Below are 288358 nucleotides of genomic sequence, written 5' to 3' on the forward strand. Positions count from 1 at the left end.
AAGACGACAGTAAAAGTTGAGTGTCCAGACATTATTTCCCAGTATAATCTCCACATGAGAGGTGTAGACCTGTTAAGACAGTACCGTGGGACGTTAAAAGATTGTTCTCCGGTCAAAGAAATGGTACTTCAGATTGTTTTAACAACTTATTAGATCTGTCAGTGATCAATGCTTCACTACTGTACATGCGTGTTGCTGCCACGAATCACCTTCATTGCAAGAAGACAATGACCCTAGCAGACTACAAACTTGAAGTTTCAACTGTTCTGTGTATGACTGGATAGCAGACACTTGGCAAAAGAGGAAGACCCAGTGAAATAAATCAGAAGTTTGCTGAAAAAAAGAAGAAAGGCCCAGCTACGCAAATTCCACCTAGTGATGTCAGACTTGATCAAATGCAGCATTTACCAGAATGGAATGAAAAGAGGCAGCGGTGCAAGATTCCTGGCTGCAGTGGATTTTATTATGTTGCTTGTGGGAAATGTGGAGTCAGTCTTTGTTTCAACAAAATCCAAAAATTGTTTCAAAAAATTTCACACGGTGTTTTAAAGTACAACATAATGTAAAAGTCTGACAAAAATTATGCTGAAATGATACTACTAGGATTGAAAGTATGTACATTGTTAGTGTTTGACTTGATTTGTTGAAGTGATTGTGAATGTCTTAAATGTTATCTAATCAGAAAAGGTGTTTATAGTTTTAGTATAATGCATGTTTTTATGTCGAGTTTTCTTTATTATTATGGAAGTGAAAATATGAAGCCTAATAGTGCATTACATTTTCGACTCAGTATTTCATAAAAATAAGGTTACATTATTCATATGCAACTATATTGTATTGAATACTTTTGAAATGAATTTTAGTATATAATACGTTGTTATACATTTTTTTGTTTTGCATAATATAATAAAAGTGAAAATATGTAGTGGTGTATTCAAAAAAAAGTAGCCTAAAATTTTATAGAGGTTGCTTTTCACATTACAGGCAATACTATATATTGAGAATTTGTAAATAAAAGATTTAGTATAACATATGTTGTATCATATATATATATGTTTTGTAATTTTATATGATAAAAAAGTTAAATGTAGCTTTCTATACACATAACACTTATTATAAATAGAAAATTGCATTGTACTTTGCAAATAATATTGTACTGAGCACTTGTAAAATAGCTTTTAGGTAAAATAAAATTGTTTATTTGTGTGTGTGTGTATCTGTGTGTATGTATAATCTTATATACCAAATAAAAGAGAAGTGAAGAAATGTAGTTAGTACTCTATTATACATTAGGATTATTATTTCATAAATATATATGATATTACATTCTACATATGGCCATATTGTATGGAGCATTTGTGGAAAGGCTGTCATGTCATATTTTACATGATGTTGCACTTATGCAACATTTAATATTTTTAATAATTTTCATATTTAAATTGTAAAAAATATTTTTAGTGTATTTTTTTAGTCATTTGTATAGTAAATGCAACTCAAATACAGTTTTAAAATGTATTTATAAAAAATCATGCACTGTAGGGTTAATGAGTATTTTAAGAAGTGTGCGTGCCTCATACGACAGGGCGCGGAAAGACTTTAAGATTACTAACAGTAAACTTCAAAAGGAGAGGAGTGCGATTCTTATGCGAATGGAAACTGGAGTACGCCCCAAGTAAGTACTGTGGCTTGTTGTGCTGCGTGCGTTCTTGGAATTATCTAAGCTAAACGTGCGTGCAGTCAATAACAGCTAGTCCATGGCTTTTGCTCGCAAGTAAATAGAACCCTTACCAAGGACTTTTAAATATATTTCTTCCTGAAGCCTACAATGTCAAAAAAAATTTAACCATAAATTTACGAAAGTTGGTTACTAATTATCCAGGGATCCTCGTTGATTTACCGTAATATTCGTAAATTTACGGTTACTAAATTCACTTGCATTGAACATTAGCCCACAATATTTTGTTTATAAAAAAAAACATTCAAAATCAGTCTATGACTCATAAAAAAAACTATTTCTTCTGCGTGTGAGTTTGCCCTGTTTATACATTAAAATATGATTCGGAAGTTAAAATACGGTTATATTCTTCGACAATATAGTCATTTGAAACTACGAAGAACTCCTCGCTTATTTTAGAGAATTCTTCTTTGAAAAGTACGTAAATTTACCGTAATTTTAATCGTGTAGCAAATTTTAAGCTTACACCAAACTTTGAAAATAAGTTTATTGATTTGAAAATAAAAGTTTTTTCTTATATAAAGCTCAGTTCCTCGAATGACGAGTTAATCAAAAACACATATGAAAACGAAACGAACTCATTCTCTGCGAGAGTGTATGTGTAGCATCCGGCCAAAGTGTAACACGGTATGCATTACTATTGAAAGTTACGTGGTTTTGTTAAATTTAAATGGTTAAAACCTTTTGATGTGACGTCTAATAAATCGATGAACGCCGGCTTCACGCACGAAAAAGTGTCCCGTTACGCATATTGTCCCATTACACTGTCTCCCGTTACGCTCATTGTACGCTTGTGCCAAATCTATCTCTCTTCCACTCGATTGGAACAACCATCGATTTGACTTTTTCGAGGCACATTAAACTTGAAACACTCCCATTCGTTTCCTACTTTTCCTATCATCGTCCTTTCCTTAACAGAACAACATGGATTGGAAGAAGTTAAATAGCAAACATGTATAAAAGGTATAGTTAAAATAATCTCTTCGTTAAAGTAATAAACATATTTGAATTAATGAGTGCAAAAAAATACATTTATCAATTAAATTGTAGATTTCATTCACTACTTCTTTACATCCATACAAAATAGTGATAATTGATTTAAAATGATTCAATTTTATTCATAAATGTATGCAATCATTTCATCAATGTTTTGTTATGACGTCACGTTAAACTATCGTCCGTAAACCGACTTTACAGACAACCAATTTTTTTGTGTGGCAACTCTCACACTAAATAATCGCAAACATTGTATCATCAAAATAAATGTTGGACGCAAAAAATTTTTTTACGCGTATTACAATTCCTTATGTACCTCTTTAAAATGCCACGACCTCATAAAAACGAAACTTACAAACGTTTTTTGTATAAATGACAGATTAATTCTTGATTGCATCGCAAAACTTTTAAGAGTAGGTGCCATGAACACTGCCAAATTTCTGTTGTCCATTTGCACTCGGTGCATCAAAACTAAGGTAGGGGAGGGTGTTGTACCTTGGACCATTTATCATAAAAATCGAAATCATCGAGTTATAAATACGAGATTTTCTGTTTTCTTGGACGCAATTAACTCAACAATGTGTTTTCGTTATATATTCATCGGTATAAACCCACGATCTGTGCACAAAATATTTCCAGAAACAAAACAATAATATGTTGCATAGTGAACCATGGTACACGATGCTCGTGTACCTTGGGACAACCATCCTGTACCTTGGGCCACATTAATAAAGTAATAAGTAGCCGAGCCTATGTAATGCAATATATTAGAACTATAATTAATAATCATTATATCATATACTGTAGCAAAAAACAATACAAAAAACACAAAAAAAACATTTTACAAACATAGTGTACATTAAAAGTAAAACAAAATGCATTCAAAACAAAGTATTGCTTTCATTGTTAGTTAATTAAAAGGCACACATCCATAGAAGTAATGTAAATATTGTCACAACATATACAATGAAAAATTCGGACAAGTATCCTTTAGGTTACCTTAAACAATTTAAAAAAAAAAAATGGTTTTAAAAATTTGTTTGTAAAGCTATTATTTATATGACTAGGCCCTACTGTTAATCAATGATAGACCTACAATAAATAGCCAATTAATAGGTAATTAGGTTTTAACATGAAACACAGTAATCACAACTATATGTTTTCCAGTCGTTGCCTTCTACCCCAGCGCACAGGAAATGAGTCCAGCGACCACATATAATGCATCTGCACCACTTTTCGCCACTACAGTCAGCCTTCTTTGAATTCCTGCAGTAAGGCATTCTTCGTCAGCAGTGTTCACAGTTGCTTTATCGGTAGATTGGCCTACGTGAAGCACAGTGTCTTCATCTTCACTTTCAGATGACATTGGATCCAGTAGTTTCAGCTTCTCCGCCATGTTTGGAGGTATTGATATATTCTCAGAATGTTCGCTTTTAATGGCTGGCTTTTATTTAAGCACTTCACTTAAAAACTTGGTAACTTTAAAATAACTTCTGTGTTTTTCCTTTGAAGTTTGTTTTTTCCCTTGCTGTTTACCTTTATGTTGCTTTATAGCTTGTTTTTCTGGAGTGTCCGTAGCTATGATCGTATTTCTAGATCTTCTTCCTCTGTTTGAGATTTTTCTTCGTGCAGCCTTCAAATATGGTTGGATGTCTTCAGGGGTGGCCATTTTATTTTCTTCTCTTGTCGTGTCAGGTGTAACACAGTGAACAGGAAATATTCCCGATTTTGTAAATCCGGATAAAATGTTATTGGGTGTAAATGCTCTTGGATAAGCCACCCCCAAGGCCTCTGCTACTGTTTAAATTTCAAATGTTTTTCCCTTGTTAAACAGCCTGATTGTAATAGGTCTTCAGTGGGCTATATACAGATATGTCCAAGGCTGGAGCTTGTGAGATGTGTGTGGGGGAAATGTTACCATTGTTGGGATGCTGCAACCCCACACACGAGTATTTCTTCGCCATTGATGGTAATCTCTTGTACCATGGACCACTGGACCAAGGTACAAGATGCATTTGTGGCCCAAGGTACATGACGGTGTATTTTTTAACACGAATGGCTACTGACAGTTTAAAACACGACAAAAAGATAAATGCTTATCATTTTTCACTCACCAAATAAAGAGATATCCAGTAGTGGTGCATAACACAATGTTTATACAGGTAGTTTAAATAAAAAACACATTCAACGGGAAACGAAAAAATTTACTTCACACAGCTTAAAACAACTTTTTACTGCAGTACGCGCGATTCTTGTGCTAGCGCATCTATACTCAACCTGACGGATAAAATCGTCACTAAGAACGACAAACTTCATCCAGACATCGCTAGGTTGCAGCACAAGCACAATAATCAAACTGGCCCAAGGTACACCATGGTCAAGGTACAACACTCTCCCCTACATAAATAAATGGTTTGTGGTGCAACAACTCAAATAAAATGTCAACAACCTCAGACAATAAATATACAATATTACCTCTTAAAAAAACAATGGCAAGTTAACCAACTAGCTTAATAAACACCGTATATAAATTTGCCATCGAAAGAACTGCTCATGACTATTGATCTAATAAAAGCAGCTTTTCTTTACTGACGCTAAATGCTAGCATATAATTTGTAATAATTAACTGAAACAACATTGAAAACATTTATTTAAGAGCTTTTATTAATTAAATTTTTCTATTAACATTTTTTTCTAAATATATACAGGATCAATAATTGTATGTCAGTCATTTCAAATACTTGCTTAAAATAAGGAATAAAATTTTATTCCAAGCCTTTTTAAGGCCTTGGTAGTATTTTTTTAAGTAATATTTAAAAAAATTTAAAGGTTAGAACCCAGAAATTCGAACACAGTTGGTTGCTACTAGGAATTCTGAGTGATTTTCTAGCGGTGATAATGACTGCAAGGTTGATACACACGGTTCACCTTAGAGTCTTTCATTCGCTTTCACGCAATACCTCCTGAAGTCGGTGCGTGTGAACAGAGTGCAAGCCGTAACAAAAAGGTTTTTTGACGTGATAACGTCGTATAAATCGATTAACACCGGCTGCACGCACGAAAAATTGTCACGTTCCGCCTGAGCCGAGCGTGCAAGAACCGGCCAACCACCGTGCCAGAAAACGTTCTATAATACAAAAAGGTTAAGGTGGGCTTTCTAACTAATTGTTCCTAGTTATATTTAAACAAATTATTTAAATTAAATTTGCAAAAACTGTAAATAATATTTGAAAATTAAAAAGTATGCAATTTTTCATGAATGTTTTCTTATGACGTTATCCCGTAAAATTATCGTCCTTAAATCGACTTTATAGACAACCATATTTTTTTCGTTTTAGAGTTAATTGAAAAGATCACATTCCCTGCACAATGATTTCAATACATTTTAAAGCTCATTCTCGACTACATAAAATTAAACACAATTTTAGAAAATATTTAATAAATATGATTTTAGTGTAAACTTTTAATTTTCATCCTTGTTCTTCCAAACAATATGAATAATTTCTAACACATGATTTTAATTGTAATTATTTTACTGTTAGAGAGTGGTTTCTAAGGCTTCCACAATATCTTTAACCCTTGATTTTATTTTTATTACAATTTGGCTTTTAAATATGAAACAAATAGTGTAGACGTATGCCATAACAAGTGTTTGCCAGCCTATGTAAAGTTTAAATTTTTTAGTAAAATACATAAACAATGTTCAGATGTTGATTACCAAATCAGTAGGTATTTCCTGTGTGTGTGTGTAAAGTTACTTATCTAGCATTATGAATCTATGATACTTAAATTACTTCCAGGTAATTTAGTTTCCCCGGTCCGTTTAAAGCGATGACCAAGTATTTTATTTATGGAGAACCATTACTTCAGAAAAGGGTAAGTTACCCTTTGATATCATCTATAGCCATCTATGAATTCGTGCGTCGCGTATACATTTACGAAACTACATTTATTCAGAAATTATTTTTATTTGGTTTTTACATATACGTAAAGATAATCACTTAATTAATGAACTGTGGATTTGTTAATGACTGAGGCAGAAATAATATTATTTAGGTTTTAAAAACATATATATATATATATTTATAAACTTTTTTTTGTTCATGCGAATACCAAACGTTTTTTTTTTGTAATAAGTCCATAGTAAAAATTTACAAAATACATGGACCAATTTTCAGTTCATTGCAGCTCTTGTAAACAATATATTTATTAATTTAAGGTTGTATTTTCTGCCCAGGACTGCCAAAATTAAACTTAAACATATCCTGTTTAAAATCTTTTAACTGATAACATTCTAAGACAAATAATGTTTCTTACTTTTCTGACTAAAGAATGTTCTACGACATGATTAAAAAGTGTTTTTTTTTTTGCTAGATTAAAAACGACACACGTAAATATAAACAATGATTTCTTGGTGTAATTTACAGAACATATCAGGGTGTAACATGTGAACCTTTTCTTGATAGAGGTGGAGTAAATATATATGAAACTAATGAAAAATGAAATAATTCATTAAAAAATTAAAAAAACCAACAGAAAATGACATTTAGCGAGGTTTTTGAGAGATTTATGAGAAATAAAAATTTTAATTTTCAAATTACTTAAAACTAACAGAATAAAAACCACTAAAATTTTCAATAATTTTTTGAAAAGGAAATTATAATGACATTAAAAAAACCTGTTATAGTATATTGTCAATGTAACAGCTGTAAGAAGCTATGCAGAATATTAGTTTTCAGTATTTAGTGAAAGAATTTAATTTAAAAGTTATAAGACTAGTTGAAATTCAATTTCCTACTCGCACGTACCAGCTCATAAGTTTTCATTTTTCGTTTAAAAAGTTCATATTACTACACGCAGTAAAAATAATTATTATATAAATCTATTTAACTATGAAGGGATCCCACAAATTTGAAAATAATTAATATTTAAATAAGTGGAGGTAAAGTGTAAAAGGCTGATATATATTTTGTTATAAACAGTTAAAAAAAACTTTAATAACACACAAAAGCTTTATATTTCGCGCAAAGTTAGATAAAATTTATCTGAGAAATTTCTTGTTTTCTAAAACTCCACATTCATGTAGGTACATATGTTTTTAAAAATATTTGAAATGTCACACTTATTTAAACTACTTCCTACTATCAGTCATTTTAATAGCTGTAACCTTAGTGAAACGAAGATAACATTAAAGGTTATCGCTAAAAAATTTATTTTTCTTCTCATTAGAAAGGTCATGCCAGTTACTGTAGTGTCAAGAGCGATTACAGAATTTTTAAATATTATGTGAGAATTGGAACAGTCAGATAGCAGTTCGAGTGCAGTTAACAGTACAATAACAACCCAAATAAATCGAAATCAGAGATATAACTACGGCCGGCTGAGAAGGAAGCAAGTGGACAGCAGCGCAGCAGACATGAAGGTAAAGCTGCTGATGGCAGTGGCTTCCTGCTGCCTTCTGCAGACCGCACTCTCCGACCGGTGGTTCAACTCCGTGCCCGTGCTGCCTGCTGTGGTGGCGGCCTCTCCTAGCATTGAAGACCCGCAGTGCAGCCACCATTCCCGGATGTTTCTTCAAGCACTAGACAACTTCACGTTGTGGGCCGTACAAAGTAAGTTCATCATAGAAATATTTATTATAATTATCAATGAATTGGGCAAGTTCGGTAGCTGACATTAAATAAATGGGAATTACTGTACTAAAATTTCCTGTACACGTGTAAACAAAATAAAAATATGTATTTCTTATTATTTCTTGGCCCTCCCCTTCCTACATGAGTTAGCTATAAAACGTTCGCAAAACGCAAACATGCAAGTAGACATAAAATTTTAAAACAAAGGTATTGTATCCCGCCATTCCCATTTACACGTAGCATGAATACATACGTGGTTTAGTAACTGCAGACGCGTAGCGGCTACTTTTTTTCAACTTTCGCGTGCGTAAGGAAAATACATCCGCAAATTATATGCACATCCTCTCGTACACTGATTGATCAAATGAAAAAACACTCAGGTATTGGCAAATTTATCGTCGATTCCACAACAAAATTAATTGAGTAACAATATCTGTATTATATGCCTCATTGTTTACTGAAGAAGGGGTGTTGTTGTCAGGTTGTCATGCATGAAGCTCGCCTTCCACCAAGACCATGTGGTGTTTGTTCCCAGTGCTGTTGAATCCAGATGATTTACAAGTGAACAAAGTGAAGGCCTTTGCAATTGGGTTTATTTAGAATATTACGTTTCCATTTACTCATTCATTTACAATGGGCTCTATTCTCGTCCTTCTACGTAGTATTGTCTCTAGTTACCCTATTTCGATATCAAAAAACCATGCAACACTTGAAAATCAATGGTTGGTTTATAAAAGTAATTTCTAAAGTTATATTTTTAATTAGCTAATAATCAACAGCATTGGTCATGTTTTCATTTCTGATAATGATTGTACCATTGCAAGAGAAATTGTGAAAAATTCCTATGTTTTACAAATGAAGTAGGCACAATAAAATAACGGGTGTACATAAAATTTCATAAATAACAAAATAATAAAATTAGAAAATTCGAAACTAGTAGTGAGGAAAAAGTTTTTAAACTATATGTAATAAAAAATGCCTTATGGCATAACCTACAGGCGTAGGTATATTTCGAAGAACCTGTTTCTTTGGAAATATTTTGGATACTTTCATAAAAAACTGTAACATTTTAAGAACATCTTGTAACCGACAAAACATATTATATGTTCAGAAATAATTAAAAAAAGATTGATCTAACATTTTCTCATATTCCATGCCGCAAAAATATTGTCATGGTTTTTTTTTTAATTAAATGCATCCTGCATTGAATATTTTAACGAATTTCATAATATGCCTTGTAAGGTAGGCATGCAACTATATTTGATCTTTAAAGACAATTTTTTTATCTCTTGCACAAATACGTGGTCGTCAAAATTTCTTGGAAAAGTATTTAAGATAATATAAAGATAATTATTAATAAATTCCGACTAATTTAATACTAAAAAGGTTTTTTTTTAAATTTCAAACTTGGGTTTTAGTGTAATATTTAGTTTTTATCGAAAATTGTTCCAGCCAAATGTTTTATATAAAGTTTATGCGTTTTACAGTAAAAATAATGAAAATGAAACTAAATGTATTAATAAAAGTAATGAAATTTTGTTTTTCTACCCTTGTTATTTACACACGTTTCAGTAATGGTTTTGATAATAAAAAAACTGTTTCTGACAAAAGTTTAAGGTAAAAATTATAGAATTTACATAATATTAAACGGATTTGATAGTGTTCCTACTAAGGGGATTTTGAATTTTTTTTTTAAATTCTACCTCTCATTTTTTGAACATATTGCAGCGGTAGTTGGTCTAATCAAAAATGTTTCAGACATATGTTTTAGATAAAAAAGATAAGATTGATACACAATTCGAAGGAATTCTAATTTGTGCCTTCGAAGGGAGTTTCGATGTTTTTGTGCTCCACTCATTTTCTAGTCTTCCACTTGCAGTAATGGTTAAGACGTAAAAAAAATTATTTAGACAAAAGTTTTAGTTAATAATTGAAGGTTTTACAGTAAAATAGAAATAATTTTTTAGTGTTAGTAATTATTTTTTTATATTATTCCCTTAACGTTTTTTAACCCCCTGAAACAACAGTTTGTTTAATCAAAATTTTTTTTAGATACATTTTAAATAAAATTTATACGATTTACAATAAATTTGAACGGATTTTTTAGTGCGCCTGCTAATGTAGTTATAATTTTTTTTTTATTGAAACCCTTTTTATTCCACCCGTTGCAGTCATTGAAGGTCATATGAAAAATTTATTCAGGCACACGTTATAAGTTGTAGATAATAATCCAAGGTTTTACAATAATTAATAATGAACTTGATGGTGTACATATTATGGATATAATGAATTTTTTAGATTTCTACTCTTGCTTTTTTTAAAAACTCCTGTAGCAATGGCTCTAATCATCTATTGTTTCAGACAAAAGTTTTAGATAAAGTTATAATATTTACAAACAATTTTAACGGATTAGATTGTGTCCTTACTAAGGAAGTTATAAATGTTTTTTTTTTATTTACAACCCTTGTTTTTTCACTATTTGCCGTTATGGTTGGTCATATAAAAATAATTTTGGATGAACGTTGTAGATAATATTTTTAGGTATTACAATAAAAAGGGATGGATTTAATAGTGTAAAAGGAACGGATTTTATTTTTTTAATTTTTTTTAATTTCCACCATTTTTTTAAAACCCATTGCAGCAATGGTTTGTCTTATCAAAAGTTGTTTTAACAAAAGTTTTAAATAAAAATTATAAGACTTACAACAATTAAAACATATTTTATATTTGAAATACTAAGGGAGTAATACATTTTTTAAATCCCAATAACCCAATAAAAAAAAATTTGAGGCACAATTTTAGATTAAAAATATATTTTCAAATCATCTGAACGAATTTCATGTTGTGCCTGTGGAGGGAGTTACGATTTTTTTTTATGTATTGCAACCCTTGTTTTTTCTACCCTTTGCAATAATGGTTGGTGATATAAAAAAATATTTCAGAAGGTTGCAGATAATAATTTATGGTTTTACAATACAACATTACGGATTTAAAAGTGTACATGGTACGAAAATTAAGAAAAAAAAGTAACTCTACCTATTTATTTTTTCAACCCCTGCAAAAAGTGGTTTGTCTTATAAAAAATTGTTTCAGAAAAAATTTTTAGATAAAAAGTTTAATATTTAAGAGCCATTTTAACGGATTTGATAATATATATAATAAGGGAGTTATAATTTTTTTAATTGGTTCCCTTATTTTTTCAACGTCTTGCAAAAACGGTTTTCTGTTTGATACATTATCTTTAAAACTTTAATTTAGATTACATTTGATTGGAGGTGAGTAGTAACAATAGCCGGAGCTGCTACTGGCTTCTGGACGTGGTGCCTGGTGCCTGGTGCCTGGTGCCGGTCCGCCATCTTTGATTGTGACGGCAGCCACCTTGGATAACCGAGATCTTGACCATCGACCTTGACCTTCAAAATTTGTCAAAGATATTTCAAAAATTACTCAAAATTGGCCAAAATCTTCTAAAATTTGCCAAAGTCTTCCAAAATTTAGAGGTTTTTTTTTAGAAAAAATCCTCAAACAATTTGTAAAATAACTATATTTCATGGGAAAAATTCCCGTATTATTTCTATAAAATTCAAAAATTCAGAATTCGAAAAACCTCAAAAGATTTTTGCCTTAGAAAGAACTAAAATTCCACAAAGAGGATTAATGTCCGTATCTGACTAAATCAAGATGGCAGCCTCCAGCTGACGAAAACAAGATGGCAGCCTCTAGCAAACGAAAACAAGATTGTCGCCTCCAGCAGACGTAAACAATATGGTGGACGGGTAGACATACTTGCTGGTGATATATGTACCTTGGTATTAGTGGTGGGAGGTCAGTCTGCAGGTGGCTTCTGTGGAGGGAGGATCTGTTGTCATTATTATTTTGGCCTCACCAGGTTAGAACTGAAGTCTCCATGACGTAAGTGCGTTTTAAATTAAATTATATTATAATTTTATTAATTAATTTGTTTTTATAAATTTTCAAATTTTTTTTAAATTTTTTTGGTTGTAATTACAGATTTTCAATATGGCAGCCGTGACGACATCATCCAAGATGGTGGTATTTTTATTTATATTTTTATTATGTTTTTATTAATTTGAACGTATTTCCTGATTTTACAGCATAATCAAAATAGGCTTTAGTTTAAAAAAAAAAAAAAACAGATTTTAAATATTTCAGCCGTGACGACATAGTCCAAGATTTTGGTATTTTTTGTTTAAATTTTAATTATTATTATTAATTTTAACATATTTACTTTTTTCAGCATAATAAAAATATAGTTTAAAAAAACTAATATAATCCCGCTTTTATCGTTGAACAAACTAAAAATTCAAAATTAACATTTCAATTTAATTTGTTGTCCAGCAGCCAAATAATGCACCACAATTCTGTATAACAAAAAACTTGGGGTGCTTATTATCATTTGTCTTACATTTTCTAACAGTAATAACAATTTGATTTGTAACATATTGTGTACCACTAATTTAAGAATATAGTCATTACGAAAATGAATATGTGAACATAGTAACAATAATGAACTTAAAATTAGTAATGGGGTGCTTCAGGGGCGCAAATGTGTAGGATTCGCAAGTTGGGTCAGCGAAAAATTTACAGAAGGGGGGGAGTTTGCCCGTGAATTTTGCACGTTGGGTTAACCGATACGTCATATCTGAATGCGAGGCCTGTATGCTGTGCACTGTCTGTAGTTTACCCTACATGCTTGCAATAGGAAGATACTTTTAAAATAAACAGAATATTTTCCATAAAAGTTTTGAAATCAAACACGTTTCATATTCACACTGTTGCAGATGCAGGTACACCCCCCCCCCCTCCCCCCCCAACCCAACCACCCCCCCCCCGGATCTATGTTCAGAGGTTGCATGATATCATATGTCTGAAATTTTATACCACTAATTTTAGGATACAGTCATTACGAAAATGAAAGAAGGGAAGGGGCCCCCCCCCCCACCCCGCTTTTAGTTTTATTGAGTTTTGGTGCATTAATTGGCTGTTGGACAAAAAAATTAAATTTAAATTATATTTTTTCATTTTTAGTTCATTCATCGATAAATGCGGTAATATATATTATTTTTTTTTAAACTATAAGTTTATTTTATTCCTTTCAGTCTCAAAATAAAATAAAAATATTGAATATGAGTAATTGAAACAATTTAAAACTACTAATTATGAATTATAAAGTATTTATTTGTTACAATAAACTTAAATTAAGTCATTAATGTTTTCGTAATCTATTCATTTCAGCTAATGCGTCAATATTACATGGAACTTTTCTTGTTATCTTAGAGCAATCAAGTACTTCTTGGAGACCATCCAGTGACTGTGCGCGACTATGATCTATATTAGTCTGTCCGGCAGCAAACAGACGCGATCCCAAATAAACAATTGCATAATCTGCATTGCAGCCTTACATTTTATGCACTATAGATGCTCAACTAAGTATTAATTGCAACATTTGCCTTTCAGCAGTACCATAGCTATATTTCGCTGAAAACTGAATGTATATTGGTTTAATTATTCGTACAACTTCTGTGCCAAAATAAATACGGATTGATGATCACGCCACGCCGGAAGAGTGACAAGATAATTTAAGGTATAATACCCGCATTGCCATTAACGAAGCGTGGGCACATATTCCACCATAACCCGTCCTCAAAAACACTTTAAATTGAAAAGAATATAATTTTGAAACTTGGAAAATTTAGGGGCATTAAGCCTACACAACCCCCCCCCCCCCCTTTTTCCCGATGGGTGGAAAGACCAAGCCCTAGCATATTTTCCACCATAACACGACCTCGGAAAAACTCTAAAACAAAAAGCAAATATTAAAAAATTATCGAAATTTAGGGGCATTATCCCCCTTTACACGGGCACATTTCCATAAGCCGACCATTTGGATAAGAAGCACTCCAAATTGAAAAGCAAAGAGTTTTAAAATTTAAAAAATTTTGAGGTTTTTACCACTATCTTCCCCCACCCCCCAGCGCAACAGTGTACCCTGGGGCAAATTCCCACCAAGCCTTGACCTCGTGGTGTACCGAAAAACAGCATTTTCCTCAGCACCAACTAGCCTTTGGCTTTCTACCGGTAATTTTTGTAGGCCATCCATAGACCCAAATGTATTTTTTAATTAACTTAACTCATGGACCTCTTTCATACTTCGGGTCGGTCCGGACAGCTAGTGCGTCGCCATTTCCATCAGGGCTGGGAGTTCCCAAGCAAGACTTGTTCCCATAGCTTGCGGGCTGTCAGCTTCACGTAGCTCTCGCTTTGCCTCACGTACGAGATGGGTTTGTCTATGCCACCTCAGCGCCTGCAGTCTTGCCTCCCGCTAGTATTTCGCTGGTGCCCAGCATACCTAAACAGTTCTCTTATCTTGTTTGTCCCACGATGGGTCACGCTCATGGGATAACGCATCGTGCTGTCTTTGCAAGCGCACGCAGTTTCCCACGCAAACCCCCCCCCCCCCCCCCCCAATTTAAGTTTCATGCTGAGTCTACAGAAACAATGGCTCCGCTCAAGAACCTCCGAACATCCCTCCTTCCCCGCTGTAGTCTAGGCCTTTAACTGAGTCAAGCGCCATCTCTTGGCAATGTTTAGAACTATCATTGGTAACTCCTGGGTTGGCTCACCAGGTGGCGACACCTCCTGAAGTCCTGGATACTGTGCTACTAGCTTAGAGCACCCACCTAGTGGCGCGAGCCAGCGGCAGCCTCGCGAACCAAGTTGCACAGGCGCGGTTTGTCTTAATTTTCTTGTTGGGCCTACTCAGGCTGTACAACTGACCAATCATAAAGAGTTTCTCTCCCCGGTAAGTCCTACTAGCTCCGCCTATTTTGGTTCTCTCCCCTCCCCTCTGCTCATAACACCCTGGGGGGCAGTTCCTTTTGAGTACTTGTGATTTTTGTTATCATTAGAGTCTTGGCTCAACAACCGTCACGACTACTTATCGTCTTCTACCGCGATGAAGTTCTGCGACCCATCGACTTGAAAATATGTAGTTACCTAAAGTAAGGGTGTTATCCCAACTCACTTTACCATCTGTAGTAGTATTAAAAGTCGTCACCATGTCGCGTGCGGTAGTGCGTTTCGGATCGGATCCTGCGGTGCTCCGATCCCCATCCTTGGAGTAAATCTTATGGATCGTGCCCACTTTTGCGTGGGTTCCATGTCATGAGCGGGAATATTTTCCACTCCAGTCCGAGGACCAGTTTTCGGACCTACCCCTACTCTCCGCCTGTGCCATCCCCGGTGCTTCCTTCGTGTACTGGCTGGCAGGATGAGTAGACAAAAAATTTTAAATGCAAAATCTATTATCTCTAGACTCTTTAAAAAACGAAAATAATCAACAGATTGCCACAGAGCAAAAACTTTCATAATGGACCTTTTAGGATATAAAGAAATTAGAAAACCTGGTGAGCCAACCCAGGAGTTACCAATGATAGTTCTAAACATTGCCAAGAGATGGCGCATAACTCAGTTCAAGGCCTAGACTACAGCGAGGAAGGAGGGATGAACGGAGGTTCTTTGGTGGAGCCATTGTTCCGGTACTCAGCATGAAATTGGGGGGGGGGGGGGGTTACGAGGGAAACTGCGGCGCTTGCATAGACAGCACGATATGTTATCCCATAAGCGTGACCCGTCGTGGGACAAACAAGACAGGAGAACTGATTAGGTATGCTGGGCACCAACGAAATACTAGCGGGAGACAAGACTGCTGGTGCTGAGGAGGCACAGATAAGCCTATCTCGTACGTTTGGCGAAGCGAGAGCTACGTGAAGCTGACAGCCCGCAAGCTATGGGAACAAGTCTTGCTTGGGAACTCCCAGCCCTGATGGAAATGGCGACGCACTAGCTGTCCGGACCGACCCGAAGTATGAAAGAGGTCCATGAGTTAAGTTAATTAAAAAATACATTTGTGCCTATGGATCGCCTACAAAAATTAACCGGTAGAAAGCCAAAGGCGAATTGGTGCCGAGGCAATGCTGCTTTTTGGTACAATCTTCCTCACTGATGGCGGAGCCCAGGGTAGGTAATAGGTCAGACTCTTGAGGTAACTACCTTGATTAAACATGCATAGACTTTCATGTAATGATAAAAGATAAAATTGTGATATCTGTATTATATATTGTTAAAAAAATTCTATGGTGAATGAGGAACTCAAAAACGTATTTCTCAGATGTTGGACATTGTGTACATTCTCAAAATGGGCACTAAGAGGAAGGTCGAAAAACACTGAGGAAAATCTGGAGCTCTGTCTTAGGAATCTCAGTGAAAATTGTGGAATGTATACCCCTGTATCTTAAAACTAAATGGGAATGAAAACCCCTGTACAAAAATGACTTTCCACAAGAAGCCGAAGGCATTGGGACTTGGCCCGCTCAATCAGGCTATTAATAGGACGGAATAATTTTGACGGTTGCTCAAAAGCGAAGAGGAATCCTCTGACCCGGAATGACACTTATTAGCTTAGCATAGGATCATTGTCCATGCTCTGAAGGGAGATCAGTCCAACGGGCTGTAACAGAAATGCCTAAGCTGGAAATTCCCGAAAGCTAGATTGGTTTTGAAACCCAAAAGAACAACTACAATTTCTAGAATGATAAATTTAGAAAAAATATATTTCTGTAAAAAGGTATAGGAGTTTCCGCTAAAACGACTCTGATATTTAGAAAATAATTAGTTTAATATTTACTACTTAAATGTTTCTGTAAAAAATAAATGTAAATCAATTACTTTAGCACTCAAATTAAAAAAAGGCATATGAAAATTATAAACCTAAAAAAAACCACATTATAAATCTCAAGGGTTGGATTTACTCAGTTGAGCAATCGGAGCTTCCATGGCAGGCATTTAGGTTTTACACTGCCTGAAAAGGTATTTGAATAGAGGTCGTCCAAACGTGAGTGGTGGGACTGGAACCCAAAGAACACTCGAGTGGTAATGAGATATTTCACTCAGAGGACCCGGATCTTGGCACGTTTTGGCTCAGTGACCAATTTAGTGCTGCACTGTGGCTAGCGTGATGTAAGTTCTACTTTAGAATGCACAGAAATAAAACCTAGTTTGCTGCCTGTTAGTCACAAGGCTCTAAACTATATAAACAAGGTCATGTTACTTATGAAAAACAAATTCCGAACTTTGGGGCGAGTGCGAAAGAAAAATAAAAAACTCTGTTTTTATGTACCTAGATGTACCAGCTATAGTACTCAGATTTTGTGTACATTGCTGTACATCAAAATTTAAATTTTTAATTTTTAAAATATTTTTTTATTTTAAATTTAAAAATGTGAAATTAATATAAATTGCAAGAATTAATCTTAAAATTCACTGCTAAAGGCATGAACAGGAAACATTCAATTCCTTAAAAAAAAATACTTGTTTACTTTGTAAATTATTGTCTTGGTAATAAAGCAATTAAAACTAACGTTGTAATTTCACACATTAAACGTTATCGTATGTTATCAAAATAAATATAGACAGTCAAATAATAAATTGAAAATTAGGTTAAAATAAACTTTTGCGATCAGAGAGGCTTCGCTGAGCTACCTTAAACACATACGAGAGAGAAAGAAAATGACGATCAAAACTGTGTCAACATGAGTGACATAAACAAAGTCAATAAAGAAAATTATTACTAAAAAAAATAATGTTTGACCATTCATATGAGAAAATTACATTTGTTGCTTAATAGCAGATAGAATGTTCGATGTGAATGAAAATTCATTAAATATTTTGAGAGTCACCAAGATTGTGCTAGCCTAGGGAATGTGTGTGAAACATGACCTACACATACATAAATTGATTTAAGAACATTTTCAGGAAAGGCAAGTGTGATTACGCCACTTTCAGCGCTCACAAAAATTATCAAAACAAAGCTAGACACATCGATAGGTGCTGATTTTAAAATTTTATAGTAACATAATTAAATCGCATGTATTTTTGTACCATTTTAAACAACAAAATGTGATGGGAATAATACTGTATTATTATTATTATTATTATTATTATTATTATTTTATGTTGCATCCATTGAAGTAATGTGTAGAGTACCTTTAGTCTCAATCAAGTTCTCAATAAAAAATTATAGATAACTCTTTAAATTTTAAGTAATTTTTTAGATATGATTTACAAAACATTCTCTCTGAATATGATGTATTTAAGAGAAAATATACTAATCTATAAGCATAGGGCGTGAAATTAATTGTTAACTTATTCATCGGAATTTCAAAATAATTCTTAATATTATTATTATTATTATTATTATTAGTATATGTTCTTTTATAACAATACTATTTAGCATACACTTAAATTCCACGTAGTTAAAAATTAAGAAAGATATTATTCGTAAAATATTAAATTTGTTTTTTTATATTATTTTATGAGACACTGTATTTTGATATTATGTGCTACCTCTATGCATTAATGTTTAGTGTAAACTTAAAATCTATAAAATTTAATACATATATATTTCTTAAAATAATAAATCATATTTCATATACGAAGTATAAAAGACTTTATTTTAATTTTATATGCTTAAGAGTAAATGCCCTTACACATAAATAAAAAAAAATACGGGAGTTATTTAGTTTTATTTATTTTATTACTATTATTACTAAAATTATTTGAAGTTACAAATTTTCAACAATCAAAATTTGATAATGTATTCATTATTTCTCACACTGTTAGGTTAATATTAGTGAAGGAAACATGTTAAATTGCCCTGACACAGGGCTCGTGTGTTGGCTACAGCTATAAAGCATCCCACTCTTAGATTGCAGTGTGGAAGTAAATAGGCGCATTCTCTCTCTTTCTAACACACGCAGATTGCCGTTAACGCTGTCCTCGTTTCTTCGTGCGTTGTTGCCAAATATCAAACGAAATTAAAATTTTATTTTTTGGACAAAGCTTTTTTTTTCATATTGTATAGCATCGAAATACGCATCAAGCAATGCTTATTTAAAAATACTTAACAATATTTTAAGTGTCCGAAAAAATTAAAAAAACATAACTTATTCACAGCGAACTGTTTTGAAGTATTCCGAGATGTTTCACATAAAAAAAAGTAACCTACATGTGTATTTCATTCAGATTTTTTTTATTAATAAATTAATGCCTTAGGACGCCATCGAACAAATGTTACGACAAAAACAGTACAGGTTTCACTTAAATAATTTTTTTAATATATTGAAATGCATTTTCTCACAAACTGACACATCAAAAAGTTGACAATTTTTTTTTCTATTAGAGGTAGATGGGGGACGAAAGCGTGAAAAAGTTCACAATGAATTGAATAAGTTTTTAAAAGCAGCTCCATCTCAATTGCTTCTACAGTTTCCGTGGAAAAAGCTGTTAAAGATGTGTCTTATCAGTACAAGAGCGCGCTTCAATAGAGGTTTCTCTCACAAGCTGCCGTCGTAAGAGGAAACAGGGTCGTGTGTTTAGATAAGTGGGGTTCTGTCCTGCAAGCAATTTCAAATACATGGCTTTCTTTGTCAACCATGTATTTCCTTAGACACGCATTTCTGAAAACCAGCCTGCCAGTTAGTATCGCGTCTCGCGACGAAGCAACACGTTGTGTCCGGTGACTCGTTACAGTTATAATTTTGACAAATTATATATTAACATACGTGATTTAATTTTCTACATTTATTTTTATTACGTACATATAAAAAATGAAAGATAGAACACAGAAAAGAAATTATATCGGTAGGCTACGCGGGAGGGAGCGCAAGATTGTGTTTAATGTATTTGAGTATTTTTTAAAAAATACAAGTGTGTGCAATGCAATTAAGGAAGCTTCCAAAGCAACCGGCTATTCCAAACGAACCATTTACAACATAAGGACGGAACTGCAGCGACATGGTACCCTAAGTACGCCTGGTAAGGTAAAATCAAAAAGGAAAGACAAACAGACAAATTGCCGAAAACAAACTTACGATGGCATGTGCAGAGTGGGCTACGGCGGATCGTTCACACTTTTTTGTTTGCTAACATTTCTCCCACTTTAAATGTCATTTTAGCAAAAGTGAATAGTGTCTAATCACTGCCAGATTTCTCTCGTACCAGCCTGCATAGGTTCCTTTACGACATTGGGTTTGAGTATTTAAGAAGAGGAAACAAGGCAGCATTCATTGAACGTGACGACATAATTCGGTGGCGGCATACCTACTTGAGAGAAGTAAAAAGATTTAGGGATTTAGGAAAACCAGTTATCTATACAAATGAATCTTGGGTAAATGTGGGGCTCAGTGTGGAAAAGGCATGGAAAGATACAACAGTGAAGAGCGCTCGGCAGGCAGCCATTGAAGGCCTTAGTTCAGTCCTTAAACCTCCTACAGGACGAGGTGCACGTGTTGCGTTAGTGCATGCAGGTAATGAGGATGGGTTTGTTCAAAATGCTGCCCTTACTTTCTTGTGCAAAAAGAACACAGCTGACGCTCATGATGAAATGACTGCAGATGGGTATTAAAAGTGGTTTGCTGAACAACTTTTGCCAAACACTCCAGAGGGATCTGTTATTGTTTTGGATAATGCATCATCCCATAGCAGGATGTGTGAACCGATTCCCGTGCAACATTGGCGTGTGGGGGATATAAGACAGTGACTAACGGAGAAACGCATTCCTTATGATGGCAGTATGATTAAGCGGGATTTGCTACACATAGTAGGACGAGAAAGGCACAAGTACAAGAAATACAAACTTTAAGAAATAGCCAAATGCGTAGGTGGAACTGTACTTCGCTTGCCCCCGTATCATTGCAAGCTAAACCCTATTGAAATGGTATGGGCCCAAGTGAAATCGTTCGTAAGACTGCATAACACAACTTTCAAGGCACATGATATGGAGTCCTTAATAACAAAGGGTTATGACCACGTATCAAAAGAAAACTGGAAAAATTATGTACAAACTGTGAAAAACATGGAAGAAGAGGTGTAGAGATCTGACGAACTTCAAGATTACGAGAAAAGATTTTTGATAAGTCTAGCCTCGTCGAATTCATCCCAGTCATCTCCATCGCCCCAACCCCATTCTTCTGGTCAGCTCTATGCTACCATTGAATATATATATATTCAATGGTGCTACTCTTATGGAATAGGTATCAACATTGGTCAGCGGTAGCGATAGTGATTAAAAGGTATGTGATGTTATTAATTGCTTAATCAAGTTAACGTTACTTTTATCGTATAAATTCCTATAAATGAATTGTGTGTGAACAGATTCTTGTTGTAAGTTAAAGTTAAAAAAAATTCCTTATCGGCACAGCCTAAAGGCGCGGGAAGATTTTGATGATTATATTTCTTTACATTAGAACAAGAAAGGATTTTTATATTCTTAAACCCATATTTTTTTCTTCCCCTTGCAGTAAAGGTTGCTAAAAAAATATTTTAATCGAATCTTGAACATAATATGTATGAAATAAATACGAAGGAATTTAAAAGCGATCATGCTACAAATTTTGAATTATTTTTCTATCCTTCTCAACACCAAGCATTTTAACAAACATTGTTTTCGACAAAATTTTGGAAAATAATTATGATATTTACAAACAATTGAAACAGATTTAATAAGGTGTCTACTAAGGCACTTATGTTTTTTTTTGTTCGGTGAAAATGTTTTTCGAACCCATGCAGTTATGGCTGGTCGTATCAAAAATGTATTTAGAAAACTTTTTTTTTGGCATTAGGTACACCGAGTTATCATACGTTAAAACGGATGCGGTATTATTCATATTATGGGAGTTGTTGCGATTTTTCTGTTTTTCAAAAAAACATCCCCCTTTCGAACCAATTGTTCGGTTTTTTTCCATAACTTACTCAACCGAGAATTTCCACAATCGTATTTTATTTATCATTTTGGACATGACTTGTCCAAAAATACGGCATTTATCGGGCCCATGAAAATGTTATATATATGGAATTTTTAGAACATAAAAGAAAACTATAAGAAATTTTCGTCTACAATAGGTAGTTTTTATTTTAAATTTACATAAAAGTGACATTATTACAAATTTATATGTTTTAATAGTATAAAATATTATAAATTACGATATAATTTCTTAAAATGCTTCTTGTTCGATCCGAATTACAAAGACACACATCTCCTGAAATTCGTAATGTGTTAAGAGATTTGGCAACAGCGCGCGCCATAAGCCGTATACTGCAATATAAGAGTGGGACGGGCTATAGCAGCTGACAGGAGTTTATCAACAAGGACTAACGTGGGTGTCGCAGGTCGCCGACCACCATGCGGCGGGGGAAGTGGGGGTTTGTTTACGGCTGGTGATAAGAGGTGTCGCTTCCGTCCCTCTGGCGACTGCGCGCCAGGCCATTGTCAGGAGGGGGAAGGGGTGGCGGCTGTTAGCTGGCCCAGGGCTGCCAACGCCCAAAGATAATGGCGTGCTGGCATCGCGCATGGCAAAAGACGTGGCGTTAGACGGCGGAAAATTTAGGTACGCAGAGTTGGCAGCCTAGTCAAAATGGCTGCCCCATTTTAAGTCAAGAATCAAAATTTCAAAACACGCGTGTCAAACACGGCACTGCTAAGCTATACAAATAATAGAAATGAGCCTTAACAATACACCGCATGCTTGGAAAAAGCGATAGGTAGCGGCAATTTTTTTTTGTGGTGTCTACTTGGCTAGATAGTATTAGACTTCACGTCACCTGCGATTTACGATGGTGCTCTGGCAAGCAGTTTACACGAAAATAGATAGAAAAATCTTAGAAATTTTGTGATAACTAAAGGTAACCCGAGTAAACGAAGGTGAACCATGATAAATGCGATGAACCACGCTAAGTGTTACCAGATGAAACCATGCTCTGTTACCAGATGTAATTACGCTTTGATCTCCTTTTAATTAAAAATAAACAAAGTCATCTTATATGCAACCCCCTTGGAGAGGATTTGAAACGTGCTCAGCAGAAACAGTAACTTATCCAGAAGAGGAGATGTGAAGGAGTCAATAATTTAGCACACACACCGCTCAGGTAGCGTGTAAATGAGGATCGGCAAAAGCATACTAAATAAAACACTGGATAACAGGATCTAATTTACTGATCTAGATTTGTTGTCACCATAATCAAGCATACAAAGATATATCAGATAAAAAAAACACAGGTTACTTTTATTTATGGTTAGAATTTGGCAATCACTATTTATGAATGCTAGATTTGTAACAGTCGACAATTCATTTTTACAGAACAGAATTATAATTTTATTAATTTTACATAATAATTTTTCACAGGCCGACCTGTTAGTTGTGGAAATACGTTAAGCAATTTTTACATGTTACTAACTTAAGTCAAGGCTATTACTGTTTAATATTACATACATAGATATATTTGTCTATTTGTCTAATTTCTTAAGATACTAAAAATTCCATTATGAAAGTTCTTCGCTCTGTGGAAATCTGTTGAATATTTTCGTTTTTTAAAGAGTCTAGAGATAATAGATTTTGCATTTAATTTTTCTTGTCTACTCATCCTGCCAGCCAGTACACGAAGGAAGCACCGGGGATGGCACAGGTGGAGAGTAGGGGTAGGTCCGAAAACTGGTCCACGGACTGGAGTGGAAAAGATTCCCGCTCATGACATGGAACCCACGCAAAAGTGGGCACGATCCATAAGATTTACTCCAAGGATGGGGATCGGAGCACCGCAGGATCCGATCCGAAACGCACTACCGCACGCGACATGGTGACGACTTTTAATACTACTACAGATTGTAAAGTGAGTTGGGATAACACCCTTACTTTAGGTAACTACATATTTTCAAGTCGATGGGTCGCAGAACTTCATCGCGGTAGAAGACGATAAGTAGTCGTGACGGTTGTTGAGCCAAGACTCTAATGATAACAAAAATCACAAGTACTCAAAAGGAACTGCCCCCCAGGGTGTTATGAGCAGAGGGGAGGGGAGAGAACCAAAATAGGCGGAGCTAGTAGGACTTACCAGGGGGAGAAACTCTTTATGATTGGTCAGTTGTACAGCCTGAGTAGGCCCAACAAGAAAAAACCGCGCCTGTGCAACTTGGTTCGCGAGGCTGCCGCTGGCTCGCGCCACTAGGTGGGTGCTCTAAGCTAGTAGCACAGTATCCAGGACTTCAGGAGGTGTCGCCACCTGGTGAGCCAACCCAGGAGTTACCAATGATAGTTCTAAACATTGCCAAGAGATGGCGCTTGACTCAGTTAAAGGCCTAGACTACAGCGGGGAAGGAGGGATGTTCGGAGGTTCTTGAGCGGAGCCATTGTTTCTGTAGACTCAGCTTGAAACTTAAATTGGGGGGGGGGGGGGGGGTTGCGTGGGAAACTGCGTGCGCTTGCAAAGACAGCACGATGCGTTATCCCATGAGCGTGACCCGTCGTGGGACAAACAAGACAAGAGAACTGATTAGGTATGCTGGGCACCAGCGAAATACTAGCGGGAGGCAAGACTGCAGGCGCTGAGGAGGCATAGACAAGCCCATCTCGTACGTGAGGCAAAGCGAGAGCTACGTGAAGCTGACATCCCGCAAGCTATGGGAACAAGTCTTGCTTGGGAACTCCCAGACCTGATGGAAATGGCGACGCACTAGCTGTCCGGACCGACCCGAACTATGAAAGAGGTCCATGAGTTAAGTTAATTAAAAAAGCATTTGGGCCTATGGATGGCCTACAAAAATTACCGGTAGAAAGCCAAAGGCTAGTTGGTGCTGAGGAAAATGCTGGTTTTCGGTAAAATGGATACACAAAAAGCCTGGTTATTAAACACAGCTCTAAATCAGTGGTTTTTGTACCCTCTGATCCCCCACTCACCCTTATCACTAAGGTCTTAAGTTATAAAAATATTTTTTATTAGAGGTTCTTTATATACGTTTGCAAAATTTCAACACATTCCGACGTCGGAAAGTGGGAGAAAATTGAAAGAGTTTATTACATAGTCCAATCATGCATACATACATGCGAAAGTAATAAAAGCGTGGTAATAATGATACAATTATTTCGAAATATATATGTTTCAATTTAACAACTTTCTAGTGGATCCTGACAGTAGTCATATGATTGTGTTAAAAATTAAGCCATGTGCATGTCTTAGCACGTGCCTTGGTACTTGACACAAAGACACTACCGAGTATCATATAATAAAATTGCTAATCCTGAAGATCCTGATAAGGATAATAGGACAAACTATTGAAATTTTTGCATTGTCATCGGTCTTTGATAAGTATGCAAAGTTTCAAATTAATCCGACGTTTTGAAGGGGGTGAAAATCACGTTCCAAAATTCCGTTACGTAGATACATATAGGCGAAGCTAATAAAAATTTGTTAAAAATGGTTTTTCATAATGGCGTCCATTCCGAAAGTTGCAACATTCTAGAATCCAAGATGGCGGCCGTAACTAAAAATGCAACGATGACGTCATACACAACCAAAATGGCAGGCGTAACGAAAAGTGCAACCTTTTTAGAATCCAGGATGGTGACAATAACGAAATATGCAACGGTGCCGTCTTATTCAAGATGACGAAATTTTATTTAAATTTTATTAATAAAACTTTTTATGAATTTTAATTTTTCATTATTTCTAGCATAAAGTTACGCATTTTCAAGATAGCGACCGTGAAGAAAATTGAAACGGTTTAGTTTTAATTTAAGATGTTGAGTGTGACGTAAGCAAGTTTTATTAGTTTTTTTTATACATTTAATATCCATTTGAAGTAAGGATTTTTTAAATTAAAAAAATTATGTAACTTTTTGGTCTAAAATTAAAGAATTTGAATTTTACTCTCAAGTTCAATCTCAAGGCCATCCAAGATGGCCGCCATATGCTTATTGGAGGCTTGTAGTGCGAATGTTTTGTTGTTTTTCAAATTCCAAATTTTTTGAATCTTCGAAGACTAAATCAGGGAATGTTCCCTCAAAATGGAAACTTTCCCCTTTAAATAGAGAAATAATTTTTTTCTCAAATTCTTAAAGGTTTTTTGGTAGTTTTTTTTAAAAAAAAACAGGAAATTTTGGCGAATTTTGACCAATTTTGAAGGTTAAGTTCAAGGTCTAAGGTCAAGGTCAAATAAATCCAAGATGGCCCTCGTGACGTCACAATACCGGCAACAGACACCACAGTCAGAAGCCAGTCCCAGCTCCGGCTATGATATACTACTGAGGTGCGCGGCAGTAGCGTTCACCCGAGGAGGCCAGAGGTGGACTAACGTTGCGTGGCCTGGGCCGAGACATGGACCGCAGCAGTGGTGGACACACAAGCGGAAGTTGAGGAGGACCAATTTGAATAATTACCAAGCGTGTGTTAGTGTAAGGTGGTTAAGTGCGGAAGTGTTGCAAGTGTGTTGTTCAGTAATATATTGTTTGATTTTCACTCTTTCAGCAATACCAGTAGGTATATAGAGTTTTCATTTCATCAATAAATTGTAATATTTATTTTAATGCTCGTATTTTATATCTAATGTCCAACGAGTCATGTTTCTTTAAGCTTAACTTATATTTGTAACAAGAGTAAAACCGTAGGGTTACATAAAAAGTAGCAGACAAGTTAAAGTTAACAAAGACTTAGGTTGAGCCTTGTATTCAGGGGCGCAGCCAGGGGGGGGGTTAGGGGTTCAAACCCCCCCCTTAGCACCAAATCTTTAATTAATTTCTCATTCATCACTCAAACAAATTACATATTAAAATTAATAAAATTTTTACCATTACAATATTTAAATTTAAGTACTGAAAACTGCTAAAATAGCACTATTTTACACCTTAAAAGCCAAATTTTCCCGGGGGAGGACCCCCCCACCCCCCGCTTTAATACGGGGAGGCCATGCTTCTTAACACCCCCCATACACAAATCCTGGCTACGCCACTGCTTGTATTATGTACCTTATTAATTCACTGAATTGTCATTCTTGTCGAATGATTGAAGTGAAGTTATTAGTTATTTACTGTTGAGTATTGAAGGTAATTTAATAAATTATTACACAATAAATTCGCAAACATGTTCTCATAAAGGTTATAATTAAAAATTAGGATAAAAACACTTTGAGAAAATATGCATGCAGCGAATATGTTTATTTTAAGGAAAACTTGGTTCGATCAAATTTATTGATATATATTTTTTCAGTTTTATATCTATATTATGTAGACACACAAAAGTATTTCAAACCCCAGTGGTTCTTGGGCAATCACCCACATTGTTCAGGGTTTATGTTGCTTTCTTTTGCCGTTTTTATAATATTGCATTTGACACTGTGCAGTGCTTGATGCCTCGGCCAAGGTGCCTGAAGGCATCGTGTTCGGCAGTGTTCACCAGCTGGGACATTTCGACCAGTGTGTGGACGTGGCGGTGCAGGATCTCCAGGGGCAGTACTGCCTGGTGGAACTGGCCTTCCAGCCAGTCTCCTACATCCCCGCGCAGTTGGTGAACCCATACTCTCTGCAGTTCGACCCCAATGTGCACGTCTGGGAGAAGCTCAAGGTACAGTGTCTCACTGTGGTACACCTCCACAGCTCACTTCTATTAACAAATTATGAACGTGAGTGCTGAGGATTTTCAAGCTCATTAATGAATGGCGAATCTGTGCACTTTGGGGAGAAGTTCAGGGTACATTGTCCCAACATGCACTTCCACAGCTCATTTCTCTAAGCAAAGTGTTTACTAGGTGTTGGAGGATTTTCAAGGGTAATAATGCCTGTTAAAATGGTTCTTCCGACGTCTCCTACACACCCGTGTTCTGCAGTTCCACCCCAGTTGGCACATCTGGGAGAAGTTCAATGTACTGTGTCTTCAAACATTTTGCACCTCACTTATCTTAGGTTTTTCTTTATTTCTTTTAACCTGGAACAATGTTTTCTGAACCTATACTAATAATTGATTATGAAAACGCTTTGTGATTATTTTGTCTTTAACTGGTAACAAGTGCAAATTTTTAGTCACCAGGCTTGAAGCAGCAATTAATTTTCCAGAAGTTTGTTAATCTTTGTAAACTTCGTTGTGTAGTAATGTTTTTCATTAGATGCAGAAAAAAGCATTGACAATTATCATAGCGCATAAAGTGCTCTTGCAGTTCACTATTAAGTGGGACTGGCCATTGTGTGGGAGGCGTGGGAAAACAGGCACTGTAGTATTCCCGATGATAGTGAGCGCTACCTTTTCTCCGATCGTCCACAACTATTGATATGAGCCTCATGTGTGGATCCTGATCCTATCTTCTGGCCGGATCTTTGCGTGCCTCATGCCTCGGGTCTATGCGTGCCTGATGCTTTCTCTCTGCATGCCTAATTCTTCAGGACTCAGGACACTCTTTGTTCACTGATGAAGGGCAGTTGTTACACTTTACAACAAAGACTGCGAAGTGGTTGTGAGGGCGAAGAGATGGGAAAACGGGGGCGTGTCGTTTTGCCTAAATGCGTTCTGCCTAATCGTGTTTCCCCACCTTCGTTTGGCCTAAAGTCATTTTGCCTAAAGTCATTTTGCCTAGTCATTTTGCCTAAAGTAATTTTGCCTAAAGTCGTTTTGCCTAAAATTATAATCGCATGCTTAAGTTCCCCTAAAGTCGTTTTTCCTAAAATCGTACTGCCTAAAATTATTTTTGCCTAAAGTCGTTTTGCCTAATGTCATTTCGCCTAAAGTTGTTTTGCCTAAAGTTTCAGCACTTCGCTTTCTTTAACATACAGTTAAATTGCCGAGCAGTCGTTTTGCCTAAAATCGTTTTGCCTAAAGTAATTTTGTCTAAAAGTATTTTATTATATTCTTGCTCCATTTAGTGTGTGTAAATACATTCCAGCCACTTGTAACTCTATTCGTGGATTTTGGAACTACTACCGAAACATTGTGAGAGGTTCGACATTCTGCCACAAGAGTGGAGGGTGTTCAGTATCGCCTGCATCTTTCAAGGAGGAAGGGTAGTTCGTTTTTGAGACAACAGGTAGTGTGTCGCTCATCAAGTATCGCCTACATCTTTCAAGGAAAATGGGTAGTTCGTTTCCGAGACAAATAGATAGTGTGTCGCTCACCATTACTATTTATCGTCTTTTAAGGTGGCTTCCTTCTTAAATATTTGAGCGCAGTTATCCCATCTACGCAATGCATTCAATGCTGCGGAACGCACCACGCCTATGCTAATTACTCGCAAACAAGATCTGTAATAGTGGGGTATTATTACGCGATAAAAGACAAATGATAAATCTACTAATTTCATGTTGTACATTTTGACTGCGAATTAAGTAAACTGAGTAACCAGGCTCTGAATATGCGCTTTTTCACCATTTTCACAATTTTTTTTTCTATGTAAATATATTATACGGAAAATGTAAAACATGACAAATTTCACCTTTCGTGGAAAAAAATATTATTACCAAAACATTTATTTACGGAGACACGCGAATACGCTTAACTAGGGAAGGCCCTTACGTATAAAGTATTACTGTTTTTGAAGGAATATTATACACTCCTGCGGTATTATTTATAACTTAGGGTAGATACTACGACAGTTTAATTATACTAAAACTGGTAATATTTTTGGAGTCCTAGAAGTATATTTCGTGGTTTAATGTTTCCAGAGCACAAATTTAAATTGAATTTCCTGTATGACTTATTTATATGTCATTTCTATAGCTGAGTAATATATATGAAATACTTTGAAATCAAAGGAAAGAAAGCAATAGGGTTAATAAACGAAACGGAAACTTGTTAAATAAAACATGTTGTTCGGCAACTTAACATTTCATGGAATTATTATTATTATTATTATTATTATATATCCACAAGGAGTTGTTTGTGGTAATGTTGTTGCCTTTGTATCGCTGTGACGCATTTAAGTTGAACTTCCCCTTCTAAAAATACTGCAAGCCTATAACATTTTGGTTTAGTAATTTTTATGAACATAATCTGAAGACGAGTTTATAAGTAACACAAACGTATACAATAAAGTTTACTTTTGCTATGTATGTTTGCTATAATCAATAAATTTTTATTGCGTTAGCAACTTGACTTCACCTAAGCCACTGACAAAACCTGATAGGCCCTATATATTTCAGAAACGGAATAGCCCTTATTAGCCTACTTTACTCTAAGAAAAGTAGTATAAACTAATATATCGTCTTTAGTCACGCCGGATATCTGTTTGTATATTTATATTAAAATTATTTGTAAAATTATCATAATCGCTAGAAAATACGCCTACGTTTAACCAAATGCTATGCAGATCAATACCGGGCACTATGTTTTATACGTTAGGAAAGTGAGTGGAACCACCGCTACTAGCACTACCTCTTGATTGCTGGATGCAATATAATTCGAAATAATGCTTTGTTATAGCACTTTATAGAGATTTTTAATCGCGTTTTTTTTGTACTTTTGATAATTTAAAGTCCAAATAAGGCTAGAATAATGGTAATAAATAATCTTTCTTTTGTGTTAGATGTAAATTCACATTAATTTTATTACACATTTTCTGAATTCAACTCTCGACTTTTCAATGTAAACGAATACGGCGAAACACCTAAATTCATCCACATCCCGCTAGGATCGCTGTTCAAAGTAGTTTCCGCTACTCTTGCCGAATTTCCGGTATTGCTCTGTATTGTAATTGGTTTACATCATTCGGCAATGAAACGTATGATTTTATGATATGTAGTTTTTCATGATTTATGGCGTAATTTCACATAATTTTTGATTTTTAATTTAGTCGTAAAAATTTTTACGTCTGTTATTTGGTTACTCTATGTGATTTAAGTATGCCTGGGTTCCAGGTACTAAGCAATTTAAAGTAACGATGATGTTGTACTTTTACAGTATTTTTTATTAAATAATTTGTTCCATGCAATCCCTGTGTTCACACCTTTACAATGATAGCGTAGTACGCCACCTAGGTTGTAATATGGAGCGAAATAAGTAGGCCGCGTAGGGCGACGCCTGAAGCATTTTATTGTGAAATTTAAGTAATTTGAGTACCTACTAGGAATGCGTATCGTCCCAGAACAGTTTTCAGAAATGTGAAGCTACATTGTGTAGTAAAAGAAAGTAGTTCTGAAATGGTAATCTATAAATTTATATTAAGAGAATAGATGTGGTTAACCACTTTTAATTATTGTAGTTAGCTTTGCTTAAGCCAGCCTGCCTGAAGAGAATCTACGGTGATTTTTTTTAAGAGATCCTTATCGGATTCATAATTGAGAATATTTTCAAATTAATGAGAGGTCGTATTTTTTTTGCTATGATATTGACGATCCTACCATGTCACAAAAGCTCTGATAGTAATGAGAAGAATTAATTGCTTTAACATAGCAATATTATAGTCGACTTTATTTTGATTTAAAAACCTGAGATATTTAATTATTGCTTCTATAACTACGTCACAGAGATTTTTAATTCTGTTAATTGCTATAATACCTGTAAACCTGTGCTATTCGTTTTCTCTCCGATACATTAAAAAACATTGTAATAAATTAATTGCCATTATATTACATTTATTATTACTTTAAATGGGAGATTTGTCTTTTCCCTTTAGTATAGCCGTGCAAAGTCGGGTCGGTCAGCTAGTAATATAATAATATAAAGGTGGAGGTGTTTCGAGTACTATGGCACTAGTTCCCATTTTGAGAAGTCAATGTGTTTAGTGAGTAGGTAAAACTAAACGAAAGACAAAAATTTTACCGTCTTTAATCAAGTACATATATAGTTATTTAAATATGATAAAGAGCCACTGAACTTCTTTCAACAGAGCCATACGCCAGCGACCGTATGTTACTGCGACGCCATTCAGATTTCACTCTAAATTTCTTTTGAACTTTTGAGGCTAAGTTACAATGGAAACTACGTGGTTTTAGTTTATTTAATCTTTGACACATTTGTGACTCTGAGTTCTAATATATTTACTTATATTGTATAAAACACAACATATTATAACTTGAACAGTGAAAAAACATGTTGTGATTTTTATTTTCCTGTTTATATATTATCGCTGTTACATCTCTTTACATTTTGGATTTATTTAGCAAGCAAATATATTAGAACTCCGAGTCACAAAAGTGTCAAACAAGTTATGATATTTTCACTCCATCACCTCTTATAAGGACCTCGCCAAAATACATAACATTATCTTTTTACTATATATGGACATTTGAGAAATGAGGAACTGTCATATAGGAGATGCACACTTTTAGATATTACCGAGCACTTATTTTTAATTCTGCATGGCAACGCTTAAAATTAACATTAAATTACGAATCAATTATTCTTAAGTTATTTACAAGTAGACTTACCAAATCCTTAAGTACTTCATGTTGCACATATGTATTTCCACCAAGCACCCTTCTTACAAAAATTGGAGACACTAATATTAACGTAAGAATATTGTTTTGGTATTTTCAATATTATCTCTAACATGTCCAAAGTAATACCAGCATCGTTGTCCGCATCACTATTTTATTACATGCTCTACTTAGTTCAAATACTAACAAGTGAAATGTTTAATATTTCTAGGAACGAACCGTGTTCTGGTGTAAACACGCATATTGAAATACATCTTACATTTTAATTCATATTATAATTTATTTGTTTAAAGCAAGCCTATGCCGCTTTCAAATTATAACGTGTTACAAATTATTCTTAAATAAATTAGATAAGAGAAAAATGTGATCTAAAAATTCAGACACCAGTTTATTTTCTAGGCTGAAAGCTATTTTATCTTGTAGAAAATATTGTAGTTCTAACATCTTCAGAATTACTACTTTGGTATCAGAACAGAGTTTAAAAGCTTGGGAGGTAAGTAGCTCGATTAAAATTTGACGTTGTGGCCCACTCAAGATTTGGGATAAGCATTTGGCATTATAGTTAATATAGACTTCAGCGTTGTGGTCAGTTAAGGATTGGCCGTTGAGGGCAATAAATTCATGATTCGGCGTTGGGGTCACTTCATTATTCGGTGTTGAGGTCACTTTATGATTCGGTGTTGAGGTCACTTCGTGATTCGGTGTTGAGGTCGATTCGACGTTGATATCACTTCGTGATTTGGCGTTGTGGCCAATTAGGCATTCGGCGTTGTTGTTGATTACGGTACAGAGATTCCAAGTACTACGGATTTTCCGTAGTTTCTACGATTTTCGTTACTTGACTACGGCAATACGGATGGTAGGTTAAAACTACAGATTTAATGCATTTTATGGTTTTTCGGTTTGTTTACATCAAGTCGCAGCAATATGCGGTATGTTGTATTCGTGGTTCCATAGATATACGCATGTGTGATGTCACACTTGTGAAACAAAATGCCCTAGACTCACGTTTCGTAACATTTTATTTTCAAGTGTCCAGTAATGACTCAATATATCTATGCCGTTTCGTTTTGCTTTGTTATTTTCCGGTGTGTCGGTTAGGTTATGTGTGTATTGATTCCGTGTGTATGCTACACTACATTTGGCGTGTTATTTGCGATATAATGACAGAAAATGTCGAAATGTAAAAGTTGTATCACTGAAAATATGTGCGAGCCTTCAAGTTCAAAGAAATCTAGCGGGCTACCGAATCAGCAGTATCGGAGATCTTACACGGAAGAATATTCATGCCTACAACCTTCAAAACCGTCTACAAAGTGTTTTGTGAGACGTGCAAGTGTGATTTTTCTGTAAAACACGGTGGGCGCGATGATTGTAGGCGTCATGTCGCATCCAAAAAAGATGAAGAAAATGGTAGCCTTAGAGGTCAGTGTAAACCACTTACCTCTTTTTTCACATCTGCTGAAGACACGAGTGTTATTCGTGCAGAGTGTTATTTCACACGATTTCTCATTGAACACAATTTGCCGTTATCAGCAGCTGATCATGCAAAACCGTTATTTAAAACAATTTTTCCTGACTCAAATATAGCAGACAAATATTCGTGTGGGAGAATAAAAACCACCGCAATTGTAAAGAGCATGTCTGATGAAACGGTCGCAGGTATCGTAAATAGGATTCAGAACGCACCTTTTTTTTGGCAACAGACAGCAGCAATGACAATAATGATTGTAAATTGTATCCTTTTGTGGTTACATATTATTGTGAAGTAAAGGAACAGGTTATGACACTGCAGCTTTCACTCGTTGAGTGTTTGGACAACACAGGGGAAGGAATATTTAAGATATTAGACAAAGAGTTGAAAAGTATGTCATTGAAGTGGGAAAATTGTGTGTCATTTGGATGTGATAATGCCAACACCATGATCGGTAAGAATAAGGGTGTTCTTGCATTTCTGAAGCAGCAGCATCTTGCAATGATAATACCGGGCTGTGTGTGTCATCTGCTTCATTTGGCATCAAAGAAAGCAACAAAAACATTGGAATTGGCTTTCAACGTTGAATCATTCTTGGTAGATGTATATTTTTATCTTGAAAAGAGCTCTAAAAGAAAAATGCATTTGAAATTTTGCCAAGAGATGTGTGGACCTGAACTTAAAAGCCATAAGATACTGAAGCGTGTTAGCACTAGGTGGTTATCTCTCACTGAATCGGTAAACAGGGTTTTAGATCAATGGGAAGCACTGAAGATAATGTTTCATGTTGGGGAAGATGCCAATACTAGTGGAAACCATGACAGTAGATTTATTGGTGTGAAAATTGTGATGGAAAGTGGCCCTTCAAAACTGTATCTATTGTTTTTGAAAAACATCCTACCAGTTTTCATCAAATACAATGTAATGCTACAGCAAGAAGCTCCATACATACACAAAGTTGCTAGACTACTAAATTCTTTGCTCATGGATTTACTAGTGAGGTTTATCAAACCTGATTCTTTGGGAAAGCAGTCTGAAAGTGGTTTGAAATGTCTTGCAGATATAAATGTTGTGAACAGAAAAATTCAAAAACATAATGATGACCTTGTGATTGGTGTTGCAACAAGGCAGTACATGGAACAGGCAAGTACAATTGGGTCTTTGTCTGCTGATGACATTAACAAGTTTTATAAATGTGTGAGAAATTTCTATGCTGCAGAACACATATATATTTTCGACAAGTTTTTCATTTCTGACCCTGTTTTGAAACATGCAGAAGTTGTGGATATTTCAACAAGAAGAACTGTTACATTTTCATCAGTACTTTTCTTTATTGACTTATTTCCAAACTTATTTTCTAGCTGTGATAAAGATAGATTGGAAGTTGCGTTTTCTTTCTACCAGGGAGATCCCCTAAATGAAGACATTTTGCAGACAGAAATAATGGATATTGTATGGGCAAAAATGTCCAAATTAAAGGATGCATCAGGGTGTAACAAGTACAAAGAACTTCCTAAGGTTATGCTTACAGTGCTTGTTATACCACACAGCAATGCTGCGACTGAGCGCATATTCAGCATTGTTCGCAAAAACCATACAGACTTCCGAAGCAACTTGAATAAAAAGACTCTTAGTGCACTGTTGGTGGAAAAAACAAACATGGTGTCATGCTCTGAACTATGTTACCAAAAACACTTTTCAAAGAAGGACCTCATGAGCGCCAAACAAGCAAGCCTCTATAACCCCACTTTGTTCAACCTACCTGACAGCTCTCCCGAGCCTCCTCTCTGACTTAGTCACCCTAAAAAGCTTAATCAACCTTTATACTTTTCTCTTTCTTTGTAGTGTATTCCACCACAGCTCTTCATCATCCCAAATAAGTAGTAATGGTTTTATGTTAACAATTCAGCTCGGATCGTGCGTACACATTTATCTAATTTAAGGTAAGAGTATATTAAGTTATTTAAATGTTTTTTTTATATGTATGTATTTTGAGTGAATATTTTCTCTAAGTTGCAAGTTACCTTTAATTTAAGGCCGTGTTTTGATTGTTTTGTGTGTTTAGCAGACATTATTTGTTCAAATACGGTATCAAACCTCCCCAGTCTCCTATTTCAGAAAATGTTTCTTAAAATAATAATGGTATTTCCACCAGGAAAATGGTTTAAATAGCACCATTTTGCACTTACTAAACAAAATTTTCCCCGGACCCCGCCCCCTTTTCATTCTTTATTATGCCAAATGTTGCTCACTACTGACAGGCACTCCACAAGGTTGGCATCTCTGATGGTACAACTACGTTTTATGATTACATTTTTCGAAACCTTGTAAAATATTTTGTTATTTAATTATTAACTACCATATTATAGTTTTACAACTAAACAGCAATTATTAATTATTCCATGGTCCCCTTGTACTGGCACTAGGAGTTGAACAGTAAACCCTGCTAGCAAACCATGGGCACCACAGGGCTATAGTAAAACACAAATAATAATACTTAAATATACGATGGCTGAGTACCCATCAGTTTGGTAAAAATATGCTTAAAGGTTTGTTATTTTAAAAATAAAAGTGTCTTTCTTAAATCAAAATGTAAATGTCGAATACCATATAACTAATTGCATGACTGATTTGATGCGAATCGATTACGTAATGTTAAAAACTAGAAACCCGCCCCGGCTTCGCACGGGTAGAAGAGCACAAATGCCTACATAAACGGACGTTACGATCCTGATCCGGAAAGGAATATGCATGCCAAATTTCAAATTAATCGTACGTAAAGTTTCGGAGATCTCGTGATGAGTCAGTGGTATTTCGCTTGTATTTAAAAATTATGGCATAGTCTTAATTTTTGAGACGAATGATTACAAAATAAGACGAAAATAATACATTTGTGTCACAATTAATGGTTGTTAAATGTAGATAAATAAACGAAACATTATAGTTGGCCGAAAAGTTAATATAATTGCCTCATATTCTGAAATCGTATAGTGTTGTATTTTGTTGTGTAGCCGCAACAGGAGGGATACAACTGAAAATGGAGAAATAACAACAAGGGGTCTTTGCAGTAAGACCGACGGCAGAGGTATGCTGGTGCTGCAAAGAGTAAAGTCACTGGTAAGCAAATTAAAAATATTTTTTTCATAAAAATATAGAGGCTAATCATACACATTTATAAATCGATAACTGGCGATAACTATGCATTCCTTGAGAATTCCCAAGGGAATAATTCATACAGATTAAAATAATATTCAGATGAAATGGGCCAACTGGCGACGCGTTTGACGTAGTACAAATCATATGGGCCGCTAGGCTAAAAGAAACAAGAAAGAAATAAATTACAATTACAATTACCATTACCATTTCGACACTGCTTGACAAGAAATGTCCAAAGCCATCGTAGCGTGCCCATATACAACCGCAGAAAAACAATATTACATATGCTACAGGTAGTACTCGGCGTGAGCAAAAGAAACTAAGGCAAATAACTAAATCAAGCAATTACCTGAAGGGTCCAAGATGGCTTACAAACATTACAAATCAGGGCAAACAAGCAAAGGTGAACGTGCGGCCACAACGCGCAAGCAAGAATAAGAGAACATACTAATTACAGAAGCTAAGATTCACCGCCGAGTACGTAACGCAACGCGATGCCAGCCCAAGTGACAGCCTTCGAGTCAGACGACCGATAGACTGCGGCAAATAGCCTGGGGGCCGAGGTTATATAGGCCGGGAACAATACATGTCAGAGTGCGCTGGTGGCGCGGCGGGGAAGGGAGGAAGAGGGGGGTAGGAGGGGAGATTGGAGAGAAAGGGGAAAGGAGGAGAGAAGAGGGGAAAGGAGGGGAAGGAACACTAAGCAGTGCCCGCACTGCTTCAACCCCCCTCCCTAAAATGTCCCTGCCCGGAGGATCCACACGATGAAGAATGTTAATGACGTTGAAATCGGAGACTGGAGACATCATCAAACAGGAAGCTTCAGGATCGCCGCGGTAATCAACGAGATGGCTTCGGACGTAGGCACACGCTACGGAGGTCTTCGGAACAGCGGTAAACGGCAGCCAGTGGCTGATACAGAGTACGGAGTAAGAAGTTTAGATATGAAGTTGATGTTCAGGCCAAAACAAGGGCTCGGAGCAGAGCGGTCCCGCGAGTCGCAACCACCCAGGCATGGGAGGGGACTCCAGCAGGGAGCACCATGTCATAGTGCCTCAGCAGGCTGACGAAGGGGTCAGCTACGATGTCCAAGACCCGTCAAGCAAGGGCCAGGGGCAGCCATGGTCTCACCGCGGTGCGGGAAGCACTCAGCCGGAATCAACATGGTCGCTCTCCAAGACCCAGAAGCGGCGAGACAGCATCGAGCCTCCACGCGACGTGGAAGCCGCCAGGCAAGCTCATGGTAGCACGATGGGCAGTAGCACGATGGGCTCTCATAGGCAGGTAGGGAGGAGGCGACAAACGGAAGGTCCCACGGAGACGTCTCTCGGTGAGGTGAAACTGAAGATCGCTGGCGGAAGTCGGGCACAGCAAGCACAGGTAACAGGGAAAAAGGATGGCGCGCCAAACTAAAAAAAGAAAGGGAGCCGCAACACCATGCACAAATCCAACAAATACAAGCTGCAGATACAAATTTCAAACACAAGTTCCTAGGAACATAAACACTTAACAACAGGCCAAGAGGCTAATCCCATAATAGGTACAACAACAAAGATATAATACTGCAACTGGATATAATACTGCAAATTACTTACAAAAAACCATAAAAAACTATTTAACGAATGGTTTCACCTGGATTACGTGATCCTTTCGAAAATTTAAATTTGCGCCTACAGCACCTTAACAAAAGGGTATTGGCACCCAAAAACTTGTCGATACAATAAGGTCCCTCATAAGGAGGAAGTAACTTTACATTCAATTGATCAGCCAACTTAGGCAATTTAAATGCTCAGCAAAGGACTAAATCCCCAATCTTATAACCATGAGGTGATCTAGCCTTGTTATAATTGTCAGAAACGGCCTTACGGGCCTTATGAATGTTACAGGAAACCGTGTCGAGTACACGTTCCAATGCATGGGCGTCCAGGCGGCGTCGAGGGACGGCAATCCCCACTGGTTCAATAAGGGAATGGTAAGCTCACGGCCTAGGAACAGGATTGAGGGTGGAAAACCAGTATCTGAATGAAGAGCCGAATGAAGTCCGACATTAATATACTCCAGATCTGAATCCCAAAGAGTCTGATCAGACTGGTAGAAGGAAATCAGGATGCCTTTGAGAACCTTATTTTGCCACTCTACCATGTTGCCCTGCGGAAAACCAGTTGAACTATAAACAGGTTTAACAGCCCATTCAAAAAGAAAATTCTTATAGATAGTAGACTGAAAATATGGGGCATTGTCAGAAACAATTATGCATGGAGGACCAAACAACTTGAAAATCTGTTCCTTAAGCGCCTTAACGATAGAGGCAGCCTTCATGTTTCTAAGAGGTAATAAAATAACAAATTTTGTGAAAATATCCAAAACAACAAGCAAACATACATTACCCTTCTTAGAACGTGTCAGAGGACCAAAAATATCTATATGTAAGACATGCCAGGGTGCTACAGGAAGATCAGCAGCATACAAACCCACCATAGAATTATGCGGCGGCTTAGAAATATGGCAGTCGAGACAAGATCGAACAAAGCTCCGAACATCAGTATGAAGCTCGGGCCAAAACAAGTGCGCTGAAATTCTGGGAAAAGTTTTATTTAACTATTCCTAGATGACCACCTAGGAGAGATGCGTGAAAATAGGTTAACACCTAGGCCTCAAGACAGCTGGAACAACAGCCTTTCGGGCTCTGCCAGAAGTTCCTGTAAAATACAACATGCCACTCTCCTCAACATATGGAACAGCCTTCTTATCATGAAGATCTCTAAGTACCTGCTGGCAGAGAGGGTCCTGAATCTGACATTCCTTGATATTAAAATACGATTCAGGAAAAAATTTAAAAGCAGTGATAAATTTAGTAGTATCAGATGAGCGGGGTTCCAAGGGATCGAATTCATCGGTGCAAAACATTCGAGAGAGAGAGTCAGGTATAACGTTATCTTTACCTGGAATGTGATGGATGACAAACTGAAATCATGATAACCTCAAAATCCAGCGACCCAGCTTACCCAGCTGATGAGGATGATTAAACAGTCAACTAAGAGCTCGGTTGTCGGTAAATAAATCAAACTCCCAAGCATCAAGATAACTTTCAAATTTTTATAGGCCGAACAGGCAAGCCAAGGCTTCCTTCTCATAGACACCTAATCGCTGCTCAGACTCTGATAGCTAGCGACTAGCATAGGCAATGGGCCTAATCTGGCCTTCCTCAAGGTGTCCTAGGACTGCTCCAAGCACATTGTGCGAGGCATCAACCTGAACGGCAAACCGTTTACTAAAATCGGGTAGAATGAGCACTGGGGGTGAAGCCATACAAGACTTCAGCGGCTGAAAAGATTTCTCTTGTTCGGGGCCCCACTCAAAAACTGAATCCTTCTTACGCAAAATATTTAAGGGAGCAAATAAGGAAGCAAAATTATTAATGAATCTGGAAAAATAACCTAACATACCTAAGAAATGCAGAACTCCCTTTAAATTGACAGGCCTTGGAAACTGGATGATAGGGGCGATCTTGTCATGATCCATCAGGAGGGTACCTTGTGAAATAACATAACCTAAAAATTTAACAGATGTTTTTCCTAATGTAACCTTCTTCGGGTTAACAGTGAGATTGGCCTCTCGTAAACGAGAAAGGACTTCAGTCAGGTGAGTAATGTGATCCTCAAAGGTGTTACTGTAAACAATGATGTCATCGACATAATTAAACACATAATCATACTTAAGATCCGATAGAACATGATACAGGATCCGGCTCATAGCCTGACTGCCAAAACTAACACCCATAGGCACACAATTAAATTCAAAATGGCCAAAAGGAGTTGAAAATGCGGTATACTTGCGGCAACTATGATCTAGCAGGCACTGGTGAAAACTTTGATTCACGTCAATAACCGAAAAATATCTATCCTTACCTAGATGCTGAAGGGCAGACTCGACAGTAGGGATTGGATAAACATCGTCTTTAGCAATTTTATGGTTCAAAGGAATGTAATTGTGCACTATGCACCAGCTCACACCGTCTTTTTTATGCACTAAAAAAGTAGGAGAGCAAAAATCAGATGTAGAAGGTGAAATTACACCAGCGGCTAAGAGCTTATCCACGACGTCGCGCATGGCCTGAAGTTTAGGGGGAGAAACCTTGAGATATTTAGCGTGGACAGGAACTTCATTCTTTAAATAGAATTTCTAGGGCAAAATGTCAAAATGTCCTAATTTAAAAGTGATAACATCGGAAAAAGCGTGGACTAGGTCGGCAATAGCCTGCCCTTGAGCAATGCTACCAGCATCGCGGCACTCAAAGATAACAGAATTACTAGGGTGCGATCGTAAGGGAACTTTCACAGAAGGGGCAAAATCAAAACGGAGCTCTCGCTGGCCCACATCCAGGACACAGCGAGTCTTGCTTAAAAAATCTAATCCCAAAATAAAATTAGGTGAAAGACCAGAAACAACAAGAAACTTCCAATTCCAGGAAAAATGTTTAATCTTAAAGTGAATAACCACGAACGCATTTGCGCGAAGGCACTCGCCATTCGCCACGCAAATATTAGCTGGTTTTCAGAAAATACACGAAAAGAAAATTTAGGCAATGTTTCAATGAAGGCTGGAGAAATGTCTCACTAATAGCCGAGCATGTAGCACCGGTATCAACAAGAGCCGAAAAGAAACGCTCGTGAATACACACGGGCAAGAAATTCAGAGAAACATAGTTAGAGACTTTCCTATAGAAGCGACAGAAACGACTTTTATTCCGTCCTGTCAATGGCCGTTTCCCGGACAATTACTCCAGTAATGACCCAATCCCCTACAGGAAAAACATCTTCGTGCGTTAACGTCAACGCGTGCCTGATCACAGTCCTGAGTCACGTGTCCAAACACGCAACAGTTTGCTCAGCGAGCGCGAGTGAATGTTGGAACAGCCTGTACTTGCTGCAGAGAAGTGGCAACAGCGCCGCCAGTCAAACGCCGACGCGGCTGGGTAGTGTCAAGAGGCGGGGAAGACGGGAGGCCAGGGGGAGGAATTACACCAGCCGCGCCGCCGGCGGGGAAGCGCGCACACGACCCGCTGTCAAATCTACCTGGTTGCGAACGCCCTGCACGTGAGCAGTCATGAAGGTGAGGCACAAAGGGGGAATGCCGACGACTATTATCTTCGTGCGTGCGTAAAACACGAGCGTCAGCATCGTGTGCGTCACTGCCACGAAAATCTGAAGTAACCTGTAGGCTAAGAAATCCCCTGTCACGAACACGTGACACGGATGTAGACCTAGGGGGAGGCGAGAACTCAGCCTCCTATTTAGACACCGCTAATAACCGCGCCTCTACCTCGCTACCACAAGCACGCAAAGCATCAAAGGTGGTAGGTGGAGCTAACATACCACAGTGGGTAAGCACATGGGGCGCAAAGTTGCCTAAAATAAGCTGTACTAACTCAGGCTCAGCGATGTCAATTTCCAAAACATCGGCATAGGAAACAACCTCATCAATGTAATGAGTGACTGACTCATTAGGACGCTGAAACCTGAAAATCAAATCGCGCTTACACGCGTCCATGACGCCCGGCGGACACACAGCACGAAGTACCGACGTCTTAAGGCGATCAGCCTGTAGAAAAAAATTTAGAATAGGCCTAGGCTCACTACCACTCAACACAGGAAGGGATTTGAGAACAGAGAAAAAAAAAATTTTGAGAAAAGAAATTATCGGGAGCCGGACTTAATTCCATGTTGGGCTGCGCCGTCGGAACACCAGACGAGATGTCACTGACCTCGCGTATGAATTGAACGATCCGGGCGCGCATATCAGCCACGGTGTCGCTCGCTGCGGCAGGCAGCTGGTTCTCCTCGAGATACTGTATCGGCTCGTCGCGGTGCAGCCGGTAGATCCAGCTCACTCCCGAGCCGCTCATGGTCATGAAAGAAAACAAGCAAAACACAGCAAAACCACTGCCGAAGCAGAGTAGCGCAGAAGTTGTAGCCGCGATAGGAGGGATACAACTGAAAATGGAGAAATAACAACAAGGGGTCTTTGCAGTAAGACCAACGGCAGAGGTATGCTGGTGCTGCAAAAAATAAAGTCACTGGTACGCAAAATAACAATAATTTATTCATAAAAATATAGAGGCAAAACATACATAATAAGTCGATTACTGGCGATAAATATGCATTCCTTGAGCATTCCCACGGGAATCATTCATACAGATTAAAATAATGTTCAGATGAAATGGGCCAACTGGCGACGCGTTTGACGTAGTACAAATCATATGGGCTGCTAGGCTAAAAGAAACAACAAGAAATAAATAAATTACAATTACAATTACCATTACCGTTACGACGCGGCTTGACAAGAAGTGTCCAAAGCCATCGTGGTGTGCCCATATACAACCGCAGAAAAACAATATTACATAAGCTACAGGTAGTACTCGGCGTGAGCGAAAGAAACTAAGGCAAATAACTAAATCAAGCAATTACCTGAAGGGTCCAAGAGGGCTTACAAACATTACAAATCATGGCAAACAAGCAAAGGTGAACGCGCTGTCACAACGCGCAAGCAAGAATAAGAGAACATACTAATTACAGAAACTAAGTTTCACCGCCGAGTACGTACCGCAACGCGATGCCAGCCCAAGTGACAGCCTTCGAGTCAGACTACCGATAGACTGCGGCAAATAGCCTGGGTGCCGAGGTTATATAGGCCGGGAACAATACACAGCAGAGTACGCTGGTGGCGCGGCGGAGAAGGGTGGAAGAGGGGTGGTAGGAAGGGGAGGTTGGTGAGGAAGGGAAAAGCTGGAGAGGGGAGGGGAAAGGATGGGAAGGAATGCATAGCAGTGCCCGCACTGCTTCAGTTGCATTACTTGACTACCAAATTTGTCACAAGTAGGCTGTGGAGTTCTCATGTTATGAAGTAAAAGTTTTATATTATATGTTTAAGTATCGTAGAAGCTAGTGAATTAATAAATTTACGTAAATAACAATTTCGTTATAGCACAGTGGACTGGTTGTTAAAATGTGTCAAAGATTTCAGGAGATTTTATATTAGCCACATCATTTAAAATAGTACAATTTTGAAAAAAAAAAAAAAAAAAAAGGAGTGCATTATCTTCTTGTTTCTCATAAAGTTATTTTTTCTGTATTATATTTATTTGAAAACTTAATTTGATGCGAGGATGGCGTATAGGTCCCAAGAAATTAAGTAGGTTAAAATTTGTGTAATGGTTACTGCGATATTATATATGCAGCAACCGAAACGCTGAATAAACAAATAAGTATTACTGAAAATGTTTCTAATAATCATATTTTGGATCCTAACACTTACTTTGGACAGGTATACGGATTTTTCCCATTGGACAACACAAGTTAGTCATTCGAGATAGCTACCTATCCGGATTTCAATAATGGGGAAACTAACGCCTTTAAAAATTTTGAAATATGCCTAACCAAAATAAGTTCCATAAACGGATATTTACATCAGTACAATAAAATGCAGACGCCAGAAAGGACAGCTATCCGATTTGTAAACGTCACTAATTTAGAGTTTCGTGACTCGGTGCCAAATTAAAATAGCCAAATAGGACACTTATCTGGATGTTAACTCACACGCCACAGTTTTCGAGAAAATGTTCGCTTTGCTCACATATTGTATTAGGTTATTGCATATTGTGCCATGTATAAAAAAATGCGAGCTTTTGGTGGACCGTAAGCGGTAGATTACTAATCCCCTCGGTTTTATTAAAGTTGATTTATAACGCCCCCGAAGTTTTCGTGTTTTGCATTTCCTCGTTCCATGGTGCATTATCCGGAAACTTTGAGATATATCTTCCAATGTCGACGTTACTAGCAATAAACTTGTGCTTTAATTCCATTTTCAAGATAAGTTTAAATATATTTGGCATTTACGTGGGCTAATAGTTGTGAGTTTTATGTTTACCTACTTTTTAAAGAGGAATCGTCACCTGAATTTCGTCCTCGTGGTTTGTCCTAGTGGTTCGTGTTTTAATAACAAAATATATTTATTTAAACACACTCGTGATTTTCAGAATGACTCGATGTCACGGTGCGGGTTAATTTATCTTAGTACCGTAAAGGCCCTGCTACAATTGACTTGTCCAATGCCATGTCCGTTGGACACAACTCACCAATTGGTCCACAAAACCCTGTGACGTCAGTAGTATAGGAATGACGGTCCGGAAACAGGCTTCAGGCTGTGGTGCCGGTGCCGGTGCCGGTGTCCGCCATATTGGATTGTGACGTCACGGCGGCCATCTTGGATGGTTGTGACCTTGACCCTTGACCTTGACATTTGACCCTCAAAATTCGCCAAAATTGGGCAAAAATTGCCCAAAATTCCTCAAAAATCGCCAAAATTTCCATTTCTGTGGAAAAAAATTCCGCCAAAAAATCTCAAAAAATTCCTCAATTCAAAAATTTCTCTTTTCGAGGGAAAGATTCCCGTTTCGAGGGAAAATTTCCCGTTTTTAGTCCTTAAAAATCCCAGCGGCTAGAAATATCCATATGTAGGCTTAAGCAACCATGTCGACAGCCTCCGATAAGCCTCTGACGTCATCATGGATTATGACGTCACCGTTGCAATTTCCGTTACGGTCGCCATCTTTAAAATCTTTATTTATTATCCGATTTTAAATGAAATTTATTTTAAATTTATAAAAAATTTCAAATAATAAAATTTTAATAAAAAATATTTAAAAATTGTACTTTTACGACACGGAGCTCTGAGTCATCGGTTCGAACCCGGTGAGGGCAAAAAAATAAAAATGGCGACCGATCCTTCCCCCGCGGTGACTGCTGGCAGACTGACTCCCACCACTTTTTTTCAAAGCATTTATAACCACATCTAGTAAGACGTCATGACCGCCATCTTGAAAATCCGTAATTTTAATGCTACAGATTCGGGAAAAAATTTAAAAATCATTAAAAAAATTAATCAAACTAATTAAATAATAAAAAATCATTAAAACCACCATTGCACTTATCGTGACGGCTGCCATCTTGAAATCGCCCACAGGAGACCACCATTTTGTTTTCATCTGCTAGAGTGTGCTGATACCATGTAAGTATAATTATCTGATCACCACACCTTAGACCTTGACCTTAAAATTTGACCTTGAACTTGAAATTTGAAATTGAACTTTGACTTTTACATTGAATCTTGACCTTGACTTTGACCTTGACCTTGAAATTTGACCTTGACCATGAACTTTGACATTGAAACTTGACCTTGAAATCTGACCTTGACCTTGAAATTTGACTTTGTCCTTGAAATTTGACATTGTCCTTGTCGAACATCATGGATCCGACATTTTATGTTCAGTACATGCTACCAGGAGCTACCACCTGCTGGAGTACACCATATTGTGTGTGTGTGTACTTGTATTATAGAGTACATTTCCATCTGGTTAATTTTATTCTAACCCGCTACAGTGCAGTAATCATTTATTACGGAGGTGCCCCGCCATCTTGAAATTCGGCCGCCATCTTGAACTCATGTAATAATGTAGCTAGAAAAGCGGGAAAAAATCCAAAATTTTAAATAAATAAGTAATCCATATAATGATTGATTGGATCGACTAAGGTCCTTGGTTCGATCCCTGACCGATACAAAACAACTTCAATTTAAAAAAATACTAAAAAAAGTGTTAGGTTTGAGAAAATAAAAACATCGAAAGTTCTTTTTAAAAAATTTTATTACATAAATTCAATACACTACTACAAGTACAAAAAAAAACACTGACAAATTACCAAAGCCTTTTGGATTCCTCGATTCAAACAGTCTTCTTATTGTACGGACTAAGCCTTTTACATGACTTAAAATGTCTATCCGATCCGTTCATCACCACAGCCAGAAACGGACTGAAGTTCATAGTACTTATATAGTCTCATTAGCCGGTACAACACATGAGTCAAATCAATAACCATGTTCATTATACTTCTCGGAGCATTTTTTATAATGACGATGTAAGCTATCGAGATGTGAAATTAGTTTATTGCAGTTATTGCATTAAAATTGTATTCTTTGAACATTATTAGAACAACCGCTTCTTTCATGTCTGCGAGCATTTGAGGTGATAGTAAATGATGCACCACAGTATTTGCACTGATGCGAAGTACGCTCTTCATTAATTGAAGTATTCAATGCTGATGAAACTTCAGCTGATGGTGGAACAGCACATATCGAAGTCTCCTCCAGTTTTGTCAGAGGCGTTGCCAACGGGATCTGCTCCAACATAGTCAGCACTGACGTCATGGTTCCCGTAGTCGATGGTACATCCTCCATCGAGTTCGACGTTAAAGTCGGTAAAGATGCCATCGAAGTCTCAAGAACAGGCAATTACACGACTTATGCACCAGAAGAAACAAACTAGGTGATCCGTACACCGTCGACGGCAGTAACAAACTGAGCGTCCTGCTGTCTAGGACTCGTTTATATACATTAACCGGTTTGATCAATACGCTAGTCAAATCAAGAACAATTTACTAAAATACTAGAGTCAAAACAACATTAAAAAATAGAAGCACCATCAACAAAAAAGGAAGCACATTTGGAAGCACCATCGAAAAAGGCAGCACATTCGGAAGCACCGACTACGAAAAGGCAGCACATTTGGAAGCACCGACAACGAAATGGCAGCACATTTGGAAGCACCGACTACGAAAAGTCAGCACATTTAGGAGCACCGACTACGAAAAGGCAGCACATTTGGAAGCACCGTCATCGAAAAGGCAGCACATTTGGAAGCACCATCGAAAAGGCAGCACATTCGGAAGCACCGACTACGAAAAAGCAGCACATTTGGAAGCACCGACAACGAAATGGCAGCACATTTGGAAGCACCGACAACGAAAAGGCAGCACATTTGGAAGCACTGAAAACGAAAAGGCAGCACATTTGGAAGCACCGACTACGAAAAGGCAGCACATTTGGGAGCACCGACTACGAAAAGGCAGCACATTTGGAAGCACCGTCATCGAAAAGGCAGCACATTTGGAAGCACCGACTACGAAAAGGCAGCACATTTGACAGCACCGTCAACGAAAAGGCAGCACATTTGGCAGCACCGCCATCGAAAAGGCAGCACATTTGGAAGCACCGACAACGAAAAGGCAGCACATTTTGAAGCACTGAAAACGAAAAGGTAGCACATTTAGAAGCACCGACTACGAAAAGGCAGCACATTTGGAAGCACCGTCATCGAAAAGGCAGCACATTTGGAAGCACCGACTACGAAAAGGCAGCACATTTGGCAGCTCCGACAACGAAAAGGCAGCACATTTGGAAGCACCGACTACGAAAAGGCAGCACATTTGAAAGTACCATCATCGAAAAGGCAGCACATTTGGAAGCTCCATCAAAAAAAAGAAAGGCAAAAAGGAAGCACAAGTTACGAGATCTAAGTCTTAGTTAGAAATCAGAATACAAGAAATAAAAACATTACATTCTTATAATTTTAATTATTTATTTTATTGCTTTACATTATACAAATGCAAGTAAAACAAGCCATTATTGTATGTAGCCAGCATTCCTCAGTTCCTTGAGTATGAAGGATATTTCTTTGATGCACAAATAGTTTCCTGCTCAAAGCGTACCATGTAGAAGTCTTAGCCGGTCATCCAATATGTTTGGATCTTTCCATGATGTGTAATCATTCTCTTCTACCACCATCTTCCTTGCACCTTTATAATAAATATTATGATCTCTGGTGTCTTCCGTTTTACCACCAACCTCAGGGTAACTTTCATGTTTGAGACGGTGATCATCACAAGCTTGATCAGATTTATTTAATATATCACTTCGTTTCCATCGTTTCGGTCTCAGGACACCGCAACATTCTTCGATCTTGGCAGCTTTAGGTGCTTCATCATAGTCTGTGTCTTTGTCAACACCCTCAGAGTCACTGTAACATACCGTAGAAGGAATCGTCTTCACCCAATTTACCGTAATAATTCGATGTTGATGATGTTGAAGTGTCTTCATCGTCTTCATGCTTCCTTTTTAGGAGTCCATCATTTTTACAAAGTAGGAAAGATCTACTTGAATTCGACTGGAATATATTCTCACTTTTCACGTTAAGGATTCTTCCATTGTCTTCATTCTTCCGTAAATCACCAACCTCCTTCAATTTAAGTTCTTTGTCGAGATCGGAAGAGCCAAGAAAATTATTGTCGTAATGCAGATCACTCTTCCTTAGGCTAGTAGATTCATCGTTGTCCTCTAGCTTGTACGCAGGCTTGGCGCTACAAGTTCTGCCATGTCTTTTTAGGCTCTCTCTCCGCGTAAACGACTTGCTACATCGAACACAACTTATCATATTGCGCAGTGGATTTTTAACACAGTCATTCTTCTCGTTTTGTCTTTTATTCTTTCTCAAGATAAACTCTTTACTGCAAAACTTACACCTATGTTCTTTCGATACAGCGTCAGATCCCAAATCGGAATTCATATTAGTTACTGAGACTAATGCCAGATACCAATTGAGTGATTTAAATTAGATCCAATACTTAAATACAAATTTTTTCATATTTCATCAGCGAGAATTAATATATCTCATGCAAAAGTACTTTATGCATGTAGTTCTGCTTTTCAACAACAGATGTCGCCACATGTTGCTTGCAGGTAAATAATATTTAGTTCTTTTATGCGGGATGCGGGATGCTCACTAACGATCGCAAAAGAAGGATGGCTTCGCTAGACTCCAAGGAAAAGGAAGTTCGTCTTGCATGTTGGTGCTCCACAGATGTCTCATGGCGTAATATTAATTTGACTGAGTAATGATATTTTTTAATTCCACCTTATAAAAATATTGCAAGTTTTGATTTAGTAGCAGAAATTATCGAATTAAATGTAACTCCAAATAAAATGACATGTCTCATTAGACAAAAAAAAATCCATGCAGAGAACGGTTTCTCAGAATAGTCAGAAACACTTGAAGAAACCACAGGAATGATTGCAAGAACACGGGAAAAACCATCAAAATATTGACAAGAATAATCAGGAGCTCACGGAGAAAACCATCATAATATTGGCAAGAATAAACAGGAGCACATGGAGAAAACCATCATAATATTGGCAAGAATAATCAGGAGCACACGGAGAAAACCATCATAATATTGACCAGATTAATCAGAAGTACTCGGAGAAAACCACCACATGTTTTCTTTGATATCATAAAATTACAGGAAAAAATATTTAAAAATAAAAATAAATTAATAAAAAAAATAAAAAAATGCATAAATTTCTGGCTTGTACAAGAACTCTATCTTTGCTCAACAATGATAAGTTTACAAGCTATCAGAAAATGTTTATGCATTTTTTTTTTTTTTTTATTAATTTATTTTTATTTTTAAATATTTTTTCCTGTAAATTTATGATATCAAAGAAAACATGTGGTGGTTTTCTCCGAGTACTTCTGATTAATCTGGTCAATATTATGATGGTTTTCTCCGTGTGCTCCTGATTATTCTTGCCAATATTATGATGGTTTTCTCCGTGTGCTTCTGATTATTCTTGCCAATATTATGATGGTTTTCTCCGTGTGCTCCTGATTATTCTTGTCAATATTTTGATGGTTTTTCCCGTGTTCTTGCAATCATTCCTGTGGTTTCTTCAAGTGTTTCTGACTATTCTGAGAAACCGTTCTCTGCATGGATTTTTTTTTGTCTAATGAGACATGTCATTTTATTTGGAGTTACATTTAATTCGATAATTTCTGCTACTAAATCAAAACTTGCAATATTTTTATAAGGTGGAATTAAAAAATATCATTACTCAGTCAAATTAATATTACGCCATGAGACATCTTTGGAGCACCAACATGCAAGACGAACTTCCTTTTCCTTGGAGTCTAGCGAAGCCATCCTTCTTTTGCGATCGTTTGTGAGCATCCCGCATCCCGCATAAAAGAACTAAATATTATTTACCTGCAAGCAACATGTGGCGACATCTGTTGTTGAAAAGCAGAACTACATGCATAAAGTACTTTTGCATGAGATATATTAATTCTCGCTGATGAAATATGAAAAAATTTGTATTTAAGTATTGGATCTAATTTAAATCACTCAATTGGTATCTGGCATTAGTCTCAGTAACTAATATGAATTCCGATTTGGGTACTGACGCTGTATCGAAAGAACATAGGTGTAAGTTTTGCAGTAAAGAGTTTATCTTGAGAAAGAATAAAAGACAAAACGAGAAGAATGACTGTGTTAAAAATCCACTGCGCAATATGATAAGTTGTGTTCGATGTAGCAAGTCGTTTACGCGGAGAGAGAGCCTAAAAAGACATGGCAGAACTTGTAGCGCCAAGCCTGCGTACAAGCTAGAGGACAACGGTGAATCTACTAGCCTAAGGAAGAGTGATCTGCATTACGACAATAATTTTCTTGGCTCTTCCGATCTCGACAAAGAACTTAAATTGAAGGAGGTTGATGATTTACGGAAGAATGAAGACAATGGAAGAATCCTTAACGTGAAAAGTGAGAATATATTCCAGCCGAATTCAAGTTGATCTTTCCTACTTTGTAAAAATGATGGACTCCTAAAAAGGAAGCATGAAGACGATGAAGACACTTCAACATCATCAACATCGAATTATTACGGTAAATTGGGTGAAGACGATTCCTTCTACGGTGATTGTTACAGTGACTCTGAGGCTGTTGACAAAGACACAGACTATGATGAAGCACCTAAAGCTGCCAAGATCGAAGAATGTTGCGGTGTCCTGAGACCGAAACGATGGAAACGAAGTGATATATTAAATAAATCTGATCAAGCTTGTGATGATCACCGTCTCAAACATGAAAGTTACCCTGAGGTTGGTGGTAAAACGGAAGACACCAGAGATCATAATATTTATTATAAAGGTGCAAGGAAGATGGTGGTAGAAGAGAATGATTACACATCATGGAAAGATCCAAACATATTGGATGACCGGCTAAGACTTCTACATGGTTCGCTTTGAGCAGGAAACTATTCGTGCATCAAAGAAATATCCTTCATACTCAAGGAACTGAGGAATGCTGGCTACATACAATAATGGCTTGTTTTACTTGCATTTGTATAATGTAAAGCAATAAAATAAATAATTAAAATTATAAGAATTTAATGTTTTTTTTTTTCTTGAATTCTGATTTCTAACTAAGACTTAGATCTCGTAACTTGTGCTTCCTTTTTGCCTTTTTTTTTTTTGATAAAGCTTCCAAATGTGCTGCCTTTTCGATGATGGTACTTCCAAATGTGCTGCCTTTTCGTAGTCGGTGCTTCCAAATGTGCTGCCTTTTCGTTGTCGGAGCTGCCAAATGTGCTGCCTTTTCGTAGTCGGTGCTTCCAAATGTGCTGCCTTTTCGATGACGGTGCTTCCAAATGTGCTGCCTTTTCGTAGTCGGTGCTTCCAAATGTGCTACCTTTTCGTTTTCAGTGCTTCAAAATGTGCTGCCTTTTCGTTGTCGGTGCTTCCTAATGTGCTGCCTTTTCGATGGCGGTGCTGCCAAATGTGCTGCCTTTTCGTTGACGGTGCTGTCAAATGTGCTGCCTTTTCGTAGTCGGTGCTTCCAAATGTGCTGCCTTTTCGATGACGGTGCTTCCAAATGTGCTGCCTTTTCGTAGTCGGTGCTCCCAAATGTGCTGCCTTTTCGTAGTCGGTGCTTCCAAATGTGCTGCCATTTCGTTGTCGGTGCTTCCAAATGTGCTGCCTTTTCGTAGTCGGTGCTTCCGAATGTGCTGCCTTTTCGATGGTGCTTCCAAATGTGCTTCCTTTTTTGTTGATGGTGCTTCTATTTTTTAATGTTGTTTTGACTCTAGTATTTTAGTAAATTGTTCTTGATTTGACTAGCGTATTGATCAAACCGGTTAATGTATATAAACGAGTCCTAGACAGCAGGACGCTCAGTTTGTTACTGCCGTCGACGGTGTACGGATCACCTAGTTTGTTTCTTCTGGTGCATAAGTCGTGTAATTGCCTGTTCTTGAGACTTCGATTGCATCTTTACCGACTTTAACGTCGAACTCGATGGAGGATGTACCATCGACTACGGGAACCATGACGTCAGTGCTGACGATGTTGGAGCAGATCCCGTTGGCAACGCCTCTGACAACACTGGAGGAGACTTCGATATGTGCTGTTCCACCATCAGCTGAAGTTTCATCAGAATTGAATACTTCAATTAATGAAGAGCGTACTTCGCATCAGTGCAAATACTGTGGTGCATCATTTACTATCACCTCAAATGCTCGCAGACATGAAAGAAGCGGTTGTTTTAATAATGTTCAAAGAATACAATTTCAGTGCATTAAGTGCAATAAACTAATTTCACGTCTCGATAGCTTACATCGTCATTATAAAAAATGCTCCGAGAAGTATAATGAACATGGTTATTGATTTGACTCATGTGTTGTACCGGCTAATGAGTCTATATAAGTACTATGAAATTCAGTCCGTCTCTGGCTGTGGTGATGAACGGATCGGATAGACATTTTAAGTCATGTAAAAGGCTTAGTCCGTACAATAAGAAGACTGTTTGAATCGAGGAATCCAAAAGGCTTTGGTAATTTGTCAGTGTTTTTTTTTGTACTTGTAATAGTGTATTGAATTTATGTAATAAAATTTTTTAAAAAGAACTTGCGATGTTTTTATTTTCTCAAACCTAACACTTTTTTTAGTATTTTTTTAAATTGAAGTTGTTTTGTATCGGTCAGGGATCGAACCAAGGCCCTTAGTCGATCCAATCAATCATTATATGGATTACTAATTTATTTAATGAATTTTGGATTTTTTCCCGCATTTCTAGCTACATTATTACTTGAGTTCAAGATGGCGGCCGAATTTCAAGATGGCGGGGGGCACCTCCATAATAAATGATTACTGCACTGTAGCGGGTTAGAATAAAATTATCCAGATGGAAATGTACTCTATAATACAAGTACACACACAATATGGTGTACTCCAGCAGGTGGTAGCTCCTGGTAGCATGTACTGAACATAAAATGTCGGATCCATGATGGTCGACAAGGACAAAGTCAAATTTCAAGGACAAAGTCAAATTTCAAGGTCAAGGTCAAATTTCAAGGGCAAAGTCAAATTTCAGGGCCAAGGTCAAATTTCAAGGTCAAGGTCAAATTTCAAGGTCAAATTTCAAGGTCAAGGTCAAATTTCAAGGACAAGGTCAAATTTCAAGGTCATGGTCAAAGGCCAAGGTCAATGTTCAATGTCAAGGTCAATGTTTAGTGTCAACAGTTGAGGATAAAAGTATGGTGACCAGATAAATATACTGCATGTTATCGGCACACTCTAGCAGACGAAAACAAGATGGTGATCTCCAGTGGATGAAGACAAGATGGCGGACATGATGTCATACCAGTTGATGATATATACCTTGGTACTGGTGGTGGTAGATCAGTCTAGGTAGCTTTCATGGAGGAAGGATCGACTGTTTACTCTCCGGGAATCGAACCAAGGACGTACATCGATATAATCAAACAGAATTCAAATACGTTAATTTTTTGATGAATTTTGGAATTTTTTTCATTAAAATCGGATAATAAATAAAGATTTTCAAGATGGCGTCCAAATTTCAAGATGGCGGACATGACGTCATACTACCTGATGGTATATATGCTTTGAAAAAAAGTGGTGGGAGTCAGTCTGCCTGCATCCACCATTGAGGAAGGAGCCTGTCGCCATTTTTAATTTTTTTGCACTCGTCGGGTTCGAACCGAGGACTCCGAGCTCCGTGTCGTTAATGTATATTTTTTATAAATAATTTATTAAAATTGTATTATTTTTTTATTTTTTAAAAAAAAATTCATTTAAATCGGATAATAAATAAAAAAGTTAAAGATGGCGGCCGTAACCAAAATTGTAACGGTGACGTCATCATCCAATATGGCGGAAAACACATCGCCGGAATTTTCGAGAACACAATGACGTCATCCAAGATGGCGGATCCAAGATGGCGGATCCAAAATGGCCGTCGGGGTCAAGGTCAAGGTCAAACTTGTCCCGTTACGCTATGTCCCGTTACGCTCATCCAAGATGGCGGACCGACAATCACAATCCACGCGCCAGCGCCATGTCCTCGGCGCCCCCAAACTATACTACTCACACAGGAAACGGAACGTACACACAGTACACACAGGAAACGGAACGTACACACAGTACACACAGGAAACGGAACGTACACACAGTACACACAGGAAACGGAACGTACACACAGTACACACAGAAAACGGAACGTACACACAGTACACACAGGAAACGGAACGTACACACAGTACACACAGGAAACAGAACGTACACACATACAGTAGCGGAAACACACACAGTCTTAGTTGGAAATCATAATACAAGAAATAAAAACATTAAATTTTTACTTTAAATATTATATTACTTCTCAACATTACACAAATACAAGTAAAAGAAGCCATTATTGTATGTAGCCAGCTTTCCTTAGTTCTTTGAGTATGAAGGATATTTCTTTGATGCACGGATAGTTTCCTGCACAAAGTGAGCCATGTAGAAGTCTTAGCCGATCAACCAATATGTTTGGATCTTTCCATGATGTGTAATCAATCTCTTCTACCACCATCTTACTTGCTTGTTTATTATAAATACTTTTAATATCACAATCGTCCCAGTGATCATAATAAGCATTATCAGATTTATTTATTATAACACGACGTTTCCATCGTTTCGGTCTCAGGACATCGCCACATTCTTCGATCTTGTCAGCTATAGGTGCTTCATCACAGTCTATGCCTTTGTCAACAGCCCCAGAGTCACTATAACAATCACTGTAGAAGACATCCTCTTCAACCAGATTAGCGTATGAATTCGCTATCGATGATGTCGAAGTGTCTTCATCGTCTTCATGCTTCCTTTTTAGGAGTCCATCTTTTTTACAAAGAATGGAGGATCTACTGAATATAGGCTTGAATGTATTCTCACTTTTCAAGGTGTTGATACTTCCATTAGTTTCAGTCTTCCCAAAGCCATTAGCATCCTTCAATTTATGTTCTTCCTCAAGATCGGGTGAGCTAATACCATCACGCTCAGGACAAGGAAAATTATTGTTGTAATACAGATCACTCTTCTTTAGTCTAGTGGATCCATCGGTGTCCTCTATGCCGTAAGTAGTCTTGACTTTACATGTTCTACCATGTCTTTTTAAGCTGTCAATTCGTGTTAACAACCTGCTACAACGATTACAGCTTAATACATGTTGCGTAGTGGGTTTCTAGAACAATCATTCTTCTCATGACAAAATCCTTGCCACAGTATCTACAGCGGCTTCCTTCCGATTCAGCTGCAGATAACAAACCATGATCCATGGTAGCTTCTGTGACTAATGTTAGATACAAACTGTCAGTTTTCTCCAATTGGAACCATTTCTTAAATATAATTTTTTAAATATTTCATCAGCGAGAGTTAAGTTATCTTATGCAAAGCAAATTGATGCAAGTAGTTCTGGCTGTCATCAACAGATGTCGCCACGTGTTGCTTGCAGGTAAATAATATATATTTCATTACTGCGGGATGCGGAATGCTCACTATCGATCGCAAAGGAAGGTTGGCTTCGCTAGACTCCAAGGAGAAAGAAGTTTATCCTTCCTGTTAGTGCTTCTTAGATTTCTCAGAGATTATTATTATTCGACTGAGTAATGATTTTTTTTAAATTTCCACCTGATAAAAATATTACAGGTTATGATTAAGTAGCAGAAGTTTACTAATCCGTCATGCAGAGATCAATTCCTCATCAGTAACCTGAATTACTCGGAAAAACCATCAGATGTCTAGTCAGGAATAATCAGAAGCACCCAGAGAAAACCATCAAAATATTGTCAAGAATAATCAGGAGCACACGAAGAAAACCACCATAATATTGTCAAGAATAATCGGGAGCACACGGAGAAAACCACCATAATATTGTCAAGAATAAACGGGAGCACACGGAGAAAACCACCATAATATTGACAAGAAAAAACGGAAGCACACGGAGATAACCGCCACAACTTTTCTTTGATATCATAAAATTACCAAAAAAATTTTTTTTAAAAATTAAAAATAAAAACGAAAAAAATTCAAAAACTGATTCTGGCTTGTACTAGAACTCTAACATTGCACATTAAAGAGGAGTTCACAAGCTAGCAGAATGTTTGAATTTTTTTCGTTTTTATTTTTAATTTTTTAATAATTTTTTTTTTTTTTTGTAATTTTATGATATCAAAGAAAAGTTGTGGCGGTTTTCTCCGTGTGCTTCCGATTTTTCTTGTCAATATTATGGTGGTTTTCTCCGTGTGCACCCGATTATTCTTGACAATATTATAGTGGTTTTCTCCGTGTGCTCCTGATTATTCTTGACAATATTTTGATGGTTTTCTCTGGGTGCTTCTGATTATTCCTGACTAGACATCTGATGGTTTTCTCCGAGTGCTTCTGGTTACTGATAAGGAATTGATCTCTGCATGAAGGATTAGTGAACTTCTGCTACTTAATCATAACCTGTAATATTTTTATCAGGTGGAAATTTAAAAAAAAATCATTACTCAGTCGAATAATAATAATTTCTGAGAAATCTAAGAAGCTCTAACAGGAAGGATGAACTACCTTCTCCTTGGAGTCTAGCGAAGCCAGCCTTCCTTTGCGATTGATAGTGAGCATTCCGCATCCCGCATTAATGAAATATATATTATTAACCTGCAAGCAACACGTGGCGACATCTGTTGATGACAGCCAGAACAACTTGCATCAATTTGCTTTGCATTAGATAACTTAACTATCGATGATGAAATATTTAAAAAATTATATTTAAGAAATGGTTCCAATTGGAGAAAACTGACAGTTTGTATCTAACATTAGTCACAGAAGCTACCGTGGATCATGGTTTGTTATCTGCAGCTCAATCGGAAGGAAGCCGCTGTAGATACTGTGGCAAGGATTTTGTCATGAGAAGGAATGCTAGACGTCATGAGAAGAATGATTGTGCTAGAAACCCACTACGCAACATGTTAAGCTGTAATCGTTGTAACAGGTTGTTAACACGAATTGACAGCTTAAAAAGACATGGTAGAACATGTAAAGTCAAGACTACTTACGGCATAGAGGACACCGATGGATCCACTAGACTAAAGAAGAGTGATCTGTATTACGACAATAATTTTCCTTGTCCTGAGCGTGATGGTATTAGCTCACCCGATCGTGAGGAAGAACATAAATTGAAGGATGCTAATGGCTTCGGGAAGACTGAAACTAATGGAAGTATCAACACCGTGAAAAGTGAGAATACATTCAAGCCTATATTCAGTAGATCCTCCATTCTTTGTAAAAAAGATGGACTCCTAAAAAGGAAGCATGAAGACGATGAAGACACTTCGACATCATCGATAGCGAATTCATACGGTAATCTGGGTGAAGAGGATGTCTTCTACAGTGATTGTTACAGTGACTCTGAAGCTGTTGACAAAGGCATAGACTGTGATGAAGCACCTATAGCTGACAAGATCGAAGAATGTGGCGATGTCCTGAGACCGAAACGATGGAAACGTCGTATTATAATAAATAAATCTGATAATGCTTATTATGATCACTGGGACGATTGTGATATTAAAAGTATTTATAATAAACAAGCAAGTAAGATGGTGGTAGAAGAGATTGATTACACATCATGGAAAGATCCAAACATATTGGTTGATCGGCTTAGACTTCTACATGGCTCGGTTTGTGCAGGAAACTATCTGTGCATCAAAGAAATATCCTTCATACTCAAAGAACTAAGGAAAGCTGGCTTGATACAATAATGGCTTCTTTTACTTGTATTTGTGTAATGTTGAGAAGTAATATAATATTTAAAGTAAAAATTTAATGTTTTTATTTCTTGTATTATGATTTCCAACTAAGAGTGTGTGTGTTTCCGCTACTGTATGTGTGTACGTTCCGTTTCCTGTGTGTACTGTGTGTACGTTCCGTTTCCTGTGTGTACTGTGTGTACGTTCTGTTTCCTGTGTGTACTGTGTGTACGTTCCGTTTCCTGTGTGTACTGTGTGTACGTTCCGTTTCCTGTGTGTACTGTGTGTACGTTCCGTTTCCTGTGTGTACTGTGTGTACGTTCCGTTTCCTGTGTGTGTACTGTGTGTACGTTCCGTTTCCTGTGTGTACTGTGTAATCATTACATTTATTGCGTGTAAATTGCATGTATTGCGCGTACATTGAGTACATTGCGTGTTGGAGCCAAGTAGACTTGTATCCTTGTAGCTTCATAGACATGAAGTTTCGTAGCCATGCGGTCTTTTAGCTGTTGAAAGAAAAGGCAGTTGGAGCATTTGGAGCTGTTGGAGCTGTTGGAGCTATTTGGAGCTGTTGGAGCCATTTGGAGCATTTGGAGCTGTTGGAGCTAAGAAGTAGTCGTTGCACGTCTATGCAGGGCTAAATGTTTATAAGATTGCTGGCTTTCGCAAGTGATTATGTAGTAGGATAGAAATTGTGTAATAAATATTATAAATAAATATTATGTTTGTAAAAGTTTGCTTGTGGTGTTTTATTTCTCGAACCTTACACTTTTCTGGTACTTTTTTAAAATTAAAGTTGTTTTGTATCGGCCAGGGACCAAACCAAGGACCTTAGTCGATCTAATCAATCAGTATATAGATTACAAATTTATTTAATGAATTTTGAACTTTTTCCCGAATCTTTAGCATTACAATTACGAATTTCCAATATGGTGGTCTTGATGTCTGATAGGATGATGGTAGTAGAGTATTTTAAGTCTCTTTAAGAATGTTGAACACGTTTTATTGAAATTATAATTTTTTTTTCATAAAATTAAATATTATTGCATCGATCGAGGATTGAACCAAGGACTGGAGCGGATCGAATCGATATGTAAGTTAATGAGTGATTTATTTAATGAATTTTGGTTTTTTTCCCGCTTTTCTAGCTACATTATTACATGACTTCAAGATGGCGGCCTAATTTCAAGATGGCGGGGGCACCTCCGTAAAAAATGATTACTGCACTGTAGCAGGTTAGAATAAAATTAACCAGATGGAAATGTTCTCTATAATACAAGTACACACACACACACAAGATGGCGTACTCCAGCAGGTGGTAGCTCCTGGTAGCATGTATTGAACATAAAATGTCGGATCCATGATGGTCGACAAGGACAAAGTCAAATTTCAAGGACAAAGTCAAATTTCAAGGTCAAGGTCAATTTTCAAGGTCAAGGTCAAAGTTCAAGGTCAAGGTCAAATTTCAAGGTCAAGGTCAAAGTTCAAGGTCAAATTTGAAGGTCAAGGTCAAAGTCAAATTTCAAGGTCAAATTTCAAGGTCAAGGTCAAATTTCAATGTCAAGGGCAAAGGTGGGGTGACCAGATAATTATACTAACATGGCATTAGCACACTCTAGCAGACGAAAACAAGATGGTGTCCTCCAGCGGGCGATTTCAAGATGGCAGCCGTCACGATAAGTGCAATGGTGGTTTTAAGGATTTTTTTATTATTTAATTAGTTTGATTAATTTTTTTAATGATTTTTAAATTTTTTCCAGAATCTGTAGCATTAAAATTACGGATTTCAAGATGGCGGTCATGACGTCATACTAGATGTTGTTATAAATGCTTTGAAAAAAAGTGGTGGGAGTCAGTCTGCCAGCAGTCACCACGGGGGAAGGATCGGTCGCCATTTTTATTTTTTTGCCCTCACCGGGTTCGAACCGAGGACTCAGAGCTCCGTGTCGTAAAAGTACAATTTTTAAATATTTTTTATTAAAATTTTATTATTTGAATTTTTTTATAAATTTAAAAAAAATTCATTTAAAATTCGGATAATAAATAAAGATTTTAAAGATGGCGACCGTAACGGAAATTGCAACGGTGACGTCATAATCAATGATGACGCCAGAGGCTTATAGGAGGCTGTCGACATGGATGCTTAAGCCTACATATGGATATTTCTAGCCGCTGGGATTTTTAAGGACTAAAAACGGGAAATATTCCCTTGAAACGGGAATTTTTCCCTCGAAAAGAGAAATTTTTGAATTGAGGAATTTTTTGAGATTTTTTGGCGGAATTTTGTTTTCCACATAAATGGAAATTTTGGCGATTTTTGAGGAATTTTGGGCAATTTTTGCCCAATTTTGGCGAATTTTGAGGGTCAAATGTCAAGGTCAAGGGTCAAGGTCACAACCATCCAAGATGGCCACCGTGACGTCACAATCCAATATGGCGGACACCGGCACCGGCACCACAGCCTGAAGCCTGTTTCCGGACCGTCATTCCTATACTACTGACGTCATATTTCTTGTCCCTTCGTCCCTTGTCCCTTCGTGATCAATCAGTTGGCGATCTTTTATAACTTTGTCCCTTTTTGATTTTTCCCATGCAAGTAAAATAGGTTTGAAAACATGCAAAAAATGCAAACAAACATAAATTATTTAAAATTAAAAAAAACCTAAAATGTCTACAGAGGATCACAAACCGCGCGGGAAAAATAGTAGTATACAAACAATAAAAACAAAGTGAATATTGTGATTTGTCCATTATGTACCGAAATTGGAAATAGGTCACGTAATTACTTTGCCATTGAAATGTCAGTTTACCGAGCTACCTTTCAAACAGAATAAGCTTGGCAATATTCACATCATCAATATTTTTAAAGTGATTTTGTGGCCTCTAAAATATCTACTAGTATTATAATTTTTTTGAAGGGATTTGTGCCCTCCAACTTTTGCAAATGGCCACAACACATCAGACAAATAAAGAAGGAAATATTAAAATGTCGCTCAAAACTACTGCACTCTTGTGTTGGTATTTGAAATGTTTACAATTGGACAACTCGGGACATACTGTTGTGGCAGCATATTTTCGTGAGAGGATGAGACAAAGAGACCTAGAGACATGGCAATTGTAGCAGGGCCTTATTAAAAATAGGCGAAAATTCCAATACTGCATATGTCTGACTGAAATTTCAGAGCAGCGGCTATTATCCGAGATATTCTTTTGGTTTAAAATAATAAATTATTCGCCCAGACCATTTGCGCAAAATTAATTTCTTCCGTTTAATTTTTATAGGATTCAAGGGTTCAAGTTGTTTCCGTTGTCTCATAAGAATAATGCCCCCTCTACACTTAGCCCGAACGTTAGCGAACGTTCACGAGCGCCAAGTGTGGAGGGGTGGTTGGCATGTAATGGCTTGTGTTCGTGTTAGTTCGTGGGCGCTCGCCTCGGTGTCGTTTTTTTTTTTTTTGGAACAAGTCAATGTGTGCATCTACACTTGGCCTGCAAGCAGTAACCCAAGACATGCATCAAAGTTATCTTGGTGTTAATATTTTCTTGGTAAACAACACAAACTAAACTATAGCTGCCTGCAGTGTACCATAACTACATCAATACTCTTTATAGCAGACACTTTCAGTTAGTTCGTGACTGATTCATCTAGTTCGCTTCGGCATTGGGAATCGCGTTTGCAGGCCAAGTGTGGATAAATGGTTCATTGGCATCTGAAAAAATTCTTCTTTGTTCGCATAAGTGTTGGAATTCGAGTTAGCCTGCCAAGTGTAGAGGTAGCATAACATATGCCGTGTACTTCTGTCCCCTCCTTTTTTTCCACCGCTTTTTAGACAGGAAAATTAAAAAAGTGTAAATAAATTAAATGAGCTTAAATCTAGAACCAAATTTTGTTCTTGATATCGTATGTGGAATTTTGCTCGTCTGCCTCCACTATAACCACAGTTGCTCTTCGGCAATCTCAATAACCAAGAACTGTAATCCCATTTCCTACCACGTCCATTCCTCTCTGTACAATGGTGATGACATTCATTTTATTCACTTTAGCAAATTATAGACATGGAACATTTGTGCTTACAGATACACCGGTTATGTAATGGGTAGAGACTGGAAAATTTTGCAAGTTCAATTACAGGTCGGCTAGACTTTACCTAGCTATGTTCAATGAATGCTCTGCAAGTTTTAAGCTGTTGTTGCTCAACTGCATTTCCGTTTTTACACAATCACTCAAAATGTGATTTTATCTAATTGTCTGTTGCGGTATTTGGCATTTGTTCATATGTCTACACAGCGTGCGAAAGAACTGAGATACGCCACTACATTTGCAAACTCAACATGATTTTACATGCGTTGAGAGTAATGATTGCCCTAAAATTAATCCTACTAATATTATAAACGCGAAAGTTTGTAAGTATGGATGAATGGATGTTTGTTACTCTTTCACGTAAAAACTACTGAATGGATTTGAATTAAATTTGGCCTACAGCTAGCTTATAACCTGGATTAACACATAGACCACATATTAATATGAAATTCCATCCCTAAAGGGCGCCACACACGATCAGTCCAAACTGACAGTTTAGACTTTACAGTCTGAACTGAACAGCCAGAACTGCCGTGTGTGTGCAAGGACGTTGGACTGAACAGTTTGAACTGATGGACTGACGGACTGATAACTTTCCATCAAATCGGACTGTGGGCTCGAAAGCCCACAGTCAGAACTGCCGTGTGGGGGTATAGACATTCGTCAGTCCAAACTGTCAGTCCAAGCAATCAGTCCATTTAATCTACAGCTGAACTTCGTAGCAGACGTCTTTGTTTATATAATCTTTGTTTGCTTTAGTTCTAGGTATGTGTTTATTGTGAAATAAATTTATTCCTCTGAAATGGCTTCCTGGTCGAAAGATTTTCTTGCTAATTTTATAGAGTTTTGGCATGAACATAAATGTTTGTGGAACATCAAAAGTAAAGATTACGACAACAACATTAAAAATAATACCTAATCACAAGACTGATCGTGTGTGGGGAAAGCTTCAGTTCAGTCCAAACTGTCAGTTCGGACTGTTCAGTCCGAACTGAGCGCATGGACTGATCGTGTGTGCAGAGAGCCTCAGTTCATTCCAAACTGTAAGTTCCGACTGAACAGTCCGAACTGATGGTTTGGACTGACGTGTGTGGGGGCCTTAAGGGAGTGAAAAAGTGATAATTTCATTTTATAACAGAAAAATCATAGGTCATAGACATACAAATAGTGAGTGAGTGTCATTTCTCTATGTCTGACACACGATCATACACATAGTAAGGTCTGGCAAATTAATATTTTTCTCCTTGGTAAGACAAGTCCGCTTAGTGGAGCTCGCAGCGCCTAGAAAAATAAAGGCGCTAATAACCGTTTTGTTCTTAACTTCGTAAATAAATAGAGTTGTCTTGAATTTTAAACGCACCATCGTTTGATGCGTTTGTCATATCTTTAATTTTCGTTTGTTTGTGCCGTATGCGATCCTATACCATTCATCCGATTGCGATGAAATTTTGGTGATTTGTTATGCGCATGCCCATGAAGGTTACTGAGACGGTAAACTATTTTCCAATAGTTGGAGCACGAATCATGTCAAAAAATGTGTTTATTTCATTTTATATAGCGGCACTTCGTCTGTTTTTATTCTATAAGTGTGCACGCATGAAACAATTTATATAAATATAAAAGAGAGACAGAGATCGGAGATAACTTGAGATAGAGCGAGGTATAGAGAATGAAATGGGTTAAAGAGATATACCTATAGATGTATAGAGTTATATAGAGACTTTTATATAGAATATTTAGAGATAGTGGGAAGTATATATGTAGATATAAAGAGATAAATAGAGATAGAGAGATATATAGATGTATATAGATGTAGATAGAGATAAATGTATAGAGAGAGATGGATAGATGATTTGTATACTACTTCAAACATATTACAAAACAAAACTGAATGAGGCATTGCAATGCAGGCCGAGCATTAGCTAGATAATGGAATCTTTTCAATATTAGTAATCTCTTATATTTCAGCTTTTCTCTATATTGCTTTATAAAGTCTAAATTACATACAGACCAGGTAAATAACTATAAACTGGCAGAACAACGTCTGTCGGGATCTGAAAGTGATATAAATTAATTTTCACACTTGAAATTCAAACTAAGAAGACAATTACTAACTAAATCTGATTTCTAAAAAGGTCCCCTTCACCCTGTGTTCAGCCCGGGCAACGCCGGGTATTGCAGCTAGTATATCATGTTTTGCATACCTAGTTACAGGCTGTTATTATTAGTTAATTACTCATATTCACATAAATGAGCTATATAGCTGGCCTCAGGTATATCAATTGTAAAATATGTAATATATATTCAATATACAAGTAATTTTAATCATCGGTAGTATTTTATATAAGACAAGATAGAACCATGAAGAATCCTATCGTTAAATGAACTTATAAAACATTTATTTTTCAATGCGTATTCAGCCTACCAGATTTTTACAAAAACGTTTCTAGTAGGCTACGTACGAATAGAAAATAATGAAATTTTCAACTAGGCATGTATAATTATGAATATAAAAATTTACCAAAAAACAAAACACATACCATAGAAAATCCAGTGTATAATATCATTTAAAAAATTATTATTTTCAGAATATGTATTTCTAAGCATTATAGTAAAATGAAATTAACAAAGGCTGTTATATTTCGCGAAAAAATACATTTCTTATTCATGATTGATGGAATTACGATTTTGACCGTGTAAAAAGTCTGAAAGCGAATCACGAAAGTTCGGTGCAAAAGTTAACGATTTCTGATTAGGCCAGATAAAAAATTAAATTTTCGTGAGTGACAGCAAACATTGGCTAGAGAGACACTGCTGGTAGGTGCGAATAGAATTGAAATATAATGTAGGCTCAAACTGTTTCAGAAAAAAATCACGGGATACATACATAAGTTGACTACACCACAAACATACTATATACCTTAACAGAACACACATATAATTCACTTATCTCAGTCTCGTAACATATTTAAATTATGGCATGCAGTTTGATCGTAGTAACAAGCCTATTATGTTTCATTTCACATTAGATTTATTAATCCTAACAGAATAAATGTAATTAGCAAAACGATCAGCTTTTAGATTGTAAGATAGTTCGGGGTTATTTTACATTACGATAAATCCCATGTAGTATCGCAAAGTAAAATAATGAGGCCAGCCGGCTATATATATATATATATATATATATATACTTTTTTTTATTCTTCAAGTGCAAAATTTATTTAACTAAGTTAGGAAAACACATTAACCACGAATTTCTTGCCGTTCGGGTTTATAACAGTGATATTTTCTAAAACAAGAACAATGTAGTCCGAGGTTTCAGTGCGTGTATGTATACAGAAGTTCACATAAACGTTTTAGTGCAAGAAGTTCTCAATTATGAAAATTAATGAATTTATGTTTATAACAGGGTTTAAAATTAACTTCCGTTATATTCTACTCACTTAAGTAATTCATGTCCAGAGAAATATTATACTATAAATTTTTATTATTAATAAAAATGGTGTTTGTTTGGTTATAGTGTCGTGCTATTTTGTACGATGCTGTCTGCTATTTCCATGGATTGCCGAATCTCTGTTGCGATAACAGTTTTTACTAGCACATTCTATTAAATAAATATGCATCATGTGCTACAGCAAAATTATGGATATATATGAAAATTAAAATAAAATGTATACCTTCAAACAAAGCTGACATGTCTTAAAATAAAATTAGTTCTGCGAATCTAATATATTAAACTGAACTAGTATTATAAACAATTATTACTTATAAACATTTTAATATAATCAATTTACAATTTACGCATATTGATAAAATTACTTTCCTTTGTACTTATACGCAGCCTTGTGACCGGAAATTAAACCAGCATAGTCATTGTTTTAAATATGACTTGTAGCGCCCCCTGTTATGGTTAAACTGAACTAAATGATCCTTTACTTGTGCTAAACATGTTGTTATGAGATATACTACTAGTCACGCCATCTATGCGCCAAATGTGAACGAAGTATTATTCTGAATATTTTAGAGAAAATATATGTATCCGAATGTCGTTTTGCCTAAAGTCGTTTTGCCTAAACTCGCATAGCACCACTCCACATTCTCAGGCAGTGATCAAACCTTACAGTTGTTTTGCCTAAAATTCAAGGCATCTGTTTAGCTTGCCCTACAGTCATTTTGCCTAAAGTCATTTCGCCTAAAAGTCGTTTTGCCTAAAGTCGTTTTGCCTAATGTCTTTGTGCCTAAAGTCGTTTTGCCTAAAATTGTAATCGCCTGCTTAAGTTCCCTTAAAGTCGTTTTGCCTAAAATCGTAATGCCTAAAATTCGTTTTGCCTAAAGTCATTTGGCCTAAAGTTAGTTTGCCTAAAGTCGTTTTGCCTTAAGTCGTTTTGCCTAAAGTCATTTCGCCTAAAGTCGTTTTGCCTATAGTCATTTTGCCTAAAGAACATTTTAGGGTAAATGACTTTAGGCTAAACGACGTGTACTCGGGAAAACAACAACAAATAGCACCTCACACCTCACCTTTGTAAATTAATAGCCAACATAAAGTGTTTTTCATTACACATTGGTGCACTATACAAAACATAATTCCTGTAAAACGTCACTTTTTTTTTCGATGTCATGTACAGCCATGAAACAAATTTCTGAAATTATTATTTAAATCGAATCCTTCCTCGCAAAATTTTGCCTAACATTATTAGTATTTTTTTCTCAGTAAGTGGAATAAATTTGAAGCTATAATTAATAGAGTGGCTTTGCTCTATCGACAGAAGTCTGTGGACCGCTCGAAAATAGACCGCAGCACTATCTACCTGGGACTGTGCACACCTGCTTCCTGCAAACCTGAGCAACTGCAGGTGACCTTGAACCACGAGTTGCGGCTGCTTGGAGAGAATTTCGGGATGCAGTTTAAAAGTAAGGTGTCTCCCCAACTCTGCACAACAAAGAAAGAGGCTACGCAATGGTCGGCAGGAGAAGTAGTCTTCAGGTAACACACTATATTATAATGTACTTTTGAAATCACTTAACATGATTATTCACACCACATTTTTTGGATGATTATGCTTTCAACATCCACCAACTATGAATGTAACACTGCATCTATAATTTATTTACTTCAAAAAATTATTATTAATTGTTAATTAATATTATAAAAATATTAAACACTGTGTGGTGACAAATTCGTGCATTAACATACGTGTAACAGTAACGAAACGTGATAGTACAATTTGGTATAAGGTTGGTTTTGAGCATAAATAAATGTATAAGAGATGAAAACCTCGAATGGTAAATTGATATATGAATGAATTTTAAATTACAGACATAATATAAGAAATATAGATGTAACTTAATTGTTTTTAGTGGCATATTAATATAGGCTATAGGTTTATCAGCAATTGCATATTAATGCAATACGATTCGTGATATACTGTAGCAACCAACTTCATGCAAGCAGTCTTGATCACAGAATCTATAAGAAATCCTTAAGATTCTTAAACAAAAAGTTATCAAATTCCGCAAGAGCTCCAAATTTATGCACAAATATCCACAGAGCACATTCAAATAATCAGCAGTAACAAAGTGGTTCTTGTTCACAATGGCAAACATGTATAACCTGCTAGTGACTGGGTATAAGAAATTGGACAACAGGATACAATAAAAATCCCTCTTTAAACTAAAGTTAACCAAAATTTTAAGAGAAATCCTTAGCAATGATGAATCGAAGAATACTGTTAAGCCTCTTTGAGGATACCCAAAATATCAAGAAAGTGAAAATCGATAGTCTTTCGCAAAAAAAATAAATAACAATGGCATTTAATAAGGGCACAGTCCCAACAGAAAGTCGTTGTTTATATGCACTACTCCCATTAAGAAGTTTACACAATATTCACTTGTGGAAATACATCTGTAAGGTGATTGTAATAATAGCAGCAAGAAGCATGTGTTACAGCATTATCTATGCTGATGAACTCATTGTACTTTAACACAAATAGTATTTACAATTGCATACATTTTAATAACAGTCTTTTGGATTTTCAAGAAAGAACCAAGAGTTCCATTAGAAAATAACACAATTGCATACTTCCTACCCATTTCATGTACGAGTATATTTAGCGTAGTGTAATGTTAATAGGGCCACAAGTCATTTATTTTTTTAACACTTCATGATTTTGGCTGGGTCTCGTCCACAGCAACATCACTAGATACAGACACAGGCTGTGAAAATAATCCTGGACAACCTCAAGAGAGTCAGCCATAGCCTACAGTAAGGAACTATCCCATTATTTGCCAACAGTGATATCTGAAAACTACGCTAATGGTTATCATGTTTGACCAACTAGTAACGGCCCTTTCTCTCCTGTCTGAACATGTAGACCGACCATACAATCTATTCCATGCCCAATTCACTAGTCTGATAGGTCTGATTCACACAATATTCATAGATGGCATCACGGTATTTTGCTGCAGTTATTTATCTTGACTTTACTCGAAAGCTTTACATATTCAAAGTATATAAATGTAAATGTGCATTTACGAAATTACAATGCTTTATGTAAAATTAAACTATAGTTTAACACAAATTTGAGTTAAAACTGTTATTTTTATGCCTACACATGCTAATGTTTTAGTTACTTTTTCTGGTACATTATTTTCCGTTTCAAAGAAACATAATTAAAAACAAATACCAAATAATGGTTTCCAACACAATAATGGTAACAATCTCAAATTAAAACTTTATTTTGGAAGTAATTATTTTCATTAAATTTACATTTTATTTGCACTCATCGCGATTTCTCTTTGACGATGATGTCAGATGCTACATGCATAAATATCTTAAAAACATTAAATTAATTGTAGCAAGAGTCTGAGTTGCTATCTACTATAATAACTTTTAAATACCAGACGGGGTCCCGTGTTAAATAAGGAATTATTATGTCCTGTTTTATGCCATGAAGCAGCTCATACACAATGCTAGTGTCTGACATCAAAACTTCAAGTTCACCAGCTTCTGGCAGCGTCTGGAAGTCACAAGACTACAAACATTATAAAATAACATCATCATAAAGATGCCAAATAAACTAATTAAGTTGGATAAAACGCGAAATAAAACTAAAAAGAGTTAGATTTCTGTGTACATAGCTATACGACAACTTATAAATGTTATTGTTGAATGAAAAATTAAGAAATTAAAAAATATATAGTTATAAAAAAACCATAAACCACCCACGTCACAGGTGACGTGAGCCATTCGTATTATACAGGGTGGCCATGAATAAGTGTTACACATTGATAGAGATGGTAGATGTAGATGTGTGGAAAACATTTTATTAAGAAACCCATGTCCGGAAATGCATCCTTATACATGAAAACTGCACAACAAAGTAACAGGGGTAGGTAGGCAACCTGGCAGAGACGGTGACGTCGGATGTCAATAACGACACATGTGTATCTGTATTTATGCAGATTTATTCGTACGCTTTACATTTGCTGCTCAAAATGTCCTCCACCACACCCGATACATGCAGTGCAGCGCCGTAACAAGTTGCGTCGTACATCGGCGAAGACAGCTGGTGCGTTTCCTATGGTCTGAAACGCTGCATGTATCCTGCCCACCAGTTCATCCCTGGTATGTACAGGAGTGGCGTACACAAGGGACTTCACATGGCCCCAAAGACGAGAGGTCGGGGGAACGCGGTGGCCAGGCAATGGGACCACCCCGTCCTATCCACCGCTGTCCAAATGCTCTGTTCAGGTGGTCACGAACACAGAGGGCGTAGTGAGCTGGTGCTCCATCACACTGGGACCACAATGACGCGCGAATATCAAGACTGACGTCATCCAACATGTCAAGTAACATCGCGCAGAAACTCTGCAGCGTTGAGGCGTGGTGGCAAAATGTGTGGCCCTAGTACACTGTCATTTAGTATCCCAGCCCAGATGTTCACTGAAAATCGCTGTTGGTGGCGGGTTGGATGCGTCGTGTGGCTGTGTTGCTCGGCCCAAACGTGAGTGTTACGGGTTTGAACAAGCCATCCCTGGTGAAACAGCTCTCGTCTGCGAACAGCACATGCTGTAGGAACTGTGGCACGTTTTCGCAGAACTGCAGCAACCATCGGCAAAACGCATGTTGTGCAGGAAAATCAGCTTCTTGTAAGGTCTATACCTTCTGTACATGATACGGACGCAGAAGTTGTTTCTTTAATACCAGTGCAACAGATTGACGGGAGGTGTGCATGGCATGTGCTATCGGCCGTGTGCTGGTAGATGGTGTGTCCTGAAATCGTTCAAATCGTTCCAGCACCTCTTCCTCAAAGCTAGGTGTCCGTATTGTCCTTCTCGAACCACTTGCTGGCTTCGTGACGCGCAGCGAACCCGTTTCCCGCAAACGGCGGTCAATGCATGCAAACATTGTGTGTGCAGGGTGCCGTCAGTTACGGAACCTCTCACGATACTGTCTCTCCGCCTCTCTTCCATTGCCGCCAGCTGCACCATACACTAAATGCATATCGGCTAGCTCTGCCAGTGTGTAGCCATCCATGTCGCCTCTGCAACTGCGACAATAGCGAGTGTAACACATGCACGGTGACTCGTGCGGTCACTGATCGTCAAATCGGGTAGTAAGTAAGACAACACAACATGTTTTCACTGGCTAGTTGTCGCCTAGTTGCCTACCTACCCCTGTTACTTTGTTGCGCAGTTTCAGGTATAAGGATATATTTCCGGACATGGGTTTCTTAATAAAATGTTTTCCACACATATACATCTACCATCCCTATCAATGTGTAATACATATTCATGACCACCCTGTATATTCGCATGTGCACCATCAGCCCTGGCACATCAGACAGACGCAACTGTGCAAAATGTGGCAGGGCCTTTCATGTCACCAGTGGCGGATCCAAGGGGGGGGGGGGGAACCAGGGGCAAGTGCCCCCCCCCCCCCTACTTCATGAAAGACCAGTTGTCTGCGACATTAATATTGCCGACAAAAATGATTGTTTCTGAAACCAATAAAATATGTTAAAATAATTAATGAATTTCTTGTAGAATCATAAAATCTGGTGGTTGGATGTAATGCGTAGTGTGAGTAGATTAAATACAAATTTAGAAATTTTGAGACAGTTTTTTTCTGTAGCAACTCTGAAATCCTAGAGTGAACCTCTGGATGTCACTAGTAGTGTCCCGGTAAAGCACAGACTCTGTTGCAGCTGCGCGGCGGGACTGCTGGTGCTGCTGGTGGTCTTCAGCTCGTGGTACGACCGCGTGAGTCGCGACAGCCCGCCGCGCTCAGGTGAGGACCTGCTGTCTCCCGGGAGGTGGTCGCTGTATTCTCCACGTCTACCGATAGATTATTAACGAGTTTTCAATGGAACTGTCCCAATTACGTAAAGTGTCCAGTGTCCCATGAGTTTGTTAATATTTGGTACTAGCTGCCCGACCCGGCTTCGCACGGCTATACTAATGGAAAAAAATTAAGCCACATCTCCCATTTACAGTAATGGTAAATTTAAAAAAATTAAGTAAAAATTAATTACAATGCTGTATAATGTACCGGAGAGAAAATGAATAGCACCGATGGTTTCCCGACTCGTGCACGCAACGTACAACTGATGTACCCGTACTTCGCTACGGCAGTCTACAGGCAGATCACTCTTGCGCCGCTCATTATACATGCCCCTCCTTGTGGGTACGCCACTGCCGCGCGATGCCCGCTGCCATGGAGACGCAGAAGGCATGAACAATGCAAAATCCTGTTCTCATGCAGACAAAGTACCCACTGTTGCCTGGTTTTAACCACCCATGGGATCTAATTTTCGGAAAATGTCATCCTGCGTAACATAAGGAACATTACTGTGAAGTTTCAAGTCTGTAAAATATATATACTTGAAATAAATAATAGTTTCAAAAACTAAAAACACGCTTTATATATAAAACCAAACTAAAAAATAGAAAATAAATTTTAATAAATTTGAATTAAGAATAGGTAGTGTAATTTTTTTTATAAATATAAATTAATCATTGTGTAAATAAGAAAATAATGTTTTTTTTTTTTTAAAAAAGCGTGGGGTGCATGGTGTCAATAGTTATAAATATTTTATTGACAGATATGAGTAGAAGGTTTATCATTTCGATAATATCTTAAAAAGAACCCCACGCTTTTTTTTAAATAAAATACACTATTTTCTTATTTGCACTATTATTAATTTATATTTATAAAAAAATTTACACTATTCTTAATTCAAATTTATTAAAATTTATTTTCTATTTTTTAGTTTGGTTTTCTATATAAAGCGTCTTTTTAGTTTTTGAAAGTATTATTTATTTTCTACTTTTTAGTTTGGTTCATTTATAAAAGTGTTTTTTTTTTCCTCAATTTCTTCCAGGTAAAAATCATTAAACTGTAAGTTTTGCTCTCTATCCAAATATGTTTTTTGATAGATCATCTGTCAAACTTATCCATATTTTCCGTGTTTGATGTCTTTTATTTAATGATTTACTGACCTTGGCATAGTTTGGAGTATTTGTAACTGCTTGGTGTAGATTTGCAGGTCGGTGTTAGAGTGGAATTTCAAAAATCTGCCCATTAGGTGTAGATATTGAGGTTATGCATATGGTGTTTGATTTCCCATCTGCTGTTGGTTTCACAGCAAAATCAAACCTCAATTTTTCTATGTTTCGTGAAATATTTGCATAAAATGTTGTTTTATAATAATGTTTCACGCTTGGTTAATTGGTAAAACAAATGAAACAAAGACGTAATTGTGTTTTTCTATTTAACGAAAGAAACAACATTTAAAGCCCTTATTTAAGTTTTTTTCTTCATATTTTTACAAATATAGATAATATTCTCTTCAAGAAAGTATATTGCTCACAATAATCATAACCCTCTCTCAATTTTCATTTAATTAAATGTCACAATATTTAGTAGGCTTTGTTTATATCGCGCCAAAGACAAACTGAAAGAAAAGAGTTCGCACATGAGCGAAACAGTTTTCTGTACATATATGTCTTTGTTTCATTTTACCAATTATATAAATTGACAGAAATATTATTTTGCAAATTGATTAATGGAATAATCTTATCAAATTAGTGTATTGTCATCGGTCCTCGATAAATCTACAAAGTTTCAATGAAATCTGGCCGGTTAAAGTGGGTCAAAATCGCACCCAAAGGAGTCGGTTACAAACATACATACATACAAACAAACATACAGGTGAAGCTAATATAAAGCGTGTAAAAAAGGGAAATTTTTGATATTTAAAGTACCCGCAAAATTTCAACGGTGATGAGGACTGCACTAACAATGAAATAGTCGTTTCCATAGAGAAGAATGAAGCATCAACAAAGCAACAGCCATTGCCATGGTGATTTCCTACCAAAAACTGGAACATTTGATATATTACGTCCCCGAAACTCCCCTTGGGATCGGATTTCCGCAGAATCCGTTCTTAGTGAGCGTCTAAATCACAAAATGAGTAACTATGCTAAAATTCAAGTCAATCGGGTGTATAGTTTTAGAGATCACGTGATGAGTGAGTCAGTGAGTGGTATTTCGCTTAATAAACTTCTAGCGCCTGCGGCATTGTCAACACACACTTCTTACATGTTCTGCATGTTGTATTTAACCCCCTATAACGCATTTGATTCTAAATTGGACTTTTAGTAAGGATCCCTAATTTTATTGATAATATAATATAGCCCATAGCCTTCCTCGATAAATGTACTATCCAACACTGAAAGAATTTTTCAAATCGGACCAGTGGTTCCTGAGATTACCGCGTTCAAACAAACAAACAACAAACAAACTCTTCAGCTTTATAATATTAGTATAGATTCGGGCAGTCCAGTACTAGATATAAAAAATTAGACGGAAATTTTAATGAAATTCTAGTCCTATTAAATTCCGGACAAATAAAGTTCGGCCAACTGTGTATACTGTAGAGTGTACTGCACGATATGTGTTTGTGACGATTATATCGGCAAACAAGTTAAGGCGTGTATTCACAGTGCGAGGCTGCTCGCTGCGAATGCCTCGCGCCATCTGCCTCAGGGTGAGGCATACGCTCTTCAGCTAGTTTGTAACCACGAACGCTCACTGCGAGAACGCGAACCACTCGCATTCGTAGTGAATGCAGTATGCAACATGTCTCTTGGTTCTAGAAATGTGCAAGTTGCTGCCGCTGCTTATATTGTGATGGCGACGATTATTGGAAAAAAACAACGGAAAAAGCGACGTAAGCGTTGGTGGGTCAAAAAGTTGTATCAAACTCGGTTAGAATATGGGAACAGACTCCTAGAAGACATGAGATTTGAAGAAGACGTGCCAAATTTCTTGCGAATGTCCAAGCAAGATTTTGACCATTTACTTACATTGATAGAGCCTGCCGTGAAAAAACGTGACACGTACATGCGACGTGCTATTACCACCAAGGAAAGATTAGCTCTTACTCTGAGATTCTTAGCTACTGGAGATTCATTTACAAGTTTGCAATACCTCTTTCGTATATCCAAACAACGAATATCTGTGATTGTTCCAGAAGTATGTGATGCACTGATTGAAGCCCTAAGGGACTACATAAAGGTAAGAAAACAATTTAGGTACTTCAAAAGATCAATATATTGTAATGTTTAACAATGTAGCTTGCATATTACAACATTTCATGTTATTATCTTTCGTCAGTCAGGTAGTGTAGTAAAGTGTCTTCTTGTTGAGGAGGCCTTGATTCAATTTCAAGTACAGCATCGGAAGGTGGAGGCGTAGGAGTTGGATGGTAGGTACTTCCAGACGAACGCTGTGTGGGCGTACTGAAAGAACTGTAGTACCCATAAGTATTAAGGACGTTGTGATTGGGGGTAAATTCTCCAATATCTGCTCTGAACAACACATCTGATATTGCCCTCTTCACATGAGGTAAAGTGTTGGAGTCATATTTCCTCAGTTCACTTGCTACATGCATTCCAAAGGTTTCATAGTGGTCAGTAGGAGTAGCCGATGTCTTTTTCAAAATGGAGTATGCATCAAGTAGCATTTCATTTTGTGCGTTGTCAGCATCATTACGACGTTTTCTTTTCCTAGCTTGGGAAATGTTAGAAGTAGGCGCCGTCGCTGTACTCGTAGACGCCGGTGGTTCATCTTCGACCGTTGCGGGTTCATCGACAATAGATTCATCATTGTATGATTCTTCTCGATTTTCCTCAGGACCCCTTTGCCTATTAGCCTGTAACCAAAAAAAAAATTGTAAATACAATGTTGGATAGGGTGCGGCAGAATGAACTCCCCGATTAGCAAAGCTAATAAGGAATAGTCTAATTAAAATAAAGTATAATTTTTTAAACTCAAGAGCACATAATATAATGCTTTTACATGTTTTGGTTCTATTCAAGTCATTATACTATTACATCTATGATTCTGCAATAATTTGCTTCCAAAACGTCTTTCTTCCCTGCTATTGTTAATGGTGAAAGCTGTGTACTGTTCCAAAGGGTCTCTTCTCCATATGGCCAAAACAAACATGGCTGTTGAAGAAATGTGGCTTTTTACATAAACAAAACGTCCTCTTTGTCATTACGGCTTCCATGTTGAATTGTTATGCTTTACGTATTAAGTGATTCAACGTGACCTTTGTCCTCTGTTTACAATGCCAAAATGTCTTTTATCCTCATTATATACTTTTACAAAACGTCTCTCGTCCTATTTACTTGTACAAAATGTCCTATGTCCAACCTATTTTTTCCTTTTACACTCACAGTTTTGAGCGTAATACATTATCACTGTAAATATAAACAGTATTACAACCTATGTCAATGTTGTTCATGATTTAAATGTTACCAGGATCTAAATTATTTTCTAATACGTTTTGTGTGATTATCCACAAGTTTTGCGACATGGACAAGGGACATATTGGAATTGGTCTACTCAAATACTACCCACTAGCAGGTATCCCTGTTCTTTTAAATTGATAATGTATTTTTTTTTTTTTAGGTACCCTCTTCTAATGAAGAATGGTTAGCTGTAGCAAAGGAATTCGAAGAAAGGTGGAACTTCCCTTATGTTATAGGTGCAATGGATGGGAAACATGTCCAGCTTCAAGCACCATGGAACAGTGGAACTGAGTATTACAATTACAAGGGTTTCTTTAGTATTGTGCTCTTTGCATTAGTTGATGCCAACTACAATTTTTTGTATGTTGATGTTGGCTGCCCTGGTAGATTTTCAGATGGAGGCGTTTTCAAACATACCCAATTGTACAAAAAGTTAGAAAACAAGGAACTGAACATACCGAAACCAAAAGCAGTGCAAATTCCTTATAGTATTAACGTTCCTTATTTCTTATTAGGTGATCAAGCATTTGAGTTAAATGAATATACTATGACACCATTTAAAGGTACTCCACCAGTTGGTTCTATTGAAAGAATTTTTAACTACCGCCTATCCAGAGGACGTAGGGTCGTAGAGAATGCTTTTGGAGTAGCTAGTTCTGCATTTCGGGTTTTGAGAAAACCAATTCTACTACAACCCGAGAAGGCTAAGAAAGTAGTTTTAGTAGTTGTATATTTACACAATTTTTTGCGAAAACGATCTATCACAAATCCTATCTACACACCGCCTGGTTTCTTAGACAGAGAAGAAAATGGTCAACTTATTCCGGGTACATGGAGAAACAACAATGAATACGGTGGCTTGATCCCAATTGGACAGACACCTCGAAGAGCAAATCTAACATCCAAAAAAATCCGAACCCATCTGGCTGAGCACTTTGCCACTAATGGCTCAATTCCATGGCAAAATGACTATTAATGTTTCCCGGGAACATGGAAGACCAACAAGGAATCCGGTGGCTTGAAAAAATATGAACCATCTATCTGTCTGAGGACTTTGCCACTAATGGCTCAATTCTATAGCAAAATAACTACCTATTAATGTGTGTTGTTACATCCTTATTTTGTAAGCTTCAACTACAGAAATGTTTTGTAAATGTACTTACATTCTCCATTGTATCGAATGTGTCATTTGGCGTGTCCTTATCAGAAAGAAAGTCAAACAATGTATATCCAAACCATTGTGACTTGTAAACATCTCCTTGGCCTGTAACATTAAAACCTCAATTACGTTCTTGCCAATTTAACTTCCAAAATACATTGTATTATACAGTACACTAAATGATAACAAAACATCTGATCCTGTCATTTGAGTTTTTAACCAATTCAACTCACATAGTAAAATTCCAAAATACATTGTATTATGTAGTAAAATAATGATTATAAACATACCAGATCCTGTAACTTGACTTTTCTTTTCCCTTGACCTTTCACGTCGGTAAGAGCCCAACAGAGACGTCATCTTCTTTTTCAGATCTTTTACAGAAACATTCATTGATAGCGATATTTCGCGCCACAAGTCTTCTCTCTTGTGTTTGTTATAGTATTCAGGGTGTTTCGAGTCCCACAGTAAACGTTTCGTTTCATAACATTTAACTAATTGTCCGATCATTTCATGATTATCCATGATGACAGTTTCGTTGTGGAGGCTTGTTGAGTTTGCAGTGCAGAATTGTGTCTTGTACGATGCGAGGCAGACAGCGCAGGTATTCACTTGACGCACAGCTCGGGGCGAGGCACCTTTGAGCACTGCTCTTCTACCGACAAGCACACGGCTCGCCTCGAATTGTGCGACGCGAACGCCGCGTAGCGAGCACACCCGGTATTCACAGTCCGAGGCAAAGCCGAGCCTTCGCCACGAGGCATTCGCAGCGAGCAGCCTCGCACTGTGAATACCGGGCTTTAGTTTCGTTAATTACCTACAGGGCAGTGTACACGCACACTCTGACCATGTCCACTTAAGGGGTATTGATCCCTAAATTAAAATTGCTCAGATAAAGATTTCATTTCGTGAAATTGTTCATTACATTACAAAAATGAGTTCCTGTAAAAAAATGAAAAATGAAAAATATTTTAATGAATTTTTGAACAATTTAATTAAAATTTTATCATGTTTTGCAGAACCTCCAGCATGAAGCAAGTGTAAAAAATTTTTCAAGTAACTTGTTTTTACAAAACAATGAAGTATAAAGAATACCCTGATGCAAAAAGATTCTTAAAACGGTGCTTCAAAAGTTTAAAATATTGAGTTTTAAATTCAGATGAAAATACATTTTTTTCAAGTGGTGCTCTAACAACTTTCAACACTAAATTAAATGAGTTTGTATCAAAAAGGTAGAAACATTTTACCGCACGTGCATTTTTAAACATTTAAATGATGTATATCTTCAACAATGTTGAAGTTTAATTGCGTAGCTTTCTTGCTGGAGCAGCTAAGACAAAGGCTTGCATTTTTCAGACAGATGTAATATTCAAAGGCCGTACAGTGCAGCGCTCTCGCGGCAAAGAGGCAAACTGCTTAGACTCGCCACGTATTTTCCCCCTACCCCTCTCTCCCAAAGGTTGTATGAATAGAGTCGAGGTGTGGTTTCACATGCTATCGGCGGTGGATCATGTGTCTTCTTTCCGCACGAAGAGGGGGGGAGGGTAGGACGGGCCCAAGACAGCGTTGCCCGATGTCCTTGTGGCAGGAATGCTCACCCACGCTCAGTGGAAGGCTAGACTGCTCAAGCGAGTGGCAGTTCCGAGCGATATTGGGCACAGAGTGTTGTGTGGCTAAAATAATTTAAGGCGCCCGCCTACCTGGGAGCACATCCCGAAATTTCACTCGCTGGCTGAGCGACCTTGCCGGGCGACAGCGGTCGGTACTGGAACTAGGCGGCTGCAGCAGTGTTCGCACAGCGGGAGTGCTATCCATTTCCCCCCTCCAAAGGAGAGTCACCACCGTAGTAGGGTGTTTCCAAACCACCAGTACTTGTGCTCTCACGGCGGAAAGAAAGACAGATGATACCGCGTGCATGCTCCTCTCTCCACCCTCTCCCCCTCCCAGCTCCCACACCACCGCTCCTTGGTTGCAGACGGAGCTCTTATTCCAAGGCTATCCATTTCATTTACGTCTCGCGAGGACCTTTCTGATTGTTGATGTATAATCGTATGAGCTACATGTAGTCAAGATGTTAGACTATGAAGCGTACGGATGTCACAGTTTCTCCAAACATAATAAATATTATTTAATAAAATATATATTTCTCCTTTCCAAAGAATAATGATAGGTGTAGTAAATTGGTGAAAACATGCAATAGGAAGGACAAATTCTGTGTAAGTGGAAGCAAGTTAAATAAATTGTGGTTTTTTCGTAGATGAGTTACTCATATTAGAATAATCATTTTATTTTTGTTTATAATGATCAAAAGTAGGTTATGTTTACGTCGAGCGATATATTTCGTACAAAATATCTAGTAGTTAGTTATAATAATGAACTCTTTCATAGTAAAATATTATTCATAGCGTCGAGTTGCGTAATATACAATAGAAAAAAATACAAATTAACATTATTCAGAACCTAATAGTTGTAAGTACAGTTATTTCACATATCCATGAATGGTTTGAAAAATTATATTGTAATCATTTAATACATTTCATTTATTTTTAACACAGTGTAATCTAGTGAGTAATTGAAAACATTTATAAGTGTATTCATGTGTCATTTATCCTATATAAGACAAATACAGTTGCTTTGTTAATACAAACAAAAGGTACAATGTGTACTAAATACAACGAAAGCCCTTTAATATTGTAATTTTATTACAAGTTACCATAAGAAAAATTTAGGCGAAAATATAAACAACATGGATAAAGGTAAAACTATAACTTTTAACACAAAAGTTTTAAATGAAATATGGATTAATAAAATATAAAAACAAATCGTTTGACAAAAAAAGGGCCCAAAGTATCTAACTACAGCAACAGCACTCGCGCGGCTCTAGATTTTATAATTCAATCTAAATATTAGCTTAAATATTATAGTTGTATCAACTAGTTTTTAAATTTAAGTAAATATTAGTTTAATCTATATATGTTTTTTATGAATTGTAATATACGTGTCTCGGGTTTTTACTATTAGTTTAACAAGTTTGCTAAGATTGACAATAGGCCTACGCTCTAAAAAAATTATTTATGATTGCCTTTCAAGTGTAAAAGACAGCCGAATCAATACAAAATTAATTACGAGAACTAGTTATAACAAACAAAAAAAATTTAGTTGACAAAATATCATGACACACCCACACACAATGATCGCACTCAAATTATTAAACAACAGTTTCAGTTCAGGACTGGTGTAAATTAAGTTACTGACAATATCTTACTTTCCGACGTGTATCATCGAGTATTTTATTAAAGAATCGTTTTAATTTAAAATTCATGGACAAACAATTCTGATCACGTATTATCTTTGTATTGCGAGCGAAAATGTAGCATATTCCTGAGACTCGCACTGCATCAAACGAAGTCCGCTTACCCGCGTGAAATGGGCTATCACAAACTCGCAGCTAATAGTGAATCGTTTTCAATTATTATTACGGCGGCATTCATAAATTTGCCATTTTTTTTAATTTTATATATTAACAATGAAAGTTCGAATGGAAATAAAATTTTGTGTAGTGGTATTATATAAGAATTTTTTTAATTCATCAGCTATACAATGTTAATTTTCTAAGAATCATACCTATTTGAGACTGCCTAGAACATATTTGTATTTTTATGCTGTCATTTATGTGAAGTTTACTTAAAAGTAACCTTAGTTCAAACAAAATCTAAAATGCTTTTGTATAAGTTAAGACTTTAGTATTTATAAAAATTTAAATTATTTATAACAAATTCATGAAATAACAATATGTATAAAACATGTCCACAACAAATATACACACAGGGGAAAGAGCGAACACACCAAGTTCATTACTCAGTTGTAACAAATGTAACGGCATTAAACAATAAGTACATAAATGTAATATATGCAAATGTATAGTTAGAAATAAATCATATGTGACTATGTCTTGAAAATAAAAATCCACACTTCAACAAAATACAATTTGTCAAGAAACTTTTGTTTCAAAACTGTGTACATTATTTTTTTATGTCATGCACAGGTAATCCTTTCGGATATTGCGGATCCACAAGTTCAGGAAGCATCGTTTTGCCGAGAGTTTTTTCTAGCTGTTCTAGGGCTAAAGGTTCTTTGGCCAATCAGTATTTTGTGGCGACCGATCCTTGAAATCTGCTGTAAATTAAAGATATAAGAGTTTTTGATCTTGGTGTTGATGATTTCAATTTACAAATACGGCCGAAAGAAGATGCTGTTAACCGTTTAGAACGTTCTGCCAACCAAAGCTGATAGTTAATTTGAGCTGTAGTGTTAGCCTGAAGATAATTTCTTTCGCATTCATCAAGGCTAAGTTTTACCAAAAAGTTTTGCTTTTGTCTTTGGAATTATTCTTTAGTCATTTCAGGTTCTGCATTCACATTGCCATAGTGACAATCTGGCCCAGTCATTACTAATCGCCTACGTTTAATTTTTTTCGGTTTTTCTTGGAGCCGCTTTATCCTTTTTTCTGCAGATCTTTGTTTGTTCTGTATGTTGCTTTTACAGAAAAAAACCTGGGCTTTTATTCCTCATTTGTTTTGTAATAAGTTTTTGTGTATCTCCTTTAGTATTATGTTCTATAACACAGAGATTACTTCTTGTTTCGTACCCACCACGTAGCGAAAGGTTTACTCTTTTTCCTCCGACAAATTTGCAGAGAACGGAGTTAAACCTCTCCACATCATTGGTAGAAACATTATGAATGAGGCTACTGGCATGGTGAGCGACGAGATTCTTTGCTGCCACTATTTCATCCCACATACCAACCGATTTTAGGTCCTCTACTACACACACTTCACCATCCTTTGGCCCTTTGCAAAAATAACCTCTTTCGTGACATTTCCCATGGTCTCCGAACACATGAGAAGGCCCATTGTGGATATCCTTTGTTAATTCATTAATCTTATCTCGCTAAAGGCAAATTTTCAGTACTTCTGTGCTTAATAGCACTTGTTACTGCCACACGAAGACGCAGTTGGTGGTCCGAATCCAAAATACGTCTCGCCACTAAAGGTACAGAACCAGATGCATTTCTGGTTTTAGATGCAATATCTCTAAGCATTTTGTTGTAGTTTCTGATTATGTGATTTTTGCATTCAATTTTTTCAATGTGAAAGTTTGGTCCGTATGGTTGGCATGCAATGAGCTGCTTCATTACGCTACTGTCACCATCACCTGCACAAAACAAGCACAATGTTTGTGTATCCATACATCAGTATTGTTTTAACAACACATAAATTAGTATTTGTGACCTACTACTCAGTGGCTCAAATGTTAGAAAGTAAGCTACATTTGTAATGTATGTAACGTTGAACAGAAACAAAAATGCATTTTAAAATATTAGTAATATAGGCTTAGGGGAAGGTCGGGCAGTACCGGACACCTTAGGTTTTCTTTTAATAAAAATATAACTTACTGCAAAAAATGAAATGTACATATGTCTCTGGAATTGTACTTTAATTATTTATAATGCCTAATAAAGAAAATGGGCCAAAACATTTAGAAATATTAGTATTTTACATTTGAACAAACAGTGGTATTTGGAAGTTTCAGTAAACTGGAGGGTTATATCGGACAGTCATTTCCCCTTCAGATTTTTACAAAATACCGCCTGTAAATAACATTTAGGTTTTCTTACAAACATCACACTTATAAAATACAGCATCCCCTTCAAGGTCAGCACAGTTTTCATGTGCCCATCCTTTACATATGGTACATTGTATCCAATCCTCACTGAAATTTTCACCGCAAATGATACAGTCAGTAGTCTCTTCGTTTGTTGCACATGGAACTTTTGGTTGGGGTGTTCTATGCATTGATGTTTTTCTGAGATGTTTCCCTTTTAGTTTCTTAGTGGTTTGCGACTTTTGATTCACATTCAACTTGCATCTTTTTGCTTCAAGCTCATTTTTGTATGGGCTAGATGTTAGAACTTCACTTCTGTCTCCCCGTCGTTTTCGTGAGGCCAACTTGGCAACTGCACTGCTAGGAAGTGGAGAAATTTGTTCTACTACATTGAAGGCTGAAGTGTGCAGTACAGTGCTTTCAGAACCTTCCATTCTGGAGCATGATGGAGTTGACATTTGCTGTGTTGTTAGACCTACTGCTTGATCTGAAGTTGAAGGCTCTGGTGAACTCTGTCTTCGAACACACGGTGGAGATTCTTCTTGAACAGTGATTGGTAAGTCATTCAAACTAGTATGGAAATCCAAGTCTGTGAATATGCTACGGTTGAGTGGGTAAATTCCAGTGCACATGAATGCTGATTGAGCGAGTTCCATTCTGCAGACTTTTGCTAATGCATAGTTAACCAGTCCAGCTATGTCCTTGAGAGCAATTTTCAGCTTTGGATATTTTCGCATCCACAAAGAACATGCTTCATTGAAAGCATTCTTAAATGGCTTCATAACTACTCTGTCCAGTGGTTGCATTTTGTGAGTTGTATGAGGTGGTAAACTCAGGATATGGACGTGGTGGGAACGAGCAAACAGAATCACTTCTAAGTCCTTGTGACTTGAATGACCATCAACAATTAACAGTGTAGGGTTCTTTTCACTTGGCACAACTCGTTCAACAAATAATTTGAACCATTTTAGGAATCCATCTTTGGTTATCCAACCACTTTGTTGTCCGTCAAACACACTTCCAACAGGAGCATCTTTAGTGAGATCCTTATCGATGCGAACTCTGGGGAAAACAAAGAGTGGGGGAACAAACATGTCTCCAGAAGCATTGATGCATAAGAGAACAGTTACATTTCTTCCTCTTTCGCCTGATGTTAATTTCCCCACTTGTTTCTTTCCCTTTATTGTCATGACTTTCAGTTGATTGTTGTGAACACAGGATACCCCAGTTTCATCTGCATTAAAGATCCGCGATGGACTAAATGAATATTTGTCCATTAATTCAGTCAGCTTTTCATAAAACCGATCAACTTGTTCTTTATTAAACCCTGCAGCTCGCTGCAAACTTGTGGATTCTGCAGACCTTAGGCTCAAATCGGGGTGCCTCTTCATGAACTCATAATAGAAGTCTTTCCCAGCCCTCTCTTTTTGCTTATTGAAGCGATGATCAATATTTAGGTGTTCTGCCAAGTCAAAAGATAATTTAAGAAATTCATCTCGAGTTAATGGCATGAGTTGTCTATCTAAAGCTTTAACATGGTTGTATAACTGCTCCTCGTGTGCATCACTGAATGTATTACTGAAAGTACCCATGTGTGGTTTCATAATTGCCTCATTTCCCGAACCAAGTTTAATGAGTCGATCACCTAGTGTACTCTTCGGAACAGAAAATTGTTCACTTGCTTCTCTAATGCTCATTTCTTTATTTATAACATGCTCTACTGCTAATTTCATATCTTCTTCTTTCCACCTTCCCCTTCTTTTCTCCATTTTCTGCAAATAGAAAGAATACTTGAATCAGAATAGACGGGAAATTACTCTACCATTGTGTCCGATACCACCCGCAACCGTCCGATATAACCCTCCAGCAGGTTGTCCGATATTACCCGACGGACATGCCATCGAAATTACGTCATAAAATATTTAGTATTTGTCGCACACAGATGTTACACTGTATGGTAATATATAAATGGTTAGTACACAAGTTACTATACTTAAACTTATAAATATCTTACTTGTTATGTTGTACCAACCCGGCAAAGTTATCTTCGTGCAGAAGATCTTGGCCTAAAATCAATAAAACGTAGCACTACTCAACAAGCAGACAACGCACGAACTCATAATGGCGACACTGCGTGTCCTTCACAGAGACCTACGAGACAAACGACCGACTGGTGCTGCCCCTAGCGCGCACCTCTGGAAACTGGTACTGTCCGGTATCACCCGCTGTCCGGTATTACCCGACCTATGTTTCAATGACAAATGAAAATTTAACATTTTATAGTTCCTTAGATCTAGGGGGTAAAAAATTAAGTGCATTTTACTTTACTGATATAGCGCTCAGTAAAAAAGGGCCATAAATATTTACTTTATTCACCTGGCAGGGAACCCACAAACAAAATGAGCGCAATTATATGAGCTGGCAATCTAAGTAGTCAGATTATTTAACAAGTGAAAACAGTGGCAACAATTGAGCGGTATTTCCATAATTATTGTTACAAATATTATAAGTATAATAGGTATAATCATATTACAATTCCTCTGTTAAATCAAAAACTTTTAAGCCTTACATATGATTCAAAATTAGCCCCTTTGAAACGCAAGCTGGCACCCAAAACAATTACACCGTTATTTGCTGGCAGCCTCAGTATGGGACGATCATTATTTTGGTACTGCCGATTTCAATGAAAATGTGAACTCTACCCTCCCACAAATTACAAGCCAATAAATGGTTATAGTGAATTAATGGTGTATGCGACAAAAATATTAATGTAAATAATATTTACATCAATATGCACCATATCAGAGTGAATTTCTAAAGATACCTTCTTGTAACTTGTAAATCATTAGAAATGGGGTTTATGCCAATTGTTACTGTCGGAATCATACTGAAAGTAATTATAGAAACATTTGCAGTAATGTGAGTTTGACGTTCTTGTACTTTAATATAAGCAGGAATTTTAGGGGGCTACAGCAAAATAAAGAAGTCTTCAGCAACCATAACAGTTCTGTAAAGATGCATTTTGCCATGTTACAAAACAGGTTTTGGGGAACTAGTCTTCGTCGTTCTTTGACAAATCTAAGGTTTTTCTGGTTCTTCAGTCCAAGACCTGGAATTGGTCAGATTAACAAAAACGTACTATGCTTTGGAGGGCATTTAGTCAATGGGTTCATTGAAATACAAAAGTGGATGCAGCTGATAAAATGTTTGAAGACAGTTCTGCTTTGAATATTTCAATGCCAATGTTAGATAGAATAAGAAATCGTTCCACGGTAAAATAAATGATTACATTAAACATATATGTAATTGGACCGTTCTTTATTTAGACCACATTAGTTATTGACAACTCAACAATATACTTATATTGAACCACCGTTAAGAAGAAAGGTAACTTTAAAAATTAAATTCCGTTAACTTCTGTAAATACGTTTAAACGGAATATTAAATGTTTTTTTTTTCTATAATAAATAACTAATATCTTACACCTATTAGAATAGGTTCACACTTTTTACTTACCGTATATTTTGTGAAAACATTTAACCCCCTAACAACATTTTTTAAGGACAAATAGCTCAAATATTTAGACTAGTTATCTCATTCACGAGTCATAAGCAAAGTCAGTCAATATTACACGCATAACATAGGGGATATAGGCACTAGTTGAATTTTGGATATTACATATTTTTTAAAAAGGGTGCAATATGAGCTATCTCCTGAAAAAGCTTGAGCAAAGCCGCGGCATTTTAGCTAGTTGGGTTAATAAACACAAATAAAAACATCCAAAACGTTTATTTTGCGATTGTATGCAAAAATAATATTGATACAAGGTATAAATTAAACACATTTTTTTTGGAAATAATTCTGGCAACATAATAGAAATATTATAGTATTTTAGGGCGGTTTTATTATCGGGAATTAATTAAATGTTTATCTCTAAACCCTGAAATTGGAAGTTAAAATTTAGACTGTATTCCTTTGTTACTGTACAATTATAACTTTATAACGTTTAAATTCTAGATTACTATAAGGATACACCTTAAAACTAAATGATATTCATTGACAATAAAGTTTACTTGTGTTTGCCCAATTTGTAATGAATAACGAATTCGCTAACATGGTTCAAAAGTCAGAACTAAATTAGTGTCATTACCATAAAGGAAATCACATTCTCACAAAATAATTTCCGTTACATATATTCATATTTACATACCATTATAAACAGCATAGAAAATTAGTTTTGTTACTTTTTAAGTTAACTCTATTCAGAGAAAGATGCATAGTTGCTGAGTTATAAGCCTTAATGATATATGTTTTCCCTTATATTCCTTGCGTAAAACATGCGCGTGATAAATTGAAACTAACAAAAGAAAAGTAATTTATAGAGTTAAGATATCTTGATATTTTCTTACACTTACCTATTATTTTGTTGTATTTCAAGTTATGCATTGCGACGCTGCACCGGAAGCCCTCGACTATAATATCAGCTTCTATGGCAGTGGATGACTTTGCCCAGTTTTTGTAGCAGACATGGGTATTCACTTCCTCACCCTTGGAAGAAGCTCGGGCGCAAATACAACAGTAAGCATTTCTTGTGCTTATAAATAAAACTTTTCTGGTCTTGGCACCAATGATACATGCCTGGAAGCAAAATAAATACACGATACAGAAAAATATACATACTTCACATTGCTTAAACAACAATAAGAATCAGTAAACTGACTAACATACCACTCCTGATAAAGCATTGAAATTGGTTCCGTAAGATCGTTTGCTCCATGCGCCATCAGTTATTACAGAGATAACCGGTATTCCAGTTTCATCAACCTCCCCTGCTTCGAGGGCTAACTCCATTTCTTCTTTTCCAGCTGATTGCATTTTTTGCCAGGCAACTTCTTTAATGATTTCCGATAGATTTCTTTGTCGTCTTTGAAAAGTTTCTTTTGCCATGCATGGCATCTCTAAATTTGAAGTAATGTCTTTGAGTTGAGTAAATCCTTGACCTGATAGTAACATACTACTCACCCAGGAATCATTAATATCCATCCATCCGTTGTTTGTTTGTGGAGATTCCGAACAAACCACACATATCACATTCGAAGTAGTAAGTACTTTCCATCCCTTTTCTCTCTTCTTTAAGTAACACCATATTATCAAAGCTACAGTCAAAAATTTTACTGTGTCTACTTATTCTTGCTACTTCTGAAAACATGTGATTTATATCAAAAATACGACGCCCCTGAATGATTGTTCGTACTGGTGTGGTAGATGTTTCAGGAACTAATACAGTTGCATTTTTTCCACTTATTTCTGTAGATGCAGGATACTCTGACAGGCCATTGCTATTGACTTCACTTGCTGGTGATAACGGTAGAACACTAACATCTGATTCATCCCAATTATGGTCAGGTATGGCAGTGTGATTTACTTGACTTGTAGTGGACAGGTCACTGTGCATGTTACTGCTCTTTGTAGGGTTTGTTACTTCAATTGACACATCAGGCCAATGAGAGCAACCTGGTTGAGTGTTTTCCAAAGAAAATGTTGTCAGTGTGGTTAGTTGGATGGGTGATCTGAAACAAAATGTTTAATAACATATTACAGCAGTTGTACAGCAGTGTCAAATCTACATTGGCATTTGAGTACGAAGCACAGAACGATCTCCTTTAATGGACTTCACGACGCAATGGGCTATTTAGAGAATTAATGTAGAATAAATTTTATTCAAATTAAGTAAGCTTGGAAAGATGAAGTTTAATTAAAGTGTAAGGTGCGTATAATGAAAGGTTAATGTTGTCTGCGTGACCAGCGTGATAGGCAGACATATCATTCCTTATCATACAAAAGATTTTATAATCATTTTAAATTAAATGACGGCATTATAAGAATTAATTGAAAAGGTGAGAAGAAACTGCAGCATCTGAGTACATTCCAAATTACAGCTGTAGTTTAAGCACTACCAATCTTACAATTCCAGTCCGGAAAACTCCCTGCCTGTTGGGGCTTACGATCCAAACAAGGACCTCCAACACCGAAGGTTATTGACTGATATTTAGAGCACTATGTGTCTTTACGCATATTATTTATTTGATGGTACTTCAGTCAGTAACTTATCTTCGGTATGTTCTTTTCTTAATTTTCACTAATAGTCAAGAGACGATCCTTGATAATAGACTTTGTGTTCATAATAATATTGACTATTTATATCATTAACACGTATTAATTTATCTATTTCTGCAGCAGATGTATAAGTTGTAAAATAAAAATGCACCTATATGTAATGTTAAAAAGGCATGATCAAATCAAATTCTCACGTCAGTAACGATGTAATAATCAAATACAAAAAAATGCTGCTTACTTGAAATAGAGCCGTGTGTAGTAGAATATGGCTTTACGATTTTAATATTTTCGTATACGACATAAGTATTTAAAACTCAAGTAAGCGTTCGTGTGTGGACCTAAAATATTATATATCTACTTAATTGTGTTGAAATATTATATCATATTTAAAAATAATCATTAATTTTGTTTTCTAAATTAATGTTTCATTTGTTTTCCTTCAAATGGTTTTAATAAATTCATAGACTTTTTAAAATCTTCATCTGTTCTGCCCCTTACTTTGACTCGTGAAAAACCCCCTGCTAATTTTTACCCTCACACATCGTAACAAATTCAACGTCAAGATCACTCATCTCCAAAGAAATACAAATATGTTTACTTACCCATCACGCGTCTTCGCATAACTGTTGTCACAACAGTCACCCTGCAGATCGTCGGTGCAAGGGATACACGGATTTTCCAAAACTGCTGTTTTTGCTCCATCACAGTTCTTAATTTTCTTGATCTTCTGGCTTTATTAATTTTGTTCTGCGCCAAATAAAAGTTTAGGTAAGTTTACCACAAAAATTTAAATGAATATACAAATTGTAAGTTTTCCTGTACTTTCGGGCAGATTTATTATAATATGTAGTATAGGTAACGTGACCATACGTCCTACTTTGGGCGGGACAGTCACGCTTTCAGGCTGTCTGTCCCGCTGTCCCCAGCGAGGGCAAACATTCCCCGCTTTCGCAAACAAAATGATAATTCAGCATACCTAATGAACAAAATATGAACAATTGACCAAACACAGTTAAGTGTCGCAGTACTGAAAGCCATTTTGATTACCAAACCTAACATCAACAAATCATATAATGAGCTTCATTCCTACTTGAAACTAGACCCGATATTTTGAAACAGATTTTTTCCGCCGACAAAAACAAAACTTCCTAGACGTATGATGTCATGTCATAAAGGTTTATTTGATTTATCAACTCAGCTGGCTTAGTAACTCAGCTAACATGGAACTAACTTCTAATTAGTAAAGTCCAAGCTAATGCTATTTTGTATGATATTGGTGTGAAGGACTACAGAAACCAGCCAAAAAAAGAAAAAGCGTGGGCTTAGATAACATATAGTTTTTCGGTAGAAGAAGTTGACGGTAAGTTAACTAAATATTTATCAGTTCTGAATGCAGTTGCTCCGAGTTTTTGGCTTGGTTATTTAAAAAAATTGTACTTTTTAAATTATTTGTAATCCACATATTACCATTTGCCGAAGGCCAAATTGAAACTTCGTCGGGTTATTTTTGTCGTGGTATTGTGACCCTACGCTTTTAAATCTGTCGTGCTGGAACGCTGAACGAAGGTTTGTCGGGCCTGCCGTGTCGGCCTCGCCGTGGTATTGTGACTCCAGCTTAATACAACATAAAGTTATGTAATAAACTCTATCTCTATCCTTCTTTACGAAATTCTGCAGACGTCCTGCTCTGACGGAAAAAAATGGCTACATCGAAATGCGTTCCATTTATTTACTGATCCATAAAAACTTTTATCATCGACCTTCTAACTGGTAAATAGCATGTAATAGCTTCGAAAATTGCACTGTAAATTGGTTTCAGTTGTTTATTTGTATCGCGGTGAAGCTTTACCGTCGCAACTACGCGATCATTTGGTTTCGTACCATTTTATCTCGTTTTTAACTTTCACGCTCTTCTATCTAAATTGTGAGTTGTATTGACCTAATACATATACAGTACAGGTTTAAAAAGTTAAATTTTTACTATTGGTATCTTCTCTTACACAGTTAACGAAACATATATTACATCCATTAAACGTGACGCATTTAACATCACTCGTAATTCTGTTTTATATAACTTCCTGCATTACGCCGGTTAAACTAGCGAGAGGATTATATTATTTACTAAAACTGAACTTACTGCTACTTGCACGCCTCGTATTCGAACTCAGAGCCTATTGCTCCCGCGCCATAACCGACCACGCTATCGGAGACCGTCTGTGAACACAAAAATGAAGTTATAATATAAAAATTAAAAATAAATTAGGAAACACAATAGTAATTATGTAAAATTATACCTCGTGCCGTCGAAATATCTAACTTTCCCTTTATTCCAGATATCAACCTATATTTATTTCCCTTTCTTCGTTCGTCGTCGACAGCTTTCATTTTAAAACAAATATACACATATATATTCAAAGGAAACAGCTGAACATAATGATGTAAAATAAAAACAATCCGGCCACGTCCAGCGACTCCACCCCGCAACTGCGCTTGCTTACTGCACGCCCTGTGTCGAGAGTGGAGGGGGCATCAGGCGCGCCAACCTGACTCATCTTTCACCTCCCCCCGCGGAAACGAGCCGATTGCTGTTCTGAGAGCGCGCCACGTGATGGACTGCCAACAAGTGCAAAACATGCCGCAGTAACACAAGTGCCTCTCGGAATTCAATGCGGTGACCCTATAATTTTATTGGTGTATATTTTGTATCAAGGTCCATTGCATGTCTCTATATTAGTGCCACATACATCCCATGAATAGTTTGTAAGATACTGCAGCCTCAAAACCCCGTTTTTGGCAATGTTAAAGGATTCTAAAATATGTTTTTTTAATTAATAATTCATTTCGAATTAAAATTAAGCCTATACCTGAAGTGTGTGTTCTTTTCGTACGGAAACCAATTTCGAAAATTTTCCATAGCTTTCTGTAAAAATGTGTATTTCAAACACTCTGCAATGTTGTACACTTGCTAGGTAGGCGGGCGCCTTAATAAATCTTGAGGGAGGTCGAATGAGTGACGTGAAGAGGCTGCAATACACTAATTAAGAAGTCAACGATGTATGGTATCCTGAAAACTTACACATTACACCAACAAATTAAATAAATGAATATCAAGCAAATTTTTTGTATCACTCATTACATTCGTTATCGATTTATGTTTCTCAACAAAAAAAAAGCGATACAAAAGAAAATCATTTTATTTTGCATAAACAATTTTATGGACGCTTTTACTTGCTTACAGCCGTTTTAAGATTTATTATTGTAAGATTTTCTAAAAATACACATATAGGGGCCTATGTTAATTTAAACATATTGCGATATGTAGTAGTTTTTGCCATTCGGATTTTAATTACACCTGTTTGTAATGGGCCGTCTGGAGGAGAGGAACGTAAGGGGCAAACGCCCAGGCGTCCAGTTATATGAGCGGTCCAGGCAAGATATGGAGATAAATAAATGGATTTATTAGTTACTTCGGGTAATATAATAACATCCAAAATGACATGAATTAGTTATACAAGTGTAAGGCATTCAATACAAGGTGTACCAAGCAGTTTAATTATAGTGACGCACTGTGAAAGGACCTTTTTCTTTTGTAGATTTTCAACTGATTCGAGTCATTCTATGCACCATCTTTCAAAGTGAGATACAATCTTAATATCTCAATTCAAAAAATATTTGCAGTAAATTTTATCTTTGGCAATACATGAAATAATTTTGTTCTTTATTGAATACATTGCGTTTAAGGTTTGTTTATGAAAAACGTTTAACACGGCGATGGGAGAGGGGGGAATTGGGGACGTAAAGGAAGTCAATGTAACGTATTTGTGTAAAAAGAAAATTATTAATGACTTTCATTCGAACGAATATTAAAATATGCAGTACTATTAATAGGACAAAGATTAAGAAAGTTCGTAGCTTATGCCATTAACGTATTACGTCACACGCCACCGAAACATCGTCGCTAATTTTTTAGAGGAATATTACCAACTGGGTGAGCGGAAAAAATATATAACTCAAAAACGCTTAGGCATAGGGTTTGGTGCAAGGTGTGTTAAAACGTTTGACAAGTTGTATGTAGTAATATACTAATGACAATAATGAAAACAAGTCAAAAATTGTTTCCGTTAACGAGTTGAGCTTAGGTAACATTAATGTAAAATTTTAAAAATGCCTTTGTTTAAAAACATATTAAAGAGAAATTAATATATGTACACCTGAATCGGCCTATCATTAAATTGAAAACATGTTTTAAATTGTACTCAATAACATTTACTGCAAACTTTTGGTTGAAACCATTTAAAAGTACCACAACGAAAGGAATTCTCTAGGAACACTCGTGCAAAACACAAAAATAACTGGTTATAACTGAACTAATATTCTTTATAGTTACATATATTTACATATTTCATATTAACATAATTATATTAAACAGCCCTCATGTGGGCACACAGCTACACTATTTAGAATTACTTTCTTACCTATTGTCAGGAAAGCAGAAATCGGATAGTAACATTTAGGAATGAAGAAAATATTTGCAATTTCACGCAAAGTTGTTGACATAAACCATCATAGCAATAAACGAATAGCATGAGAAATACTGTATGTTTTCACATTTGTATTGCCATGAAAACAAGTTTTGAACGTTGGTTAAAAATGATCCAGCAAAGCAATAGCTAAACAATAAAATAACCTAGCATAAAATTAAGTATTCTCCACGGAAAAGTTATTTATTGGAGGTATGACTCAAGCAACACACAGTCTAATTATTACAAGGGAATTTCACAACATTTAATTTGAACTTAGTACACCCAAGTTTGGATAAAACATTAATAATTTAACAGCATGATTGTAATTTTAACACTTCAATGAATATAAACGATTCATCATAATTATTATACTACCATAAATAATAGATGTATTGAAGTGGCACAAACGAAATTTCAAAACACTAACTCGTAGAACGACACTTTTTTTTATAATTTCTTAATACTGTAACAAAAACTACATTATACAAACATAACTTGTAGAACATTAAACACCAAATTTATTAGCACTACATTTATCTTAATATGATAATAAATCCACACACACTTTACAAATTTTTTACTATCTTATTACTTATTTTGTTACACTATAACCCAATACCACTCACTGGTTGTGGTGTCTAGTGCACTGCACTATGCACATTAGTTGCAAAAAGATAAAATATCAATTAGTGAAAAAAATTAATATTTGTAATAATATACACAACCCATAAATAGCTGACATTTACTTTTGGTAGAATCATAAATAGGAATACAAAATAATAAAATTATTTTAAAACTAATATATTAATTAAACACAAATAAATAAATACCTACCATGTATTCCTAAATTCAATATTTACGTTTAACCGAAATAACATTCAGGTTTTTCCTATCTATCTTGGCGAGATACGATGAGCACACCGTTACAAATGTACAAATAAATTTACGTTTCGAATGTTTGCTAGCTCATAAATTAAATCAATTGTCCGGTAGAACTTGAGATCTATATAGTCTAAATACCTGTAAGTAAGTTGTGTATTTGAATGTTCGTATGATTGTGCTATTTAACACTTCAAAGAGGCTAATGAAATTATTCAATATAATATTTAAGAGCAGCGGGTTAAAGTTTATTAACGTAATGTCAATGCATTCAAAATATCGCTCGCAAATGTTAATATGTTACGTGGCGTCGGTATAGGCTAGCGTTAGTGACAAAGCATTAACAAAATGGCCATACCTGGACGGACGATTTATTCTTACGTTAATAACGTAAAATTTTGAATGCTGGTTCGCAACTAATTATATCATCAGCCTTATGATGATATCAGGTATCTTTTTTTAATCTAAAAATAGTAATCATTAATTATATTTTAATAGTGCAAAAATACTAAGTTTATCTTCATCACTTCCTTATTAATAAGAGCATGCATTTTCTGAGAAAATATTTCGAGACTACCTGAGAGTTAAAACACTAGTATTTTGTTTCGTGACTGGTTCAGTTTCGTTCAAGCACATGCTTAAGGCCGGGACACACACACCCGCACCGTGTCCGCGCCAACACACTGCCGAGTGTTGGACGTGCTACGGCGAGAAAGAAAAACAAGGCATTCAAACGTGTAAGGACACACACCACCGCACCGCGTCAGCACCGTCGTGGTGCTCGGAGACCGCGCCGAGGCCGTGCCGTCGCAGACTAGTTCAGTTTATTTTTTGACGGTGACGGTGCTGGCTCGTGCAACATGGAGAGCGAAAAACTTATTGAAGAAGTGCGGAAATTCCCTGTCCTGTACGATCAAAGTGATGAAAAATATCGGAATGCCGAATACAAGGAAAGGGTGTGGAAAATCATTACCGAGACACTGAAAGCACCAGGTATGTTAAATGTTTATATTCCTTCATTTTGTTTTACAGCTTAAAGCCGAGGTCGCAGGTCGAGGTAAATAATGGCTTAAACACTAAACTGCGAGCGTAGCGAAAACCATAAAAGATATCTTAAATTTCAATTTCTAACAGTTGGCAATACAAATTTGAAATGTTTTTTAGTGTTTATGATGACAATGAAAATTAATATGCTATGAAAATACTGTGATATATTGTATTGTGTTTCATTTTTCTTGTAGGTAATTAAAAGTACTCAATTTCCATCCATTTTCATATTGCTATAATATTTTCAAATTTCTTTCATAAATATTATAGTTTTTAAAACAACATTTGCAATTTGAATTTATTTATATTACGTTAGAAAAATCGAAAAGTGACTAGGTATTAATAATGCATAGGATGTAGCATTATGTTACCTAGGTAAGTGGTTATATTTCAGTTAGATATCTTAAGTTGGTTTTGAGATATCTAACATTTCCTGTGCAAAAAAAGGGTAAATACATATTTTCGGGTATTCGAAAAAAACGAAAGTGAGCTTTATTTTATTTTTAACTACAACTTGCGCAAAAATCAATATGAAAATTAATTACACTATGTATTGATATATTATGCAGAAACCCCTTAAATCTTGGGTGCATTATACTGCCAGTGCAGCCCTTGCTTGCCACTCTGCACTTCCAGCTGGAGAGTTGAAGAAATCCTTGAATGTGTCTCGCACAGCAAACGCTTCTCTTGCTGACCCTCCTCGTACACGTGGTAGGTCTTCAAGAAAGCAGTTGCCCTCAATACCCTCGTTGCTTTCATTTAATTCTGCCATGTTACTTCCTTCATTTTCTCTTGTGAAATTGTGGAGGACGCAAGCAGCTAGTATTAAAGTAGTTGTGTTTTCAGGTTTTCCTTGCAACCGTCGGAAGAATATGCGAAACTTCTGTGCTAAAATTCCAAACACATTTTCAGAAATCCTCCTGGCTTGGCTTAGACGGTAATTAAATATCCTCCTGTCATCTGTCAAACCTTTTCCTGGATAAGGTCTCATCATGTAACTTTTGAGAGGAAAGGCTTCATCGGCTACAATTACAATTGGCAGTTCGACATTTGTTCCAGGTAGTGCTCTACTCGTGGGAACATTGAGCTGGCGATTCTCCAGAGCTCTTCCAAAATTAGAGTTTACAAAAATACCTCCATCCGAATTTTTTCCGTAAGCTCCGACGTCTACGGCAATGAACTTGTAGCATGGGTCAACTAAGGCAAGAAGTACAATGGAGTATGAGTGTTTGTAATTCCAGTACAAACTGCCTGATAACTTCGGAGCTTGAATTGTAACATGCTTCCCATCCAAAGCACCGATGCAGTTAGGGAACTGCCACTTTACCCAAAACTCAGATGACACAATGTTCCATTTTGCTTCATCTGGCACAGGCATGACCTCGTTTTGAATGACGTCCACAATTGCTTTACATGTACTGTGAATAATAGCAGCTACAGTTGATCTGCCCAGCCTGTAGCTATAGGAAATTGTCTTGAAAGTATCCCCAGTTGCAAGAAACCTGAAAACAACGATATGATAGTTTGTAACATACAATTATTATATTATTCTAAAACCATATTTTTTTGTTTTAAGGAGGGTCGGAAGAGTGCAGGAAAAGGTGGGCTTCAATTCGTGACCAGTTTCGTCGAACTCTACATAAGAGGAAAACAAAATCAGGACAAGCTGCAGCTAAAAAACAAAGGTACAAGTACGAAGAGGTTTTAGAATTTTTGCTCCCTCATATTGTGGAAAGAGAAACCCTCTCAAATGTGCCATCAATGGAAGACCAAAGTGACAATTCTGAATTGGACACAAGTGTGGCGCAACCTAAACATGATCCCGAAAGTGAGCTTGTAAGCCAAAACGATGTTTTACAATATCCTGGTACCAGTTCTCAGACTACAGTTGAGCCTACCTCTCCAGTTTCTCTAGCTGAGTCCATGCAAGCCATTCCTGGGAAAAACAAAAACTTTGCTATGACATTCAACGTTAAACGCAGGGGACCCAATAATGAAAAACCTGCTCAGCAGTCTCCGTCGAGCCAACTAATGGCGTTCATATTAGCCGAAAAAGAGGCAGAAAAAAGCAAAGTCAGTGCAACCAATTCTCAACACCCTGTTGAACTTTTTCTTGCTGGCTTAGCTCCTATTCTAAAGTCTTTGGATCCCGTATTGTTGAACCAGGCAAAAACTGTAATTTTCACAACTGTGCAAGAGTTTGAGTTGAAGCAGTTATTAAAAAACGAAAGCCACGAACAAATGGCAAACCCGCTTAGTTTGCCTACGATGAACCACGCTTCATTTTCAAGAGGCACAGGCAGCAATGACTCTTCTTCACATTCGGAATTTACCAATGAATCACCTCAACGCCATTCCCCTAACGAAAGCCACCAACAAATGACAAACCCGCTTAGTTTGCCTACGATGAACCACGCTTCATTTTCAAGAGGCACAGGCACCAATGACTCTTCTTCACATTCGGAATTCACCAATGAATCACCTCAACACAATTATCCGAACGTGGGTTTTCCTACAACGTTTTTCAAAATGTAAATACTATGATATTAACATGTTTACTACCAAATATTGTTTAATATAAGTAGAATGTTTTGAAATTATGTGTTTTTTATTACCATTGGTAACTCTCTCATACAATTCAAGGGGTCAGTTGATGAATAGCGTATGTAACAAATATTATTTTCTGAGATATTTGAGCTTAATGTTTTTGAGCAGGACATTTTATGTTTTATTTAATTAATTACCATAACAATATTGTTACCAGAACTATACGTCACAGTTTACTGTCTCAAATTTAATTTGTTCTATTTCAAACTGTTATATGATTTATTAACCAAATACTGTACATAGCCCTTGTTTCCACTTTTCAAAACTACATTTAACGTGGTAGTGAATGAAAGGGGTAAGTAACACTACTGCTGTTATGAAGCACAAAAATGTAAACTATCTTTATTTAAAATAAAATTACAATGACTTCCCTAAAGATGGGGCTGACATAAACAAAGTAATATAACAATGCAGAACGTAATAACATCAATTTAGACTATGGAAAGACTGAACTCTATTTAATTGTATTATAAGAGTCTATTTCATGTTTTGAATACAGTTAAATCAATTTTTGTTAATTTTGTCCACTAAACAAATTTACTGGAACACGTGTTCAGTCACTTTCCTGCTATACAAGTGTTGTATTAATTTTTGTACTTTGGAAATAAACTCATTTATTCGTATATGATAGGAGAATATTTGGTTAAAAACGAGACGTTTCACCGTAAAGCATGGGGCTTGAGAATGAGAAGCCTGGGTAATAGTTTTGATTATCTCATTTTGAAAATCTGTATTTAGTGAGCTCTTTAAAAATACTTAACAAAATATGGGCACGTACCTTAAGCACACCGCCAAACGTTCTCTTGGTGGAATACATTTCCTCCAGAAAGTATCCTTCTTCTTCAGGTTTTCTTCCAACTTGTTGAGGAGAAGATGGAAGGTATTTCGTGTCATTCGAAAATATCCGTAGAACTTGATGTCATCATCCATGAGACGAGGAAACAGGGTGATAAATTCTCCCTCTATGGGTCTTGATTTCCATACACTGTCCACCCATTTTCTCATTCTTTGTCTCCTCTTTTTCAGCGCATCCTCGTTTTCTTCTTCTTCTAGAGCTAACGCAATCATCGCTAGATCACTGTTCCGAAATTTTGAAAACATGATCGAAATCAGAAAAACACACCACGCAGAGAACAGAACCGAGACAACACTGATGGCTGTGTTGAGCCGTACGCACGGCCAACACTCGGAACAGTGTGGCCTCCCGCCTCCGTCACCGACAGTCGGCCGTGTTGCGGACACGGCTCGGAGAGAGTGCGGCACGGACACGGTGCGGATATGTGTGTCCCGGCCTTTACTCGGCCAAGATAACAATGTATCTCGAAAGAATGCGGTCGCGCGCGAGAGAGACAGAGTAAGTAGCTGACCTGGCCAATCGGTGACGAGCAGCAGGTGGCGAGCCGGCTATCGCCAAGTACAGTCAGCGATGCGTGACAAGTGAACACGTCAGTTCATCCGGCGTGGTTAACGTGTGAGTTCGCGAATTGGAATGTAAGGTTGCTGCTTGCGTTATCAACTATCGAGTGGAATATATGCATTAATAACGTTATACAATAATGGCATCATCTAGGATAACGCGTCCAACTATTCATAGTCAAGCACGTGAAATTATAGGAAATGTTATTTCATATTTTGATGCAGAGAAGCTTGCTGGAAAACACGCACATCCCATCGAACATGCTACAAAACGAGCTGCAGCTGCGACTGGAAAATCTGTGGGAACAATATGCAAAATACGTAAGGAAATGAGCATAGCAAAACTAACAGATACACGAGTATGTACACCGGGCAAACAACGGAAGACAAGCCGTAAAAAAATTGTTCTGGATGATTTTTATTTGTGTGTTGTTCGACGTACAGTTCAAAACTTTTATGCCTATCGAAAGGAAGTGCCAACATTGAAGAAATTACTGTATGTATTGCGGAAAGAAATCGATTTTGCTGGAAGTAGAGAAACATTGCGGAAAATATTAAAACAGATTGGCTTCCAATTTAAGAAATGCAAAGACAAGAGACTAGTATTGATGGAAAGGACATATATTGTCGCTTGGAGGGGAAGGTATTTGCGACGAATGAGGGAAAATGACAGTTTAGGTGAGAATACTGTGAGCAAATTCTGGCAAGATCCAGATACGCAGGGTGTACTTAAGAACGAAAGAGCAGCACACAGATGGATTATTGTGCACGCTGGTTCGGTTTCGGGTTTTGTTCCTGGCGCATTCTTAATCTTCAAATCCAAATGTAAAAGCGGAGATTATCACGATGAGATGAATTATGATAAATTTTCCAAGTGGGTACTTGAACGGCTTATACCTAATCTTCCCACACATTGCATTGTTGTAATGGATAATGCATCCTACCATTCAGTGCAGATTAATAAAGCCCCGACTGTGGCATCGCGCAAGGCGCAAGTTCAAGAGTGGCTGAATAGCAACAACATTGCTTATGAAGAAGACATGACAAAGTCAGAATTACTTAACATCGTCAAGAGCCAACGCCCGTCTCCGAAATATCGTGTGGACGACATCCTTGAAAGACATGGTCACGAAGTAGTCAGGTTGCCACCGTATCATTGTAATTCAAATGCAATTGAATATATCTGGAACATTGTGAAATCTCGTGTGTCGGACAAAAACGTTTCACAAAAAGCCGACCACATACAAATGTTGACAGAAGAAGCCATTAACAGCATTTGTGAAAACGACTGGACGGCAGCTGTGTCACATGTTAAACGAGAAGAAGAGTAGTACTGGAAAAACGACCACTGCATTGAAGAGGAAATGGAAAAATTTATAATACGTCGAAACGAAGACAGTGAAAGTGAAAGCGATGTTTGTGAAGATACTGACAGTTCCAGTGATGACAGTGGTGGAAGATCCTCGGATGGTGCACTTTCAGGCTTCGAGTGTCTGAACTAGGCAGTTGTAAGTACAAGTGTATTAATTAAACATCTTTGTTGTGCTATGAGTGCGTTAGATGTAAATGGTAGGCCAGATGCCATTACATTTGTATTTATATGTTCAACAAACAGCAATTGTCTACTTGTTATGTTTGTGAACCAGTTGCTGTTTGCATGTAACCTGAAGGTACCTATATTCTAATTCTGTGGATGTGTATGCTATAACAAACGTATTTCACTTGAATATGTAGGAAATAGGTGGAACGAAACGTGAAATCAGCTAATATAGTGGCTGTGTTATTGACGTAGGTCCACAACAGTTTTCACTGAGTGTACCGCTCCCGCCTGTAGTGTGTTACTCAGGGAGGGGACTGGAGGAGGTGTCACGACACTTCCCCTCACGGGATACATTGTTAGCTTGGGGGCGTTATATTAGTACATGAATCACAGCCATCCAGTGCGGGAGAAAACGCGTTCTGAACGGCACGGTGAAATAGGGCTGTCTTCTCTTGCAGGCGGCCACCAGTCACAAGGAGGAAACCGTTGGCGTGGGCATACCTTCTTGCGTTCTAATGGGCATTAAAATTTTTTCGCGAACTACATGGCCCTACTTATTAGTCGTGAATAAATTATTTTGACGTGACAAACTCTAATAAATCGATGAAAGCCGGCTGCACGCACGAAAAAAATGCCCGTAACGCACATTGTCCCGTTTCGCTGTGTCCCGTTACGCTCATTGTACGCTTGCGCCGCATCTATCTCTCTTCCACTCGATCGGCACAATCATCGATTTAACTTTTTCGAGGCACATTAAACTTGAAACACTCCCATTCGTTTCCTACATTTACTTTTCCTACCATCGTCCTATCCTTAACAGAATAACACAGATTGGAAGAAGTTAAATAGCAAACATGTAAAAAAGTTATATTTAAAATAATCTCTTCGTTTAAGTAATAAACATATTTGAATTAATAAGTGCAAATAAAAGTAAATTTATCAATAAAATTGTAGATTTCAATTCACTCCTTTGTATCCATACAAAATAGTGATAATTCAATAAAAATTAATCAATTTTATTCATAAAAGTATCATTTTCATCAATATTTTGTTATGACGTCACGTTAAACTATCGTCCGTAAACCGACTTTACAGACAACCAATTTTTTTTTTTTGGATATGCCATTGTTCTACGGAAATTTGTCATTTTCGTTAGGCATTTAGAAACATTTAAATACAATGTTCCTGAGACCTTTACCCATTTGTAGTATGACGTCATGTCCGCCATCCTGAAATTTGGACGCCATCTAGAAAATCTTTATTTATTATTCGATTTTAATTTTAAAAAATTCCAAAATTCATCAAAAAATTAACTTATTAGAATAACGATTAGTACTATAGGAATGGGCATCCGGGGACTGGGTCCTGGGTGTGGTGCCTGTGGTGCCGAGCCACATCTCTGACGTCACGCCCATCTGTGACATTACGGCGGTCATCTTGAATGAGTGTAACGGGACACCGCGTAACGGGACAAGTAGATCATGGCGGCCATTTTTGATCCGCCATTTTGGATCCGCCATTTTGGATGACGTCATTGTGTTCTAGAAAATTCCTGCGATGTGTTGTCCGCCATTTTGAATGATGACGTCACCGTTGCAATTTTCGTTACGGCCGCCATCTTTAACTTTTTTATTTATTATCCGATTTTAATGAAATTTTTTTAAAAATTATAAAAAAATTAAACAATAAAATTTTAATAAATTATTTATAAAAATCATACATTAACGACACGGAGTTCGGAGTCCTCGGTTCGAACCCGGTAAGGGCAAAAAAAATTAAAAATGGCGACCAATCATTCCCCCATGGTGGGTGCTAGCAGACTGACTCCCACCACTTTTTTTCAAAGCATACGTATCGTCATCTAGTATGACATCATGTCCGCCATCTTGAAAATCCGTAATTTTTTAGCTAGAAATTCGGGAAAAGTTCCAAAATTCATTAAATAAATCACTCATTAATTTACATATTGATTCGATCGATTCCCGTCCTCGGTTCGATACCCGATCGACGCAATAATGTTTAATTTAATGTAAAAAAATAATAATTTCAATAAACCATGTTCAAAATTCATTAAATAAATTTGTAATCTATATACTAATTGATTAGATCGACTAAGGTCCTTGGTTAGATCCCAGGATGATACAAAACAACTTTAATTTTAAAAAAAGTATCACTAAAGTGTAAGGTTTGAGAAAATAAAAACACCACAAGTTCTATTAAAAAAAAATTTATTACATAAATTCTACACTACTACAAGTACAAAAAAACATACAGGCAAATTACTAAAGTTTTGGTTAAGATTTAATTCCGCATTTAATCTTGTGCTGTTCAAGACACTGTATAGCTGTGAGTCCTGATTTTCGAGGTCGATTAGCAAAATACTTAAAGCACATCTTACACATATAAATCTTATGTTGATGTTTTGTAACCTGGGGTCTCACAAGTCGGGAGAAGTTTTTGATGTAGCAGTAGTGTGCAGAACCGCTTTCACTTGTCACAAGCAACAAATCGAAATGATTTTTTCTTTCTTGTTTGGTTACCCGAATCGGACACACCTTATTATCCTCATTTAGCGCATACACATTAACTGAGACTTCAGGGTTATTTTTCTCAAAAACTTTTATCTGATGTAATGGTGGCGGATAGCACAGTCCATCGAAGTTGTACTTATTCTCCAAAGCATAATACCTCTTATCAACACGGTTTTGATGACTTCCCTCGACAAATCTTGCCAAAATACTCCATTTAAAACAAAACTGGTCCTTCAAGTTTTGGCAATTGACTACTGCTCTTTTGTTGACTATTGCCTCAGGTAAGGCAATAAATGATTATGTCTGATGGTATGGAAGCATACTATCACTTGATTCGGTTCCTATACACATAATCTTGTGACTGTCCAGACTGTTACAATGCGAAAAAACCTTATCGCATTTGTCGCACTTATATGTCTCTCGAGAGATTGTCACAGACCTACTGCAGGTTATTGATGCACCACAATATTTGCATTGACGCGATGTACGCTCTTCATTAATTGATGTCTGGAATGCAGATGATGAAACGTCAGCTGATGGTGGAACAGCACGTATCGTCTCCTCTGCAGCAGGTATCGGGATCTCCACAGCTGTCGATGCCGCAGCCATTGAGCTCTCTGCTGCCATGGTCGCCTCTGCAAATGGTATCGGGATCTCCGTCTCCATCATCGTTGCTGACATCGAGGTCCCCGCTGCTGTCGGTAAACATTCTATTCCGGTCGACATAACGAAATCTCACGAAACTTAATGGAGAGAGCAAGTCCGTACTGCACCGCGGCCAGAGGTGAACTGCGGGTCCAGTCGTCTGAACCTCACTTATATACCCGCGGTCTACTGTTATACTACATGAGTCAAAATATTGTCTGTATTTAAATTTTTTTATTAGGTACCTAAAAAGTGTAGAAATAAAAAACACACGAGTTCAAGTTTTACACATTTATTTATAAAATTTACACAAATACATATTAGGTTAAGGAATCAAGCATTTTCACAAGCAAAGTCTTTAATGCCGCACGCACTGTATCATCGACTCCGGCTCCAACTGGTTCGCAGGCCACGGGATCAGGAACACAGGTTTCCAGATGGTCATCTTCTGCAACGTCGACAACTCCGACAAGACATGGTCGGTGACGTCTGTGACCACGTCTACGCCTGGGCTTTGGCTCAGTGCTAGTTCAGACAGATTCACTGCCGGAACTGCGACGACGAGACACACACCGTTTGGACGTCTGCGTAGAAGAATCACAGGTCGCAACAGGTTGCAACACGGCTATGTTTGGTGTTGCACGTGAAGACGAGGCGACTACCTCAGCGATGCTAGCAGGAAGGATTGTGTGTGGTCTCATGTGATAGACGGCACAGTTTGCAGGTTCGCAACAATCTACCAGCTGCTGGGTCGGTTCGTAGGACACAGGAAAGTGCGCAAACCGCCAATGCTGAGCGCTTCCATCACAGGTTTCTGTATATGTACGTAGATACCCGGAATCCCAGTAGCTGTACTCGACACTGCTGAAGCTAGGTCTTGCGCTCACGTACACGTTAGCAGGATGAAATGTAAACATCTTCTTGCGGGTAGAACGTCGACTGAAGACACGTACGTAGGTACGACATTTATATATATGCAGGCTCCTACTAACATTGAGTGTGCCATTTCTGCATTTACTGCGAGTTTGTACAGGCACAGACACGTTCAAACTTGTCACGTGGCTGCACGTCGTATATTGCACTAAGCGTGCGCAGGGAAGGACAGCGTAGTCGGTCTGTAGGTCTACAATTACAGCTGCTCCGTCGTCACACAACTTGCTCAGCCATTTTTTCTGTTCAGGTCCGGCAACGTAGATTATTTCGTTTTGAACTAGTAAATCTTCAATAGTGTTTTTCACTTGGTGGTACGGAATCTTTCCTTCGTCCCACTCCAGACCATGGAAGTATTTACATAGCCATTCATTCGACCGTTTACTTTTTTCGTCTAGTAGTTTCCAAGGATACGGAGGTCGGAAAGTGCGTGTTCGAGTCTTGTCTCCGGAGGTGACGCTAATTTCCTTGAGAACGAACCCATTTTGGCTCTGGAAACCTTGCAGGTCGCAGTACATCTTGTCGCTAGCAATGCTCGGTCGTAACTAAATTATCATAGAAAACGAAACCGTATTTATGTCAGAATTTTTACAAGTTTGTCTCGACAATTGTACGAAGCAAGTCGATCGTGAAGTATCAGACAAAAAGCATAGGTGTTTGGCGGAATATTTCCGCTAGTCGTTATCTCGATCCTACAGTCGATGATGTTTGAATTTATACGATCATCCTGTTTGGAAACGTCAAACACCATTAACGGAGCCTTGTTCTTGAAACTGTCGGGACTCAGTATTGGTGACTGTCTCCGCCCATAGTAAGCTTGCTGAAACTTGGCATACATTTGATATGCGAGAAGAAATCTTCCAATTCAAAGTCCATGTTCATGTCAACGTACGGATAACTTTCGCTGTTTAAAAATATTTTTACATTACGTATTTGACAGTTATCGAATACAGAGCGACTTACTCCTGCATTGAGCTGTCTTCCGGTCTGAAGCCCGACGATGATGTATCTTGGTTTTTCCGTAGTGAAGCTGGACTTTACTATCCAATTGATACGCTGACTATGAGGCAAGCCAGGATAAGTTTCCAGGCTCCAGGATCGGAATGGCACATCGAAGTTCTTGCCATTTTCTATGTTCTTCAACATCTTGACTCGTTCAACGGTGCTCACTTGGATGTGGGGCAGCAACCACTCGATAGACTGTAGTGTTAGCGAGACATCTTGAGGGTTTTCTGCAGCGGCGACAATTGCATTAATGTGCGTGTTGGCTAGAAGCAGTACGAGCTCTTGTTTCGAATTAATAATTATATGCTTGTAGTCCTCAGCGAATCCGAGAAGCATGGACAGAGGAACACAAACTTCGAACTTCCCTTCGGCATAAACCGGAAGCTTATATTCATCCTTGAGAGCCCAACCGGTCATCTTTGCAGCAGACAGTTCATTTGGCGTAAGCGAAAGGTAATTTTTCATAGCAGATGTTATGCCTACATCTTTCGTCTGGTCTACCTCGACGCCATTGAGTACATATGTAATGCGCTCGATTAGGTGAAGAATACCATTGCAGGATATTGATGTCGTTGTCGGGTGCGTACCATCCGCTTTTGTAAGCCGTCCTCTTATACGTAGAAATGACTGCGAAGGTAAAGTACAAATATCCTGGTGTTGTACTGCAATGCGTACTTCCGATGGTAGTGCGTACGGTCCGAGCAGGAAAGGCTGGTACTCGTGCAATTCCATTTTCGTAATGCTGTCATCAAAAATGACCGGATCTTCCACGTTGAGGATTTCGTCTTCCATATTTATTCGGCACTTGTCCAATACTGAGAAGATACTTTATGTTGTCAGGTGTTAATGCACCGATGTCTGGTAGAGAACTGTTCTTAGTCACGACAATACGATTTCTTTTATAATTGTTCGGTGTTACGAACTTTATGCCCATCGCTTCAAGTGCAGACGTAATGTAATTTCTTCGTCTTGAAAATTCACCAATCGTCCTCGCTGGTCAACGATTCGGACGACGACTTCGTGTGCGCACTTCACGACGACTGGAACGTAAATGATACATTGCGGTACTTCTACCAGTTTATATCCTGGCGGGACCATCGGCGAAAACTCGTGCAGCATGTTGCTTAGTCTTCCGTTGAGATACGTTCCACTTGCCAAATTACAGTTTATTCTTATGACATTCACAGGCAAAATGTTTACTGCGCGCGTAGATTCGTACGTTCTTCCTGTATCATACACCTTTGATTCGAATCCGAGCATCGTACCTATGGTGCCAGGTTTCGTAAAGTCGACATTTTCACTGCATGTTAGAATACTTTTTTGAGTGTTTGGATTTCCACGCAGTTGAAAGTCTACATCCTGTGGTAACATATCCCTGATGTACTTTGCAATGTCATCAATTTCGTAAGAGCCGACAGGTAACTGTATTTCATGAGCGGTCCCATCGCTTTTCAGGAAGCAGATCTTGCAGTTTTCTTCGTCAATGTTCGGTATGGCATTATACGTTTGAAAATCTACGAGTCCGATACACCATTCTCCGTCTAAATCCAGAGGCGGGAAATGAACCGCCCGCAGCTCAGATGCGTGACCTGTCAATGTAAGTGGTATCGACATGACTAATAAATTATCGTCACTGCACAACCTTTAAGTAGCAATTTTTATTTGTCAGCTAATTTTTGTTTGTTAAAAAGCGAAGACACAAGTGTCCGCAGTTTGTTTGATTAGGCCTCTGTTCCGTTTCGTAATTGTAAAACAATGTAGTTGACCGGCCCAGGTACTGTCGCAGTTCAGGCGGAGGCCGTAAATTTCCAAAACTGTCGTAGTAAGTAGCTTTTTTTCCAGACTTTATGTACGCCACCCAATGCGTGCCTCGACCCGACGACGTGTCTAAATTAATTATGGCGCGCTCACGTGTCTTTGGCTTGCTGGGCAAAGTGTCTCGCATAAACACGCCGCGGAAATTTGGTATTTTAAGTTTGCGTGCGTACTTTATTGAATGTACGTTGGTGAGCGGTCGTTTCGGCAAAGAACTTAGGATTTTTTCATTCGTTTCTTTCTCATGCCTCGGCCTGCCTTGTGAGGTCGTAAGTAGAGTCCTGCGCCGTTTTTTTTACCGATGGCAATGGCTTCCATGCTGGCATTGTGTCGCTGTGCTTCTTTTAACTGCTTGCGTTCATTCTTCGAAGTGTTGACTGCCCGCACTATACCGCTCGTTGCACTGATGATGCCGCCAAGAGCACCCAATGCAGGCAAAAGCAAAGGAAGAAATCCTCCTATAATCTTCTTGTCGAAGGTCTGTAATTTTTGCTTGGCTTTTTGCACGCCTGCACCAGTCTTGCGTTTGGTCTTGCGTGAGTTAGTCTTTGACTTGATGGAGCTGGTTCGTTGAGCGCCCAGTCCTAATTTCATCTTTGCCTTCATGATTTTGGAAACGCCCCACGCTGCGATTTTCTCTCCTAGTCCCGCGTTCGACGATTTACTTATATCTTCGGCTTCCTGTGCCAATATCTGATCTGCTCTGTGCCTAGATTCCAGATCCTTGCTTAATGAATATGCGATATGGTGCTGCTTGCACTTTTCGTCCAGAGAATTAATGCCCACGTCACCTCGAGCTAACCTTTTTGCTAGTTTAGTCCCGGGGCCGCAAAATCTGTAGCCGGGAATGTGTAGCTCGAATGGTATGTTGTTTATCAGCGAGTTTACGAGTCCCGCACCGATGTGTTTTTTGTTCTTACCTCTTCGAGTCATTACGCACAACTGACCAGAAAGTATAAATACGCTTTTTTTATACAATTACTTTAGTACAATGCAGGTCGTCAAGCAAGACGTGTGTTTGCCCGTGCGCATTACGCAAGACGATGTATTTAGTGCGCGTGAATCACGACATGGCTTACTGTTGCCTTCTGCCGTACGATGCATAATGGCGGGTCCGTCCAACTGTGGCAAGACGTGTGTTTTACTGAGTTTACTGGAGGAGCCAAATGGTCTTCGGTTCGAGAACGTCTACTTGTATTCCAAGTCGTTGTAACAGCCAAAGTACCGGCGCCTAGCTACTGTTCTACGCTCGGTGGATGGTGTGGAGTATTTTCCGTTTAGCGATAATACCGATGTTGTACCTCCAAACGAAGCAAAGCCTAATTCCGTGTTTGTTTTCGACGATGTAATGTGCGAGAAAAAAGGCATAATACAAGAGTACTTTTCCATGGGCAGACACGCCAAGGTAGACTGTGTTTACCTGTGTCAGACGTACAGTCGTATTCCAAAACATCTCCTACGAGACAACGCGAATGTCATAGTTTTGTTTCGCATGGACGAACTTAATTTACGTCACGCTTATGACGATCACGTAAACACAGACATAACATTCCAGGAATTCAAAGACATGTGCTCCTTGTGTTGGAAAGAAGAACACGGATTCCTAGTCATAGTCAAAGACTGGCCTCTATATAAGGGCAGGTACAGACGAGGTTTCGATCAGTTTATTGCCAAACATGAGTCATAGCATTTCAAAATTCGGTCGTAGCAGTCGAGACTTACGTACTGCTCTCAAGTCTCATGACGGCGATATCCGCAAATACATTTCGCTACTGGCTCAAAAAGTAGACAGTGTGAAAAAGGAATTACTAGAGTATCTCGTTGCCACCGACCAGCGTGTGGAAGCCTCGGATTCTCGCATTCGCGACATGATTGAAGTATCGAATGCACAAAGACGGGACGATCTGAGGACTTTTCAAAGTAGTCTGAAAGCATCACTATCTCACTTGTCAACAAATTCAGATTTAGCCAAACACAAGAAAGAAGTTTCTGTGGACGAATAAAAAAGTATATAAGGAGGTCTTGCAATAAGTTTTCAGCCAGTACAATGTCGGACCTGGCCAGTGACCTTCATCGAGCTATACAGTCTGTTCGTGAAAAATATTTACTTGCTAGACGAACCAGACTTGCACGTGAGATGGAAAATGAGGAGATATTTAAACCAATCACTAGTCGCCTCGACGAACTTAAAAACAAGGAAGAACTAGCCATCAATGTGAAGACAGAAGTTGAAGATGAAATGCCAACTGTAAAGAAGAGAAAGTATGAACCAGATCAAGAAGAAGAAGACTTAACAAGTACAGAGTCCATGCACAATAAAAAAATACCGAAAAAGGGACATCAAGTGAATGCAATGGTCCGACCATACCTGATATCGTTTACGAGCCGGAATAATGACACGACCTACGGAGTGTACAGAAAAAATAATAAGTGGTTCCTCGGTGCTAAAGAAATAGACTATCTACCAGGAAATATCGTGCGCGTAGAAGCGTTCAAAACACGCGGGACTCCGGGTCTGTACGAATTGCTGTTTCGCAGGGAGCCTAAAGGATATTCTCACAACGACTTACAAGAGTACAAAAAACTGCTAGAGCTAACCAATGCACATTTTCGCGATAACGATCCAGATAGTGGTGTATATAAAGACGTAGATCATGAAAAAATGGACATTCTCGCTAATCTCTTCAGTGAACTAACAATACATGGCGAAGGTTTAAAAAAGCTAGAAAGTGGTCAGATATTTGACTATGTATATTGGGACGACCCTAATGAATTAGTTGATCGTCTTAGAATTCTACATGCTTCGCTTAGTGTAGGAAACTATTCGCACATCAACGAAATAGTCTCCATACTTGAAGAGCTGAGGGAAGCCGGCTACATACAATGAGTCGAACCGGATTCGCTCACGAACTTCATGCTCCTGCTAGACGAAAATACCTTCGTCGCAAAGTCATAGTTCGTGGAATTGATGATTTATTCCAGGCGGACCTTGTTGAGATGATACCGTATTCCCGATTGAATACAGGTTTCAAGTACATGTTGACAGTCATCGATGTTTATAGCAAGTTCGCTTGGGCTAGACCTGTAAAATCAAAGACTGCAACTGACGTAGCCAAGGCCATGAACAATATTTTGCGTGATGGACGTGTACCGTCGCACCTGCAAACGGACCTCGGGAAAGAATTCTACAATGCAACCTTCAAGGCTTTGATGAAGAAGTATGGCATCAAACACTACTCTACATTTAGTAACGTCAAGGCCTCCGTTGTCGAAAGGTTTAACAGAACTTTGCGTTCCAAGATGTGGCGGCAGTTTACGGCTAACGGAAATTACAAGTGGCTTGACATCTTGCCGAAACTAATAAGCGAGTATAATTCCACTGTGCATTCTACCACGAAAATGAAGCCAAAGGACGTAAAGGACAATCGCTTCCTTCGAACAGTGTTTTCCAACACGAAGAAGAAAGATCCACGAAAGCGTAAAGCTAACGTCGGTGACATTGTGCGAATCTCCAAGCAGAAAGGTATCTTCGAGAAAGGTTTCACTGCGAACTGGAGTCCCGAACTTTTCCGTGTGACACATGTTCGTGAATCAGAGCCTAGGACCTACTACCTCGAAGATATAGACCACAAACCTATCCATGGCGGCTTCTATGCCGAAGAGATTCAGCCTACGTTGTATCCCGATACGTACTTGGTGGAGAAGATTATAAAACGAAGAAATGGACTGCCCTACGTCAAGTGGTGGGGCTTTCCACCTCGCTTTAATTCGTGGGTGGCAGATGCAGACGTCGAGAAATCCAAAAAACTTTAGTAATTTGCCTGTATGTTTTTTTGTACTTGTAGTAGTGTAGAATTTATGTAATAATTTTTTTTTAATAGAACTTGTGGTGTTTTTATTTTCTCAAACCTTACACTTTAGTGATACTTTTTTTAAAATTAAAGTTGTTTTGTATCATCCTGGAATCGAACCAAGGACCTTAGTCGATCTAATCAATAAGTATATAGATTACAAATTTATTTAATGAATTTTGAACATGGTTTATTGAAATTATTATTTTTTACATAAAATTAAACATTATTGCGTCGATCGGGTATCGAACCGAGGACGGGAATCGATCGAATCAATATGTAAATTAATGAGTGATTTATTTAATGAATTTTGGAACTTTTCCCGAATTTCTAGCTAAAAAATTACGGATTTTCAAGATGGCGGACATGATGTCATACTAGATGACGATATATATGCTTTGAAAAAAAGTGGTGGGAGTCAGTCTGCTAGCACCCACCATGGGGGAACGATCGGTCGCCATTTTTAATTTTTTTTTGCCCTCACCGGGTTCGAACCGAGGACTCCGAACTCCGTGTCGTTAATGTATGATTTTTATAAATAATTTATTAAAATATTATTGTTTAATTTATTTATAATTTTTAAAAAAAATTTCATTAAAATCGGATAATAAATAAAAAAGTTAAAGATGGCAGCCATAACGAAAATTGCAACGGTGACGTCTTCATTCAAAATGGCGGACAACACATCGCAGGAATTTTCTAGAACACAATGACGTCATCCAAAATGGCGGATCCAAAATGACGGATCCAAAATGGCCGCCGTGATCTACTTGTCCCATTACGTTATGTCCCGTTACGCTGTGTCGCGTTACGCGGTGTCCCGTTACACTCATTCAAGATGACTGCTGTGACGTCACAGATGGGCGTGATGTCAGAGATGTGGCTCGGCACCACTGGCACCACCCAGTCCCCGGATGCCCATTCCTATACTACTACGATTGAATAGTTCGATTCCTGTCCTTGGTTCAAAACCGCTAAGAGCAAAAAAAAACAGATCCTTCCTCCACAGAAGCCACCTACAGACTGATCTACAGCCACCAATACCAAGGTATACAGGTATATACCATCAGCAGGTATGACGAAATGTCCGCCATCTTGTCTTCATCGTCTGCTTGAGTGTGCTGATACCATGTTAGTATAATTTTCTGGTCACCATATCATTGTCCTTAACTGTTGGCATTGAATTTTGACCTTGACCTTGAAAATTGACCTTGACCTTGAACTTTGACCTCAACCTTGAACTTGCATCTTGACCTTGAAATTTGAAATTGACCTTGAAATTTGACCTTGAACTTTGGCCTCGACCTTTAACTTGTCCTCGACCTTGAACTTGCACTTTGACTTTGGCGTTGACCTTAACCTTGAAATTTGACCTTGACCTTGACGACCATCATTGATCCGAAATTTTATGTTCAGTACATGCCACCAGGAGCTACTGCCTGCTAGTTGTCATTGCCACCATCTTGTTTTCGTCTGCTGGAGGACACCATCTTGTGTGTGTACTCGTCTTACCATCATGCTAGTTTTAAGTTTTATTATAACCCGCTACAGTGCAGTAATCATTTATTATTACTGAGATACCCGCCATCTTGAAATTTGGGCGCCATCTTGAAACCATGTAATTATTTAGCTAGAAATGCGGGAAAAATTCCAAAATTCACCGAAAAATTCAATTATTAATTTACAAATTGATTAGATCAGTTCCTGTCCTTGGTTCGATTCTTGACCAGTGACAGTTGTAATTAAATATTAAATAAATTTTAGAATCTGTTCCCATTACCTTTCGCGGAGTTTATTAATCATTCACTCTACGAAAAACAACTCAAGTCAATATACCTGACCTACCAATTAAATACAGTACCGATTAGCCTAACATGTAAGTCTAATTGTTCGATAATCTTAATAACCTATAAACTATTCATGTACAAAGCCATCCATACATATACACCAAGTGTCTCCGGACCATGAGACCGGCTCATAAACAATATCATATGTAAAGGCTAGTCATTTCCGGACGCATGACCTTCTTCGTCATTAGCTAATTATATTCAATTAGACCATCGTGAAATTTTTATACATACTAAAGGACCAAGTGAAATTGAAAAATATTTTAGTAACACCAAGAGATTTTGAACTAGTAAATATTCAGTCACTGCTTATTTCACTACGCGCAATCAACAAAAAAGGAAGCACCATCAACGAAAAGGCAGCTCATTTTGGACGCACCATCAATAAAAAGGAAGCACATTCTACAAAACGAAAGCCATTTAACGAAAAGGAGGTATATTCTCAAGTACATGCAAATCGTAGGATGCGATCGTCAATGTTAAGTTAGGATATAATGTTTTAATCAGTCTATGAATCTATCAGTTTGTAGTTCCATCAGTCATTGGCTCCAATATTCAAAGGTTCCAATAGTCATTGATTCCAATATTCATTGGCTCCAATAGTCATTGGATCCAATATTCAAAGGCTCCAATAGTCATTGGCTCCATCAGTCATTGTCTCTAACAGTCTTTTGACACCAAAAGTCATTGGCTCAAAAAATAATTGGCTCCTACAGTCATTGGCTCCAACTGCCTTTTGTCTCAACAGCTCCAATCACATTTGGCTAGAATGCTACGAGTCTAATGTCCAGTTGCACAAACGAAGATCACCATCAAAGGTAAGATCATTCACAGAATGATCCATGATTAGCTTGTAGAAGTGTTGCACAATTCACGATCATGTGGAATCTCGGGATCATTATGAACTTGAACCTGAACGGCCAAAATTGCTAGGTTCAGGGAATGATCTCAAGATCGAGTATTTTAGATTCGGTGTTTTTATAAATGGAAGTGGTGTGATACATGAAGTTATGTGTATGGATAACCTGTAAACATATATTTAGGTATATAAACATGATAAAGAAATAGGAACCTGTTGGAAACTGCGCATGACGAAAGTATGTTTAAGTGAAGTTTAGTTTTAGGTTACCTAGTGTTTGTAATATTTGAGGAAACAGTTTTAAATATGTTCAGCTCAGATTCCGAAGGAGAAGAAATAGATAATGCTGTAGAAAGATTGTTAGACTTGCCATATCGTGTGCCAAGGCCTAGAATTTATTTGGAAAGATCTAATGCATTTGAAGATCTGAATGATGAAAAATTCTTCCAGATGTTTAGTTTGTCAAAACATACAGTAGGTCAAATACTGGCACAAATTGGTGGTCAGTTGGAAAGGCAGACCAACAGAAACAAACCAATCTCGCCCATGAATCAGCTGTTGCTAACCTTAAGATTTTATGCCACTGGGGCATTTTTGATTGTGTGTGGAGATCTATTGGGGGTCCACAAGTCTACGGCCTCAAGAATAGTGAAGAAGGTAACCTACTAGTTGGCATTGATGAGTAACCAACTCATAAAAATGCCAAGTGATCGCAATGAACGAGAAGTTGCGGGTTTTACCTAGTTGCAGGTTACCCAGGTGTGATAGGCTGTATCGATTGTACCCACATCCCCATTCAGTCACCCGGTGGAGAAAATGCTGAGTTGTTTCGGAACAGGAAACAATATTTTTCCATTAACGTACAAGCAATTTGTGATTCTGACTTGCTATTTAGTAATATTGTTGCTCGCTGGCCAGGGTACACCCACGACAGCACAATATTCATTCAGAGTGGTGTTCATTCACAACTGGAAAACAGGGTTATCACAGAGGGTGTTCTTCTAGGTGATAATGGATATGCTTGTCGGCGATATCTGCATACACCTTAGCTGACACCAACAACTCGGGCTGAACATAACTACAATGCTGCTCACAAAACCACAAGAAATATTATAGAACGAGCATTTGGAGTCCTGAAACGAAGATTTCCATGTCTCTCCATGAAAATGCGTGTGAAATTAGACACAGTGTTGCAAATAATTGTTGCCACAAGTGTGTTGCATAAAATTGCTGTTGTTGCAAAAGAAGCAGAAGCACCAGTTGATCCTGATGTACATTTGGATCCTGAAGTATATGCAGTTGTGCCAGTCGCAGCTGCCAATGAACTGCATCAAGGTGGTGCTACAGCTGCTCGAGCAGCACTTATTAACACTGTTTTTAACAGATAAACATCATAAGCACATTTTGTTTCATTTTTTTCTTTCTCTAACGTGTTATTAGCCACAGAGGCAGATTGTATGCACTGATGCATTAAATTCAAAAGTGGGACACCAAAACCAAACTTTGGTAATTGTGCCAATTTTATGCTGCGATCTTTGGTTCCAAAGCATTGTGTCTTTTAAAAATTAATTCTTAAAAATGAATCATCTGGTATATAGGTACTTTATTCATTATTGGCTGATAGCCTATGTTGGCTTGCAAAAATTGTGTGCACAAATTGTCTTAACATATGGGATACTACGTTATAATGATAAGTAACGTTACAATAAACGGTTGATTACTAAGAAGGTATTAAGTGATGTGAGAAATGCAGGAAACATTGGTACTGTGTTACCAATAACTGTTAAGCCTGTATATGCATTATTAGATAAGTGGTTAACTAGGTATAGTGTTCCTTTAAAAAAAATGTTTTTTAGTGTAAATGATGATTTGTACTCTGGCAGCTGTTTTTCAGTTAGCATACACAAATTTCTCATACAAATCAGACTGATGTACAAACTATGATGTCAATCAACTAGCATAGTAATAATAAGCCTAACACCTCTCTTTCTGTCATTCATCAAAATATACAATCTATTTGTGTCTTACACTTGTATTAACTGTCAAATATTTAACTTTCATCTTTAGAGGCTGTAGGTATATATACATGTAATACCAATTTTATATTTTATTATATTTTCCCCATTTCTGTATTTTTGGTATATTTAACTTATACGGTTTGTATGTTAACTTATATTTCTTGACATGTCCTATACAATTTGTACAAATGTCTGTATGATCAGATGGACGAAAAGAAGTAAATAAATAAAATAAAAATTAACAGATACAAGTTCTGCTTAAATCTATACAATGTGATGGCAGGAGGGGCGTTGCCCCATCATAACGGCCTGTAGGGAGTCGGGCAGGCACCTGGGTTGGCGTCAAACTAAAGTTATTAAAGTATTGTCCTTAAATAAAATTGTCAAAAATTTCATGAGACTCAGTTTTTCTAAAATATTGTAAATATTATCATAAAATTTATAAACAAGTTTTAAAATCTGCTAAGAGATCTTATTTTGAAGAGTTGCTTAAACTATTAACAAAATAAAACTAGAACTGGTTGGAATATCGTTAAAAATTAGTTCAATGAAACTGAAAATGTACAAAATATAGCGATAAAGAAACATAATTCAGACCAATGCATAAAAATCCATATGACGTTGTAAAAGAGTTTAATGAATATTTTTATCAAATAGTGCATGACCAACTTCGTGTTCATCAAATTAATAATAATAATAATAATAATGTGTGCAATACAGCCTCAAATTTTTATTTTCTATAACTAAAAAGGAATTATTGTCAGTTCATAAAGGAAAAACTAAACGTTTATCAGGTTTAGATGCTGTACCTGATTTTATTCTTAAGACTTGTATTGATTATATAGTAGACCCATTGTTATATCTTTATAATGAATCTTTATGCAAGGAAATTTTCCTACCTTATGGAAGTGTTCAAATGCTATTCGTTTGCGTAAAAAAAGGTCCTCGTGATGCCTGTCAGAATTATAGGGCTATATCGCTTCTGTCCTCATTCTCAAAAATATTGGAATTATTAATCTTTAATAGATTGTCTTTTTTGAGAAAAACAAAAATTTTAGTGGACAATCAACATGGATTCAGGCAGCTTGTGAACTTCTCTTTGATGTGCAAAGTTAGAGTTCTAGTACAAGCCAGAATCCTTTGTATTTTTTCGTTTTTATTTATATTTTTTATTAATTTTTTCTATAATTTTATGACATCCAAGAAAACTTGTGGTGGTTTTCTCCGTGTGCTTCTGATTATTCTTGTCAATATTATGGTGGTTTTCGCTGTGTGCTCCCGTTTATTCTTGAAAATATTATGGTGGATTTCTCCGTGTGCTCCTGATTATTCTTGTCAATATTATGGTAGTTTTCTCCGGGTGCTCCTGATCATTCTTGTCAATATTATGGTGGTTTTCTTCGTGTGCTCCTGATTATTATTGTCAGTATTTTGATGGTTTTCTCCGTGTGCTTCTGGTTACAGATGAGCAATTGATCTCTTCATAAGGGATTTTTTTTATTTAATGAGTCATGTTAATTTATTTAAGGTTATATTTAATTAGTGAATTTCTGCTACTTAATAAACACTTGTAATATTTTTATCAGTCGGAAATAAAAAAAAATATCATTTCTCAGTCAAATAATAATAATCTCTGAGAAATCTAAGAAGCACTAACAGAAAGGACGGACTTCCTTCTCCTTGGAGTCTAGCGAAGGCATCCTTCTTTTGCGATCGTTAGTGAGCATCCCGCATCCCGCATAAAAGAACTAAATATTATTTACCTGCAAGCAACATGTGGCGACATCTGTTGTTGAAAAGCAGAACTACATGCAAAAAGTACTTTTGCATGAGATATATTAATTCTCGCTGATGAAATATGAAAAAAATTCTATTTAAGTAATGGATCTAATTTAAAACACTCAATTGGTATCTGGCATTAGTCTCAGTAACTAATATGAATTCCGATTTGGGATCTGGCGCTGTATCGAAAGAACATAGGTGTAAGTTTTGCAGCAAAGAGTTTATCTTGAGAAAGAATAAAGGACAACATAAGAAGAATGACTGTGTTAAAAATCCACTGCGCAATATGATAGTTGTGTTCGATGTAGCAAATCGTTTACGCGGAGAGAGAGCCTAAAAAGACATGGCAGAACTTGTAACGTCAAGCCTGCGTACAAGCTAGAGGACAACGATGAATCTACTAGCCTAAGGAAGAGTGATCTGCATTACGACAAGAATTTTCTTGGCTCTTCCGAACTCGACAAAGAACTTAAATTGAAGGAGGTTGATGATTTACGGAAGAATGAAGACAATGGAAGAATCCTTATCGTGAAAAGTGAGAATATATTCCAGCCGAATTCAAGTAGATATTTCCTACTTTGTAAAAATGATGGACTCCTAAAAAGGAAGCATGAAGACGATGAAGACACTTCAACATCGTCAACATCGAATTATTACGGTAAATTTATTGAAGACGATTCCTTCTACGGTGATAGTTACAGTGACTCTGAGGCTGTTGACAAAGACATAGACTATGATGAAGCACCTAAAGCTAACAAGATCGAAAAATGTGGCGGTGTCCTGAGACAAAACGATGGAAACGACGTGATATATTAAAAAAATCTGATCAAGCTTGTGATGATCACCGACACAAAAATGAAAGTTACCCTCAGGTTGGTGGTAAAACGGAAGACACCAGAGATCATAATATTTATTATAAACGTGCAAGGAAGATGGTGGTAGAAGAGAATAATTACACATCATGAAAAGTTCCAAACATATTGGTTGACCGGCTAAGACTTCTCTACATGGTTCGCTTTGTGCAGGAAACTATTCGTGCATCAAAGAAATATCCTTCATATTCAAGGAACTGAGGAAAGCTGGCTACATTCAATAATGGCTTGTTTTACTTGCATTTGTATAACGTAAAGAAATAAAATAAGTAATTTAAATTATAAGAATTTAATGTTTTTATTTCTTGTATTCTGATTTCTAACTAAGACTTAGATCTCGTAACTTGTGCTTCCTTTTTGCCTTTTTTTTTTGTTGATGGAGCTACCAAATGTGCTTCCTTATTCGATGGTGCTTCCAAAATGTGCTGCCTTTTCGTTGTCGGTGCTTCCAAATGTGCTGCCTTTTCGTTGTCGGTGCTTCCAAATGTGCTGCCTTTTCGTTGTCGGTGCTTCCAAATGTGCTGCCTTTTCGTTGTCAGTGCTTCCAAATGTGCTGCCTTTTCGTTGGCGGTGCTTCCAAATGTGCTGCCTTTTCGTTGTCGGTGCTTCCAAATGTGCTGCCTTTTCGTTGGCGGTGCTTCAAAATTTGCTGCCTTTTCGTTGTCGGTGCTTCCAAATGTGCTGCCTTTTCGTTGTCAGTGATTCCAAATGTGCTGCCTTTTCGTTGTCGGTGCTTCCAAATGTGCTGCCTTTTCGCTGTCGGTGCTTCCAAATGTGCTGCCTAATCGTTGTCGGTGCTTCTATTTTTAATGTTGTTTTGACTCTAGTATTATTGTAGATGGTTCTAGATTTGACTAGCGTATTATTCCATACGGTGCATGTATATAAGCGAGTCCTACACAGCAGGACGTTCAGTTTGTTACAGACGTCGGCGGTGTAAGGACACCTTGTTTGTTTAATCTGGTGCATAAATCGCTTAATTACCTGTTCTTGCGAACTCGATGGCATCTTTACCGACTTTAACGTCGAACTCGGAGGTTGTACCATCGTCTACGGGAACCTTTACGACAGCTACGACGGAGAAGTTGCAGATCCCGTTGGCAACGGCGACAACGTCAACATTCGAGGAGATTTCAACAGATGTGATACCACCATCATCCGAAGTTTCATCATCAGCAATGGATACTTCCACTAATGAAGAGCGTACATTGCGTCAGTGCAAATACTGTGACGCATCATTTACTATCACCTCAAATGCTCGCATACATGAAAGAAGCAGTTGTTCTAATAATGTTAAAAGAATACAATTTCAGTGCAATAAGTGGAATAAACTGATTTCACGTCTTGATAGCTTACATCTTCTTTATAAAAAATGCTCCGAGAAAGTTAAGTGCTAGTATATTGATCATGGTTATTGATTTGACTCATGTGTTGTACCGGCTAATGAGACTATATAAGTGATATGAACTTCAGTCCATCTCTGACTGCGGTTATGAACGGATCGGATAGACATTTAAAGTCATGTAAAAGGCTTGGTCCGTACAATAAGAAGACTGTTTAAATCGAGAAATCCACAAGACTTTAGTACTTTGTATTTTTTTTTACTTGTAGTTGTGTTGTGTTTGTGTAATAAAATTTTTTAAAAGAACTTACGGTGTTTTTATTTCTCAAAGCTGTCGCTTTTGTGGTATTTTTTAAAATTAAAGTTGTTTTGTATCGACCAGGGGTCAAACCAAGGACCTTATTCGATCTAATCAATCATAAATTTATTGTCAATTTATTTAATGAATTTTGAACATTGTTTATTGCAATTATTATTTTTTCCATACAATTAAACATTATTGCATTGATCAGGGATCGAACCAAGGACGGGAATCGATTGAATCAATATGTAAATTAATGAGTGATTTATTTAATGAATTTTGTACTTTTTCCCGAATCTCTAGCATTAAAATTACACATTTGCAATATGGTGGTCTTGATGTCCGATATGTCGTAGAGGATTTAGAGTCTCTTTACGAATGTTGAACATGGTTTATTGAAATTATTATTTTTTTACATAAAATTAAACATTATTGCATCGATCGGGTATCCAACCGAGGATGGGAATCGGTCGAATCAATATGTAAATTAATGAGCGATTTATTAATGAATTTTGGAACTTTTCCCGAATTTCTAGCTAAATAATTACGGATTTTCCAGATGGCTGCCAATTTTCAAGATGGCGGGTGTCACAGCAATAATAAATTATTACTGCACTCTAAAGGATAAGCATTAAACTAACATGTCATCAGCGCACTCTCGCTGACGATACAATGATGATGGCTTCCAGCATCGAAGACAAGATGGCGGACATGACGTCATACTAGGTGACGATATATATGCTTTGAAAAAAAGTAGTGCGAGTCAGTATGCCAGCAGCCACTGCGGGGGAAGGATCGGTCGCCATTTTTTTATTTTTTTGCCCTCACCGGATTCGAACCGCGGACTCCGAGCTCCGTGTCGTAAATGTTTGTTTTTTAAATATTTTTTATTTAATTTTTATCATTTGAATTTTTTAATAAATTTTAAAAAATTTCATTAAAATGGATAATAAATAAAAAAGTTAAAGATGGTGACCGTAACAAAATTTGCAACGGTGACGACATCATCTTAGATGACATATTCCATGATGACGTCAGAGGCTTATCGGAGGCTGTCGACATGGATGCTTAAGCCTACATATGGAAATTTCTAGCCGCCGGGATTTTTAAGGACTAAAAAGGGGAAATTTTCCCTCGAAACGGAAATTTTTCCCTCGAAAAGAGAAATTTTCAATTTGTGGAATGTTTTGAGATTTTTTGGCGGAATTTTTTTTCCACATAAATGGAAATTTTGGCAATTTTTGAGGAATTTTGGGCAAATTTTGCCCGATTTTGGACCATTTTGACAAGTTTTGAGGACCAAATTCAAGGTCAAGGTCAAAGGTCAAGGTCACATCCATCCAAGATGGCCGCCGTGACGTCAGAGTAATCGGTCATTGACCCCGGCTCCAGCTCCTCAACCCTGAACCCTGGCGCCGGAGCCCCATTCCTATACTACTGTCCATACTTTGTAAAAATGACGGACTCCTAAAAATGAAGCATGAAGACGATGAAGACACTTCGACATCAACGATATCGAGTTCTTACAGTAATCTGGGTGAAGACGATGCGTTCTACGGTGATTGTTACAGTGTACTGGCGACGTGATCGAAGACTGTGCTGAAGCACCTAAAGCAGGCAAGATCGAAGACTGTGATGGTGTACTGAGACCGAAACGATGGAAACGTCGTGTTATAATAAATAAATCTGATCAAGCTTGTGATGATCGCTGGCTCGGTGATGAAAGTTACCCTGAGGTTGGTGTTAAAACGGAAGACACCAGAGATTTATTATAAACGTGCAAGTAAGATGGTGGTGAAAGAGATTGGTTACACATCATGGAAAGATCCGAACTTATTGGCTGACCGGCTAAGACTGTTGGTGGCATCTGTTCGTAGAGGAAACTACTCGCATACCGAGGAAGTATCGTCTATACTTAAAGAACTGTGGAAAGCTGGCTACATACAATAATAATTTGTTTAACTGTCATGTGTGTGCTATTGAAAAATAAATAAATTATTATATTTAAAAAAGTATGTTTTATTTCTTGTATTCTGATTTCCAACAAAGCCTGTGTTTTCGCTACTGTATGTGTGTTCATTCCGTTTCCTGTGTGTTCGTTCCGTTTCCTGTGTGTACGGCAGCTTCTTGTGTGTACATTCCGTTTCCTGTGTGTACTGTGTGTACTATTTCTTCATTTCGTTTCCTGTGTGTAATGTGTGTACGTTCCGTTTCCTGTGTGTACTGTGTGTACATTTTGTTTTTTTCCTGTGTGTACTATTTCTTCATTTCGTTTCCTGTGTGTACTCTGTGATCATTACATTTATTGAAGGTAAATTGCTTTTTTGCGCGTACAATGCGTACATTGCGTGTTGGAGCTGATGGAGCTTTTGGAGCCGAGTAGCTTCAAAGACATTTATTTTTGTAGCCACGCGGGCTTTTAGCCACGCAGCCTCGCAGCCATGTATAAATCGAAACCAGCTATATCCTTTTAGACTCATAGCCTTGTGGCCTCAAAGTCTCTTAGACTCGTAGCATTCTAGCCAAATGTGATTAGAGCTGTTGAGACAAAAGGCAGTTGGAGCCAATGACTGTAGGAGCCAATGACTTTTGGAGTCAAAAGACTTTTGGAGACAATGACTGATGGAGCCAATGACTGATGGAGCCAATGACTATTGGAGCCTTTGAATATTGGAGTCAATGACTGATGGAGCCAATGACTGATGGAGCCAATGACTATTGGAGCCAATGAATATTAGAGTCAATGACTGATGGAGCCAATGACTGATGGAGCCAATGACTATTGGAACCTTTGAATATTGGAGCCAATGACTGATGGAACTACAAACTGATAGATTCATAGACTGTTGGAGACATTATATCCTAACTTAACATTGACGATAGCATCCTACCAATTTGCATGTACTTGAGAATATACCTCCTTATCGTTAAATGGCTTTCGTTTTGTAGAATGTGCTTCCTTTTTATTGATGGTGCGTCCAAAATGAGCTGCCTTTTCGTTGATGGTGCTTCATTTTTTGTTGATTACGCGTAGTGAAATAAGCAGTGACTGAATATTTACTAGTTCAAAACCTCTTGGTGTTACTAAAATATTTTTCAATTTCACTTGGTCCTTTAGTATGTATAAAAATGTCACGATGGTCTAATTGAATATAATTAGCTAACGACGAAGAAGGTCATGCGTCCGGAAATGACTAGCCTATACATATGATATTGTTTATGAGCCGGTTTCATGGTCCGGAGACACTTGGTGTATATGTATGGATGGCTTTGTACATGAATAGTTTATAGGTTATTAAGATTATCGAACAATTAGACTTACATGTTAGGCTAATCGGTACTGTATTTAATTGGTAGGTCAGGTATATTGACTTGAGTTGTTTTTCGTAGAGTGAATGATTAATAAACTCCGCGAAAGGTAATGGAAACAGATTCTAAAATTTATTTAATATTTAATTACAACTGTCACTGGTCAAGAATCGAACCAAGGACAGGAACTGATCTAATCAATTTGTAAATTAATAATTGAATTTTTCGGTGAATTTTGGAATTTTTCCCGCATTTCTAGCTAAATAATTACATGGTTTTAAGATGGCGCCCAAATTTCAAGATTGCGGGTATCTCAGTAATAATAAATGATTACTGCACTGTAGCGGGTTATAATAAAACTAGCATGATGGTAAGACGAGTACACACACAAGATGGTGTCCTCCAGCAGACGAAAACAAGATGGTGGCAATGGCAACTAGCAGGCAGTAGCTCCTGGTGGCATGTACTGAACATAAAATTTCGGATCAATGATGGTCGTCAAGGTCAAGGTCAAATTTCAAGGTTAAGGTCAAGGCCAAGGACAAAATACAAGTTCAAGGTCAAGGACAAGTTAAAGGTCGAGGTCAATGTTCAATGCCAACAGTTGAGGACAATGGTATGGTGTCCAGAAAATTATACTAACATGGTATCAGCACACTCAAGCAGACGAAAACAAGATTTTGGTCTCCAGCATATGAAGACAAGATGGCGGACATGTCGTCATACCAGCTGATGGTGGTATATACCTGTATACCTTGGTATTGGTGACTGTAGATCAGTTTGTAGGTGGCTTCTGTGGAGGAAGGATCTGTTTTTTTTTGCTCTTAGCAGTTTAGAACCAAGGACAGGAATCGAACTAATCAATCGGTATTCTAATAAGTTAATTTATTGATGAATTTTGGAATTGTTTTCATTAAAATCAGATAATAAATAAAGATTTTCAAGATGGCATCAAAATTTCAAGATGGCGAACATGACGTCATACTACCTGATGATATATATGCTATGAAACAAGTGGTGGGGGTCAGTCTGCCAGCACCCACCACGGGGAAATGATCGGTCGCCATTTTTATTTTTTTGTACTCGTCGGGTTCGAACCGAGGACTCCGAACTCCGTGCCGTAAAAGTATGATTTTTAAAATATTTTTATTAAAATTTTATTATTTAATTTTTTTATAAATTTTAATTTTTTTTCATTAAAATCGGATAATAAATAAAAAGTTAAAGATGGCGGCCATAATGTCATTTGTAATGGTGAAGACTTAATTCAAAATGGCGGAAAACAAAATGTCGGAATGTTCGAGAAAACAAAATGATGTTATCCAAAATGGCGGATCCAAAATGGTCACCAGGGTCATGGTCAAAGTCACAGTACAACTTGTCCCGTTACATTGTGTCACGTTACGCTCTTCCAAGATGGCCGCCGTGACATCACAATCCAAGATGGTGGCTCGGCGCCACGCGCCATTCTCCTCACTCCGACTCCAGTCCCCGGAGCCCCTATTATATACTACTCGCCAGGGTCAAGGTCAAGGTCACACTCATCCAAGATGGCCGCCGTGACGTCACAATCCAATATGGCGGTTGGCACCTCGGCACCTCAGCCTGAAGCCTGTGCCCGGAGCGGCCAAAACATACTACTTACTAGCCTCTCTGCGAAAAAAATAAGTCAAGTAATAATAGACAAATACAAACAAAATATCAGTTTGATTCCCAATAATGGCACAAATAAGAATAATTACCAGCTGTACAAGCATCGTGGGCCCACATTAGACTTTTTATGCATAGTAACCAATCATCTCCCGGCCTGCTAGCGCCATAGCTCAACAAATTACGAACTGCTGTGCAGGATTGCGGGTGAAAAAAAGACGAAATACGAGATCCCGATCATTGGCATCCAGCGACGGAAACGTCCAAACATGGCTGAATACTTACGACCGGAAAGCCCCACAAAAAGCCACCACAAAATAGTAGTCCAATAAGAATAACATGGTCCAGCTTCCCCTATTTTACACAACATAGTAATACATGATTGTAATTACAGCTCTAAACGTGATAGATATCAGTGCAATAAATGTCATCGCCCGTTTAAAAACTATGGAAACTTCAAAAGGCAAATGAGGTTTTTGTAAAGGACTGGTTACTTATTCATCACGACCAAAATGCATCTTCTGCGGCAAGACATTTGCACACATAAGCCATGCAAGGTATCATGAAATTTATCACTGCCGTTGTAACAAAAATGAAAACTCTCTGCTGTGTGAAAAATGTGGTGATAACCTCTCATGTGGACCTGCCCTGAAAAGACATATCGAGTAATGAATGTAAAGGACTTGCTTTGCACTCCGGTAAGACTGTAGAAATCGAGAAACGCTAGTAATTTTCTTTTTAGTACTGGCAGTAGAGTAGAATTTACATAATAATTGTTTTTAAATTGGGGCGTTTTATTTCTTGAATCTGACAATGTTCTGTTAAATAAAGGAGTTATTTAATTAAATACATTTATTTACCTTGAAACACGTTTTTCGCATCGAATCCACGACTACAATCATTCCAATTAATCATTATATTAATTCATGAATTTTTTAATTTGTTTCTGAATTTTTAGATAAATATTTACAGTTTTTCAATATAGCTGCCACAATAGTCGACAATAGGGTGTAGCTAAATAATTTATATGGTTAAGTATTGTGTTATGTTTTCTAAAACAGAAACAAGCGACTCAGTCGCACCTGTGTTTTCGTACCGTGTGCGTCTCTGCCTGAGGACGGGAGCAGATAGCAGATCCCGAAACTTCACTTGGTACGAAAAAACAGGAGCGACTGAGTCGCTTGTTTCTGTTTTAGAAAACTGTTGTGTTTGTTTCGAGTAGTATGTAAATGGGCATACTGAAACAGGATGCAGGATGTAGAGCTGTGTGTCCGATCCGCCATCATTGATGGCAACGTCACGGCCGCCATCTTGGATGACCTTGACCTTGACCCCGCCATTTTGGATGCAGCGTAACGGGACACACAGTAACGGGACACGCCGTAACGGGACACTCCGTAACGGGACATGGCGTACGGGACACAGCATAACGGGACAAGTAGTTCACGATCGCCATCTTTAAAATCCGCCATCTTTAAAACGAGCGCCCCACTCATGATGAAATTTTCGTCTCTGTCGCCATATTAATTTTTTCTGTTCCGCTGGAGGCCTCCATCTTGGATACCGTCGACTCTAATTCTGTTGTTTGTTCCTAGATAACGCCAGCGTCGCTCTTGATTTTTTTCTGTTCCACTGGAGGCCGCCATCTTGAATACCGTCGACTTTGTTTCTGTTGTTTGTTCCTAGATAGCGCCAGCGGCGCTCTTGATTTTTTTTCTGTTCCACTGGAGGCCGCCATCTTGGATACCATCGACTTTGTTTATGTTGTTTGTTCCTAGATAGCGCCAGCGTCGCTCTGTCTCAACACATAAGGTCGATGTTCCATTACCTACCAGAGCTATTATGGTCCTTATCGACATATCAAATTAATTTTTTTATGCAAAATACATTGGAAGCGCTGCGATTCGAACCAGCGCAGCTCTGATCTCTAGGTTGGAAAACATACACCTTTAACCGCTCGGCTATCGAGACATTTACCAGACTGAGAATAAAATAAGGTATATAAACAATTAACATGTATATCGGGACGTGATTTCTTTTTTTTAATTTTAAGTAATAATAGCACTACATGTTCAAGATAGATCCGACATCTTGTATTAAGTCGTAACTGTTGCAACTATCGTTACGCCCGCAGTCATTAAAAACCGCAATTTTTATGTTAGAAAATCGGGAAAAATTTTTGAAATTTATAAAAAAATTAATTAATCGTATTAAATAATAAAAATTTAAAAACCACTGTTGCAGTTATCGTTACGGTCACCATCTTGGATTATATCAATGTTGCATATTTCGTTACACCCGCCATCTTGGTTGAGTACTATGTCATCGTTACACTTTATGTTGCGTCCGTCATATTGGATCCTATTAATGTTGCAATTTCCGTTACGGTCGCCATCTTTAAAATCTTTATTTATAATCCGATTTTAATGTAAAAAATTTTAAAATTTATAAAAAAATTCAATTAATAAAATTTTAATAAATTACCTATAAAAAACAAACATTTACGACACGGAGTTCGGAGTCCTCGGTTTAAACCCGACGAATGCAAAACAAATAAATATGACGACCGATCCTTCCCCCCCGCGGTGGCTGCTGGCAGACTAAATACCACCACTTTTTTTCAAAAGCATATATATCGTCACCTAGTATGACGTCAAATCCGCCATCTTATCTTCGATGCTGGAAGCCATCATCATTGTATCGGCGGCTAGAGTGCGCTGATGCCATGTTATTTTAATTCTTACCCACTAGAGTGCAGTAATCATTTATTACTAAGGTGCCCGCCAACTAGAAATTCTGCCGTCATATTAAATCATGAAATAATGTAGCTAGAAAAGCGGGAATAAATTAGAAAATTCATTAAATAAATTACTCATTAACTTACATATTGATTCGATCGATTCCTGTCCTCGGTTCGATACCCGATCGATACAATAATGTTTAATTTTATGTAAAAAAATAATAATTTCAATAAACCATGTTCATCATTCGTAAAGAGACTCTAAATCCTCTACGACCATCATCCTATCAGACATCAAGACCACCATATCGGAAATGCGTAATTTTAATGCTAGAGATTCGGGAAAAAGTTCAAAATTCATTAAATAAATTTGTAATCCATATAATGATTGATTAGATCGACTAAGGTCCTTGGTTCGATCCCAGGCCGATACTAAACAACTTTAATTTTAAAAAAAATACTAAAAAAGTGTTAGGTTTGAGAAAATAAAAACACCACAAGTTCTTTTAAAAAAATTTTATTACATAAATTCAATACACTACTACAAGTACAAAATTAAACACTGACAAATTACCAAAGCCTTTTGGATTCCTCGATTCAAACAGTCTTCTTATTGTACGGACTAAGCCTTTTACATGACTTAAAATGTCTATCCGATCCGTTCATCACCACAGCCACAGACGGACTGAAGTTCATAGTACTTATATAGTCTCATTAGCGGGTACAACACACGAGTCAAATCAATAACCATGTTCATTATACGTCTCGGAGCATTTTTTATAATGGCGATGTAAGCTATCGAGACGTGAAATAAGTTTATTGCACTTATTGCACTGAAATTGTATTCTTTGAACATTATTAGAACAACCGCTTCTTTCATGTCTGCGAGCATTTGAGGTGATAGTAAATGATGCACCACATTATTTGCACTGATGCGAAGTACGCTCTTCATTAATTGAAGTATTCAATGCTGATAAAACTTCAGCCGATGGTGGAACAGCACATATCAAAGTCTCCACCAGTGTAGTCAAGGCGTTGCCAACGGGATCTGCTTCAACATCGTCGGCGCTGACGTCATGGTTCCCGTAGTCGATGGTACATCCTCCATCGAGTTCGACGTTAAAGTCGGTAAAGATGCCATTGAAGTCTCAAGAACAGACAATTACACGACTTATGCACCAGAAGAATTAAACTAGGTGATCCGTACACCGTCGACGGTAGTAACAAACTGAGCGTCCTGCTGTCTAGGTCTCGTTTATATACATTAACCGGTTTGAATAATACGCTAGACAAATCAAGATCAATTTACTACAATACTATAGTCAAAACAACATTAAAAAAATATAAGCACCATCAACAAAAAAGGAAGCACATTTGGAAGCACCTTCAAAAAAGGAAAAAACAATAGGAAGCACCGACTACGAAAAGTCAGCACATTTGAAAGCACCGACAACGAAAAGTAAGCACATTTGACAGCACCGACAACGAAATGGCAGCACATTTGGAAGCACCGACTACGAAAAGGCAGCACATTTGGAAGCACCGACAACGAAAAGGCAGCACATTTGGAAGCACCGACAACGAAATGTCAGCACATTTGGAAGCACCGACAACGAAATGGCAGCACATTTGGAAGCACCAACTACGAAAAGACAGCACATTTGGAAGCACCTTCAAAAAAGGAAAAAACAATAGGAAGCACCGACTACGAAAAGTCAGCACATTTGAAAGCACCGACAACGAAAAGTAAGCACATTTGACAGCACCGACAACGAAATGGCAGCACATTTGGAAGCACCGACTACGAAAAGGCAGCACATTTGGAAGCACCGACAACGAAAAGGCAGCACATTTGGAAGCACCGACAACGAAATGGCAGCACATTTGGAAGCACCAACTACGAATAGACAGCACATTTGGAAGCACCGACAACGAAAAGGCAGCACATTTGGAAGCACCGACTACGAAAAGGCAGCACATTTGAAAGCACCGACAACGAAAAGGCAGCACATTTGGAAGCACCGACAACGAAAAGGCAGCTCATTTGGAAGCTCCATCAAAAAAAAAAAAAAAAAAAGGAAGCACAAGTTACGAGATCTAAGTCTTAGAAATCAGAATACAAGAAATAAAAACATTAAATTCTTATAATTTAAATTATTTATTTTATTGATTTACATTATACAAATGCAAGTAAAACAAGCCATTATTGTATGTAGCCAGCATTCCTCAGTTCCTTGAGTATGAAGGATATTTCTTTGATGCACGAATAGTTTCCTGCACAAAGAGAACCATGTAGAAGTCTTAGCCGGTCAACCAATATGTTTGGATCTTTCCATGGTGTGTAATCATTCTCTTCTACCACCATCTTCCTTGCACCTTTATAATAAATATTATGATCTCTGGTGTCTTCCGTTTTACCACCAACTTCAGGGTTACTTTCATGTTTGAGACAGTGATCATCACAAGCTTGATCAGATTTATTTAATATATCACGTCGTTTCCAGCGTTTCGGTCTCAGGACACCGCCACATTCTTCGATCTTGGTAGCTTTAGGTGCTTCATCATAGTCTATGTCTTTGTCAACAGCCTCAGAGTCACTGCAACAATCACCGTAGGAGGAATCGTCTTCACCCAATTTACCGTAATAATTCGATGTTGATGATGATGAAGTGTCTTCATCGTCTTCATGCTTCCTTTTTAGGAGTCCATCATTTTTACAAAGTAGGAAAGATCAACTTGAATTCGGCTGGAATATATTCTCACTTTTCACGTTAAGGATTCTTCCATTGTCTTTATTCTTCCGTAAATCATCAACCTCCTTCAATTTAAGTTCTTTGTCGAGATCGGAAGAGCCAAGAAAATTATTGTCGTAATGCAGATCACTCTTCCTTAGGCTAGTATATTCATCGTTGTCCTCTAGCTTGTACACAGGCTTGGCGCTACAAGTTATGCCTAGTCTTTTTAGGCTCTCTCTCCGCGTAAACGACTTGCTACATCGAACACAACTTATATTGCGCAGTGGATTTTTAACACAGTCATTCTTCTCGTGTTGATTTTTATTCTTTCTCAAGATAAACTCTTTACTGCAAAACTTACACCTATGTTCTTTCGATACAGCGTCAGATCTTAAATCGGAATTCATATTAGTTACTGAGACTAATACCAGATACCAATTGAGAGTTTTAAATTAGATCCAATACTTAAATAGAAATTTTTTTCATAATTCATCAGCGAGAATTAATATATCTCATGCAAAAGTACTTTATACATGTAGTTCTGCTTTTCAACAACAGATGTCGCCACATGTTGCTTGCAGGTAAATAATATTTAGTTCTTTTATTCGGGATGCGGGATGCTCACTAACGATCGCAAAAGAAGGATGGCTTCGCTAGACTCCAAGGAAAAGGAAGTTCGTCTTGCATGTAGGTGCTCCACAGATGTCTCATGGCGTAATATTAATTTGACTGAGTAATGATATTTGTTAATTCCACCTGATAAAAATATTGCATGTTTTGATTTAGTAGCAGAAATTATCGAATTAAATGTAACTCCAAATAAAATGACATGTCTCATTAGACAAAAAAATCCATGCAGAGAGCGGTTTCTCAGAATAGTCAGAAACACTTAAAGAAACCACAGAAAAGATTGCAAGAACACGGGAAAAACCATCAAAATATTGACAAGAATAATTAGGAACACACGGAGAAAACCATCATAATATTGGCAAGAATAATCAGGAGCTCACGGAGAAAACCATCATAATATTGACCAGATTAATCATAAGTACTCGGAGAAAACCACCACATGTTTTCTTTGATATCATAAAATTACAGGAAAAAATATTTAAAAATAAAAATAAATTAAAAAAAAATTTTAAAAAATTTTAAAAAATCCATAAATTTCTTGCTTGTACAAGAACTCTATCTTTGCTCAACAATGATAAGTTTACAAGCTAGCAGAAACTGTTTATGCATTTTATTTTATTTTTTTTATTTTTTTATTAATTTATTTTTATTTTTTAATATTTTTTTCTTGTAATTTTATGATATGAAAGAAAACATGTGGTGGTTTTCTCCGAGTACTTCTGATTAATCTGGCCAATATTATGATGGTTTTCTCCGTGTGCTCCTGTTTATTCTTGCCAATATTATAATGGTTTTCTCCGTGTGTTCCTGATTATTCTTGTCAATATTTTGATGGTTTTTCCCGTGTTCTTGCAATCTTTCCTGTGGTTTCTTCAAGTGTTTCTGACTATTCTGAGAAACCGCTCTCTGCATGGATTTTTTTGTCTAATGAGACATGTCATTTTATTTGGAGTTACATTTAATTCGATAATTTCTGCTACTAAATCAAAACTTGCAATATTTTTATCAAATGGAATTAACAAATATCATTACTCAGTCAAATTAATATTACGCCATGAGACATCTGTGGAGCACTAACATGCAAGACGAACTTCCTTTTCCTTGGTGTCTAGCGAAGCCATCCTTCTTTTGCGATCGTTAGTGAACATCCCGCATCCCGCAAAAAATAACTAAATATTATTTACCTGCAAGCAACATGTGGCGACATCTGTTGTTGAAAAGCAGAACTACATATATAAAGTACTTTTGCATGAGATATATTAATTCTCGCTGATGAAATATGAAAAAAATTCTATTTAAGTATTGGATCTAATTTAAAACACTCAATTGGTATCTGGTATTAGTCTCAGTAACTAATATAAATTCCGATTTGGGATCTGACGCTGTATCGAAAGAACATAGGTGTAAGTTTTGCAGTAAAGAGTTTATCTTGAGAAAGAATAAAACACAACACGAGAAGAATGACTGTGTTAAAAATCCACTGAGCAATATGATAAGTTGTGTTCGATGTAGCAAATCGTTTACGCGGAGAGAGAGCCTAAAAAGACATGGCAGAACTTGTAGCGCCAAGCCTGTGTACAAGCTAGAGGACAACGATGAATCTACTTGCCTAAGGAAGAGTGATCTGCATTACGACAATAATTTTCTTGGCTCTTCCGATCTCGACAAAGAACTTAAATTGAAGGAGGTTGATGATTTACGGAAGAATGAAGACAATAGTAGAATCCTTAACGTGAAAAGTGAGAATATATTCCAGCCGAATTCAAGTAGATCTTTCCTACTTTGTAAAAATGATGGACTCCTAAAAAGGAAGCATGAAGACGATGAAGACACTTCAACATCGTCAACATCGAATTATTACCGTTAATTGGGTGAAGACGTTTCCTTCTACGGTGATTGTTGCAGTGACTCTGAGGCTGTTGACAAAGACATAGACTATGATGAAGCACCTAAAGCTACCAAGATCGAAGAATGTGGCGGTTTCTTGAGACCGAAACGCTGGAAACGACGTGATATATTAAATAAATCTGATCAAGCTTGTGATGATCACCGTCTCAAACATGAAAGTTACCCTGAGGTTGGTGGTAAAACGGAAGACACCAGAGATCATAATATTTATTATAAAGGTGCAAGGAAGATAGTGGTAGAAGAGAATGATTACACATCATGGAAAGATCCAAACATATTGGTTGACCGGCTAAGACTTCTACATGGTTCGCTTTGTGCAAGAAACTATTCGTGCATCAAAGAAATATCCTTCATACTCAAGGAACTGAGGAATGCTGGCTACATACAATAATGGCTTGTTTTACTTGCATTTGTATAATGTAAAGCAATAAAATATATAATTTAAATTATAAGAATTTAATGTTTTTATTTCTTGTATTCTGATTTCTAAGACTTAGATCTCGTAACTTGTGCTTCGTTTTTGCCTTTTTTTTTTTTTGATGGAGCTTCCAAATGTGCTGCCTTTTCGATGATGGTGCTTCCAAATGTGCTGCCTTTTCGTTGTCGGTGCTTCCAAATGCGCTGCCTTTTCGTAGTCGGTACTTCCAAATGTGCTGCCTTTTCGTTGTCGGTGCTTCCAAATGTGCTGCCTTTTCGTTGTCGGTGCTTCCAAATGTGCTGCCTTTTCGTAGTCGGTGCTTCCAAATGTGCTGCCTTTTCGTTGTCGGTGCTTCCAAATGTGCTGCCTTTTCGTAGTCGGTGCTTCCAAATGTGCTGCCATTTCGTTGTCGGTTTTCCAAATGTGCTGCCTTTTCGTAGTCGGTGCTTCCAAATGTGCTGCCATTTCGTTGTCGGTGCTGTCAAATGTGCTGCCTTTTCGTTGTCGGTGCTTCCAAATGTGCTGCCTTTTCGTAGTCGGTGCTTCCTATTGTTTTTCCTTTTTTGAAGGTGCTTCCAAATGTGCTTCCTTTTTTGTTGATGGTGCTTCTATTTTTTAATGTTGTTTTGACTCAAGTATTGTAGTAAATTGTTCTTGATTTGTCTAGCGTATTATTCAAACCGGTTAATGTATATAAACGAGTCCTAGACAGCAGGACGCTCAGTTTGTTACTACCGTCGACGGTGTACGGATCACCTAGTTTGTTTCTTCTGGTGCATAAGTCGTGTAATTGTCTGTTCTTGAGACTTCGATGGCATCTTTACCGACTTTAACGTCGAACTCGATGGAGGATGTACCATCGACTACGGGAACCATGACGTCAGCGCCGACGATGTTGGAGCAGATCCCGTTGGCAACGCCTTGACAACACTGGTGGAGACTTTGATATGTGCTGTTCCACCATCGGCTGAAGTTTCATCAGCATTGAATACTTCAATTAATGAAGAGCGTACTTCGCATCAGTGCAAATACTGTGGTGCATCATTTACTATCACCTCAAATGCTCGCAGACATGAAAGAATCGGTTGTTCTAATAATGTTCAAAGAATACAATTTCAGTGCAATAAGTGCAATAAACTTATTTCACGTCTCGATAGCTTACATCGCCATTATAAAAAATGCTCCGAGACGTATAATGAACATGGTTATTGATTTGACTCATGTGTTGTACCGGCTAATGAGACTATATAAGTGCTATGAACTTCAGTCCGTCTCTGGCTGTGGTGATGAACGGATCGGATAGACATTTTAAGTCATGTAAAAGGCTTAGTCCGTACAATAAGAAGACTGTTTGAATCGAGGAATCCAAAAGGCTTTGGTAATTTGTCAGTGTTTATATTTTGTACTTGTAGTAGTGTATTGCATTTATGTAATTTTTTTTTTTTTAAAAGAACTTGTTGTGTTTTAATTTTCTCAAACCTAACACTTTTTTAGTATTTTTTTAAAATTAAAGTTGTTTTGTATTGGCCAGGGATCGAACCAAGGTCCTTAGTCGATCCAATCAATCATTATATGGATTACAAATTTATTTAATGAATTTTGAACTTTTTCCCGAATCTCTAGCATTAAAATTACGCATTTCCGATATGGTGGTCTTGATGTCTGATAGGATGATGATCGTAGATGATTTAGAGTCTCTTTACGAATGATGAACATGGTTTATTAAAATTATTTTTTTTTACATAAAATTAAACATTATTGTATCGATCGGGAATCGAACCGAGGACAGGAATCGATCGAATCAATGTGTAAGTTAATGAGTGATTTATTTAATGAATTTTGGATTTTATTCCCGCTTTTCTAGCTACATTATTTCATGATTTCAAGATGACGGCCGAATTTCAAGATGGCGGGCACCTTAATAATAAATGATTACTGCACTCTAGCGGGTAAGAATTAAACTAACATTGCGTCAGCGCACTCTAGCCGCCGATACAATGATGATGGCTTCCAGCATCGAAGACAAGATGGCGGACTTGACGTCATACTAGGTGACGATATATATGCTTTTGAAAAAAAGTGGTGGGAGTCAGTATGCCAGCAGCAGCCACCGCGGGGGGGGGGGGGGAGGGGGGGGGGAAGGATCGATCTTCATTTTTATTTGTTTTGCATTTGTCGGGTTCGAACCGAGGACTCCGAACTCCGTGTCGTAAATGTTTGTTTTTTATAGGTAATTTATTAAAATTTTATTAATTGAATTTTTTTATAAATTTTAAAAATTTTTTCATTAAAGTCGGATTATAAATAAAGGTTTTTTTAGATGGCGACCGTAACGGAAATTGCAACATTAATAGGATCCAATATGACGGACGCAACATAAAGTGTAACGATGACATAGTACTCAACCAAGATGGCGGGTGTAACGAAATATGCAACATTGATATAATCCAAGATGGTGACCGTAACGATAATTGCAACAGTGGTTTTTAAATTTTTATTATTTAATACGATTAATTAATTTTTTTATGAATTTCAAAAAAATTTCCCGATTTTCTAACATAAAAATTGCGGTTTTTAATGACTGCGGGCGTAACGATAGTTGCAACAGTTACGACTTAATATAAGATGGCGGATCTGTCTCGAACATGTAGTGCTATTATTACTTAAAATTAAAAAAAAGAAATCACGTCCCGATATACATGTTAATTGTATACCTTATTTTATTCTCAGTCTGGTAAATGTCTCGATAGCCGAGCGGTTAAAGGCGTATGTTTTCCAACCTAGAGATCAGAGCTGCGCTGGTTCGAATCGCAGCGCTTCCAATGTATTTTGCATAAAAAAATTAATTTGATATGTCGATAAGGACCATAATAGCTCTGGTAGGTAATGGAACATCGACCTTATGTGTTGAGACAGAGCGACGCTGGCGCTATCTAGGAACAAACAACATAAACAAAGTCGATGGTATCCATGATGGCGGCCTCCAGTGGAACAGAAAAAAAATCAAGAGCGCCGCTGGTGCTATCTAGGAACAAACAATAGAAACAAAGTCGACGGTATCCAAGATGGCGGCCTCCAGTGGAACAGAAAAAAATCAAGAGCGACGCTGGCGCTATAGGAACAAACAACAGAATTAGAGTCGACGGTATCCAAGATGGAGGCCTCCAGCGGAACAGAAAAAATCAATATGGCGACAGAGACGAAAATTTCATCATGAGTGGGGCGCTCGTTTTAAAGATGGCGGATTTTAAAGATGGCGATCGTGACCTACTTGTCCCGTTATGCTGTGTCCCGTACGCCATGTCCCGTTACGGCGTGTCCCGTTACTGTGTGTCCCGTTACGCTGCATCAAAAATGGCGGATCCAAGATGGCGGATCCAAAATGGCCGCAGGGGTCAAGGACAAGGTCATCCAAGATGGCGGCCGTGACGTCGCAATCCAAGATGGCGGATCGGACACACAGCTCCACATCCTGCATCCTGTTTCAGTTCCGCCATTCGTATACTACTGTTTCGTCTTTTCGTTTTGTCGTGTTTTTGTCTTGTTTTGACTGTTGTGCTGAATTTTTTTGGGTTCAATATTTTTTTGTGCTGTCATCAATTGTGGGTTTTTTTTTTTCGTTCTCTTCTGTTTTTGGAAAACTATTGTGTTTGTTTCGTCTTTTAGTTTTTCTGTGTTTTGTCTCGTTTCAACTGTTGTGCTGAATTTTTATGGGTTCGGTATTTTTGTGCTTTCATCATTTGTGGTTTTTTTTTTCGTTCTTTTAGTCCATTTTTTTTTTTGTTTTTGTTTGTTTGTTGGCCATATTCCTGTTGTGGAGTATTGTGTGGTGTTTATATTCTGACTACAGCAATTTTTTTGCTTTATTTGTGTTTTTGTCATTTGTGTTTTTTGTAGTTTTCTTCTACAGACATACATGTACTTAGCAATGGCGTATGTCCAAAAGTTTACATCAAGTCATGCACTCCCATGGCACAAATCTTTCAAAGATAATTGGAATTTAAACTTATTTGGAGGATTTTGTGCCATATTTAACTAAATAAGTATACTAAAGTTAAAATACCCTTTTTTACATCGAAAAAAGATTAAGCTTAGATAGGGAATAAGTAAAATTAATCACTATATTAATATATAATTTAAAAATTATTTTTGGATTTTTTTTTAAATTTTCCATGTTAAAAATTTAGATCTTAAAGTTGGCACCCAAGATAGCGGACCAGATGTGCGCTGCTAAAACGGTCTGGTAATAAATACTATCGAACTCTAGCATGTAAACAGTACACCAAGATGGAGGCATTGCACTCTAGTTGATGCATACACAACGCGACCCTTGCACTCCCAGTAGCAAGTATTGAAAACAAAGATGACAGCACGACCTCGTTAAAGTGCTGCTATTATTCCTTCATATTAAAATAAACTATAAACTGTAATATGTGATATTTTTATATATTTTTTATTTAACTCTCAGTCTAGTCAATATCCATTCCAGGTGTCCGAGATGTCATGGTTCAAGTAACCTCGCTTTACTGTATTTTGTATAAAAATTATAGTTAATATGTCTATAAAAGTCATAACTACACTATTGCCCTGTGAGCATGTTGTTTGTGCACTCTAGGAACAAACAACAAATACAAAGATAGTGAACAATACATCATCCAAGATGTCGAAATCCAATTAGAGAAAACTAAAAATGGTGTCTTCCAGCGAACTAAAACAAGATAGGGACTGAATACCATAATACTGACCTCCAGCAGACGAAAAAAAGATTGTGCCTGTGACCTCAGAGTCAAATATGGCGGGTGTGACGTCATAATTCATTATTGCCGATGTGATATAATTCAAAATGGTGGAGAGTTCTAGAAAAAAATCCGAATCCAAGATGGTGGCCATGATGTCATCCCAAATAGCTGCTGAATTAAAGGTTTATATTAAAGGTTAAGGTAAAACTCATCATATAAAATGACTCCGGTACTTTAAAATCCAAAATGGCGGCTGACAATCCATAATCCATGCTACAACTCTAGGCGCTGGAAGAATCACTATAACCGATTTATTAGGTACATTATTTTCCTTTTCTATTTTTTTTAATTTTGCTATTATAGTCACCAAAATACTTTCTTAGAATAGTTAGTTGTATAGTTTAATAAATTATTATTTAACAGACACTATTGTTAACCATAAAATATCTTAAGGGAATGATTGATTGTAGGTATAGGACGAGCACTGCTGTGTTTTGCCGTCCAGCGAAGCGCCAGAAGCGTTGTGGACGCCCCCAGCCACAACCCAGGACTGGAATGTCTCGATGTTTACAAGTTTATCTTCTCTGTAATTATTATAGGTGTACACAGGGCGATTATCTTCAACACTGTGCCCACATTGGATGCCAACAAGCTGGAGCAAGTATGTAATAAAATGTTGCCATTTTGCATGCACTAAAATATGTTAGCATGTTTTATTTCACTAGACACACACACTGACTCAATAACTATTAGTGTAAACATGCATGGATGAATTTAAAAAAAGTAAAATTAGTGATTACATAAAAAAAAAATCAGAATATTATTTCGTTAAATATGTTATATAAGTTACTTGAAGTTTTATTAATTTTATTTCCACGTTATTAAAGAGCAGTTTTAACAGATTGCCGTAGATATAATGAATGGTTTTCACATTCAGTCATTTGAAATATGCACTGTGTGGTTTCGGCTTCACCTGCTTGGTATAACTGTTTGCAGATTACAGGTTTTTGTGCAGTAATGTCTCTAAGACGACATTACACACGCGTTTTGTTTGCGCGCTGTGGCAACCCTGTTACACTCCTCAATCATAACAGAGTAAACCCAATTTATGTGATTACTTTGTTACACTTCACTCTCTCTTGATGACTGGGGGTAAGTAGCTGATCTTTTAATTTCAGAAGGCAAAATAATGATTTCATCTAGATTTTAGTACCTCGGTTTTTATTTTGCTTTTGATTATTTCCATAGTAAAATGTTATTTTATGAATCGATTGACAAATATATATCTATATATAACATTGACATTGATTTAAAATTACCTTATCAAAAGAATGGACCGGCCCTCATTAGGAAAGTACCCTTAACAACAATAAACATAGGCCTATTCATGAGTAGCAATTCCAGAATACATAGCCTATAGCAATTTAAGTCCTAAAAATACATTTCTGGCTTTCCGATCTGTTCAACGTCGTGATTCAATTGTAGTCCGAAAATATTAAAAAAAAACTGAAGGGCTGGCGGTTTGACGATTGCTGGGCGAAGTGGAACAGCTGACTGGACGTCAGAGGGCCCTGGACCCGGTCAAACAGGGAGATGACTTCCAGGATCAGCCCGGATGTGGAGCTCGCGAACTCGCGGTTATCGCGGAAGTTCCCCAAAAAAAAAAAAATAAATAAATAAATTATGATGAGTAAAACATGACTACTCCTACGAGGTAGACCTACACGAACTGACTTAATGCTAATCACTAAAGTTGTGGGAATCATATCCCTTGCCGAGCTGATTACATCTTAAGAAAACACGGAGTGACGTCATGAAGCCGGAGACACGGAGTGGTCAGTCCGGAGTCGCGGCACGCAGTAAACTTGGGGCGGCAGCGACTCGTAGTTAAAAGGTTTCCGGACCGAAAGTTTCCGAACATTACCGAGGGGCTTGTCGAGGAATACTGACTTCGATATCTCGAAGTTGGTGGTACTGGTCGATGTCAGCGCGACCTACTGAGGTGTGTCTGAACCAAGTAGAGGTCGACTCACACGAGACGACTGCTAAGCATGGGGCTTATGGAGCGGACTAGGCCAGCGCGCTGGTGGCCTGAGAAGGAACTACCGAGTACTGTTTGTTGCGGGAGACGCCAGAGGGCAGGCGTTTGGCGGGCGTTCAAACTCCCAGGGGAAATAATTCGCAACACTCCCACTAGAGTGCATAAGCAGTATTTTTGGGACTGGAGTCGTGGCCTTGGGACAGGCCGACCCTTGCCGGGGTTAGTGGCCGGTCAGTGCTCTGGCCAGTGTTCCCAGGAAAACTTGGAGAAGGGGAGTGGGTGGAAACTGCGGTGACAGTGGGAACAAGGCTCTACTGAGCCCGGAGGCGTGACTGGTCGTTGGTGCAAATGACTCGAGATCATGCCCTAGGGTGCTCACGTCAGGCGAGGTCTTAGAAACAGCCTGCCATGATAGCTTGCAGCACATAGCAGTTCTTGTCATGGCTCGGAGGCGAATTACAGGCGACGTTCGTGCGCCAAGGCGGGAATAAAATGATACACAGACTGAGTCGCAAAAGACTAGGCAAAATCGGATCTAGGGCTGGGAAAAATTGGAGAGACAGGTCTGACTAAGATAAACTGGAGTGTACAGGAGGAGGAACAAGTTTAAGTTCTTGCAGCAAAAAAATAAAATGACACGACAGAATTTTTCAAAAATTCAAATTTAGAATTGTGCCAAAAATACCAGTTGGTGGCACAACCCAGTAAATAATTATATATTTAGTGGCTACAACGTGGTTAGTCAGGCAAACATTCCTTGGATAAATATATTTATACTACTCATTATATAAAATAAATATGAATATAATGGAAAATAACATGAGGTAAAGGTCTGCCTATAATAATCGCTGCAAAACAAGAAATGTGAATCTTAAACAGTGGAACAGGTACAAATTGTCCCGCATAATATCGTAACAGCACGAAAATGCAACATCCTAACATGGGGTAAAGTTGAACCTACAAACTGCCAATAAGATGTCTCTGGTCTGCAGATTGTAAAATACAATTCACTCCGACAAAAATTTACATGTTATTCTCCATATTGTAATAGCATTAAATAGCTTGCGTATTTATTTGTTTCATTTGATAAATTATTTAATTTTTCACCATAATGATATAGATGATACACATAAAGCCAATATCTCAGGGTTATGAGAGTATCAACATTTATTAACATGAAATAACTCAAGAAAACAATAAAATTGTTAATTCGATACGCTCAAGTTGTCTTCGAATATTAATATTCGTTCTTGGATTTCTCCCGCTTGAATATAACAGCTGGCTGTGAACACAAAAATAAGTCGTCTGTCACAAATTGGTATATTACATAAAATGACAGCATATTTAATTGTTACAAAAGAATAGGAAATCTTTTTGAAGTTCTTAACCTCTCTTTATTCTAAGAAACAATAGCGAGTCACAATGAATGCTATATATACACACACCTACTCACACACACACATACACACACACACACACACACATATATATATATATATATATATATATATATATATATATATATAAAAGTTAAAGCGAGAAAAAAATTTCAAGAGAATATTGTTCACAAGTTATTTGACAGGCTGCCTTGCCTTGTGGCTTCCCTGGTGGGAGCGGGTCCAATACGGCCGGACACTCGCCTCAACACTCGCTAGGTCGTCCTGTCCCGGGCGTCGCTCGCCAAGTCGTCCCTGCAGTTTGTGCACCGGCCATCCAGGGCCCCGCTTCCCTTTAGACGCCTGGTGGGCTACTGTCCAGGAACCTGAAGTTCCCTTGACGACTGCGGAGAGAGTTGCGAAGGACAGGCCACGAACCCTCTTGGCCGAACTGTCGCCATGTCCGCACCTGTCATACTCTAGTGTCTCGTAACTTCAAAGTGCACCCTCATATATTATGTGCGTATCAATACTGGTGAACACGAGTCTAAATAAGGAGTTGTCACACGCTGCCTTGTTTGACTGCCACTGTCTGACCACTCTGTCACCAACATGCACTAGCTCGTATCTTTGCCCACTGTTACTGTCTGACTCTGTCTCGGACACCCTATTACCAAGTGCCCCCCTCAAAAACTTTCCCAACGAGTCTCTTGGTCGTCACACATTCGACACTCTACTCATTGAATACCTTTGGAACTTAGTCGCTGGCCATCTCGTAGCGCTCCGGCGTTGCTCCTTGAGAATTGCGCCAAGTCCAACTGACGAAGGAAAATAACCAAGTCCAACATACCCTTCGCAGTGTCCAAGTCCCATACCAGAGTTCGTAGTTCATTCGGGCAGAGTGACGGTCTTCTAGGTGGTCCAGGCAGGGCGGCGGCAGGTCTTGTTGCGGCGGTGCAGCGCTCCTGCTGATGCACTGATTAAATTTTTTTTTCCAACCTAACTAAAAACAAAGTGTGCTTGGGAGGGGTCCGGGGTAGGGAGGGACCTAAGTGCGTCTAAGGCCGAAGCCTATCACGCCTTAGTCATGCTGGGATTAGCCATGCAGGGAGAGGGTAGCATGCATCATGTGCTAGGAGGGGATTGGCCAGCCATGGCAGCGATAGTTGCCATGACAACTCCCCTCACTCTTATCTCTTGTCTAAACTACTAGTTAAGTTGGGATGAGGTCGGGGGTTTATATATCCCTCGGGCCGCCTTCCCCCAGGTTCTCCGACCATCCAGAACCTCCACTGCGCGGTTCTGGGTGGGGCGCGCGCGCCTGCTCAAATGGAGCCCCTGTGAGGTTAGAAAACCCGCTACACAATCACGTAGCACAGGTGGCAGTCACTTCAGGTGCAAGTGTTATTTCAGGTGTTCGTTGTGGGACGCGTAGCTACTACAACAAAAATAACTCTTTCTACTTCTAGGATACTCGTTACCTAATGAACTAAAAGTTAGATGTTTGAATAGTAGGCCATAACTTTCAGTTATTTTTCAAATGACATTTTGTTATTTAGATGGATTAAATAATTTCGTTCAGTACTTTCAAAACAATTTCACATTTTCTCTAGTGAATCAGTTTTTACTTTTAACTGCTCTTTAAAAAAATTTAGTACTTCATTCAAGTAACTTTAAACTACTAGTAAGTATTAACCCAGCCAAATATGCTTGACATCTGGAAACGACATGAACGATAACCTTTTACATGTATGTGCTCATATTTTGACCGTGGTAACAGTGTCATAGAAAACTTATTTTAAGTGTTGCGTGTATTTTAACTCGAATAATATGTCTATGGCCAATTTCCTGGAAAGATATTCTGTGTCAGGTACCACTCTAGTCAATGCATGCGGTTCGACTAGGTGAATATTTTAATGTTAGGGTCCATCTGATGAAATCCACTGAAATAAGCAGTATCGAGGCTGTTAAAAGTAATGTTGGGGTAAAGTGACATACCTATAGGTAGTGTGAGACTTGTGTGCAAAGTATAAAATAACAGACTAAGGACATATGTTTGAAAGCGGTCCTGAAACTTTTAGTCATATAGTTTTTATTACATATTTTTAAGTTGTTACCTCATATAAATAATTTATTTATAAATATTTATATATTGTATGTGATATTACTTTATTATTATTATAACGGTTAAACAATTATAAATATAAAAAATTATAAAAATATAATGTAATTTTTGTCCTACAATTTAATTGTTTATTCTGCATTTTCGATGGAAAAATTTATCTTATAAATAACTATTTATTTTAATTCATAAATTATTTATAAATTTAATTTTTAATTTCGATAACTGCACATTGATATTTTAAAATTCGAGAGATATTTATACCTGGAATGTTTTGATTCTTTTTATCAAAATTTTTTAACTGACTATGAACACGTTATTTATTTATTTTTAAATATTGTCTGATTAATAAGTAAATATTTGTAAGAAAATTAATACACGGTATATGCCATAGTGTAATTTTTTTGATGACTCAAACTTTAGCAGAAATGTCTCGTCAAATAATGTTAATTAAAATGCAGAGAATTTTTAACATTAGTTAATAGAATATAAACATTAAAATGTGAAAGTTTTCCATATTAAACAAATATAACATCTATACATTAATGAACATTTAGCCATGATACTTTTTAGGAATAACTTTTATTTAAGTTTAAGGAAGTGATTTTTTCTGTAAATAATGTGGTTTTAGTTTAAGCTGGCCGTAATTGTTTTTATAAAATAGTAATAAATTATATTAGGAATGTTACTCTTATAAAAATTCTCCCCAGCTGAAGTAATTTTATTTTAATGACATCACAAATGTCTATGTTCCCAGCTTCCTCGAGGATTTGAAAAATCAGTTTTGATCAAGCTGCCGCTTGTTGTTGATTTCTTCTTCATGGCGAGTGGGATGCTGAGTACATATCACGTGGCTACTTATCTCCAAGAACACCGGTCAACCAATTTTATTGAAACCGTCGTCAAGCGATTTATGAGGCTAGTAATACTAAAACAAACCTTTTTATTCAGTATGAGCGTACATTTTGGCTGCAGGTAAGGGTACACGAGGGGACCACCCGGATCACTGTGCTGCTCCCAGCTCCGTACCAGGGGTGGTTGTCGAACCCACGACCCTCAACTCATTAGCACGACATGCTGGTCACCCGAACACTCACGGCACAAAGACAAGACACGCAGTATCAGCCCTGCTGTATGGATATCCTGAGTGACATGGGGATAATGATAAAAACTATACACTGAAAATAAGTTTGGATACGAGCACTTAAAAATAAGTTAAAGTTTAGACGAATTATTTAACTAAACTTTTATCACAATCCTTTACATGTAAACCTAAAATTTCAATTTTTGCTATTATTGCCGCTTGTGTTATTTTATTTAATTAGGTTACACGGCTATTGTTTATTGGAAGCTTTCAATATAATTAATTTTAGTAAACAATATAAATATTATTTTTAATAAAAATTAAAATTGTAATAAAATTTCTTTAATTTTAAAAATATATTTTTTTTAACTAAGTTTACTGCTCAATTTATACTTAGAGTAAAACTTATTAGTAGCTAGTTAGATTTTTTTTATTATTATTAGAGTTCTAAAATTTAAAATATAAGTTTTAAATAATGTGTAAAAATTCACTAACATCAAGTTATTTTACAACGATTATATTACCATTTAATTTCTGTATATCAATCGTAAACTAATTTTAATTTAATTGCGTTAAGGAATGGAAATATTTTAAATCACTGAAATAAAAGATTAAAAAAAAATCAAGCTTACTAAGCCTTAAAGATGGAGTACCACAAGGATCAGCCCTTGGACCCTTGTTATTTTTGATTTTCATTAGTGACTTGCCTGATTATGTACAAAGTGGTAAATGTATTTTATATGCTGTTGATACAATTTTATTATATATATACATAGGACTGGATTGTAGAATTAGTTTATAAATGATTGAGCAGTTATGAATACAAGTGCCGCAGACTGACGCCGGTGCACATGCTGGTGGTGTGGTTCCACGCCACGCTACTGCAGCGCCTGGGCTCCGGCCCGCTCTGGCACAGCACGGTGGGCCGCGATGTGGCGCGCTGCCGGGCCGGCTGGTGGAGGAACCTGCTGTTCAGCAACAACTATGGCGACCACAACCACCAGTATGTGCGTACCGCTGCCATTAGGATGATGGCTCCAAAGATTTAAAAAAAAAAAAAAGGGGGGGGGCTGTCTGTAAAGTCGGTTTACGGACGATAATTTTACGTGATAACGTCATAAGAAAACATTAATGAAAAATTCCACACTTTTTAATTTTCAAATATTGTTTACAGTTTTTTGCAAATTTAATTTAAACAATTTGTTTAAATATAATCACGAACAATTAGTTAAAAAGCCCGCCTTAACCTGTTTGATATTATAGAATATTTTCTCGCATAGGTGGTTGGCCGATTCTTGCACGCTCGGCTCAGGCGGAACGTGACAATGTTTTCGTGCGTGCAGCCAGCGTTCATCGATTTATAAGACGTTATCACGTCAAAAAAACATTTTATTCTACTTATATTATTATAAATGTGGAGTATTGTGTGTTAGGATGTTGCATGTACAGTATGTATCAAGCCCATTAAATTTGGCATACATCTAGCTTATATCCTGGTTTAACACATAGGTTAGTCATAATTATGAAATTGTATCCTTAAGGGAATGAAAAAAAGGGGTAAGTTCTGTTTTGTAATACAAAATTTAGGAGGTAAGTCATATACACACAAATAGTGTTTGTCTATTCTCTATGTGCACCAAACAGCCATATAGAAAGGTCTGGAAATTTCCTATTCTTCTTCTTGGCGACACCCATCCGCTTAGTGAAGTTCAGAATGACTATGGAACTAGCAGTGCTAATAAGATTTAAAAGTGCGGATCAATCCCCTGAAATTGTCATTTTCCCAAATGTTAATTTTGAAGATATATTATTGTAGACCACTCAGCTGGTCTGTATGTAGACTGGGATGGCCCTGGTAGCGGTCAGTCATAGATGGCTATCAGATGGGGAGGGTATATTGCTCCAATCTCATGGGACATGCGTGTGTTTTCCCCCCTCCTTCCACGTACCACCCCCTGCTGGACGCAGACCGGCTCGAGGACACGTTGCCAACTGTACTGGGTTCCCCCTCACCCCACCATGCACTGTCATCAATCAGGGCGGGTCACCCGGTCCGCCGAGTGGTAGTGTGGGAGACTGCTGCGCTCCCACGAACCTCGTCACTCGGTCCGCCGAGTGGTAGTGTGGGAGACTGCTGCGCTCCCACGAACCTCGTCGCCCGGTCCGCCGAGTGGTAGTGTGGGAGACTGCTGCGCTCCCACGAACCTCGTCACTCGGTCCGCCGAGTGGTAGTGTGGGAGACTGCTGCGCTCCCACGAACCTCGTCACTCGGTCCGCCGAGTGGTAGTGTGGGAGACTGCTGCGCTCCCACGAACCTCGTCACTCGGTCCGCCGAGTGGTAGTGTGGGAGACTGCTGCGCTCCCACGAACCTCGTCACTCGGTCCGCCGAGTGGTAGTGTGGAAGACTGCTGCGCTCCCACGAACCTCGTCGCCCGGTCCGCCGAGTGGTAGTGTGGGAGACTGCTGCGCTCCCACGAACCTCGTCACCCGGTCCGCCGAGTGGTAGTGTGGGAGACTGCTGCGCTCCCACGAACCTCGTCACCCGGTCCGCCGAGTGGTAGTGTGGGAGACTGCTGCGCTCCCACGAACCTCGTCGCCCGGTCCGCCGAGTGGTAGTGTGGGAGACTGCTGCGCTCCCACGAACCTCGTCACTCGGTCCGCCGAGTGGTAGTGTGGGAGACTGCTGCGCTCCCACGAACCTCGTCACTCGGTCCGCCGAGTGGTAGTGTGGGAGACTGCTGCGCTCCCACGAACCTCGTCACCCGGTCCGCCGAGTGGTAGTGTGGGAGACTGCTGCGCTCCCACGAACCTCGTCACTCGGTCCGCCGAGTGGTAGTGTGGGAGACTGCTGCGCTCCCACGAACCTCGTCACCCGGTCCGCCGAGTGGTAGTGTGGGAGACTGCTGCGCTCCCACGAACCTCGTCACTCGGTCCGCCGAGTGGTAGTGTGGGAGACTGCTGCGCTCCCACGAACCTCGTCACTCGGTCCGCCGAGTGGTAGTGTGGGAGAATGCTGCGCTCCCACGAACCTCGTCGCCCGGTCCGCCGAGTGGTAGTGTGGGAGACTGCTGCGCTCCCACGAACCTCGTCACTCGGTCCGCCGAGTGGTAGTGTGGGAGACTGCTGCGCTCCCACGAACCTCGTCGCCCGGTCCGCCGAGTGGTAGTGTGGGAGACTGCTGCGCTCCCACGAACCTCGTCACTCGGTCCGCCGAGTGGTAGTGTGGGAGACTGCTGCGCTCCCACGAACCTCGTCGCCCGGTCCGCCGAGTGGTAGTGTGGGAGACTGCTGCGCTCCCACGAACCTCGTCACTCGGTCCGCCGAGTGGTAGTGTGGGAGACTGCTGCGCTCCCACGAACCTCGTCACCCGGTCCGCCGAGTGGTAGTGTGGGAGACTGCTGCGCTCCCACGAACCTCGTCACTCGGTCCGCCGAGTGGTAGTGTGGGAGACTGCTGCGCTCCCACGAACCTCGTCACTCGGTCCGCCGAGTGGTAGTGTGGGAGACTGCTGCGCTCCCACGAACCTCGTCGCCCGGTCCGCCGAGTGGTAGTGTGGGAGACTGCTGCGCTCCCACGAACCTCGTCACTCGGTCCGCCGAGTGGTAGTGTGGGAGACTGCTGCGCTCCCACGAACCTCGTCACTCGGTCCGCCGAGTGGTAGTGTGGGAGACTGCTGCGCTCCCACGAACCTCGTCACCCGGTCCGCCGAGTGGTAGTGTGGGAGACTGCTGCGCTCCCACGAACCTCGTCACCCGGTCCGCCGAGTGGTAGTGTGGGAGACTGCTGCGCTCCCACGAACCTCGTCACCCGGTCCGCCGAGATGTAGTGTGGGAGACTGCTGCGCTCCCACGAACCTCGTCACCCGGTCCGCCGAGTGGTAGTGTGGGAGACTGCTGCGCTCCCACGAACCTCGTCACCCGGTCCGCCGAGTGGTAGTGTGGGAGACTGCTGCGCTCCCACGAACCTCGTCACCCGGTCCGCCGAGTGGTAGTGTGGGAGACTGCTGCGCTACCACGAACCTCGTCACCCGGTCCGCCGAGTGGTAGTGTGGGAGACTGCTGCGCTCCCACGAACCTCGTCACCCGGTCCGCCGAGTGGTAGTGTGGGAGACTGCTGCGCTCCCACGAACCTCGTCACCCGGTCCGCCGAGTGGTAGTGTGGGAGACTGCTGCGCTCCCACGAACCTCGTCACCCGGTCCGCCGAGTGGTAGTGTGGGAGACTGCTGCGCTCCCACGAACCTCGTCACCCGGTCCGCCGAGTGGTAGTGTGGGAGAATGCTGCGCTCCCACGAACCTCGTCGCTCGGTCCGCCGAGTGGTAGTGTGGGAGACTGCTGCGCTCCCACGAACCTCGTCGCCCGGTCCGCCGAGTGGTAGTGTGGGAGACTGCTGCGCTCTCACGAACCTCGTCGCCCGGTCCGCCGAGTGGTAGTGTGGGAGACTGCTGCGCTCCCACGAACCTCGTCACCCGGTCCGCCGAGTGGTAGTGTGGGAGACTGCTGCGCTCCCACGAACCTCGTCACCCGGTCCGCCGAGTGGTAGTGTGGGAGACTGCTGCGCTCCCACGAACCTCGTCACTCGGTCCGCCGAGTGGTAGTGTGGGAGACTGCTGCGCTCCCACGAACCTCGTCACCCGGTCCGCCGAGTGGTAGTGTGGGAGACTGCTGCGCTCCCACGAACCTCGTCACCCGGTCCGCCGAGTGGTAGTGTGGGAGACTGCTGCGCTCCCACGAACCTCGTCACCCGGTCCGCCGAGTGGTAGTGTGGGAGACTGCTGCGCTCCCACGAACCTCGTCACCCGGTCCGCCGAGTGGTAGTGTGGGAGACTGCTGCGCTCCCACGAACCTCGTCAATCGGTCCGCCGAGTGGTAGTGTGGGAGACTGCTGCGCTCCCACGAACCTCGTCACCCGGTCCGCCGAGTGGTAGTGTGGGAGACTGCTGCGCTCCCACGAACCTCGTCACCCGGTCCGCCGAGTGGTAGTGTGGGAGACTGCTGCGCACCCACGAACCTCGTCACCCGGTCCGCCGAGTGGTAGTGTGGGAGACTGCTGCGCTCCCACGAACCTCGTCACTCGGTCCGCCGAGTGGTAGTGTGGGAGACTGCTGCGCTCCCACGAACCTCGTCACTCGGTCCGCCGAGTGGTAGTGTGGGAGACTGCTGCGCTCCCACGAACCTCGTCACCCGGTCCGCCGAGTGGTAGTGTGGGAGACTGCTGCGCTCCCACGAACCTCGTCACCCGGTCCGCCGAGTGGTAGTGTGGGAGACTGCTGCGCTCCCACGAACCTCGTCACCCGGTCCGCCGAGTGGTAGTGTGGGAGACTGCTGCGCTCCCACGAACCTCGTCACCCGGTCCGCCGAGTGGTAGTGTGGGAGACTGCTGCGCTCCCACGAACCTCGTCACCCGGTCCGCCGAGTGGTAGTGTGGGAGTCTGCTGCGCTCCCACGAACCTCGTCACCCGGTCCGCCGAGTGGTAGTGTGGGAGACTGCTGCGCTCCCACGAACCTCGTCACCCGGTCCGCCGAGTGGTAGTGTGGGAGACTGCTGCGCTCCCACGAACCTCGTCACCCGGTCCGCCGAGTGGTAGTGTGGGAGACTGCTGCGCTCCCACGAACCTCGTCACCCGGTCCGCCGAGTGGTAGTGTGGGAGACTGCTGCGCTCCCACGAACCTCGTCACCCGGTCCGCCGAGTGGTAGTGTGGGAGACTGCTGCGCTCCCACGAACCTCGTCACTCGGTCCGCCGAGTGGTAGTGTGGGAGACTGCTGCGCTCCCACGAACCTCGTCACTCGGTCCGCCGAGTGGTAGTGTGGGAGACTGCTGCGCTCCCACGAACCTCGTCACCCGGTCCGCCGAGTGGTAGTGTGGGAGACTGCTGCGCTCCCACGAACCTCGTCACTCGGTCCGCCGAGTGGTAGTGTGGGAGACTGCTGCGCTCCCACGAACCTCGTCACTCGGTCCGCCGAGTGGTAGTGTGGGAGACTGCTGCGCTCCCACGAACCTCGTCGCCCGGTCCGCCGAGTGGTAGTGTGGGAGACTGCTGCGCTCCCACGAACCTCGTCCCTCGGTCCGCCGAGTGGTAGTGTGGGAGACTGCTGCGCTCCCACGAACCTCGTGTCACCCGGTCCGCCGAGTGGTAGTGTAGGAGACTGCTGCGCTCCCACGAACCTCGTGTCACCCGGTCCGCCGAGTGGTAGTGTGGGAGACTGCTGCGCTCCCACGAACCTCGTGTCACCCGGTCCGCCGAGTGGTAGTGTGGGAGACTGCTGCGCTCCCACGAACCTCGTGTCACCCGGTCCGCCGAGTGGTAGTGTGGGAGACTGCTGCGCTCCCACGAACCTCGTGTCACCCGGTCCGCCGAGTGGTAGTGTGGGAGACTGCTGCGCTCCCACGAACCTCGTGTCACTCGGTCCGCCGAGTGGTAGTGTGGGAGACTGCTGCGCTCCCACGAACCTCGTCACTCGGTCCGCCGAGTGGTAGTGTGGGAGACTGCTGCGCTCCCACGAACCTCGTCACTCGGTCCGCCGAGTGGTAGTGTGGGAGACTGCTGCGCTCCCACGAACCTCGTCACCCGGTCCGCCGAGTGGTAGTGTGGGAGACTGCTGCGCTCCCACGAACCTCGTCACCCGGTCCGCCGAGTGGTAGTGTGGGAGACTGCTGCGCTCCCACGAACCTCGTCACCCGGTCCGCCGAGTGGTAGTGTGGGAGACTGCTGCGCTCCCACGAACCTCGTCACCCGGTCCGCCGAGTGGTAGTGTGGGAGACTGCTGCGCTCCCACGAACCTCGTCACCCGGTCCGCCGAGTGGTAGTGTGGGAGACTGCTGCGCTCCCACGAACCTCGTCACCCGGTCCGCCGAGTGGTAGTGTGGGAGACTGCTGCGCTCCCACGAACCTCGTCACCCGGTCCGCCGAGTGGTAGTGTGGGAGACTGCTGCGCTCCCACGAACCTCGTCACCCGGTCCGCCGAGTGGTAGTGTGGGAGACTGCTGCGCTCCCACGAACCTCGTCACCCGGTCCGCCGAGTGGTAGTGTGGGAGACTGCTGCGCTCCCACGAACCTCGTCACCCGGTCCGCCGAGATGTAGTGTGGGAGACTGCTGCGCTCCCACGAACCTCGTCACCCGGTCCGCCGAGTGGTAGTGTGGGAGACTGCTGCGCTCCCACGAACCTCGTCACCCGGTCCGCCGAGTGGTAGTGTGGGAGACTGCTGCGCTCCCACGAACCTCGTCACCCGGTCCGCCGAGTGGTAGTGTGGGAGACTGCTGCGCTACCACGAACCTCGTCACCCGGTCCGCCGAGTGGTAGTGTGGGAGACTGCTGCGCTCCCACGAACCTCGTCACCCGGTCCGCCGAGTGGTAGTGTGGGAGACTGCTGCGCTCCCACGAACCTCGTCACCCGGTCCGCCGAGTGGTAGTGTGGGAGACTGCTGCGCTCCCACGAACCTCGTCACCCGGTCCGCCGAGTGGTAGTGTGGGAGACTGCTGCGCTCCCACGAACCTCGTCACCCGGTCCGCCGAGTGGTAGTGTGGGAGACTGCTGCGCTCCCACGAACCTCGTCACCCGGTCCGCCGAGTGGTAGTGTGGGAGAATGCTGCGCTCCCACGAACCTCGTCGCTCGGTCCGCCGAGTGGTAGTGTGGGAGACTGCTGCGCTCCCACGAACCTCGTCGCCCGGTCCGCCGAGTGGTAGTGTGGGAGACTGCTGCGCTCTCACGAACCTCGTCGCCCGGTCCGCCGAGTGGTAGTGTGGGAGACTGCTGCGCTCCCACGAACCTCGTCACCCGGTCCGCCGAGTGGTAGTGTGGGAGACTGCTGCGCTCCCACGAACCTCGTCACCCGGTCCGCCGAGTGGTAGTGTGGGAGACTGCTGCGCTCCCACGAACCTCGTCACTCGGTCCGCCGAGTGGTAGTGTGGGAGACTGCTGCGCTCCCACGAACCTCGTCACCCGGTCCGCCGAGTGGTAGTGTGGGAGACTGCTGCGCTCCCACGAACCTCGTCACCCGGTCCGCCGAGTGGTAGTGTGGGAGACTGCTGCGCTCCCACGAACCTCGTCACCCGGTCCGCCGAGTGGTAGTGTGGGAGACTGCTGCGCTCCCACGAACCTCGTCAATCGGTCCGCCGAGTGGTAGTGTGGGAGACTGCTGCGCTCCCACGAACCTCGTCACCCGGTCCGCCGAGTGGTAGTGTGGGAGACTGCTGCGCTCCCACGAACCTCGTCACCCGGTCCGCCGAGTGGTAGTGTGGGAGACTGCTGCGCACCCACGAACCTCGTCACCCGGTCCGCCGAGTGGTAGTGTGGGAGACTGCTGCGCTCCCACGAACCTCGTCACTCGGTCCGCCGAGTGGTAGTGTGGGAGACTGCTGCGCTCCCACGAACCTCGTCACTCGGTCCGCCGAGTGGTAGTGTGGGAGACTGCTGCGCTCCCACGAACCTCGTCACCCGGTCCGCCGAGTGGTAGTGTGGGAGACTGCTGCGCTCCCACGAACCTCGTCACCCGGTCCGCCGAGTGGTAGTGTGGGAGACTGCTGCGCTCCCACGAACCTCGTCACCCGGTCCGCCGAGTGGTAGTGTGGGAGACTGCTGCGCTCCCACGAACCTCGTCACCCGGTCCGCCGAGTGGTAGTGTGGGAGACTGCTGCGCTCCCACGAACCTCGTCACCCGGTCCGCCGAGTGGTAGTGTGGGAGTCTGCTGCGCTCCCACGAACCTCGTCACCCGGTCCGCCGAGTGGTAGTGTGGGAGACTGCTGCGCTCCCACGAACCTCGTCACCCGGTCCGCCGAGTGGTAGTGTGGGAGACTGCTGCGCTCCCACGAACCTCGTCACCCGGTCCGCCGAGTGGTAGTGTGGGAGACTGCTGCGCTCCCACGAACCTCGTCACCCGGTCCGCCGAGTGGTAGTGTGGGAGACTGCTGCGCTCCCACGAACCTCGTCACCCGGTCCGCCGAGTGGTAGTGTGGGAGACTGCTGCGCTCCCACGAACCTCGTCACTCGGTCCGCCGAGTGGTAGTGTGGGAGACTGCTGCGCTCCCACGAACCTCGTCACTCGGTCCGCCGAGTGGTAGTGTGGGAGACTGCTGCGCTCCCACGAACCTCGTCACCCGGTCCGCCGAGTGGTAGTGTGGGAGACTGCTGCGCTCCCACGAACCTCGTCACTCGGTCCGCCGAGTGGTAGTGTGGGAGACTGCTGCGCTCCCACGAACCTCGTCACTCGGTCCGCCGAGTGGTAGTGTGGGAGACTGCTGCGCTCCCACGAACCTCGTCGCCCGGTCCGCCGAGTGGTAGTGTGGGAGACTGCTGCGCTCCCACGAACCTCGTCCCTCGGTCCGCCGAGTGGTAGTGTGGGAGACTGCTGCGCTCCCACGAACCTCGTCGCCCGGTCCGCCGAGTGGTAGTGTGGGAGACTGCTGCGCTCCCACGAACCTCGTCACTCGGTCCGCCGAGTGGTAGTGTGGGAGACTGCTGCGCTCCCACGAACCTCGTCGCCCGGTCCGCCGAGTGGTAGTGTGGGAGACTGCTGCGCTCCCACGAACCTCGTCACTCGGTCCGCCGAGTGGTAGTGTGGGAGACTGCTGCGCTCCCACGAACCTCGTCACCCGGTCCGCCGAGTGGTAGTGTGGGAGACTGCTGCGCTCCCACGAACCTCGTCACTCGGTCCGCCGAGTGGTAGTGTGGGAGACTGCTGCGCTCCCACGAACCTCGTCGCCCGGTCCGCCGAGTGGTAGTGTGGGAGACTGCTGCGCTCCCACGAACCTCGTCACTCGGTCCGCCGAGTGGTAGTGTGGGAGACTGCTGCGCTCCCACGAACCTCGTCACTCGGTCCGCCGAGTGGTAGTGTGGGAGACTGCTGCGCTCCCACGAACCTCGTCACCCGGTCCGCCGAGTGGTAGTGTGGGAGACTACTGCGCTCCCACGAACCTCGTCACCCGGTCCGCCGAGTGGTAGTGTGGGAGACTGCTGCGCTCCCACGAACCTCGTCACCCGGTCCGCCGAGATGTAGTGTGGGAGACTGCTGCGCTCCCACGAACCTCGTCACCCGGTCCGCCGAGTGGTAGTGTGGGAGACTGCTGCGCTCCCACGAACCTCGTCACCCGGTCCGCCGAGTGGTAGTGTGGGAGACTGCTGCGCTCCCACGAACCTCGTCACCCGGTCCGCCGAGTGGTAGTGTGGGAGACTGCTGCGCTCCCACGAACCTCGTCACCCGTTCCGCCGAGTGGTAGTGTGGGAGACTGCTGCGCTCCCACGAACCTCGTCACCCGGTCCGCCGAGTGGTAGTGTGGGAGACTGCTGCGCTCCCACGAACCTCGTCACCCGGTCCGCCGAGTGGTAGTGTGGGAGACTGCTGCGCTCCCACGAACCTCGTCACCCGGTCCGCCGAGTGGTAGTGTGGGAGAATGCTGCGCTCCCACGAACCTCGTCACCCGGTCCGCCGAGTGGTAGTGTGGGAGACTGCTGCGCTCCCACCAACCTCGTCGCTCGGTCCGCCGAGTGGTAGTGTGGGAGACTGCTGCGCTCCCACGAACCTCGTCGCCCGGTCCGCCGAGTGGTAGTGTGGGAGACTGCTGCGCTCTCACGAACCTCGTCGCCCGGTCCGCCGAGTGGTAGTGTGGGAGACTGCTGCGCTCCCACGAACCTCGTCACCCGGTCCGCCGAGTGGTAGTGTGGGAGACTGCTGCGCTCCCACGAACCTCGTCACTCGGTCCGCCGAGTGGTAGTGTGGGAGACTGCTGCGCTCCCACGAACCTCGTCACCCGGTCCGCCGAGTGGTAGTGTGGGAGACTGCTGCGCTCCCACGAACCTCGTCACCCGGTCCGCCGAGTGGTAGTGTGGGAGACTGCTGCGCTCCCACGAACCTCGTCACCCGGTCCGCCGAGTGGTAGTGTGGGAGACTGCTGCGCTCCCACGAACCTCGTCAATCGGTCCGCCGAGTGGTAGTGTGGGAGACTGCTGCGCTCCCACGAACCTCGTCACCCGGTCCGCCGAGTGGTAGTGTGGGAGACTGCTGCGCTCCCACGAACCTCGTCACCCGGTCCGCCGAGTGGTAGTGTGGGAGACTGCTGCGCACCCACGAACCTCGTCACCCGGTCCGCCGAGTGGTAGTGTGGGAGACTGCTGCGCTCCCACGAACCTCGTCACTCGGTCCGCCGAGTGGTAGTGTGGGAGACTGCTGCGCTCCCACGAACCTCGTCACTCGGTCCGCCGAGTGGTAGTGTGGGAGACTGCTGCGCTCCCACGAACCTCGTCACCCGGTCCGCCGAGTGGTAGTGTGGGAGACTGCTGCGCTCCCACGAACCTCGTCACCCGGTCCGCCGAGTGGTAGTGTGGGAGACTGCTGCGCTCCCACGAACCTCGTTACCCGGTCCGCCGAGTGGTAGTGTGGGAGACTGCTGCGCTCCCACGAACCTCGTCACCCGGTCCGCCGAGTGGTAGTGTGGGAGAGTGCTGCGCTCCCACGAACCTCGTCACCCGGTCCGCCGAGTGGTAGTGTGGGAGACTGCTGCGCTCCCACGAACCTCGTCACCCGGTCCGCCGAGTGGTAGTGTGGGAGACTGCTGCGCTCCCACGAACCTCGTCACCCGGTCCGCCGAGTGGTAGTGTGGGAGTCTGCTGCGCTCCCACGAACCTCGTCACCCGGTCCGCCGAGTGGTAGTGTGGGAGACTGCTGCGCTCCCACGAACCTCGTCACCCGGTCCGCCGAGTGGTAGTGTGGGAGACTGCTGCGCTCCCACGAACCTCGTCACCCGGTCCGCCGAGTGGTAGTGTGGGAGACTGCTGCGCTCCCACGAACCTCGTCACCCGGTCCGCCGAGTGGTAGTGTGGGAGACTGCTGCGCTCCCACGAACCTCGTCACCCGGTCCGCCGAGTGGTAGTGTGGGAGACTGCTGCGCTCCCACGAACCTCGTCACCCGGTCCGCCGAGTGGTAGTGTGGGAGACTGCTGCGCTCCCACGAACCTCGTCACCCGGTCCGCCGAGTGGTAGTGTGGGAGACTGCTGCGCTCCCACGAACCTCGTTACCCGGTCCGCCGAGTGGTAGTGTGGGAGACTGCTGCGCTCCCACGAACCTCGTCACCCGGTCCGCCGAGATGTAGTGTGGGAGACTGCTGCGCTCCCACGAACCTCGTCACTCGGTCCGCCGAGTGGTAGTGTGGGAGACTGCTGCGCTCCCACGAATCTCGTCACCCGGTCCGCCGAGTGGTAGTGTGGGAGACTGCTGCGCTCCCACGAACCTCGTCACCCGGTCCGCCGAGTGGTAGTGTGGGAGACTGCTGCGCTCCCACGAACCTCGTCACCCGGTCCGCCGAGTGGTAGTGTGGGAGACTGCTGCGCTCCCACGAACCTCGTCACCCGGTCCGCCGAGTGGTAGTGTGGGAGACTGCTGCGCTCCCACGAACCTCGTCACCCGGTCCGCCGAGTGGTAGTGTGGGAGACTGCTGCGCTCCCACGAACCTCGTCACCCGGTCCGCCGAGTGGTAGTGTGGGAGACTGCTGCGCTCCCACGAACCTCGTCACCCGGTCCGCCGAGTGGTAGTGTGGGAGACTGCTGCGCTCCCACGAACCTCGTCACCCGGTCCGCCGAGTGGTAGTGTGGGAGACTGCTGCGCTCCCACGAACCTTGTCACTCGGTCCGCCGAGTGGTAGTGTGGGAGACTGCTGCGCTCCCACGAACCTCGTCACTCGGTCCGCCGAGTGGTAGTGTGGGAGACTGCTGCGCTCCCACGAACCTCGTCACTCGGTCCGCCGAGTGGTAGTGTGGGAGACTGCTGCGCTCCCACGAACCTCGTCACCCGGTCCGCCGAGTGGTAGTGTGGGAGACTGCTGCGCTCCCACGAACCTCGTCACCCGGTCCGCCGAGTGGTAGTGTGGGAGACTGCTGCGCTCCCACGAACCTCGTCACCCGGTCCGCCGAGTGGTAGTGTGGGAGACTGCTGCGCTCCCACGAACCTCGTCACCCGGTCCGCCGAGTGGTAGTGTGGGAGACTGCTGCGCTCCCACGAACCTCGTCACCCGGTCCGCCGAGTGGTAGTGTGGGAGACTGCTGCGCTCCCACGAACCTCGTCACCCGGTCCGCCGAGTGGTAGTGTGGGAGACTGCTGCGCTCCCACGAACCTCGTCACCCGGTCTGCCGAGTGGTAGTGTGGGAGACTGCTGCGCTCCCACGAACCTCGTCACCCGGTCCGCCGAGTGGTAGTGTGGGAGACTGCTGCGCTCCCACGAACCTCGTCACCCGGTCCGCCGAGTGGTAGTGTGGGAGACTGCTGCGCTCCCACGAACCTCGTCACCCGGTCCGCCGAGTGGTAGTGTGGGAGACTGCTGCGCTCCCACGAACCTCGTCACCCGGTCCGCCGAGTGGTAGTGTGGGAGACTGCTGCGCTCCCACGAACCTCGTCACCCGGTCCGCCGAGTGGTAGTGTGGGAGACTGCTGCGCTCCCACGAACCTCGTCACCCGGTCCGCCGAGTGGTAGTGTGGGAGACTGCTGCGCTCCCACGAACCTCGTCACCCGGTCCGCCGAGTGGTAGTGTGGGAGACTGCTGCGCTCCCACGAACCTCGTCACCCGGTCCGCCGAGTGGTAGTGTGGGAGACTGCTGCGCTACCACGAACCTCGTCACCCGGTCCGCCGAGTGGTAGTGTGGGAGACTGCTGCGCTCCCACGAACCTCGTCACCCGGTCCGCCGAGTGGTAGTGTGGGAGACTGCTGCGCTCCCACGAACCTCGTCACCCGGTCCGCCGAGTGGTAGTGTGGGAGACTGCTGCGCTCCCACGAACCTCGTCACCCGGTCCGCCGAGTGGTAGTGTGGGAGACTGCTGCGCTCCCACGAACCTCGTCACCCGGTCCGCCGAGTGGTAGTGTGGGAGACTGCTGCGCTCCCACGAACCTCGTGTCACCCGGTCCGCCGAGTGGTAGTGTGGGAGACTGCTGCGCTCCCACGAACCTCGTGTCACCCGGTCCGCCGAGTGGTAGTGTAGGAGACTGCTGCGCTCCCACGAACCTCGTGTCACCCGGTCCGCCGAGTGGTAGTGTGGGAGACTGCTGCGCTCCCACGAACCTCGTGTCACCCGGTCCGCCGAGTGGTAGTGTGGGAGACTGCTGCGCTCCCACGAACCTCGTGTCACCCGGTCCGCCGAGTGGTAGTGTGGGAGACTGCTGCGCTCCCACGAACCTCGTGTCACCCGGTCCGCCGAGTGGTAGTGTGGGAGACTGCTGCGCTCCCACGAACCTCGTGTCACTCGGTCCGCCGAGTGGTAGTGTGGGAGACTGCTGCGCTCCCACGAACCTCGTCACTCGGTCCGCCGAGTGGTAGTGTGGGAGACTGCTGCGCTCCCACGAACCTCGTCACTCGGTCCGCCGAGTGGTAGTGTGGGAGACTGCTGCGCTCCCACGAACCTCGTCACCCGGTCCGCCGAGTGGTAGTGTGGGAGACTGCTGCGCTCCCACGAACCTCGTCACCCGGTCCGCCGAGTGGTAGTGTGGGAGACTGCTGCGCTCCCACGAACCTCGTCACCCGGTCCGCCGAGTGGTAGTGTGGGAGACTGCTGCGCTCCCACGAACCTCGTCACCCGGTCCGCCGAGTGGTAGTGTGGGAGACTGCTGCGCTCCCACGAACCTCGTCACCCGGTCCGCCGAGTGGTAGTGTGGGAGACTGCTGCGCTCCCACGAACCTCGTCACCCGGTCCGCCGAGTGGTAGTGTGGGAGACTGCTGCGCTCCCACGAACCTCGTCACCCGGTCCGCCGAGTGGTAGTGTGGGAGACTGCTGCGCTCCCACGAACCTCGTCACCCGGTCCGCCGAGTGGTAGTGTGGGAGACTGCTGCGCTCCCACGAACCTCGTCACCCGGTCCGCCGAGTGGTAGTGTGGGAGACTGCTGCGCTCCCACGAACCTCGTCACCCGGTCCGCCGAGTGGTAGTGTGGGAGACTGCTGCGCTCCCACGAACCTCGTCACCCGGTCCGGCGAGTGGTAGTGTGGGAGACTGCTGCGCTCCCACGAACCTCGTCACCCGGTCTGCCGAGTGGTAGTGTGGGAGACTGCTGCGCTCCCACGAACCTCGTCACCCGGTCCGCCGAGTGGTAGTGTGGGAGACTGCTGCGCTCCCACGAACCTCGTCACCCGGTCCGCCGAGTGGTAGTGTGGGAGACTGCTGCGCTACCACGAACCTCGTCACCCGGTCCGCCGAGTGGTAGTGTGGGAGACTGCTGCGCTACCACGAACCTCGTCACCCGGTCCGCCGAGTGGTAGTGTGGGAGACTGCTGCGCTCCCACGAACCTCGTCACCCGGTCCGCCGAGTGGTAGTGTGGGAGACTGCTACGCTCCCACGAACCTCGTCACCCGGTCCGCCGAGTGGTAGTGTGGGAGACTGCTGCGCTCCCACGAACCTCGTCACCCGGTCCGCCGAGTGGTAGTGTGGGAGACTGCTGCGCTCCCACGAACCTCGTCACCCGGTCCGCCGAGTGGTAGTGTGGGAGACTGCTGCGCTCCCACGAACCTCGTCACCCGGTCCGCCGAGTGGTAGTGTGGGAGACTGCTGCGCTCCCACGAACCTCGTCACCCGGTCCGCCGAGTGGTAGTGTGGGAGACTGCTGCGCTCCCACGAACCTCGTCACCCGGTCCGCCGAGTGGTAGTGTGGGAGACTGCTGCGCTCCCACGAACCTCGTCACCCGGTCCGCCGAGTGGTAGTGTGGGAGACTGCTGCGCTCCCACGAACCTCGTCACCCGGTCTGCCGAGTGGTAGTGTGGGAGACTGCTGCGCTCCCACGAACCTCGTCACCCGGTCCGCCGAGTGGTAGTGTGGGAGACTGCTGCGCTCCCACGAACCTCGTCACCCGGTCCGCCGAGTGGTAGTGTGGGAGACTGCTGCGCTCCCACGAACCTCGTCACCCGGTCCGCCGAGTGGTAGTGTGGGAGACTGCTGCGCTCCCACGAACCTCGTCACCCGGTCCGCCGAGTGGTAGTGTGGGAGACTGCTGCGCTCCCACGAACCTCGTCACCCGGTCCGCCGAGTGGTAGTGTGGGAGACTGCTGCGCTCCCACGAACCTCGTCACCCGGTCCGCCGAGTGGTAGTGTGGGAGACTGCTGCGCTCCCACGAACCTCGTCACCCGGTCCGCCGAGTGGTAGTGTGGGAGACTGCTGCGCTCCCACGAACCTCGTCACCCGGTCCGCCGAGTGGTAGTGTGGGAGACTGCTGCGCTCCCACGAACCTCGTCACCCGGTCCGCCGAGTGGTAGTGTGGGAGACTGCTGCGCTCCCACGAACCTCGTCACCCGGTCCGCCGAGTGGTAGTGTGGGAGACTGCTGCGCTCCCACGAACCTCGTCACCCGGTCCGCCGAGTGGTAGTGTGGGAGACTGCTGCGCTCCCACGAACCTCGTCACCCGGTCCGCCGAGTGGTAGTGTGGGAGACTGCTGCGCTCCCACGAACCTCGTCACCCGGTCCGCCGAGTGGTAGTGTGGGAGACTGCTGCGCTCCCACGAACCTCGTCACCCGGTCCGCCGAGTGGTAGTGTGGGAGACTGCTGCGCTCCCACGAACCTCGTCACCCGGTCCGCCGAGTGGTAGTGTGGGAGACTGCTGCGCTACCACGAACCTCGTCACCCGGTCCGCCGAGTGGTAGTGTGGGAGACTGCTGCGCTCCCACGAACCTCGTCACCCGGTCCGCCGAGTGGTAGTGTGGGAGACTGCTGCGCTCCCACGAACCTCGTCACCCGGTCCGCCGAGTGGTAGTGTGGGAGACTGCTGCGCTCCCACGAACCTCGTCACCCGGTCCGCCGAGTGGTAGTGTGGGAGACTGCTGCGCTCCCACGAACCTCGTCACCCGGTCCGCCGAGTGGTAGTGTGGGAGACTGCTGCGCTCCCACGAACCTCGTGTGACCCGGTCCGCCGAGTGGTAGTGTGGGAGACTCCTGCGCTCCCACGAACCTCGTGTCACCCGGTCCGCCGAGTGGTAGTGTGGGAGACTGCTGCGCTCCCACGAACCTCGTGTCACCCGGTCCGCCGAGTGGTAGTGTGGGAGACTGCTGCGCTCCCACGAACCTCGTGTCACCCGGTCCGCCGAGTGGTAGTGTGGGAGACTGCTGCGCTCCCACGAACCTCGTGTCACCCGGTCCGCCGAGTGGTAGTGTGGGAGACTGCTGCGCTCCCACGAACCTCGTGTCACCCGGTCCGCCGAGTGGTAGTGTGGGAGACTGCTGCGCTCCCACGAACCTCGTGTCACCCGGTCCGCCGAGTGGTAGTGTGGGAGACTGCTGCGCTCCCACGAACCTCGTCACCCGGTCCGCCGAGTGGTAGTGTGGGAGACTGCTGCGCTCCCACGAACCTCGTCACCCGGTCCGCCGAGTGGTAGTGTGGGAGACTGCTGCGCTCCCACGAACCTCGTCACCCGGTCCGCCGAGTGGTAGTGTGGGAGACTGCTGCGCTCCCACGAACCTCGTCACTCGGTCCGCCGAGTGGTAATGTGGGAGACTGCTGCGCTCCCACGAACCTCGTCACCCGGTCCGCCGAGTGGTAGTGTGGGAGACTGCTGCGCTCCCACGAACCTCGTCACTCGGTCCGCCGAGTGGTAGTGTGGGAGACTGCTGCGCTCCCACGAACCTCGTCACCCGGTCCGCCGAGTGGTAGTGTGGGAGACTGCTGCGCTCCCACGAACCTCGTCACTCGGTCCGCCGAGTGGTAGTGTGGGAGACTGCTGCGCTCCCACGAACCTCGTCACCCGGTCCGCCGAGTGGTAGTGTGGGAGACTGCTGCGCTCCCACGAACCTCGTCACTCGGTCCGCCGAGTGGTAGTGTGGGAGACTGCTGCGCTCCCACGAACCTCGTCACCCGGTCCGCCGAGTGGTAGTGTGGGAGACTGCTGCGCTCCCACGAACCTCGTCACCCGGTCCGCCGAGTGGTAGTGTGGGAGACTGCTGCGCTCCCACGAACCTCGTCACCCGGTCCGCCGAGTGGTAGTGTGGGAGACTGCTGCGCTCCCACGAACCTCGTCACCCGGTCCGCCGAGTGGTAGTGTGGGAGACTGCTGCGCTCCCACGAACCTCGTCACCCGGTCCGCCGATTGGTAGTGTGGGAGACTGCTGCGCTCCCACGAACCTCGTCACCCGGTCCGCCGAGTGGTAGTGTGGGAGACTGCTGCGCTCCCACGAACCTCGTCACCCGGTCCGCCGAGTGGTAGTGTGGGAGACTGCTGCGCTCCCACGAACCTCGTCACCCGGTCCGCCGAGTGGTAGTGTGGGAGACTGCTGCGCTCCCACGAACCTCGTCACCCGGTCCGCCGAGTGGTAGTGTGGGAGACTGCTGCGCTACCACGAACCTCGTCACCCGGTCCGCCGAGTGGTAGTGTGGGAGACTGCTGCGCTCCCACGAACCTCGTCACCCGGTCCGCCGAGTGGTAGTGTGGGAGACTGCTGCGCTCCCACGAACCTCGTCACCCGGTCCGCCGAGTGGTAGTGTGGGAGACTGCTGCGCTCCCACGAACCTCGTCACCCGGTCCGCCGAGTGGTAGTGTGGGAGACTGCTGCGCTCCCACGAACCTCGTCACCCGGTCCGCCGAGTGGTAGTGTGGGAGACTGCTGCGCTCCCACGAACCTCGTGTCACCCGGTCCGCCGAGTGGTAGTGTGGGAGACTGCTGCGCTCCCACGAACCTCGTGTCACCCGGTCCGCCGAGTGGTAGTGTGGGAGACTGCTGCGCTCCCACGAACCTCGTGTCACCCGGTCCGCCGAGTGGTAGTGTGGGAGACTGCTGCGCTCCCACGAACCTCGTGTCACCCGGTCCGCCGAGTGGTAGTGTGGGAGACTGCTGCGCTCCCACGAACCTCGTGTCACCCGGTCCGCCGAGTGGTAGTGTGGGAGACTGCTGCGCTCCCACGAACCTCGTGTCACCCGGTCCGCCGAGTGGTAGTGTGGGAGACTGCTGCGCTCCCACGAACCTCGTCACCCGGTCCGCCGAGTGGTAGTGTGGGAGACTGCTGCGCTCCCACGAACCTCGTCACCCGGTCCGCCGAGTGGTAGTGTGGGAGACTGCTGCGCTCCCACGAACCTCGTCACCCGGTCCGCCGAGTGGTAGTGTGGGAGACTGCTGCGCTCCCACGAACCTCGTCACCCGGTCCGCCGAGTGGTAATGTGGGAGACTGCTGCGCTCCCACGAACCTCGTCACCCGGTCCGCCGAGTGGTAGTGTGGGAGACTGCTGCGCTCCCACGAACCTCGTCACTCGGTCCGCCGAGTGGTAGTGTGGGAGACTGCTGCGCTCCCACGAACCTCGTCACCCGGTCCGCCGAGTGGTAGTGTGGGAGACTGCTGCGCTCCCACGAACCTCGTCACTCGGTCCGCCGAGTGGTAGTGTGGGAGACTGCTGCGCTCCCACGAACCTCGTCACTCGGTCCGCCGAGTGGTAGTGTGGGAGACTGCTGCGCTCACACGAACCTCGTCACCCGGTCCGCCGAGTGGTAGTGTGGGAGACTGCTGCGCTCCCACGAACCTCGTCACCCGGTCCGCCGAGTGGTAGTGTGGGAGACTGCTGCGCTCCCACGAACCTCGTCACTCGGTCCGCCGAGTGGTAGTGTGGGAGACTGCTGCGCTCCCACGAACCTCGTCACCCGGTCCGCCGAGTGGTAGTGTGGGAGACTGCTGCGCTCCCACGAACCTCGTCACCCGGTCCGCCGAGTGGTAGTGTGGGAGACTGCTGCGCTCCCACGAACCTCGTCACTCGGTCCGCCGAGTGGTAGTGTGGGAGACTGCTGCGCTCCCACGAACCTCGTCACCCGGTCCGCCGAGTGGTAGTGTGGGAGACTGCTGCGCTCCCACGAACCTCGTCACCCGGTCCGCCGAGTGGTAGTGTGGGAGACTGCTGCGCTCCCACGAACCTCGTCACTCGGTCCGCCGAGTGGTAGTGTGGGAGACTGCTGCGCTCCCACGAACCTCGTCACCCGGTCCGCCGAGTGGTAGTGTGGGAGACTGCTGCGCTCCCACGAACCTCGTCACCCGGTCCGCCGAGTGGTAGTGTGGGAGACTGCTGCGCTCCCACGAACCTCGTCACCCGGTCCGCCGAGTGGTAGTGTGGGAGACTGCTGCGCTCCCACGAACCTCGTCACCCGGTCCGCCGAGTGGTAGTGTGGGAGACTGCTGCGCTCCCACGAACCTCGTCACCCGGTCCGCCGAGTGGTAGTGTGGGAGACTGCTGCGCTCCCACGAACCTCGTCACCCGGTCCGCCGAGTGGTAGTGTGGGAGACTGCTGCGCTCCCACGAACCTCGTCACCCGGTCCGCCGAGTGGTAGTGTGGGAGACTGCTGCGCTCCCACGAACCTCGTCACCCGGTCCGCCGAGTGGTAGTGTGGGAGACTGCTGCGCTCCCACGAACCTCGAACCACTGGCTCATACAGCAACCATTTTTAGTGTCAACGTTCTTCAAAATTTCTCAAAAATTCCTCACAATTCCTCACAATTCCCCCAAATTTCCTTATTTCAAGGGGAAATATCCCATTTTGAGGGAAGTTTTTCCATTTTATTCCCCGAAAATTCCAGAGACTTGAATTGTCTCAAATGAGTCTTAAATTCCCCATTTACAAGCCTCCAAAAATCCTCGGGAGGGTATCTTTGACCTTGACCTCGACCTCCATCATGGTTGACATTATGACCGCTAATTTTAAAAACTGTAATTTTCATAAAAATTGGTAAAAATAAAAAATTTAAAAAAAAATTAATAAATTATATTTTAATAAAAAGATTATTCTGCAATCTTCAAATTTGTCAGCTATCTTGAAAATCCTTAATTTTTAAGCTATAAAATTAAGGAAAATTTAAATAAAAATGTATAACAAAATTTATAAAAATTACTGGTTTAGAACCTGTCGAGTTCATTCGATTAAAAATGGCGAAGAATCCCTCTTCCATGGAAGTCACTGGCATACATATCTCCCACCCCTAATTACAAGGACTATACTACAACGGCCAGTATTAAATCATGGCAGCCATTTTGTTTTCATCCTCTTAAGGCCGCAATCTTGTATACGACATTTTGTTTTCATTTGCTACAGTGTACCAACACCATAATAGTTTAATATTTACCCGCTTGAATGCAGGTTTATTTATTAATTTGACATCCACCATTTTGTCAGCCATCTTGACCACCATCTAGAAAAGGTGTAATTATTAAGCGGACAAGAAAAAAATTCTGTTCGTAAATCGTGTGGTCCTTGAAGGACTAGATTCTTAAAATACATATCAGAGTACACCAACTCCATTTTGAGTCTCATTCTCTCGTTCTTCGTCAATTTTCCAAAAGTACTGTTAACAGCGCACTTAGAGAACTCCTTTTTGGACTCGTTGGCTGCAGCTTTACGCTTGTTTGAATTGAGCAGAATATACGGGTCCAATCAAGCCGACTGTTCAAACTCAGGTACTCGATAAATTTTGATCACTCTTAACCCATTGCTTGTCGGAGGTTAATGTAATGCACAATGTAGTGATCTTTATTGAACAGTGTTTTCATCAATTTGGATTGCTTGCAACTGGGTAGACATTGATTGAAAGGGAGAAATAGCAGGTATTTTTCTCACACATACTAACAATACTGAAGAGTAATTTACACTGTATGAACCTATCTTGCAAGAATACAAAAATAATGTAAGATTGAAATGCATCTTTTAATTCATTATTTTTCATTTAAATATAAATAAAGTACATTAATTTAGGTAATTCAACTAGGTATGTTCGTTCCAGAAACATTTTCAAGACAGGACTAAGCCTGCAATAATCAAAATTTTAAACTTTTGTAGGTTTACGAACATATTTATGACTGTCGAGTACACAGTCCTACGATTGTATCATGACTCATCAAACAAGCTATTTACTTAATCGATTTAGATATTATTCATAAAAATGGAGTGTTCTCAAACTTTCTAGACTTTTTAGGCTGTGTAGACTCAAAACCTATTTACGTTAAAAAAAATTTCACAAAACATTTTCCATTTATCAAAAATAAATCTAAAAGAATTACAACATACATCTAAATCGATAAAAAAAACAATGCCAATTCAATTGAATTAAAATAAAATAAAAACAAAGGTAAGGAAAATTATTTTTAAAAAAATTGCGAGACTCATCTTGTAGCACAGAGGGTCCAGAGGGTCTATGGACGATGAACCGAAAAACTGAATAAACATTTTCCAGAAGTCGCACCATGGTGATGGCAACAATAGGTAGTATTTCTTCGAAATCTACCTAGAACTAAAGGTAGTTACTTCGGTGTTTGGGTAAACTTCAACAATCTCGGAGCTGTCGTTTAAATAATAATTACATGAAACACAAATTAAATAAAACTAATAGTAGCTTAAAAATTAGAAACAAACTGTCCAAAATAAAATAAGCATCATTATTTAAAACTCTCTTAGTTGTTTTTTCTTAAAAACTGTTTAAATTATCAATAACTGGTTTGGAAGCTTAAAATATTACAGATATTCTGTGAACTAAATAAATTATTCTCAATAGTTACATAAGCAAAAAATATTTTTTCTTAGCTATGTAACAATTTTTAATGGATTTGGAATCTAAAATATACTGTGGTACTCTGAAATATTTTCCTTTTGTTACATTTGTATCAGCTAACTCTGGTAGCAAACAATTTACTTATATCGAATTTCTAAAGTTTGAGAGCCATGTCCTTTGCCCTTTACTCTCTATAAGGTCTTTATTTGAGTCTGACGTAACAACAATATAACAAACACATTATCCTGTAATGTTGAGTTCACATAATTTGACAATTTCTGTAGCTTCAAGAAAGAAGCCTTTATTCTGTTTTGCAGAGCTCTTTAGTTTTATTACTTTTGCTGAAGGACCACATTTCGCTTTAAATAAGAGCATCTTTGTCTTTCACTAATAAATCTTAACTGGCCCCTAGAAACACATTCTTTAAGTCTATAAATAAACCACACCTTCCAATTCTTAAACTAGTTTATTTGTAAAGTTATTTTATAGGCACGCATTCAATTCAACGTACAAGCTCCAATGCTATTGTACAACTGGTGGCTTTTAAAGTGGCTGCTTGACTAGCTCACAGCAGGGTGTTGCATCTTTTCTCTCGCATAATGGCCGAATTTGCTTGCAGTGAGATGTACACAGTTTATGTCATACCACAAATCACAAACTGTTCAGTATCGCGCAGGAAATGCCAACCACAGCAGTAGTAACACACATAAGCCACGAGTATTCCCTTCAGAGTTTCTGTTAACTATCTCGTACTCGCTCAGTGAGCTATAAGTGACACATCAACGGCGAGCATTTTCAGACCTCGGGCGATACTGTCCAACTTCCACAGTTCCCAAAAAAGTTTAGCGACTTTTCACATAAAACTAGCCCGACGAGTCCTCAACATGTAAGTTGCGCTTGCCAGTCCCCGAGACTAGGTCCACTTCCAGGGTTGATGTGTGCTCGGGCATAGTGACGTCCCTGGGCGGCTGTAAGATGACGATCATGCTCCTTCCTCCCGCACTCCCTGCTCTCATTTGCTTTTTCCTAACCTAAATTAAAGCTATGAGTGTGCTGGAGAGGTCTGGGTAGGGAAGACTCTAAGTACGTCTCAAGATGAAGCCTATACGCTCTAATCATGCAGGTTGTTAACCATGCAGGAGAGGTAGCATGCATCATGTGCTAGGATGGGATTGGCCAGCCATGGCTGCGATTGGCACCATGACTAACTCCACTCACTGACTATCCTAGACTAAAACTAGATAAGTTGGGCCCAGGTATAGCCGGCATATATATAGGGAAAACCCTGGGCCCTTTCATGCGGGGTGCAAAAATCATGTATTAATATAAGGCAGGTTGGTCACAGGAAACAGAGGGATGTTTCTGGAAGAGTTTGCTTGTGTAGAAATAAACTACTAAGCGATGGGCGGGAACTCTCTCAGCTCTGTGCACAGATCGGGGGGAATATTCTCCTCGGGCGTGCTTCCCCTTCTTCCTCGAATCGTCCAGAAGGTACGAGTTACTCCTACTTCGGCGGAGAAGAAATTATGGGTGGTTTTTATAGAGTTGTCACGTGCTCACGTGGTCGCACGCACCACTCTAATGCTTTAGTCGAGGCGCGCAAAACCAGCAGCGACAACGTGCCTAGAATATTGGCCACCCGCAGCACACGGGTGTTCGAAGAGCGTTAAACCATTCAGGGATACAAATTTTAACCAGGGGGGGAAAAAACGTGGGAAGCGACTAGCAACCACAACAAATGGTATGCGTTGGTGTGCGCCAATAAAAATTAACTTATTTTTTTAATGTTATTCTGATATTTATAAGTACAATGATTCACTACTGGGAGAATGCATCTTCTGGTGCATTTTGAAAAAGTTTCTTTTTTTTTAGCGTTATGAAATAAATACAGTGAAATCAGTTGTTAACATAAGACTTATAATAAGTAATAAATTTAATTAAATTGTTTATGCATAAGTATTAATAAATAAGAAAACCGGACTGAGAGCTATGCATTAAAAGTCACTATTTACAAATGATTAAAAAGATAACAAGAAAAAATATAATTTTCTTAAAATTTGTATCAAAATGCAATAATGAGTTATATAAAAAGTAAAAAAATAATATTCTCCTTTGACGGTATTTGAACCCGGTAATTAAAAAAAAAATACTGTGTTTGAAATAAAACAATAGAGAAAATAGGTTTTGTTAGCCATATTTATGGTATAATCCCAGGAGTTCAAAGTAAATTCAAAAATTTTAACTATTTCTTTCAGTGAAATTTAAAAGTTCATGAAACATATTCCAGGATAGTTTCACTATCACAAAAATTTATTTGGTAAGTCACCCAATGTTCATGCAAGCAAATACATACAGGATAGTTATGCCACACGCGGTCGGTCATTATCTGGACGACTCCGGTTTGAGGATATACCAGAAACACACATGCGCATAAGACTTCAAACTGTTAAACTACCGGTTATGTACGTACGCAGATCGTTTCACTGGCATTCTAACATTTCACTCTGAGCGTGCCTATAGACATATAACTTCAAAAACACGCATAATGTGTCACTTTACACTGGAAATTTACTACACTGTAATTTGTTTTTGTGAATACAACATAAATTTTCATTTAAAATTACAGGTATTTGTAGATTTGTACTTTTATATTAAAACAAATGTATTGCAACAAAATATGTTCGCAGTATAATGTGTTCGTATCTTACCTGAATATTTATACTTTGTTTTGTCCCAGTACCTCCAACAGTTAAAGTATACCGTTTACTGAATAGCTTTCCAGTATTAAATGCGCACATTAAAATTCATATTAAAACAAAATAATATAAAATTATAAACATTTGATTATATTTTCGTGGTTTTGAAACATATAATTGAATGAAACATCAGTTAAAATATAAAATTTTGCATCAATTTTTGTAAGAAATACTCAGCATTATCTCAAAAAACGTACTTCATATAGCCTATGCAAAAATTACCATAACCATGTGTTATACAAAGTTACAATATTTTTCTTGAGGTATTAAAACCTATTTATTAGCAAATGGTTTTTAAAAGAATCTTTTGTTAAAGTACAGTTTTTCTTTCGGTTTACATATGTCATAGATGTACTGCGGTAATATTTATACACTAATTAACTTCATTAAATCATACAAACCCTTAGCAGCTAAGTAAGCTTTAAGTTAAACACTGTGTGATATTCATTCGTGCTTCTGTTGCCGTCAGCTGTGAACACAACGGGCAAAAGAACACTTGGCAACAACGCAGTGTCGTCTGCTACTTTCCAGGTCATTCTTCCGTCAACAACACTCTCCACGCATTCTAGAGGACGAAAACTGAAACGGTGTTTTAGTTGCGGCAAGCCGAAACAGTTTGTTTCTTACACAGCAAAGAAAATAACCATAATTACGGAACACATAAAGCATTTACGTAACACTTATTTTTTTTACTTCACAGCATACAATTTTTGAGTTATTTCTACTTCTTTGCATTTAAAAATTGTACCATTTTTCACATCTTTCACCTTATTAAAGAAAATAATTTTAATAATGCAACACTTTGAACACAATTTTTAACCACAGAAGTCTTTGGAGAATATACTTGAGAATACAAATGCAATTAACTTTTTTGACTATCATATGAAAATAAAAAGTTATAAATCAAATAATGTCACTGACTGGGAGCACTTTCTGCTCATACTATAGATTTCATTTTTAATCTTAACAATTATTTGTTTACATTAATGTCAGCTTTAACTGCAAACGAAATGTTTATACTTCTAATAAGAAATAATAGAATATTTCAAGTCCCGAAAAAGATTAACAGTGAATTGTTCAAAAAGAGTAAAATTTAAAAAATACCTGAACCGCGCCCTGAAGTTTCCAACTGCGTCAATAGATGACGTTACCATGCATTTTTAAACGCGCTAACGTTTAGTGCATCCTTGATGCACTGGTGCATTGATGTAGTATAAAAATAAGTCTGGGACATTGTATTTCTTATAGAACTACTATTTTGGTGGTGGCTTGGTGGTAGCTTGCCAATCGTGAGGAATCGGTTATGTTTGGGCGTGTTCATCTCTCGATGCCTACGATTGGGAGTTCGTTGACCATCTTCTGTAACATTTGACTTTTTCATCCGCAATCTTAGTTGACTTGTGTCGCTTGCGAGGCGAACTGCTGTCACTAGATGCCATTTTTTTTTGATTACGGTATTAGCTACTTATACCGTAAAAATCTCTTTATGTAGGTCCTTATGGTGGTTCCCTAAAATTGTCAAATACTTAAAACATATTTTGGAGGTGGGTGGATTTGAACCCACGATCTGCAGCTTACCAGCATTGCGCCTTTGCCGCGCGCTACCACACATATTAGTCTGAATTCCGAACCATGATGGCTCGGAACTCTGAGTTGGAAAATATACGGCTTCGATCACACTGCATTCTCGGTATATCACCCACTGGGCTCACTCTGCTATTACTCCGAGCTAAACCTCCCTCTGGCTTGTATTGTTGGAAATCGTTCGTGGCTGTTTGATATTCACGAACGAAAGACTTACCAGCCAATTCTCATCGAATCGAATTGAACTGAAATATAACTAATTGAACTGAGTGGGTTTTCTGGAAAATTCCCGCCCCCCTTACCCAGTGCGTTTTCCCGGCTATTGGTGATAAGTCAACCGGCAAACAGCTGCTGGGTGTTGCTATAACAGCCAACAGCGACTAAGAGGGCAGCCGACTTTGGTATAAACCGCCGCTGCTTGCATTGGTTAGTTGGACAGGCAAAAGTCCTGATTTAACAGTAAGTCCAGTGTCTCGCTAATCCATCAACATTTCAGATAGAAACTTATGGTATGAAGATCTGTATGAAGCCCTACAAAACCCATCTGAAGGAGACTGGACCGAAAGAAGGGAACTTCTAGAGGACTATACCATAGAAAAGGGCAGTGAGCAGAAGCACCTTAAAGCCCTTGTCTAAAAGCTCATTAAGATGTATACAAACTTGGCTAAGGAGTCCCAAATAAATGCTGTGGAATGGAAATGATTGATCTCCATCAGTCCATTGATCATTGGACAAGACCCTGCAGTGTTCAAGATCTTCATAAAGAACTTCACGAAAAAGGTGCCAGAGAAAGATAAGGAGATATAAAAAGAAACTGAAGAACAAATGATTGATCCTAGCTAGACAAAGACAAAATAACTTGCTAATGCTAATGCTATGGAAATATCGAAGGTGAACAAAGCATTTACACACTACATACTTCAAAGTATTACAAGCGGAAGAGATTGCTCGATAAACCTCTGCTGGATAATTCTAAGATGAAGGCGTTATTCAAGGCCTAGAAGATCCAAAACTACAATGACAAGACCATCATATGCTGAAATGACTATTAAGTCATGGGATAAAGGGATTCCTGTCAAATCTCGGTAAATAAGAAAACCAAAAAGGAAATACTGTTAGTTATCCCTAGAACTGAGACACAGGCTAGTGAAACGACCAAATGGGAAATGCTCTATAGCATTGATCGTGTTAAGGACAAGTTATGTGTAAAAGGCATAAGGAATATCGCACGAGGCAGGATCCTTCTAGAAGCCCAAAACATGGGAACAGTGGACAATATTTTACAAGACGAAAAATTGAGATCAATGGGGCTTCGGGTGGAGAATCCTCATGAACGGGGGCCTAAAATATTCCTTTATGACGTTCCTAAAGATCATGACAATGACAAATTGGACAAAACATTTTATATGAAGAAACCTCCTATGAAAGAGCTAACTTTGGAAGACTTCAAGAAAGAAGTTATACTCAGACAAAGAAGAGGACGGCAGGACAACAAAGATATATTACATACAATCCTGGAGAGTATGCCCAGGACAAGGAATATCATGATAAATAAAACTTACATGTGCTTTGGCTTTTCAGCCTCTAAAGTTAAGGACTTTGTTGCTGTCACAAGGAGCTTCAAATGCCAAAGTTACGGACACACTGCTACTAAATGCCAAAGCAAATTGACCTGCTTAATGTGGGGAAATGAAATACACAAGTATACGGAATAAGTGTGAGGCCTTACTTAAGGCGCTCGAGTTTGAAGTCGGAGATCGCAGAAGGGAGTACCAACTAAATGCAGTGAGACGTACGGTCCCTAGGCAAAAAAAAATGACCTGGATAATAATTGAAAGCATCACTGCCTGTTTACTATTTAATTTTCCCGCTTGGCATTGGCTTGGTACATTGAATACAGAACCATTTACACAAATCTGCAGATCTAGATCTCGCATTAAAGAAAAAGACATCTAATGTAATCACTCATTACAACCACCATATTACGGGTAATTTTACAAACATTAAGAAAGCATTAGTTTTCCCTAACAGGTCCGTTGATTACAATCCTGGATGACGTAATTGTCTATATATGTTGTTTAGGCACATTCCCAATATTTTGGTCGAACCGGTCTCTAGTTATGACGTAATTATGCGAGTCTAACATCCCGCACCACAGCAACGTGTTAAGTCTGGCTTGCAGTTTACGTAATTTCTCACGTAGCGTAAAAGAAAAAAGGAGTAGAGTTTAATTCGCCACATTACGATTCCAGATGCTAGCAAGATATGAATTTGAGTTTATGATCACTCAAGTCTCTCTGCTTATTGTTTCCTTGAAAAACCAACCCGGTCTCTGGTTGTTAATAACGGTTGCGTCGAGGCTTACTTGTAGTCTCGCAGCATGGTGGACGATAACCCGGGCTGGGTACTGGTCGATGCGTAGGTGAATGGAACAGCCTTTCCATTTTTGCAGTGGCGCAACACGCCTGCACCCGCGAGGCGAAGTCGACTCCACCAGCCGCCAGCACCGTCTCCCCGCTCGCCAGCCGCAGACCGTCGCAGGTTAACGCCTCATCATGACGTCATAAGGCTCAGCGCGCAGCGCGGTGTTGGCTCGCGGAAACACACACACGCGCAGCGCCGCGAATGTCCGTAATGCTTTTGTTTTAATCAAGCTTCAGGGCGAGAATGAACCAAGTGCCAAACCATCTATCATAACATATGAAATAATTAATACCAAATCAAAAGGACGTTAAAACAAACAAATAATAAAAGTGAAGTTAATGGAGGCGTGGCAAACGCCTCAATATCCCCCCCCTTAAAAAAAACTAATTTAACACCAAAAACCCAAAAAAAAATTTAGGTAGCTTCGAACCACTATAAGGCGAGAAAACGGGGAAGCACTCAAAACACGCCATTCAACTAACTAACCTCAAGGAAAAGCAAGAAGAAAAAGCACACAGTAGGAAAAAACACGCGAAGAAAAACACATGAGAGAGACAAAGAAAAACAATAATTAAGACCAAACAATGCTTTGTGCCACTTTCCCGTTTACTCGTTAACAAACAGCAACATACTTCACAAAAAAGTCTCTATTCACATGGCTAAAAGGAGCGAAAACAATCATTTACTTTGATCGGGTGTGAACCTCTTAAGATGACTAATATGCACCTTACGTGTCTCAAAACTTTTGTCCACACGCTGCAAAAGAACGGTTACTCCCCCTAAATGCCTTATCACCTTGTAAGGCCCCTGGTAAGAAAACTCTAATTTAGCGGTTTTGTGCAGCGCTTTGTTACTGATGGGAAAACTTTTGCAGAGCACCCAGTCTCCCACTTTAAAAGGATTTTCCAAGCGCCCCTTATTATATTGTTTCGCAACCCTATTCTGAGCGTTCTGGAGATTTTTTTATAGCTTCTACCCATTTACCTTCTAATAAACGTGGACTACTGATCGCCCATAATTCATCTCCTATACCCCAAACATTTAAAAGAGGGTGTGGTATTTTCCGCCCCAGAAATAATTCGGCGGGAGTGAAATGAGTGGCGTCATGCTTAGCCATGTTAAAACCTAAACTCAGCATATCTAAATTTTCATCCCACTGGCGATGGTCTTGATGATGATAAATAGTAAGTGCAATCTTGATATTTTTATTCACTCTTTCTACCAGGTTAGGGCAAGGATAATGCGGGCTGGTGTTAATGTGGCAAATTCCCCAACGAAAACACATGTTCCCAAATATTTGACTATTGAAATAGGCCGCATTGTCAGAAACCACATTCTCAGGTGCTCCAAAAATTCGCCATATTCTTTGCGTAAGAGCCTTGACAATTCTCGCCGCTTTCATGTCAGATAAGGGTAAAAAAAATTTAATTTAGTGAAACCATCCACAATAATCAAAAGACAATTATTTCCCTCTCGAGATCGAGGCAAAGGACCAAAAATATCTATGAAAACCTTCTCCCAGGGACGCGTGGGCAGAGAAACGGAATATTTACCCAATTTCGAATTTACGGTTTGTTTACTTAGCAGGCAACTTTCACACGTGTTAACATGATTTTGCACATCTCTTTTCATATCCGCCCAATAGACTTCATCTCTCAATTTATGATATGTCTTGTCCACTCCTCCATGACCCCCAAACGCACTATCGTGATAATATTTTAGCACCATAGGCCGTAAGAACTTAGGAATATAAAGTCTTTTCTCTTTCCCACTTTGTTGATAATATAATCTATGCTTCACTAACACGAAATTCTTATTTTTGCCCTGCAGTAAATCCCGCATTATATTTTGCCCTTCCAAATCTTGTTCTAACACCTCCTCTACTTTGTTGAATAGTTCTGGCTCCACAGTAAAACGCCCACACCTGATTGCTTCACTCTCGTCTTCCAAATCCTGTTCACCCCCTTCCTCCTCAAACATCCGCGAAAGGGCATCCGCGACCACATTGTCCTTTCCCTTTACATGAATTATTTTGAACCGAAACCGAGTGAGCCTCATTACCCACCGCCCTATTTTCCCTAGTTGTCTCGGATGCGAAAACAACCAGGTCAAAGCCTGATTGTCCGTGTAAAGGTCAAATTCGTCATGCTCTAGATAAGTGTCAAAGCGTTCCAAAGCAAACACGCAAGCAAGGGCTTCCTTTTCATATGTGCTATAACCTTTTTCATGTCTATTAAGTGTTCTTCCAGCAAACATAATGGGTTGTAGACCCTTGCCAAAATCCTGCAAGAGAACCGCGCCTAACGCGACACTCGAAGCGTCAACCTGCACTACAAATCGCCTCTGGAAATCAGGTAACGCTAACACAGGTGGGTTGGAAATGGCTTTTTTCAAGCCGAGAAAAGCGGCCTCCTCTACCTCACCCCAATTAAAACTAACCCCTTTTTTTCTTAAATTATTTAAAGGGTGGCACAAATCCGCATAGTTCTCAATAAAGCGGCTAAAGTAGCCCATCATGCCCAAAAATCGCATGATGCCTTCAACATTACGAGGTCTCGCGAAATTTACAATGGCCTCAATTTTGTCAGGGTCCATTACAATTTTTCCTTCCCCAACAATGAAACCCAGGAACCGAATTTTCTTTCTGGCCCAACAAACTTTTTCAGGATTGACCGTTAACCCTGCACCTCGTAATTTTTTCAAAACCCCTTCCACAAGTTCCATGTGTTCCTCGAAAGAATTAGAAAATATACAGATGTCATCCAGAAAACTAATGACATTTTTAAATTGATATTCTTTCAGGATGTAAGATAAGATAAGCGATAAGCATTGTGAGCCAAAATTTACCCCGAAAGGCACTCTTTTCCATTGGTACTGTCCCCACGGGGTAACAAAAGCCGTGAACTTCTTGCTACTCTCCTCCAACATACATTGGTGAAAAGCAGCATTAAGGTCTAACACCGTAAAATATTTCGCTTGCCCCAAATATTGCAGCACAGTTTCCACCTTGGGCAGCGGGAAACCGTCTAGTTTTATGCGATCATTCAAGATCCGGTAGTCCAACACTAAGCGATACTTCCCCGGTGTTTTTTTTTTTTTACTAAAAAGGCGGGTGAAGCGTACTCTGAACTCGCTTCTTCAATAACATTTTGCTTAAGTAAATCATCTATGATTTCCCGAAAAACTAGCATTTTGGGAGGTGCACATTGATATGGCACACACCTCACCGGACGTTGATCAATTAATTCAATCCGGTACGGCATCAATTCACATTTACCCACCTTTTCCGTAATTACATCGGGATAACGAAAACAAATATCCCTGATTTCGTCCTTCTGTTTTTCTGTTAAGTGTTCCTCCACCCCCTTTAAACCTCCGCAACAAACTTCAATTTTATTCTTGGGTGCCTCAAGACTAATTTTGACTTTTTTATCAAACACGAAACATAACCTCCTATTCTTACAATCCACTATAGCTCCCGTGCCCTTTAAAAAATCCCATCCTAAAATCAATTCTTCGAGTAGTCCAGGCATTACCCAAAAATCACGTGTCCAGGCAAAATTTCCTATTTTAAAGTGCAAACGTACTTTCAAGGAGATTTTCCGGCTTTTCCCATCAGCCAAATGCACATCAAACCCTGGCTCCGTTTTTAAATTTTTTCTTAGTTCGGGATGTCTCGTTATTAATCTACTCAAAAACGCCTGCTGTACAAATGAATTGCTAGCCCCGGTATCAATTAAACCCGAGACTCTCTCCTCATAAAACCTTACCCTGACACACATATTACTTCTAGTTTTCAATACCGCCAGACGATGCTTATTTTCAAAACGAAACCAGCTAACCCTTTTTTTTTGTAAACAATTGCGAGACAAATGCCCCCACTTGCCACAAAACCCACACACTCGTCTAACGTTATTCCCCTGACCTTTACTCTGCTTCTTCTCTGCGCATTTAGCAATGAGATGCCTCTCACTGCCACATGCATAACACTTCTTTCTAATTTTATGTTTATTACTTTGATCATATGCTGAAATTTCGGACTTTACACCCACCTTATCAAATTCACTGCACCTATCCACTCTCGTGACATTTAACTCCGCTTCCTCATTTATCCCAACGCTACTTTCACCCTCTTTTAAAATGTTTGATTTTTCCTCCTCTTCGCATAAATCGGAAACCCAACACACATTATCCACCTCCACCGCCCAATTACTAATATCGAACAAGCTGGTGGGCCTCTCCACAAAGCTACACTCCCTCCTAATGTGGGGATGCAAAATTTCTAAGACTAACCGTATCCACTCCATTTCCCTCATTTGGACATTAAGGGCTGAACCATGGTCCAAAATGTCATGCACATAACTCAAAGTTTTTTCCCCTTTTCTTTGGAAACGACGGGTTTCCTCTATTATAAGTTCCTCTCTAACTCTACAAGGACATAAATTTTCCCATAACGCCTCCTTGCAATCAACCCAGGACATATGACTCTTATAACCCGCAATGACTATATCATAAGCTAAGCCTGTGCAACGCGAAGCAACAGCCAAAATTAAATCACTCTCATTGGAAAAATAATTTGCGTTAGCTAGCTTGTCCACGGCCATGCAAAACTCTAAAATACCCTCTACATTTGCTGACTGCAGTTTCGGAACATTTTCTAGTGATCGTAAAGCAAACTTATTTTTTAGGAAATTTGTACTAAACGAGCCAGACCCACTCGCTTCTGCCTGTTCCGTTTGCCACGAAACTCTTTCTCCTTTCAAATGCGCCACAAACTTCTGTCTTAAAACATCTATGCTTTCGTCCGCACTGTGCTCGACTGACGCAGCCCTTAAATTAGTCATTATCTCCTCTTTATGTAATTTATATATCCAAGCCAATGCCATACTGGTGATATAAAAAATCAATAAGTATCTAAACACCGAAAACTACCGCGTCTGTGACTCTGACTAGCAGAGTAGCGCAGTTTTTAGGCCTTACTTAAGGCGCTCGAGTTTGAAGTCGGAGATCGCAGAAGGGAGTACCAACTAAATGCAGTGAGACGTACGGTCCCTAGGCAAAAAAAAATGACCTGGATAATAATTGAAAGCATCACTGCCTGTTTACTATTTAATTTTCCCGCTTGGCATTGGCTTGGTACATTGAATACAGAACCATTTACACAAATCTGCAGATCTAGATCTCGCATTAAAGAAAAAGACATCTAATGTAATCACTCATTACAACCACCATATTACGGGTAATTTTACAAACATTAAGAAAGCATTAGTTTTCCCTAACAGGTCCGTTGATTACAATCCTGGATGACGTAATTGTCTATATATGTTGTTTAGGCACATTCCCAATATTTTGGTCGAACCGGTCTCTAGTTATGACGTAATTATGCGAGTCTAACATCCCGCACCACAGCAACGTGTTAAGTCTGGCTTGCAGTTTACGTAATTTCTCACGTAGCGTAAAAGAAAAAAGGAGTAGAGTTTAATTCGCCACATTACGATTCCAGATGCTAGCAAGATATGAATTTGAGTTTATGATCACTCAAGTCTCTCTGCTTATTGTTTCCTTGAAAAACCAACTCGGTCTCTGGTTGTTAATAACGGTTGCGTCGAGGCTTACTTGTAGTCTCGCAGCATGGTGGACGATAACCCGGGCTGGGTACTGGTCGATGCGTAGGTGAATGGAACAGCCTTTCCATTTTTGCAGTGGCGCAACACGCCTGCACCCGCGAGGCGAAGTCGACTCCACCAGCCGCCAGCACCGTCTCCCCGCTCGCCAGCCGCAGACCGTCGCAGGTTAACGCCTCATCATGACGTCATAAGGCTCAGCGCGCAGCGCGGTGTTGGCTCGCGGAAACACACACACGCGCAGCGCCGCGAATGTCCGTAATGCTTTTGTTTTAATCAAGCTTCAGGACGAGAATGAACCAAGTGCCAAACCATCTATCATAATATATGAAATAAATTATACCAAATCAAAAGGACGTTAAAACAAACAAATAATAAAAGTGAAGTTAATGGAGGCGTGGCAAACGCCTCAAGTGAAAAAGGCTGACAGTGATTAATGCGCAAACTGCATTAGGGATAAGAAGTCTTTTAATCATAGAGTCGACAGCTCTGATTGTTCCTCTTATAAAAGAGCATTATCATGTGAACTTGATATAACCAATTATGACTAGTTCTGACAGAATGCGCATAGAACGACTTAATGCATAGAACTCTGCGGTGGTTCTTTATGAACTGATTCAGATATCTGAACAAAATAAGCTTTATATAATTCTTCTACAAGAACCATACGCTTTGCGAGGGAGGATTACAGGACTGCCTGGTACAGTATACTACACTAGAGACAGCCCTACGATATGAATCAGGAACAACCAATACTCCAATTAATGCTCACTAGAATAAAGTAGTGAATAAAGCAGTGAATACCATGTATATTTGCTGTTGCAATTTAAGAACATTACGTTTTACATGGTCTCCTCATATTTCAAGTTCATGCATGAAATGGATATACACATAAGGCAATGACAGAAGATCATTGATACGATTGGACAACATCGAATAATTATTGGTGCAGACACCAACGCCAAATACATGATGTGGCATTCACCAATAACTGATGCAAAGGGTGACCTTGTGAATAGCATTTTTATAGAAGACGGCCCCGCACCGTCACTGATGTCATGCGCCATCCATTGACGTAAGACATGCCACGTGTGCCTGAGCGGATTACAAGGGTCGTCGCTTACCCCCCCCCCCCCCTCTACCCGCCCCGCGTGAGCTGTTGGTGCCCTTCTCGACTGGCCCCAGCCGCGCTCGTCACTTCTAGAAGGGCGCCAGGGTCTATATAAGCCTGGACGCCGGCCTCCGCGACAGTGGTTCGGCAAAGGGAAGTGTGACGGCGGATACGGAGTGGCACGGCGAGTTGGGCTATCCCTATACGAGCCCAGTTATTTCCACTGAACAATTATTAAAATCGTAACAGTCGTTTCGGAAATGAGCTTCTAAATGTTTAAAACATTGTGTAGACATTTTTAACAATAAGTTTCCTGTCTCAGGTATGCATAGATGGGGGTTGTGCAAGTGGTGTAGCGAAGAAATTCCTCGTTGTTGTGTGTGGATAAAATCAGTATTGCAGCCTGACTAAACGCCTTGATTCCTCACTCATTAGAATAGTACATGTTGTACGTCCAGCAGAATAGGTCCAATGGAGACGAGTAGGATAAAATTATCTGCGCTGTTTGATGTTCTGGGTCATAGTGTAGGATGGGGAGGATACTGCCTTTTCTTAGACTTACAGCACATACCACTGCTGACATGTGTATTTAGTACACGATAAAAATCTTTGAGAATTATTATTTCATTAAATACTTATTATTTTACTTGAAAATTCTATACAAATAAAAATTTCCCTATTTCTAACCCTATAGATTTGTTTCCTGAAATACCTAAAATTTGATTATATATCAATATTGCAAATGTATTGTTAAGCATACATATTGTATCCATGTAGCTGGTGATTTATTACACATATTTATCAAAGCTAAATTTTGATATAACATGTAATTATTGGTTTATGTTTGTAGATAAATATACAATTCAGCATTTTTCCATTAATATAAATGGCATCATCATTAAGTGAGCATGTAAAAATCATAATTGGCTGTGGTGTAATAATAATTTCTTGTTTTTTTTTTGTTCAGTGTTTGTTAGTTTCGTGGCACCTGGCGGTCGACACCCAGATGTTCCTCGTGTGCTTGCCGCTAGTGTACGCCCTCTGCCGGAGGCCCTGGTTGGGACGCGCCGTCCTGGCTTCGCTCTTCGCTCTGTCTGTGCTGGTGCCATTCCTCGTCGTCTGGATCGGCAGGCATGATGCACTCGTCTTGCCCATACTCGAGTACGGCAAACTGTAAACATTCTACTTTTGGTTATGTGTTGATATGTGCCTATTTCACCCATGGAGTATGCGTGTTTAGTTGACCAATCCGTTGCTGTTGTAATACACTGTTGCATGAAAAATACTTAAAATCGCCTGAGCGCGGGGCAGCTGGCGGTTGAAAGCGCTGGCATGCGGTATTAAAGTGTACTTGTTGGTGAAGCCACCGCGCAGTAACGTAATAACGCTTAAAGCTGCGCAGTACATTCCCACCCCCATTACAATATCCACCCCTTCAGAGAACCGCATATGCTTCTGTCAGCAAATACTTTTGGAGCCGAATACTTTTTGGAGCCAAAGACTGTTGAAGCTGAAGACTGCTAGGGCCAAATATGTTTAGGGCCAAAGACTCTTTTTGGAGCCAAAGCCTGCTGGAGCCAATCACCGTAGGAGGCATTGTATCCTATCGTAAATTTACGATCGCTTCCTAATGAGCTGAATGTTCGAGAAAATTTAAGTCATTTTCGATTTATGTACGTATTCAGGTCTGTATAATCGTATACTACAAATGAGATCGTATCACACTAAGTTGAATTTACTTCCAAATGTGTGTCCTTTTTGTTAAATGTGCATCCTTTTTGTCGAATTTTCGTCCAAAAAAGGATCCTTTTCGTTAAATGTGTGTTCCTGTGTGTTCATTGTGTGTCCAGTGTGTGTTCTGTGGGACCATTGCATGTGTGTCCATTGTGTGTATTGTGTGTTCTTATTTGTTGAATGTGTGTCGTTTCGTTGAATGTTGGTAGTCAAATCTGTAGTAGTTCTAAATATTTACTGATTTAAAACCTCTTGGTCTTGATAAAAGATTTTTCAGGGATTCCTGGACCTTCAGTAATCGCAAAACATGTCCCGTTGGTTTAATTGCTTGTAATTAATTTTATCGATACTATAGGTCTGACAGTTTGAAGACTTTTTCTTGACTGCTTGAAATATTTTATACAAGCAATCGACGAAGAAGGTTTTATGGTTCGGTGATGTCTGGCCTATACGTCTGACATTGTAAATGACCTGGTGGTCCGGAGATTCTTGACCTATATTTAGCGTGAACTGGTAGGCACAGAGACTACGTATTTATTTCATCGGACAGGTATCATGTATAGAATCTTTTTTTCGTATAGAGAATGATTAATATACGCCAATAAGTGTAATAAGAAACATAATTATTAGATTTTAAGTTATAGTAACTCTTATAACTGATCCAGAATCTAATTGAGGATGGATATCATTTGATTTTTGTCAGTGTTTTTTTTTTAATTTTTCCTGGATTTATAGCTATATACCTAAATAGAGATTTCTTTCATTTTGGTCATACCGGCTTACTAGAGGTTGCCAATCTAGGAACCCAAGCTGGTTATATTAAAAAAAACATTGTTTACAAAAATTATTTTTTATATCGATTAATTATTGAATCAAGGGCAGAACTGATCGAATCAATCAGTATTTTGATCGCAGATTTTAAAAAATTAATTTTAGAATGTTACCCGAATTTCTAGCTCAATAAATATAGATTTCCAAGCTGACGACCAAATGTCTACTTGGCAGGGATCCTGGCAATAAATAATTACTGCAATCTAGCGGGTAAATATTAAAATAACATGACGATAGCACCTTCTGGATGTGGAAAACCAGATGGCGGCCTCCAGCATACGAAAAACCAGATTGCGGCCTTCAGCATATGAAAACCAAATGGCGGGCGTGACGTCATACTAGCTGGGCTGGGGGGGGGGGGGGGGGGAGTTAGTCTGTCGGTGGCTTTCGTGGAGGAAGTAACGGTAGTGTTTTTTTTTATCTTGCCTTCACCAGGTTAGAATCAACGACTCTAAGACGTAAGTGCGGTTTTTAATTTAAATTTTATTACAATTGATTAAAATATTTTTATAAATATTTCATTTTTTACCTTTAAGAGTTATATTATAATTGTGGAGTTTCAAAATGGTGGACAATTTTCAAGATGCCGGAACTTTTTTATCATAATTTTATTTATTTCATATTTTAATACATTTTAAAAATTTTACCGAATACCTTGCATATCAAATTTCGGATTTCCATGATGACGGTCGTAACGAATATTGCAAAGTTCTAAAATCCAATATGGTGGCCGTAACTAATGTGCACTATGACGTCATACACATTCAACTTGACGGGCGTAACGAAACATCCGATATTTCTAGAATCTAAATGGCGACTGTAACGAAATGTGCGATGGCGATGACTGATTTAAGATTACATAATTTTAATTAAAATATTGTTACTTAAATTTTTTTAAAAGTTTTTAAATTTTTCTCCGATTTTCTAGCATAAAAATTACAGATTTTCAAAATGACAGTCGTAACGATAATTGCGATAATTGCAACAGTAACGTCATAATCAAGATGGCAAGCATATCATTCTAATTGACAAGGTCATGCCCTCGACGGCTGAGTGACGTGTCCATATGGAATCTAAGATGTTTTAGAGAATTTTCATGCCTTTGTCATTTTTGGTTTCTAAAACGGGAAAAACGGGCATTATTGCCTCGAAATAGAGAAATAGGAATTTTAGCAAATTTGAAGTCATTTTTGATGAATTTTGAGGAAATTTTACTCCAGAAATGGCCATTGTGTTGTCTCAATCAAAGATGGCGTCGACAATCCTCTACTATTTTTTTGGTTAACGGATATTACCATGTTTACTTATTGTAGAAAAAGAGGAGAGAGGTAAACAATGTGGTGATTTTGTTTACGTAATACTACGTAAACTTACAATCAGTTAATACGTTGGATAATATTTTTTTTTTGTTTATAATATATATTTCAAATAAAGACGCGATATCACTTCATATCCTTAAATAATGGGAGGCATTTGCAATGAGGTAAATTAATTACATTATTGTAATCATAATTTTACCATAGTAAACGAAATTGTTAGAGTAAACAATGGCATAAACGTAGTTAAAATTAAATAGTGAGTGTTAAAAATTTTTTTAAACGTCTACCTCATGAAATGAAAAAGAGGTAAATGTGATTTCATCAAGGTAAAATATATACTCTAACACTCTAAAACAGACGTTTTAAAATCAAAAACTAAATCTTTACTAAAAGTTAAAAATTTAGTTTCATAACCACTTAAAAAAAACTTAATTTATAAAAGTTTCTGTTATGAGATATTTCTTTTTGTACCTAACAATTTATTTTGCCTATTTATTCAGTAAAAATGTATGGAATTATTGAAATACTTTTTCTTTCATTGGTAATATTTTAGCAATACTCTGAAACTGCGAGAACGAAGCCGCGGGTTATTAGGTAGTACTAAATAAAACTGAATCTGTATTCTTAAAGGGACAACTATTCTTTTTGATTATCATATTTTGGTTTGTTGTTGACAACGTAGAGGGTGTAGACATATGCATTTATTTAACAGTAGGTTATATAAATTATATTATATAATTCTGTCAAAATTATTTTTTTTGTTTATGTACCTACCTGGTGAAGTACCTATACGTATGTATGAATAAATTGCAATCAGTTATGCAAGCCCTGATATTTCTGTCTGTTGAAACACGCAGGGCTTTTCTGTGTATTGTTACTACCACCATAGCAACACAGTAGGCTTTGTAAATACAACAAAAGATGTAGTAGCAGAAACATAAGCCTATAGTTTTGCAGCTTCACAGAGATTTAGACCGGGCAGTATTTTGATTAAAAATAATTTTCGATTTACAGTAACGTTATTTTACCAAAACTTTGTATCATTTAGCATACTGATTAAATAGGCTGCAAAAGTGAAATTGGTGATATGTTGTGTGGCCAACCCCCCTTATACCGGGGTAGTTGAACACGTCCGCACCCGCCACGCCAGTCCCGTATACGCGTCTCTATTGACATATTGAAAATGAAAGTGTCGTAAAATTAAATTAAATAGACGCGCATGGACTGGCTTAAAATTTGACCAGTGCGCAAAAGCAATCATTAACGTACTAAATTGACCGACAGCCCTGCTAAACTTATTGTGATAGTTAACATATATATAATGAATTACCAGAAATAGAATGACCAGCATTAAGTACGGTAAAAAAGGAAAGCAACCTATAAATCCAATTCGTGATACCATTTCAATTGCTATAATTAAATTTCATATACATCGGTCACATTCACATACACTCTTACACTATACTTAAAATAAACCAAAGTCCCATAAAGTCTACTACCGAGGAGGGGAGGGTGAAAAAACGAAATAGTGACGTCTAGATAGTTCTACCAGTAATTTTCATCGCCGCACTCTGTTTTAAACACGTTGCCCGCAAGTCAAACCAGCGGAGTCAAAAGTTACAAATCCAGTTCTTGCACTTACTTGTTCTAGAGGCATACCTCTGTAGTCGGTGTGCGCCGGGGTCGGATGTAAACCCCGCTCACCTTGTAGCGCCTGTAGCATCGCGCTACATTGATGACCAGTGCACTAGGCCCACGATATCGCATTTTCATACACCACGCCTGGTGTTACTTCGCCGAGGGTGTATGGCATTACCGTCATCACGTAATCACGTAACGTCGCACTCGTAGCTCATCGCTGAAAAGCCAATTCTCGTCTCTCCCGCATAGTTCCGCGGCCCGCGCTCAACACATACAGTCTCTCCGAACGTCAAAAACAGCTGGCCGGCGCCTCCCCTCTCTCGTCAGGTGACGTCACCCCCCCCCCTCCCGTCCTGCCACCCCTGACTCCGCTCGATCGTTCTGGTTAAATCTAGCGGTTGCCACTACCGAATAAGGATAATAAACGTACAAACAAAACAACAAATAAATAATTTACATACACCATTAACTAATATAATACTATAAATAATATTATAAAATAATTTACTGATCTTAAAACAACCTTTACGCACCATAAAAGTTATAATAAAAAACAAGACGACTGAGGCCGCCACAAATGGCCTCAACCACCCCGATAAAAAAAAATTAAAAAAATTATAATACCCCTTTGAGTTATCTAACTATTCGGTCCACGTAAAGTAAGTAACACTAAAAGCAACACGTAGAAGACGAAGTAAGAAAAACTCAAAAGAGCTGCGAAAGAGAAAAACACAAAACCAAGACACAGAAAGCAAACTCGAAATAGCACCAAACACTAACTATAAAGCGCGACCCATAGCTAAACTCCCCAAAGGTTTTACAAAAAAAATAAACTAAACTAAAATAATTTAATACTGGATGTAAATTTAACCATTTAAAAAAGTACAGCGACCATTGAACTTTCTTTTCAAACAAATTTTCAACAAATGGCTATAGGTAACTCACATAAACGTGCAATACATACTAAATTTATTAGAGTCCAAAAATCCAGCTACCTGCCAAAATCACGGCAAACATTACAATATGTAAATATAAAAGACTCGCTAAAACACTCTCAAAAATCACAAAGTATATTCTTACAATCATAAATTAAATATAAATATAGATATGAAAGTATATAAATTTTCTCACTTATTTACATCACAACTCTTTTATATCAATTGGAAACCATTTTCGGGTGAAAAAAACTCATATTTTTCTCCGCCAACAACTTCTTGGCAACACAGTCCTCAAGACTTAATTATAACCACGTAAAACCTAAACTATAAGCATAGCACATTATACCTCCGCCGATCCTTCTCTATCCTGATTGGCTTTGGCCTTAAAACAAAACTTTTCCAGGTGCCCATATTTTCCACAAAACTCACACTTGTATGTATTTTTATTCAATTTTGTACAATTGACTTTGTAATGGCCCTCCTGCCCACATTTAAAACAAATCCTTTTATTACCCCGAGGGCCTTTCGATTTCCCCTGCACCCTTTCTACTTTATCATTCTTACAGTCCCTTGAATCACGCCGGGCTTGCCACACATTTTCCACTTCTATAGCCCAGGTAAACAAATCCCTTATTGTTGTAGGCCTCTGTACAAATGAGCATTCCCTTCTTTTGCTGGCGTACATATTTTCAAGAATTATGTCTATTAATTCTTTATCAGTAAGGCCGGTCCCAAATACTCTATTCATGGATAATATGCTTTCAACAAATACCCCTGTGTTTTCTTCTTCCCCTTGAAAACGGTACACTTTCTCTTTAATCAGTTTTTCCCTTAATCTACGAGGGAAAAGATTCTCCCACAAACTGGACTTAGTATGCTCCCAATCCATACAATTTTCCAAACAACGAACCATTATCTGTCTAGCTACGCCTCCACACTTTCCTACTAAACACCTTAACATGTCCTTATCTTGATCAAAAATACCCAATTCCCTCACTTTATCAGTTTCCACACAAAACTCAATCAACTCCCCAGCGTCTCCTCTTATAATTTTCGGGATACTGTTTACGCATTCTACCAGTTGATTTTTCTCAATTTGATTCACCCAACCCATTCTTTCACTAATCGACCCACTAATGCCCGGTACCTCCTCCTCTCGGCCTTCGGGAATTTCCACACGTAATTTGCTTTTCAAATAGGTTGAAAAAATTTTCCTGAGCCCGTCAATGTCCAGGTCTTCGCCCGCTACTAAACCTGCCGCTCGAATATTAGCCAACAATTCAGCTTTGCCTAAATTATACAACCAGCTTACGGCCATTGCTAGGCTGCTCGTTTCAAGGATACTCAGAAATACTATCACAGTAAGGACCAACAACAGGACTGCCGTAGCAGAGTGGCGCACTTGTGGCCAACCCCCATTATACCGGGGTAGTTGAACACGTCCGCACCCGCCACGCCAGTCCCGTATACGCGTCTCTACTGACATATTGATAATGAAAGTGTCGTAAAATTAACTTAAATAGACGCGCATGGACTGGCTTAAAATTTGACCAGTGCGCAAAAGCAATCATTAACGTACTAAATTGACCGACAGCCCTGCTAAACTTATTGTGATAGTTAACATATATATAATGAATTACCAGAAATAGAATGACCAGCATTAAGTACGGTAAAAAAGGAAAGCAACCTATAAATCCAATTCGTGATACCATTTCAATTGCTATAATTAAATTTCATGTACATCGGTCACATTCACATACACTCTTACACTATACTTAAAATAAACCAAAGTCCCATAAAGTCTACTACCGAGGAGGGGAGGGTGAAAAAACGAAATAGTGACGTCTAGATAGTTCTACCAGTAATTTCCATCGCCGCACTCTGTTTTAAACACGTTGCCCGCAAGTCAAACCAGCGGAGTCAAAAGTTACAAATCCAGTTCTTGCACTTACTTGTTCTAGAGGCATACCTCTGTAGTCGGTGTGCGCCGGGGTCGGATGTAAACCCCGCTCACCTTGTAGCGCCTGTAGCATCGCGCTACATTGATGACCAGTGCACTAGGCCCACGATATCGCATTTTCATACACCACGCCTGGTGTTACTTCGCCGAGGGTGTATGGCATTACCGTCATCACGTAATCACGTAACGTCGCACTCGTAGCTCATCGCTGAAAAGCCAATTCTCGTCTCTCCCGCATAGTTCCGAGGCCCGCGCTCAACACATACAGTCTCTCCGAACGTCAAAAACAGCTGGCCGGCGCCTCCCCTCTCTCGTCAGGTGACGTCACCCCCCCCCCTCCTGTCCTGCCACCACTGACTCCGCTCGATCGTTCTGGTTAAATCTAGCGGTTGCCACTACCGAATAAGGATAATAAACGTGCAAACAAAACAACAAATAAATAATTTACATACACCATTAACTAATATAATACTATAAATAATATTATAAAATAATTTACTGATCTTAAAACAACCTTTACGCACCATAAAAGTTATAATAAAAAACAAGACGACTGAGGCCGCCACAAATGGCCTCAACCACCCCGATAAAAAAAAAATAAAAAAAATTATAATACCCCTTTGAGTTATCTAACTATTCGGTCCACGTAAAGTAAGTAACACTAAAAGCAACACGTAGAAGACGAAGTAAGAAAAACTCAAAAGAGCTGCGAAAGAGAAAAACACAAAACCAAGACACAGAAAGCAAACTCGAAATAGCACCAAACACTAACTATAAAGCGCGACCCATAGCTAAACTCCCCAAAGGTTTTACAAAAAAAATAAACTAAACTAAAATAATTTAATACTGGATGTAAATTTAACCATTTAAAAAAGTACAGCGACCATTGAACTTTCTTTTCAAACAAATTTTCAACAAATGGCTATAGGTAACTCACATAAACGTGCAATACATACTAAATTTATTAGAGTCCAAAAATCCAGCTACCTGCCAAAATCACGGCAAACATTACAATATGTAAATATAAAAGACTCGCTAAAACACTCATAAAAATCACAAAGTATATTCTTACAATCATAAATTAAATATAAATATAGATATGAAAGTATATAAATTTTCTCACTTATTTACATCACAACTCTTTTATATCAATTGGAAACCATTTTCGGGTGAAAAAAACTCATATTTTTCTCCGCCAACAACTTCTTGGCAACACAGTCCTCAAGACTTAATTATAACCACGTAAAACCTAAACTATAAGCATAGCACATTATACCTCCGCCGATCCTTCTCTATCCTGATTGGCTTTGGCCTTAAAACAAAACATTTCCAGGTGCCCATATTTTCCACAAAACTCACACTTGTATGTATTTTTATTCAATTTTGTACAATTGACTTTGTAATGGCCCTCCTGCCCACATTTAAAACAAATCCTTTTATTACCCCGAGGGCCTTTCGATTTCCCCTGCACCCTTTCTACTTTATCATTCTTACAGTCCCTTGAATCACGCCGGGCTTGCCACACATTTTCCACTTCTATAGCCCAGGTAAACAAATCCCTTATTTTTGTAGGCCTCTGTACAAATGAGCATTCCCTTCTTTTGCTGGCGTACATATTTTCAAGAATTATGTCTATTAATTCTTTATCAGTAAGGCCGGTCCCAAATACTCTATTCATGGATAATATGCTTTCAACAAATACCCCTGTGTTTTCTTCTTCCCCTTGAAAACGGTACACTTTCTCTTTAATCAGTTTTTCCCTTAATCTACGAGGGAAAAGATTCTCCCACAAACTGGACTTAGTATGCTCCCAATCCATACAATTTTCCAAACAACGAACCATTATCTGTCTAGCTACGCCTCCACACTTTCCTACTAAACACCTTAACATGTCCTTATCTTGATCAAAAATACCCAATTCCCTCACTTTATCAGTTTCCACACAAAACTCAATCAACTCCCCAGCGTCTCCTCTTATAATTTTCGGGATACTGTTTACGCATTCTACCAGTTGATTTTTCTCAATTTGATTCACCCAACCCATTCTTTCACTAATCGACCCACTAATGCCCGGTACCTCCTCCTCTCGGCCTTCGGGAATTTCCACACGTAATTTGCTTTTCAAATGGGTTGAAAAAATTTTCCTGAGCCCGTCAATGTCCAGGTCTTCGCCCGCTACTAAACCTGCCGCTCGAATATTAGCCAACAATTCAGCTTTGCCTAAATTATACAACCAGCTTACGGCCATTGCTAGGCTGCTCGTTTCAAGGATACTCAGAAATACTATCACAGTAAGGACCAACAACAGGACTGCCGTAGCAGAGTGGCGCACTTGTGGCCAACCCCCATTATACCGGGGTAGTTGAACACGTCCGCACCCGCCACGCCAGTCCCGTATACGCGTCTCTACTGACATATTGATAATGAAAGTGTCGTAAAATTAACTTAAATAGACGCGCATGGACTGGCTTAAAATTTGACCAGTGCGCAAAAGCAATCATTAACGTACTAAATTGACCGACAGCCCTGCTAAACTTATTGTGATAGTTAACATATATATAATGAATTACCAGAAATAGAATGACCAGCATTAAGTACAGTAAAAAAGGAAAGCAACCTATAAATCCAATTCGTTATACCATTTCAATTGCTATAATTAAATTTCATGTACATCGGTCACATTCACATACACTCTTACACTATACTTAAAATAAACCAAAGTCCCATAAAGTCTACTACCGAGGAGGGGAGGGTGAAAAAACGAAATAGTGACGTCTAGATAGTTCTACCAGTAATTTCCATCGCCGCACTCTGTTTTAAACACGTTGCCCGCAAGTCAAACCAGCGGAGTCAAAAGTTACAAATCCAGTTCTCGCACTTACTTGTTCTAGAGGCATACCTCTGTAGTCGGTGTGCACCGGGGTCGGATGTAAACCCCGCTCACCTTGTAGCGCCTGTAGCATCGCGCTACATTGATGACCAGTGCACTAGGCCCACGATATCGCATTTTCATACACCACGCCTGGTGTTACTTCGCCGAGGGTGTATGGCATTACCGTCATCACGTAATCACGTAACGTCGCACTCGTAGCTCATCGCTGAAAAGCCCATTCTCGTCTCTCCCGCATAGTTCCGCGGCCCGCGCTCAACACATACAGTCTCTCCGAACGTCAAAAACAGCTGGCCGGCGCCTCCCCTCTCTCGTCAGGTGACGTCACCCCCCCTCCTGTCCTGCCACCCCTGACTCCGCTCGATCGTTCTGGTTAAATCTAGCGGTTGCCACTACCGAATAAGGATAATAAACGTACAAACAAAACAACAAATAAATAATTTACATACACCATTAACTAATATAATAATATAAATAATATTATAAAATAATTTACTGATCTTAAAACAACCTTTACGCACCATAAAAGTTATAATAAAAAACAAGACGACTGAGGCCGCCACAAATGGCCTCAGTTGGTTCATGTACAATTGTACAACAAGATAACACGGTCCAGCCAGTGAATGCTTCCTTGTCTGGCAGGAACATCGAAGACCTGCCCTCGTCCCGGTACATGCAGGAGGTCTATGTGAGGACCGAGAATAGAGCCGCTCCTCATTTGATCGGCGTGGTGGCTGCCCTGGTCATGGTGAGGTTCAGACAGTCCCACTTCAGGATCAACAAGGTAAAACAATCAAGTAACGGTTGGTATCTCACTATTGCATATACTCATGCAGTGCGTCCATTAAATAATGTCTCAGTTATCAATTTTAATAGCCTATGTTCAACTGTAGGAGTAGAATAGTTTTGGTTCGAGGTCACAATTGAACAGCGACTGAAACTGTAGGAGTTGAATAGTTTTGGTTCGAGGTCACAATTGAACAGCGACTGAAACTGTAGGAGTTGAATAGTTTTGGTTCGAAGTCACAATTGAACAGCGACTGAAACTGTAGGAGTTGAATAGTTTTGGTTCGAGGTCACAATTGAACAGCGACTGAAACTGTAGGAGTTGAATAGTTTTGGTTCGAAGTCACAATTGAACAGCGACTGAAACTGTAGGAGTTGAATAGTTTTGGTTCGAGGTCACAATTGAACAGCGACTGAAACTGTAGGAGTTGAATAGTTTTGGTTCGAGGTCACAATTGAACAGCGACTGAAACAGTTTAAGACAAGCGCATGCGCGGGTAGCGCTGCTTTGTGATTTTTTCGCCTGCAGCGCCAACTAAATCAAAATGGTGAGACTCCGGAGCGTAAAGTCTTTTGTGTTCTGCAATTTGCTGAGAGTGAATATATAATTTCAGTTCAACGTGCGATTAGTTTAAAGTTTGTGATCCCCCGTGAGGCAAAAATATCGATCGATGGTATAGTTAATTCGAAACGAACCTTTGTGTTTATAAAGAGAAATGCAATGTTCGACCAAACGTGTGTGTACAGGATTTCGACTGTGTCAGAGCATCTTACCTGCGCAGTCCTAGAAAATCTGTTTGGAAACGCTAATTGCTTTAAAAGTAAACATATTAAAAATTTGTATGAAAAATTTAGTAATTAAACTTTCAATTCGATGTATCATTAGTAATAAATAGACTTAATTGAAAGGTTATAATGTCCCATGGAAACTGGGAAATCCTTTTATGGAATTTTTTTTATTATGTGTAAATATTTATGTAACCAAGGACCATTGGAAAGTATAACATGCTAATAAGTTCTCCCCTAAACAGAAATTTCAAGTTAATTAATTACGACAAACATTTAAAAATTATAAAAATTAATATTAAGCTAATCCAAAAAATTCTCAAGTAAAATAAAGAGTTCGTGCAACACTTGGTTTTAGGTGATAATAGTCAGAGATAGGTAATTTAATATGCTATCCTCAAATTTAAATACCATTTATTGAGCTCTTCATTACTATATAATGTACTATTGTATTATTATTTAAGAAATAATAAATTATAATAAATAAACGTAATATTTATTTATATCATTATCAAATAAAATTTATCTCGATAATTATACTCATTAAAGAATTAATTTTATACACTATATAAATATTTATTTTATAGACTTTTTAATTTGATTAAATTTTACTTTACCAAAAGTGTTTATATTATCACTCCAGTCTTATAATAATTTTATTTATTTTAATTATTTGTATGCGAAAACTGAAGCCAATTTTTTATTACGCCAAGTAAGTATAAAGTTTTACCCCGTACATTATTTCATAGAAAATATTTTCTAAGAGACCTCAAACAAGCTTATTTTCACGAGGTGTAGTGCTTAGAAGCTCTTTAAGTCGAACAAGAGTTTTTTTTTATTACAACTACGTAAAGGTGGTCCGAATGCCCAATGCTTCTACTTCAAATGGAAAAGAGGAATTTTTAGGAGTATTTAAAGCAGGGGTCGGCAAGTAGTTTTAGGTGGGGTCCGGATAGTGTGGGAAAATTTTAACGAGGTCCAGAAATAAAATGATAATAATTAATTATTGTATTGTTTCAAATAAAATTCTGAATTGTAAAACACAAGATTGAGGTCCGCAAATGGAAAGCGGTCCGCATATTGCTGACCGTTGATCTGATGCGTCGAGCAGCAGGTGCATGTGCATGCAAGCAGGAGCCTCAATGGTGCGAGGCTGGTGCTTGCTGCTGCACGTGCATGCAAGCAGGAGCCTCAAAGGTGCTAGACTGGTGCTTGCTGCCGCACGTACATGCAAGCAGGAGCCTCAGTGGTGCGAGGCTGGTGCTTGCTGCCGCACGTGCATGCAAGCAGGAGCCTCAGTGGTGCGAGGCCGGTGCTTGCTGCCGCACGTGCATGCAAGCAGGAGCCTCAGTGGTGCGAGGCTGGTGCTTGCTGCCGCACGTGCATGCAAGCAGGAGCCTCGGTATTGCGAGGCAAGTGCTTGCTGCCGCACGTGCATGCAAGCAGGAGCCTCGGTATTGCGAGGCAAGTGCTTGCTGCCGCACGTGCATGCAAGCAGGAGCCTCGGTATTGCGAGGCAAGTGCTTGCTGCCGCACGTGCATGCAAGCAGGAGCCTCAGTGGTGCGAGGCTGGTGCTTGATGCCGCACGTGCATGCAAGCAGGAGCCTCGGTATTGCTAGGCTGGTGCTTGCTGCCGCACGTGCATGCAAGAAGGAGCCTCAGTGGTGCGAGGCTGGTGCTTGCTGCCGCAAGTGCATGCAAGCAGGAGCCTCAGTGGTGCGAGGCTGGTGCTTGCTGCCGTACGTGCATGCAGGCAGGAGCCTCAGTGGTGCGAGGCTGGTGCTTGCTGCCGCACGTGCATGCAGGCAGGAGCCTCAGTAGTGCGAGGCTGGTGCTTGCTGCCGCACGTGCATGCAAGCAGGAGCCTCAGTGGTGCGAGGCTGGTGCTTGCTGCCGCACGTGCATGCAAGCAGGAGCCTCAGTAGTGCGAGGCTGGTGCTTGCTGCCGCACGTGCATGCAAGCAGGAGCCTCAGTGGTGCGAGGCTGGTGCTTGCTGCCGCACGTGCATGCAAGCAGGAGCCTCGGTATTGCGAGGCAGGTGCTTGCTGCCACACGTGCATGCAAGCAGGAGCCTCGGTATTGCGAGGCAAGTGCTTGCTGCCGCACGTGCATGCAAGCAGGAGCCTCGGTATTGCGAGGCAAGTGCTTGCTGCCGCACGTGCATGCAAGAAGGAGCCTCAGTGGTGCGAGGCTGGTGCTTGCTGCCGCAAGTGCATGCAAGCAGGAGCCTCAGTGGTGCGAGGCTGGTGCTTGCTGCCGCACGTGCATGCAAGCAGGAGCCTCAGTGGTGCGAGGCCGGTGCTTGCTGCCGCACGTGCATGCAAGCAGGAGCCTCAGTGGTGCGAGGCTGGTGCTTGCTGCCGCACGTGCATGCAAGCAGGAGCCTCGGTATTGCGAGGCAAGTGCTTGCTGCCGCACGTGCATGCAAGCAGGAGCCTCAGTGTTGCGATGCTGGTGCTTGCTGCCGCACGTGCATGCAAGCAGGAGCCTCAGTGGTGCGAGGCTGGTGCTTGCTGCCACACGTGCACGCAAGCAGGAGCCTCAGTGTTGCGAGGCTGGTGCTTGCTGCCACACGTGCACGCAAGCAGGAGCTTCAGTGGTGCGAGGCTGGTGCTTGCTGCCACACGTGGAGGCAAGCAGGAGCCTCAGTGGTGCGTGGATGGTGCTTGCTGCCACACATGCACGCAAGCAGGTGCCTCAGTGTTGCGAGGCTGGTGCTTGCTGCCACACGTACATGCAAGCAGGTGCCTCAGTGTTGCGAGGCTAGTGCTTGCTGCCACACGTGCACGCAAGCAGAAGCTTCTGTGGTGCGAGGCTGGTGCTTGCTGCCACACGTGCACGCAATCAGGAGCCTCGGTATTGCGAGGCTGGTGCATGCTGTCACACGTGCATGCAATCAGGAGCCTCGGTGGTGCGAGGCTGGTGCTTGCTGCCACACGTGCATGCCAGCAGGAGCCTCAGTGGTGCGAGGCTGGTGCTTGCTGCCGCACGTTAATGCAAGCAGGAGCCTCAGTTGTGCGAGGCTGGTGCTTGCTGCCGCACGTGCATGCAAGCAGGTGCCTCAGTGGTGCAGAGGCTGGTGCTCGCTGCCGCACGTGCACGCAAGCAGGAGCCTCAGTGTTGCGAGGCTGGTGCTTGCTGCCACACGTGCACGCAAGCAGGAGCTTCAGTGGTGCGAGGCTGGTGCTTGCTGCTACACGTGCAGGCAAGCAGGAGCCTCAGTGGTGCGAGGGTGGTGCTTGCTGCCACACGTGCACGCAATCAGGTGCCTCAGTGTTGCGAGGCTGGTGCTTGCTGCCACACGTGCACGCAAGCAGGTGCCTCAGTGTTGCGAGGCTAGTGCTTGCTGCCACACGTGCATGCAAACAGAAGCTTCTGTGGTGCGAGGCTGGTGCTTGCTGCCACACGTGCACGCAATCAGGAGCCTCGGTATTGCGAGGCTGGTGCATGCTGCCACACGTGCATGCAATCAGGAGCCTCGGTGGTGCGAGGCTGGTGCTTGCTGCCACACGTGCATGCAAGCAGGAGCCTCAGTGGTGCGAGGCTGGTGCTTGCTGCCGCACGTTAATGCAAGCAGGAGCCTCAGTTGTGCGAGGCTGGTGCTTGCTGCCGCACGTGCATGCAAGCAGGAGCCTCGGTATTGCGAGGCAAGTGCTTGCTGCCGCACGTGCATGCAAGCAGGAGCCTCAGTGGTGCGAGGCTGGTGCTTGCTGCCGCATGTGCATGCAAGCAGGAGCCTCAGTGGTGCGAGGCTGGTGCTTGTTACCGCATGTGCATGCAAGCAGGAGCCTCAGTGGTGCGAGGCTGGTGCTTGCTGCCGCACGTGCATGCAAGCAAGAGCCTCAGTGGTGCGAGGCTGGTGCTTGCTGCCGCACGTGCATGAAAGCAGGAGCCTCAGTGGTACGAGGCTGGTGCTTGCTGCCGCACGTGCATGCAAGCAGGAGCCTCAGTGGTGCGAGGCTTGTGCTTGCTGCCGCACGTGCATGCAAGCAGAAGCCTCAGTGGTGCGAGGCTGGTGCTTGCTGCCGCACGTGCATGCAAGCAGGAACCTCAGTGGTGCGAGGCTGCTGCTTGCTGCCGCATGTGCATGCAAGCAGGAGCCTCAGTGGTGCGAGGCTGGTGCTTGCTGCTGCACGTGCATGCAAGCAGGAGCCTCAGTGGTGCGAGGCTGGTGCTTGCTGCCACACGTGCATGCAAGCAGGAGCCTCAGTGGTGCGAGGCTGGTGCTTGCAGCCGCACGTGCATGAAAGCAGGAGCCTCAGTGTTGCGAGGCTGGTGTTGCTGCCGCACGTGCATGCAAGCAGGAGCCTCAGTGGTGAGAGTGGTGCTTGCTTTCGCACGTGCATGCAAGCAGGAGCCTCAGTGGTGCGAGGCTGGTGCTTGCTGCCACACGTGCACGCAAGCAGGAGCCTCAGTGTTGCGAGGCAAGTGCTTGCTGCCGCACGTGCATGCAAGCAGGAGCCTCAGTGGTGCGAGGCTGGTGCTTGCTGCCGCATGTGCATGCAAGCAGGAGCCTCAGTGGTGCAAGGCTGGTGCTTGCTGCCACATGTGCACGCAAGCAGATGCCTCAGTGTTGCGAGGCTGGTGCTTGCTGCTGCACGTGCATGCAAGCAGGAGCCTCAGTGGTGCGAGGCTGGTGCTTGCTGCCACACGTGCATGCAAGCAAGAGCCTCAGTGGTGCGAGGCTGGTGCTTGCTGCCGCACGTGCATGCAAGCAGGAGCCTCAGTGGTGCGAGGCTGGTGCTTGCTGCCACACGTGCATGCAAGCAGGAGTCTCAGTGGTGCGAGGCTGGTGCTTGGTGCCACACGTGCACGCAAGCAGGAGCCTCAATGTTGCGAGGCTGGTGCTTTCTGCCACAAGTGCACGCAAGCAGGAGCCTCAGTGGTGCGAGGCTGGTGCTTGCTGCCGCACGTACACGCAAGCAGGAGCCTCAGTGGTGCGAGGCTGGTGTTGCTGCCACACGTGCATGCAAGCAGGAGCCTCAGTGGTGCGAGGCTGGTGCTTGCTGCCACACGTGCATGCAAGCAGGAGCCTCAGTGGTGCGAGGCTGGTACTTATTGCCGCACGTGCATGCAAGCAGGTGCCTCAGTGGTGCTTGTTTCCGCACGTGCATGCAAGCAGGAGCCTCAGTGGTGCGAGTGGTGCTTGCTGCCGCACGTGCATGCAAGCAGGAGCCTCAGTGGTGCGAGGCTGCTGCTTGCTGCCGCACGTGCATGCAAGCAGGAGCCTCAGGGGTGCGAGGCTGGTGCTTGCTGCCACACGTGCATGCAAGCAGGAGCCTCAGTGGTGCGAGGCTGGTGCTTGCTGCCGCACGTGCATGCAAGCAGGAGTCTCAGTGGTGCGAGCCTGGTGCTTGCTGCCGCACGTGCATGCAAGCAGGAGCCTCAGTGGTGCGAGGCTGGTGCTTGCTGCCGCACATGCATGCAAGCAGGAGCCTCAGTGGTGCGAGGCTGGTGCTTGCTGCCGCACGTGCATGCAAGCAGGAGCCTCAGTGGTGCGAGTGGTGCTTGCTGCCGCACGTGCATGCAAGCAGGAGCTTCAGTGGTGCGAGGCTGGTTCTTGCTGCCACACGTGCACGCAAGGAGCCTCAGTGTTGCGAGGCTGGTGCTTTCTGCCACACGTGCACGCAAGCAGGAGCTTCAGTGGTGCGAGGCTGGTGCTTGCTGCCACACGTGCAGGCAAGCAGGAGCCTCAGTGATGCGAGACTGGTGCTTGCTGCCACACGTGCACGCAAGCAGGTGCCTCAGTGTTGCGAGGCTGGTGCTTACTGCTGCACGTGCTTGCAAGCAGGAGCCTCAGTGGTGCGTGGCTGGTGCTTGCTGCTACACGTGCATGCAAGCAGGAGCCTCATTGGTGCGAGGCTCGTGCTTGCTGCTGCACGTGCATGCAAGCAGGAGCGTCAGTGGTGCGAGGCTTGTGCTTGCTGCTGCACGTGCATGCAAGCAGGAGTCTCAGTGGTGCGAGGCTGGTGCTTGCTGCCACACGTGCATGCAAGCAGGAGCCTCAGTGTTGCGAGGCTGGTGCTTGCTGCCACACGTGCATGCAAGCAGGAGCCTCAGTGTTGCGAGGCTGGTGCTTGCTGCCACACGTGCATGCAAGCAGGAGCCTCAGTGGTGCGAGGCTTGTGCTTGCTGCTGCACGTGCATGCAAGCATGAGCCTCAGTGGTGCGAGGCTTGTTCTTGCTGCTGCACGTGCATGCAAGCAGGAGTCTCAGTGGTGCGAGGCTGGTGCTTGCTGCCACACGTGCATGTAAGCAGGAGCCTCAGTGTTGCGAGGCTGGTGCTTGCTGCCACACGTGCATGCAAGCAGGAGCCTCAGTGGTGCGTGCTGCAGGCGTGGTCGCTGGCGGGCTTGGTGCTGCTGAAGGCCGCGGCGGTGGGGACCATGCTGTGCGCCTACCCGCTCTACGCCCCGGGCTGGGAGCGCTCGCAGGCGCTGGCGGCGCTCTACGCAGCCCTCAGTCCCGTGCTCTTCGCGGCGGCGCACGCAGGCGTCGTGCTGCTGCTCTGCTTCGGCTCGCTGGGTCAGTGTCCCTTCCTGTTTCCACAGAACTGCATCCTACCTACAAATCGTGCGTTTTACTGTAAAAAATTTTAATATGCACGTTGAAGAAAGAAAAGAGTTTTGTAGTTACCATTAATAAGTGCTGAAGGTTTTGTTCACTCTTCAAAATGAAATTATATTCGCAATTCATTTAAAATAATTGAATCAGTGTTCGTTTGTGTACAAAGTTATTCGTTATCTGCTGCGTTCTTGGTAAAGAACAAATATTATTAAAAAAAAAGTAGATGGTGAAAGCAATAGAACAGTCAGCTGCGATCATTACAGAACAAAGGTTTTCTGATAGCGGTATAATATGTAGCGTTTTCGAAATGAATTGAGTGTAAGTTACTGAACTACTAGGTGTTGAAATGCAAGATTACAGTAGACTAAATCACATGTTCCATTGTTGACACGGCATTGCTTTGTACAAACCACACCTCGTAGCAGCCAATTTCGCAGGTGGACGACAACCATCAAGGATATATGTTATAAAGCAAGCAATGTCATTTCAAAATATTAACATGTGTTGTTCATACGGAAACAAATTGACAAATATGAAAAACATTTTTACCACCTTTCCTACGCGTCAGTGCTTTACGTAGCACGTCTTATGCAAAAACGTAATCGCAACCCATTTAGAGATATGAATAGCTTGCTGGCCATGTAAAATTAATCTTAGCTAGATCGGCAAAAAAAAAACTCATAGAAAAAAAAGTGAGCCCAAAAATTTGTGTCCTAAGCATTATTAAAAACGAAACACTAAACAATTTTGATGCAATTTGTATGATAATGTATGTCGCTTAAGACGTTTAACAAATAAATGCATAAACATATTTTATAAATGACATAGAAGCTTTTTCAAATAACTGTGTTAAGTTACTGTTTTTATAAAAATTAACAGATTTTTCACTCTTAAGAAACTGTTCCTAATAGAGTAACATAAATTTTCCTGCTTTTCAAACCCTTTCATGTATTCTGAGAGAGTCATAATATCGTATTCTTTGTAACCACCGCCCTTGCTCTAGGCCAGTGAAACAATGCCAACCCCTCCGGGAGCTACATGAAACAACTGCGGTGCACACATGTACTAACCATTTTACTGCCACGGTAATCAAGGGCTCTCTCACCTAAAAGGGGTCCAGTAAAATTATACAAAAAAGTAATTTAATATGTTATCATGTACGCTGCAAAATTGGGTAGTACGGATAGACGGTAACAGTAAAAAATAACTGAACATTATATTTTAACACTTAACTATAAAGATAAAAAAGGATGATAAACATCTCTTCCAGAGCTAAATATGCATGGCCTTGAGTTGATAGGCAAAAAAAAAAACACAATTAAAGGCATAAACTCTATTTAATATTATTAAAAATTGTTCTGCAAAATCACATAAAAATACATTATAACACAGCATAATTAATGACTTTCTTTTATAATCATTAAAACCCAGGCTAAATATGAAAAGAAATAGATATATCAGAGATTCTTCCAAATTGTTTGCGTGTACTAGAAATACTGAAATTAAAAAACCGTAAACATATTTTGCTCAATCACGGTGGCTAATTGCGTATAAATCAAAGTAAAAGTTAATTCAGGAGGTGTAAACGTTTTCCCTTAGAACGGTAAGAATACAAGAAAACAATAGCTTTCTACATTTACTTACTTGCTTGAACTCACCGAATAGAGTTCCGCTGTCGCGATAATATTCCGTACGTTAACTCAGTGAAACAGTGCTGTTTTCCAGGGGCGTGTATATAGGACGGGCCAACACTTACTTGTAAGCCATAATTGTGGTGGGTTTCTTCCTTTAAGTGTGCTAAAGCCATGGCACACCACAGCAGCACAGGCCGTGCCCGATGACCAACATCACCCAATAATTAGGGCATTAGTCCAGTGACTCATATGGCTTGAATAACCACCAACGACATTACGAAGTCGTCGTTCGAAAACATACATACAGAGTTATTTTTCGGTACGTGCGACATAATTAGAAATTACGTTACATTCGCGTAACTCCGGTTACACTTTTTTTTTTGTGGAGCGCAGGAGCCACTCTCGCGTCTAGCGCCGGCCCGTAGCTGTCCATTCAGTCAACACCACACCCTACACCAGTCACCACCGCAACAACCACACTCCTCAAAACATCCCCGTAGCGCCACCTCACAACAACCTCCACGACCCACCACAACCCTCCTCCCCCCAACCAACTCACCTCACCACCTCCCCACCTTTACACCTCACCACATCCCCAACTGCCCACCTCCCCATCTGCCCACCTCCCCAACTGCCCACCTCCCCATCTGCCCACCTCCCCATCTGCCCACCTCCCCATCTGCCCACCTCCCCATCTGCCCACCTCCCCAACTGCCCACCTCCCCATCTGCCCACCTCCCCATCTGCCCACCTCCCCATCTGCCCACCTCCCCATCTGCCCACCTCCCCATCTGCCCACCTCCCCAACTGCCCACCTCCCCAACTGCCCACCTCCCCATCTGCCCACCTCCCCATCTGCCCACCTCCCCATCTGCCCACCTCCCCAACTGCCCACCTCCCCAACTGCCCACCTCCCCATCTGCCCACCTCCCCATCTGCCCACCTCCCCATCCACGCCACCTGCACGCGGAGCACCCGTGATAATCATCTATCACACGTTCACAGATTACTACAGTTAACTAGCCATAGTAATATATTATTTTTTAAAAATACCTAGCTAAAAATTAATACAGTAAAATATTCTAAAATATTTACAATATACTAGCTGCCCGACCCGGCTTCGCACGGTTGTATTTATGGGGGGAAAATGAGACCAAATCTCCTATTTACAGTTATAATAAATGAAATAAAATGAAAATTAATTAATTTTGACAAAAACTTAATACAATGCTTTGTAATGAACCGAAGAAAAAACGAATAGCACCGATGGTTTCCCGACTCTCGAGCACGCAACGTTGTCATGGAGACGAAGTACCCACTGTTTCCCGGGCTTAAACACCAATCAACATTGATAATCAGTTTATTATTAATTATAAATTATTAAGACTATTAATCGAAATAAAAACTACCCTATCTCTCAAGTTGGAAACAATTACACATAAATGCCAATTTTCATCAAATCGGTTGACTTGGTAAAGAGTTCACTGGACCTTTTTAGAAATCAGATGTAGTTAGTAATTGTCTTCTTAATTTGAATAATTTATATCACTTTCAAATCCCGGCCGACTTTGTTCTACCAGTGTATAGTTATTTACCTGTATATATCTAAAAATTGGTGGTCTGTATTTAATGAGTGATGAGGACTACACTAACAATGAAATAGTCGTTGCCATGGAGACGAATGAAGCATCAACAATGCTACAGCCGTTGCCGTGGTGATTTTCTGCCAACTCATACATACAGCAGAGCTGCCAACCTCAAATCACACCCATCAGTAATGGCAATTAGGTATATGAAAAAAGTACGCGTAAATCATGCACGATAAATTTTTCATTGGGCATTATAACTTATAGGCTTGCCATACGTCCCGGTTTGACCGGGACAGTCCCGGTTTGAAGCTGTTGTCCCGGTGTACAGGCCGGTTTTGTCCGTGTCCCGGTCAGCGGTAAGTAACAACGAAAAAATTGTATTAAAAAAATGGAAACAGGTTGAACAGAACTACCAGCCAATATACGCAGCTCTTTAATCACTTCTCTGTTCAAGGGGTCAACTTTCCAAATCTTGGCAGGGTTTTAGAATATATGTTTTGTTTGCCAGGTACATCGGCAATTATTGTAGAAAGAAAAATTTTCATTAGTGAACAACGCTTTGGGGAGACAGGGATTTTTTTTTCGACACGCAAAGTAAATTTGCATCCCTATTGCTCAGACTTTTATGAACTATTTAGAAGTAAAAAGTAAATGTTAAAAGAATTACTTTCAAGTCTGTCTGAACTGTTTGGAATGGGGAAATAACTTTTTTGTTTTGTTTTATTAACATATGAATACTAATTTAATGTAAATAATTTTAATGTAAAACATAATACAAAAAAGTTGTCCGAAAAATGTGTTTATCTTTATGGGAATTTCAAGGTTTAATTTTTAACATAATTTTTCCCAGGGGCTGTCCCAACCCCCCCCCCCCCCCCCCCCGGGTCAATCCGCTGTCCCGGTTTGGCTCAGAGAAGTTATGGCAAGCCTAATTATAACACACCCACAAGATAAAACAGGGACAATAATATGCAAAAGAAAAAGAAAAATATGAATACAATGCAAATTAATGAATAAAAAAAATCTATTTGAACAATACAATCATCTGAATATGTAAGAAATATTAATAATTTTACTGGATATTTTTAATCTTCAATTCAAAGTATTCAAAGTTAAACTTTAAAACAACTGTATTTTTATTTGCTTCTTTTATCCTGGTTGGATAAGAAATGTCATGTAAACAAACAACAAGACAAACACAAGGACTTGTAAACAATAACTGCGTTCGTTACTTTCGTTTCTTCAGATGTAGAGAAAAAACGAAGATATAGATTTACTGCTCGTCACGGCTTTAAAATGTTCTGCATGTTTCTTTGATTCAATATGCCGTTTACAGTCATCCCTTCCACCATGTGCAATCGAAAAGTCACACGTGCATACATTACAAAACCGTGGCGTTCCAAACATTTGAAAACGACAAGCATGGCCATTCTTTTGAATATTTAAGTCGAAAGTTCTGAAGACTTGCGTGTTTTTTTTTTTTTTCCAGATACACATTATTCTGTCACACGCTTCATTTCTACAACCGGCACTGAAGAACACAACACTATCGAAAAACATAAAAAAATTTCACGTCTGTAGACACGACAAAAACCGGACAAAAACACTATGATGAAAAAAATGGCTTTCAAGAAATAAAATAACACAACACAGGTTAGCCAAAGTACCGTACAAAAATTATCGTGATGTAAGTAGCCTTCAAACGATAAGTCCGAGAATATGTACTAGCTGTATCGTACAACGGACGTAATACCATCCCATTATTATTTAAAAACACGAGAATTAATTTACTTATTTCGACAGTACATCGTACATACGCACACTTACTAGTTCCATTATTTGAGCAACCAAGCGATGTATTGAAACTGCGTTCACGAAACACGCACAGCAGAAACGGAATTTTCTCCGTTACCATGCAACACAAAGCCTCGTTTCCGTAATAAACCAGCGATGTTCCGTAATTCCGTAATTCGGGGTTAAAATCCGTAATAATTACGGAAAATCCGTAATGGTTGGCAGCTCTGCATCACATTAGAAAACTCTAAAATTATCAGATTAAGACCATTAATCGAAATAAAAACTATCCTATCTCTCAAGTTGGAAAAAATTACACATAAATGCCAATTTTCATCGAAATCGGTTAAGTGGTTTAGGAGTCCATTGAGGACAAACATTGTGACACGAGATTTATATATATTAAGACTAAATACAATGTCCGTTGCACTAAACTTGAATGTTCTCAGAAATTCTATACAATTTTAGGTCTTAGCAGTTTCTTTACGCATGTTCACATAAAGTTAGCGGATTACAAAAAATAATTAGTTATGAACTTAACATTAAAACTAAATTGACTAAACGGGCCAAGAAATAAGAACTAAACAACAAGTGAAAAACATTCTAACGAACTAAACCAAATTATTGAATTTCATAACCAGAAGCAACAGCTTTAAGACCAGCCATGTTAGAAAGTCACATTTTTTTCGGAATTGCAATAAAAAAAATGCTAGAAGCGATGTGATATGAAAATATAATGCTTATTTAAAATGAAATTAAATCGACCGTATGCTAATATCAGACGTAAAACATTGACGTCACAAATTTGAGTTCCTGGTGTGCGGCATATGTAGTTTGAACGAATGTAAAAAAAAACATAAAGACCGATACTTTCCTTTTAGTTTTTTGTTAGTTCACCATTCTACCTACATTCAACCCCCCTTCCCTAAACCAACCACGCCCAGGAAAAAATACAAAGAATAGCTATTACGCTCACACATTTTTAACTGCCTGTATTTGGACTTTAATTATGTAGTAATTTTTCTGCAGTTTACCTTATCTTAAAATTTTCTAACAGAAATGGGTTAGTTAAAAAAAGGCAAATAGTAATAGGATTAACTTTGGTTGCTGTGCCTATGCTACTAAAGTACTGCCAATGTTATTATGTAGTTGTGGTTTCTAACTTACGTACCTTAAGATTATACAATATTAGCATGTCCTCACATCCAGCACAATCAGTTTAAAAGAAAGCTCATTCATAGCTCATTGTATTGAAAGTAGCTTGGGCTATTTTGTCTTGTCTCTCTTGTGAATTTCAAGTTGTTATTTTACGCATGTTAATCTTACATTTATATCAAACAAAATTATTTTTATTTTAATTAAATTATTAAATAATTATTATTTAGTTTTGCAATGACATTTTGTCCCAAACCATTATTATATACTATTACAAGAATTTTATTTAGGGAAGGTATTATTTAATTTCAAATACTTTATTGGGTTATGTAATGGTTTAGTTGCTTATATTTTTCTTTTGCTTTTAGGAAATTTAAAAAAAATTTTGACGTGGAGGCCTTTCCGGATTCTTGGTAAGCTGACATATGGAGCCAATCTAGTGCACACTCTAGCGCAAGTGTACTACAAAGGAACTTTAAGAGTTCAACTGCCTACAGATGTGTTTACTTTCGTGAGTATTAGCAATGTAAATGTATAATTAGTTATTTGTGTTTTCCAAAAAATTAAAGAAAAAAACGTAAAAAAGGGGGGTTGTCTGTAAATTCGTTTTACGGACGATAATTTTAGGTGATAACGTCATTAGAAAACATAGATGAAAAATTGCATTTTTTTTAATTTTCAAATATTATTTACAGTATTTGCAAATTAAATTTGAATTATTTGTTCAAATATAATCACGAACAATTAGTTATAGAAATACACTGAAATCAAATCAATGTCAATAAATTGTTAATTTGAAATGACGAAAATGGAAAAATAAAAAAAAATAAAAAAAAATTGCTGCTTTTAAAAAGCCGGCCTTAACCTGTTTGATATTATAGAACATTTTCTCGCACGGTAGTTGGCCGGTTCAACTTGTCATTACACGCTTTATATAAGCTTCACCTGTATGTTTGTTTTTTGTTTGTACCTATGTTTGTAACCGACTCCTTTGGGTGCGATTTTGACCCACTTTAAACGGCCAGATTTCATTCAAACTTTGTAGATTTATCGAGGACCGATGACAATACACTAATTTGATAAGATTATTCCATTATTCAATTTGCAAAATAATATTTTTGTCAATTTATATAATTTCTCAATATTTAGTAGGTTTTGTTTATATCGCGCCAAAGACAAACTGAAAGAAAAGAGTTCGCACATTGTAAAGAAAACCATTTCGCTCATGTGCGAACTCTTTTCTTTCAGTTTGTCTTTGGCGCGATATAAACAAAGCCTACTAAATATTGTCACATTTAATTAAATGAAAAGTGAGAGTGGGTTATGATTATTGTGTACAATATACTTCCTTGAAGAGAATATTATCTATATTTTTAAAAATATGAAGAAAAAAAACATGAAATACGGGCTTTAAATGTTGTTTCTTTCGTTAAATAATGAAATACAATTACGTCTTTGTTTCATTTTACCAATTAACCGAGAGTGAAACATTATTAGTAGTATGTAAATGGGAATACTGGCACAGGCTTCAGGCTGTATTGTGATTGTCGGTCCGCCATCTTGGATTGTGACGTCACAGCGGCCATCTAGGTTGACCGTGACCGTGACCTTTGACCTTCAAATTAGACAAAATTAGCCAAAATTAGCCCAAAATTCCCCAAAATTTCCATTTTTTTTTTTTGGAAAAAAACAATCCGCCAAAAAATCTCAAAACATTCCACAATTCAAAAAATATGATTTCGAAAAACCTCAAAAGTCGTTTTCCCTTAGAAACCACGAAAATTCCTAAGAACGGCGTAAGAATCCATGTCTACAGCCTCCGATAAGTCATTTTTTTAGGAATAAGGATATCATGACCGCCATCTTGGATTATGACGTCACCGATGCAATTTCAGTTACGGTCGCCAACTTGAAAATATTTATTTATTATCCGATTCTAATGAAAAAAATTTTAAAATTTAAAAAAAATTCTATTAATAAATATTTCTAAAAAAATACATTTACGGCACGGAGCTCGGAGTCCTCGGTTCGAACCCGGTGAGGGCAAAAAAAAATGGCGACCGATCTACCCTCACTGTGGCTGCTGGCAGACTGACCCCCACCACTTTTTACCATGCATAGAGGAAGTGCGGGTATTATGGAATAGGCGGGTAATATGGAATAGGTGGATATCTCAGCTGTAAGGTGCTGAAACCTGTGAGAGAGCGGTCGAACTACTTCCCTGTGCTCGCTAGAGGCTATGAATTCAGTCGCATGAACGTCGGTCGTGTATGGGCAGTTTTATAATCAATTGTTTGGTTTTTGCATTTGGAAAGTTTTTGCAGGTGAGTGTTTGAAAAATGTTAACAGTATTTAGAAGTTTCTTAACACTGTTAATCATGATGTATGATAAAGAGTAATAGTCCGCAGTGTTATTTCCAAGAATGTAGTCTTTTCATTTTCAACTATTAAGGTTAGGAGAACGGCAAATTTTAAATATGGCGAGTCGGGTAATATGGAATACCTACTATTCCATATTACCCGACGAAAATTTAGGTGTTCCAAATTGACCGCAATTTGATTAAAAAGTAAATGAACGCTATTAATGTTTATTTAACGCTTAAGAACATAAGTAATAATATGTATTTTCCAGTTATTGTAAGAAATCAGTGTAATTACAAATTATAAATAGCTTCGACTTAGGTAAATGTAATTGTTTTAAGCTTAATATCGTTGTATGTAAGACCACTTAACAAACAATTATTGCTATAGTGCTAAAAATAATACATGCACAAAAAATGCAAACTAAATATTCTAATGGCTCTCGTTACAGCTTATTGTTTAGGGAGTTGTAATTTTTCAATATTGCCAACGCATGCTCGCACAATTAGAGCAGAAGTCACCTAATGTAGCCTTTTAGGCTTATGCAATGTTATTCTATGCATGTGCCAAACTTGAATGCTACTTTTAGGCGTTGTAAATGTCAACTTGTGCTAATACATTAGTTGCGTATATGCTAAATAAATTTTTGTGGAGCCAGGTTTTCAACTACTTATGACGACCATTACGAAACAAGGGGTTATAATACCTATAGTCTGTTTTTTTTTTCTATCTTCCAGAGATGGGTAAAAAGAAAGACAAAACTAAGAAAAGGAAGCTATGGAAGGAGGATCAAATGGCAAAAGCAATCTGCGCTGTTAGGGAGAAGAAGATGGGATACCTCAAGGCATCGAAAGTGTTCCAGGTACCAAGGGCTACACTTTTTAGACTTGCCAACAATAAGGTGCTAGACACCAAGAAAGCAGCATCTACAAAACTTGGTCGTAAGCCATTGTTTACCCCTGAGTTGGAGGAAGAGCTTGTGAAGTACTTAGTTGAAATGGAAGCCATGTTTTATGGCATTACCAGCAAAGATGTTTGTATATTAGCATTTCAGCTAGCTGTGCGCAATAACTTAGCCCATCCATTTGGACAAAACGACAAAGCAGGGAAAGATTGGTTTCACAGGTTTATGACAAGGAATAAGGACAAGTTGTCTATTCGCAAGCCAACGGGTACATCATTTTCCAGAGCCAAAGGGTTTAACAAAGAAGAAGTGAGTGCGTTTTTCGATCTGCTGGAAAAACAGTTTGAGAAGCATAACTATTCTGCAGATCGCATCTTCAATGTCGATGAAACTGGTTTGTCGGTAGTGCAAAGTAAAATCCCTCATGTTGTAGGACTTCGTGGGAAACGTCAAATCGGGGCCTTGACATCAGCGGAAAGAGGGTCATTAGTAACTATCATTCCATGTATGAGTGCTGGTGGTCAATTTATTCCACCTCTAATTATTTCCCCCCGTAAAAACATGAATGAACAACTTATGAGAGGTGCTCCACCTGGCTCTATCGCAACATGCCACCCTAGTGGCTGGGTTCAAACAAACATTATTACTAAGTGGTTTGAGCATTTCCTGCGACATGCAAAACCCACAAAGGAAGCTCCGGTTTTGTTGGTACTGGATGGCCACTCTACCCACAAGAGGAACATTGAACTTATCAACATGGCGAGAGAAAATCATGTAACGATTATCTGCATACCACCTCACACAACACACAAGTTGCAACCGTTAGATAAATCGTTCATGGGACCTTTGAAAACCCACTTCAGTAAAGAGGTTCGTACATTTCTGAGACATAGCTCACGGCCATTCAGTGTGTTTGACATTATGGAATATTTTGGAAGTGCTTATTTAAAGGTACAAAGAGGTGACATTGCAGTGAATGGTTTCAAGGCCACAGGAATCTATCCAGTATCCAGGAATATATTCACAGAGGACGATTATCTGCCTTCTGCTTTGACCTTCACGCAACGAAAACAAATTACCGAATCACCTTCAGCATGCAATGATCCATCCACAGATGTCGATACCAGCCCTACAATTTTTCCAGTTCTATCAGTTGCTGGTTGTTCGAAAACGCCTGATTTGGTCTTACCTAGTCATATTTCTCCTGCTCCACCCGCAAAAAAAACATCAAACAGGGGTAGAAAGCCAGGAACTTCCTCTGTCCTTACTTCGTCACCATACAAGTCTAAGTTAGAGGCGGATATAACTGCAAAGCAAGTCAAATGTGGCAAAGTCTTGAGTAATGACATTGAAAAATCAAAGAAGAAATTACACTTGAAGCAAGCTCTTGTGCCGAGCAAAAAGATAAAATTAGCGCAGAAACGTTCCTGTTCGTCGAGACATGTTGAAGATGAATCCAACAGTGACAACCAAACTTTCATCTCAGATAAGTCATCCGAGCTGGACTTCATACCCACATCAACGCCTGATTCTGGGGATGCTGAGTGCATATTTTGTCAAGGGATGTTTTCACAGGACTCACGAGGAGAAGTGTGGGTGCGGTGTTTGTCATGTTCGTTATGGGCACATAATGACTGTGCTGGTGCGGAAAAAATGGATTACATTTGCGATTTTTGTAAGTGATTTAAAAAATATTATTTTGTAATTTACACACTCCTCTTCTATTTCTTTCCCTGTTAAGTAAGAATATCTTTATTTAGCTTGACAATATCCGATTTTGGAATTGCAAAGTGCAGTTTTTGTCATGTTATTTATGGTCACATGATGACTGTGCTGAGGTCAGCATAAATGCTTGCATTTGGGTTTTTTATTATTATATTATATGTTTATGTATGTTTTTCATTGAAAGGCATGTATATTTCCTAAATAACCTTCATGTGACTTACAATTAGGTTTACGTTTCCTTAATAACTATGCATATTCCATATTACCCGACTATTTCATATTACCCTCCAATTGTGTTTTTTTGCAAAAATGATATTTTACTGTACTTAATACATGATTTTGCTGTCCGTGTGTATCCAGATATATCGTCATAACTGCAAATTTTACCTGCATGCAATTTCAGATTATAAGCTCTTTCCTTAAACTCAACAACCTTGAAATAAAAATGGTATTCCATAATACCCGCACTTCCTCTATATATTATCAGGTAGTATGTCGTCATGTCCGTCATCTTGAAAATCTTTTTTAATACCCGATTTAAATGGAAAAAAATTCAAAATTCACCAAAAGATTTACTTATTAGAATACTGATAGATTAGATCGATTCCTGTTCTTGGTTCGAAACCGGTAAGAGCAAAAAATAAAAAAGATCCTTCCTCCACAGAAGCCATCTACAGACTGAACTACCACCACCAATAACAAGGTATATACCATCAGCTGGTATGACGTCATGTCCGCCATCTTGTCTTCGTCCGCTAGAGCGTGCTGGCGACATGTTAGTATAATTTTCTGTTCACCATACCTTTAACCTCAACTGTTGGCATTGAACTTTGACATTGACCTTGAACTTTGGCATTGACCTTGAAATTTGACCTTGACATTTTACCTTGACCTTGAAATTTGACCTTGACCTTGATCTTTGACTTTGACCTTGACGACAATAATTTATCCGACATTTTATGTTCAGTACATGCTACCAGGAGCTACCGCCTGCTAGTGGTCATTGACAACATCTTGTTTTCGTCTGCTGGAGGACACCATCTTGTGTGTACTCGTCTTACCATCACGATAGTTTTATTATAACCCGCTACAGTGCAGTAATCATTTATTATTCCTGAGGTGCCCGTTATCTTGAAATTTTGGGCACAATCTTGAAATCATGTAATTATTTAGCTATAGATTTGGGAAAAATTCCTAAAGTCGCCGAAAAAATCAATTATTATTTACAAATTGAATCGATGGATTCCTGTCCTCAGTTAGATTCCTTACCAGTGACAGGTGTAACTAAATATTAAACATACTTAAATTTTGTTTTCCATTACCTTTTGAGGAGTTTATTAATCATTCACTCTACGAGAATCAATTCAAGTCAATATACCTGACGAACAAATTAAATACAGTGCCGCTATGCATTACATGAAAGTCTAGTTTCTTGATACTTAGATTAACCTTTAAAATGTTCACGTACAAAACCATCCATATATATACACCAAGCGTCTTCGGACCGAAAGACCGGGTCATGAACAATGTCAGACATGTAGACCATGAACTCAGTACACACAGGAAAAAGGAATGTACACAGAAAAACGGAATTTACACTCAGGAAAACGGAATGTACAAACAGGAAAACGGAATGTACAAACAGGAAAACGGAATGTACACACAGGAAAACGGAATTTACACACAGGAAAACGGAATGTACACACAGGAAAACGGAATTTACACACAGGAAAACGGAATTTACACACAGGAAACGGAAAGATCACACATACAGTAGCGGAAACACATGCTTAGTTGGAAATCAGAATACAAAAAATAAAACATAGTTTTTAAAATATAAATAATTTATTTATTTTTCAATAGTACACACATGACAGTTAAAAAATTATTATTGTATGTAGCCAGCTTTCCGCAGTTCTTTAAGTATGGACGATACATCCTCGATATGCGAGTAGTTTCCTCTACGAACAGATGCCACCAACAGTCTTAGCCGGTCAACCAATATGTTTGGATCTTTCCATGATGTGTAATCAATCGCTTCTGCCACCATCTTCCTTGCGCGTTTATAATAAATATTATGATCTCTGGTGTCTTCCGTTTTATCGTCAACCACAAGGTCACTTTCATCATCGAGCCAGTGATTATCACAAGCTTGATCAGGATAATTTATTTTATTATGTCGTTTCCATCGTTTTGGTCGCAAGCCACCATCATAGTCTTCGATCTTGCCTGCTCAAGGTGCTTCAGCACAGTCTTCGATCACGACACCAGCTTCAGAGTCACTGTAGCAATCACCGTTTAAGGCATCGTCTTCACCCAGATTACCTTAAGAATTCGATATCGTTGATGTCGAAGTGTCTTCATCGTCTTCATGCTTCCTTTTTAGAGGTCCATCATTTTTACAAAGAATGTTAGATCTACTGATTATCGGCTTGAATGTATTCTCACTTGTCACGGTGTTGTTACTTTCATTCGTTTCAGTCTTCACGAAGCCATCAGCATCCTTCAATTTATGTTCTTCGTCACGATCGGGTGAGCTAATACCATCACGCTCAGGACAAGGAAAATTATTGTCGTAATGCAGATCACTCTTCTTTAGTCTAGAAGATCCATCGATGTGCTCTATGACATAAGTAGGCTTGGCTTTACATTGTAACCCTTCTCCCTCCTTAATTGGAAGAGGGGTTGCGTCCCCGACTCACTCTGGGCGCGAAGGGAAAAAATAAATATTAAAACCAGGCATAAAAAGCTAAACAATATAAATTCCCCACACCACTGCCCAGGGGTCAGGCCAAAAAATTCAAAGGATATAATAGTAGAGTAACCATTAAACAAACAAGAGGCAAGACTTTGGACGTATGTTATTAAAAAATAGAAATTTGCAAAAATAATTTTTACTATACATAACCATACAAGCTTAGTTACAAAAGCTGACGTTAATAATGGCAGCATCTTATCCCCATTTGCGATACTAACAATAACCTTTAAAAAATCGTAAAAATATAAATACTGATAACAACAAGTATAAAAATATATAAGGGCGTGAGGCGTGGCCACTATAAAATATCAAAATTTACTGACTGCCCTAATACCAAAAAATCAAACAAGACAATCAATACAAATATATAAAAAATCTACAAAAATAATACTGAAGTACAAACAAATTATTTAAATAAAGTTCTTAAACTCTCAATCAACGGTTTAGTCTTTCTTCAGATGTTCGTTGCTAAAGACTTGCCAAAAAAACAAAGTTAATATCCTAGGCGTGCGCTGGCTTCCTGACCTTCCTCACCAACTCCAGAGTCTAATGCCACGCCGGGCCATAGGTACGAATTCACAAAGGCGTGAACGATGACCAAAAAAAAAAATTATCTTATTTTTTTTTAAGGGAAATGTAGCAAAAACTCTTCACGTAACATAACTATGTTACCACCGAAGTTTTTATCATATACTTCAAACAAAGTCTTACTTCTTTATTAACTTGCCAATGATTTCATAAAAACGTAGAATGGCCGCACCAACCAACATCAGGCTGCGCATGTAGTCCAATACCGATCGCATACTTTTAATAATACTGCACAAGCTGATATATTAGCTAAATGCAACTTTAAGTATGCCAATTCCGAAGACAAAGTCTCAAAAACAAATTGCAAAATGTTCGTTTCTTCCAAACTTATACTTTTATTACAACTACAGGCAAACGGGCGACCTTTTTTAAAAAATCCCACACTGGAACAACGTGTGAAACAAATGGGCCTCTTCACCAAACTGGCTAATAAAAGTTCCGTCCAAATAAAATTTAGTATGGGAAAATACACAGTTCACTAGGTTTGCCAAAAACCAGTGCAGCACCACGAGGGTAAAAATCAAAATTGCGGCCTCTCTTTACCTTGATAAGTTCAGTATCACAGGGCAAACCATTGCCCTGTCACCCAGCGTGGAGCCTCCACCCCCATACTCTTCGCCGCCCGGCACACCAGTCTCGCCGTCACATGGCTCTGTCCTCGACGGTCGCTCGGCACAAACTCTCTCGCCGGCCCAGCTGATTTTTTCTTCCCGGCAAGCCGAATGTCTGACGTCATCAGCCAACCGCCGGGCGCTCACCAAGTGGTATTTACGTGAAACACAATCGATATTCTTAAACTCATAATCGATAGCTACCAAACGGCGTATAACTAATTAACAGAAACAAATATAATTAAAAAAATTTACAGATAAATTAACATTAATTAAAAAAGGCGTAAAAATACGTGAAATAAAAAACCATATAAAACTAGAGACCAGCAACAAAAATAAATTACAAGTAAAAATGTGGCCCTGCCGGCCACAACCTCCGCCTTGAACAAAAAAAAAATTTAAACAGCAAAGAAAATTTTAAAAATAACCACAACTACAAATTATATAAAAAAAAAACATACCAGAGTAAGTTCCAAATAAAATAAAAATAAAAATATTTAGCCATATTCACCCTAAAAGGGTCATCCACATTCATTTTAGGAACTCCGCCTTACAAACATTTTCAAATGACTAACACGGGCCTTTTTTACCTTATTATTTCTTTAAACTTCTTCCAACAAGACAGTAACCGGCCCTAAAATCTTTACAATCTTATACGGTCCATCATACTTATTCTCTAACTTAGAGCTCTGATACCCTACTTTGTCACTCAAAACAAATTGCCTGCATAGCACTTCATCACCAATTTTAAATACATTATCCACTCGCCCCTTATTATAAAACTTACTCATTTTCTTTCTAACCTTTTGCAGATTTTCGGCTGCTTCTTCCCACATTTTTTCCAACAAACGGGGGCTTCGGGTTTCCAAAAGGGCTGGACGCAAACCCCAACAATTTAGTAAAGGATGGGGTACATTTCTTCCCAAAAAAATTTCCGATGGTGTGAATTTAGTACCACTGTGTATGGTCATGTTAAAAGCTAAATTTAATACGTGGATAACACTGTCCCACTTCCGTTGGTTACGTTGATGAAAAATCGTGAGGGCCACTTTGACATATTTATTCACCCTTTCAACCAAATTAGGGTTGGGATAATAGGGGCTGGTAGTAATATGTTTTATACCCCAATCTAAACACATCACTTCAAAACACTTACCCTTAAAATATGTAGCATTATCTGATACTACTTGCTCCGGGCTACCAAACAAACCCCACACTTTAGTTTCTAAAGCCTTAATAATATTCTCGCTTTTCATATTACGCAAAGGCAAAAAAAAAAAACAAAATTTAGAAAAACCATCTACCGCTATAAGTAAGCAATTATTCCCCCCTAATGATCTAGGTAGGGGCCCAAAAATGTCCAAATAAACCCTTTCCCAAGGTCTAGTCAGAGCTTCAACAGAGTATTTACCTATCTTACTATGTCTAGATTGCTTAGCGCGCTGGCAATCTTCACAGCTTAAAACATGATCTTTTACGTCTTTTTTCAAACCTGGCCAAAAAAATTCTTTAGAGATTTTATCTATAGTTTTTTCGATTCCGCCATGCGCGCCTATATTAGAATCATGGTAATACCGCATTATCATTTTCCTTACCCCCTTAGGAACAAAAACTTTATGTTCTCCATCTTTCATCCAACACAAAAGCCCGTCTTTCATTCCTAAGTCTATAGTAGTATCCTGTCCCAAACGCGTTATTAAATCTTTAGTCTCAGGATCCTCTTTTTGTATTTCGCGCAAATCAATAAATCCTTGAGGGAATTCCCTCAGGATGTTACATTCTTCCTTGTCTTCAGTTCTCATTTCGTCTTTACACTGAAACTCATGTTCATCAAACATGCGCGATAAGGCATCGGCCACTACATTATCCTGTCCTTTCATATGTTTGAGGTCAAAACGAAAACGCGTCAACCGCATGATCCACCGCCCTATTTTCCCTAGTTGCCGCGGGTGGGAAAAAAGCCATGTCAAAGCCTGGTTGTCAGTCCATAATTCAAATTTCTCATGTTCAAGAAAACTCTCAAATCTCTCCAACGCAAATATGCACGCTAATGCTTCCTTCTCATATACACTGTATTTTAACTCGTGCTTATTTAGGGATTTACTAGCATACATAACCGGTTTTAAACCTCCCTCACGTTCTTGCAACAAAACCGCCCCCAGACCTACTCCCGAAGCGTCCACTTGCACAATAAATTTTTGCTCAAAATCCGGAAGTATTAAAATGGGGGGGTTGAGCTATGGCTTTCTTTAAATTCCTAAAGGCCTGTTCTTCCTCTTCCCCCCATACAAACTTAACATCTTTCCTTTTCAAATTATTTAAAGGCGCGCATAGGTTAGCGTAATTCGGTATAAAACGGGAAAAATAACCAAGCATTCCTAAAAAGCGCATCACTCCCTTAACATTACAGGGGGCCGGGAAATTAACTATGGGGTTTATCTTATCTTGGTCCATGACCAATTCACCTTCTCGGATTATGTATCCTAAAAATTTTATCTCGCTACGGGCCCAAACTATTTTTTCCGGATTTACGGTAAAGCCGGCTCCCTTTAGTTTCTCAAGTACTTTTCTTATATGTTCTATATGTTCTTCAAAACTATTTGAAAAAACACAAATATCATCCAAGAAACTTATTACAAATTTATACTGATATTCTTGTAATATGTGCCCTAAAATTCGTGACAAACATTGGGCCCCAAAATTCACCCCAAAAGGCACTCTAGTCCATTCAAAGTGCCCCCAAGGAGTGACAAACCCGGTAAATTTCTGACTACTTGCTTCTAATTCACATTGATGAAACGCCGAGTTCAAATCAAGCACCGTAAAAAACTTGGCTTTTCCCAAATATTGCAAAACAATTTCAACTTTAGGCATGGGAAACGGATCTAGTTTTACCCTGTCATTAAGGAGGCGATAGTCAAGGACCAAACGATATTTGCCCTTATTTTTCTTATCTACTAAAAAGGCAGGTGAGGCAAAATTGGATTTAGAAGGGACTATTACCTTATTATTAAGTAAATCATTAATAATTTCTCGAAAGGCTTTCATTTTAGGCGGGGCACATTGATACGGCACACATTTAATAGGGGTTTCATCTACCAGCACGATCTTGTATGGCATTAGCGTACATTTGCCAATTTTAGTAGTGATAACATCCTTATATTCCTCGCTTAATTGCTGTATCTGCAATTTTTCCTTCTCACCCAACCTTTGCTCTAACCCTTCGATACCACCACAAACCACCTTTCTTTTTTTTTTATTCTCCCACAATTTTATCTTAATTTTATCATTAAAATCGAACCTCATTACTTTCTCGCCGCACACTATTATAGCCTTACTATCATTTAAAAAATCCATTCCCAAAACTACTTCATGGATCAAATCGGGCATTACCCAGAATTCACGTGTCCAAGATAAATGTTCCAATTTAAAATGTAAAAATACTTTTACCTTTACCTGAACCTTTTGCCCGTCCGCCATGGCCACATTAATGCCTTGACTACTTACGATCTTAGTTTTCAAAAATTTATGATCGCGCACCAAATTACTCAAAAATTTCTGCTGGATGAAACTACAACTAGCCCCCGTATCAAGTAAAGCTTCTATCTCACGATCATACAACCAAACTTTGACACATAAACCTCTTTTTGCCTGAATGACCGCCAAACTATGCTTATTGTTAAATCGATATTTCTTAACTTCCTTACGGAAATTACATTTCCCGCTATTATGACCATCTTTATTACAAAAACCACAAACTAATTTTTTCTTGCGATTACATTTTTTTATCAAATGGTCCATGCTGCCACACCTAAAACATGTCTTGTGTCTTTCCTGCTCCGGTTTCTTTTTAAAGCAAAATTTTTCTAAATGACCATATTTGCCACAAAAACCACAAACAAAATTATTAACCTCCGAAACCGAGCAATCCTTAGCAAAATGCCCTACCTTATTACACTTAAAACAAGTCTTATCAATTTTTTCACTACCCGGCGTTTTAAAACAAACCGTTTTAAAATTGATTTTGCCTTTACACTTATCGAATTCACATTTAGCGTAAAAAATATTATCTACCTGGATAGCCCAAGTGTTGAGTTCCTCAACACTATTAGGTCTGCCAATAAAAGCGCATTCGTGTCTGATGGCAGGATTTAAATTTTCCAAAATAATAGCTACAAAACGGTGATCATCTAACTGCAGACCAAATACATTAACGTGATTTCTAATATCCTGTATAAATTCTAAGGTGCTTTCATTTTCCCGTTGAAAACGGAAAATCAATTCCTTAATTAGATCGTCCTTCACCCTCTTAGGGCACAAATATTCCCACAAATTCTCTTTCACTACCGACCATCCAACAGACTTATTTATACCTGACGTAATCACATCTCTAGCGATCCCGCTACATTTAGTCGAAATACACCTTAACAATTCTTGCTCATTTTGTAAACAACAATTAGTTTTCAAACTATCTACCCCCAAGCAAAACTTTATTAAATCTCTTGGCCCACCGTAGCATAAAGATGGCAACCTATCCAGTTTCTTAAAAAGCAATTTACTTTGCATAGCAGTATTCAATGAATTTACTTGGCTGATCTCCGAATTCTCCACATTTTCCTCAACAGGTTTTTTCCTCCCTTCTTTAATGTGGGTACTTAATTTCCTGCGTAAGGTATCAATGTCATCCTCCAGACCACTCTCTACTCCCGCTGCTTGCAAATTAGCGTAAACCTGTTCTTTGGGAAGTTTATAAATCCAAGAAACTGCCATTATTAAAAAAATCAAAAAAGTCAGCAAAATCGCAAAAGTCCAAAGTCTCTGCCCAGCAGAGTGGCGCAGGTTGTAACCCTTCTCCCTCCTTAATTGGAAGAGGGGTTGCGTCCCCGACTCACTCTGGGCGCGAAGGGAAAAAATAAATATTAAAACCAGGCATAAAAAGCTAAACAATATAAATTCCCCACACCACTGCCCAGGGGTCAGGCCAAAAAATTCAAAGGATATACTAGTAGAGTAACCATTAAACAAACAAGAGGCAAGACTTTGGACGTATGTTATTAAAAAATAGAAATTTGCAAAAATAATTTTTACTATACATAACCATACAAGCTTAGTTACAAAAGCTGACGTTAATAATGGCAGCATCTTATCCCCATTTGCGATACTAACAATAACCTTTAAAAAATCGTAAAAATATAAATACTGATAACAACAAGTATAAAAATATATAAGGGCGTGAGGCGTGGCCACTATAAAATATCAAAATTTACTGACTGCCCTAATACCAAAAAATCAAACAAGACAATCAATACAAATATATAAAAAATCTACAAAAATAATACTGAAGTACAAACAAATTATTTAAATAAAGTTCTTAAACTCTCAATCAACGGTTTAGTCTTTCTTCAGATGTTCGTTGCTAAAGACTTGCCAAAAAAACAAAGTTAATATCCTAGGCGTGCGCTGGCTTCCTGACCTTCCTCACCAACTCCAGAGTCTAATGCCACGCCGGGCCATAGGTACGAATTCACAAAGGCGTGAACGATGACCAAAAAAAAAAATTATCTTATTTTTTTTTAAGGGAAATGTAGCAAAAACTCTTCACGTAACATAACTATGTTACCACCGAAGTTTTTATCATATACTTCAAACAAAGTCTTACTTCTTTATTAACTTGCCAATGATTTCATAAAAACGTAGAATGGCCGCACCAACCAACATCAGGCTGCGCATGTAGTCCAATACCGATCGCATACTTTTAATAATACTGCACAAGCTGATATATTAGCTAAATGCAACTTTAAGTATGCCAATTCCGAAGACAAAGTCTCAAAAACAAATTGCAAAATGTTCGTTTCTTCCAAACTTATACTTTTATTACAACTACAGGCAAACGGGCGACCTTTTTTAAAAAATCCCACACTGGAACAACGTGTGAAACAAATGGGCCTCTTCACCAAACTGGCTAATAAAAGTTCCGTCCAAATAAAATTTAGTATGGGAAAATACACAGTTCACTAGGTTTGCCAAAAACCAGTGCAGCACCACGAGGGTAAAAATCAAAATTGCGGCCTCTCTTTACCTTGATAAGTTCAGTATCACAGGGCAAACCATTGCCCTGTCACCCAGCGTGGAGCCTCCACCCCCATACTCTTCGCCGCCCGGCACACCAGTCTCGCCGTCACATGGCTCTGTCCTCGACGGTCGCTCGGCACAAACTCTCTCGCCGGCCCAGCTGATTTTTTCTTCCCGGCAAGCCGAATGTCTGACGTCATCAGCCAACCGCCGGGCGCTCACCAAGTGGTATTTACGTGAAACACAATCGATATTCTTAAACTCATAATCGATAGCTACCAAACGGCGTATAACTAATTAACAGAAACAAATATAATTAAAAAAATTTACAGATAAATTAACATTAATTAAAAAAGGCGTAAAAATACGTGAAATAAAAAACCATATAAAACTAGAGACCAGCAACAAAAATAAATTACAAGTAAAAATGTGGCCCTGCCGGCCACAACATGTTCTACAATGTCTTTTTAAGCTGTCAATTCGTGTTAACAACCTGATACACCGATTACAGCTTAACATTTTACGTAGTGGGTTTTTAACACAATCATTCTTCTCATGACGTTTAGCATTCTTTCTCAAGGTAAACACCTTGCTACAGTATCTACAGAGATGTTGTTTTGATACAGCTACAGACATCCTAGGCTCCAAAAGGCTCCAATTGCTCCAACAGCCTTTTGTTTCAACAGCGTCAATGATATTTGGCTAGAATGCTACGAGTCTAAGAGACTATGAGGTCACAAGGCTACGAGTCTAAAAGGATCTAGCAGGTTACGAGTTATACATGGCTGCGAAACTGCATGGCTAAAAGACCGCGTGGCTACGAAACTACATGTCTTTAAAGCTACAATAATACAAGTCTACTCGGCTCCAAATGACTGCAAGATGTCATGACTACAAGACCACTTGGATACAAAGCTTCAATTCTACGAGTCTACAAGACTCCACCAACTACCTTCGAGTGTATAAAGCTCCAACTCCTCCAACAGCATTATGTTATAAGATTACATGACTACTTGTTTACGTAGCTACAAGTCTACGAGGCTACTTGGCTACGTAGCTTAAATTCTACGAGGCTACAATGCATCATGACTACGAGACTACGAGCCATGAGGCTACGAGACTACGAGCCATGAGGTTACGAGACTACGTGAGTACGAATCTTCAAGTTTACGAGACTGCGAGGCTACAGAGCTACGAAGCTTCTAGAACACAAGTTTACGTGACTGCGAGGATACAGGACTTGCATGAGTACTTGACTACGAAGCTACACATCTACAAGGCTCCAATTGCCGTATCTGTCTTCGACGGAATTTTCTCTTTTGCTCCAACTGCTTTAACAGTATCATGTTATAAGATTACAAGGTTACTTGCTTATGTAGCTTCAAGTCTACGAGTCTCCAATGCATCATGACTACGAGACTACGAGCCATGAGGTTACGAGACTACGCGATTGCGAGTCTTCAAGGTTACGTGATCGCGAGGCTATAGGACTACGAAGCTTCCAGATCACATGGTTACGAGACTGCATGGCAAAAATACCGCGTGGCTACGAAACTACATGACTCTAACTGACTACAATAGCACCATTCAGTGGTGAGAGTTAATTTATCTCATGCAAAATAACCTGTTTAAAGTAGTTACGATTATTGTAAACAGATGACACCACATGTTGCTTACAGGTAAATATTATTTCTTTTATGCGGGATGCGGGATGCTCACTAACGATCGAAATAGAAGGATGGCTTCGCTAGACACCAAGGAGAAGGAAGTTTGTCTAGCATGTTAGTGCTTCACAGTAGTCTTATGGTATATTACTTTACTGAGTATCTGAATAACATTACCTGTCTTAGCCACCAAGTTCAATGCAGTTTGTCTCAAAGCATATTATTTGACTGAGTAATGGATGTTTATTTTTTGAATTCCACCTGGTAAAAATATTGTAAGTGCCAATTTATTAGCAGAATTTCACTAATTAAATGTAACTCTGAATAAAATGACTTGACTCATTAAGTAAAAAATCCTTCATGCTGAGATCGATTTCTCACAAATAATCAGGAGCACTCATACGTCATAATCCAAGATGGTGGTCATGGTATCCTTATTCCTAAAAAAAATGTCTTATCGGAGGCTGAAGACATGGATTCTTAAGCCGTTTTTAGGAATTTTCGTGGTTTCTAAGGCAAAACGACTTTTGAGGTTATTCGAAGTCCCATTTTTTGAATTGTGGAATTTTTTTCTAAAAAAATGGAAGTTTTGAGGAATTTTGGGCAAATTTTGGCTAGTTTAGGCTAATTTGAAGGTCAAAGGTCAATGTCAAAGTCACAGTCATCCAAGATGGCCTTCGTGACGTCAAAATCCAAGATGGCGGACCGACAATCACAATCCACAGCCTGAAGCCTGTGCCAGTATTCCCATTTACATACTACTATTATATAACAACATGTTTGGCAAATATTTCACGAAACATGAAAACATTGAGGTTTGATTATGCTGTGAAACCAACAGCAGATGGGAAATCATACACCATATGTATAACCTCAATAGCTACACCTGATGGGCAGATTTTTGAAATTCCACTCTAGCACCAACCTGCAAATCTACACCAAGCCGTTACAAATACTCCAAACTATGCCAAAGTCAGTAAATCATTAAATAAAAGACATAAACCACGGAAAATATGGATAATTTTGACAGATGATGTATCAAAAACATATTTGAATAGAGAGCAAAACATACAGTTTAAGGATTTTTACCTGAAGGAATATGAGGAAAAAACAAAATGTGCTGAATCTATACCTAGTGGATCAAAAAAAATTGGAAAAACTGTTAGAAAAATTTCTTGAAGAAAAAACTATATCTGACACTCAGAATATAGGGAAAATTGCAAAATATTTCATGATTGAGAAATTCACAGGCTGAAACTCAAATGCTTACCATTGGATTAAAGATTTCAACAAAGAATGTGAACGTTTCCTAATCAAAGACGACAAAAAGAAAATAGAAATTTTATAACATTTATTAGAATACTCCAGTGTAGTTTGGTACAACTGCATGCAAATGAAACTTACAGTGGAATCGGACTGGAACAAATGGGAGAAAATGTTTTGTGAGACATTTGCAAACAAAGGATGGTCACCCATCAGATATGCTGACTTAGAATAAACATCAATGACTTCCCGAATATATTGATTTTCATAGCAGGATATTGAAATTATTGAGTACTGTAGTTCTTCAACACGCTATATTGGATATATATATTTTAGACGCAGCCAATATCTACTCAAATTCACTTTAATAGTAAAGTCATGTAATAAATAAAAAATTGAGCCACATCTAGAGACACTTCTGAGATAAAACAACTTTTATCGATTTTATTTTAACTGCAGCCAATAGCTATGCAAAATCTACTTTAATAGTAAATTGATGTAATAACTATCAAGTTTTTTTACACTGTTATAAAATATCTTTCATTCGTCGATAAATAAGTATCACTTTAAATTATAAATAAACCAAACTAAAAAGTAGAAAATAAATAATAGTTTAAATAACTAAAAAACACCCTTTATAAAGAAATCCAAACTAAAAAAAAATAGAAAATAAATTTTAATAAATTTGAATTTAGAATAGTGTTAAAATTTTTTAATAAATATAAATTTATAATAGTTCATATAAGAAAAAAAAGTATTTTATTTAAAAAAAAAAGTGTGGGGTCCATGGTGTCAATAATTAACAATATTTTATTGACATATATGAGTATAAGGATTATAATTTCGATATCTTAAAAAGCACCAAATGTCAATATAGTCGCAATGGGAATTCCAAATGTCAAATGCAACCCAATAGAAAATAGGAAACACTATAATTAAATGGAAACCAATGGTAATTTTGATCACTGAGCAAAATAAAAATATCCCTACCAGCACAGCAAACAGGCATAGGAAGATTTATAAGCACCTATTTCTTCTGCAATGTTCTGTATACTTCTATAAACATTTGGAACATTCTTACATCCTATATGTTCTCTAATATTCCAAAATTATCGATAAAATATTTTCTTGTAATCCAATCAGTGAAAAATCAAATTTTTGCAGTGCATCCAGCCTTGAATAGTGTGCCTTCTAAGGTAGTTATGATTTTTTTTTACCTACAAACACAATTTTTTATTCCTTGCACTAATTTGTGTATTATAACCATTTGCTTTAGACTAAGGTTTAAGATGGTTTTAAATACATTTAAACAAATTTGGTAGTAAGGAAGTTTTGAATTTTCTTATTTTAAAGGTTAGTATTTTCCCACAAAAATTTTGTTTTAGCCAAAGATTTTAGATAATGTTTAGAGTTTTTACTATAAATTATAACAGATATTATAGTATACCTACCTACTAAAAAGGTTAACATTTTTTTTTTACTTTTAACCCTTGTTTTTTTCCACCCCTTGCCGTTATGGTTGGTTGAAACATTAACTTATTTAAACAAAAAAATTTGGTATTGCTTCTACAAGTTATAATACTTTCAAATGGATGTGATATTTTAAATATTATGGAAGTTACAGCAATTTTTCTGTTTTTCCAAAAAAACATTCACAATCCAACCCATTTGGTCTGATTTTGCCCAACTCAACCGAGATTTTCTATTACTATATTTTATGTATCAGTTTGGAAGTGATTTATGCAAAATTACGGCAGCTGTCATGTCAATAATCGATATTCTTTTATCGAAATCTAACTACAATGCCAGCTGCTCAGTAATGTCACCTGGTGACCACGGTCAATAACCAGATCCTCTCAAAAATACCTGAACGTGAGCGACTCAATTGGTGTTGGTGTGTTGAGCAATGGAACACCAAATTTAAAACCTTTATCTTTATTGACAAATGTACTAAATTTTTTATGAAAATTTTAAGTAAATTTTTTATAGTAATAGGTTGGTACCAATTGGCAAATTTTGCAGATAGTAGCTGACCAAATATTAGCTCAACAATTAAATAAAATTATAATACAAGTTCTATTAGCATTACATTTTGGGTAATAAAAACCAAACCAAAAAGTAGAAAATAAATAATAGTTCAAATAAACTTAATAACACGCTTTATATAGAAAACCAAACTAAAAAATAGAAAATAAATTTTAATAAATTTGAATTAAGAGAAGCGTAAAATTTTTTAATTAATATAAATTAATAATAGTGTATATCAGAAAAAAATGTATTTAATTTAAAAAAAAAGCGTGGGGTGCTTTTTAAGATATTATCGAAATGATAATCCATCTACTCATATATGTCAATAAAATATTTATAACTATTGACATCATGCACCCCACGCTTTTTTTAAATAAAATACATTTTTTCCTTATATACACTATTATTAATTTTAATTTATTAAAAAATTTTACACTATTATTAATTAAAATTTATTAAAATTTATTTTCTATTTTTTTAGTTTGGTTTTCTATATAACGCGTGTTTTTTTTTTAGTTTTTTTAAACTATTGTTTATTTTAGACACATTGTTATGATATGTGTGGAGTTAAACATTAGTTTTTAATCTTACATTAATAGCTACGCACGATCATTTTTTTCATTGAATACTAAATGAAAGCAGTTGACTTTTTATATGATCGTTTATATGTGATAATAATTTTTAGTCAAAATTGTAACATAACCTATAATTACTGCACTCGCCAACCGATGCTACTTTTTTTAATTATTAAAGAACAAATATATGAGATTATACCACTAATAAAATTCTTAAAATGCAAGAATTAATTACCTTTTTTGCCGCAATTGTTGTTGTAATAAACAATGGAAACAACATTAACTTTTCACTTCACTTTATAAACAGTTGACAAAACAGTTCACGTGTAGTTGTGTGCTGCCGCTGTCTCTCTTCTACTCGGACGCATCGGCCGATGGAGTGGAAGAGAGATAGAAGCGTCACAAGCCGAGCGCTAAGGCCGATCGTGCCTCTCTATCGCTTGTTCCGCGCTCTCGCTTGCACGCTCGACTCAGGCGGAACGTGACAATGAGTCATGCTTTTTCGTGCGTGCAGCCGGCGTTCATCGATTTTGAAAACGTTATCACGTCAAAAACAATTAAATAAATTATGATCTTTTGTGACTGATAAAAAAAATCATACGAATGCATTTTAGTTAGACTGTCTGATGATGTCCAACAACAAATTTTTTAAATGGCATTTGATAGAAGCTTTTCATACTTATCATGACTCAATCGCCGCATTTGAGTGACGACATTCTCTCTATGTCTAGAAACTGCAAATTGGAAGTTATGTTCACTGCCATGTTTGTAGTTGCGTAATAATTCAGTCTTGTTAAGGTCGTTCCAGGTCCGTAGTATGTACATGGCGGTCCTGTTGAAGGAGTAGGATTGTGGTGTGGAGGGGGTCAATGACTGACGTCACGGCGGCCACATAGAATGACATTGACATGGCCCTTTACCCTTAACCTTTGACCTCAGTCTCCATCTTGGATTCCGCCATATTGTCAACGAGCGCCCTAATCCCCGTACATTGCACATTTCGTTACGTTCGCCATATTTAATTCTAATAACATGTCCGAAATCTTGGATCAGATGTCACAGCCACATTTTTAGATTATGACGACACAGCCACCATCTTGTTGTCGTATGCTAGAGGTCGCCATCTTGGATGTCGACACGACAGCCATCTGGTTTTTTTCTATTCTGCTGGAGGCTGACATCTGATTATATCATCTTTGTTTTTTGTGTTCGAGGAATAAGACGGGAAATTTTCACTCGAAACGGAAATTTTTTCCTCGAAATTAGGAATATTCATGGAAATTTTTGAGTCATTTTGAGTCCAAGATGACCGCCGTGACGTCACAATCAGAGATGGCGGTCGGTACCTTCGGCACAAACCCTTAAACCCGGTTCTCGGAAATACTTTGGTACACTATTCTCGTGTATCGGAGATGCCTGGTCTAAACGCCTGTAATTGAACATGGTCTGTTTAAAATATTTCCTGAGTATCTTCGAAAAATACATGTTGGCTACTGCCTGGATGTTTCTGACCACCTACTGGGTGCCTGGATACCAAATGGAAGTGGTTGGCCACCAAATGGGCGTGATAGCCTTTCCAACCGACTGGTTGTGCGTGTCTGGCCAACCGAATGACATGCATGGTCACCGCCTGGGCGTACCTTGACACACAAGTGTTGACCTGACCAGCCACCTGGATGTACCTGGCCACCGACTAGACGTAGCCGGTTAATCGATTGGAGATGCCCTGAAAAGACATTTCTCATAATGCAAAGGCCTTGCTTTGCCTTCTAAGAAAACTGTAGAAATCGAGAAATGGTTGTAATTCTTCTACATGTAGTATTTCTGTAATAATTTTCTTATTTGTAATTTTTTTCGAAACTGTCATATTTTGTAATATTAATTAAATTATAATTTTTTTTGCATTGCGTAAGAATCGAACCCAGTATATATATATATATATATATATATTAAAATTATTAATATATTAACTAGTAATTTTTTTATAATGCTGGGAAGTTCCTAATTTTAAGCTTAAATATCCATGAATTTCAAGATGTCGCTCAGAATTCAAGGTTGCACACGTCGCAGTAATAAATTATTCCTGCACTCTAGCAGGTAAAAATTAAACCAATATGGCGGCAACGCACTCTAGTCGTTGTTGTATGTACTATGTGATACTAGCGCACTTGGTATCGATTTATCAATCATGTTGTGGCAAGAAATGGTTGAGATATGACAATGCTCGGGTGTACTTCCTGCTTTAAAAATTAATTAATGCTATTACTTCTACGTCACTAGTAAAAATTGGAAATAAAACAATGTGTCGTGGTTAGAATGGTTAACTAATAATTTTATACAACCCTTATTTATTTGTATGTTGAAATAAAAAACTGTGCTCACAAATTCATTACTTGCTTAAACATGGCGTCTGTTCGCAAGTCGTATTCCAGTGTTACAAATAAAAATAAAGTCTTAAAAAATGCAAAATGCGGTAAATGTTACAAGGCTGTGCGAAATGGCATCCTCTGTGAAAATTGTGATTCGTGGTTTCATTTTGGAAAGTGTTGTGAAGTGGAAGAACAGAATATTCCGGAAGATAAATGGCTTTGCACAACATGTGCAGAAGAAAATGGCGATGCAGTGAATAATGGTAATGCAAATCATGGATCGCTTGAGAACTGTGAGTACAAACAAATAATTCAGAGTTTAACAGAGGAGATTGCATCACTGAAAGAAATAGTAAAAATTTTAACAGAAGAACTTTCTACACAAAAATCAGCACTAAAATATCCTGAAAAGACTGATAACACGTGGGTGAACACGACGAAACATAATACGTGTAGACCACCCATCTGCTCTCCACCCAACATCATGCAACTCTCGAATAGGTTTTCAGTCTTTAGAAATTCGCGTGATTTTCCACATCTCTCGGATGTTGCTACAGGTAAACACGGTAACAAGCCTAGTCATCAAACGGATTTTGAGAATGCCATAACCTCGTCCCCAAGAAGGGAAATATCACGTAGTAAGAACATCTCCTGCGAAAAACAAAACACCCGCAAGTTTGAAGATTCAGAAATTTCAGTACCTTGTCAGGCGATCTCTTCGGCAATGGGACAAGCCTCAAAAACTACCTACAACAAAGCAAGAAACACCCACAGGAATAGCATCCACCCCATTAGCAGCAGTAAAAACGATGGCAAAGTCAACAAAAATAAATGCAACAAAATAAACAAGACTGAACAGCAGAATCGTGTATTAATTGTCGGCGACAGTCATGCCAGAGGCTTATCTGAACTGATATCTGACTACAGTAATAACATCAATGCATTTGGTGTAACTAAACCAGGGGCCCCTCTAAAAGAAGCAATGAAAGGTTTTCTTGAAGATTCAGCATCTGTAAAAAATTATGACTATGTGGTGATAATTGGTGGCTCGAACGATGTGGCCAAAAATCAAGGCATGGAAGCAGTTCATACCCTCAGTGAGTCACTCAAAGCCTTGAGCAACAAAACTATAGTTGTAGTGAGTCTTCCCATTAGATATGATTTAGATAGCTCATCTTGTGTAAATGCTGCTATTAGTGTTACAAATACAAATATTCAAAACTTATGCATGCAGTTCAACAATGTAAAATATGTTGATATAAGTAAATTAGATAGAGCACTTCATACTAGGCATGGTCAGCATCTAAACAACAGAGGAAAACAACACATTGCATCATTGATCTACAATCAGTTGTGCAGTATACAAAATAAAGTACATGTCAAACAGTGTACCTTTTTAGATAGATGGGTAATAAGGGAGAATAACAACGATGTGTTAGATAAAGAAAAAATAACCTGTAGGGCTACCTTACTCGATAAGTGGGTGATAAGAAAGAAGTCAAATGAAAATAGTAAACATTTTTTAGGCCGGGAATATGTACAAATGAAACCAGTCAATGCCAGATCTACAACAGACTGACCCCTGAAAGTCATCTCACTATTTTCCATCAAAACATTCGAAGTATTGTAAATAAAATTGACTTGTTTATTGAAGCCTTAGACATGTTTGAGGTAGAAAATAAGACTAAGGTTAATATAGTATGTCTATCTGAACACCATCTAAAGTCTATTCAAGTTCCACAAATTAGAATTCCAGGATTTAAACTGGTGTCACACTATTGTAGGAATAAATTCTCGGGAGGCGGATTATGTATCTTTATACAAGACAACATCAAAACCGAAACTGTTAATGTTGATAAATATTGTGCTGAAAAAGATTTTGAATGTACTGTAGCCTTAGTGAAATTACTTTCCAAGAGAGTTCTGATAATTTCTGTTTACAGATCCCCAACAGGAATATTTGAGATATTTTTAAAGCAATTAGAACTGCTGTTATTAAAAAATATCAGGACAAATATTGAAACTATTATTTGTGGGGATTTTAATATAAACTATTTAGAAGACAGTCATTATAAACAACGTTTAAACTCCTTATTAGGATCCTTTAATCTTACTCCCACTGTTCAGTTTGCCACAAGAATACAATCAACTTCTGCTACTATAATTGACAATATATTTATTGAAAAACAAAATTTGGATAAATATATTGTTATTCCACTGATAAATGCGTTATCTGATCATGATGCTCAGGTTATACAGCTGCACAATATTGAACTTACAATGGAAAAAAGGAATAAACAAAACAAACTTAAAAAAATAAGGGCAATAGATAACATATCAGTAATACATTTTATAGCTGATTTAAAAAAGGAAAACTGGATTAATACATCCACTGATAATGATACAAATTTACAGTTTAATTTATTTCACTCAACCTTCTTAAGGCTTTTTGAAGCAAATTTCCCTCCAAAATTAGTTCAGGTGAGGGAGGGATATCAAAATCTGTGGTTAACCAAAGGCATAAAAACGTCGTGTAAAAGGAAAAGAGAGCTGTATTTGCTTTGCAGGACGTCAAATGACGCTGTACTCAAATCTTACTATAAGAATTATAGCAAAATACTAAGCAGAGTCATTGATAAAGCTAAGCAGTTCCACCTTCAAAATTTAGTATCAAAATCAAAAAACAAGGCTAAAACTACTTGGGATATAATTAAACATATGACTGGTAAAAGTAACAAGCCTAAGTCAAACTACCCTATTACTGTAATAGTAAATGGGAAATCGTTAGTAGAAGCAACAAATGTAGCAAATGCTTTTAACACCTACTTCTTAGAAATAGTTGATATGCTATTCAAAAATCTGTCGACAAAAAATAACCCCATAAAACTTATGCAGCAAACTCTGCCTAGAAAAACGTGTAATTTTGTATTTACCCCCACAACACCTACAGAAATTTGTGAAATTGTACACTCTTTAGCTCCTAAAACTTCTACAGGCTATGATCAAATATCAAGTGTACTACTCAAGAAATGTATCAATAAGATCAGTGCCCCTCTTAGTAACATATTTAATAAATCATTTTCAACAGGTATCTTTCCAGAACGATTAAAATTTACCATTGTTAAACCTCTCCATAAAAAGAATGATGCGAATTTAATGTCAAACTACAGACCCATTTCACTTATATCAACATTTGCTAAGATAATGGAGAAATTAGTACATAAAAGACTGTCTAAATACCTTGAGTCAAATAACCTATTGACTAAAATCAGTATGGATTTCGCAGTGGTAAATCCATTGATGACGCAGCGTTTAAATTAACATCAATAGTACTAAAATCCCTAGATAAGAGAGAGAAGGCTGTGGGTCTTTTTTGCGACTTAACCAAAGCTTTCGACTGTGTGGACCACAAGATACTTCTAGACAAACTGTATCATTATGGTATTCAAGGCACTGAATTACAATGGTTCACATCCTATCTAACTCAACGATATCAACAAGTAGCCATAACGGATCAAGACAACGGTGAAATATTCTCGGAAGTAGGTGTAAACAAATGTGGTGTCCCACAAGGGTCTATTCTTGGTCCATTGCTTTTTATCTTGTATATAAATGACTTGCCTTGTTATATAGCTGATAAAGCTAATGCAGTTCTCTTTGCTGATGATACCAGCATACTTTTCACTCAAGCTAACCATCAGACTCTAACTAACAATATACATGAAACGCTTCGCAACTTAAAAATATGGTTCGAAGCAAACAAATTAACATTAAATCTAGAAAAAACAGCATTTCTTAAATTTAACACAAGCTACGTGCAGAATAATGACTTGCAAGTTAATTACGGAGTTACAGTCATAAAGGGATGCATGAATACCAAATTCTTAGGTCTTCATTTAGATAGTTGTTTGAATGGGAACACACACATACACAACATTATACCTAAACTAAATGCAGCCTGCTTTTCATTACGTACTTTGGCTCATTATATGAACATAGAGTCACTTAAGCAAGTATACTATGCATACTTTCATTCAATAATGTCATTTGGTATAATTTTCTGGGCACAATCTTCCCATAGCAAGCACATTTTCATTATACAGAAGAGAGTCATCAGAATTATGACGGGAGCAAAAAAACTGGACTCTTGCAGACCATTATTCAAAAAACTTAACATTCTTACTTTTCCTTCACAATATATATATTCTACAATTAAATTTGTAGTAAAGAATTTTGACTACTTTTTAAAAAGCTCAGATGTGCACACATACAATACCAGAAATAAAAATGACCTCCACTTGCCACTTAACAGACTCAAGCTAAGTCAGAAGGGTGCAATTTTCTCAGGCATAAAACTATTTAATAAGTTACCTGAGAGTCTGAAAGAGCTAAGCAAACAAAATAATAAAAAATTCCAGAAGAACCTTAAAATATTTCTTTTATCTCAGACATTCTATACAGTGGATGAATTTCTCACATACTAACTGTTTGACATTTTATTCTACTTCTTGTAATACAATAACTTTTATCTCACATTTGATATTTAGTATTGTATAATATAATAAGAAGATCCACTATTAAAAAATTAATAAATCTGTCAAATATAATAAAGTCTCAAGCTAAATGTATATGTGAAATGGTGTCTAAATATGTAATCAAATACTATACATACTTTTGTTATTCTTTTGTACATAGATTACTGTATTTATGTATTGCTGTGGGTTTATGTGTAAGCGCTGATCTTAGATATGTTATTTTTTAATGTATATAAAACTGACATGTTCCATATCCCAGAACTCCAGCAGTTTGTAAGGGGTCTACGGAATGAAATGAATAAATAAAATAAATAAATAAATTATTGAAAACAAGATGGCGGTACCACTCTCTAGCAGGTAATGTGTATTAACTAGGGTTCCTGATAGCATGTATTGAAATAAATAAATATGCCGGCTCAGTCTCGAACATGTGTTATTTATTATTCCTTCAAATTAAAAAAAAATTACTATTAAGAATATGTGTGTTATTTTTATATACTGTTTGTAATTCTTATCTGGTAACTGTCTCGATGGCCATGCTGTTAAATGAGGTCAGTTATGTAATGGTCCGAATCACTGCGCTTCCGATGTATTTTTTAAAAAATATCATTTAATATGTTTATACGGACCACAACAACATTAGCAGGTAATGGACAATAAACCTTATGTGCATGAAACACAGCTTTGCTCTCTAGGAACAAACACCAAAAACAAAGATGATAGTATGCAAGATGGTAGCCTCCAGTAGAAAAGATAAAACCAAGATGACTGCCATGTCGACATCCAAGATGACGACCTCTAGCAGACAAAAAAAAAGATGGCGAATGTGTCGTCCGTAAATAGAAAAAGTGTTTTGACTTCGGATCCATATTGGTGGAAATGTTATTAGAATTTTATGTGACAAACGTAATGAAAAATACAACGTTCAGGGATTGGGAAGCTCGATGACAAGATGGCTGGATCCCATATGACATTAGAGGTAAAGACAAGGTTATCCAAGATGGCCGCCTTGACGTCAGGGTGGTCGGATCTTGACCGCACCTTACACCTCACTCCTACTCCTGCAACAGGACTGCCATTTACATTCTACTGAGTTCTATAAGTGCGGGAGCGCCTAGATGAACGCTGATAACCCGTGTTTCAGGTATCTCGTTGTCTCTATCCAAAGGCAAATAACAGGCCTGAAGTAGTCTCTCGGTAATTATCTTATATCGGTCTCTACAGGAAGACTTCACCTTCAAGGAGGATAGTGTGTACATGCGTCCTCCAATGTGGCCCACTGACGGCTTGCCCCCAAAGACCCAGCAAGAATTCGCTCCCATACTTCCGTCTAGTGAGGGCTAGTGAGGACTTTGCTCCCCAGGGAGGTTTTCTTCGTAAATACATCGCCCTCAAAATTCCACTTTTTTATGTATAAAATGTACATTATATTTTTATAATAGGGGAAAGGCACCTAAGAGTGCGCATCCCCTAAGAGTACGCATTGCTATTTTCTTACAGTTGGCAACATTGAAAAAAAAGTGTATAGCCTCAGATTGTTCGTTACTGTGTGACAAACGAGTGGCGTGAAACTTGCAGCTGCACAAGATTATTTGTAGATTTGAAAGGTGAGAGTTCATTTGTTGTTGTTTTCATGTAATATTTTTATCGGGTAACTTAAGCTATAGCAAGTAGGTAAACAGAGATGTGTTCATTATCTTTATATTACGTAGCAGCTTTGGTTTTCAGCATTCGTGTCGATAAAGCCATATTAGCTTTTACGGTATGTGCTGCTATCTGTCGACTCTTTTAGATACTTCGTGTTCATTCCCTAAGAGTGCGCACAAAGTTTGTCCACAAGAGTGCGCGCGCACTCTTTGGAGCACCTTGCGTACTCTTTGGGACAAGTTTATATTAATGCAAAAATGAACAATTTTAATCAAATAGGCCTATATTTGTTTCAGAATGTCATCTTCTTATAAGAGAAAATCGGAAAGAAAGTTAATATTTTCAGAAGAAATCTTAAATGAAGCAAGAAACAATACTAAATGGGGAAAGTCAACGAAAAGTTGCAAAGGATCTGGGCACAAAGGAATCTACGCTAAGGAAACGCCTAAAAGCAGTAAGTACTATTTAATTAGCAATAATTGTATTATTTTGATAAATGTAACTTAAATGCATGAACTTATTCATGTTTCTTACTCCGAGTCCTCATTAGAATTAGTAGTGAGTTGAAATCGGCCAAATTGAGACCAACCTAGTATAGGCCAATCAATAGCAATTACTTGACTTCCCATACATAATGTTCCAAAACAAAATTATTAATTACATTTTTTGTAAAAAATACACAACAATTTATATATATATTTCATAAAATTGCTAAGTTACAATAAAGAAAATTTGAGATAATTTATTATTACCTACTTTAGAATTTTTATAAATATAATAAACTTGCATTAATTTAATTCCTTGTCAGTTATCTAGGCTTACTTAACAAAATGTTAATTCATTTCCCATTATACAAAAATAAGGTTTGTTAAGCCTGCATAATTAAAGCAGTCGTTTGTATATTTAGTTATTATTTAGCGATTACTATTCGAAAACTGGCCATCGCTAGCTCAGAATTAATGATTTAGGCTAAATTCAGTCGATTTCGTCGTAAAGAAAAATAATGTACTGTGTCGGTTTAATGGATATTTTTGTGTTCTTGTTTGTGTGTCTCCTTACTCATTTCATTGCTGTTTCATCTACATAACATTCCATTCTTTGAAGCGCTGTTAGGGTAGATTGACCCACTAATATTTCCTTCCTTGCCTTTCCTAGCTGTCATTTATTTTCATTAGTAAGTAGATTCCTGATATCTTATCCTGAGTTGAGTTCGATGATTGTTTCAGGGATCCATACCAGTGTCACTAGGAAGATTGAAACGAGTTTTTACACCAGCTCAAGAGCAAGAACTAGCAGACCACATAAGGGATTTGGACAGCCGATTCTATGGCATAGGGAGAAAGCAACTGATGAGTTTGGCTTTTGAGTATGCGACTCTAAACAATATTCCACACAGGTTCAACAATGTGACAAAGGCAGCAGGGCGACACTGGGTGCAAGATTTCTGCAAGAGGCAGAATTTGTCCCTTCGAGCACCCGAAAAATGCAGTCTTGGCCGTGCCATTGGATTTAACAGAGTACAGTGTCAGCGGTTTTTCCATAACTTGAAAGTGTCAGATGAAAAGAAATTTCATGCTCATCTATATTCAATATGGATGAAAGTGGAATCTCGTGTGTCCCAAACAAAGTTCCCAAAGTACTTTCTCCCAAAGGCAAACGTTCAGTCAGCAAAGTGTCTTCAGCAGAGATAGGACAAACTGTGACAGTAGTTTGTTGCATGAATCCTGTTGGTTTCTATGTGCCCCCTGCGATTATTTTCGCCAGGAAAAGAATGAAACAAGAGTTATTTAAAGATGCTCCTGAAGGTTCTTTGCACATGATATCTGATAGTGGCTTCATTAATTCCGATCTGTTTTTGGTCTGGCTTAAACATTTCAAGACCTATGTCAAACCATCTGAGGATGACCCAGTACTCCTAATTCTAGATAATCACTCATCCCACTATTCTCTTGAGGCTGTTCTTTTTTGCCGAGAGCACAATATCACACTTCTTTCACTCCCTCCCCATGCTACACACAAACTGCAACCTCTCGATCGAGGATTCTTCGGCCCTCTGAAATCAATGTTTGCTATTGAAGCGGAGAAATGGATGCACAACCACCCCGGCCGTGCAATTTCCAATTCTGACATTTGTTTTTTGTTCCGCAATTCATATGAGAAGGTTGCCACCATGGAGAAAGCAAAGAATTCATTTCGTGCAACAGGAATTTATCCTTATAACCCTGATGTGTTCAGCGACGAGGATTTCATCCCATCTCATGTGACTGACAGGCCAAATCTAGAGGAGCCAATGGACAGTGGCAACGAGGTGGTTCCTGTTGCTCCAGATACTTCTGTACAAACTGTGAAAAACCCCATCATGCCTTCTAGCTTTGACACATCCCCATCAACTATTGAAAATCTTCAAGTTGATATGGAATGTTTGGTGTCTAGTGAGAATAATGAAACAATGCTGGACCAAATACCGTCGACCAGTAATATTGTCCATGTAGCTGGATTGGAGTTTTCTAACGCTCATGAGAATGATATGCCGATCGATAGTGGTGTCGAGTTGTCGACTAGTGAAATTAATCTGGGTTGCCAAATGCTAGCTGGTGTATCAAGTGAGAAAAATGTTAAGAAAATTAACTCTTCCACCTGCATTGTAAATAATAGTCCTATGAAGGTAGATCAGAGTGAGGGAAAGGGAATCTCTCCAGCCAGCATCGTACCTGTTCCCAAAGCAGACACAACAGTCAAGAGACAAAGGAAAGCCAGGCGATCGGAAGTAATGACAAGCTCGCCGTTTAAAAATGCTCTTTTGCTGGAGAGTGAAAAGAAACGTTCACAAGATTCACAGAAGTCAAATAAGAAAGGAAAATCATCAGGTCCATTGAAAAAGCGTAAAACTTCAAAGACAGTGGAAAGTGATGTACTCTGTCCAGGATGTGATGAGAGATATACTGAACCAATCTCAGAAGACTGGATACAGTGTATTAAATGCCAACAGTGGTGGCATGAGCAGTGTTCGTCATTTGAAGGATCTGTAACATTTACTTGTGATCTGTGTTAAGTGCGCACTCTTAGGGTAAACAATGCGCACTCTTAGGGGCTAGCTCACCTAAGAGTGCGCATTTGCATGTATTTGTTTTTGTGTGTTTTATAACAATATGAACAGTTTTCACATAATTGAACATATGTAGATGAATGCATAATAGATTAATAAAACCGAATTTGACTCAAACATTTATTGTTAATTTAAAATGTAGTCACATATGACTATTGTTTGTTAGGTGCGCACTCTTAGGTGCCTTTCCCCTATGTTAATGTTATCAAAGGACATATTAAGCCATTAAATTTGACAAGCACATTGGCACATACAATACCTATACGCGAGTCAATTTTCATAAAATTAGCTGCTGAATAACGCATACACGCATATGTGTAGATGTGCAGTAACTATAAATTTACATCTTAAACTACTAAAAAATTAAAATTCTTAGATATTTGACCAAATATGTGTCATGCATATTAGCATATGTATTAGATAATATTCAAGCGTATTTTTACACACTTATAGGACAGGAAGCATTTTTAAGGTTTCCTGAGATTTATTGCATATTCAATGACCAATAGCTTGGAAAATTTCATAGTTTTAAGCTGAAATAAATGTAGGCTACGTTAAAAACGTTAAAAAATTTGGAATATTTCCTCTAATTGAATGATGTTTCAACAAACTAATGTACAACCATTAGTGATACAGCAGAATATCATAAGGCTAAAATTGTTAATTTTCTCATGTGGCTATGCATACAGTGTTTCAAGCCTGTGACTGTCCGTCAAGTGTGTAATATAATGAAAGTATGTGGTTAAATTTGAACAAAATATTCCCTTGATATAAAAATATAGCTCTATCTATGGTAAAACAGATTAATATTCAACAAAAAATTATGAGACTTAAATTGTTTACTTATTCAGATACGATAAATTGGTATAATCATTATTTTCATATCTGCTCTATTAGTACCAGGGTAGACCTTCAAAGAAAGGTCTACACCGAAGATTTAGATGCGTCATTCTTTTGAATTTATTTGTGGGGTTAAACATGAAATATTTCTACTTTTTTTCCTTCGTCGTTAACGAATTGAGAGCTATCAGCATTCAAAATATCCAGTTAAAAGCTTATCTGGGCATGGGCTAAAAAAATTTGTTACTTTTCAACCAGTCGGTGAATCAGTAAGTGAGCCAGTAAGTTTGTGAGTCAGTGAGTCGCACGCGAGTGTGTAAGGTCGATATTTGCGCTCAGCGCCCCTTTTGTCAGCAAGGACATAATAAACGATGTACGGATTATTAGAGACGTTTCCAGCCACTGAATGTAATCAAGAGAACTGCCAGCACGCTCCTGCCACGGGAAGGTGATACGGGGTAGGCTGGCCCACGATTCAGACCCAGTGACTGACCAAGAGTTCTGACCGCCCTGGGCTAATTATAAGGACGCGCCCCCGCCAGGTGTGTGTGTTACGGTCGGCCTAACAAGCAGTATATTAGTTTTGACTTTGTTTACTACTGTGAAAATTTTAACATGGTTCATATTACCTATAAATCAGGGAGTCCCAAGCTTTTTCAGTTCACGGCGCATTTAGTTTTAGTAATTTGTCTCGGTCTAGTTGAAATATGTAGGGTAGATGCAATGATGCTAGGTTAATAGTGCGTGCGAAGACACGATTTCAGCGCAGTCCCCCCCCCCCCTCGATCCTCGCGTCCCAAGCTGCCTGAGGGTTGATCATGCCCTGTTCAGACCCATCTCACTCCATGTGTGACATTAGTGAATACCGGCTGTGATGTGTGCGCAGCTGTGGATGGCGGCGGGAGACGCGGTGTTCTCGTTCGCGACGTCCTTCCTGCTGTGGCTGCTACTGGAGGCGCCCGCGCGCGCCCTGGGGGGCCTCGTGTTCGGGCAGCGCGCGGCCTCCAGGCGCCACAAGACCTCCTGAGCGGCCGTGTGATTCTTCAACTACATCATTTTGTATGCATTTGTATTGGAAATATGACACAAAATAGCAAAAATAAATCACTGGATCACCCACTCGACTAATCTGAGGATTCCCTAAAATTTTCATCAAAATCGGTTGAGCCGTTTTGGAGTCCATAGGGAATATACATACCTACACATATCTATTTATATATATATATATATATATATATACATATTAACTAAAAATAATTAATGATATATTAAATCTTAATTTGGAACTTTCGCCTTCATTTACTTGGCGAAAATCATAAATGAATGTATGTATATATTTAGTATACAATAAAGCTATTTTAATACTTTAGATTCGAATACACGAATCTTAACCATGATAAGGGAATGTGAAATAAAATAGTATTTTTATACAGTACGTTTTGTTTTACTTCGCATAATTTTTAAATTAAGTCCAGCAAATATATAACCACGTATATCATTCCATTAAAATTGAAACAAGTAATAATTTTTCTACTTATGTTTTAATCTCATTAATATTTACATAATCTATTAAATTTTTCAGCTAACAAATAGTACACAATCATAATTTTAATTTTGTTGATGAAATAATTTATTTTATAACATTAGTACATGTGGTTTAGCTGTGTCGGAGTGTGGAGATGGAGTCGGGTGTACGCCATCTTGGATTGTGACGTCACGGGGGCCATTTTGGATATACTTGACCTTTGACCTTCACATAGACCATTGACCTTCAAAATATTAAAAATATTGAGCTAAAATTTTGTAAAATGTCTCATAATTTCCAGAATTTGGACAGAAATTTCTGCCAAAAATTAATGAAAAAATTAAAAATAAAAGTTGCCTTTTTACACGGAAAAATTTCTGTGTTTATGTAAAATATTCCATAAAATATTCAAATAATATAAAAATTAAAAATATTAATGTGTTTTTGCCTATAAAACAAACTGTCCTAAAAGGGCTTAAATAGCTAATCGACAAGCCACCCTAAGTCACTGAGGTCATGACCATTAGGATAATTCACCACTATCATTTTGTTCTTCCAGCAATTTGTAATTTAAAACCATTTACCATCCTGGAGTCCACCATCTTGGTGTCCGCCATTTTACATTCTGATGTCACATCTACCATACTGAAAATACATTTTAATTATATTTTAATAACATTTAAATAAAAAACATTGCATCATAGTGATCTCGGTTTGAAACCGGCAAGGGCGAAAATAATAATAGTTCCTCCACGGAGGCTCTTGCCAGACTGACCTCCCACCACAACTATCAAGTCAGATATTATGCCAACTAGTATGACGTCATGGCAGTGATCTTGGATACGTCATTTTATTTTCGTCTGCTAGAGTGTGCTGCCTCCATATTGGTTTCATTATTTAAAAGCTAGAGCGCAGTACTATCAGTTAACAGACAGTCAACTACCGTCATATCCGACATATTGTTGGCCTTCATGGCCACCATCTTGAAAATCATCAAAAATCACTGATTATTATGATCATTTATTCGAATGATTTCAGTCCTTAGTTCGATCATATGTCTATGCAAAATATGTTAATTTTAGGCAGAAAATATTTATGTAATTAAATATTTCTTCAATTTAACATTTCACTATAGTGTTAGTTACCAGACCATTGTAGCATCTCCCATCTTGTTGGCAATCTTGGTTGCCATTTAAACAATTGTATATAATTAAACCATAAAATAAAAAACAACATTTTAAAAATATCCTTAAATTAAAATATTTAAAAGCATGTCCGGCATTAGTTAGTCTCTATATATAAAAATCCATTGCAGTGCGTTAGTGTCGCAAACTCGAAAATGGCTCGACTGGTGAATAATATTTTTTTTTGGTTCGCCTCAATACTGGGGTGGTAAAGGAAAAGAAAACATTAATAAAACCCAAAGAGACACTTGAAATAATGAAAAAATCTAAATTGGTAATTTTTTATGGGAATTGCCACTGCCGATTACATTGAACAGATGGCGTACGTGGCGTACCTTTCGTTTGACAGCTGCGCCATCCATAACTCTTTTTACTTTATGTGTTTTTCATTCCGTGCGGTTTTTTGAAATCTATTACATTAAAAATCGTTTTTTCGTTAAAGAAAGGTAGTGGATTTTGAGAAATGATTTGGTTAAATTGAATTTAATTAAATTCTGCGAACATTCATTTTGATCAGCCATTCTATTAAGGTAATGTGATAATACTAATTATCTCAGAACACTGAAACTTTAGTTTAACTATTTTCCAGTGTTTATTTATATGTCTTTCAAGTGTAATTATCTTTAGGGTTTATTTATTTCTCTATGTTTAATGTTGTGCAAAGATATGTGACTAAGAGAAGGTGATTTTGTCTATGGATCGGCGGATCTTTTAAAAAAAAAATGGAAAGGAGTGTGGATTGTTAACGATATAAGTTTGAGAGAATAAAATGAAGAAGGAAGTTTTAGTGGCTGGTATCAGATATATTCTCAGCTGATAGTTCACTGAATAAGTGAACTGTTGTGCCCCTGAGCCAGGGCGAATGCTATGGTAATATTTAATTACCGGGGCTACTTTTATCCGCTGAAATATAAGGTACCAAAAGTCTAATGTATTCAGTACTGAAGTTTTGTGTTCGGTGAGCCCCTCCTATTAACTGTTTCGGCATAGTATTTTATTTCTCTGATTTTCATTATGGCACAACATAATTATTTTGAATTACGCCTAGTGGTCCCGATTTAAAGACTCTTGTGCACTCCGAAGTAACTGAGCTAGTTAATTTTTGTATTCACTTTAAATACTATTATTTATCACAAATGAACTTTTGATTTTGGTTGTGCCCAACATAACTTTATAGATAAATTATATTTTATTTGATTTCTAATGAATCATGGATAAGCAACCTAGTTTCTCAGTGTCGAAATAGGTAACCTTGGGCATAAGCCGCAATGGAAAGTTACTTATAGCATAGTAAACATTTATGATTAATATAGTAATGTTAAAGTGTGGCGCCCATATAAACTTAATATAGTAACTATAATTCCTATCATATAAGTAGGGGAGAGTTGGACAAAACCGGGTGGTCTGGTAAAACGGGGTACCACTGTTATTTCCACTATACCGTGCTGCCATCTACCTCTGCTCGTGTCAGTTAATTACTCGTACGAGTACCGCTAGCCAGCAACAAATAGCGCGGCAGTCGGCAGCGTCAAGCGTTGTCTATTAAGAAAAGTGTGTTTTCTGACTGATGTGATGTAATTTTTGGCTTTTGTTTGTATGATAACTGCAGATGAATGAAACCGTCAATCTATACAGGTGAGTGGGCATAGAAATGAGTGTAGTATGCACTACAAATACGTGTGTGTACTAACTTGTATGTTTCTCATCTTTCCTTAGAAATGAATTTATTTTGTAGCAAGGCGTAGTCTGACAAAACAGGGTACTGCGTGGTCGGTTAAAACAGGGTAGTACCCTGTTTTATCCGACTATACCCTGTTTTATCAAACCGTTTCTTAACTATAGCTTTAAGTACAATGATCATTTGATATTGTTACCCATAAGTTCCAAACCATTATTTTTTTGGTTTCGGGCACAAATTAATGTACAGTATTTTATTTAGACAGTGAATCATCATGCCTTATGTTCGCCAAACCAACAGACTGACTTGGTCTCAAGATGTTATGAAAAATGCAGGTGCTGAGGTTTTGGCTGCCAGAATGGGATATCTTAAGGCTTCTAAAATGTTTGGCGTCCCACAATCAACCCTCGAAGCGAGAGTGAAAAAAGCCAGAACTGGTTTATCGCTTGAGGATGCTACTATGAAAGGCTCTTGAAGTGGCTCAAACGATTCATAGAGTTTTTTAACCCTACCGAGGAAAAGCCTGTGTTACTTTTATTGGATGGGCATGCCACGCATACAAAAAATATTGAGGTGATCGATATGGCACGCAACAACCACATTATTCTTCTATGTTTCCCCCCACATTGCACGCATCGTATGCAACCTTTGGATGTGTCCTTCATGGCTCCACTTATCAATTACTACTCCGAAGAGACCAGGAAGTGGTTGCAGTCCCACCCGGGAAGACCAATAACAATCAATCAAGTTGGGAAACTTTTTGGTGCTGCTTTCATGAAAGCTGCATCAATTGTGACAGCTGTGAATGTATTCAAGAAAACTGGGATATTTCCACTTGATCCTAATGTATTTCCTGACTGGATGTTCCAACCTGCTGAAACCACTGAAAATCCTCTAGAGGAAATGTCTCGTCAGCAAAGTTTGGCCATTTGAAGCACCATCAACCATTGGTACAACCTTCCATGGCTGAATCTGAACCTATGGCCAGCACACCTGAACCTGCATCTAGCCAACGTGAATCTCATGGGCCATTTTCGCAGTGTCTTTTGGATTCCGAAGCATCCACATCAACAGCCCCATCGGCATTTGCTGTGTCACGGAAAAACATTAAACCCATACCTATAGCTCAGAGGAAGATTGAAACAAAAAATAACAGGAGATGTGGCAAAACTGTGATCCTCACAAGCTCCCCTTATAAAAATGAACTAGGCCTAATTGCTGCACAAAGTAAGACATCTGCGCATAGTTCTACTGCTAATCTCAAAACAGTAAAAAGAAAACTGAATTCATCTAGACAGGTCACATGTTAATGAGTCTACAACTCGCAAAGACCACAGTAATAAAAAATGCAGTAAAATATCCGTAATGACTCAGGACAACTCTGAAACATTTGATGAAGAGGAAACAAATGCAGCATGTCTCTTCTGCTATGACTTGTATTCAAACTCCAAATCAGGAGAAGGGTGGATTAAGTGTGTTATGTGTGATGAATGGGCACACGAACAGTGTGCAGGTATGGACAGTGATGATGTTGGTCCTTACACTTGTGATTATTGCCAACGATAGAATATTGTTTTTGGTATAAATGTGTTGTATAACTTGCACTGATACTCAGAGTGTCTGTGATTTCAGGCATTTTGAAAAATGAGATCCTCAGAAAATGATAATGATGACATTTGACTTCCTTATTGTGCTATTTGTTAATGTATCATAGTAAACTGTAATATAAATGCAAATCATAAATCATATGTAATAACGTTGACAACACTTTTTATTAAATATGTCTCATTTTGTATCTAAATACCTGCACTAATATGTTCGACATTGATGTACCCCGTTTTATCCGACCGGTATGATAAAACAGGGTACTTAGCAACATGAAAGAAAAATATTAATGTTTTATTTCACATTGCTTGGATCCGACTCTTCATATGCACAATATCAGTAGGGATATATATAGTGTTTCCTTGCAAATAATGGATACTCAGGTATAATTATCAGCCACTTAATGAGCATATAAACACTAAGTACCCCGTTTTAGCCAACTCTCCCCTAAATACAATTATAGAGTGACAACTCAAGGTGTTTCATTTTGCTTCGAAACACATAAGAGGTTACCCTATAATATTAGTATAAATTACAGAGTGTCGACCGTACGTGGGGCCCGATATTTTGTCAAGTAATTTTTGTTGAGTATAATCATGAATACCAGAGGGAGGTGCCATAACCGAGGCAATACCGGATCTAGGGACAGCAGCATGTCCGAGGACAGAGAGACAATTCCTATTCTGGTAACACAAGAGATAGAGGGAAACGAATCTAATCAGCCCACGGAACACTTGGAAACTATCTCAGTTTTAGTCCCTACTCCTAGTGGCAATATTGACTTAAATAACTTGCTCCAGGGACTCATGGACAGGTTAGATGCCAACGCTGCTGAAATAAATGCCAGGTTAGATGCCAACGCTGCTGAAATGAATGCCAAATTAGACTCTAACACTACCAGGTTAGATGCCAACGCTGCTGAAATGAATGCCAAATTAGACTCTAACACTACCAGGTTAGATGCCAACGCTGCTGAATTGAATGCCAAATTAGACTCTAACACTGCCAAATTAGACTCTAATACTGCCAGGTTAGATGTCAACGCTGCTGAAACCAGTGCCAGGCTAGATTCCTATACTGCACAACTGACTGGCATACAGCAAAGTATCCTCAGCTTCGAGAGTAACCTCAAGTTAGAGCTGCAGGAAGTTAGGGAGTCAGTATCAGTTGTAACCAACCGGATAACAACACTAGAGTTTAACACTGATCAGAAATTAGCCCAGCTTCAGAATCAATGCCAAGACACCACACAGAAGATACAGGAGGAGTTAGGCAGTGTGTCAGAACGCTTAGAAGAAGTGGCCCAACAGGCTGCACAAAACCTCTGCAGTTTGGACAACACTAGTCAACAGGTGCACGAACAAATGGCACAAATTTCACACAAAACGGACGAACTAGGGCACCAACTAGAACAGCGAGTAGGTAATCTGGAAAATCGCATGCTTACCCTCAGGTTGGACAACCTGATGGATAGACCCATCACTACCGCAGTTAAGCCCATATCTATCCCTAGTAACGTGCCAGAGACGGCTTCACCAGTTACTACACCACATGCAGCACATTCTAGCCTTTCTCCTGCACTTGACCAAGTGGCCATTATGCACCACCCGGCCAGACAGTGGTCAGAGGCCATGCCTCGTTTCGCAGGTGGGGAAAATGAAAACCCCATGCGGTTTTTAAAAAAATTTGAGGAGTATTCAGCCATGTTTAAGCTGAATGACGAGGAGAAATTAAAATGCCTGAATACTGCCCTCCGCGAACATGCGTATTACTGGTGGGAAGTAATACAAACTTCGACCCACACATACGCAGATTTCCAAACTCAATTCAAGCAGAAGTTCTGGAGTGTGCGAATACAGGGCCACTTAAGAGCCCGGCTGCATGGGGAAAAATTTGACTATAAAAAACATAAGTCTCTGGAAGCCTATCTCTCGAGCATGTTCGAACGTACCAGATATTTAGACCTACCAATGAATGACGAGGAATTTATTTCCATGTTTCTTGGACAACTACCCTACAAGTACCAGTTACAGCTAACTGGTAGGAATTTTTCGAATATTACCGAGTTTAGAGAACAGTTACTGGCATTCGCCAGGCTAGAGCAGCAGGGGCGGATTAATACCACTGAACCAGAAAAGGCACAAGCTCAGAAATCACCTCCGCTTTACCAACAGTGGCAGCGCGGCGGGGAACAGCCCAAAATACGAGTCAACACCACCAAATGGAAGTTTCACCACACCGGTAAATGGAACAACCGGCGGAATCGAATACATAACTCGAACTTCTGGAGCGGGAAATGGAGTCATCCCGGTGGTGACGAGTACGAGCCGAGCCACCATGAACAACCCCGTAACAAGAGGTCGCAACACGAAGAACAGCGGCTTCCCAGGTACGAGTACCCAGAGCGACCAAGATCACCACGTCAAGGGTACCACGACCGATTGCCAAGATCACCGGAGCAGCAGCAACAGCTAGTGTTCCCTCCCAGTGGAGCTGAAACCGTCCAGTCAGCGAACACCACGACGAGTTTCCCCACTCACAACTTCCCCTCGTCCACGTCAAAGTACCAACAAGGATACTTTGCGCGGCAATCACCAATCCCTCCCAACAGCAGCCAGATGCAGCAACAGCAGCAGGCCAGTTCATCATCAAACGCCGCCTTGGCTAGCACAGCCAATGTGACGGCGTTAAACTAGCAAGGATTAGTGGTGATATGGGGGGTAAATGATTACCAACAGTTAATCCTGTGGAGCGGCAGACCGGCGTACACCCCTCATGAAGCCATATGCCTGGTTCGGTCGGAGGCGATACCAAACCAATATTTACCCATCTGCGACGAGAATCCGGATCAGGATAAACTTCCTAGCAGGGAAGAAATTGAGGATTTAATTAGAGCAAAGCTACACCTAGAAGCCAGGAATAGGCAGAAGCGGAAAACCAGGCGCAAGCTACACCGTTTTAAGGTCGGTGACCTTGTGCTGTTAAGAACTGCACCAACAAGCAACAAGTGGGCGAATGTAACAAAGAAGTTATTCCTACTCTACAGTGGACCCTACGAGATTCTCCAGGTACATCGGGAGAACTGTTACACCTTAAAGGAAGTGTCAACAGGTATCAATGTGGGAAACTACAACATTAATCATTTAAGGGCCTACCACGCACCAGCTGTGCAAGATATGTAAGATCAGAGTATAAGGTAAGATGCCCATATATCGTCCCCCATTTGTTTTTTTGTTATAAAATCCAAAAAATTGGCTGTAAAATTGTAGAAAAATTATGACCTGGTAGCTTGGTTACCTATTACATATGTAAGCAAAAAGCATTTTAAGTGAAAGTGTAATAAAAAATAAACAAAAATAGAAAAAAATATAAATTTTCATTTTAGAAAATGGGGTCCTAATTTCGTCCCCCTATTTTTAAATAGTAAAAACCTAAAATACATTTGGAAGTCATCATCAAAACACTTATGAATGTTTTTTTTACACATAAATGATATAATGCATGCATTTATAAATTTTGTGCCATCAATATAACTTGCAAACCAAACATTGGAATTGAAATACAAACGATATATTTTACAATAATTTGCAAAATGTCGTAGCTTAACATTTAAAAAAGGAAGGAAAGTGGAAAACATTGTTAAGAAATGTATTAAAACAACACACGTTATTGTATATTTGTGTAAAATAGAAAAGTAATATTTTAATTCAATATTCAAAATATTAAAATCTGTAAAAATAGAACTAAATCCATGAAAATTCGGGACAAGTGGTAAAAATGAATAAAAATTTGCAAGTTTTAACTTACTTCAAGAAATAATTAAAGAATTTCATTTAACTGTCCAGGCAAAGATACAAATGAATTTTGCCTATTCAGAATGGAATGAACAAAGTTCATGGCACCACTGAAAACATTTTGTACATTTTACCCACTTCTCTCCACGATGGTCAGCAGAAAAAGGTTTGCAACAAAAAAGACAATTAACATCGTTCTCACTGTCTTCGTCATAAGTTGAAACAAGTGAAACACAATCACTATCACAACTAGAAGAGTCAGAGACAACTTGTTTCTTCTTTGATCGTTTAGCTGCTTTCGCTGTTTTCTTAGTCTTCTCTTTGAGAGTGGATGTAGATGCCTGTACTACTTCAACTGAAGATTTTGATGTAAGCTTACCCTGTTGAGATGAGGGATCACATGAAGAAAGATCCAAAGCAAGTCTCTTTCGCAATTTGTTTGGTTCCTTGTGTTGAGATGTCTTTCTTGCATTTCGTTTCTTTTACTGAGCTTCTTGTACGTTACCCTTATGTGGAGTTCCTGTCACCAGAATTGCTGTCCCACGTCGGATGGATGTAGATAGCTGGATTATTGGCACATCTCGCAAGTCTTTTGGACTGGCTAATTGTTGTACTGGAGATTCTTCTGCTCTCCTATTTTCAGTTACGACTTCTGGGTTTAGGGTTGGGAACTGGTCCTTGGTAAATATTTCTGGATTGAACGGAAAGATTCCTGTTTTCTTGAATCAATTTACTGCGGTTTGCAAGGTTGCAGCACGTTGGTAACCCTCTGCAAACAGGTTCGCGACCTGCAGCTTTCGCACAACCCTGTTTGAGTTGTTGGCTAACCAATATTCAATGGCTTTGGCGTAGTACGACTTTAAGGGAAACATGAATGCAACATCGAGTGGCTGCAACTTATCTGTCGAGTGAGGAGGGAGACACATGATTGAGACCTAATTTTCACGAGCTTCATCATTGACGTCTTTGTTCCGTGTGTGGGTAAAATGCCCGTCGAGAACAAGTACCACTGGTTTCTCCTTCGATGGCCTAACAATTGAAATGAAATGTTCAAACCATTTTGAAAATAGGGCTGCAGTGATCCAGCCCGACTCACTACACCCACCAATCGTCCCTGCAGGAGCTCCATCAAGTAGTTCAATTTGCCAGTTATTTGGGGGAATATAAGCAGTGGTAGAACATACTGCTCTGCAGCAGACATACATGTCACAGCCGTTATTGTCGCTTCTCGTTCGGCTGAAGAAAGCTTATGCACTTGCTTCTTTCCTTTTGCTGTTACAATTCTACTTGCATTGTGCTGGACGATGGAAATACCTGTCTCGTCTACATTAAAAATTCTTGTTCCATCAAAATATATTTTTTCCAGCTCTTTTTTCAAATGCAGAAGAAAGTGTATACGTTTTCTTTTTTGAAACCTTGGATTCTTGCGATTGATAAATTCTGAGGTTACCTTATTGTATGGCATGGGCTCCTTTTAAAGAAAAGTCTCTTCCATTTCAACCCTGCGCTCTTTGTCTCATTTGAAAAGGGATGTGGTAGATTATTCTTTAGTGCTAACTGATAAGCCTTTCTCCTTAGATCACTGACCGTCAATCCATAGTAGTTGTTTTCAATCTCCAAGCAGTATTGGACTAACAATTTTTCTATTGCCTCTGGTAGCACCGGGTTTCTTCCAACTTTCTTTTGTACACATTCCTCATATCAGCAGACAGCTCTGATTTGACATAATCTTTCAGCGTCGCTCTTGGAACATTAAAAAATTTAGATGCTGTTTTATAGCCCATAGTCTTCTCTTTTACAGCTTTCACTGCAGCGATCATAGAGTCTTTGTTCCATGTTTTCCGTTTCCCCATATGAAATTTATGAAATAGGCCACAAATCGCAATTCAAGCTGTGTAAGGACATATAGTGAAGAGCAAATAAACAACCGTTAATATAAGAGATAATTTCCCCTTAATAATACAATGCTGCTGTCATTACAGAAGACAAAATTATAATTATGTAAGGTACCTGTACCCTATATGGCCTAGTTAAGCTTCAGATATTGTTTTTAATTGATTAATGACATAGAATTGCATAATGACACCTGGAAAGAAAAGAAGGAATACCATTTACACATACCAGAGAGATGGCGAGAACATCAAGATGAAGGGAATTACATAACAATGTATTTAAAAAAAAGTGCACATCGGCCATATTGGGTACACAGTGTACTCAATACGGCCTACACATAAGTGGCATCAAAAAAATCACATTCACATAGAAACAAATTACTTCTAGTCTGAATTTTCACAGTATGGACAACAGAAATAGTCTTTGTCATCTTTTGTCAGTCCGACACATTCTTCATGAAGATATTGACCACAACTAATGCACAAACGCATGTTCTTCACCGAAGTTACGTTGCATACCCTACAATACCAAGAATCTTGAGTTTTACCTGAAGTCAACTTGGCCTTCTTCATTGTATGTTTGCTTGGAAGGGCTTCTGATTGTGATGATGGCTTAGAAATGGTGGGCACATTTTTTGAAAACAATGATTTCTTCAGGAGAACACTTTTTCTGTTTATAACAGGTTTTCTCTTCTTAAATGTTTGAGTTTTTTTTTTCTTCGGGGTTGGCAGTAAATCAGAAAATGAACTGTTATGAGCATTGTTTTTCCCAATATCGGGATCCAAAAAGGCTTTGCAAAGTTGCTCCACAGATGGTTCAGGTTGCAGTTGCAACCACGATGGTCCAGGCTGTGGTTGCTGCAGTTGTGATGATTCGGGCTGTAGTTGCTGCAGTTGTGATGGTACAGTCTGAGGTTGCTGCAGTTGAGATTGTCCGGGCTGTGGTTGCTGTAGTTGTGATGGTTCGGGCTGTAGTTGCTGCAGTTGTGAAGTTACAGTCTGAGGTTGCTGCATTTGATATGATCCAGTCTGTGGTTGATGCATTTGATATGATCCAGTCTGTGGTTGATGCATTTGATATGATCCAGTCTGTGGTTGATGCAGTTGAGATTGTCCGGGCTGTGGTTGCTGTAGTTGTGATGGTTCGGGCTGTAGTTGCTGCATTTGTGATGGTACAGTCTGAGGTTGCTGCACTTGAGATTGTCCAGGCTGTGGTTGCTGTAGTTGTGATGGTTCGGGCTGTAGTTGTTGCAGTTGTGATCGTTTAGTCTGAGGTTGCTGCAGTTGAGATTGTTCGGGCTGTGGTTGCTGTAGTTGTGATGGTTCGGACTGTAGTTTCTGCAGTTGATATGATCCAGTCTGTGGTTGCTGCGGTTGTGATTGTCCAGGCTGTGGTTGCTGCAGTTGTGATGGTCCTAAGTTTGGTGGTCCAGGATGTGGTAATTCAGATGCTGTGCTTGGTGCAAATGCAATCATAGAAATCGCATTAGGATCATATGGGTACATACTTGTTGCTTTAAACCCAGACTTTATGTTTGACATTGTGAGTGATTTGTCCCATACTTTTGTGAAGATTCTTCCAAAACATTGTTTTGATAGGGTTCTTTCACCATGGTGACGCCAGTACAACATTACCTCTTCATCCCAGTGGTATTCGAAGGAACGGAAAACTGCCTTATCAAGAGGTTGCAGTTCATGTGTTGTATTAGAAGGAAGGCAGTATAATACGATATCATACCGCTCTGCAGTGCCCACTATTTTGTGGTCCATGTGGCTCTTGGCACCATCGAAAATAAGGACACAACGACCTGCTGGTTTATGATGTCCAAAATGGTGCAGCCATTCAATGAAGGTGCTTGTTGTCATGGAACCCTTCGGAGACATGCTGCAAACTGATCCTACTGGAAAATCATCAACGAATTCTGGCCTCATTCATTTTCCTTGAATAATATCATTGGGGGAATGGCTACACCCGTTGCACTCACACAAGTGACAATCGTCACATTTCCCCCGTGCTCATTGCCAATGATGTGGACTCTACGTGAACCTTTTTCTGCTAGCACTTTTGGTTCTCTGTGTAAATTCAGTCTGCATCCTTTTTCGTCCATGTTGAACAATCTTTGTGGTCTTCCAAAAATATTGTTATCCTCGCAAATCGCTTTGATTTTACTGAAATGGTCTTCAACTACATATTTGTTAAATTTTGCGCTCTAGCAGGATTGAGGTTTTGCCCTTTTCTGATCGAAAGTCTAGGGTTATGTATCAGAAATTGTCTTGCCCATTTACAACTCGCGATTTGCGTAATGTCAGAAAACTGATGTTTGATGTTGTTTTTCTCACAGTACTTGTGCACACATAACCTTAAAACTTTCGGTGTAACAGTATAACCAACTTCGGCAAGACGCTTGATTCGAGAACAGAGTTCTGCAGTTTGTTCTTCAGACAAAGTGAACTTACATCCTAACTTTGATTTGGTAACTCTGCCAGATTTTACATATCTCCGCAAGGTCCTGCGTGGAATACCAAAACATTCAGCTGCCTTGTAATCTGACATTTCTTTCTTCTTAATTGCTTATAAGGCTTTTTCTAGATCCTCCTATCTCCACCTGCCTCTTTTCTTTGATGGCGACTTCATTTATGAAAATAAGAAACCATTTATTGTAGACAACAAAGCAATGATAAGTTATTTATAAATTTCCAGATTTTAACATAACATATCTTGAATTCTGTACACTGTATCGAAAATCTGATGAAATTTTAGAAAGTTTCAACAAAGATATACAATAAACCAAAGTATTAACTTCCGTTATAAAAAATATCAAATTTGAAATAAATAATGTTATATAGGGAGGGAGAGGAAATGCAAATCGAAAATAAACTCAATATGGCCTACTAGGCCATATTGGTACCTATTGCTTCATAAAGATTTTTAGGTTAGAAAACATTGTTATTAATTTTCTTGCGAACTGCTATGACACTACTTTAATCTAGACACTATTTACTGTCAAAGAACACATAAACAATTTTCATACAATTTATTATATAATTATTATAAACAAAAGTTACCAACATTAAATTTATAATCCACAAATGCCTTGTAACAAATAAACACACTTACTCGTTGCACCAACAGCTCATGGATACTATGCACCTGGTAAACGAAACACACTCTTCTTGTTACTTTTAGAAAAGGGTGCTGGCACCATATTTAGTATAGATGGTGACATTACGAAGAACTAGTCAATAGGCCATATTGAGTACTAGGCCATATAGGGTACAGGTACCTTATGTAAAAACCTTATAGCTTGTAGAGAAATTCATATTGTTATATATAACAAAGGCATCTCTGTGCTGTTAAATAACATTTAAAAAAAGGTTGGAAATTAATATTTCTTCAAAAGCGCATTAAATAATGTGTAATTCATAATTATTTATCAAACTTATTCTGGAACATAGGTCTGTGTGATATATGGCACTGGATTTATTAACAGCCTTTGAAACACTGGTCTAAATTTCGTCCCCAGGACGAAATTAGGCACTGTACATGGGGACGGAATTTGGACAGGTCGAGTCTTTCAAAATGGCTGTCTGTCTCTCCCAACACAAACACGAACAGAACGAAATGGCACATGAATATGAAAATAGAGGTTATAAGTAATACATTGCTATGTTGAAGCGAAAAAATAACTTACCTTTCAATAGAAAATGTCCTTGAACAAAGTACAAATAACAGGTTTTTCTCTTTGCTATAAAATACAAACTTAAATTACTACACAGCGCAGAAAGCGACCCACTTGCGCGCCTTACTAGATGTCTACTGCGATGTTCTCTCCGAGTTCCATCGACTGCCGCTAAAATGCGGCTCTTACTAGTCCGGAAACCATGGGGGACGATATTAGGTCAGGGGACGAACTTCGGGCATCTTACCTTACAAAATAGTTAGCTATATGTATACTGTACTGTTATTGTGCCTAGAATTATTAATAAGATTTATGTGTAACTGTTAATTTATACCGGAAGGTTATGGTGTTAGTCAGCTGAGTTATTTTTTTTTTAATTTTGTGAACTCAGTTGATTTCGGCTAGGTGAAGCGTAGTCTTCCTAGCATTTATGTGGTTCAGTACGAGAGTAAATGCTCTTGTCCTTAGGCAGAGACCTAGAGGATGTACTGTGAACCTGGTGTACTGTATGTACATGTTTATTGGCAGCACCTAATAGTTCGGTTCACACACACGAATTAAGTAATTTTAATGTACACTGTCAGTACAGGCTGTATATTGGTGCTAATGTATACCTAGGCAATGTTCTGTTGTAAACACAGACACCCTGACACACTGTGTGTAAACAAACAAGAAAGCACTGTAGAAATAGAAAATAATGGCTTACCTTGTTATGATCCATGCTACAGTTTTTTTTACCTACTTATTTCCTAGGCATTCCTCATTTCTAACACTTTTCAATCAGTAGTAAATAATGCTGACTAGGATTGTAATCCCACAGGATTACCCTATCTAAGTGGATATTTACTTCATCCACAAATTCCTAGATATCACACATGAAGAAAGAATTAGCAATATAGCTGTCTAGAGAGACCACCTTCAATTCTCTTTAGATTAATTTTGAAAAGAAAGAAAATATAGCTGACAAGAAAGAAAAATGCACATTAATCATTGAATTTCACTTGTTTATATCATACAGATAGCACTCAGGTTGAAATCACTGTAATTCACTGTCTATTTCTTGATGTGAAAAGATTCTTCAGTGATGAGTGTAGAATGTTATTATTTGTTAATTGACAAAATATTATTAAATATCTGTGAGGTAATTAATAACAATGCTAAAAAGCTAGTGATGTGAAAATGTGATTTAATGTTGTTTTATGGGAGACCAAATGAAACAATTATGATTACTAAATATAATCAGAAATAACTGTAAAATATTAGAATATGTGCATATCAATGTTAATGGCCAGGAATGTGCTATTCCTATATACCAGCAAGTCATTTATGAAGTTCTAGTAATCACTGTAAATATTTATTTAATATGTGCATATCAATGTTATTGTGTTTGAAGTTTTATTATGTGTTCCTGCACTGAAGTTTAGTTAATGTTTCTAAGAACAAGTTGATTATAAATATAATATATATATCATAATGAAACAAATGTTTATTGTTATAGGCAGAATTCCAGGAAATGTTATTATTTCTGCCATAAAATTAATGTACTAACATAATAATGTTTATAATGAAGTTTAACAAACAGCTATTTCAATTGATGGTATGATACCAATTGTAATAAAACAAAGTTTTTCTTTGGCTAGGTTAAAAATAATTCTTTTCAGCCAAAATAACTAAATGGCCTTTGTGTAAATAGTTATCTATTGTTGTAGACAAGTAAAAGTTATCACATTTATGTATCATGAACATGGGAAAAAATACCCAGTCTCAACAATAGTCCACATCTGATTTCCACTATATTATGTAGTTGTGTTATTATGTTAATGAATTATGCTTATTTTATTTAATATTTTTGGTTAATATGAGTTGTGTCAAATTATGTGTGTTTAATTTAAGATTTTAAATTTTTATTAAGTAGGCCTATTTTAAACCAAGGTTGCTTACCCATTATTTAAGGTTAGTTAGGGTAGCAAGTAAAGAAGAATTTTTACGTTCCGGTGTCTGCAGCGAATAGAGAATAAACTGTACGAGGTAGTTCACTTGGACGCTTAAAGTTAAAAAGCGCGGGTGCATTTAGAGGCTAATATATAACAGTTTAATGAGTGTTTATAGTGTACACGAGTGCGCGGACGAACTACGGACCGAGATGAATTCTTCTTGATCCTCGTCTACTGCATGGGGTAGTAGCATCAGCAGTGAGAGCGTCCACCACATCTGTCAGGCTTTGGGCATGACGTCACACCGCAGGCCTGGGGTGGAGCGGCCGAGAGGTATATCCAGGCATGGGTTGTCTGGAATGGCTGCCACAGTCCTCGCTAGCCTGGATCACGATGTCAATGTGGTGACATCAGTGGTTGTCATTGGCTTGGACGGCGTCCCGGTCAACAGCGTCCAGCGACGGCGTGTATCTGCACATTGAGCGGTATTGCTTAGTACCCGCCACACAACACTTGTTGATAGCAGCCTCGTAATTCCCTGCAGAATCAACTCCTACCTTGTAACCAGCGGCAGAACGAGTTTTCTTCTTTGTTCCCGAGACCTTCAGCGAAGTAATAGACACCTCGATTCACGACGCCGGGTGTTTGTTTACCAGACACTTGTTGATAGCAGCTGCCTGCTCCCAGGATGAAGAAATATGGTGTGAGCCGTTACGATTCTCAACTGTCACGAAACTCAGTGTTACCAACTTTTGGCAAATGTCAAGTTTCAGTGTTTGAATTTGAAATTATGGTACGACCTAAATTAAACCAAATTTAAGGTAATTTTGGTATGAATTAAGGCCGAGAGCGGCATCTGTGATAATACTAATTATCTCAGAACACTGAAACTTTAGTTTAACTATTTTCCAGTGTTTATTTATATGTCTTTCAAGTGTAATTATCTTTAGGGTTTATTTATTTCTCTATGTTTAATGTTGTGCAAAGATATGTGACTAAGAGAAGGTGATTTTGTCTATGGATCGGCGGATCTTTTAAAAAAAAATGGAAAGGAGTGTGGATTGTTAACGATATAAGTTTGAGAGAATAAAATGAAGAAGGAAGTTTTAGTGGCTGGTATCAGCTATATTCTCAGCTGATAGTTCACTGAATAAGTGAACTGTTGTGCCCCTGAGCCAGGGCGAATGCTATGGTAATATTTAATTACCGGGGCTACTTTTATCCGCTGAAATATAAGGTACCAAAAGTCTAATGTATTCAGTACTGAAGTTTTGTGTTCGGTGAGCCCCTCCTATTAACTGTTTCGGCATAGTATTTTATTTCTCTGATTTTCATTATGGCACAACATAATTATTTTGAATTACGCCTAGTGGTCCCGATTTAAAGACTCTTGTGCACTCCGAAGTAACTGAGCTAGTTAATTTTTGTATTCACTTTAAATACTATTATTTATCACAAATGAACTTTTGATTTTGGTTGTGCCCAACATAACTTTATAGATAAATTATATTTTATTTGATTTCTAATGAGTCATGGATAAGCAACCTAGTTTCTCAGTGTCGAAATAGGTAACCTTGGGCATAAGCCGCAATGGAAAGTTACTTATAGCATAGTAAACATTTATGATTAATATAGTAATGTTAAAGTGTGGCGCCCATATAAACTTAATATAGTAACTATAATTCCTATCATATAAGTAAATACAATTATAGAGTGACAACTCAAGGTGTTTCATTTTGCTTCGAAACACATAAGAGGTTACCCTATAATATTAGTATAAATTACAGTAAATTGTCTTTGCAGGCTTAGACATAAAAACAAATGTGTTTCAGCGAGACTCTTATGTCCACTACACTGTCATATAGCGCTATCACCTTGTGTCCAACCAGGGCAAACACGTACTGCAGCTTTGAATTACTATTATTATTTTATTTTAGGCAAATGGCATTGGTATCACACGCAAATAAACTACCGTTGGGCGTCTTATCTGTCAAGAAACATTAATATATTTTTGTATCACACGCAACTAAATTATATTTGGCAGTATTATATGTCAATTAATTATACAATATAAAATTTGCTATAGCTCAAGTAAAACATAGCAACAAATAATAAAAAACAGTGATGTTAACTGAGAATATTAATTGGTAAGTTAAAAAATAAAAAATTGTTATTGTGATTTTGTTTTGACTAAAGTTTGGTAAGAAAATGTAAAATATAAGTGCTATAAGAATATTTAATTATCTTTTAATTGTATGCAAATAACTTTTGTACCACATGCTATTAAAATATATTTGGATATATTATCTGTAATAAACATAAAATACTTGAAATTATTTTAAAATAAAAGTGTTAGTGAAAGACAGTACGAACTTAATAACGTAAATGTGATGTATCTGCCTACCTCATTGGCCAAGGTTTAGGTTAGTATGGTTTCAACAGATCTGAAGTTATGTGTTTGTGTTCTCTATGAGAAATAAAATAATAAATAAATGAATAAATAAAACAGTAATGGCATTCTTGGCCGAAATGAAGAATGAAATGAAAACTTATCAACAGAAAATGTCGCTTAGGCTGGATTAAAAGAAGGAATGTCCAAAATGAAATTGTGAGTAGCCTGAATAAAATGAAAAGCGATTAGGAAGAATTGTAGAGTGAAATTAAAATTGAAATAACGAGTAGCCAAGAATAGATGAAGATAGTGGCAAGGAGCAGCCAAGAAGAGGTCATACGAAGCGTCTGTTGAATCTCCGCATCTCTGCGTCCGTCCATACATGCACTGGTGGCTAGCTGCTGGCGGAACTCTGTTGGTGCTTCTGGGTAGGCGAGGTGCTTGAGTCGCTCGATTTCGACTTCCAATTCATGGAGTGTTTCAGAAGATCACTGTTGACGTGTGTTCAGGGCTGTTCTATACACCTCGCCCATGTGCCGGTCACCATTCCTCAGCTCAAGAGCTTCTACTAGTACAGCCCAGTCTGTCTGCTCCGAAACTGGTATGGTCTGCAGCAGCTCTAGTGGAGATCCTCGTAGGGCCAGCACAAGGGCTGTAGCCTTCTCTTCCTTGCCCCAGTCATTCACTTCAGCAACTGCCTCCAACTATCACCTGTAGACAGCCCACGATGACTGGCCATCAAAGATGGGTGGTTTGAATTTTGGGTGGCCGTTTGCAGCGTCTTCCACCTTCAGTTCCCCGGAAGACCTCATCCTTTTCGTAGCAGCTGTAGCTTCCTTGATCATCCGTTGGAAGTTTTCATTTACAGCTCCCACTCACTGTTCGGTGGCCTGCTCGAGTTGGGCTAGCTGTTGCGCCACTCGCTATTTGGTGGTCAGCTCTAGCGGAGCTTACTGCTGTGCCATCAGTTCTTCATGTTCGGCTTGCTGTTGCTCCTGTCGGGCAAGTTTTGGTTCTTGTTGTGCAAGATGCTGCTCCAAACACTGGACTTTACCTTCAAACTGGATGCCAGTTTCGTCAATCTTCTACTTCATTTATTCTTGTGCAGAAAATTTTTAATTTCATATTTTTTTGGCTATACTTCATGTCCTTTTTTTTGGTCCTAATTCTTGGCTGCTTATTTCACTCTTCATTTCACTCTTCTTCATGTCTTCCTGGGCGCTCTTCTTTTCATTCTGGTTAGTCTTTAAATCATTCCTCACCTTCTCTTGGTTAATCTCCATTTTTATTTATCTTTAAAAGAGTTGTGCCATTTTATTGTTGATTTCGGCCAAGAGAAACATTATGTTTTTAAGCAATTTTCCTTGCATAGTTACACTTTTAATCTTTCACTATCACTACTATCCTTACACTATGATTTCACCTCTGAGCCACCCTAAACTGATACTTAAAACTAACACTAACTTTACTTCAATTATACTCAAAACTATTTACAGTCTCGAACATTATTTCAACCTCAGATATCTCAAATTTAATATAAAAGATTTTAGTATTTTTTTAACTCACTGTTAATGAAAGTTAAATTATTTAATAAGGGCTATCCCGTTTCGGGCACCAAATGGTACGAGTAGAAAAAAAAACAGGTTCGTAAGGATAGTGTAATCGCAACCATCTTCAGTGTGTACTGCACCACGTTGTGTTGATCTTCTGTGGTCGCAACCTCTTTCTTCTTCGGTGTGTACGGTGTCATGTACGGCACCACGTTGTGGTGGCCACTTCTGTAAATATAACTTCTCCTTCTTACTCTTTTTACTTTACTTTTGTGTTGCTCCTTCACTACTACCACCTCAATTAAATCAATACATAGATTACCTACAAAATGTGATGTGGAATTTATACTATTTGATAGTGATAATTAGTATTTGGAGTCACAATTAATAAAAATGGGCGCCATGTTCCTATTATTATTCCTAAAAAAATAATCTTTAAATGGAACAAACATTTATATATATCCAGTAACTGAGATATAGCCTGATTGTAGTGTTTCAGCCAATTTTATAGATAACCATACAATAATGTTCAACATAGACATGATTTTACCTAGGATTTTACCTAGGATATTAAATTTAATTATCATATGACAAAATATTTCCAACCAACTAACATGTATTATTAAAACCATAAAATTACATACTTCCATCAAACCTTCTCATACATATGATATTGCCTCATTTATGTTGAACAAAAGAAAAACCTTACTCAAACAGTTATGTAAGATAAACAAGAAAACTATTAATGTAGCTATAAGACAGTTTGGATGAAAAATCATATAATAACTTATGTTTCCCAAAACTAGCTTCAATCGTTTACACATGAAATTCTCACCCCTACCTCTGGGTTTTTGTCGACAAAGTTTAACTTTTGAATATTTCAAACATATCAGTTTAATCTGTGTCAAAAATAGTGCGTTTTGATGCTCGGAAATAATCAGATCGTTCAGGCTTACCTGAATTCTTCTAGTACAAAATCAAGCCTGAGGCATTACCAATCCTGAGAATGGCCAAAACTCAGTCAAATCAAACCTTATTAATACAAATGATATTCCAATTTGCGGCCAAACTTCACAGGATTATTATATTTTGCCAATCTTGATGTATTACGGCCATTTCCTAATATTACAACCCATTTTAGTGGAACTCAATACACGATCAAGCCATACTTAAACAATGGCTTTTCCAAACTTTTTTTCCTTCCATATCCCTCCCTGCACTACTTACAAAATTCACTTCTCTAATTGTAATAAAATTTAAACACTGATTGTTAGCCTAAATAAACAAACTGATTACAATATGGCTGAAAATAAATTAACTAAATGATACATCAGAATCTGATAAAAAATACGTTAATACCTAACCAAAATATAGCAATCTGACTAAATTTAAATATAAAAATTCTGAAAATACTTGTCCTCCACATTAACCTTCAAAACAAAAATATTAGTAAACATTGTGCACAGAAAGAAATATTAAACTAACATACAGGGTGTCCATAAAGTCCCGTTACCATTACATGCTGTTACTACAACCAAACGGGAAGAGATAAACGGTGGCGGTTTTCAACATTATGTTCCATGCATCCCAAAGTTTGGTTTCTAATCACACCGTCTCAATGTGAGCCCCTTTTGTTGCCCTCAGGATGTCCAGACGATAGTCGATCTCCGCCCACGTCCGGCCAAGGATAGCAGCATTGACGCTTTCGATACGTTCTGTGATCCGTAATTTCAGTGTCCTTATGTTAGGTACTGGAGTAGCGTACACGTAATCTTTGGCACCAAACATTGACCTTTGGACTGTCGCAAATGATTTCACGGATTTGGTGTGGGTGTTATGACCCCCATATTCGAACATTGTGGCGGTTGATGTGGCCGCTTACATGGAAGGTTGACTCGTCAGAAAAAACAACTTTCTTAAGATAGCCTCTGTCTTCATCAAGTGCGTTAAGCATGTAGCAGGCAAAGTCATAACGCCGACGGGGGTCATCTGGCTGCAGAGCCTGGGTAAGTTCGAATTTGTAGGCGAAAAGGCTTAAATGTTTATGAAGTACATTGTGCACTGTTGACCGTGGCATTTGCAGTTCCCATGATGCACGATGAACAGATTTGCGGGGGCTTCGAACCAATGTGGTTCGAACATGTTCGATTGTTTCTTCTGAAACACCAGGTCGTCCACTACGAGGTAAGTCATGAACACTACCTGTCTCTGTAAAGTTTTTAACCCATCTCAGGATGCTTGGCTTGCTAGGGGATGCAGTCCCCAGGGCTTGTAACAGGTTAAAAGCTTTAAAAAAGTGGAAAAAGGGACTTTCTGATTTAAAAAAGTGACTTTTAGTGACTTGAGCAGATTTAGTATTTTTAAATTTTTAATACTCCCTGAAACAAAAGTTTGTTAAAAAAAATAGAAAGGAGAAAGATCCACCCCAACCACCCCATATCTTTCTTCATTCTATTTTAAATTATTGTTTTTATTTATAACAAATGTAATAGTGAACACAGATAACAAATACAACAGTTCTAGGTTTCACAATTCTAACACAAAGTATAACAAAATATTAACTAAACAATTTATCAAAATTTAGTAAAACAGGCCACTGAAAAGTGTCTTTTGAAAGTATTTGTTTGAGACAATGTTCTACAAAAAATCAAAATAATTTTTTTTTATTTCCAAAGAATTTTCTACACTTTTAGCAGTCTGTCTTCGCCTGTCAGCTTCTTCTTGCACTTTGGTAACAGAATTTTATTCAGCTAAACGTTTTTTAAGATGCTTCCATTTATTTTCAACCTGGTATGATTGTGAAACCATCAATCTCTTCAATTTTATCGACAATTTCATGCCAAATCTTGCGATTTGGCTTTTCGGCTGACATAAAATCAGATTCATGGTTTTTGTACTGAAAATATTTGTTGGAGCTAATGTTTCACAAAAAAATCAGAAATTAATTTTGATTTCTTTCTTTCTACAGATTTATCTACACATTTAACTGTGTGTCTTTGCATATCAGCTTCTTCTTGCACTTTGGTAACTCCTATCATAGCTTGTGCTAAAGCAGCTTCCTTCAGATTATTTTTCCTTAATGCCTTCTTCAATCTTTCATTAGCTTCAGTTAGCAGTTTTGAAGCATTGTCAAGAGTATCATCTTGTTCTTTTCGCATTTTTACAAGTGCTTCTTCATCTTTGGCGATAGATTTTCTCTTCACATCTAGCTTCTTCCTTTTTTCTTCTTCAGCTATCCTTCTTTCTTCATCATTATGTTTCTTCTTTTCTTCTTCTTCTTCCTGTCTACGTTTTTCTTCCAAGTAAGCATGGTAACTCTTATATGCTACACGTCCCATGTTAAGAAGTTCATTGCTTATGGGAATCAAGTATGGCTTGTTGTCATATGTTGACAAAGTGCTTTTGACAGTCATCAGAGCATTCAATGTTATTTCTGACATTTTAGCCCTGGCAGGTGTTAGGGCTCTACATGAAGATGAGAAGCTCCTTTCAGCATCTGCATTTCCATGTGACAATGAAAGTGCAGCTTTTACCACTTTTGTCACAGTTGGATATTTAGGGTTGCCATTGATGTCTCGTTTTTCCATAAACTGTAGCCAGTACAAATCAATACGCTTATTCTGTGACCCCTCCTCATCACGTTCAAGTTGCAGCAATTTCCACTCATCCAACAATACGTCTGTAGGCACCTCCCATGGCATTACTCGAGCAACTTCAACAATGCTGTGGCAGCTGTCTGTAGAAACTCTCTCATTTGGATGGAAACAGGCAAAACTCTTGAGCAATGGGGAGGACAGAGAAGACTTATTAATTAGATGTTTGACACTTTCAGTGTAATGCTTTTGAGCTAAGAAACAAAAAACTGTCCGAACTTTTTCTGTTACAGTCTGCAAAATTTTAGAGATTTCGTCACTAAACACCATTTCAGTCACAGGAAGTAAATGTTCTGAGCTAAGCAAACCCTCGTAGTTTTGAGGTTTAAATGTTCTGAGGGAATCTTGTTTGCATATTCTGCCAAGCAAAGTTCTCACTAGAGAATTCAGACTGTGACTCAACAGGTGTACTAGAGGCTCTTCCTTTTGGAAAAATTCTGTCACCTGGCTAAAAACAGCAGCACTAGAAATTACGAACATGACTTCAGCTTTTACTGCAGGTTTCTTCAGTAGCCTTACAACCTTGGTGTAGCTTGGTTTTGTTACTAAATCAGCTTTCTTTTTTGGGATGAAGTCAAGAAAATATTGTATCACAGCATCCCACTGTTCAAGCAATCTATCAGCTGCTGCTTGCAAAGTGAGCCACCTGCTACAGACATGTTTAATGAAATGATGTGATGGAATTTTCAAACTTGCTTGAACATTGCAGTAACTATCCCAGCGAGCCGGCCAGCCATGGAAAAAATGGTAAATTGCAAAAACAAGATCAGAGACATCATCTCCAAGTTGTTCAAGCCCTTTTAAAAATGCATTATGAACAATGTGGATATTACATGTTCCAACATATATCAAAGGTTTTCTTCTACACAATAGAAGCTGATTATTTATGAGGCGGGCTACTGCTTTGTTGACATTTGGTCCATCTGAACCAAGCATAAGAAGGTTGGATAATGGAAGAATGGCATTGGTCATGGCATCACATATCTTGTCTGTTAAGATTGTAGCAGTGGCTGTAGTGATGTAAAAAGTTTCTAAGTGCTGGCAAACAATTCGTTTATGCTTCTTTGACCAATATCTAATACCAGTTTGCAATTCCTTTACTCCAGCAGCATTGGTAGTTTCATCGTAATACACAGTGAAAAAAGATCCCTCCATTTCTTGTATCTGAATCTTCTTAAAATATGGTGCCAACGCATCAGTTACGAGGTAGTGACCTTTGTTGTTACCAAGAGAAAAGTCTTGTGGTACGGAGTCACCAAACATGATTTGAAATGTTTCTCGCAGTCCAATACAGGATGAAAATGAATAATCACTTGCTACACACTTCATACACCATATGAGTTCAGCAGCTGTAGTTCTGTCACGAGAATTGTACAACAGAATTGATGAACAAGGTGGAGATGATACAGGAGGTGACAATGTTGGCTTAGAGCACTGTTTGTCAGAAACACTGCAAGAACTAGCTTGGGGCAGAAGATGGAGTTGATTTGAGGCTAACTGTGTTTCAATCGCTTGCTTGTGTTTTACAATACCTGCATGCTGGGTAACTGCTTGAAATCCTTTGTTAATATTTTGACGTGACTCCGTCAGACGTCCCGCGTACACCTGTACACAAAATAATAAATAACCTATAACATTGGGGGGGGGGGAGGTACTGTAGCTCGTTGGTAGGCATGGTACTCGAGACCAAGTCTTCTCCCTATACAGGAAGTGTAGGGTATAATTTATGTACTGAAAAGAGACATGATTAGTTCATTCAAGCACAGATTTTATTTACTAGACCAAATACTAGAAACACAATAAAAAAAACTCTGAGAAATAAAAAAAAAGTTTAACAAAAGAATTAATAACAAATAAGTTAACAAATAGATTCACGAATAAATAAATACATTAAATACACATTAAAGTGACGTCAGCCGGCAAACAATTATCGCTACAACAACATGGCCGTTCTCTCGTCGTCGCAGCTCCGCTGAGGAATAGTCTACTTCCCAGTTACCACTACATACATGATTATAACCAGACGTCGATTTTTCCCAAAACAAAAAAATAATAAATAATATGGATGGAATAATACTACATTATTTCTTAAAAGATTAAGTACAGGACGAAGATCGTCCAGCCCGAAGCTTAGTCTCCCTATCCATCACTGCCAATCACTTACCCTCTCACTGGAGACGGAGAAAAGTTGTTCCAAACCGACGTGGACCTGGCTTCCAGAGAGGTCCCCAGGCAAAAAGCCTCGGCCCCTCCCTGGAAGGAGGTTTTAACTACAAAATTAGGCCACTCAAACAAAAAAAAACACGAACACCGGGAAAACTTAGCCACGGGGCAACTGGCGGTCCCCCCTTCCCACAAGAAAAAAAAAAAAAAACAAGCAAAGTCGGCTGTTCCTTCTGCGCAGGCGCGAGCGAGTTTCCCCCTCTCCCTCTTGCGCTGCTCGATTATTTTTTTCAGTCTACGTTTCCAAACTCGGACGCAAGATGGCAACAATAATCAGGACAGAGTCCTCGAAACGAGTACACAAAAGCCTCGCGTGGCAGAACAAACAGAACGACAAACAAGAGACTAGCGTAGCGCAGCGGGTTTTTTGGAACAACGTGGTGCAATCCCTCGGCGAGCCCTGGCCAGCGGCCCGCGAGAAAACGCAAACCACGCAGCTTCGCAAAAGCCGCGGTGCCAGTAAACTTCTATCGCAGTAACCTATATTCCAATACCCGCGTGTCGAAATCAACTGGCCGAGCCTGGAAACGCGCACGTACACCAACACGTTAACCTAACGAGAAACAAAAGTATAATAAATTTAAGAAAAAAAAGTAATCAAATTTTCAGACCGCGACATTACTCCGGTCTACAAGGGCTTGTGCCCCACAAGCCATACAAAAAAAAATTCCTGACAATGAATAAAACCAAGGGGCAAAGAATTACAAGTTAAATGCCTACAGCGCACGAAGGTTGGGTTTTACCACAACAATTAAATTCAAAATCTAAACTGAAAAAGTTAAACCAATACAGGATACAATTTTAGTAAATAGCCCAGGAAACAATTCTTTCCTGTAAGAATCGATGGTGGCTGGCACATCGTAAAACTACTCGTACGACATACAACTAGGAGAGGCATGAACCGTGGACAGATCAGCCCTAGATGAAGCTGGAGAGAAGAGTCCTTGAAGTGTGATCTGCAGCTCACACCCAGGATCCAGCCTTCAGAGCAGTTCTGCCCTCAGCCCGCCTTCCTTGCAGCATGTCATTGGAGATGTCTCCCCAGTGAAACTGAACAAACATTTCAACACCAGTATCAAATCTCACCAAAGAACATACACTACACTGTCAAGCCTATTTCAACAAGTTAATTAGGGGAGGGAGGGTTTATTTTTAACGTCATATCCAAACATTATGTTAGTACAAGGTTGATAACAAAAAAAAGTTAATTATTCCATTAAGTAAAACTGTGACGTGACCCTATTGAATAATTAGCAAACAATGTTGTCAAATATTTTACATCTGAATAAAGTGACTGATTAACACAAAAAGATCCACCCTACATTTAATCTTTATCAGTTCCATAAACAGCATAACTAACCAAGGATGAGTCCAGGGGCATGTTATTCTCTAACAACAACAACAAAGATGATCACAAATACGTCAATAAAATGAAAACAAACACAGCTAAATTAAAATGGGAGCTTGGCCTCCAAGAGAAAAGGAATGCATTATACAAGTCAGGCAAAACAAAGGATAAACATCAGGAAAGGAACCTGTAATGTCCATAGGGTTAGGTGAAGTCCAAAATCTTCAAAACACGCCTCTGCAGCTACTAGCTACAGAACACAAAAAAAAAAAAAATAGCATTGTCACTGGTTGGCCGAGAGTAACTGATTTCTTCGTTTGGCACAAGTCGACGAAAACGAGCCCCATGCTGATCAGTTTCTTCATTCTTTTAAGACAGAAAGTTCACATACACACAGCAACCTATTTGGGAAGGGGCTTCCACAGTATAACTCCTCATGAGTTACAAGCAGCCCACCACACAACAGGGGAGGAAACAGTAGTCCATCTCCCACACAAGTTCCATGGCTGCACAACACCTGGTCCTCAGTCAGGAGGACATACATGGCGAAGGAAAGTTCTTCACATAACTCACGTAACGTAATCGTTGAAGTCTCTGGATGTGGTGAATCGGAGCACTATCTCTTCTTCATGAAAGAAAAAGAGAACGTAAACACTTGTTGCTAACAACACTGCCTCACTTGAGTCTGTGGACAATAAATTATACTGTCTTCAGAGGCACAAGTGCACACCGGTTTGGACAGGGGAGGGAATAGATCAGGAACAAGGTATCCCTACCCAGGTTAAGTCAAAGTCGAGCGTAAACAAATGAATTAAAAAAAATTTAACCCTAGGTTAATAATTGCTTGTACCCCTAGATTCATCCTCGAGTGTTGATTTTTTTTTTTTTTTTTTTTTTTTAACAAGAAGTAAGACCTCTGAACTGAACAGTTAATTACAAAAACATTATAAATCCTAACCACAAGAGTGTTTACAAATATGTGCCCTTAATGGGGTGAACAAAACAAACATAAACAACAGTTCTGTTAATTAATCACACAGGGTGAGGTAAACATGAAATTCCTCACCTGACTCACTAACCAACTTAGATTTTAATCGACAATTCTCAGAAAATTTCTCATGTAAGTTAAAGGTTTCACTTGTGGTCGCAACAACAGTCTGTACAGTAGGTGAAATGTCCTCAGTTTTTCGTAATTTCCACTTGAGTGACAACCATTTCCATAGCAGAAAAATAATCATACACATTATGACACCAAGTATAAATACAGTTATGCTTATCTCCATTGTTAACATGGCATTTTCACTAAAAGCTGATACACGGGGTAAGGTACCAATCCCCACGAGATAAGGGTTTCTTACAACAATTAGTAATAAAGTACCACCAATCACAAATAAAGAAATACTTTGTAAATGTTTTAACAAAAAGCTTACGACTTCCACCGGGTCTCGCAGCTGTAATTCTTCGGGCCTCGCAAAGGAACGTGAAACGACCAAATTCAAGTGAGGAATAACAGAAGGCCAATCCTCGTCTAAACAATCTTCTAATGAAGGAAAAACTGTGTGTGAAGATGCTGTTAAAGGTAAAATCTTTAATTTTTTTAATTTTGACCAAGCAGCTGGAATCACATGAATCATTTGGAATTTAGCTTTAGAAAGAAAATCACACGGATAAAGTTCATTAATTTTAAGCTCATCATTCATGTACAAGCGACAATCGCAAGGGACCTCAATGTCCACAGCGCCAGGTCGATCCGCAGTAGCTAAGAACAAGGTTTGGTTCTTATTCACTAAACACTGTACTTCTAGTTTACCAGCAGGGTTAGTTAGAAAATACCGTTCAGGACCAGCTTGCGTAATCATGAGGTGGGTTCCCGAATGGCATCTGTAAGCACACAGTTCACCAAGTTTCTCTGCAGTCACTCCCTGAAATAAAGCTTTAGGACATAGAGAACTTCCCATGGCATCACCTGAAAATCTGGGAACAAAACATAAACTGTCTTCTAAGGGACGACAATCCAACAAATTTCTACCCTGAATGGTCACCAGTTGCTCATTATTTACTGCTAAAAAGTTGGGCTCGTGCTCTAAGTGGCAAGTGTTATTTTTCCAGCGGAAAGGTACCGCAACAAACTGAAATAGTTTCCAATTGGAATTAACATGAACAATAGGTATCTTAAGTTTGACATACAAGTTCTCCTGATAAATGTGACAGCGACAAATAGGCAAATGAAAATACTTTTGTACATGGGCAACACTAATAGTTAAACGATTCTAAACAAAGATGGGTACAGGTTAACTATTTGAAAAGTATTAAAAAAAATTACTAAACATACCCACAGACACAAACCTCAATACCAAAACTAAATAATTTTACCAATAATCTCATCAATCAAAATTTAAATTATTCTGACGATCTGACCTCTGGCACCTGGTTCACGAATGACTCCAACCCGAAATCGATGACTAGCAACATGCTTCTAACTTTTTCAAAACAACAAAAGCCAATAGATGCCTAACATCCACCTCCTGTGGACACACATTGTGGGACTCTAACCCAACAACAACAAAAAAAAATTCTCAGCGGCAGGATTGGCTCGACCAATCATCCCTGTGGTGCCAATTCCTGGCCCACCAATTCTACACCTCCGTGCCTCTTACATTGGTAGCCACCACTACTTCAAAAGGACACAACATTCCCCAGGCTCATTCCTCATTTACTAAGGGTCGCCTACCCTGCGAACCCAGTCACAACCAGGGCCTCCATGCCCTCACGCTACAGCCCATTCCTCCAGGGTCTGTACAACATTACTCCATTAACTTCCTAAAATGGCATCATCAACAAATAAATTTTATTAACCCAAGATCCACCCAATCGAACCAGGGCCATAGCCAAAATCAACAAAAATTATGTAAGTTACAGCGAAACCCCTTATTTACGTTACCGTTATTTACGTTTTCCCGTTATTTGCACTATATTCTTCAGGTCCCGTTTGGTTCCCATATAGTCCAATACAATACTTTCCCGCGAATTACGTCTCAAAAATCGAATCAATCCCGCTATTTACGTCACGTAACAACCATAAACAACCAGAAAATACCGTGGAGCTAGTAGGCAATGAACATTTTAAATAGCAAAATATACATATTTTATAACATGAAAAGTTGCTTTTATTTCTAAACATGTAATAATTTAAGCCTAGGCGTGTAAAAGTACGAGTAATTATAGCAGGAGACAATCTAAAATGCACGAGGGAAAAACTTAAACTCATGAATGTACAAACTTGGCTGCTTGTAAGTTCTGATACTGTATTTATGTCACAACTTAGCCGAAATACTGGTACGAGACATAAACTTCACAAGATAAAATGAGCGGTGTCTTGGTAACTGTTTTATACGTCTTTTATAATTTGGGAAGTATTGTACAGTTGACGCCATATTTTTTAAACTAACCATTTATTTCTGGGGATCGTAAATAATTAATTATTGGTACCAAGACATCATGATAATATAAACATAAACTTGAACATGTCACGGCAGCGAGAAAACTGGTGCGTATACCAATAAACTGGTATTAGAACTGGATAAAATTGGTACACGGGAGGTGGAGCTTATATTTTTTTCCGCTAAGCTCGCATCTATTGGTTGGCGGCTGATGGCGTCATGAGTCTGGGCGGAGCATAGAGTGCGCATGCGCCGCCGCGTCGTTACAGCACCTGACCGAGTACAATGACCTTTCTCCGCGTTTGGCGCGCTATTGACGGTAAACATTCATCAATTTGCGGCCTTTTCTTAAAAATTTTTTTACTGTGAGCAATGTGTATGTAGCCCGTATTTGTTATAAACCCTGCCGGTTGCAACTGTATTTATAATTTGGAGAGGCAAATAATCTCCTTGAACAGCCAAAAAAGCAAGCAGAAGAAAATTTCAAATTTATTTTTTAGGAAGTAATCAGAAAAACATTTTGGCTTTCATTCTTTTTTTATTTTTGTCAAATGTGGTAAATTAATAATTGATTAAATACTAAAGTAAAATTTGTTGTTAGTGTGTTTGTACCTGCATTGTAGTATGTGCTATTAAACAAAAGGAAAAAAATTCTAAATAAGGTAAACTGTACTCCTTTTTATACTTTTCCCTTTATTTACACTTTCCCGCTTTTTACACTTTTTTACTTTGTCCCCATGAAAAGTGCAAATAAGGGGTTTTGCTGTACTTTTAACCATTATTTACTATTCAACTTACTCTCTCCTAAAAAAAAAATAAACTCCAGAATCAACAATCATGAAATTAGACAGCCCCAAAAAAAAAAAAACTTTTCTTTATTCACTTAAAATATGCCTGTTATTAATAAACCACGATAGCTGAAATAAAAATTGCATTAAACATCCTAGACAAAAATTAAAAAAAAATTAATGAACATGATAAGAAAAATAAAAATACTTTCACCTTAACATCTGCTATGCTGTAGGCAGCAATCAGCTGGTTGTTCTCGTCTGGTGAAAACAGCAACACCTCGAAACAACAGCTACTGGTGGTGCCATCAGGTTCACTCTGATGTGCCGCCAGCAACACCATGCTCAGTCTTCTTAGTCATGAAGTCAGTCACAGGTCACCACTGAACTGAGTACTGTAACACTACTTTCACAAAACCGATAAGAATCGAGCACAAACAAAACAACTCATAAAGAAAAAAAAATTTTCTCTGTATCACAAGCTAAATACAAATTTTTGTGTAATTAAAATAAAATTGTAAATAAATAAAAATGCTTTATTACTTGTGTCAACAAATGTATAAGGGCACTGTATTAAAAAAAAAACTTATTTAAATTTTAATTATGTTGAGAGAACAAATTAAAACATTACATTCCAAGTAGGATAAATAAAAAATTCAAAAATGCTCAATCATAACTGTCACCACTCACTCTATTATTTAACTTTATTACTTAAAATACTTTACTCAAAAACCAATTTAAAAAAAATTAACTCACTTCCATTATCCTTAACACAATAAACTTTCTCATAAATTAATTCAATAAAATTTAATTTAATACGTAGGCAGGTACACTAACTCACTCTCCAACAATGATTCACATTTCCCTACTTCCTAACTAACACAATTCCATTAACTTAACCCAGGGAATTTACCTCCAGGACAACCAAAAATTTCGCTGTAGGCCCTATAGGCCCACTACACAACAGGGGACTCTAACCCCACCAACAAAATTAATTGAAGTGGTACCCTTATCCCATACGGGATAGCCACTTCGGTACTACCATGGGGAACTCCTGCCCCAACTACTAACACAGGGATCTCCCGACCCTTAACCAGTAGCCAGCCCATCTCCTATGGGTCTGCACTACAGTCCCTACTCTCCCAGGGACACCTCAAATTGTCCCAGCTCAGCTCCACTGGCTGGACAATAACAACAACTCTCTCATCTCAAAGACAACACAATAATGCCTTACTGTTCCCCTGGAGTTCATTCCCTTAACATACACAAATAAACAAACCTCACACTTTTCTCAGAGCTAATCCATTCTACTGTGTACCTCCTACAATTTAAAACGGAAAGTTAAAAAAAAAAAAAAAATTAATTATTATCAAAACAAAAATAATTATAATGACAAATAAATAAATACTTTAAAATTATTACTCTCAACATTATTAAATTAACTCATAAAAAAAACGGTGTATTCAATGACGCACATAAAATTAATCATTAAAAAAAATAACTGTGAAACTCTTATCTGTATCCTTGGAAGACCAGCCGGCCGGTAAACACCGGGCCGGAACGAGCCTTGCCGCGCCGTGCCGAGCCGGGCCGCGCCAGGCCGGCAACCGCTCAAGGTCAGCGCACAGCTGACTGTCGCGCTCGTCACATAGCACGCGATGTCTTGACTAGGCAACGCTCTCGTCGTTGGTAGCAAGCCAGCTCCACGACACATGACTTTCCTCGTCCGCAACAAGCACTGTCTACAACATTACTTAACACAAGTTTTAACATCGTTCCTAAACCAAAAGTCCACACAAACTCTTAACCAAAATTTAATTATGATAATTTTCAAAATTAATTAAATAATCATTAAACCGGCATTAGAGTTTACGTAATTAAAATTAATAAACCTTGATAGGTGACCTGATCAAAAAAAAAGAAACTCATGACTGACTGACTGACTGACTGAGTGACTAACTTAACTAAACTAAAAACTTTTTATTCATAAAATTTAAACAAAACAACAGTAACATTACTAATAAAAATACGTGAAGCACAACGCAACGCGTCCGCCGCGTGCTCCCACACGACACTGCTTCCACTGCCCTGGGATAAAACATGATTAAATTCGAAAGAAAAAGAGAAGAGAAAAAAATAAATAAAGCACAAACAACCCCCTACAAAAGACTACCCGAAGCCTCACACCACTTGTGACGTGACTCCGTCAGACGTCCCGCGTACACCTGTACACAAAATAATAAATAACCTATAACATTGGGGGGGGGGAGGTACTGTAGCTCGTTGGTAGGCATGGTACTCGAGACCAAGTCTTCTCCCTATACAGGAAGTGTAGGGTATAATTTATGTACTGAAAAGAGACATGATTAGTTCATTCAAGCACAGATTTTATTTACTAGACCAAATACTAGAAACACAATAAAAAAAACTCTGAGAAATAAAAAAAAAGTTTAACAAAAGAATTAATAACAAATAAGTTAACAAATAGATTCACGAATAAATAAATACATTAAATACACATTAAAGTGACGTCAGCCGGCAAACAATTATCGCTACAACAACATGGCCGTTCTCTCGTCGTCGCAGCTCCGCTGAGGAATAGTCTACTTCCCAGTTACCACTACATACATGATTATAACCAGACGTAGATTTTTCCCAAAACAAAAAAATAATAAATAATATGGATGGAATAATACTACATTATTTCTTAAAAGATTAAGTACAGGACGAAGATCGTCCAGCCCGAAGCTTAGTCTCCCTATCCATCACTGCCAATCACTTACCCTCTCACTGGAGACGGAGAAAAGTTGTTCCAAACCGACGTGGACCCGGCTTCCAGAGAGGTCCCCAGGCAAAAAGCCTCGGCCCCTCCCTGGAAGGAGGTTTTAACTACAAAATTAGGCCACTCAAACAAAAAAAAACACGAACACCGGGAAAACTTAGCCACGGGGCAACTGGCGGTCCCCCCTTCCCACAAGAAAAAAAAAAAACAAGCAAAGTCGGCTGTTCCTTCTGCGCAGGCGCGAGCGAGTTTCCCCCTCTCCCTCTTGCGCTGCTCGATTGTTTTTTTCAGTCTACGTTTCCAAACTCGGACGCAAGATGGCAACAATAATCAGGACAGAGTCCTCGAAACGAGTACACAAAAGCCTCGCGTGGCAGAACAAACAGAACGACAAACAAGAGACTAGCGTAGCGCAGCGGGTTTTTTGGAACAACGTGGTGCAATCCCTCGGCGAGCCCTGGCCAGCGGCCCCCGAGAAAACGCAAACCACGCAGCTTCGCAAAAGCCGCGGTGCCAGTAAACTTCTATCGCAGTAACCTATATTCCAATACCCGCGTGTCGAAATCAACCGGCCGAGCCTGGAAACGCGCACGTACACCAACACGTTAACCTAACGAGAAACAAAAGTAAAATAAATTTAAGAAAAAAAAGTAATGAAATTTTCAGACCGCGACAATATTAATAGTCTTTTGACAAATCATACAAAACAGTTCAGCATCATTTTCTTTTCGTCCCCATTGTCTCACTTTATAACCTTGACTATCGTCTCTTTCTAACCATGTTTCATGAAATTTACACTTCCCCATGCTTCACACTAAACTGTAACACAAGAGTAATAAAACAAACATAAATAACAACTTCTCTGTTAAAAAATGCTAAAAAGAGACCGTTCAATTTTTAGCAAATAGCCACAGATATGCACTGTAATAATTAAAAGTACTATGAAAAAAAAATGGAAACAAACACTTAGAATTAGAATACATATAAAATCCAAAACTTAAAATATCTGAAACTAACACATAAACTAACCCAAAACACTGAAAACAAATCAAAATATTTGAAGATATTACACATAAGAGAAAACATGCAACAGTCAATGGTACTGAAATATTCTGAGATCCTATGATAATCTCCTGCAAGAAAATGCTACAAAAAGCTGAGTGAAAACAGCTTAGAGCATGAAATGTGCCCCTCACAATACGTTCATCGGGACACTTGAATGCTAGTAGTTTTATTTAATTTTAATGTAAATATTATCACAATTTATGTACAATGATGATGTTTTTGTGAAAAATAGTGACAAATAGTGACCAAATTTGAAAAAAGTGACAAAAAATGACCAACCACAAAAAAAAGTTTAAAAAAGTTAAAAAAGTGACTTGTTACAAGCCCTGAGTCCCATATTGACGCCGATAACATCTTTGCACTGTGATCAGCGACTGGGTCTTCACATACCACATCACACACTGAGCTTTCTGTTGTGGTGTTGCCAAAATGTGTCATTACAGAAACAAAAGAAAAGCTGTTACACACAAAAACTACCGACCTTCCCCAGCATTTTATTAAAAACCACAACCGTTTATCTCTTCCCGTTTGGTTTTAGTGACAGCATGTAATGGTAACGGGACTTTATGGACATCCTGTATAGCCAACATGAACAAAAATAAACTTTAGAGTCCAAAGAGTAATAAAATAATTGTCCATGGAGGTAACACAAGAATAAAATCTGAAACATACATAATTATAGAAATTAAATATTGGTTTGAGGCAAGAGACTGTACGTGGCTACGCGTACAATAGCTCATTTAAATATATATAGTCTTTTCTTACTGATAATAACTGAATTTTTTTCTTCAAATGCCTAAAATATATGTAAACTACTGATATGTGCTTCAACAAGTTTAACGCTTCTTCGTCTCTTTCGTAACTTTCACTTTTCTCGTTATCCACTACAAATTCTCCGGATTGTACATACAGGACAAGGCGTCGACTACAGTGTTGTCTTTCCCAGCTACATGTTTTATTATAAATTTGAAACGAATAAGTCTTTCAACCTATCGCCCCAGCTTTCCCAAGTGCTTCTTCCACCCCCTGAGCCACTTTAGCAAATGTTTATCGGTGCACAGCTCCAATTCCACCGCTTCCAAATATTTTGCACGTCCCTACACAAGCGAGAGCTTCCTTTTCATATACTGAAAACTTTTTTCTTCCCACTTAAACAAACGGCTCGCATAAGCTATTAGTAAGAGTAACCCCTCGACCTCCTTATTCAGAACACACCCAAGCGCTCTCTCGCTAGCGTCCACCTGCAGGATATATTTACGCAAAAAATCGACTAACTGTAAGACCAGCGCACTCGTAAGGCCCTGTTTCACGAGGTCGAAAGCGCACTACTGATCTTCAGCCCACTCAAAAACTTCTCCTTTTCTCTTAGGTTTATTCAAAAGTTTGGTTATTGAGGCTACTTTAGGTATAAATCGGGCGTGGTACCCGATCATGCCCAGAAAGCGACGTACCCCACGGACGTTTTTGGGTGGTTTAAACGAGAGCACAGGGCGGATTTTCTCGGAGTCCAGTACCATTTTCCCTTCCTGTACAACAAAACCTAAAATCTTCACTGTTTTGGTCTCCCTATAACGGCGAGACCTGCCTGACGGAATGCCTCGAGATCATTATTCACATGCACAATGTGTTCTTCCATGCTTTGAATGTAAACAATAACATCCATAGATTTGGTGACCTACCTACCATACAAAAAAGGGTTCTTATATGCTAGCTAATGCTTGACACAGTGTTTCCGCACTGAAACTCACCCCAAAGGGTATCCTATTCCACTCATACAAAACCTACTGTGTCACAAACGCTAGAACATGCTTGTTTATCTCTTCTGACACTGATATTACGCCTGATTCCAGTCAAGCACCGTAAAATATCAGCTAATACCAGAATCTAGAAAGGTTCTAAGATCATTTATTAAGGTAGTTCTTGTTATTTCAGATATCAAGAAATAGTTATACATAACTGGATAATATTTCCTTGTAAATTATATTATCTTAGTTTTTTCCTTATTAAGTCTAACTAAATTCTCCAAGCACCAATCATTGATTCTGTTGATGTCATATTGTAATAATAGACAATCATTCAGAGTGCTTATTTTCCTGTAAATTTTCAAATCATCTGCATAGAGGACCCCGGTGGTGTAATTTAGGATACTAGTGATATCATTGATAAAGATATTAAAAAGAAGAGAAGTACCACCCTGAGGAACTCCGGAACTAGCATTGAACAGAGATGACTTATTGCTATTAATAGAGACTAAAAAACTTGGGGCGACTGAATTGCGCCCCATTGGAAAGGGCGCCTTTCAGGTTTTTTCGAGCACACACACAATTATTTAAATCCTGATAGGCTGCCTTTCCAGAGTTGGCTGTTCGCTTTGCTTTAAGCGAAAGAAAACCCTGAATTGTGCCCCATCGGAAAGGCCGCCTTTCAGGTTTTTTCCTTGTACGCATACAGTCCGTAAAATCCTGATGGGCTGCCTTTCCAGAGTTGGCTGTTCGCCTTGTTTTAAGCGAAAGAAAACCCTGAATTGTGCCCCATCGGAAAGGCCGCCTTTCAGGTTTTTTCCTTGTACGCATACAGTCCGTAAAATCCTGATGGGCTGCCTTTCCAGAGTTGGCTGTTCGCCTTGTTTTAAGCGAAAGAAAACCCTGAATTGTGCCCCATCGGAAAGGCTCCCTTTCAGAAATTTTTAGTTTTCGTTAGATCGTTGTGGGCACTGAATTTCGCCCCATCGGAAAGGCCGCCTTTCAGGTTTTTTCCTTGTACGCATACAGTTTGTATAATCCTGATGGGCTGCCTTTCCAGAGTTGGCTGTTCGCTCTGTTTTAAGCGAAAGAAAACCCTGAATTTCGCCCCATCGGAAAGGCCGCCTTTCAGGTTTTTCCTTGTACGCATACAGTTCGTAAAATCCTGATGGGCTGCCTTTCCAGAGTTGGCTGTTCGCTCTGTTTTAAGCGAAAGAAAACCCTGAATTTCGCCCCATCGGAAAGGCCGCCTTTCAGGTTTTTCCTTGTACGCATACAGTTCGTAAAATCCTGATGGGCTGCCTTTCCAGAGTTGGCTGTTCGCTCTGTTTTAAGCGAAAGAAAACCCTGAATTGTGCCCCACCGGAAAGGCCGCCTTTCAGGTTTTTTCTTTGTACGCATACAGTTCGTAAAATCCTGATGGGCTGCCTTTCCAGAGTTGGCTGTTCGCTCTGTTTTAAGCGAAAGAAAACCCTGAATTTCACCCCATCGGAAAGGCCGCCTTTCAGGTTTTTCCTTGTACGCATACAGTTCGTAAAATCCTGATGGGCTGCCTTTCCAGAGTTGGCTGTTCGCTCTGTTTTAAGCGAAAGAAAACCCTGAATTTCGCCCCATCGGAAAGGCCGCCTTTCAGGTTTTTCCTTGTACGCATACAGTTCGTAAAATCCTGATGGGCTGCCTTTCCAGAGTTGGCTGTTCGCTCTGTTTTAAGCGAAAGAAAACCCTGAATTGTGCCCCATCGGAAAGGCCGCCTTTCAGGTTTTTTTCTTGTACGCAATCAGCTCGTAAACTCCTGATGGGCTACTCAGACAGTTTATACTCTTTATTTTATTCCAAGACAATTTTGAATTGTCCCCTATTGTTGAATGATCGGCGCAGATAAAACCCTTGTACGCTCAAAATGCAATCAATGTATGTCTATACAAATTAATATTCAACTTATGGTGTACGACAAAACGAACAATTTTAGTTTCCTTGTAATATTTTATTTAAACATTATAGTTATCTGCTGACTGATGTCTACCATCAGAAACAAAATCGATGCTTATACAATCGCCCAAGAGATCATAAAGCTATACGTGAAGGAAATGCAACGTAAATAAAATTATAATACAACTTATTGCTAGGTACTATTACAGAATAAGACCACGGGGCGTGAGGACATCCAGTGGGCATTACAGTGACTTGTACGGCCGTAGATGTACACACAGGCACAAGACAGCTTTGTTTTTGACATTCGGTGAGGGATAGTAGAGAGCTTTTATAAAGATTGCCGTGACAACTTGTCTATGTTCTTGCGGGTTTGTGGAAGTAGTGTTGCATTTAGTGGGATTTAAACTGTGTAACGCAGAAGGCCTACTGACCATAGTTCTAATCTACGTTTTTTGCACCCATGAATGTGAAGCCATGTAAAGTTAATGTAATAGAAAAAAGTTTAAAATAATCAAAATGAAAAAGTCTATGTGAAAGCGTCTGAGTGCCTGATTATGGCCAGTAATTATAACATACAAAATGAAGTGTACTCACCGATAAACTAAGCTCTAAGCTCTCTTTTTATGTGTATTATATATATATATATATATATATATATATATATATATATATATATATATATATATATATATATATATATATATACACACACACACACACACAAACACACACACACTCCCAGGTACCAGGTTTTCGTAAAAGCTGCTGCGTGGACTACTGTAGCTGCTCCCATAACACCTTATATCATAGAAATCGTCAGACCAAGAGCAGATTTCGCAGCGGGTTTGACGATATAGCATGCTTTATTTTCTCCAGGAGGTGAACAGGGTTGAAAAATGTTTACACCATTTTATTTTTAACTCCCTAACCTGTGCAGATATGGTACTGCTATTTGGTTAAAAAAAATTGCTAAATTAAAGTACCTATATACTGGTATAGGATTTAGGAAATTATAAAAATAAGGGAGTGAAAAGGGGCGCAAACTGTCTTTGCAATTTCCTTAAAATCTCCCTCTAAATCCCCATAACTTGGGCAGAAATCGCTATGCTTTTTGGTTTCAAACATTGTTGATTTAAATACCTAAAAAAAAAGTATTTTCAGGATTTTTCGAAGTTAAAAATTTAAGGGGTAGAAAAGTGGTGAAAACTGTTTTCGCCATATACTTAATAGCTCCCTAATCTGAACAAATATACAAATATATTTATACTATTTGGTTTCAAATCACTGCTTACTTAAATACCTACAAACTAATTATTTATTTTTTAGACATTTGGAAATGTAGGGACTGAAATTGGGGTAAACCTGTTTTCGCAATAAACTGGACATATATCTTTATCCTCTCTGGTATAAATCTCAACTGGACATGTATCGTTTTTCCCTTAGTATATTAAACTCAGAGTAAAACATAGACTAAACAATTTTAATGCGGGTAAAGTCGCGTCAGGACAGCGTCAGGACCATTATAATAATGGCGAAAGTTTATATTTTTGTTATTCAATCACGCCTGAACAGGTTTGTATAATATTTGGCATAGAGAAACATTATGTCCAGGAATAGAACATACGCTATTTTTATCCCGAAAAATGGGTTTCTAAGGGAACTAATCAGACATGATCTTTGTTAAGGCTCTACTATACTTTTTGCTAGGTGATATTATATTGTGACCATACATAGGCCTACATAAATAATTTATGCAAAGTTCGTTTGCCTTCCGTTACATAAATGTACGTATATGTTCATCGTTTCTTATGGCCGTAGCAGGTAGTGTTAACATTTTTACAAGCTTTTATTTAACTTGCAATGTTTGTATGTATGTCTGTGTGTTCGACACTAATCTTGGAAGCAGAATTAGAACCACTTCCCTATGTCCGATTAAGGTCAAATTTGGTGCACATATGTATCTTCGGTGACAATACAACAATATGGTACCATGAAGTTCTGATAATGAAGCCGGAAGATGGCCATAGTAATTTCTGAACTAAATAAGATAAACCCATCGAGTTTGGGCTCGATAGAATCGTTTTGAGGAGTATGTTTTTAAACCTCAAATCTACACTGAAATAAAACTTAGTTTGTAAAAACAAATTTGAAATATAGCAAATGAATTAGGCGCAATGATTAGGTTTATACTATCTCAACAATAAGCCAAATTGTTTTATTAATAACAAAAAAACTAAACATCTATATTATAGTGTTTACATAGAGAAATAATATACACCAAATTTTAGAGTACCACAGGGCAAAAAACACAAAATCTGCTTTCTGTAAAAAAGTTGAAGGTCAAGATGCGAAAGTGGAAGACGTTCATCTACCTTAAGAACTTCAGAGGCTCAGCGGCATATTGGCGTACTGCATTAAACGAACTGTTGGCACAAATTCGGTGTCTAGGACCACAGACTTACTTTTTGACATTCAGTTGCAATGACATCAATTGGCTAGATATGTTAAAAGCTCTCCTCATCGTCGTTGGACAACCTATGGAATATCCGGATGATTTGGATATGGTAACAACACAGCGGTTAATTGAACAGTATCCCGTAATTGTTCGCAGACATTTCATGTATCGCCACAACGCCCTTATGAAATTTATGTTAAGCAAACATACAATTTTAAATGGTCGTATTAAATATTTCTGGCAGAGAATCGAATTTCATAACCGCGGAAGCCCCCATATTCACAAGGTAGTTTGGGTGTTCACATTATTCAACCTAAATCTGTGCAATTCCCGATAAATTTTTGTCACGGCACTGCAGAACGAAATTATGAATTATATTACGCTAGGCTTGCGCAGTACACAAAATGCAAGGTAGCACTGTCGACCACGCCGTCGTGTACCTACGAAGGTTCAAAGCTCTTCGCAGCTGGTCAAGCCATATGTGGCCCTAAGTAGAGTAAATTCGTAAGAAGGTCTACTTATTGATGAATTAGACTGCACCAAAATTGACTGACAAACAAACAGTCAATATCGACGCTCTAAATGAAATGAACAGCTTAAGAAACATTTCGATATTTACAATGATAAATAAAAATTATGAAATAAATTAATTCTAAAAAAATAAAAAAAAACTTTTATTTAAATGCTCTAAAAACAAGAAAATAAATTAAATTGATTCAAAATCATCTTTTTATAACATTACACAACACCACTATTTTTATGAAACTAGCGACGGGTCGCCCCCAGAAGACCGTAGCGACACTAGACCGTACGCTACCTACCTGGCCAATGGTAGTGGGGGGGGGGGGGGGGGGGGGGGGGGGGGTCATGCGGGTGGGGGAAGTCTTTCCTCACGCCAGTTAGCCAGTCATTTAGCTGTTCCTTCAACACGCCTGCGTTCACAGTCCTGACAGAACAACCACGCAAGTCAAAGTTTATGTTTTTAATGAAATTATTGATAGTTTATTATAATTTTTAATTAACTGTTGAAACGCATTTGTTTAGTCACTTAAGATAATAGTTTAATTAAAGGTTACGGTAAGTGATGGTTTTTTAATATATCGAAATGCGATATAATTTTTATAGCTTAATAGCCCATGAATTTTAGTGTTCTACCTGAAAAAAAATAATGCAGTTTAGAAATTTGGCACAGATGTTCCTTTGGGTGTTAAAAATTGATCCTAAAAAGTCCCCATCTCTCAGATGCTGGCTTCATACATTTTTAAGGCAATAAGGGCGTAAGTGCCGAAATATGCATATCACGACTGTTGCGTGAAAAAAACTCATTCTAATATATCAAAATTTGGTCAAAATTTTAAAGTTAAGGGCCCTTAGTCCTTAATCATTCGTTTTTATTACTTTATACATGGCAAAAATTATCTTATAACCTAATTTATACTCAACTAATGGAAGTAAAATATATAACTGCTCTATACAATCACCAGTTACATCAAATTCACCACTGATAGGCAAAAATATACCTATATAAAAAATTTTCCGTTATTTTATTAGCTTTAAATCGGTTGGTCAAACATGTATATGCGATAATAATTGACTGACGTATTAAGGATTACAATGAACTACTGTACAACAATGGGTTTTTGAGCAATTTAGGTCAATATTTACTATAGCATATTACCTGAAAAAAAATAATGTAGTCTTGAAATTTGGCACAGATGCTCCTTTGGGTATTAAAAATTGATCCTAAAAAGTCCCCATCTCTCAGATGCCGACTTCATACTTTTTTAAGGCAATAAGGGTGTAAGTGCCGAAATATGCATGTCACGACTGTTGCGCGAAAAATTTTCATTCAGTTGTATCGTAACTTGTATAAGATGTGAAGTAAAAGGCACTTAGTTATTTAACATCCATTATTGTTGCATAATACACAGCAAAAATAAGAAACCTGATCTAAAATCAATTAATGGAACTACAAAATAAAAAAATAACCAGTCCATTAAAGTCCTCTTCATCAGAACGATCATTGATAAACAACATTAGTGCATGTTGCCCCACGACATTTGGTGCACATAATACCACACTGCAATCCACACTTCATCCGCACACACTCGCATTTGTGGCTGCATTCACTTTTACAGTTACATGATATCAAATTCAGGAGCTGTTCTGGAGCTGTAGGAAGGGATGTTGTTATAGGAACAAGTGTGCCACTCACACTTTTCCATCCCCACTCAACAGGATCTAATGAATGGCCCAGCCACTCTTGCACCTGTAGGTAAACCCGAAGAGAATGCTGTTCACATGCGGCACTGGTTGGTGGAAGAGAGGCTAGCTGGAAAGAAGCACTAACAGGCATCTTTGCTATCTTGCAGGTATACATATATACTCTCATTTCATCCAAAGTGGAATACTTATCATGTCCCTGATACATTGCAATTGCAAACTTTTCTCCAGCTGCAATAACTATCTTCTTGTCCGCATGTGGACATGTAAAAACATGTACTGTTCTCCGAATGGAAACATCGTTCTTGATGATGTTCCATGCTTGCTTCTTTCCCTTACCGAAGAAAGCACTGGTTGTATCTGATCCGGTCATAGCAAAGATCTTAAAAAGGTGTGAGGTAACCAATGAGAGCATTAGTGTAGACTGCAAAGTAGTTATCGATGGAGGATATCTCTTGCATGTACTTGTGTGGCCAAGACCTACTACATTTGGTCAAATATGTGAGGTTTATGTTACATTCGTCCAAAAACATTTTTCTGTGACAGCAACTGTAGTGTTTGATAGTTATGACAAGTTAACCACTAAAGAGGAAGAGCGAAGGCGGCGTTCTGCAGGGAGGTCTTCCACCGATATTTCAATAGCTGCTAACAATGTTGTTACATCGACGCAAATGGACTTTCTGAAGAATGGCCGTAACAAAAATGGGCTCATCAAATTATTAGTAACTTATTTTCTAACTTCAGGTCATCAAGCAATTCAGTGCTCAGGAGATGCTGATACCACTATAGCAGCTATTGCTCTTCAGTATTCAACAAGCTGTTGTGTAAAAGTAATAGCTACTGATACAGACATCCTTGCGATGTTGACTGCGAGGTTAGAAGATGCACACATTGAAATTGTCCATCCACCCTCAAGCAAGACAACAGGAAAGATTTACAGTATATCAGCTATTCAGCAGGACATTGGTGAAATGAAAAACTATGTTTTGTTTTGTCATGTTATGTCAAGTTACGATACAACTGAATTAATATTTTTCGCACAGCAGTCGTGATATGCAGATTTCGACACTTACGCCCTCATTTCCTTAAAAAAGTATGAAGCCGGCATCTGAGAGATGGGGACTTTTTAGGATCAATTTTTAACACCCAAAGGAACGTCTGTGCCAAATTTAAAACCTGCATTATTTTTATTTCTGGTAAAATGCTATAGTCAATATTAACCTAAATTGCTCAAAAACCCATTGTTGTGCAGTAGTTCCTTGTAATCCCTAATATGTCAGTCAATTATTATCGCATAGGGTAGAGTGGGGGAATTCCGATCACTTAAGAAAGATTGTCCATATTATGACAATTTGTTACGGAATGGAGGTGTAAAACAGAATATAGATTCTCCTATATTATGACTTGACTTGTGGGTATTAGAAATAAAGAAATTGTTATTGGTTTGGGAAAAAAATTTTTTTAATAAGTCATATGTTTGGTCGGAATCACCCCGACGTTTGGGTAATTCCGATCATTTATATTCACCAATATATTTAAATTATTTTGGACATATGGCTGTCACTTAACTAATACTTAAAGCACAAATAAATGCATAGCACACTACAAGCAAATGAATTAAAATATTTTGTGTGAAAAAAAAATTGTTCAGACAAAATAAAAATTATGTAAATTATAGCTGATAAAATCAACTCTTAAGTGATTGGTATTTATGACTTCCAATAGTCACAAATATAATTGTCTGGTGTATCAAAACCAGTGCACTCTGCATGAGCCCACTCTGAACACGAAGTGCACCTATACCAAAGTTCATTGTCATGTCCTTCATCTCCACAAAGAATGCAAAAGTCTTTGGAATTGCTTATTGTTGGTTCTATGTCATCACAAGGATCAGCAACTGCATCATCTTCTGAGGAACTAACTGGAAGTATCTTTTTATGACTGTTTCTTTTTTGGCCGGGAATCTGGGCCTAATTCTCCATGAAGTCCTTTCTTCTTTCTTATTCGAACTTTTTTTTTTGCAACAGCCCTTTTTGCCCTAGCATCTTCAAGACATTTATTTTGCGGAGTTGAAGTTAGGATCTGAGAATGCAATTTTTTCTTCTAGGCCTTGTCTTTGACTCTATTGCGACCCGAGAAATTATTTTTGGCACTGGAGCCACATCCTGGAAAGAACACGAAGGACCAGCACAACTGGAATGTGTAAAATCCATATTGGGCGAGACAATTCTGTTCCCAGTAGTTGAACTGGAAATAAAATGAGAAGTGACAGTGGTAACATTTTCAATTCCTCCTTCTATGATAGACCTATCCACTCTTGCAGGTTACTGGGAAAGAATTCCTCTTCAGAAAAAATATCTGGATCTAGAGGGAA

General features: G+C 39.8%; 2 protein-coding genes across 2 annotated transcripts; both read left to right on the forward strand.

The window, feature by feature from the left end:
* The first annotated feature begins 8050 nt into the window (after positions 1-8050).
* On the forward strand, positions 8051-146345 carry LOC134533469 (uncharacterized). The gene is made up of 6 exons (XM_063370993.1): positions 8051-8343; positions 27611-27831; positions 67894-68111; positions 72334-72416; positions 140298-140488; positions 146124-146345. The coding sequence occupies exons 1-6, from the start codon at positions 8148-8150 to the stop codon at positions 146343-146345; spliced, it is 1131 nt and encodes a 376-aa protein (XP_063227063.1). The 5' UTR covers positions 8051-8147.
* Positions 146346-147259: 914 nt separating this feature from the next.
* On the forward strand, positions 147260-242223 carry LOC134533573 (nose resistant to fluoxetine protein 6-like). Its single transcript, XM_063371103.1, has 6 exons — positions 147260-147457; positions 183395-183588; positions 194383-194524; positions 201650-201839; positions 208422-208564; positions 241986-242223. Exons 1-6 carry the CDS (start codon positions 147302-147304, stop codon positions 242124-242126), a joined length of 966 nt encoding a protein of 321 aa, XP_063227173.1. The 5' UTR covers positions 147260-147301; the 3' UTR covers positions 242127-242223.
* Positions 242224-288358: the final 46135 nt, after the last annotated feature.

This window comes from Bacillus rossius, chromosome 6, assembly GCF_032445375.1.
Source record: "Bacillus rossius redtenbacheri isolate Brsri chromosome 6, Brsri_v3, whole genome shotgun sequence".
Taxonomy (NCBI): domain Eukaryota; kingdom Metazoa; phylum Arthropoda; class Insecta; order Phasmatodea; family Bacillidae; genus Bacillus; species Bacillus rossius.

Coding starts and splice junctions, on each gene's coding strand:
- LOC134533469 (XM_063370993.1), top strand. CDS start 8,148: ATGAAGGTAAAGCTGCTGATGGCAGTGGCTTCCTGCTGCCTTCTGCAG. Junction 8,344..27,610: donor CACGTTGTGGGCCGTACAAA/GTAAGTTCATCA, acceptor GACACTGTGCAG/TGCTTGATGCCTCGGCCAAG. Junction 140,489..146,123: donor ATGCCAACAAGCTGGAGCAA/GTATGTAATAAA, acceptor CTATGTTCCCAG/CTTCCTCGAGGATTTGAAAA.
- LOC134533573 (XM_063371103.1), top strand. CDS start 147,302: ATGCTGGTGGTGTGGTTCCACGCCACGCTACTGCAGCGCCTGGGCTCC. Junction 183,589..194,382: donor CTCGTCTTGCCCATACTCGA/GTACGGCAAACT, acceptor CTTGTCTGGCAG/GAACATCGAAGACCTGCCCT. Junction 208,565..241,985: donor CTACAGATGTGTTTACTTTC/GTGAGTATTAGC, acceptor ATGTGTGCGCAG/CTGTGGATGGCGGCGGGAGA.